At 44.2% G+C, this 282,734-nt stretch overlaps 3 protein-coding genes and 1 long non-coding RNA gene across 27 annotated transcripts; 2 read left to right on the forward strand and 2 right to left on the reverse strand.

The window, feature by feature from the left end:
* Positions 1-14,234: 14,234 nt before the first annotated feature.
* Positions 14,235-37,970, reverse strand: LOC309529615 (uncharacterized protein). Of its 21 annotated transcripts, XM_082218018.1 has the most exons (5): positions 36,905-37,817; positions 36,383-36,477; positions 24,852-24,966; positions 19,784-19,986; positions 17,504-18,312 (listed from the first exon to the last, which is right to left on the reverse strand). In XM_082218018.1, exons 1-4 carry the CDS (start codon positions 37,024-37,026, stop codon positions 19,812-19,814), a joined length of 507 nt encoding a protein of 168 aa, XP_082074144.1. In that variant the 5' UTR covers positions 37,027-37,817; the 3' UTR covers positions 17,504-18,312; positions 19,784-19,811. The 21 variants fall into 21 exon arrangements, 2 of the variants coding, with proteins under 2 accessions (XP_082074144.1, XP_082074143.1); XM_082218017.1 differs by lacking the exon at positions 17,504-18,312 and having other exon boundaries at positions 19,492-19,986; XR_014218185.1 differs by lacking the exons at positions 17,504-18,312; positions 19,784-19,986; positions 36,905-37,817 and adding exons at positions 30,920-36,171; positions 37,841-37,970 and having other exon boundaries at positions 23,438-24,966.
* A 398-nt stretch (positions 37,971-38,368) lies between these two features.
* Positions 38,369-115,106, forward strand: FBXO11 (F-box protein 11). Of its 2 annotated transcripts, none has more exons than XM_082217445.1 (23): positions 38,369-38,902; positions 80,689-80,816; positions 81,028-81,109; positions 91,502-91,643; positions 93,708-93,837; positions 95,057-95,140; positions 95,228-95,360; positions 99,520-99,626; positions 99,719-99,830; positions 100,704-100,810; positions 100,910-101,047; positions 103,696-103,913; positions 104,592-104,677; positions 104,766-104,860; positions 105,861-105,983; positions 107,779-107,864; positions 109,353-109,429; positions 109,523-109,666; positions 110,181-110,291; positions 112,562-112,669; positions 113,398-113,506; positions 113,601-113,699; positions 113,778-115,106. In XM_082217445.1, exons 1-23 carry the CDS (start codon positions 38,674-38,676, stop codon positions 113,905-113,907), a joined length of 2,778 nt encoding a protein of 925 aa, XP_082073571.1. In that variant the 5' UTR covers positions 38,369-38,673; the 3' UTR covers positions 113,908-115,106. The 2 variants fall into 2 exon arrangements, with proteins under 2 accessions (XP_082073571.1, XP_082073570.1); XM_082217444.1 differs by having other exon boundaries at positions 38,370-38,902; positions 91,499-91,643.
* On the reverse strand, positions 115,074-137,585 carry MSH6 (mutS homolog 6; the record flags this gene model as incomplete). 3 transcript variants are annotated; one of them, XM_082217302.1, is made up of 10 exons in its annotated part: positions 137,301-137,570; positions 128,391-128,590; positions 127,527-127,702; positions 123,015-125,547; positions 121,138-121,409; positions 118,975-119,092; positions 117,525-117,614; positions 115,925-116,079; positions 115,480-115,679; positions 115,074-115,235 (listed from the first exon to the last, which is right to left on the reverse strand). In XM_082217302.1, exons 1-10 carry the CDS (start codon positions 137,465-137,467, stop codon positions 115,160-115,162), a joined length of 3,987 nt encoding a protein of 1,328 aa, XP_082073428.1. In that variant the 5' UTR covers positions 137,468-137,570. The 3 variants fall into 3 exon arrangements, with proteins under 3 accessions (XP_082073428.1, XP_082073429.1, XP_082073430.1); XM_082217303.1 differs by lacking the exon at positions 115,074-115,235 and having other exon boundaries at positions 115,476-115,679; positions 137,301-137,572; XM_082217304.1 differs by lacking the exons at positions 115,074-115,235; positions 115,480-115,679; positions 115,925-116,079; positions 117,525-117,614; positions 118,975-119,092 and adding an exon at positions 122,624-122,697 and having other exon boundaries at positions 121,266-121,409; positions 137,301-137,585.
* A 51,731-nt stretch (positions 137,586-189,316) lies between these two features.
* LOC309529776 lies at positions 189,317-195,135 on the forward strand. The gene is made up of 2 exons (XR_014218444.1): positions 189,317-189,528; positions 194,958-195,135. It is a non-coding gene; the product is annotated as an uncharacterized lncRNA (long non-coding RNA).
* Positions 195,136-282,734: the final 87,599 nt, after the last annotated feature.

Consider the following 282,734-nt stretch of genomic DNA (forward strand, 5'->3'; position numbering starts at 1 on the left):
GCGGGGCCCTAAGCTATAGCTTATACAGTGGTACCTCGGGTGACAGATGCTTCAGGTTACAGACTCCGCTAACCCAGAGTTCTTAACCCAGTACCTTGGGTTAAGGACTTTGCTTCAGGATGAGAACAGAAATCGTGTTCTGGCGGCGCAGCAGCAGTGGGAGGCCCCATTAGCTAAAGTGGTACTTCAGGTTAAGAACAGTTTCAGGTTAAGAACGGACCTCCGGAACGAATTAAGTTCTTAACCCGAGGTACCATTGTACGTAAATCCGGCACTGGGCCCCTCTCTCGGCCTCACTAATGTGGATGAAGGGAAGGCAGAGTAATACATTTGGCACCAGCTTGGCTTTAGGAGTTGCAAGGCACCGTCCAACTGTCATAGAGACTCTGCGCAAGATTTGCTTAGGGTTTACTCCTTAGCCTTTTCTGTCTCCTGAAAATGCCCCCCAAGGCAGCAGAGGTTTAGGATCAGAGTTTTCCTTCTCCTAGATGGGCTGTCTTCCCCGTTTGATGAGCCCCATCAGCTCCTCACTTCCCTCTACAGCACATGTTGGACCCACTATTGGTCTTATTGCATGCAGGGAAAATCCCATCCCTGCCATTGTATAACACAAAACAAGGAAGGCCCAGCAAAGAGAAAGAGCAAAGGTATAAGGGAAATTGATTTCTTATACTGTCTACACAGGGACCCAAACCAAATTAGCAGGAAGTGATACAGGATGGGAGATAATGGGGATTTGGCAGTAAGGGAATGGGGCTGTTCCCCCACCCCACCCCAGGCTGTTTTCTAGTCCAAGACATCTCTGGGGTAGTGTGTCAGATTTAGGCACCATCCTGTGCCCTGTTTGCTCCTTGGGCACGTTTGCTCTGGGAGAGACAGATGTCCTTTTGGAGGGGATGGAAGTGGCAAGGCTATTGCCACCCATGCTCCCATCTCAGATCTTTAAGAGATAAGGCCTCTCTATCTCTCTCTCAGTGCAATCTAAGAAAAATTCCTTCCAGTAGCACCTTAAAGACCAACTAAGTTAGTTCTTGGTATGAGCTTTCGTGTGCATGCACACTTCTTCAGATACCAGTGCAATCTGACATCCTGAGTTGTTCTGCATTCCACACCTTGTACCAGTTTCTCTGCAGAACGCCAGGATCACACAGCACAGGTGGAAAGTGTCTCTTCTCCTTTCGCCTGCATTGTCCAAGGGCACAATTGCTCCCAGCATCTTACAGCTGCTATTGCAATTCAGCAGTATTCCGTCCCGCGTTTATTTTTAGCTCGCCGGCCATGCTCCTTCCCCCATGGTTGCAGCCTCTCTAAGCCAAGGCAAAAATCCAAAAATAACAGAAGTCCCCAGTCGAAGGCCGAGCCCACAATCAGAAAGTGGAAGACAATGCACGGCAGCTACTTCCCAAGGTCCAAAATTCAACGCACACACAAGAGGAAAACTTTGTTCTTGTTGTTGCACACTCCGTCAAGTTCTGTGGTGCAGCCCCAACAACTTTGCAGAAGTCAAGAGCCTGTGCAAATTTACATAAAGACACTGGAAGTCTTTTGTGGAAGTTCTCTCTGCAAACACGCACCCCCAACCAGCGAAAGTCGTTTGAATTTGAGCACTTCAGCCGTACGGCCTTAACAGGAAGCCCTTTTGTACATTCATGCTGCTGTCATGGTGCTTCGCCTCCCAGGGGGGACTGAAAGATCCGTTGTTTTGAGACAATTCGCTTTTTGTGCCCAGGACAGCCATTTGGCCTCGTCCCTTCCCATTGTTTGCTTTAAATAAATAAAAAATCACAGCAAGTTTGGGTGGAGAGGGAGGCAGAAAGGAAGGAGTAGCACAGCGGGATTTGATTTTAAAGCACAAAAGTGACACGGAATTGTAATGAGCTGGAAGTGTGTGTATAAATGTATGTACAGTGGTACCTCGGGTTAAGTACTTAATTCGTTCCGGAGGTCTGTTCTTAACCTGAAACTGTTCTTAACCTGAAGCACCACTTTAGCTAATGAGGCCTCCCGCTGCTGCTGCGCCACCAGAGCACAATTTCTGTTCTCATCCTGAAGCAAAGTTCTTAGCCCAAGGTAATATTTCTGGGTTAGCGGAGTCTGTAACCTGAAGCGTATGTAACCCGAGGTACCACTGTGCTGTATATGTCTGTCTGTCTGTCCCTCTCTCTCTCTTTGTGTGTGTCTGATACAATTTTTTTGGCCTATTATTATGAAGTTTTGAGCACACACAGCTTTACTGGCAGTTTCATCCGATCCAGCCTTGGCTTTCTTTACTGCTTAGTGTAAGCATCTCAGCAAGGGCCAAATGGAGATGAAACGCTGCCTAATTCTGCAAGATGTGCACCACTGCAATGATGCAGAGAATGTTTGCGTCCACGTTGAGGGGTATGGTAAGCCCATCCTGATTCCTGTGACGAGGGATTGCTGCAGGTCTAACTGGGGCACTCCAGTAAAGTCAGTTTCCTCGTACGTAGAATCATAGAACTGTACCACGAGGACCATCTAGTCCAATCTTTTGCCCAACGTGGAGCTCGAACCCGCGACTCTGAGATCAAGAGTCTTTATCGGTCGATTTTGCCTTATTTACAGCTGTCGCCCACTCAGCCAGCACCAGGGGTGCCAATTTAAATAAAATCTTGGGGATGGGGACCCAAGTAAGCCCCACCCTGCACAATCGATCACATGATGCAGGGCATGGACACAATTTGAATGGCAATTCCCATCAACTTTGCAGGGGCCTAACGCGGGTGGCGCTGTGGTCTAAACCACTGAGCCTAGGGCCTGCCAATCGGAAGGTTGGAGGTTCAAATCCCCGTGACGGGGTGAGCTCCCGTTGCTCGGTCCCTGCTCCTGCCCACCTACCAGTTCAAAAGCACGTCAAAGTGCAAGTAGATAAATAGGTACCGCTTCAGCGGGAAGGTAAACAGCGTTTCCGTGCGCTGCTTGGTTTCGCCCGAAGTGGCTTAGTCATGCTGGCCACATGACCCGAAAAACTGTGGACGGACGTCGGCTCCCTCAGCCAGTAAAGCGAGATGAGCGCTGCAATCCCAGAGTTGTTTGTGACTAGACTTACTGTCAGGGGTCCTTTACCTTTACCTTTAACCCCCTCAAATATTTTATTGGTGCATATATTCTTTGCCCCAGTGTTAATGACTTTAAACTTTCAATTCCCTTTCACCCAGTTTAGAGAGATCCTTTTGGAGTGCCTCACAGTAATTTGGTGAATTTGGCCACCTGCCTGCTTACACCTACCTCCAGGTCAAATATGAATACATTAAAAGGCACCAATCCCAGTACAGATCACTGTGGATCTTCCACCCACCTACCCACCATGAGAACTATCCTGTTCCCTTATTATTCCATGACTGCTGAGATTCTGTAGGAGTCTTTAGTGACTTCTTAACTTGTCCATACATTCAGTTAGTGTGATAGTCTGCCCTGCTTGCAAAAGACAGTGCTCTTATGAAGGACTGTCAGCAAACAGGCCTTGAATGGAATTGCATACCCTCCAACATTTCTCCAATAAAAATAGGGATGTCCTATATTATATTATTTTATTATTTTATTTATACCCCACCCATCTGACTAGGTTGCCCCAGCCACTCTGGGCAGCTTCCAACATATTAAAAACATAATAAAACATTACACATTTTTTTAAAAAAAATTCCCTCTACAGGGCTGCCTTCAGATGTCTTCTAAAGGTTGTAGAGTTACTTATCACCTTGTCATGAGGGTCACATAACTCCATAGCCTTCAACATTTCTCTGATGAAAATAGAGACATCCTAAGGGAAAGCAGGACATTCCAGGATCAGATCAGAAACCAGGATGGCTTCTGTAAATCTGGGACTGTCCCTGGAAAATAGGGGTACCTGGAGGGTCTGGAATTGTTTGGTTTGTGGTCCAGGGGACAGAGCCAGGAGCAAAAGCTGCCTATTAATCTAAAGCAGCCTTCCACCATCTGGTGGCAACCAGGTATTGTGGTCTACAACTCCCATCATCCCATCCCCATCGGCCATTGTGGCTGGGGCTGAGGAATCCAATACCATCTGAAGGGAGACCAGAGTGGGGAAGGTTGAGCTAAAGTGTACTGCTTTTAAAAAAAACAACAAAAACCAACAGCAGCAGAGAAGGGAGGAATAGGTTTGCCTCTTGCTTTTCGTCCAGTGGTCAGAGACATTGCTTGTTTCCTTCTTCTGCTGTGATCAGTTGGTATTCCTGGTTCAAGGCAGCAAGCGGTGCTCAGCAAGTTTGCTTAGGAGAGCCACTGAAAGTCACGGGACTAGGAAATTCCACCTAGACCGAGGGCATAAGGGCCAAACACAGTCCCTTGTAACGACGCCACGCTGACCATCTGCTCCAAGCAATAGCACCGTCAAAAGTGTCAGAATCGGGCGAGGCGATAAAAGGCCCTGCTTGCTCAGTTGCAGATGCTGCTGTTTAGTTATGCCTGGCGATGCTCTCAGCCTTCCCCGCAGCCCCTATCCCATTTATGGTAATTTGCCATCTGCCAGCCTGGCAAAATCTACGGGGAGGGTGACCACCATAGGACCCAGAACTCAACTCTGGCAAGTGAGAAGCAACCCCATTCACTGGAGACCAGAGGGGGAACGACACCCAGCAGTTCAAAACTGCTAAAGAAGATCTGTGGCAGAGGAACTATGAAATCGCTACAATTACTTGAACTCAGTGGGACTTATTCTGAACTGCTTGAAGAGGGTTTTCTCTTTTTTTCTTTTCTCTCTTTTTTACAGTCAAGTGGTGTATACATTTCATGAAATAAATTATAGCATGGGTACCCAAACTTTCTTCTCCCCTTCCATGGACCCCTTGAAAATTGTGGAGGGTCTTGACGGAACATTTCATTCATGCATGCATTCATTCATTCATTCACATTTATCCTGTTGCAGCCATCGTGATGCACAGTGCTAGATTATGTGTAGTTTTTCATTGCTTTATTGCTTCTTTTATTTCTTATTGTATTTTCTGGTGCTACAATTCAAATTCCACAGAACAGAGTTTTCCAGACTTGTGTGTCGTGACACTCCCCCACCCCATTCCCCCTGGGGCTGGAAAGGGGTTCATTTAACTTCCAGTTTGTTAGTAAAACTGAATTACTGTGTTGCAAAACGATGCAGGTCTAAAAAGTGTGTCACCAACGTAAAAAGTTTGGGAAGCTCTACTTCAGAACGTGAAAAGTTTGGGAAGCTCTGCCACAGAATTTGAATGACACAGAAGTTTCCTCTTTTTGTGACCAACTGCAGTGGTTGGAGGCAGGAGTTCTTCTGAATACCAATTGTTGTTGTTGGATGGATGGATGGCAGCTAACAGATTGGGGTTGAATCCTGACAAGACAGAAGTACTGTTTTTGGGGGACAGGAGGCGGGTAGGTGTGGAGAACTCTGGTCCTGAATGGGGTAACTGTGCCCCTGAAGGACCAGGTGCGCAGCCTGGGAGTCATTTTGGACTCACAGCTGTCCATGGAGGCACAGGTTAAATCCATGTCCAGGGCAGCTGTTTACCAGCTCCATCTGGTACGCAGGCTGAGACCCTACCTGCCCGCGGACTGTCTCGCCAGAATGGTGCATGCTCTAGTTATCTCTTGCTTGGGCTACTGCAATGCACTCTATGTGGGGCTACCTTTGAAGGTGACCCGGAAACTATCAGAATGCGGCAGCTAGACTGGTGACTGGGAGCAGCCAAGACCACATAACACCGGTCTTGAAAGACCTACATTGGCTCCCAGTACGTTTCCGAGCACAATTCAAAGTGTTGGTACTGACCTTTAAAGCCCTAAATGGCCTTGATCCAGTATACCTGAAGGAGCGTCTCCACCCCCATCGTTCAGCCCAGACACTGAGATCCAGCTCTGAGGGTCTTCTGACAGTTCCCTCACTGCGAGAAGTGAAGTTGTTGTTGTTGTTGTTATCTGGGTGCAGTTGGGGCCCCCAGCATGGCAGACCTTCTCCCTCTCTGGCAACACTTCTATCTACTAGCAGTGGCTGATACAGAAGCACCAACCCCACCCCATCAAGCTATCAACTTCAGGGAAGGTAGGACTGTAGCCTGAGGCAGTAATCCTATGCAATAGCCTTCACCACCTGATGCACGCCAGCTGTTTGGAATATAATTCCCATGAGCCCCTTCACAACCAGCAATGAAGTTTAGGTAACCACTGTTGTCTTCTTCAGTGGGGTTCTTCCATGACCGATCACGACACCTTCACAGCTTCCGTGCTACTGACCGTCAAACTTTGGGGTTGTTGAAATATATACAACAACAATAAAAATCAAATTGAGTTGTGCCACTCAAAGTTGGTCTACTAGACCCAAAAGTTTAAGCATTGTGGACTTAAGCCAGTGTGGTGTAGTGGTTAAGAGCGGTAGTCACGTAATCTGGGTAACCGGGTTCGCGTCTCCGCTCCTCCACATGCAGCTGCTGGGTGACCTTGGGCCAGTCACACTTCTCTGAAGTCTCTCAGCCCCACTCACCTCACAGAGTGTTTGTTGTGGGGGAGGAAGGGAAAGGAGATTGTTAGCCGCTTTGAGACTCCTGAAGGGGAGTGAAAGGCGGGATATCAAATCCAAACTCTTCTTCTTCTTCTTCTTAAGTTGCTTCTTTGGCCCCTCCAGAATTAGGGGAAGGTTAAGAGTTTTGGATTTGATATCCTGCTTTATCACTACCCAAAGGAGTCTCAAAGCGGCTAACATTCTTCTTTCCCTTCCTCCCCCACCACAAACACTGAGGTCCAGCACCGAGGGCCTTCTGGCGGTTCCCTCACTGCAAGAAGCTAATTTACAGGGAACCAGGCAGAGGGCCTTCTCGGTAGTGGCGCCCTCCCTGTGGAACTCCCTCCCACCAGATGTCAAAGAGAAAAACAACTACCAGACTTTTAGAAGACATCTGAAGGCAGCCCTGTTTAGGGAAGCTTTTAATGTTTGACTGACTATTGTACTTTAATATTTCGTTGGAAGCCACCCAGAGTGGCTGGGGAAACCCAGCCAGATGGGCGGGGTATAAATAATAAATTGTTGTTGTTGTTTGTTATGTTTGTTGTTGAATAGGATCCAGAATGCAGCAGTCTGATTGGTCCACAGGAGCCACCCAATCCAGCTCCAGGTGGAAGTGAATCTGCAACCAGATTGGCTTACAGGTGAATCCCGGAATTAGCCAATCACGTGGGGCCCATTGTGTAAATAATGTATATAAAGCAGACATTCTGGGGGAACTGCCATTCCTCCTCACCACTATGAGCTGAATAAAGAGCATGAAATCCACTCTCGACTCAGAGTATATTTCATTGTTGTTAAAATTTGTATACCTCCCTACACTGGTAGATCTCAGGGCAGTTCACAACACAGAACCACAAGAGGGGAGAGGGATATTGTGCCTGGGTCCTCCTTGAAGGTTTCTCACAGGCATCTGGATGTCATCTATGGGAAGAGGATCCTGGGCTAGAGGGGCCACTGGCCTGATCAAGGAGACTCTTTTTACATTCTTATTTTTTTAAAAAACAAGACAAAACTACAATTGAAAATCAATACGAGCAACCCAAAGCAACAACATACTATGGCATTACTGAGATAATACAGAAACTACAGTAATTCAATATTCCTGCAATCGGAGACAAGAACTTCAAAATGCTTTCCATAAAATGAGCTTTTACTGGTAAGTCCGAAATCATTGAGTTAAGTGCCATTCAGCTGAGTGCATTGATTTTTTCCCCTCCCCTCCCTCCTCTCTCCTTGCCTTGCCTTTAATGGCTTCCATTTACTATTTACTGAAAGAAAGCAGAGAGTATAGCAGAGATGATCAGGCACAGGAAAGCCCAAGGAAGGGGTCTCTAAGGGGTGGGAGGGGAAAACTGCATTCCGGGAAGCAGCCAGCAATCTAATACGGCTTCTCCGGATGCATCAACTTCCTCCGCCTGATTCCAAACACCTCTGCCTCCTTCCTTCATGCCCTCACCATTCTGCTAGGCCAAGCTAGGAAGAGGCACTGCAGCTGATTAAAAAGATCAGATCAAAACATCATTCTCAACCTGTCCACTTCTGAAATTCTGTTGCGCTCCCACAACACAATGGGGTCCACCAGCGGTCCTGCAATGTGAAGTTTCTGAGGTGCCCGCCAGCCACATTCAGGGTTCCTGAGAAACTAGATTTGTTAGCATTTGTATTGTATTTACATTGTAAATGCATTTCACAAAGAATAAACGGTACTGAGGAAAGGAGGTGGCTGTTGGCAGGCTATTCTGTTAGTTGATTTTTTGACTGAGAACCTGAGAGTGTGGTGACTTCAAGCAGACAGATTAATAACTTAGGCACTGCTATGAAGGAGTTTTGAAAACAAAAAAGGACTAAACCCTCTCTTGGGCTCAAGGGAGAGAAAGAAAGTGTGTGTGTGTGAGAGAGAGAGAGAGAGAGAGAGAGACAGAGAGAGAGAGAGAGAGAGAGAGTTCTTCAACTCTTGCAACCTGCCAAGTAAAGTTCTCTTCAAGTCTTGTGTAAGGCATCTATTTTATCACAAATATCTAACAGTATTTCCCACAGTCATTGGTACCCAGAGTGCAACCATTGCAGTTTTAATGGTGCCTTTCAAAGAAGAACAGGGGGCTTCTCACAGAAAGGCCTTCAGTGAGAACTCTGTTGTTGATGGTAAAGGTAAAGGGACCCCTGACCGTTAGGTCCGGTCGTGGCCGACTCTGGGGTTGCGGCGCTCATCTCGCTTTATTGGCCAAGGGAGCCGGCGTACAGCTTCCGGGTCATGTGGCCAGCATGACTAAGCCGCTTCTGGCGAACCAGAGCGGCTATTTTTCTAGAAAAAAGAAACTCACCATGAACACCTCCCTCATTCTCTTGGAGTGGCAATGGTGCCCACCTGACAGGTGCCGGAACTGAGTTCCGGCAAGTTCCGGCTGGGGGGGGGGAGTGCTGAATGAGAGAAAGCTGGAAACTCCAAAATTGGGAGGCGTTTTGTATTGGTGCTCAATTCACAATGCAGCCAAGCACTACAAGCTGGACAAATTTATATTTCTAGTCAATTAAATATGGACTTTAGTGTCATCACTAGCAAGAGCCCGTAGCGCTTTCTGCTGACTGGGGCTGATGGGAGTTGTAGTCCAACATCTGAAGGGCACTATATACATGCATACATAAACAGGAGCCATGTTGACTGCTCCTGCTCTAGTCCCTTTGCCCCCACCCCAAGAGTACGACCTCCATTTCCTGTTCTGTCCTTGCTGATGAACTTTGCTTCTCCAACATTGCAAGGCGTGCATCAAAAATCAGAAGTACTTAGCACAACAACTCAAGTTATAAGGATCAGCTGACAGCCCCAGAATATACGTCATGCGCAATAGTAAAACTTGAAAGCCTTGTTATCACCTCATTCACTTGCCAGAGCCAGGAGGGTCCATCAACTAATCTGGTGCTTCAGCAGATGACATGGATCACCCCTGCTCTGAAAAATTCCCAGAGCTGCACCAACCTGTATTCCATTCAGTAATATATATATTTAAAGCCCTATACGGCCTAGGACCCTCGTACCTACGGGACCGCCTCTCCTGGTATGCCCCACAGAGAAACCTACGGTCTGCAAATAATAACATCCTCAAGGTCCCAGGCCTCAGAGAGGTTAGGCTGGCCTCAAATAGAGCCAGGGCCTTCTCGGCTGCGGCTCCAACCTGGTGGAATGCTCTGTCACAAGAGACTAGGGCCCTGCGGGACCTGACATCTTTCCGCAAGGCCTGCAAGACAGAGTTGTTCCGTCAGGCCTTTGGTCAGGGCGCAGCCTGACTCCCTCCTCTGGCAACCTGCACAGAATTTTGCTTAATCGGTTGCCATCAATTTGATTTTAACTAATTTTTATAATGAAATATTTTTAGAATGTGTGATTATTTGATTGTTTATTTGATTGTTGTTAGCCGCCCTGAGCCCGGCTCAGTCAGCTGGGGAGGGCGGGATATAAAAAAAATTATATATATATATATATATTTGCTTTCGTAGATTTTCACGGGTACAGGAATGCAGGTTTTGGTGTCTTCGGGTGTCTTCCCGTGTAAGAGTCGGGGTGTCTGTGCGACGTTTCGACGAGGTCTCACTCGTCATCTTCAGCCGAAAGCACCAGCCTGAAGATGACGAGTGAGACCTCGTCGAAACGTCGCACAGACACCCCGACTCTTACACGGGAAGACACCCGAAGACACCAAAACCTGCATATATATATATATATACACACACACACACACACACACACACACACACATATATATATCCCAGTGGCCAGTTCTGTCCTCCATCCAAGTTGGCTTCTCAAGGGGCAGCAGATTGAGGACTCTTGTCTATTACTGCTTTGTACTTTATGCCACCGCTGCCGATTTAAAACCACAACGTCAACAAGAAACAAAGTGCATTGCAGTATTTTCTACAGGGGGAGCTTTCTCCAGCGAGGGTGCCCATGTCAGGTGGCAAAATAATTTGTGACTTCTTGTTGCAAAGTCTTCCAGCTGGTTTCGTTCACATCAGCGACCATAATTTGTGAACAGCGAGGTGGTAAAAGACCTGAATCAGCTTAATGCACTATAAGTAGGACATTGTCATGACAACAGGATGCTGAAGGTTTGCTACTATTTATGTATGGGTTTTGTTTTGCTGCTGAACCTTGATACAAATAGATTTAGAAACATATTGTTAGGAACACGTTCTCCCCCCCTCCCCAATCCCTCAACCCCCCTCAATGCATTTTTAAAAATATATTAAAAAAACATATGGATGCATAGATGCTTAAATAAGCTTGCGGAAGTTTGCAAACATTGCCACCAAGATAGCTAATGAGCTGCAATTCAAGCTAATGGCACAGAAACGAAAAGGTCTAGGTTCTAGATTTATGCCTAGATGTGCTAGGATATCAATGTCGGGTTTTTTGGTGTAGATTCTTAGGTTACCAGGAGTCCCTCGACTAGACTTCTTGGCCTTTTGTTGCAGTGTCAATGCAAATAGGGAATTACAAGGTGGACTTTTCTGAAGGTGAAAAATGGCTCACACCGTATAGAGCCTCAAGTAATCTGGGCAGAGGAATTTATGACACCAGAGGAAATGATGACAAAGACATGGACTTCAGGGGGTAGTCCGAAATCCAGGTCTTTTGTGCTGTGGGTTTTTTTTTGCCAGTTCTCCCACCCTCCCCGCCTTTAAAAACAAAAACCAAAAACATTTTTTGCTCTTCCTTCGAGTACCTTTCTTACTTCGTCTGATCAAATTATTATGGTGGCTGGCTGGGAGGGCGTCTCATCCTGGCTGAGTTGCAAACCGCTGGCAGTATAGAATCCCTGGACAGGGAGACCGTAGATGGGGAAGCACAGCGCATAGGGCTATCTCTCTCTGGTCTCAGGTTGCCAAGCTCGCCAAGGGCAGCTCTGGTGAAGGAGAAACAACATGGGCAGTCTGCAGAGTCGTTTCCAAGTTGTTTTTGCACCAGTTCTGCATTCTCCGATTCTAGTTGGGTGTCACGGTCCGGTCTATGGGCAATCGAAGTCCTGGCTGAGGACGTCAGGCCAGGGGGCAAGATGGCAGGGTGGAAGGAGGAACGAGAGTCCAGAAGCCAGGGGTCCGAGGGTCAAGAAGCAGGGAGTCACAAAGTCAAGGGTCCGAGGGTTGAGAAGCAAGGAGTGAAGGAGCCAAGGTCCGAGGATCAGGACGCAAGGAGTCAAACACAGCAAGGCAGGAAACGTGTTGCTGTGGCAAAGAGCCAAAGGGAAATGCTGACCTTATATCCCTTCCCAGCTCTTGCCACCAGGTGCAGTGAGTTACCAAGCGGCCTCACCTGTGCGGCCGCGCCTTGCCTCTCCAGAACAAATTTAGGAAGGCCCCAGTCCTGCAAAGCCCGACTGGTCACAGGGCTTGGCTCCTGCACGCACTCCTGACATTGGGGATGTCAGGACAGAACACTCCATGAAGAAGGGGGGGGTGACATGTGCTTTAATACACCCCCTCCCCCGCAACGTGGTGCCCTCCAGAGTTTTGGATTCTCTCTCCCATCATCCCTGACCATTGGCCACCCATGCTGTCTGGGGCTGGTGGCAGTGCTAGTCTAAAACACCTAGAGGAAGCCTGCAGTAAGGGGAAATAACTGCAGTTGTCTTCCATGTCTTCAGCCTTCCCCTATGTCAGGGAGGGGAGACCTGGTGCCCTCTGGACAACTCGCTGAATGACAATGCCCATCCTCTCTGATCACTGGCCATGCTGGGGTTGAAGTCCAACATTATGTGGGATGCCACTGGCCCCATTGCGCTTTTGTCTGCCCTGTGTTGCTCTAACACTCTGGGTCTCCCAGGAACAGCAGCAAGAAGCAGCTGCTAAGAGCACAGCAATGTAAGACGAACGTGCTGGATCAGGCCAAATATGCCCACACCATATGTATCAGCTAGGCAATTCCAACATTACACCTCCAGAATCTAATTGAAATATACTCAGAGTCGCAAAGTGATTTCATGCCCTTTATTCAGCTCATAGTGGTGAGGAGGAATGAATGAAAGTCCCCTCAAAGTATCTGCTTTATATACATTATTTACACAATGGGCTGCACATGATTGGCTAATTCCGGAATTCTACTGTCAGCCAATCAGGTTGTGGATTCACTTATATCTGGAGCAGGATTGGGTGGTTCCTGCCAACCAATCATACTGCTGCATTGTTCTAGGACCAATCAGACTGCTGCATTCTGAATCCTATTGTTCTAGGACCAATCAGACTGCTGCAATTTGGATCCTATTGTTCTAGGACCAATCAGACTGCTTCAGTTTGGATCCTATTCAACTCAGTACATAACACTAATCTATCTAAGAACATAAGAAGAGCCGCCTGGATTAGTCTAATGACCCATCTAGTCCAGCATCCTCTTCTCACAGTGGCCAACCAGATGCCTGGAGGAAACCCATAAGCAGGACCCAAGCACAACAGCTTTCCCCCCAGCTGTGGTTGCCAGCAACAGGTATTCAGAAGCATAGCTGCTTTCGACTGTGGAGGCAGAGCAGAGCCATCGTTGTCTACACCACGCTCAGGGGAGACACTCATCCCACATGGCCACATGCAGGCAATGTCCTCTGACCCAACGTTCATGAACACTTACACCTTGCCTGGCATCACTGTGCACAGTGGCATAGCGTGGGTTGCCAGTGTCCAGAGCCACTTGTGTGGGAGGGAGGGAAATGGATGGAGGATGCATGCGCATTCAACTGCCTAACGGATTCCGCGTCACCCAGGAGATTGCAGCCACCGAGATAAGAAAAGAAGAGGAGTTGATCTGTTGTCTGAAGAGGCCAGTTCCTGGTTCACATGGCAAAGCTGTTTTAATGGAGCACAGCAATAGAAGCGATGGATTTTGTGCCTGGGGCAATTGCCCTCCTCACACTACTCCACTGGCTGTTCATACTGTGTGCATGGAGGCGATGCAGAGATGTGTGCTGTGGATTCTGATTCAGACTGTAATTGTGGCACTGTGATTTGTGGCCAGGATTGAAGAGCATGGAAGACGCAGGATGTAAGCAAAACATTTCCCCCTGATCAGCATGTAATTAACCTGTAGAGAACACTGGAAGAGTATCATCAAAGGCAAATTGCTCTTTTTATGAATGAGAATTGCTGCCTCACTCAAAAAAAAAGTGGGGCGGGGAAAAGGAAATTATACAACTCCCTTCTGAACATTAGCTGGAAAAAATATATTTCAGTGTTGACATGAGCTTTAGGAATACGGTACTAAGTCACAGAACCTTTTAAATCGCTGTGACGCTGACGCTGCTTTGACACAACTTGGCATCCTTCTAAGGGAGCTTTAGATCAGGGATGGGGATCCAGTGGCTCTCCAACTGTTGGACTCAAACTCCCATCATCCCTCACCATCAAACATGCAGGCTGGGGGTGATGGAAGTCCAGCAACATGTTCTTGTTGTTTAGTCGTTTAGTCGTGTCCAACTCTTCATGGCCCCATGGACCAGAGCACACCAGGCACTCCTGTCTTCCACTGCCTCCCGCAGTTTGGTCAAACTCATGCTGGTAGCTTCAAGAACACTGTCCAACCATCTCGTCCTCTGTCATCCCCTTCTCCTTGTGCCCTCACTCTTTCCCAACATCAGGGTCTTTTCCAGGGAGTCTTCTCTTCTCATGGGGTGGCCAAAGTATTGGAGCCTCAGCTTCAGGATCTGTCCTTCCAGTGAGCACTCAGGGCAGATTTCCTTAAGGATGGATAGGTCTGATCTTCTTGCAGTCCATGGGACTCTCAAGAGTCTCCTCCAGCACCATAATTCAACAGCATCAATTCTTCGGCGATCAGCCTTCTTTATGGTCTAGCTCTCACTTCCATACATCACTACTGGGAAAACCATAGCTTTAACTATACAGACCTTTGTTGGCAAGGTGATGTCTCTGCTTTTTAAGATGCTGTCTGGGTTTGTCATTGCTTTTCTCCCAAGAAACAGGCGTCTTTTAATTTCGTGGCTGCTGTCACCATCTGCAGTGATCATGAAGCCCAAGAAAGTAAAATCTCTCACTGCCTCCATTTCTTCTCCTTCTGTTTGCCAGGAGGTGCAAGTTCACCATCATTGCTTTAGTGGCTCCCAAAGTGGGTGGCACTGCCTGCTTTGGGGCGGCAGGTGGGAGGTGAGATGACCTAGGCAGATGCTAAGAGACAAAGATATAGTGGTGTGTGTGTGTGTGTGTGTGTGTGTGTGTGTGTGTGCTGGAAATGACTCCATTCACTTTTGCTTCTGTTCCCACCCACCACTGGCATGCAGACCCTGTGGGAGGGAATGCAGCCGTTGGCCTGGAAAAAGTTCCCCCCTCTTGTCTTAACTGGGAAACAAATACAACCATTCAACAAATGAGCTGCTTGAAGCGTTGGGTGAGCAAAGGCCTTTAGTGTCAGAGTGAGCCAGCCAGTAAACCACACACAGTTCAAAATTGGAGTTAACTATTTATTATCAAAAACATTATCTACACAGACTTGGCTGAGGGTCAGGCCTAATGAGGACAGCAGCTTATTCCCCATAGGTCTTACACCATGAGAGCAGTTACTGAGACTAAAGGTCCCTGCCTCCCCGCAGCCATCTGTGTCTTCTCCTCTCTAGAGCTTTCCCCAAAGAACCGAGCCTGAGCCTGCATGCAACCTGTCTTTGCTCCTCTCCTGGTTCTGGGAGCCCGAGGGGGAGGGGATCCTGTCGCAGCAGGAGGGGGAGAAACCCATGAGTTTTCACCAGCCTGTCTTATCTCTGCCTCTTGACCTCCCTCCCCTCACTCACCTGCTTCAGCTTCTGCCTCTGATTCTGGACTTCTTTCTGCCACAGACTCTCCCAGCTCTCTAAGTCCTGTTGCTTCTTCAGCTTCCGATACCTTCTCCTCCCAGTCTTCTCCCTCTGAACACTCATTGTTCTCCCAACACCACTCCCTGGCTCCAAGCCTTCTTCCCTTGGTGGTTCCCCAGCTGGTTCCTCCCTCTATTCCTCTGCGTTCAACCAGGCAATGTTACTTAGGACTGAATAATCACACTTCTGCCTTTGAAGAGAGACCTGTGTAATGTGGAAGGAGTCTTAGGTAGGGCTGGGAATGTCCTACAGCTGAAATCATGAGGAGTTGTTGCCAGTGTAGACAAGGCTGAACTAGATGAACCATTGCTCAGACTCAACAGAAGGTGGTATTGCAGCTACCAGCTCAGTAGGGCTCAAATGACCTCATGCGGCCACAGGGGTACCTGCTACCTGCCCCTGCAAAGCACCTGCCCCTGGGCTTTGTCTTTCACATCTCAGCAACTTGTCACTCATGGACTTCTTCCAAAATTACTCAACTGACTGTCCACTCCCTGGGTTGACTACCAGCCTGGTTGAGCAGGGGCAAAAGTATGTACTTGGTGGCTGGCAGGCCGGACAGTACGATGCACTGCACAATGGCTGAGGACATTCACTTATCCCTGACGTAAGGCTGGAGTAAAAAAAGAGAACCACACACTCCGAATCATCTTAAATAAGAGGTTGCCATCTAGCGGAAAGATGAACAAAGGACACTTGGTCTGGAAAAAGAAGAACAAGAAGTCGAGCTCTGCTGGACCACCCCAAAGACTCATCTAGTCCAGAATCATGTTTTCATGGTCACCAAATAGATGCCACTGCAAACCCCTCGAGCAGGAACCATGTGCAGCAGAACCTTCCCTCTGATTCCAAGTGAACTGGTGTTTGAAGGCACCTCCTCTGATAGGGGAGAACGAATGTAGCTCCTGTTCCTAACCGTCATGTTATTGTCCACGAATGTGCCTCATCTAGAGCCATCTACGGAGCAGCTCCTTGGTGCGTCTATTTTCCTTTTGGCTGTCTGGAGAGGAAAGGCCACAATTGCCTAGTTTGCTTTTACGTTTCTATGGTCAGTCCTCGGATCTTCTGCAATAGATTTTCCAACAGTTTCTCATTTGTAAATATCAAAACTACAATAAACTAAATATAAATTAAACAATGTATTTGTGAGCTGCCTAGAGATCGCCTCATATGGGGCAGATGTAGATAGATAGCATAGGAGCCAATTCCTAGGGGACAAGGTCCCTTCGGCTATCTCAATAAAATATGGGGGGGCAGCCCCCCAAAGTTAATGGACATTGCCAAATGGTTTGTATGTACTGTGTCTTATGATTATGTGGGGTGGGGCTTACCTGCCCCCCCCTATTTTATTCAAGTTGGCACACCTAATAGATAGATGATAGAAAACAACAACAACAATAAAAGAAAACAAATATCAGGGTTTCAAGCTGCCCATTTTTTCCAGTAACAGAGTTCCAGTAGCAGGCTTTGCTAGACCAGTTCTCTTCTGAGAAAAGATCAGAGGTTTTTGTGTGCCTTTCATAATATATTTATTTGCACAACCTTCCAAGTTTCCAACTTTATCCCAGTTGGTATTTGTACTGAATCTGAATTGATTTTATGTAGGTGGTGTTGAGAAATCTATCCTATGTCTATGTGCAGTTGTTACTTGTATGGTTTTTGTTGTATTGTAAACCACTTTGGGATGCCTTGTGTAAAGTGATTCATAAATAAAAATAAATATATGTTATGATATGATAATATACCAGTTGAGCAAGTCATGGGATACAAGTCTTTGAAGGAGCATCACCTTCCCATCTGGCAGCCATTTGTTGCTTGTATGACAGGCCAATCACAGGGAAGGCAATCCTGATGAAATTTGGCTTTCTTTGGTATTAATAAAATTGGTTTTGTGCTCTTTCTGCATTGAGCCACGTTTCCTGTTGTAACGTCTAATTCATTGTGGGCCTGTTGAGAATGTACTTTATTTTATGTATTGCTTTGTTTGTTTCTGATTTTCTGGTTTACCTTTATGTAAATCCCTTTGAGGGTTTCCCCCCCCTATCAAGTGGTATACAAACCGGTATTTATCAAACAAACATTTTATGAGTTAATGGCTTTGAAACCTGGTTTGTTTGGTCCTCTCCCCTTTTCCTTTTCCTTTCTTTCTTTTTAAATTTATTTTACTTCATATTCCTTACTGGATTGTTATTTTAACTTCCTAATAAAACATTGAATATATATAATATATTTAATAAGCTTTTCCTTTATCTTCTTTGACATAATAAGCTTTTCCATTATCTTTTTCCAAACACTAGTGCTTAACTAAAAAAATTAATTATAAAAACGGTCTGTGGGGGAAACATGTCGATTTTTTAAAAATGGAGATTGGGGTTTTTTCCCCTTTAAAGTTTTTTCATTATTTCAAACAAAGAAGATAAAACAGCTTACAATGAATCAAAACACTACAATTCAGCTCTTAGATGCAATTGACTTGAAAGTCCGCTTGGGGGAGGTAAAACCCTCTTCTTCTTCTTATGCAACAGTTTTGATGGAAAAAAGGAAACTGGAAATTAAAAATCTATGGGAATTAAAATCTCCCTGCAAGGCACATCTAACTGCTTGTTGGAGCAGTAGTCATAAAAGCATCAAGCACTACCGATTTGGGTGGGAAAAGAGCCTGCTGCCAGCTGGCAAAAGTTCTTAAATAGTTTTATATAAGGAGGGAAATTCACAGAGACATGCTGTCCGGGAATAAGGCGGAGGAGGAGGGTTTGGAGGCTCCAAATCTTCAGTTGTCTGACAACTCTTGCCAGATCAAGCAGTTGACGCAGAGCCTAAGAGGTACTGTAGTTTAGAAGTCATTTGGAACGTCTATGGAACTAGGGCAAAGTCCCTTGCAGTTGAGGGCTTTGCCATTCTGCAGACTGACACCTTTGGCTTTCAGCAGAATCAAAAACCCATTTGCCATACTGCTCTCAGGGTCTGGGAGAGGAGGAAGCAAAAATCAGCACTCTTGATGTCACCAAGGAGCCTGGAACGTAATTTAGAAGAGGACCTTAATGCCCTTGTTGTATTTGTATGTACTTTTTAAACTTTGCCTGGGTACCTATTAGGACAGCATATGTTGATCTGTATGTGTATAATAAGATGGATTTATGTTAGCAGTTCGAAAGCACGTCAAAGTGCAAGTAGATAAATAGGTACCCCTCCAACGAGAAGGTAAACGGCGTTTCCGTGCGCTGCTCTGATTCGCCAGAAGCAGCTTAGTCATGCTGGCCACATGACCCGGAAGCTGTACGCCGTCTCCCTCGGCCAATAAAGTGAGATGAGCGCCACAACCCCAGAGTTGGCCACGACTGGACCTAATGGTCAGGGGTCCCTTTACATTTATTAGGCTGGCATCTGTCTTGGGAGGAAATTGAAGATTGCACCCTTCAGGGAGGAAGTCAAACTGTTGGAGAGTTACGGCATCTGCTAACAAGCTGGCTATTGGTCTTTTCTCCCTTGTTCCCCCCTTTTCTCCCTTCCCCCTTTTTTCTTCAATATATTTGCATTAAAAAATCAATATTAAATAATTAATGATCCACATCTAAACGGTAGGCCCTAAAATCCAGAGACATGAGGCTCTTTGACGCACAAACATGTCATCAGATGCTCCTGGTGTGGATCAGCCTCTCTGCCAACCTGGTCCCACCAGCTGTTGGGATCTGTGGTCCAAAACAGCTGGAGGGCTAACAAATCCCAGGTGGCCCAGATTACTGTCCACCTTCCCATCCTGTCATTTAACAGAGCACTAAGGTCTCCAAGGACGGTCCAGAGGAAAAGCAATTTTGGTGCCCTCTGTGAACAATGCGGATCTTATGGGAAAGTTGGGGAGGCTGCCAAGCTCAAGTGATATCCTGGCACCTGTTGTGAGAACCACCAGCTTAGCCTTGCCTTGCTGGAATGCTTGAGTTCCTGAGTGAGATAGTAGCCAAGTAACCAAGGTCCATAGCTATGAAGTGGGGTGGGGGAGAGAGACAGAATGGTTTAAGATATCAGACTGGACGAAGACAGAGAACATGTCCCAGTGCTATGGCTATCTGCCTGCCTGCTTTAATATTACGATATTGGTACGTTAGGAGAGAAGAGAAAATATTATATTTGTATGGACTATTGGCGTTTGATCCATCCTGTTTTATTAATATACAAGAAAAATATGTTTACAGTAAAAGGCTAAAATAAGGAGGATGTACCCTGCTTTTAACGACCTGAGCAGTGCTTTTTATTTATAGAGCCATCGTGCTCGAAGTATTAGCTTTAATTACCCTTGGGAACTGGCAAGCTAGTGGAGTTTATGGCTCCCACTTTCTAGGGATCAAAAGCTCATGTAGGAGGCCTTGGTCTCTTGGCAGAGGGCTCCAGGTTGGCAAAAGCTGGTTTAGAGGACATTAGATAAGCGAGGAACACAAGCTTTTTTCTTTTTGTAGGACAGGCCTGTGTTAACTTTCCCCTGCCTTTGGCCAAGCACTGCTCTCAATTGTCCACTGGATGTCTCTGTGCAGTTGCTTTACAGAGGCTCGTAAACGCAAGTCGAGGCTCCAGTTGCCAAGCCCAGTCTTGGAAGCTGCACCCTGTTCATCTGCACAGGTGCTGGGGAGGTCGTTTAGCACATTGCTGAAAGAGAGAAAGTGCATCACTTCAAAGAAGGGCTCAAGATCTGCATGAAATGCGCATGTGTTAATTTTCCATGTACAGATGCAAACTTAGGAACTCTTGTTCATCATCATTATTCATTATAATGATTTGGAAATGATTATTATAATTTAAACGGAAAGGTAATGCACATCACCTTCATTAGGGAGCCTTGTGTGCCTGCTCTGCCTGCTTTCAAGATGTTTACTGTCTGAAACTAGACTTTTACCAGAGGGCCCTTCCAATAGAGGCCTCCTTTGAATACAGAACATCTTCCAGCAGAGGACTTCCTTCCCACAATGTTTTTGCTCTCTCCTTGGAAATTTAAACCATCTACTGTAGGAGAGAGCTGATGGGATGTATTGTTTCAGAGTCTGAGCAGAGAAGCTCCTGCACCAAGTCACACTATACCTACCAACGTACAGATAGATGATGATCTAGATCTAGATATGTCAGTATACTGGAACAAGCAAAGATCACCAGTGTTGAAGCAAGGATTCTTCAACACCAACTTTGTTGGACTGGATGTGTTGTTCGGATGCCTGATTATCATCTTCCAAAGCAACTACTCTATTCCCAACTCAAGAATGGAAAGTGAAATACCAGTGGACAGCAAAAGAGGTTTAAAGATGCTCAGAAGGCAAATTTTAAAAATGTAACATAAGCACTGATAACTGGGAAACACTGACCTGCAAGTGCTCCAACTGGAGAACAGCCTTTATCAAAAGTGTCGTGGACTTTGAAGAAGAACAAACTCAGGGTGAAAAGGAGAAACACGAGCTAAGAGGAAGGCATATTTGGCAAACCCTCATCGTGATCAACTCCCTCCCGGAAACCTATGTCCCCACTGTGGAGGGACATGTGGATCCAGAATTGGCCTCCACAGTCACTTACGGACTCACTGTTAAGACTGTGTTCATCTTACTCAGCTACGAGCGATTGCCAAAGAAGATGATATATATATGCTTAGCTAGTGTGCTGGGCCCGGGGTAACCCGTGAAACGCGGTCCAGGACCGGTTCAGAATCCGAAGGTTCCGCTAGGAGTCAGTCCGACAGGGCCAAGGCAGGACACGAGGCAGGAAAGGACAGGTACAGGATCTGGCATAAAGCAATGTTGCTCCCGCAACCTGGGGCGGGGTCCAACAGCCTTTTATCTTTATCGGGGTAACGGCCAGTCCTGATCCCCCGGCGACTCACCTCCCTGTTTCACCCAAAGGCGAGCACTCCTCCTGCGAGTACTCAGGTCTCTCCTTCTCTCAGACCTTCGTCTCTGCAGCTCAGGAGACGTCGGTGGGTTACTAGACCCAGGGGTGGCCTCAGCCTCCTCTGACCCAACTGGTAGTGGAGCAGCTGTAAGTGATTGCCCAGCTGAAGGCAACAAGGTAATCCCCGCATCTGGAGCCAGGGCAGGCTCAGGCCCCTGACTCGGCCCAGCTGGTGTTTGTTGCAGGGGAACAAACTGGGACTCTTCAGGATCAGGCCCCAGACTTGGTTCAGATGATGCCTGAGGCAAAGGATCCGGTGCAGACTGAGACTCCTCTGGTTCCGAGCCTGAACCCAAGTCCCAGGCCATCACAGCTAGCACAGTATGTTCCCAGCAATGACCCAGTGCAGTATGGGTATTATAATAACTGAATGCTGAGGATGCATCAACAGAAGGATAATGTCCAGGTCAAGGGAAGTAAAATAGTACCACTTTATTTTGCCTTGGTCAGACCACACCTGGAGTACTATGTCAGGTTCCGGGCATCACAATTTAAGAAGGATATTGACAAGATAGAAAGTGCACAGAGGAGGGCATTCAGGGTTATCAAGGATCTGGAAACCAAGGCTTATGAGGAAGAATTGAGAGAGCTTGGTATGCTTAGCCTAGAAAAGAGAAGATTGAGAGGAGATACAATCGCCATCTTCAAATATTTCAAGGGTTGTCCCATGGGAGATGGAGCAAGCTTGTTTTCTCCTGCTCTGGAGGCTAGACCCCCATTCCGACTAAACACCAGGAGGAACTTTCTGACAGTATGAGCTGTTTGTCAGTGGAACGGACTCCCTCGGGAGGTGGTGGACTCTCCTTCCTTGGAGGTTTTTAAGCACGGATTGAATGGCCACCTGTCATGGATGCCTTTGTTGAGATTCCTGCAGTGCAGGGGGTTGGGCTAGATGACCCTCGCGATCCCTACCAACGCTATAATCAGTGTAATCAAGGCCTTGGGACCCGCATTCATTGCCCAACCTTGCTGACCCTTGGGGCCAGACCTGACCTTGAGATCCATTTATCAGAGCCAGTTGCCTGAGCCCCTGGGACTTTTTTTTTTAAAAAGTTCAATTAAATATGTAAAGGAAAGTGTGCAGTTTTAATGGACAAAGTGCTAGACTAGCACTGGAGAGACTTGGGTGAGCAGACTGCCATCCCAGCCTAACCTCCCACGCAGTCATTGTGAGGATAATTCTTTTTTTTTATTATTATACATTTTATTGGTTTTTTTAACATATCATTTGCAACAATCATATAACATAACTTCTTATCTTATACAATATTTTAGACTTCCATCAACACCTCTGATGATTTTCCATTCTTTATTACTAATTCTGCATTTCTTAATTTCTCTATTACTCTTAGTTATCATTAACCAATAATTCTCCTCATAGTCTTTCTTGCAATATTTCAAATAATCATCCTTACAAAACTTGCAATCCTACTAGCGTAATCTGTTCATTACAATTACTTTTCAAATAGTTCGTATATTTACTCCAGTCTTCTAAGAATGTCTGGTCCCGCATTGTGAGGATAATTCAGAGGACCGTAACATCCTGATATGCACACTTGATAAATAAACGATATGAAAATGATCAGGCATGTGTAATAATTATGGACAAAATTTTATCATTACCCAAGGACACAGTAGGAAGAACTGGCATGCATCACCTTTTAGAACAATGGTTCTTGTTTTGGTCTTTTAACAAGAAAGCTTTTAACAAAGACCCCCATGATATTCTTGCGAAGATATGTGCTTTTTTGGTGCTGAAAGGGAACAGAGCAGGAACGTAACAGGCCGGGGGGCGGAACATATCAGTAGGGATTCCCCTGTATATCATGATCACAATGGAAGACAGGTAGGTGAATGGACCCTTGATATTCTGGCTCACGACATTTTTAGTACTGTAGTAGATCCTGTAATCAAGGGGACGCGGGTGGCACTGTGGTGTAAACCACTGTGCAGCTTGGGCTTGCCGATCGAAAGGTCAGCAGTTCAAATCAGCGTGAGCTCCCGTTGCTCGGTCCCTGCTCCTGCCAACCTAGCAGTTCGAAAGCACATCAAAGTGCAAGTAGATAAATAGGTACCACTCCGGTGGGAAGGTAAACGGCGTTTCCATGCGCTTCTCTGGTTTCGCCAAAAGCGGCTTAGTCCTGCTGGTCACATGACCCGAAAAAACTGTCTATGGACAAACATTGGCTCCCTTGGCTAGTAAAGCGAGATGAGCGCCACAACCCCAGAGTCTTTCACGACTGGACTTAACTGTCAGGGGTCCTTTACCTTCTTTTTTTTAAGATGCTGTAATCAGTTTCCCACAACCTGGTACCCTCCACCAGTCTGTGCTGAACATCTAGAGGGCACCAGGTTGGAGAACGCAGGCCTAAATGAACAAATATGCATCGCACAAAGCACCCATATGGCCTCTTCCATTTTTATAGTGTTCTCTCTATGAGACGTCTACTGCACAAGCCCCATCGAAACATCTCCAGTTAATTTCAAAAGGTCTTGTGCAGGAGAACTCCTCAGGTTTTTGTGCCTTTGATCAACTATGGAACTTGCCAGGGCAGATTTTGGCCTTTCAATTTTCAGTGGTGCCCTGTGCGAGGCAAAAATCTGCCTCCGCTGCCTGCTGTTGAGTTCAATTGACCAGTGCAGCTGCCCTAAAGCCACCTCTGAACGTGGGCATAGCCAGACTGGGGGGGGGGCAGAACTGAGTTTTCTGCAACACAATTGGTCAGTTAGTTAAGTATTTTTATTTACTTGATGGTGGGGGGAGCAGCTGCACCCCTACACCCCCCAGGCTACGTCCATGCCTCTCAAACTCCCTAATTGTGAGTTAAATGGGAGGGGTGCCCATTTTGCTGCATAATTAATGCTTTAAACACAGAGTAGTGTTGTAGTTGCATTCAATGTGTTGACATTTAATGAACTGGCCATCCCATTCTGCACCAATAGAAGTTATGGTTGCATTTCAGAGGCAGGTTTATATACAAGACATTTCAGTCTAGCTTGGGTGTTACTAAATTATCTAATGAATAAACTAAAATAAAATGGATAACTGTGGCTCGATGATCTATTGAAAGAGTGAACTGGGCGTAGGAAGGTCCAGTCTTGAATACAGCATTGATGTGTTTTGTTGTATACTCATTTTTCACTAAAATACGTATATATATTTTAAGCTCTGTGCAGATATGCCTACTTGATATTCACACTCAGGAATACTTTGTGTCTAACATAATTAAATTGAGAGCATCATGTGATACACAGTACAGCGTTTTCCTTGTGATGAATATATGTGCAAGATCTTGGGCGAAAAGTCGCACACTCCTGCTTTCCAAAGGATATGAGGGGAAACAGGCGAGCTCCAGCAGTGGCTCTTAAAAGTTTAGCAACGATCATATAGAATTATTTATAGAAACTAACTTGAACAGCTGCTTTTCCCACTCTCTTGCGGGACTCATTAAAATCCTGTTTAACACTCAAATAAGTCTGTGTGTTTGGTGGCGAGAGGGAGAAAAGTGTGTGTACTTTAAAGAAATTACAGGATTTGGAAATTAAGATCAAAGGTGCAGAATGATCTTGAAGTTACTCACTGCTCCCCACGCTTTCCTGATGAATTAAAAAATGATGACAAGGAGCAGAGCGGCTTCTTCTGCACAGCCAAAAATGGAACAGGAGAGTTAAATGCAGCCATGTTGCAGTCTGCATCTGAAAAAGGAAGCAGGGAATAAAAAGAGGAGGTATTCAGAGGGTGTCTCAGGAAATTACTTATGAAGCTCTACGTAACATGAGAGCACAGTGCTGGGATGTCTGGCTCCTAAGGCACATCACTGCAAAGATGAACGCAATCCTGCGCACACTTGTCTGAGAGTAATATGGTGGGAATACAGTGGGACTTTCTTCCATGTAAACAAGCACAAGATTGGACTGCATGGCTCAGGTAATTTAGTCCTCCGTCCTGAGACAAGACCCCCCCCCACTGCCAATTTTAAATCACCGCATGATATTACAGATAGGTAGCCGTGTTGGTCTGCCATAGTCAAAATAAAAAAATTCCTTCCAGTAGCACCTTAAAGACCAACTAAGTTAGTTCTTGGTATGAGCTTTCGTGTGCATGCACACTTCTTCAGATTCAGGTATCTGAAGAAGTGTGCATGCACACGAAAGCTCATACCAAGAACTAACTTAGTTGGTCTTTAAGGTGCTACTCGCATGATATTCAGACAGTGGTATGTTACAAGGAGGGTGGCGCTGTGGGTTAAACCACAGAGCCTAGGACTTGCCGCTCGGTCCCTGCTCCTGCCAACCTAGCAGTTCGAGAGCACGTCAAAGTGCAAGTAGATAAATAAATACCGCTCTGTCAGGAAGGTAAACGACGTTTCCGTGCGCTGCTCTGGTTCGCCAGAAGTGGCTCAGTCATGCTGGCCACATGACCCGGAAGCTGTACGCCAGCTCCCTTGGCCAATAAAGCAAGAAGACAGCCACAACCCCAGAGTTCTTTGCGACTAGACTTAACTGTCAGGGGTCCCTTTACCTTTACCATTATGTTATAAGCAAAAACCAGGGGCAAATAAAATACTGTTCCTGTTCATATGCAACAGCTAGGCACATCTCCTTGTCTCTTAGAAGAACATAAGGGCAGCCCCGCTGTTTTCTTTTAAAGCAGAGCAAGGGCCAAACTAGACGAAACGTTAAGGGTGTGATTGCATTTTGTCTAGTTTTAACATCTTAAGTAACAGGGGGAGAGATTAGAATAAGGACTGTGGTGGTTGAGGGATTAAACACGCCCCCCCCCAATGTCATGGCCTCAATTATTATTGCTTTTCCCTGCTGCCAGTTAATATCGCTCTGCTCCGAGAACTAATAGCAACTGCTGGAGGGGGAATTAATAGGAATACTGGCAGGTGAAGAAAGGGTTAACTCTCCCTGTAGGCTGTGTTCTAGATCAGGGGTCAGCAACCTTTTTCAGCCGTGGGCTGGTCCACTGTCCCTCAGACCTTGTGGTGGGCCGGATTATATTGGGGGGGGGATGAACGAATTCCTATGCCCCACAAATAACCAAAATATGAATTTTAAATAAAAACACACATCTACTCAAGTAAAAACACCAGGCAGGCCCCACAAATAACCCAGAGATGCATTTTAAATAAAAGGACACATTCTACTCATGTAAAAACACGCCGATTCCTGGACCATCCGCAGGCCGGATTGAGAAGGCGATTGGGCCGCATCCAGCCCACAGGCCTTCGGTTGCCTACCCCTGTTCTAGATTATACATCCTCATAGAGATAGAATGTTTCCCTCCCTTCCTCTGCTGTTAGGTTGCAAGAATACTTTTATTATTTGTTTTATTATTATTATTACTTAGAGATGCATCTCAATATTTTGTGCTGTTGAGCTACCACATGGCGTACAACTTTGGGGATTCTGTAGAAGTTGAGAGGCATGACTGTCCACTATGGATCAGATGACTGACCCATCAGTGAAATTAAAGTGTTCCGAAACTTCCCATTTGATTGTTTCAGAGTTGCTCTCTTAGGACAGAAGTACACAAATGCAAGGATACTTGCAGGGGACAGTCAACAGACAGGAGTGGAGTGCTCAAGCCTGTCCGAACCACCAGTTCTTACCTGCAAATGCCCTCTGCCCAAGTCAATTGCAATATTTTGCCTAGGCTCAAAAACTGGAGGCAACTTTGGCTAAGGGACAAAAGGTCTGGCCTGGCATTTGTACACTACCTGCTTATCTATAGATATTCCTTCAACTCCTGTATTGGTGTTACCTGGGTAAACGTTGGCTTGGGAATTCATGTTAGTTAAGGTAGTCTAGTTCCATTAATTATTCTTCCCAATTAATATTTCCAAGGAAGGGACTTTTAAGCTCCAGCTCAAACAAATCCCAATTTCAGGAAGTTCTAGGATATGAGTATATGTCTGAGGTCCTCCTCTCCAGAGACCGTTGCTAAGAAGTTATAACGTTTGCACAGATCTGTTGCAATTGTGTTTAAGTGTCTCACTGAGATTCTTGTGGGTCCACTAAACCGTTAATTGTTTTAGGCTAGAATGGCAAAAGAAGATGGACTATTTATATAGGACCATCAATGTACAATGGTAATTTTTGTTGCTGTTATTAAATTTATAGGATTGTATTTTTTTGTGTCTTCTAAGACACCTTTGATCTAATGTGGCAGAATGGGGAATTAAAGATTAGGAGGAAACCACATTAATTTCAGCTTGGAAATTTATTTTAAAAGTCGACAAATTTAGTAAAGAAGTTGTTTTCTGTATTTGATTATAAAGCGCACACCCCACCCCGGTATGTAGGGTCTATGTTTACAGTGCTGGGGGTATATGGATTTTTTTTTATCAGCATTTGTTTATTTTATTTTCATTTTCTGTATCATTTATTAAGAAATAAAATTTTAAAATATTAAAAAAGCACACACACACACACACACACACACACACACACACACACACAGTACTTCACATTCTTATATATAGCAATTTCTACCAGGAACTGGTAAGGATACAATCAAATAAGGTACATTAAGACACATGTATGGTGTGTGCACAGTCAACATAACTTGCCTGGGATGTTCTTACTGCTAGGTGACAGTTCTGTTGCCCAAGAGACATGCTCATTTTCTAACTGGAAATCTGGAAACATTGCAAGTTCTCTTTTACTTTGACTGGCATTTAGTGACAAGATGGTATTTTAACATTAAGTATTTTCACCTGCTTTATGAAAATTACCGTATTTTTCGTGTATAAGACACCCCCATGTATAAGACAACCCTTATTTTTTGAGCCACAAATTAAGAAATAAATAATTGCAACATTCCATGTATAAGACGACGTCCAATTTTAAACTTAATTTTTTTGGGGGGAAATATAGTCTTATATGGGACGCGGGTGGCGCTGGGGGTTAAACCACAGAGCCTAGGACTTGCCGATCAGAAGGTTGGCAGTTCACATCCCTGCGACGGGGTGAGCTCCCGTTGCTCAGTACCTGCTCCTGCCAACCTAGCAGTTCGAAAGCACGTTAAAGTGCAAGAGGATAAATAGGTACCGCTCCGGTGGAAAGGTAAACGGCGTTTCCATTGCTGCTCTGGTTCGCCAGAAGCGGCTTAGTCATGCTGGCCACATGACCCGGAAGCTGTACGCCGGCTCCCTCGGCCAATAAAGCGAGATGGGCGCCGCAACCCCAGAGTCGGTCACGACTGGACCTAATGGTCAGGGGTCCCTTTACCTTTATAGTCTTATACACGGAAAAAATCTGGTGGTTTATGTGCTAATTGTTTTGCAATTTATTCAGATTTTTTTCAAAATGGAAGAAATCTAAATACAAATTTAGCAGACTGTAAAATTCTAGATAAAATTCCTGACTTTGGAGAAGCTAAGGCATAAATCATCATTTGTTTTATACACTGAAGTAACAAGATATATGTATATGAAAGGCTTCTCCCAAAAATAACACACATGGTCTCCAAAAAGCTAAGTAGAAATAATTTAGTGAAGAGGCAAAGGATCTGATTTCCAGATTGAGTCACGGGAGTAATAGGTCATAAAAAATCTTCTGTAGGAGTGGGAAGACCCACAGGAACTATATAACACTCCTTTGCTGGTTCTGTGCTCTTGGCATTTCACGATCGCATGAAAGGAAGGAAAATCTTAATTCTCAGATATATGACTTGTCCAGGGAAAGAGACTACAGCTTTAAAGCTAGCTTCTTAGAAATAATTGAGTTAATGCTAGCTATAGTTGGTTGGTGGGGACAAAATCACAAACCACAGTTAAACAAAAGGCGAAGTGAAATCTTCTGACTTCCTCCTCCCAAGGGAAGGCTTGCACAAGCAAGAAGCTCATTGCTGTCCATTTCGGCTTGCTCATGCAACACTAAACTGTGGTTAGTATGGTGCCCAAATGTGGTAATACCGTCATAGTTGCTGGTCATAAGAATTAACCTATTTGGAAATATTTTAAACACATTTCCTCTATAGCAGGGGAAAAGGTGGGCGAAGCTCATGCAAACTGTATGGTCTGACAGATGCAATGCTTCATTATAAGACTGTGACAATGTAACTAATACTCTATTTAGTTGTGAATTAGCATGGATTAGTGGTCAGATTTGCACCATTGTTTAGGAAATATAAGAATCAATGAAAAAGATGATTTAAATCAATTCACTCTGGTACAGATGCATCATCTTAGTGATTAGTCCAATTTCCCAACCAAAGTATATTTCTGATTCATAAAGGCTAACAATCATCTAGTTATAATTAATTGATAGATTTTGAAGAGGGTTTCACAATGGATCATGCTTTTGAAAGATACTATAAGACTCCTCCCTGGATTCTCAATTATCACAAATGTTAAAAGGCTGTAACCCTTTTTACTTATGGATGTTAAAGGCATCTCTGCCCAAATGTTCTTGTTTCAGTATTTTAGCCAATGAGAGCAAAGGCACTGACTGGGATAAATGTTGTGCAGGGATAAGGAAAGGACCTGTCAAACTTGGATTCAAAAGCAAACTTGCCTGATTTGATCTGAGTGGATCAGATCAGATCATGCGTCCATTTCAGAATCTGCAGTCCGGTGATCCCTTCATGAGGTTGCCCCGAGTTTTTACATGGAGGCAGCTGTGTTTTTTCCATAAAATTCTCCCTGCAAGTGATGGAATACCCATCAAGTCCTGTCACAACCAGAGGGCCTTGCCATCTTGCAGTCAAATTGTGTGGCAGCAAGGAGTCTCGTGCAGTAGCCACACCAGGCTGTGGGCAGCTGGACGATCTATATTTGGACTTTTTAAAAGGCAGTAAGTGGCTTTTACAAGAACAGAAGCAGCACTGCCTCAAAGGTAGTTTATTGTTTATTTTTTACCTTGATGTTTCTGCATAGGGTTTAAAGGATTTCCCCTTAAAAATCTGCAGAGGCACAGGACATGTTAACACAGATAAATTAAATAACTCCAAGTCTTTTAGACTACTTGTATTCAGTTTTAAAGTTTCACATTGTTTTACAATGAAAATGCTCCAGTGGAACCAATCCAGTGCCTCATACTTGCATCACACCGCCCTCCCTCCCAGGAAGCAGTATCGACTCACCTGCTAGGAGGTAAGGTCAGTGTCTGCATCCCACCCTGCTGCTTACTACTGGTGACAGAGTATTATTTCTGCAAGCTACCCACAGAAAATATAAATGAGGCAGGTAGAAACAAAAGGGAGTCTGTTTTTGTGTGCAAGTCATGTGTGTCTAGATAAGAAAGCACTGTAACATAAACATAAAACCGAATAAAGGTAAAGGTAAAAGGACCCCTGACCATTAGGTCCAGTCCTGACCGACTGTGGGGTTGTGGTGCTCATCTCGCTTTACTGGCCGAGGAAGCCGGCATACAGTCATGTGGCCAGCATGACTAAGCCACTTCAGGCGAACCAGAGCAGCGCATGGAAACACCATTTACCTTCCCGCTGGAGCGGTACCTATTTATCTACTTGCACTTTGACATGCTTTTGAACTGCTAGGTTGGCAGGAGCTGGGACAGAGCAACAGGAGCTCACCCCGTCATGGGGATTCGAACCGCCGACCTTCTGATCGTCATGTCCTAGGCTCTGTGGTTTAACCCACAGCACCACCTGCGTCCCATAAAACCGAACACATACCGCTAAAAATATGGCTTTATACTTGGACCAAGTGATCCCCGGACAAACAAGTACCGGTACACAGAATCCAAATTCACCCTGGAAAGCAGATTAAGCTCCTTGAGGTAACTCGATTTCAAGGGGAAGACAAGAGACTTGGATTTGGTGAACTTCTTCCAGCATTCCTAGCTATTACACTGATTCCAAAGAGAAAAAGTAGATCCCACAATTTGGCGTTTTGTTAGTGGCAATGAGAGAAGCAACTATATCATGGGTGAGCTTAATCCGATTTCCTCAGACGATGAGGCCACATTTCAAAAGCGTTGCTATCAATACATGATTGGCTATCAACCCAACAAATAGTGCATTGATTACATTTACACTTACACTTACACACATTTCCTCTCAGGAGCACAGAGCAGCTTATATATAGATTCAAGGTGGTTTCCCCTTCCAGGCATTGCTCAGGGCTACGTTTTCTTTGATTTAGTTGCTGAATTGTATCATGGAGCACCTTCACACCACTTGCTGGACCATGAAGGCTAGGATAATCATCTTGACGAAGTAATACTCACAAGTCCTAATTTTTTTTCTTGTTGAATGCGAGCCACAACATTCTTATATCATAGGGGGACAGGAATTCCTTTGCTTCTTTTAGTTCTTGAGCTACAAAAGCAATAGTTTGTGTCAAGAATCAATGTGCTTTCGTCAACGTTCAATGCACAAGCACTGTTCCCCATTCATCCTCACACCAATGTGATATGGTTAGGTGGGAACTGTCTTTCTCCATCTGCTATTCCAATAGAGGCCAATCAAATACCGCAGGAAAAAAGTGCAACAGCCGTTCCCGTTTATCCCTAGTATCTGCTGGTTAGAGGTATACATCTGCTGAATTCGGAGAATGGCAAGACTATGACAGTCAGAGAAATTAATGTTTTACTACCTATGTATAGGTGTATCCAGTTAATACTGGCTTGTAACTAGTTCACACTCCCATAACATGGAGACACAGGCGGATACCAGCAAACAGCTAAATATATGAGCCAAAGAGTCAGTATGGCATGGCAGTTGGGAGTGCTGGATTTGGGAGAGCTGGTTTCAAATCTCTACTCAAGCAGTCATAAAGCTCATTGGATTATCTTGAGCTATAACTACATCTCAGCTTAATTTACCTCACAGGAATGTTGGGATAAAGTACCGCATGAAGAACCACATATATCACCCTCACCTCATTGAAGGAACAGTGGAAAAACAACACAATCCAAATTATAATCTAGTGTGCAATCATGTAACAAGATGCCTTATACTGAGACAGGCCATGGTCTTTTTCCAGCCAATTTGACACCCTGCTTCATAGCCAACCAAAGTGGCAGGGGCAACCCAGCCAGATGGGCGGGGTATTAAAAATTATTATTATTATTATTATTATTGCTCAGATAAGGCAGGTAGTTGACACAATTGCTCCTGGGCTTCCTCTTCAGTGTTGCAGAGCTCAACCAACTCCCTGGTATTTTGAGGAATTACGGACTATGAAGTAATATGGATGTAGACTAGAGATCAAGTCTTGTTCTATAGTTCTAATATATTTATTTCTGTTACAAAATTGTACACACATAAATAACAAGACATGACACAACTGACAAAAAGTGAGTCACGGGGTGTGTAAAATACTAAACGTATTATTTTACAGTACATATTACTGAGGTGATTACAGTATACCAGTCCAATGAACTCTTCAATAAATCAATTTGGAAAACACACAGGAATAGGAATGAGTAGTGCCTGCTTATGTATGCCATATTGCAATATATGCTGTAGGTATTTCTCGTCCATGTGTTGCTCCATTTGTATATTTAATAAAATCATACTAAAACTGTGTAAAATTACCTTGTTTTTTCACTCCCTTTGCCCTCTTCAGTTTGTACAACAACTTTTCCATTAAGGCTGTTTGCCAGACTGTATTATACCAGTGATCAATATTCATTAATTGCAAGGAAAAGCTCAAGGCCTGTTCTAAGGTCAGCTGAACACTGGTTAGGGCACATAACTGTGTGTGCCATGTGAAAATATAGGCAGCAAAAGAAGCATACTTTGTAACCTGTGCTGCATCCTCTAGCAGCCAGCAAGCCAAGCTCTTTCGAGTATTCAGAGGTTGCTGTGGAGGAGGGACCCTGGAGCCTTCAAGAACCTGCTGTAACCAACTAACTGCATATTTTTAGGATAAAATTGCTCGGCTTTGGAGAGAGACCTTGACTCCGCAGTTGTTGCAGCTCCAACTGAAGTGCCTAATGCTATTTCTTGCAATGCCCTGCAGGATCCCTTTCAGTTTATGCACTGAACACAAATAAAATGCATTATTCTCTGATTGACTACATACCCTCTTGATGCCTGTCAGTCTCTGCCGCCTTGAAAGAGGCAGTGGTGTGGCCAGTCCTAAGAACGCCAGCCCTACACCCATTGGCTTGGACCACCTACCAATCAGTTACAAATTCCACTTGCTTTGCTGATACTTGTTATCATTCTAGACAAATTCTTTTTAGAACCCATCTGGGTTCAGGCCTTGCTATGGGACCAAATTGGCCTTGGTTACCCTATGGATGACCTCTATCGAGAGCAGAAAAAAGACAGTGCAGTCTTGCTCCTTCAGTGTCACTTCAGCTTTTGATGGCGATGACCCTGGCATTCTCCAACACTGACTCTGTAGGCTATGCACCAGTGCCTGGACACCATGGTTGTTCTAGATTTTTTTAAAAACCATTTCTAGATGAGGACAACTAAACTGAGCTTAAATCCCAGTGGAGTGGGTGACTGGCTCTTGTGTCAAACAAACAGGCCAATTGCTAGTCTTGGATGGGACTGTGCTCCTTTCTGAAGGCGTTTGTTTGTTTGTTACCCACTCTTCATCAGAAAGTTCCAGGGTGGGCTACAGCCTAAGCCATAGAATGAAAGTACAGGACACTACTTCTGTGGGGAGGGAATTTGACAATGTTTGATCTGCCACAGAGAATGACCTCTCCTGCGTTACTATTCCCCAAACCTCTGAGGGTGGTGGAACTACCAAGAGGGTTCCTTCTTCTGACCTTAACACTCAGTGTGTGGGTCTCCTGGATCCAGCTTTGTTAACTAGAGCTTTTTACAAATGCCATATGATATTCACTCCACAGCTGTAAGTTGAACTTCCAGTGTGCATTGGAACTCCCTGCCTATTAACATGAGGCAGGCACCCTTGTTGTAGTGCTTCAGATGCCTGTTAAAAAATTAATTGGTCTGGTAAGTCTACCAGGACATAATCTAATTAACTATGAACTCGGTTTTTAAAACTTTCTGATTTAATGTGTATATTACTGATAGTTGTTTTGCGTTGTTTTTATGCATGCTACATAAGGGTTCTTTTTATTAAGCGCTTTACAGCTTCTCCTACTATTTTCACTTCCTGTGAAACATCCTGAAGCGATTAACAATAAAGATAAATACATTCTAAAATAAGTGCATATTGGTTACTCACCTGTTGCTGGGAACCCAGATCTCAAGATAGGGTCTTTTGTAGGAATTGTCACACTGCCCCATTTATCAAGCCACAGCACTTTGTCATTAAGAAAGTGTAAATTCCATGTTCACATTCACAACTGGAAGACTTATTGCACTTTGGAGTTCTGTATAAAGTGTTACTGACACAACTGGTAGTAAGCAATTCAACAGCCTCTGCTTGCATCATTTTGTTGTTTTTTTTAAATTAACTTATTCTTTTAGCAACTTTAGAAGTTTTGAGCACTTTTCTACTACATATATCTTTCAGCGTGGAGGGTTCAGGTAGTGATGGGAAAAGAATGAGATACCCCGCCCCAGCAATATTCTGACATTTCCCCCCCCCCATTTACTTTGAAGGTTTCTCTCTTATTTTTATTTATGTTGTAATAGCTCTGAACAGGTGTACCCCTTGCAGTTGGGTTAACCTTGAGGACAGAGAACAATGCTAATGGCACTGCCACTGTGCTGAAACAAATAACCAGTGCAAGACCACTCCATGTTATGGTGGAGAGTGCATAGGATTTTGACCAGAGAGCTCAGCAATCACCTCTGCCATGGAACTCACCATAAGCAATGTTATTGAGATCTGCTGAATGGCCCACAGGAATCAGAGGAAGCTGTTACAGTGGCAGAACTTGAGATATGCCGCCAGTATGACGGATAGCTGGTAAAATCCTCCCATACACCAGCAGATGACACGGAGTGGAGGTGTGGGCTGAACAGGGGAAGAGCATACACATAACAAATCTGATACCCTTCAAGCTATGGCCAACCTTCAGCGATGGTGCAACATTACCCCAGCCCCCAGACCCACTGTAAGGGATTTCTCTCCTGTTGACTTTTACTGCAAGGGAAAGACTTTAAAAACTGCTCCCCTCCCAGGCTGAGCATGTTTACAATTTGGTGCCCTTTCCACATCTCCAGATCTGGTGTAGTAGGTTAAGTATAGGGTTGCATGGGCTATGTCCTTGGGAAAATCAGTACCATTCAGCCAAATCCATCACATAAGGGTTTTTTTAAGGGAAAAAAATGTGGGGTTGTGTATACAACCATCAGCTCCCTGGAGGAAGAAAATAAAATAAACAAACACATTGTATTGTATTGTATTGTATTTATTTGATTTACACCCCATCCTTTAACAGCTTACCTGGGCAACTTACAGAAAGATTAAATAATTACAGTACTGTAAGACTATTAAAACAAAAACATTCCTACATCATGATACAGCAGAGCAGCATATAAGCAGTCAGCAGAAATAAAAACAAACACCAAGCAAAATAGCGTACAGAGGATTATTAGTATTATCAGTATAATCACCTTGTAAACCACCGTTTCAATTTATACATAATTAAAACAGTTAAAAAACACAAAACAAGTACAATTAAAATAAGACTAAATCTCTTAACAAGTGGACAGTCAGGGAAAATACCCATTTATCCAGCTGGGAAAGCCTGTCAGAACAAAAATGTCTTTTTCAGTCTTTCCCAGAAAGATTGCAAGCAACCAAGCAACATGGACATTTGCTTTCCATCTCGTATAGAAAATACAGTAAACATTACCCTTTGCTTCTGGAAAATTTTGGATACTTGAAGCCAAAGACTATACAAATTTGTTCCGGAAGCATATTAATTGACAATGGAAAACTTACTTTAGTTTCCAGGTCTTGCCCAAGAATCTGAGTTCTCACTACAGAAATGTTCCTAGTCCTCATAATAAAGGTTACTTCAAAGTATCTGGCCACATCACTATGAAACAATAAAATTATAGTAACTTCTTGGGGCGACCCAATCAGATAGGCAACATATAACAACAACAACAACAACAACAATAATCTGCCATTTTTTCAAGAGCCACATCCTAATTTTGCTAGTTCAAGTGGTATGCAAAATAATTTCATTCCCCAGAGCAGATCTTTGGAACCACAGTGGGTTTTAGCAACAAATATTATATACTCACAAGAAACATGAGGCAATTTCATGGATGTCATCTGATGTGTCATCGTAGCACGAACAAATTCTTGGAATGTACAGGTGCTTTTAGTCCACTGAATCCTGTTTCAGGACAAGGCTTCAGAGTAAGTTTGAGTCATTTAGGGAACGTTTTAGTAATACCCCCCTCCAATTAGACTCTAGGTTTTAAGTTTTGATTCGATTTCAGCCACCTAAAAATATATTACTCTATTCAGCACCATATATTACTCTATGAGATAACAGTATCTGCTGTTAAGACCATAGGAACCACTGCTGATCACAGAAACCACCACAACCCTATGGAGTGTAGCATCAAAAGAGGAAAGCATAGCACTTCCCTCCACAGAGGCAAGACAAGAACCCCACACCTGTTCACTCTGAAACAGCAGCGAGGCAACAGAGCGAGAAACTGCACCGAAGGGTAAGGAGCAGCAGGGGCCACCACAACATGTAGGGATCTGGAGCAATGCAACAATGCGCTTCCAAAAATGGCTCCACACCTACCTACCCTTCCGCGCGCCCTGCGTGCGCGCTCTTCAGCCTGGTTCCCACCAAGGTTTTCTTTCTACTCTGCAGCTGCTTCCACAGTTGGTTGGTGCCCACACGAGCCAGAGGTTTCCGCTCCCACATGCCACACAGCCAGCACCAGGAGCAAAAACCGGGCTCCCCTTACAAGGGCCGAGCTGTCAGGTCTGCTCTTCCCTTTGCAGAACTGACCCGCGGTGCGCACGTGCGTGCCTGCCTCGATCCGTGTCTTTCTGCCAGCCCCCTCCCCCCCCCCGCGCGCCCCAGGAAACAGATTAATCATTTTCTCTCCATGAGATCACCGGTCGTAATAATTTATGCTAATATTATTCCCGCCCCGTTTCTCACCCCTTCTCCTTAAATTTCCCTCCTACCTAAGCGGGGGCGGGGGGGGGCGGGGGAGAGAAGAGAAGAAACCTTTCTCTCTCTTTCTTTTTAACCCCCCCCTCCCCAATCTTTCTCTGGGATAAAGGCCCTTTATCGCATTGCATAGGAACGCGGGCCCGGCTGGATCAGGCCAGCTGCCCATCAGGCCAGCAAGTCCCCTGTTCCCTCAGAGACGCTGGGCACTTCCGACGTGAGGCAACTCGAATCCTTACAGGAGCGTTTAATAACTTTCGAAAATCCTTTTATGGACCCCCCCCCTCCCCGCGTCAAACCGCTGCCAACTGACAACCCAAAGGCAGGCGCGTTTCAAATCTTTAATCTCTGAGGTAAACTGAAGCCAATCGCCCACCCCCCCCTTTCTTCTTCCCAACGCTTCCCTGTCCCTCGGCTGATCCTCCCTCCTTCTAGCCTCGGCCCTCTATATATACGTCCCTTTATGCGGCCTCCTCCTCCTCCTCCAGCCACCCCGCCCCGCCATCTCCCCTCCCACCAAGCGGCAGCCTTCCCCCTCCCCCCCACCCTCTTTCTCCACCTCCTCAGGACCCGCCGCCCCTCGGACGCGGCATGCAAGCTAGGGCGCCATTGGCCGAGCCGCGTCGCTCCTACCGTGCGGGAGGCGAGGATTGGGTGAGGGTGGGAGGAGGAGGAGGACGAGGCCCGCCTTGCCCGTAGCGAGAGCGAGTTGTATGTGTGTGTGTGTGTATAATGTGTGGTGAGTGAGGAGAGAAGGGAATAAGGGAGGGGGAGCAGAGAGAGGAGGAAGGCGCGCGCGCGCGCCGGGGTTGAGGGTGGGGGGGAGTTTGCCTTGCCTTGCTTGCCTGCCTGCCTTTTTCCCCCCTCCCTCCTTCTCTCTCTCTCTCTCTCTCTCTCTCTCTCCCTGGCAGTGTCAATGGCTCCTCCTGCCACGGAGCGGCGACGGGCTTAAGCCGAAGCCGGGCCAGGGGGAGCTGTGGGCGACTCCCTCGAGAGAGAGAGAGACGGGGGGGGGCACGAAAGCGGCGATATTTGAGGCTGGGGGAAGGGGGAGGGAGGGGAAAGCGCGCGCTCGTGAGGGGAACGAGGAGAAGGAGGAGAAGGGGGGGTCACCAGCGGCACGAGCATCTCCCCCCCCGCAACCTCGTTAACCGCCGCCGGCGGAGGAGCGACCTGAGCGGCGATTGAGGAGAAGCAAGGAGGAGGCTCCTTCTTTTCCACCGAGAGAGAGCGAGCTCTCAGTCGGGCCGGTTCCCCTCAGCCGGCGGGGGGGCTCCCTCGTCCCTTCCTTTCCTCTCCCCCCTCCTACCCCCTCTCCTCCCCCCCCTACCCACCCCGAGTACCGGAGCCCGGAGGAGCGACCCCCTCTCCTCCCCCCGCCCGAGCCGGCAAATGAACTCGGTCCGAGCCGCCAACAGGAGACCCAGGCGAGTGTCCAGGCCGCGCCCGGTGCAGCAGCCGCCGCCGCCGCCTCCGCCGCCGCCTCCTCCCGCTCAGCCGCCTCAGCAGCAGCAGCAGCAGCCACTGCAACTGCCGCCGCCGCCGCCGCCACCGCCGGAGAGGAACAACAACGCCGCCGCCGCTGCTGCCGCAGCCGCCGCCGTCGCCGCTGGGGAAAGGGGTAAGAGGCCGGGGGTGGGTACGGTGGGGGGGGCAGCGGGTGTGTGGGGAGGGGAACTGGGTGGGGGGGTCCCCCCTCATATAACTGCGAGGCAACGCTGTTTCCCCCACCCTTCCCTCTCCTTTCAAGGCGTACAGGCCGCGCTTTGTTTGGCTCGGGCCCTATTGGGGGTTTGTGGGTGGGCTGGGTGCCTTTTAAAAAAATAAGCTCGTTGTGGGTTCCTCTCAGGTAGGGAAGGGGGGGTCCGAGAGCATAGCGCCCCCTTTCGGTTCCCCTCTGAGAGAGGGGGGAGAGAAGAGAGGCCCAGGATCTCTCTCTTTTTTGGCCACAGGGTGGGGAGACCACTTCCCTTCCACCCCCCCCCTACCCCCGTGTCCGGGACACGGCGTGTATCCCAGTAACTTGTGTTGACACCTTTCCTTTTATTCTCTCCGTCCCCTCCCAACTCTTCCTCTCAGCCCCCACCCCCTGCTTGCCTCCCTCCCTCTTTCCCCCTCTTTTCTCTCCCTCTTTTTGTAATGGTGTCTCATGGAGACAAGAACTGCTCTTTCTCCCCCCCCCCTCTCCTCTTCCTCTCCCTCCCTCCCTCCCTCCCTCGCCCTGCCCCAGTGTTTTTGCTGCGCAGTTTGCATTCAGTGTGGCTTTGGTTACCCGGGGCCCGGAGGAAAAAAGAGAGATCGGGAGGGTTTGTGTGTGTGCGGAGGGGGTGTTGTTCGGTGGGGTAGCACAGCACCGAGGAGAGGAATCGCAGACCGTTTTCTGTCCGGGTAGATCATCGGCCATTTATTTATCTGCCTCCTGTCTCCTCCACCCGCCCCCCTCCGCCTGTTTCAGCCCGTCGTTCTCTCCCCTCCACCACCGCCACCCAGTTCACCCACCGCCCTAAATAAAAACCCACAAATATTTGCTCCTGGTGTCAGGCTGCTGCGGCTGGCAGCCAAGGAGCCTTCTCCTTTTCTCGCGCGTGCGAAGGTTTCGCTTCCCTGCCTGTGCGTGCTGGTCCTGGGCCTAGTGTAAAAATGTTGTCAGATTGGAGGTAGTCAGGGAAGCACCATTGTCTGAAAGAACTGGGAATGTAATCGTGGTAGGGAATCCTCCTCCTCTTCTTCCTCTTATTCCTCTCCCCCCTCCCCCCCCGTTTTCTTTCCTTCCTTCTTCCGTAATGGAGGCTTTAAACGTTCATCGTGCAAATAAATAAAAACAGGGTCTTGGGGGTTTCTATTACTGGGCGGCCCGCGGCGGGGAGGGTGATCGCTCGCTCAGCTGCATAACTGTTGCCATATTAATTGGCTGGGGTTCTCTCCCTGTGTTGGTGTGCTGTCGTCGCAGGGTTATTTTCTAAAGGAGAAGAACAGGGGTGGGATCGAAGGAGACATTTTGCATTTATTATCTGGTGGGTTGGATTTTTTTATTTTTATGCGCCGGTGTCGCACCTATCGCATGATAAAAGGAGAATGACCTGTGGTACGGTGGTTAAGACGTTTAACAAAAACACCCATAGCCGTTGTTGTCTTTTGTTTGAGAGTGTGGGGATAATACGTTAGAGGGGGAAATGTTGTAGTCTTAAGAACTGCATTGTAACTCAAGAGTTTTTGTTTTTTTAAAAAGATAAAACGGGCTTCCATTAACTCATTAAACAAAGGGACAGTAACCTGCTGAAACGCTTTTAATTCTTTCTTTCCTCCATGGCTTTCCTCCCCCCACCCAATTGGTCAACACAAGAATGTTGCCCAAACCACATAGCTGTGTATTTTCAGAGGATGTGATGTCCTATGCCCAATTATGGCTTTTGTGTAAACCATTAAAAATCTTTCTCACATCACTTACATAATTACTGATCATGCTTTTTTTAAAAAAGGAGTTCACTTCCTCCTTTTGTATGTACTGTATTGTACATTTTTGCCCTCTTGTGTTACATGTGCATGGAGGTTTTTAAATTACGAGCTTATGTGCTGACAATTTCTACATAGTTGAGCAAGGTTTTGTGACAGATGAGGAAAATGTAAAGGGAAGATTGCTGTTGAATACTTCTATTAATTACTGAACTGGAAGTTTTATTTTAACTATTTATTTTATTTATTTAAAAATATTTCTAGGCAGCTTTGGGGGCAGTGTCCATCAGAAGTGGCTTATAAATGTAAAACGTGAAAAGAAAATAACATAAATGTTCTCAGTGTTAACCACCAGACCAGGCTTAATTATTCTGCTAGTACTAATTTCTTACCTCTGGATATCATTCATTTTAATACAAAATTTTACGATTGAGATGTTTGTGCATAATATAAATATTCACTTGACAACTAAGAAGACATATAGTTAATCTCAGCAGGAGATGTTCTGCAGCCAAATAAATGATAAGCCCTTTCGTGTTTACATACTAAATATAAGAATTATTAGGGTGGCTGACAGATTTTTGGGCCTGAAAATTTCCACCAGTTCTTTACTCATGTGAAACACCAAGGAAAGTATATTTATGAAGGTGTGCTTGAATTTTTTTACTCAGATTTTTAAAGGTCAGTGGTAATATCTTTCCTCAATGTGATCTTAATAAATTGACCATTTAAAAAATATATATTCATCTGTTCTTCCTTAATTTTGGATCTCTTCTGGGTGTTCTAAGATTCAAGTATCTTTTAAATTGGGATAATAAGCCTGATTATTCAGAAGTAAATGGCACTAAGAGAAGAGTATTAATTCTGAGTGTTTAAGACTGAAGACCCAAAGTCATTGGCCTTCCATGGTCACAAAGGCAGGTCAATCAAGCAAACAAGACTTTAAGGTACCAAGGGTATATCTGCTCTTTGCAATATGTATCTATTTTGTATTTAGAAGAAACCTTATAAAACAATTGAGAAAATAAGTCCCTTCATATGTAAGATACTAGGAATTACTTTAGAAAGATAAACAGAAGTACAGTAGAGACCTATTAGATGAGGCAATAATAGCACTCTAGGTTTAAAAATGTGACTTCTAGGGATAAGTCATATGATAACAAATTTAGACTTGTTTAAGATCTGTATACTTTTTGCATGCTTGATTTGAATGTTCAAATTGTAATGTGTATTTCTTCAATAAGAGCACTACTTCCAAGCATCTCTGTGATGAGATGTGCTTATACATGCACTGTTCATTGTAGAAATGCCAGTGGTTTGTGCACATGGTGAACAAATTCGTGTAAGCATGCAATCAGAGCAGACAAGAAAAGTCTACAAGTATTGGGAAAAATGCAGTTGTGTGAATCAATCCTCAGTACTGTACAAAACAGGAAGTGAATCGTGCAGTACTGAATTTATATCTATCTGTGCTATTCACTTCAGCTGAGTTATTTTCAAATTAGTTTTATGATATTTCTAAAAAGGTTCTGGCTTTCCAGTTGGAGTGCTACAATGTTTTACTACAAGATGAACTTCTTTTTTGAGGGAGGGCAAAATTTAGGAGCCAATTTGGAAGAGAAACTCACTGCTTAGTGCAGTAACCCAGGTGTTAGTCACCAGACCCAGTTATTTAGGCATCAGTATTGTCTGTATTGAGGGACGCGGGTGGCGCTGTGGGCTAAAGCCTCAGCGCCTAGGGCTTGCCGATCGAAAGGTCGGCGGTTCGAATCCCCGCGGCGGGGTGCGCTCCCGCTGCTCGGTCCCAGCGCCTGCCCACCTAGCAGTTCGAAAGCACCCCCGGGGACAAGTAGATAAATAGGTACCGCTTACCAGCGGGAAGGTAAACGGCGTTCCGTGTGCGGCTCTGGCTCGCCAGAGCAGCGTTGTCACGCTGGCCACGTGACCCGGAAGTGTCTGCGGACAGCGCTGGCCCCCGGCCAATAGATGTGAGATGGGCGCACAAACCCCAGAGTCTGTCAAGACTGGCCCCGTTCGGGCAGGGGTACCTTTACCTTTACCTTTATTGTCTGTATATTTGTATCCTGACTATGGTGCTTTCTAGTGCTATCATAGAAATATGGCTCTTAGACTTAATGCTAAATGTTTTATCTCTTGGAAATATGTTCAAGTTAATATACAGTGATACCTCGGGTTACATACTCTGCTAACCCAGAAATAGTACTTCAGGTTAAGAACTTTGCTTCAGGATGAGAACAGAAATTGTGCAGGCGCGCGAAGCACCTAAAGTGGTGCTTCAGGTTAAGAACAGTTTCAGGTTAAGAACGGACCTCCGGAACGAATTAAGTACTTAACCTGAGGTACCACTGTACATAGTTTTGTCTCCTGTAGTATATTGTAGAATTCCATTTTAGGGATTTATAGTAAAAGCATTACCATGACAATAATTTAAATTTGCAAATGATACCTGCTGAACCCCAGTCTATGTATTCTACCTAATTCAGACCTAGTTGTGACTTCAGCAGTTTTTATATATAACTTGTTACAAAAGAATGTAATAACATTGCAAGCAATGCAGTGGGGATAGATGGATGCACATTCTGTTGGGGACTTTTGTGTTCATAGTTCCTGATCCAGCAAGCAATATACATTCAGGATCTTGCTTCCACACATGGATCCGTTCAGCTGAATTAGGGTGATATTGGGAATAGAATATGGATTGATTTTTAAATTAGTCCTTTTAACATTGATTTAAAAACAGTTGTGTGATCTGACTTCTCTGGTTAATTTCTTAAAATTGATTCTTATGTAATTATACCATCAAGCATGTTATTTACAATGAGTATAGACTTCAAGAATTGCTTTTGGACGACTAAGCAAATTATCTAGTAAAAAACACAAACTATTTGTATGAATAGTATGTCTCAATATAACAGTAACTTGCTAATTGTCTTTAGTTTTGTAAGGATATGTGGGTTAGTCTGGCCTGATGCACCTTGTTCACTGTTGCTTCTACTATATAGTTGAGTTCATGTGGACTAGTTTGTAAATAGTGCAGATATATGGTGGACTTTCCTGAAGGTCAGAAATATTCATCCTTACCTTTCATATGTGTTACATTTACCACACATCAGACGTGAATCCAGAGTTAATTAATGAGAAGGCATGTGCTGAATACTGGCATCAACAATGTATTTGAAGTTGAAGTCTACTTAAGACTGTGTGCCAGATTGCTAGATACACCTTCTCCACTATGCATGGTTAATGCTGCTTGTTTATGGCAGGGTAGTTTACTAATCATATTAGTTAGTGCTGTCTCCTTTATAATAGAATCATAGAACTGTAGAGTTGGAAGGGACCGCGAGGGTCATCTTGTCCAACCCCCTGCAATGCAGGAATATTTTGCCCAGCGTGGGACTTGAACCCACAACCTTGAGACTGAGTTTCATGCTGTACCAACCGAGCTATCCCAACAGCAATAATCTGTTTAGGTGAAGACATGCTTCCACATACTGTAGAAAAGGTGACCATCTTGTGCTATACATGTGGACTTGATCCAGTGGCTAGAACCAGATGTGTGTTCAGTGCCGCTATTATGATCCAGCTACAGGAGACCACACACAGCACTCGTTTGTATGCAAGTGTGCAAGAATCCAGATTCCCAGTAGCCACTGGCATGTAAAGCTTGTGTCTTCTGTTCCAGTCACTGCAGGGGAGGTAAAGGCAAATTCTGTTTGGTTTCCAAACTTTACCAGAAAACCTCACAATCTCCTGCAAACAGTGTTTCCAAGAACTAAGCATAGAAATCTGCTTCTGTATCTGTATTGCCCATGCTAAATTGGATAATCTCTCTTCATCCCACCAGATTTATTGACTACATGTTTCATTTTTAAAAAGGTGAAAAACACAATACTGGCACTTTTAAAATTATTATAGGCAGCAGGCCTTGTGCAGAACTAATCAACATGTGACTTAAAACTAAGGTGTATTTCATTCAACTTCCTAATGAATATACAGTAGTGTGTGTGTATAGGCTACTAACATGCATATATGTGTTACTTGTAAGATGTATGAATTAGTTCTTGGGAAAGCAAGATGTTAGGTATGTCATTCTATTGCTCATAATATAATACTGATTTTCATGTTTCTTTGGGAACATTTTTAAATTAAGAAAGCTTCATTAATGAAAGTTTGTATTCAAAGTATTGTAAATTCCTACATCCTTCCTACTTCATCTGCTCAATCCTGCCAAAGAGTTGAGCCTACGGAGATACTCCAGAATGATGTATGAGAGAACTGGCAGATACAGGAGGTCCACATTTGCACATAGGGAAATGTCTTCCACACATTCAAGAAACTCCATGGACTTAGTTCTAATTAAAGCATTTGTCAAGGGTCTAGATCCCATATCTATCCTGATAATTTTATATACCTGATCCTGAGTTGGAAATTTATGAGGCCGCTTTGCTGCTCACTGCTTGTTTTTTTGTGTGCCTATACAATGTGTGGCATGTGCTGGTTTGTAGATATTTTTGTCTCCTAGCACTGACCATTTTGTTTGATAGATTGACACTGTTCTGTGTGACATCATGGCATCTCATAAACTGGGATGACCTCTGTAAAGTAGCTGTGGTCATATCTGCTTAGTTTTAGCTACAGAAAAGCTGGAAAGTGGTGAGGTTTGCTGCCTGTGTCCTTGATGGTGAGAGACTACTTGCTTATTTTCGAAACAAATATTGACATTTTCTGTTTGATTTTATGAGGTATGTCTTTAATATATAACCCGGTGATACTGCTTGTACTCACATATCATTCTCAAAGATATGTAGGCAATCTGCATTTATGTATTTAAAAATATTTTTTTTCACTACACATTTAATTTTAAATATACAGTAGTTATGTTTTAAAGAGCACTTCCAACATGCCAGGTGGAACAATGAATAAACACAGTGACATAGAGCAAAAATGTGAACTGAGAGGATAAACTTTAATTCAGAACAGTTACAGGTTGGGGATGCTGTTTCTGCTGAAATGTCCTTATCAGCAGAACCAGGATTTTGTATATTACTTTTGAAAGGTAAAGCTGTCAATATAAGGGTGTTGGATTCCATTAGGTAGATATTTTTAAATGTATCTTTAATATTTTATAGTCTTTCAGCCTGTTTCCAATATTTGCTGAACTAGGAAATAGTGGTTGGTCTAAGCTAACTTAGTTTAGGATGTGGAATATTATATTGCGCTTATACAATGTTAAAATCATGGTATATTGGAGTTGCAGGAAGATACTATGATGACAGGTTTTGGGATTTATTGATGTCAGTTTTTCCTAGTACATGGTAATGTGCACTTGTAGCACTTGAACTAGCTTCTGTTAGTGTTGGGATGCAGTCTTCTACTCCAGTAGATTCCAGACACTTTGCCTCTTGGGAGTTCTCACCTGTTGACTATTATCATATTCTTGGGTGTACATTTAGTTCAGTTAGGTTACTGGTTAGGTCTGTGTACAAACTGCTCTTGAGTGTGTGCTCAGAAACACACTCATGCATTTACACATTGTAGAGAAAGATAGCAGCAGTATTAGGCAGTCTTTCGGGGAAGCTTTTATACCACTAGGGATCATCTTGTAGGTAGGGTCTCTGAAAAGTTTCTAAGGAACTCCAAGGTTTCCTGGAACATAATTTGAAAACTACTGTTCTGTTTAGTTGAAATTCTGGGCAAGTTTGTACCTTTATTAAAAAGAGAAAGAAGATGATAAAGTTAGAGCCGCAGTGTTTAGTTTCTTGACCAGCTTGATTGATTGAAAGGTTTCCAATTTGTTTTTAAAGGTGCCCTCACTTAGGAAGCAGATCTTTTTGAAAAGTTTTGTTTTTAAGAAACAAGTTTTTTGTCTATTTGTGTCTCAGTGAACAAGATGAGGTGTGGGTTTTAAAAGAAAACAGGGTTCTTGACTCTCACTCATGAATGAATCCAGTACTTCAAATTTGTGGCCAGTTAAGATTAGCTCTTGTGCAATGCTTTGAAAGTAATTATGCAGGTTTCATTTGTGTAGTAGTTCTTTATTTATTTTTACCAGCAGCTTATCAGATGTTTTGAGAATTCAGTCTTGTATAGAAAGTACAATACATTTTTATATATGCTGTAAGCTGCCCAGAGTGGCTGGGGGAACCCAGCCAGATCTGCAGAGTATAATTATAATTATTATTATTAGTCTAGGATTAGAGATTTCCATATGGAAAACAAGTGCATGTAGGCTTAATAGGAAAGAACCATTTTTAGAATTACCTTCGGAAGTAGGCTTGATGTTTCACCATCATATACATTTTGCTAGTTCTGTATATGTTAGACTTTGGCTGCAATACTAAATGTGCTTTGAACACAGTGGAATTTCTATATTATGCAACATTTTTGGCTGTGTTTTATTGAGCCCTGATTGTACCACCTGTGTAAGGTTCTACCTACAAAGATCTTGCAGAGGCTGAAATAGAACATGGTTTGGGAGGGACATTGGTAGAGGCAATGTTAGCAGTTATGGTCAAGACTTGGACGTCAACTTGAATTCACAATAATTTATCATACTGCATTTCTCTGCTTGTACGCACACATGTGTATACTCACACACAGACACAAAATGAGAATGAGAAAATTTGTGTGAGAGACAGACAGTTGCCCCCCTCAATACATCCCTTTGTATGCTTATGAAGAAAGTACCCCCATCCCCTGATGCAACTCTCTGCCTGAGTCTGCATCCTATGAACTGTTTCCATGGCAAGATGTCAGAGCAGGTCTACAAACATGGCAACCAAGCAGCAACAGAATTCACTGGGAACCACAGAGGGAACAAATGAACAAATAGAATACTAGCCCAGCATCAGTATAAAGGTGCTGTACTCAGGATGACAGACAGGTTGAGTAGGATTGTGCTGGAAAAGTAGATAATTTGCTGTAATAGGGAAGAACTGATGTGTTCTTTTTTCAGGCATAGGAGGTACCATATTTAAAAATGAATGCATTCTTTCTCCACAGGAGAATATCCTGGGGGGGGGGGGAATCAACAGGTTATAATATTGATATACAGTAGAATAAACATAAACTGGTCACATACAGCACTTCATTATAATAGTACTATAAAAACATAGTATAAAATGAAATGGTAGATGCATTTTGTATTATTAAAGCGTATTTTAATCATGCTGGTATAACAAATGATTTTAGCTCATTCAAATACAATAGTGATATCCTGTTGTAATGTTCTGCCTTCGTAACATACTTCCACTAGTGCAAATGCCCTGCTTGCAACAAACAATCTGCTTTAAATGGTTGGAGGAATCTAGAGCAGATTGGTGATACGGGGTTGTTGGTTTTTTTTGGGTTGGGATGGAAAGTCCTTCCCATCCTCTGATGTGATGTTCATTGTCTTCCAATGATCCATCCCTACAGTAATTACCGTATTTTTCGCTCTATAAGACGCACCAGACCACAAGACGCGCACCTAGTTTTTGGAGGAGGAAAACAAGAAAAAAAATATTCTGAATCTCAGAAGCCAGAACAGCAAGAGGGATCGCTGCGCAGTGAAAGCAGCAATCCCTCTTGCTGTTCTGGCTTCTGGGATAGCTGCGCAGCCTGCATTCGCTCCATAAGACGCACACACATTTCCCCTTACTTTTTAGGAGGGAAAAAGTGAGTTATAGAGCAAAAAATACGGTAACAATGAAGATCTTGGATCTTTATGATATTCAGAACTAGGTTATCATAAAGGAATGGTGAAAATCACCTCACCAAGCAGCAGATTTTGGTGCTGCAAAGGTCAGCAGATCCAACCTTGGGGCATAATTTAATAGGAAATTATCCTAAGCCCCATTCAAATTGTAGTTGCTCAAGGTAATTTCTTGGTGGCTTGCCTCTCACGCTACTGAGCAGGATGTGGCTGGTGTCATTTGGATTCCCTACTTTAAACACTGAAATATCTTGGACCAGTCATTGATAGAGAGTGATTTACTTCCAGTTGAGAAGGTAGGCACACCTACCCTGCTGGTAGAGGACCAATTTATATATTTTTTTGCACAGTTACAACAAGCCTCAGGTGTGTCTTCCACACTAGGCATGGGAACGTTAGTTTGAATTGGAAGTTATATGCATAAATTACTTTATACATAAGCCCTACTTAATAATGAATGAAGCAGTCTTATTTCTAATCTGTGTCACATTTATAAGTGTTCACCCATAAGTCTGTTGCATCTTGTTTCAGCAGTTGTGTGTGCAGGAAAAATTCTACTTCAGTAGGCATTTCTACACTTATTTTCTCTGAAGATATATGCCTTGCGTTGAAAACTGAGTCAGAACATTTGGGAAGTGTGAACGCCAATGTACTACAAAGTTCTGGACTACATAGTAGTCTTCAGAGGTACAGATTAGGTCAATTCATGCTGGAATTCACAAATATCAAATTCCTTAAGAATCTCTAGCCTATTTGACCTTTCTGTCCATTGTGGGGAAAACTTGGAGGACCATATGAGTATTGTGGTACCTTGGTTTAAGAACAGCTTAGTTTATGAACAACTTGGATTAAGAACGCTGCAAACTCGAAGTAGGTGTTTAGGTTTGTGAACTTTGCCTTGGAATAAGAATATGTTTTGCTTCCTGTTGAGTGTGTTCCATTTGTAAATTGAGTCTGCCACTGCTATGGGAAAGCACGCCTTGGTTTCAGAATGCTTTGGTTTAAGAACGGACTTCTGGAATGGATTAATTTCGTAAACCAAAGTACCACTGTAATGCCTACTCACATAGGGAGTTACATGCATAGACTCCAATTTAAGAAGTTTGTAAGTGCATTGGGGGAGTGTGCATGAGCCATGGGTGCAATATCACATGTACAGACTTGAATGCTGGAATGATAATGTGAAGCAGTGCATAAATTAAAGAAGCCAGCAACCTTCAGTGCTGTGTATTGTGTCAGAGCAGTGCTGTATGTTTCTTTTCGTAGATTTGGTTGATTTTACATTATCTTTTTAAGCTGTTATAGATGTTACTTGCAGCTGCTAAAAATATAGAGATAGAAGAAAGTAGTAATTGAGGCTTATAGCTATATAAATGTAATAATGCAGTTGATATATTTTCAAATTTAAAAATGCATGCTTTTGGTATTGAAAATACTTACTCTTCTGCTGCCTGTGACGCTTTGTTATAGCTCATGATTATAGTGAGTGGAATCATGACTTTGTTGGTCTGAGTAAAGCAGCCAAATTGTACTTAACAAATCAATACTGGGTTATAGGAATGTAACTATGAAACTACTGGTGCTATGCCAAGAGAGGCTTGGGAGGAGTTAGTAAATGTATGGCTTGAGATTTCTTGTATTACTGTTAATTGTTCTTAGCTATGTTGATTCAACATGTATTGCTTCCAAGGCAGCATAACATGAGGAACTGTGAACATGCTGTTATCCAAGCCAAAATGTGGCCTTGGAAACTTTAGTTACTGCAACAGAGACAAGCAAGGTAATCTAACAATGACAATTCTTGAGATCAATACCCCCTCCTTTTGTCACTGATTTATTGTAACCAATAGAATTGTAGCATACAGATGAATATTGAGAGAGTGGTGATGACTGGTTGAATTAAATCTGTCATAATTAGTGGCTCAGATGGGGCAAGACTGACTGTGGCCAATATAATCATAGCAATTAGATACTCTAGTCATTAATAGTAGTTGAGTTGCTTGTTCCTTTTGAGTATAGACTGTCGCACAAGTTTCAGCTAATTTCAGCTATTTAGAAACCTTTGCATGTTTAAGTTTACCAGACTGCATCAATATGGAAACTTGTTTAAAGTGCTTTGATTTTTATCAAGAAATTTAAAACTTAACAGGCTTGTCTTCTAACTGAGCATTTTCAACTCAAAGAATAGGGTTGGCAAAGTATTCTCCCACTCTGTTTACAAGTGGGAAGTGCTTGTATCAGAGGAGGGTGAGTTTCTAGGTTTCCTTTTCTACCTGTAACCTCTCACGTTGCCCTAAACGATGTTCTTGTAGGGAGAGGTTACCCTTCAAGAGCTACTTTCCAGGAGGACAGACTTTTTTGTCAACAGAGACCGGAAAAACTCAGTGCATATTTTGAATCTGTCATTCAGCCATATTAACTTAAGAAGAGCCCTGCTGGATCAGGCCAGTGGCCCATCTAATCCAGGATTCTGTTCTCACGGTAGACAACCAGGTGCCCGTGGGAAGCACATAAAGAGCCTTTCAACTCCAAATTTTGGAGAAAGGATGGGGATTGTTTAGCAGTTGCACAGTGAAGGTCCATTGGGCAGCAGCATCCAGGAGTGCATGTTCTCATAGTCTTTCATTCTGTTGTAGACTTATGCCTTTGAGCAATGTTTTATAGAGCAGCTTTGAACAGTTTTGTTGCCCTAATTTTGTATTGGATATAAATGTGTTAAACGTGAACAGATTTATGCTAAAGTAGAATTCATATTTTAGAGTTGGAAAAGTTTCATTATTTTCAGTATTGACATGTAAATTACTGAATAAATTGGACATCGTGGTTTTTAAAAGTCCATTTGAAATTCTGGTTTTCCTGTTTCCATCAGGAATAGGACTAGGCTTCCGCAGTCTTGGGCACTGATGGTATTGGGTTGCAGTGTCCCAGTCAGTCCTAGCCAATAGTTCTTGTAATGCAACAGCATCTGGGATCCTCTCAGAAAGCCCCCCCAGACTCTGATTTCTATGAAAGCACATTTTTGATGGCAATGTATCGCATCACTGAACTGTCTTTATTTTGGGGGAAGGGGTCTAATTGGATTGTTCTTGTATATTGATTATATTCTGAACTTGGAAGTCTGTTCTTCATATGCTTTTTAGAAACTTGCAGTTTTTCTGTGGCAGGCAAAAAATGATTGCATCGCAAATGACTTTAGTAATACTCCTGTGATGGTAGGGTTCCGTCTCAGAAGGACTGATTATGGGAGATGTTGCTGGAAACTGTCTTTTCACTGCCTACTGAGGCAAATGTGTTTCCCTAAAGCTCAGATTGTAAAAGAAGTAATGATTTTTGCATAGTTCTTTTCCTGGAGAACTGATTCGTCTAGATCTCTAATAATGGGCATTTGGTTCCATTACGTCCATGGAAATGTACTCTCCAGTTCATGGAAAAACACAAACTTCTATGCAGTTAAGTTTCAGCATTTGTGAATGGGCGTTGATGGATGACTTACGAAGGTATGAGCAACAAAAAGCAGAGAAGGTTGTCAATATACTTCCTTAAATAATTCTAGTGTGCTTAGTTATGAAGGAAGATTCTAGAGATTATGCTTAGTTAAAATGTTTTGCAGAATAACAATGCTTGACTTTTCAGAGTTAGGGCTGCTGTGTTCAGTGGGGTATACTGGGGAACCTGCATCCCTCCAGATGTTTTGAACTACTTCTCCCATAATCTTCTACCATTGGCAGTGCTGGCTGGGACTGATGGGGGTTGGAGTCCAACACATCTAGAGGGCACCATGTTGGCTGTGCCTGGGGAATACACAACAGTAAGCATGTTTCAGACTAAAGCCTCAGTGTATTAACCAAAGAGAGAGATGCCTTCTGCATAGCATATCTTTTTGGTCTCAAATGTTTATCTAGTTAATATATTTGTATCTCTGAACATGCAGTTGGAATTGTGGCAGTGCCTGGCTGCAGGGATTGATAGGTTGTACAGGATTAACAAAATTAACATGGTATGCACAGCAGGTTAAAAACAATGCTTAAAATAACATTATTTAAATCAGAACCCATGAAACCAGCTCAATTGAGTGTGTTGTGGCCTCTGCAGTTCCCTGGGCTGCTTCAAATTTACAAAGAAAATTAAGCAATCTCTTCTTACTTCAAATCTCTTATAAACCTGTTAGAACCTTTATTTGATTTATTTTGAAAGTGTCTCTTTTCTGAAGTAAAAATATAGCTTATGTGCACCATCTTACATTTAGCAACTCTGGATGTACTTGCAGTGCTGTTTTGTAACCATGGGCATTACTTGTTGGGGACAACATTTTTAGACTTGAAGTTGTGGTTTGCTAACTTGAAAAAATGTTGCAAAATGGATGAGTGAGTCCATGGCTGATGACAGTAGTATATTATCCATTTTGGTGTTTGGGCATTCATCAGAAACATGAGAAGGAATGATACTATTCAGAGTTCAAAATTAGCAGGGCACCAGGCACATTTTTCACCTAAAGATTCTTCATTCATGAGCGCCTCAAAAAGTCTGGGTGCCATTTTTTGTGCCTGGTTGACACTCAAGGATTCCTGAAATGTATGTGCTTTGATGCCTCGAAGTATATGTTAAGGATAGACAATATGTTAAGGAGTTTAACAATAAAGTGTTTTGAAAACTGAAGTATAGTACCAACATTTTTATTGTAAGCAAACACCTAATTAAACATATTATCAATTTCTGCTAAAAATGTGATATTAACAATGTGTCACATGAGTGAATTGTGTATTAATTAATGCTTATCAAAATAATAAATAAAAAGTATTGCCGACCCCTCACCTCCCGTGGTGACTAGACATTCTGTTTTGGCGCCCACAACCCAGGTCCCAGAAGCCATTTGGCTCCTGGCTTTTCTATCCCAGTTTCTATCACTAGTACTACTTAGGATTTGCTGTTTTGTGTCACTTTTCTGTGTTTTTTGTGTTGCTGAGAAATGGCCACTTAACTGCAAGTTTTAAATTTCCATATTAGACTGCAGTCTTATGCTTGCTTATATGGGAGTAAGCTTCATAGAACTCAGTGTATGCGCAGAAAGCATTGCATTACAAATCTGTGAAGCAGGGGAGTATATGGCTGTAGTGAGCCAACCTTTCTAATCAATGCATTTAACTCCACCTTTACAGTTACCATCTTAAGGTGGCATAGCAAAAGAGTGAGTAGCACTGTGACCAGTCTTTACTCAGAGTGAAGAATTTCCTTTCAATCTTGAACTGCAATTTAGTACTTGCTGATTATTATTATTTTGGATTTTTGTTCTGTTTTGTGTGGAACTTCATCTTTATAATCGGGCTGGGCGATGTATCAATACATTGTCCAAAACTGGTTTGATGTCAGCATCATGGTAACTGTTTCATAATTGACGTGGCAATATATCGCGAATCACAATGTGTGTGTGCACTATGTAAAAAATTGCCTGGTGCCTAAGATGAAAGTAGGAGTTTCTAGGTAGAATTGGGATAATAACAGATGGAGACATCTGAAGGCAGCCCTGTTCAGGAAAGCTTTTAATGTTTTTAGTCCTCTGTTGGGAGCTGCCCAGAGTGGTTAGGGAAACCCAACGAGATGGGCGGGTAAAAATAAATAATTAAATAAATGATAATAATAATTATTAGGAAGGTGGCATATATTCACTGTCTAAATTAGAATCTCTAGATGAGAAGTTTTCAACCTTTTTGAGTCCACAGCTCCCTCGACCAACTACGTTCTTTCTGTGGCTCCCATGTGGGGAAACACACTCCAAGCCTCAGAAGCCCAGTTATGTCACCCGTTGCCTGCAGAGCCAGCAGCCTCTCACCCGTTTTCAAATGCCCTCCCTTGTGGAGTGTTCCTTCAGCGTCTTCTCCTCTCCTGTCTTCTTGGGAGCCCTCAGGGCAGCCGCAGCCGCCACCTCAATCTCTCAGCCACCCCCCCCCCCCGCCCCAAAGAGAGGTGTCTGCTCACACTGCCCCCCAGGGGCCTGGGAAGAGGATGCCCCGATTCTTATCGGCCCAGCAGAGACTGGTCAAAGGTGAACATGAAGCCAGTCTCTTACTCACCTGCGGCACCTCTATCATTCAAGGCACCCCACTGCTCTAGATAATTCTTCAACAAGCAGTTTCTAATGTATATGAAGTTCCATGTTTTTCTCCATATTTAGTTAAATGTTTATTGTAGAACTTAATGCACAGCATTTAGCAAAAAATGAATATATCTGTTAGATTGTCCTGTAGGAAAGACCACATAATATTGCCTTTTGTAGCCTTCGGTGAAAAGATTGGTCAGAGCTATTTCTGATTATTCTTGATTTTTATAAGATAGAGCTAAAATTGAAGAAACCATAACTAGTACCTAAGGGATTTTTATTTTATTTTGGGGGAAAGGGCTAGTTTGGTAGCTTAGTAGGAGTTTGGGATAGAGAACGATATTCAGGCTATTTGGTTCCTTAAATCCAAGCAAAGCAATGCAATACAGTATTGACAGTTCAAGCAATGCATTTGCATGAGAGAGGCTACAAAGCTACACAGTTCCGACAATTTTGAAATGTTCAGCCATGTGAAGTTCTTTTGATGCGACGGTCACCTCCAGACTGGATTATTGTAACTCGCTCTACGTGGGGCTGCCCTTGAGACTGACCCAGAAACTCCAGCGGGTGCAGAATACTCCTTATGGGGTCTTCGCTGCGAGATCACATTCATCCAGTACTATACCAACTGCGAGGGGACGCGGGTGGCGCTGTGGGCTAAAGCCTCAGCGCCTAGGGCTTGCCGATCGAAAGGTCGGCGGTTCGAATCCCCGCGGCGGGGTGCGCTCCCGCTGCTCGGTCCCAGCGCCTGCCAACCTAGCAGTTCGAAAGCACCCCCGGGGGCAAGTAGATAAATAGGTACCGCTTACCAGCGGGAAGGTAAACGGCGTTCCGTGTGCGGCTCTGGCTCGCCAGAGCAGCGTTGTCACGCTGGCCACGTGACCCGGAAGTGTCTCCGGACAGCGCTGGCCCCCGGCCAATAGATGTGAGATGGGCGCACAAACCCCAGAGTCTGGCAAGACTGGCCCGTTCGGGCAGGGGTACCTTTACCTTTACCTTTTATACCAACTGCACTGGCTCCCAGTGGAGTACAGGATCAGGTTTAAGGTGCTGGTTTTAACCTTTAAAGCCCTATACGGCCTAGGACCCTCGTACCTACGGGACCGCCTCTCCTGCTATGCCCCACAGAGGAACCTACGGTCTGCAAATAAAAACATCCTGAAGGTCCCAGGCCTCAGAGAGGTTAGGCTGGCCTCAACTAGAGCCAGGGCTTTCTCGGCTGCGGCTCCAATCTGGTGGAACGCTCTGTCACAAGAGACTAGGGCCCTGCGGGACCTGACATCTTTCCGCAAGGCCTGCAAGACAGAGTTGTTCCACCAGGCCTTTGGTCAGGGCCCAGCCTGACTCCCTCCTCTGGCAACCTGCACAGAACTTTGCTTAACGGTTGCCATTAATTTGATTTTAATTAATTGTTATAATGAAATGTTTTAGAATGTTAGATTATTTGATTGTTTGATTATTTGATTGTTGTTAGCCGCCCTGAGCCCGGCTTTGGCTGGGGAGGGCGGGATATAAATAAAATTTATTATTATTATTACTATTATTATTATTATTGTGGAGTTCAGTGTACTGGTCTTGTGTGCTCAGTCCTTTTGCCCCATTTATCACAGTAATTGCTACCTCTCTATGTTCCATTGTGACCTCAAAAGATAAATTAGGAGCATCCTGTTGAGTCAACAGTGTTGACAATACCATACCCTAAGTACTTATAATTCTGTAGAGAGGTGTCTTCTGTGGCTGCTTTGTAGTTAACAGAGTTTTTGATGGTCACCAAAGGCTGAACATAAGCATTTTTCAGAATTTCTCTAGGAATATTTTTATTTGAATTATTTTCAGTAGATGAGGTTAAAGCAATAGGAGAGGAGAGCAAGTAAACAATATTAGAACCTTTGGAGTTCCAGCCAATATTTGTTCATAATAGAAATCATACTCATAACAGTAATACTGAAGTTTCCTGGACAGAAAACCTCACTGATCATAATCTGGAATGTTTCAAGTTGACAGTTATCTTACTGCAAATTATCCAATAGCTTAACCTTTGACTGAACATTTCCCCCCACTTTTGCCTCAGCAGACTTATTCAGCAAAGTGAACCACATTGCACTTGATCCACATTGTATATAATGTAGAAGCCTGAAGGGGTTAAAACTACCCAGTAGTTCCTTAAGCTGTTTTTAAATAAGCCTTCTTAAAGGCCAGAGAGCATGTTCATCTACACTTCGCTTTCCCTTGCTTCTGTATAGTGAAACTGAAGAGGACATGATCTTTTCTTCCCAATTTTTCTGTACTTTCACTTTCTTGATCAGTTCCTCCCTGTTGGTGAGAACCAGATCCAAGTGAGATTGACCCTCTTTTTGCTTCTTCCACCTTCTTGGCAGAGTTTGAGTTCCAATTGATATTGGAAAAGTTAGTCTCCCATGACTACTATATCTCTCCTTTTTGAATGTTTGGTAATCTGCCATAGAAATGTGTTATCCAAGTCCTCAATCTGTATTGGAGGTCTATAGCAAACACCCACAAGGTCACTGTTGTGTCCCTCCTACAATTTTTACCCATAAACTCTGAATCTGCCTTCCATGCTCCTAGTCGTGGATCTCTTCACAAGTGTACACATCTTTCGTATACAGTGCTGTGCCTCCTCCCGTCGTGTTTGATCTATTCCTTTTGAATAGATTGTGCCCCTCAGTTTCTACATTCCAGTCATGAGTCTCATCTCACCAGGTTTCAGTAATGCCTGCCAGATCATATCTCCCATAATGTATTAAGAGCTCAATTTCTTCTTGCTTGTTTCTCATGCTCTGTGCATTTGTGTAGGTACAACTGAAACCACAAGTCACTCCTCCATACACAGCTGCCTCTGTCCCCCTCCATAGGGAATCACCTTCCGCGGTCACCACATGTCTCTTCTATGGGGAGAGGCAACAATTGTCCTGTACACTGAACACTGCCACCTTAGTGTGTTGTGAGTTCTGGTCTGAATCTGACCTTTGTAAGTAAACCATTTTAAACTTTTCAAACGTGGTCTTTTTATCCTTTTATCAGAAATGCAGTCTTCTTCAATGCTAAGGGAACAAGCGAGTTTTGGAACTCACAATGGCATATTTTAAAGGTCTAACAGCCTATATTTCCATGCTTTACTTTGCTGCATGTTTTGTTATTTTAAATCTGCAAGGTTCCTCTCACCAAAAAGTGCTTGCCCCAAACTTGGATCTTGGCTTTCAGGAATTCTTCTTTTATATACCTATTTTTTTCCTTGCCACCGACAAAATAAACCCTTCTTTTCATAGTGATCTTCAGTGGGTTTAAGGGAATTGTTGTCTATGAATTATCCAACAATTTATCTTGTTCTTCCCAGTGGTGCTGCTGTTTCTAGCTAGTGGTTCACAAGTCTGGAATGGGGTAGGTAGGATTCTGCCTCTTTTGCCTTGGTATTTACTTTGAAGAGGGTGTCTGTTACTAAGTTGGAACTAGTATTAGTGATAATGGGACTTGTAAACTCTGTTCCTAAATAGATAAATGGGCTGTATTGAAATTTAGTATTATATCCTCCTTTTGGTACTTCAGTTTTTTGAAATCTGTTGCTGAAATTAGGAGGGTCGTGTGAGGTTAGAACTGTGAGGAAGCACCATCTGAAATAAGAACTGGTAAATATCCCTAAAGGTGACTTGTAAAAATGTACTGGGCAATGTAGTTGCACCAGTTAATATTCCTTCATGTGCTGCTTTGAGGTTTACTTCTCTACTTTTTCTTCTTAATACAAGGATTGAGATGCGTCTTATATGGGATAAGATGAAAAACAGATAAGTTTGACAGATATGATTAAACAGTTTATCATTTAATTCAGACATCATGCTGCTTGAATGCAAAATCCTTTGTAAAACCTGTAAACAATCGGTTACCAATTAGGGGTCCGGGGACCCCTGGGGGTCCATGGAACACACCCAGGGGGTCCGTGGCACCATCTCCTGCCAGAGACTCACTTATCTTGTTAATTGCACAGTGAAAGCCACAAAGATGATCCTCTGCTTGCGACCAAGGCCTGCTTGCTGGCAGGGGCAAAACTTGTGAAAGAGTTGCTGGATTGCAAGTGAACTGGGATTGGGCAAAAACCTCTGACACAGTTTCTTAGGGCTCTTATGATTAGAGGGGGCACATGAGCAGGAGAAACATTGGGGCTCCCTATGGCTGGGGTGGGCAGGCAAGAGCACTTTAGCAGAGCCTCCACCCCACCACTGGCTTGGCGGGGGCTCCATAAAACTGGTTGGCTGAGGCAAGGGCAGCCATGTGCTCCTCAACCAAGGAGTTTAAAGAAGCGGAGGGAATAACAAGCTGTATCAGCGCCTCACCAATACAGCTTGTTTCTCCCTCTGCTGGTATGAGGGCAGAGTGGGATGGCGGATTCACTCAGCGCTATATCGCTGGCGAAACTACTGCTGCTCCTGAGTCCCTCTGCCAGGGTGGATTTGATTAAATCAAATCGATTTAATTCACGATTTAAATCATTAGTCAGTAAGACTTGATTTAAATCATTTTTTAACAGAAAGACTCATTCTTGTTGGTATAAACTTAATATTGACAACCAGAGGAAGGTTTCATTTTTGAAATAATAAATGTTCAGACTGGTTTTTACAGTTATATCAAAAATTACTGATTTGGTTGTACTATTAGACCGATAATTATGAAATTATTGTGAGGTTTAATAAGTTAACTGTTCATATTTGGACAACTTTTCTGCTGTACTTTATTGGAAAGAGAAAAATAATTATTTCCTTAATAACAATTTAAACAATTTATTTAACTAAAACAATAACATAGCATATGTATCCATGCTTGTTTGTTTGTTTTAAAATATAATCTATTAGTTTTCTATACTTCATACTTCAAATACATATATTGTTATATTACACTGTATATAGTTTGCTCCTGCGAGCTGAATTCCCTCTGTGTCTCCATGTTTGTTAGGGACGCGGGTGGCGCTGTGGGTTAAAGCACAGAGCCTAGGACTTGCTGATCAGAAGGTCAGCGGTTCGAATCCCCGCAACGGGGTGAGTTCCCGTTGTTTGGTCCCTGCTCCTGCCAACCTAGCAGTTCAAAAGCATGTCAAAGTGCAAGTAGATACGGTAAATTAGGTACCGCTCCGGCGGGAAGGTAAACGGCGTTTCCGTGTGCTGCTCTGGTTCGCCAGAAGCGGCTTAGTCATGCTGTCCACATGACCTGGAAGCTATACGCCGGCTCCCTTGGCCAATAAAGTGAGATGAGCGCCGCAACCCCAGAGTCGGTCACGACTGGACCTAATGGTCAGGGGTCCCTTTACCTTTATCCATGTTTGTTAACTGATGTGGTGAAACAATTTTAAAAAAACTTAGACTTGAGTTTTAGCACACATGGAAAACTTAAAACAAATAATTATTTCCTGATGAATAGCCTTTGGACTATAGTGTAACTTAAACAGAAAACTATCCTTAGAAAGATTTTTTTCTTCAAAAGCATTTTATTTTAAAAATCCAATTTAAATTTTAAAAAATCTGATTATATTTATTTATACCAGCACCAGCTGTAGAGAGACAAGGGTCGCCCAGGCCTTTCTAGTGCAAAAGGCAGCCTGTGTTGTCCCCCCGCCCCCTTGTTTTCTGTGGGAAGCTATGTGGATACATTTTGGGGTGGGAGGAAACAGATGTAAGGCAGAATCCTAACAAATTCAGAAGTTGGTTCCTATTGGACAATCTGCAAAAATAAAAACCTCACTGTATTTGAGGTTTGTATTTAACTAATCTCTTTAAGCCAAAGATGAAACTTGGGCACAGGAGGACTAAATAATAATAATCTACTACTACTACTACTACTACTACTATTATCAACATTACAAAATCCCAGCTGTTTTCTATTCAGTCTTCACCAATACAAGCCCTGACCAAGCCTTCACCTTTGTCTTGAAGGTGCAAGATCCCTCAGCAGAACCATATGCTGTAAAGCTTTGCTAAGATGTACCATAACAGATTACAAGTAAGGAATAGCATGTTTGAATACTCTCTCATATAAAAAGCCTTCTGCATATAGAACCCTTGCAGGTTAGGGGCACAAGTTGTAGTGGAGCAATGGAGACAAGTTTTTCCTACTGTCTGGAGATAGGCACTTTGTGATAATATCACAAATTTTATGGTTTGTTTTTTAGTACAGTATAACTAAAATCCTTTGCTTATTAGGGGCCACCCCACGTTTTCTCCAAAGAATTGCTTTGCACAGGTAACTACCATAGAGTTATCAAAATTTTCAAAAGCTGGGGGTCTGTGACTTGGCTTTTGAAAAATAGGGGGTCCTCAGTAATTACCGTATTTTTCGGACTATTGGACGCACCGGTCCATAGGACGCACCTAGATTTGGGGGGGGGGGAAATAAAGGCAAAAAAAATTTATCCCCCCCGCCAGGCGCGGGGCTGGGGCGGGGAAGCCCGAGCTTTCCCCTCCCCCAGAACGGGACCCAGAGCCATGCCGAAGCTGCGCGCAGCTTTGGCATCGCTCTGGGAACTTGCGGGGCTGGGGGAGGAGGAAGCCTTCCGCCAGCCTCCAAACCATGTCGGGAGACAGCGGGATGGCGCGCTGCGCCTCTCCCGCTGTCCCCCGAGTTTGCAGGGCTGGCGACGGGGAGGAGCAGGCTTCTTCCCCCGCCAGCCTTCTAGACAAGTCGGGGTACAGCGGCAAAGGCGCGCTGCGCCTCTCCCGCTGTCCCCCGAGTTTGCGGGGCTGGCGACGGGGAGGAGCAGGCTTCTTCCCCCGCCAGCCTTCTAGACAAGTCGGGGTACAGCGGCAAAGGCGCGCTGCGCCTCTCCCGCTGTCCCCCGAGTTTGCGGGGCTGGCGATGGGGAGGAGCAGGCTTCTCCCCCCGCCAGTCTTCTAGACAAGTCGGGGGACAGCGGCAAAGGCGCGCTGCGCCTCTCCCGCTGTCCCCCGAGTTTGCGGGGCTGGCGACGGGGAGGAGCAGGCTTCTCCCCCCGCCAGCCTTCTAGACAAGTCGGGGGACAGCGGGAAGGCCGCGCTGCGCCTCTCCCGCTGTCCCCCGAGCTTGTGGGGCTGGCGGTGGGGCTCTCCTGAAGCCTGGAGGCTCCCCCCCCCAGCCTCCAGATCAGGTCGGGGAATAGCGGGATGGCGGAGCGCCGCCATCCCGCTTTTCCCCGACCTGATCTGGAGGTTGTGGGGATGGTGGGGGGGAGAAGCAGGCTTGCTTCTCCCTCCCCCAGCCTCCAGATCAGGTCGGGGAATAGCGGGATGGCGGAGCGCCGCCATCCCGCTTTTCCCCGACCTGATCTGGAGGTTGTGGGGATGGTGGGGGGGAGAAGCAGGCTTGCTTCTCCCCCCCCCCAGCCTCCAGATCAGGTCGGGGAATAGCGGGATGGCGGAGCGCCGCCATCCCGCTTTCCCCCGACCTGATCTGGAGGTTGTGGGGATGGTGGGGGGGGAGAAGCAGGCTTGCTTCTCCCTCCCCCAGCCTCCAGATCAGGTCGGGGAATAGCGGGATGGCGGAGCGCCGCCATCCCGCTTTTCCCCGACCTGATCTGGAGGTTGTGGGGATGGTGGGGGGGAGAAGCAGGCTTGCTTCTCCCTCCCCCAGCCTCCACATCAGGTCGGGGAATAGCGGGATGGCGGAGCGCCACCATCCCGCTTTTCCCCGACCTGATCTGGAGGTTGTGGGGATGGTGGGGGGGAGAAGCAGGCTTGCTTCTCCCTCCCCCAGCCTCCAGATCAGGTCGGGGAATAGCGGGATGGCGGCTCTGCGCCTCCCCGCTGTCCCCAGCTTTTGGGTGCAGGCTGCTGCCCGCAAGCCTTGCGAGCCCGCGGGACATCCCGCCGGGCTTGCAAGACTTGGGATAGCTTCCTGAAACCTGGAGAGCGAGAGGGGTCGGTGCGCACGGACCCCTCTCGCTCTCCAGGCTTCAGCAAAAGCCTGCATTCGCACCATAGGACGCACACACATTTCCCCTTCATTTTTGGAGGGGAAAAAGTGCGTCCTATAGTGCGAAAAATACGGTAGCTAATTGAGAACCACTGCTGTAAACCAAGTTGCCCAGCTTCCAGTTCTTGAGGTCAGACCTGGCCACAGTTTGGTTTGAAAGCTTTAGTGAACAACACAGTGGCAATCTTGATAAGTGAGTCAGACACCTGGAATCATATTACTGCAATTGTATGGGATTTTCAGTGGCTCCAGAGTCAATGTGCTACTGTTGACTTATAAAACGCTGCACAATTCAGGAGCTTTTCTCCCAGTATTGTCCTGTCAGGTTGTTACGGGTGTTAAGATCTGAAGGAGAGGTCATTTTGTGTCCTACATTAAGGGCTAGCGCATTATGTGATGACTTGAGAACTGGCTTTCTCAGTGGTGGGCCCTGAATGTGGAGTATCTTCCTCTCAGAGGTTTGGCTGGCATCTACAGTGTTAACCTTTGAGGGTAAAACATGGATAGCTCAGGTGGTTAAAGCATGGTGCTGATAACACCAAGATTGCTGGTATGATTCCCGTATTGGACAGCTGCATATTCCTGCATTTCAGGGGCATGGACTAGATGATCCTTATGACCCCTTCCAACTTTGATTCTGTGAATTTTATTTTCCTGGTATTGAGATTGTATGATGTATGATAAACAGTATTTGTTGTTCTGAAGCATTTAAATTAATTAACTGATCTGCTCCTTTTGCTTATTACGATGAGGTTTGATCTAGTATTAGATTTACATTATGCATTTGTTACCTGATCTGGGGTAAAGAATGACAGAGGCTGGAATAAGAAATTCTTATATGCAACGTATACAAATATAGTGTGTGTATAGTATACATGCATGCACATGTACAACACACACACATGCGTATACTGTAGAAGCATCCTAAGTGATTTTCCATCCAGGCTGGACCAGACCTAGGTGGAATCTACACACACACACACACACACACACATATATATATATATACATTGAATTTGCCATAGTTCACCATCGCCATCTAGTGTCACATTTGTATTGCACTTTACATACACTTAAAACGTTTTATTTGCAGCTGTATAGCAGAGTCCTCAGTTTGCCTTAAATTAAGTGCTTTCAGAACATTCCTTACATTCCACTAAAAAGTGCCTAGGATGGCTTATAAAAACATAAAAATTATTGAAGTGCAATTGTTTTTAAAATTAATTTGCAACTAAAAACTTTGTAGATAATCCAGTGTCTTCTTACTGCATCCTTCTCTTACATGTGCTGCTTTAGTCATGGATTTCCCTGTTACTATGCCTCCCCCCCCCCACCTCCACAGTTGGGTGTTTGCATTGCTATACATGGGACATTGAATGAATCATGTCACCTGACTCCTGTGAAAAAGGTTTGATCTAGTATTAATCCAGTGAGTGTGGTCTGGCTTTGTCCATGGAGGATATTGGAATGTGCTAACAGATCCCTTCAAAGCATGTTTTTGTTCATGCTTCTACTGCTTTAGAGGAGGCTCCTGCAGTCTCTCTTAGAATTAAAAGTTAGGGCCAAACAAGGTGTGCATTTGTGTGGTGTCAAAACATGTGTTTGATGGTTCAGCTATAAAGTAGGTGTGCAAAAATTGATTTATAATCCTAAAAGTGTCCACCCCCTCTTATTGCTGAACCAGTGAGCGTGTTGTTTTTAATAAACACTTTTGTGTCTGGTTTGGCCCTTAAAGACAAGTTGGTCCACTAAGCATGTACAGTAATGCTAAAGTACCATGGTTTAGTGCTAAATACATGAACTGGAATGATCCTGAGTGAAGCGTTGCACTCAGATGGTCACCACTGGTTCATTCTCTTTTCAGCATTGCTAGGAAAAGTATTTTACTAGGGTTAAGATTCACTTTTACAGAATCGTGGCTTATGAATGCAGAGACCTTGGTTTTTAAGAGTCTCTGGACAGTTTCAAAACAAGCTGCTTAAAACTAGGTTTGTTAAACTAACCAGAGTTTGTTTTAACAAATTTACTAAAGGTTTTTAAAAACGTGATCTCTGGTTCATTCATTACAAGCCATTATTCTGTAAAAAGGAAACTTAAGTTTAGAGGAGGTCCCCCTAGATGAGGGGAGGGTCAACTTCAATCGTCTCATTCCAGCTCATGCGTGTACTTTTTTACACATGATATTTTAATGTTCTGTACAAACACAGTTTGTGGTTTAAATCTTACTCTGGTGTTGATTCAGTATGACCTATATGCTGCTGTGCCATAAAGCCTTTAATTTACCTACCTACAGCTTTTGGACTTGCCCATGTACTGTATAGGAATTAGCATACAGACCGAATTGTATGTGGAATGTAGATGGAGACTTGGTTTTCAGCTATTCTGCTTGAGGACTGGAGAAGGAACACTTGCTGTCTGAGCAGATTTAGGCATTTTTACTGGTGTGGTGCTGGGGAGAGGAGCCTGGTCGGCCAATTAGAGAAATAAGAGCAGAGTGTTAAATACCGTATTTTTCGCTCTATAACACGCACCAGACCATAACACGCACATAGTTTTTAGAGGAGGAAAATCTGTAGGAATGCCACCCGTAGGCATTCCCTCCATAACACACACAGACATTTCCCCTTACTTTTTAGGAGGAAAAAAGTGAGTGTTGTGGTGCAAAAAATACGGTATGTTCCCATGTAAAAGCATAATTTTAAATAAAGAGCATGGTGGTATTAGTGGAAACTTAATCAGATACACGTCTAGACTAATACCTGAAATGAGATGAGAGAACCTTGTAGATACACCAAAATAAAATTTATTCAACCCAACCTTCATGTGCAGTACAGTGGTACCTCGGGTTACAGATGCTTCAGGTTACAGACGCTTCAGATTACAGACTCCGCTAACCCAGAAATAGTACCTCAGGTTAAGAACTTTGCTGCAGGATGAGAACAGAAATTGCGTGGTGGCGGCAGCGGGAGGCCCCATTAGCTAAAGTGGTACCTCAAGAACAGTTTCAGGTTAAGAACGGACCTCCAGAACGAATTAAGTTCTTAACCTAAGGTACTACTGTATCAATGTCACTTTGAATCACTGTGTATTACAGCACATAGAAAATAAAGTGTTACTTAGTTTTCCTAGTGCCCCTAACAAAGAGTGTATTGGGTTGAATCAATTATATTTTTGCCTCATTTCTGTATTATTGCATTCCCTCTTTTGGCTGTCTGGCTACAGTTTTATGGTTATAAAGCTTTGGTATTTTTATATCAAACTTCTAAACTGAACAATAAAAAGTTAAAGCACAGCTGTGAAATTCTGACTATTGGAACGTTTCACTTGTGTTTTATAATACCTAAGGTTTGAATTTATGAACACTAACTTTCCAAATTTACTAAATTGTAGCATCATTCACATATTATATGCTTTAGAGGCCTAAAGGAATGGAATCCTCCCTCCCACTCAAGCATCTTTTGTCATTCATGTGCACAGGCAGTGTTTTTTTTTTCTTGGGGGACGACGATGCAGAGGTATGCATACCCCTAAACATTTTGTGAATCTAAGTTTGGCCTCATTGAGGGGCAGTATTTCAATATGAGTAGGAAAATGAGAGTACCCCTAAACATTTTTTTTAGGAAGAAAAAGCACTGTGCGCAGGTATAGGTAGAAAACACTAGAAACATTTCTTTTTGTCTTGGTATTACCTCTGAGGGTGTGCTGTAGACCTTTGCCGATGCCTAGGTATCCAAACTGACTAAGAATGACATAGCACCTCTAAGTAATTACTATGCATTAAACTGATAATCCCTTCCTAATATTTACTTGCTAGCTGACTTTAATGAAACTATCCTTGTTCCCACATTGCTTCTTTATAGCCTACAATGGATCCATCTAGGCTGGTTGTTGTTTGTGCAGTCTGCTACAGCAAACTGTACAGTTGGTATAGTCCAGATTATCTTCTCTTCTCAATGGAGAAACTTTTTATTGTAGAAATTGTCCCAGTTGATCTGGAAAGAGAATCATCTGGGGTCGAGTGATATTATTATACAGTACTGTTAAAGCCAACAATGTCTTTGCCTAATCATGCCTATATTGGAGACTACAGGTTACATACGCTTCAGGTTACAGACGCTTCAGGTTACAGACTCTGCAGGAGGCCCCATTAGCTAAAGTGGTGCTTCAGGTTAAGAACAGTTTCAGGTTAAGAACGGACCTCTGGAACGAATTAAGTACGTAACCAGAGGTACCACTGTATCTGGGAGTTCCATGTAACACTTTCTACACTTCCCAAAGAAACCATAACAAAACCCATTGTAAGATAAAATAACAAGTTAAAGGGGGGGAGAACTTAGCATTATTTCTGAAATATGACAAGGGTAGCAAAAGCGTGCCTGATCAAGGATTACACCAGCTTCCTTAATGCCACCCAAGCTAATTGCAAATCCAGTTTAGAAGTGAATGTGCTTGATAACTTGAATTATCATGCTGGTTAATTGACTGATCAAATATCGGTGGGGTACATATGAACCCTGCTCACACATTCGGGTCAGTGTTGTTTCATAATAGCAAACCAATTTGATCAACTTTGTTTACATAATGCTGATGCTTTAAAATGTGTGACCATTTTTTGACAATGAAAATATTGACAGTTTGTCAATACAGTGGTACCTTGGGTTAGGAACTTAATTCATTCTGGAGGTCCATTCTTAATCTGAAACTGTTCTTAACCTGAGGTGGCACTTTAGCTAATGGGACCTCCCACTGCTGCTGCGCCACTGGAGCATGATTTCTGTTCTCATCCTGAAGCAAAGTTCTTAACCCGAGGTACTATTTCTGGGTCAGTGGAGTCTGTAACCTGAAGCGTCTGTAACCCAAGGTACCACTGTATGCTAGACATAACTATTAACTATGGTTTAGGGTGGTGGCCAGGAAGCGCATAGTTCAATGGCCTGCTTCCTTAACTGTGGTTTTTAGGGACTGACCCTTGATTTTGGTTACATATTAAAGCTGAAAAATCATATTTAAAGTTCTTATATAGGGGTTTTACATTGATTTGCCTAGTTAGGATTGTACTGTTATGCTGGTTTTCTAAAATATAAGATGAGATTTTAAATTTCATAATGGTATGTCTTCTCTAAATCATTTAATGTATATTTGTGCTGCTAAGAGATTTGTTCATACACTCAGAATGAAGGCTGGCCTTAAGGGTGGTAGAGTAGGCACCTGTCACACATGTTGACATGAAGGGGACCCTGAGTTACGCTTGGTATTGCGTGTACCATCTAAAGTGAGCCAGGACAAAATAAACAAAAATGCAGTAGCATGCCTTTAACTTTTCTTTCTCAGTTTTTACTTTGTCATTTGTTCTAGATAAAAATCACCTGAACACAGCTTGATACCGAGGCAATGAAAGGTCAGGTTTAAAAACTGGATAATGTTGTATTTATATTTTGAAAAACAAAAATACAAATAATTTGTCCAGAACCATGTAGCAAAGCATTCTGTGGTAGCAAAGTAGCAAATCTACCCATTGATGCTGATATACCTTCATCAAACCCCTGCTCTAGTGTGACTTCCAGTAGATCAGCGTAGTTTATTTGCTCTCCATTGTTTAATAATAGCAGTACACACACACACCTGCCACCACCACTGTGCAAGATTCACCAGCCAAAACTAATGAAACCTAGAAGGAAAAGGAGTGGATTTTTGTGTGGAAGGACGGTGTGCTCAGTTCAGTTCTGGTACTTTGAACAAATTACTTTGTTCGGAATTCTTTAATTCTAACTGTAGTAGTAGTAGTAGTAATAATAATAATAATAATAATAATAATAATAATAATTTATTTATACCCCGTCCATCTGGCTGGGCTTCCCCAGCCACTCTGGGCGGCTTCAAAAAGAAATATTAAAATACTATAATACATCAAACATTAAAAACTTCCTTAAACAGGGCTGCCTTCAGATGTCTTCTGAAAGTCTGGTAGTTGTTATTCTCTTTGGCATCTGGTGGGAGGGTGTTCCACAGGGAAGGCGCCACTACCGAGAAGGCCCTCTGCCTGGTTCCCTGTAACTTGGCTTCTCGCAGTGAGGGAACCGCCAGAAGGCCCTCGGTGCTGGACCTCAGTGTCCGGGTAGAACGATGGGGGTGGAGACGCTCCTTCAGATATACTGGACCAATGCCATTTAGGGCTTTAAAGGTCAGCACCAACACTTTGCATTGTGCTCGGAAACGTACTGGGAGCCAATGTAGGTCTTTCAAGACCGGTGTTATGTGGTCTCTGCGGCCGCTCCCAGTCACCAGTCTAGCTGCCGCGTTCTGGATTAGTTGTAGTTTCCGGGTCACCTTCAAAGGTAGCCCCATGTAGAGCGCATTGCAGTAGTCCAAGCGGGAGATAACCAGAGCATGCACCACTCTGGCAAGGCAGTCCGCAGGCAGATAGGGTCTCAGCCTGCGTACCAGATGGAGCTGGTAATCAGCTGCCCTGGACACAGATTTGACCTGTGCCTCCATGGACAGCTGTGAGTCCAAAATGACTCCTAGGCTGCGCACCTGGTCCTTCAGGGGCACATTTACCCCATTCAGAACCAGGGAATCCTCCACACCTGCCCGCCTCCTGTCCCACCAAAACAGTACTTCTGTCTTGTCAGGATTAAACCTCAATCTGCCGCCATCCAACCTCCAACCGCCTCCAGGCACTCACACTGGACCTTCACCGCCTTCATTGGTTCTGATTTGAAAGAGAGGTAGAGCTGGGTATCATCCGCATACTGATGAACATCCAGCCCAAATCCCCTGATTATCTCTCCCAGCGGCTGCATGTAGATGTTGAAAAGCATGGGGGAGAGGACAGAATCCTGAGGCACCCCACAAGTGAGAGCCCAGGGGTCTGAACACTCATCCACCACCACCACTTTCTGAACACGGCCCAGGAGGAAGGAGCGGAACCACTGTATAACAGTGCTCCCAGCCCCTCAAGACAGTCCAGAAGGATGTTATGGTTGATGGTATCAAACGCCGCTGAGAGATCCAGCAGAACTTTTACTCTGGGTGTTGGGTATCGGGGTTCTAGTAAAAACCAAAGTTGACCCCACAAGCCTGAAGTCTGTTCACTCTGAATTAGAGAGGTAGCACTAGGGCTCCTTTTATGAACATTTCTTGGAAAGTCTAGATGCGGTTGGCCACTATCATTGTTTGGTTTTTCTAACCTGCACAAGCCACAAAACTTGTCAACATTACAAAACTAACCCGGGGGGGGGGGCACTCCTCACCTATTTATCTGAGGGCAGCCTTGCTCAGAATCTCAATTTTCTTTCTCTTTGAATGAAAGGGCCAGAAACACAATATGGGGGAGCCACTGATGCCTAAACCACAAGTGGTCAGCAGCTACGAACAGTTAATTGCCATTAAGAACATAGGAAGAGCTCTGCTGGAGCAAACCAGAGATTCATGTAGTTCAGTATTCTGTTTTCACAGGCACTAACCAGATGCCTCTGGGAAAACCACAACCTGGGCATGAGTGCAGTAGCATTTTTCTGTTTCTGAATTGCCTGAAGCTGCCAGAAGGAAAGAGTTGGGGAGTAAGTGGGGAACAGATGAGATACTTAAAAAATAATAATTATATTTTATTAAGGTGATTTTAGATAAAATAAATAAAGTAATACAGGAAAAAGAAGGAAAAATGAGAGAGAGAAAAACAACAGCAACAAAGATACATATAAAAGCGAAAATATGCAAAAAAAGAGAGGAATATACAATATTCCCATACATTCTTGTATAAATTGGTATGGTGTTATTGTCCTGGTGCTTATGTAAATGTTAATATCCTGCTACATTTTGCATAAACTCATTCCAAGTGTTAATGTTTTTATCCATGCAGAATCTATGTCTGTAAGCAGTCTGTTCCTAAATTGTGATTGTTGTCATATCAGTCAATTGATTGAAGAGTATCGTATCTTTATTTTTCCTGTTGCTCAATATCAATCTCTTGGCCACCATTAGGGCCTGGAAAATCCATTTCCGTTATCCCGTTGATAATTTCCATACTGCAGGTTTAAAGTTCAATAAAATATTCTCCGCTGAAAGATTTAACTTTTCTGCAGAGTCATAGTTACACTGTCGAACACTTTCTCCCAAAACTTGTTAAGTAAAGAACACTGTACAAACATATGTTTCAGAGGGGCGTTGTCCTTGCCACATCTCCAACACTGAGCTATCTTAGCTAATCCTTTCTTACTCAACCATAAATGAGTCCAGTAAACTCTAAATATTATTTTCTGTTGTATTAGTCTTAATTTTAAATCTAGTGACACCTTAGCTATTGAAGCTAATACATTTTCCCACTGTCTGGGGAATATTGAAAGTTCCAGTTCTTTATTCCAATCATCTCTTACCGTCTGCATATTGAACTTGTGTATTGTTAATAGATATCTATAAAAATAATTGCTGGCTTTTTATTTTTGAGTGAGTTGTCCAATTGCTCAAATATCTTGATTATCTCGCAAGCTGAAAGGGCTGATGGCCCAAACACACTTCTTAGGAGATGTTGTAATTGAAGTTACTGCTATTGGGCTGCATCTGATAGATGGTATTTTTATCTTAAAACAGCAAAAGTATAAAATTCATCTTCCCCACCTATCAATTGGTCTAATGTCAATACACCTGCTTCTATCAATTTTTTCCATATCATCATCTTTTTTGCAATTCTTAGTATGGGGTTTCCCCACAGAGTAAGTTTAGTATGTGAAAATGGATCAAATTTGTTTCTCTTAGCCAATATATTCCATGTTCTTCTAAATGATTTAATTGTTTCCACAGTCACCTGAGATTTCAAATACTTCGATCCTATTATGGTCCAACCAACCAAATATGCTATGTACATATATTCTAGGGTTGCCCACACTGGAAAATTGGGGCCAGCAGTGGGATTCCAATATTTAGTACTTGACAGTAGGTAGGAATAGTAATATAATTCCAAATTTGGGATTCTGAAACTGCCTTCTTTAATTTGTAGCTGCATTCTCTGCAAGGATATCCCTGGTGTTGCTGAGCCTCAATGAGTTTATATTTTGAAAATATGATCCAGATATAAAAACTGGAAGCCCTCTCAGGATATAAATGAGTTTCAAGTGATTGTTGTATGTTCTGTGCTTGACTGCATGTGCTGAAGATCATTGATAATCCTTGCAGGGTGTAGTTGAAGAAGAAGGGGCTAGAGTAGAGCTTTCCAAACTGTGTTGTGACATGCTGGTGTGTCAGCTGCAGTGTGTAAGTGTGTCACATGAATGCTCCCCGCGCCTCTCCTGGGACTGGGAAAGGGGTTAATTTAATCTTCGGTTTGCTAGTAAAAATTATTGTGTCATGAAATGATGCATGTCTGAAAAGCATGTCACCAACATGAAAAGTTTGGAAAGCTCTGGGCTAGAGTTGGGAATCCACTGCAGCTAGGAGCATGAAACCACAGTCAAAGAGACACAAAGGTTCGCAATGGTAAATGAAATGAGTTTTTCTGTAGCCATTTTTATTTAATATTAAATATATCTATGTGATTCATATCAGAGTTCATGATTGGAAGGACTGCTTAATGAAGAACTTGCAGGGAGAGGTAGCTGAAAATGGAATGGGGCAGTAGACCTCTGATAGTAGATGAAGGTAAACTCATACCTTGCTTGTGAGCTTTTCACATGCTAGGGTAGTTGCCTAGGGTGGTTGATACTCATCCCAGATAGTTTGTACTCCTGATGTATGGCAGATATAGGAAAACAGAAATAGGAAAGCTGGGTTATGCATGGGATAAAATGTAAAGAAGTATTTACTGTAATGTGGTTTCTATTATCTGCTTGTTATTGTTGTTGTTGTTTAGTCGTTTAGTCGTGTCCGACTCTTCGTGACCCCATGGACCAGAGCACGCCAGGCTTGTTATTGGTGTCTCATAAATAATAATCCAATGTGAGAGTGGCTGTAATTCTCTTATGGTTTTCTTTTGCTCTTGAATTGATCATAGAATGTTAATTGTTCATTTCTGAACTCAGAAAGCCTAGTTCTAAAACAGGATTCAGTGGAATAAAAACACCTGTACACTAAGCATTTTTTTTTTTTTTTTGGTACTGAGATAACGCATCAGTTCAGATGACATCCTTAAAGTACCAGATCCAGTTGCTCTTGGAGGAAACTGATTTTTTTAGATCCATTTCAGTTGTGGCTTAGGACTGGTTTTGGTACAGAAACTGCTTTGACTGCTGTGTATGATTACCTTTGTCAGGAGAGAGACAGGAGAAGTGCATCCCTGTTAATTCTCCCTGACCTCTCAGCAACTTTTGATGCCATTGAGCACAGATTTTGATTCTGGAGCACTGCTTTGCAGCAGTTCTGGTCTTACTCTGTGTTCTTGGCAACAACAGAGCTGGCTTGGTATCTTACTACTAAAAGCTTTTTCTTCCAATTTTTATTTTTATTTTAAAAAGTAGTAATAATAAATAATTTTTTGAAAAAAAATCCCAAAATTTCAACACCTCTTGCAATGGTTTCACCCCTTTCCATTTTTTAACAGTACAAATTGTACAAATACTTCTGTATCTCCTCAAAAGCATTTCTCCTGCATATTCCCTGTCCTACCTTAATTGCACGTGTTAATTTATCATTAACAGCTATATCCCACACCTCTTTGTACCATTCTTCCATTTTACATTCACCTTGCCCCTTCCACATCCTAGCTGTAATAATTTGTGCAGTAGTCAATAAATTTGTGAGCAAGTCCTTGCCAGCCTGCGAACCTTCCACCCCATCGTAAATTGATAATAATAAGTTTATTATTTATTTTCATGATACTTACTTATGCCCAGGTATGGCAGCAATTTTGTGCCTAGAAATAAACCCTGTTGTCTTGTAGGACTTAATATCTGAAGAAATATGCATAGCATTAGGGTTTAAATGACCTTAAGGCTGGAGTGTTAGATCTAGGCTTTGAAAACGGGCTTTCAAAGGTAAAATATTATTTTCAACTTTAGCACCTACATACTCATAACTTTAAGACTGTTCATTCATTAGCCTATACTTTATTATTATTTATCAGTGCTGAATTTTGTGACTAATTAAACTATAAGGTTAGCAGAGCTAATAATAAGTATATTCATGGTCTACATATTACTATATAATACAATACACATTCCACCTCAGACAATAATTAAAATATTTTTTACCTGTACCAGCACATTTAACAGTCATTCTAAATATAAAATATTGTTTAAAATAATATAAAGCCAGGCAGGGGAAGAGGGAGATAAGTTGTGGGGAATCAAAGCACTTATTGATTCTATAGCATTGACTTCTATTTGCTGATTACCATAAATCTGAGTAAAAATTCCATCCTTGATTTCTGTAACGTTGTGCATGCAAAATCTGTTTTTAAATTTCTATGCTACATATTTTTTTTGGTCCCTCTTTGCCTCCATTTTATCACTTTTGACCTTTACAGAACCTTGATGCCTTTAAAAGCTGTATGGTGGGCAGATAGGTAAATGTAAAGGGACCCCTGACCATTAGGTCCAGTCGTGACCGACTCTGGGGTTGCGGCGCTCATCTCGCTTTACTGGCCGAGGGAGCCGGCGTTTCTCCACAGACAACTTCCAGGTCATTTGGCCAGCATGACTAAGCCGCTTCTGGCGAACCAGAGCAGCGCATGGAAACGCCGTTTACCTTCCTGCTGGAGCGGTACCTATTTATCTACTTGCACTTTGACGTGCTTTCGAACTGCTAGGTTGGCAGGAGCAGGGACCGAGCAACGGGAGCTCACCCTGTTGCGGGGATTCGAACCACCGACCTTCTGATCGGCAAGTCCTAGGCTCTGTGGTTTAACCCACAGCGCCGCCTGTGTCCCTTAGATGGGCAGATACCCTCTCATTAATTTGAGTCGATATACCACTCATAGGGTTAGTTGGGTCTTTCTACTCTAGCAAACGTGTATACTTTTACCTCCTCTATCAAGTATATTTCTGCGCTGCTTGATACCATATCCTTGAATCTTTCAAAGTCCACTGTGTCTACTGCAAGGCAAGAAACATAGATCTTATAAGCCTTTAGGAGCATAATAATATTAATAACATTATTATTATTTAATTGCCTTCCACACATTGAGGAGATGTACAAAATGTAATAAAACAGTTAAATATATAAGTGGGAATCCCCATGCAAATTAATTGGAAGTCATCTATACCTATCATGCAGCTTTTAAAGGCATCAAACCTCTAAAGGAAAATAGGAAAAAAAATTTAATGCCTAAAAGAGAAGGGAAGGGTTTTTTAAATTATTTTGAGCTCTGGGGTGTACCTTGGGAGCTGCTGACAGTTGGGATGGGTAGTGCTAAATAACCAGTGGTCTAAGTTGCTAAAAGCCAATTTCATATATCCAGTTCAGGTGTCACTAACATTTTTTGCCCTATAGGCACATTTTGAACTTGAAGAAACTGTCATGGGCATTCCTTCCTCTTCTCAAAAACAAAACAAACAAACAAAAAAACATAACCAGCCTAGGCAACATTCCCCCCTTCAAAACAAAACAAAACACCACAAAACCTTGTAAGACAACAGTGCCCCCCTATTTCTCCTTCTGCTTAACTGTTAAAAATAACAAGCCATATTCACACTCACAATAGGCAGCTTAGCTTGGCACCCTGGAAAGTAGAGTCGTAGTTCTAGCTGCCTTGTCCTCCTTCTGTCCTATTCTAAGAATGCCGCTGAGAAGCTTCCTTTTAGAAATCAGTTAAAATTAAAACTTAGACAGGAGGCCTAGGGGCCTACTACATTGCTTGCTTCTTCGATTTTGATACACTATATCACATATTGCTATAGGTAACACTTAGTAAATTTTACAACATGGAAACCTTGTTTTCTCCTCTTCAAATATATGTTTCTCTTCTTTTGAAAGAGAACCTCATGTACCGAGTGCTTCCAAAACTTCTGTATTCCAGCAGGCATACTCTTAATTTATTGCAAGGTGTCTTCTAGTTGCTGTCCTTAAGGGAGACGGAGGGAGTGAAACAAGATTGGGACCAGAATATTATCCTAAACTTCAATTTGAAGATTAGAAACAATCCTCTGCAATTCTGAGTTGCTCTGCTGGGTCTGTCCCTTAAATCTCATCTACCTGAGATACATTTATGATACCCATATCCTCTGGATGCATGGATGGAGTTTCCTTAAAACTACCACCAGGACTTCAGTAACTTTCACCACACCATCAGTCTGAGCCTAGACCAGGCCATGCTGCAGGTTCATTTTCTTGAGATGACTATGCAGCTGCAAAATGGATATGTAAGCACCACCTGCAGACAGCTTGCATGTTTCCAGCTCTCATAGAGAACACGCCACAAAATCCATTGTCGTATAACAGGAATAGGGAACCTGCAGTCCTTCAGAGGTTATTGGGCTCCCAACTCCCATCAGTTCCAGCCTGGATGGCCAGTGGGCAGGAATGATGGGAATGTAGTCAAACAATATCTGGAAGGCAACAGGTTCCTCATCCCCAGTCTTTGATCAAGCCATACAACCACATCTGTTCAAATGCTTCAGACATACTTACAACTTAAGGGTTTGTACAAGCCATTTCTTGCACTAAAATATCTACCCAGTGTAAGTGTAGTAGCATGTTATCAAAGACAGACTGGTGCTCAGAAGCAATCTGTTATGGAACAGACCAGAGTTGCAGTGATAGAACATTACTTGATGTTGCCTATAGCTCCTAGCGAAAACCACTCATACGTATTCTCAGTCATCTACAGCCCATCGTGTACAATGACAATTCCTTCTTATGGGCCTTGCTTACGTAGAAGACATCCCCTCCAATATAAAATAGCAGCAACACTGGGTCATGGTTTAAAGTCACAAACCCAGAACACAACCTGCAGCACACCCACATGTAACCCACATGTAACCCAGAACGTGTAAAAGATAGCTAGTCATCTCATGGTAACTGGACGAATATTAGTATGCATATTAGATAACATGCTAAGACCTCTGTGGTATTCAAATGAAAATAATAAAGACTGATATCCCCCCATCCCTCAATGCATGCTTATAAGGAGTGCTGATAACCAGGTAATGATAACTCTTCTAAACACAAAGTGTGCGCATATATATATATATATATATATATGCTTTCGTAGATTTTCACGGGTACAGGAATGGTACCCACGGGTACGAGTGAGACCTCGTCGAAACGTCGCACAGACACCCCGACTCTTACACGGGAAGACACCCGAAGACACCAAAACCTGCATATATATATATATATATATATATATATATATATATCAAAAATTTAATTCTGTTTAAAAGAAAATGAATGATAGTGAACATACTTTTTTAAAAAAAAATGATTTGAACCAACATACTTAAACACTCTTAAAACTGAATCCAATACACCATTGAAGCACCGTTGAAGGCTTCTAACCTGGTAACTTTGTGCTATCTGCAGGGTTAAAAATCACAAATCTGTTAGGTCATGTGTGCCTATAATATGAAAATACTAATTTTTTAAAACACACATAATCATTAAGGCACCTGGTTAATCAAAAGGCTTATCAGCACAAAATTATTTGACTCTGGGCGAGGGATATGAAGGCAGAAGGATACGTTTGGCAGACAACTTGGGATTCCCCGTCACCTGGTAACCTCCAGTGTAGCAGAACATTTTCTGTAGGGAACTGTGGAGGTAGTGTTAGCTGCTTCTCCTGCCTTTTGGTTTTCTTCTGCAACCCTTTCTCTGCAGCTAATAGGTGAAAGGAGCCAAATGAGAGATTTCAAAGGGAAAATACCAATGAGAGATACATCCTTGCAAATGTATTCCAGCCTCTCCTTTTCATGTTACAGGCAACCCCGCAGGATTGGGAATCCTGTGTTCAGCTGGTCCCCTAGTTCTAGTCTAGACATAGTTCCTGTCTTCTCCCAAATCCTTGCCTCTCTGATTTACAGCAGATTTTAAATGCAAACTCTGGCTACCCTGTGTTTCATGTTATGCCTCTGCTGAATCTGGAAAAACTTAACAGAGAAGAATCCTCTCTTGCTCCACCCTTCCCATTCCACCAAAGTATTTTCTGGCTTTGTACAATGGCCAGTTCTGGATGATGTAATGGAAGTTTATTATAGCATACACAGATATGTGAATGCCCTATTTCTCCCCCAGGCTAAATTGTGAGAAAGAACTTTAAAAATAGCAGGGAAAATGGGCAATTATGAGGGAAAGTGACAGACCTCTTAATAAATATATTCTCTTTCAAATGATGTGAAATGCTTCATTTTAAAAATAAACAGTGTTTTAAAATAATATTCTTAATGACAATTCACAAAGATTCAAAGGTAGTAATTTTAGTGATGATAGCATTGCTACTACATTTAGCTAGTTACTGCTAAAGAAGACCCACTCTTAGGGCTTGATGGTAGAAAAGTATTTCCAAATGTTGCAGATTTCAGAACATCTTCATGGGTTATCTGGGAGTATGCCAAGCATATTTATCCTCCAGTGCGGTGACAAGCCCACCAAATCCTTGCTTCTCATTTGCTCTGGATTCCTCTGTTGTCTTTGGTAAATAAAATAAATTTGATGAATGCTTGAAAATACATACAATTAAGAAGCTTTTTATAGTTTACTTAAACCTTCTATTTTATGAAGTCCATGATTTTGAGCTTCAAAGTTCAGAATTAGATGCTTGGTTCTTTTCAGCACTGGTTCTTGTTAAGAGAAATAGATAAACATGAGTTCAGGATAGCAGAGATATTTTCCCACCTACACACATCCCAGTCCTGGAGTGGAGAGTGCTGGAAATGTTGATTGTGTGCTTTCCTGGACTGTGAGTCTTCTGTTACCTTCTGTACATTAGTGTAATGTTCAGGCCCCTTCTCAAAGGACTTAGTCATAATATACTGGAGTTCTTATATGTACTTATGAAATGCATTATATTTACATAATATATCTAATGCAAAATATGAATGCAGATAACATATGTCTGGAAAATTAAATCACTACTTGGGCATTGAGATTGGCTGTTGTTCTGCCATGCATTTAGTGACACACATGCATTTGCTGCTAAGTAAATGTATGTGGGAGATTGAACAAGGGTGTAGAGCTTGATAATTGATAACCTAGATGATTTAATAGGCCATGAAGAACAGGTATAACTACTGAAAAGTAATATATTGTTCAGTCATTTAAGATGCATAAATGACTGTTAAAGCTTCATTAGGTATTAATTTTATTATGATTAGCTTGCTGCACAAATAGATTCATAGTTTTTATTATTTTAAGAAAAGAGTACACATATGAAACTTGTACTCGAAAGAATAGGTACTGAAATTCAATATAGAAAGATTGTTAGATAAAGCATTTCAGTTAGGAAGCTTGCTAATTTTAAGTCAAATGCTATGTTGTTTTTTTCAGAGATTTGTACCTATTCTAGAGCTATTGATCTTTAGTAGAGCAACTAACTGTAGATACCTTTATCTCACCGTCAAGAAAAGTTAATTGTTTCCCTCATTTTCATTTTTTTCTTGGGAGAAGGTATGTCGTGCAAATAGCTAGAAGGCCTATTATCTTTAAATTAATCTTATTTAATTTTAAGGAAGAAGCAGTAAATTGTAGTATGTTCCCCACAAATGTCGAAAGACACCAGGGACTTGTAGCACATGTGGATGTGAGCAATAAAGATTTGTTCTCCTGCGTGCTTGCCAGCTCAGTAGTGGAGGGGTCAGCAACTTTTTTGGGCCCGTAGGAACACTTGAAATTTGGGGGGGGGGGGAGGTCTGTGGGCATTGTCCTCTGTTTGCTCCCCCCCCCGCCTCATCAATCTCTCTCCCACTCAACAGAGAGCCCTCTCTCTCACACATGCATGCTTCACTTTTCTAAGAAGTCTAGGTAAAGTTCTGATCCAGTAGAATTAAAATGGATTATTTGAATTAGCATTACTTTACATGGGGTTCCCAAAAAACCCCATCAATTTAAAATTTACAGTGGCGGATGGCACAGTAAAAAACCCACAACCCTAGATTTCAGTTCTTGCCAGTAATACAAAAATGTTGTCCTGGCACACACATCTTCATGGATTTTCATAATTTCTACACAGAATGACAACAAAACCACTGACAATTCACAGAACACATCATGGACACCAAGATTACCCATAATTTTATGGTGATAAAAACTAGAAAGGTCCATAAATATCCTTCCTTCATCCATGCTTTTGTTCCATAGCAACTGTGGAATGTACCAGATCATGATTTTATGGTCAATTCAGTGGACTTAGGTGGGAACTGTGATTTGATGGTGTTTATAGGGTGGGGATTCTGTGAATAAATGATTCAGTTTCAAGACAATCCACTTGGAACTGGATCCAACTGTGTGTGCACCTACCTTCTCTATCACATTCCATTACCCCTCTCCATTTCACTGATCCTGTCCCACCCTAATTTCTCCCTCTTAGCCAATCTGTTTTCCTCCTTCCATATCACCCCCCTTTTCCTTCTACATTCTTAGTTGCTCTTTCTTTTTAGTTGCTGATCTGAATTCTGAAAATGACATAGATCTGGACGAAGTGCAGGAGAGTATCAGTGCTCCAGCTTACTCCTTCAGTATTATGTTCTTTTCAAGGGGGGAACGGTAACTATCTTCACAGAGAAGGGGAAAATGAGACGGTGGGAGCTTAGAGAATTCACTGACACCAGGGGAAGCCCTCATGGGTGCCATGGCAGCTGCAGGTGCCATATTGGCAACACATACTGTGTACAGTATATTAGAGTGGCTCTATCTTGTCGCTATTCTTGACTTTTGCTGCACTTGCTGCAAAATATTGCTGTCAGTATTTTAAAGACAGCATGGGGGGAAGGTTTGTGTTTTTATGTTGCACAATTACCTTGAGTTTGATGGAAAAGGCAAGTCTAGTATGTAGTACCTATAAATTCTGGAGATTTTTTTTTTACGAAATGATCTTCATTGTATTCATGAGAACCATTTCACAGTTAATGTGTAAAGCATACTTACATAAGAATTTGGGAAAATTAAAAATGATCCTGACAACAAAATAATCTATAGCAATGTAATTATATAGCACATTTCACCAAGATGTATATAAAGTTTTCACTGTGCCTTTTTGGCTTGATGTGACTTGAATGAAATTGTGTGTGTGTCGGTTGCAATCTTGTAACAGTTTTTTTCTTTTTTTGTTTCTTGATAGATGATGATGTACCTGCAGATATGGTTGCAGAAGAATCTGGTCCTGGTGCACAAAATAGTCCATACCAACTTCGCAGAAAAACTCTTTTACCTAAAAGAACAGCTTGCCCTACAAAGAGCAGTATGGAGGTATTTAAAAATTAATAATCATGCTTTCCCTTCTGAAGTAATTGCCTAGCACAACAGGCACAATACAGTTCATGGGGAGAAGGCCAGTGGTGGCCGTGGAGGATTTTTTATGTGGGGTTAGCACAAGCGGAAAGGAGTAAGGATTGACCATGTGCAATATGCATTAGAGGAACCTTGTGTAATCTAATTTTACTTTTCTAAAACTTTTCAGGGTGCCTCTACTTCAGCTACAGAGAACTTTGGTCATCGAGCAAAACGTGCTAGAGTATCTGGAAAATCACAGGATTTGTCAGGTAATGTCTTTTTTTGTTTGAGGGAGAGGGCAAAGAAAGTCTCCCAACTTTCTATTTTAATTTTAATTTTAATTGAACAGTTTTTAACTTAAGAAAGTAATTGGGATGGTAATGGTAATCTTATTTCCTTGTCTACTGTCATTTGACTTTTATAAGTGAATTTTTATGGTCTCAAAAAGATTTTTCTCAGAAATGGTTTCCATGAAGAATACATCATGTTGTTGTGCTACTTGAGTAGGCAGTGGGTGTACGGATGTATGTACAGGCTTATTTCCATTTCACCTTGCAGAAGAGGAGAGGGGTTTTTAATTGACACCTGGGGCTAGATCAGGGGAGGCACCAGCTGTAGGCAGGAGAAACCTAACAATGACTTTGAACTAGATAGGAAAATGGTAGTCCCATTTCTACACACCATTAAAAGTGGTGTCTTTGTGTAGCTACTTTTCCTGCCTGCACACTTCTGGGTAGGTGGACCCGGTTCAAGGGGCTGGTGACTTGTAAAACCTTCCACAGCCTGTACTGTGTGACTCAGAGATTACCCCTTCCAATATGAGCTGTATTTCTCACAGGGTTGTTATGGGGGAATAGATAAGGATTGGGAGAACCGTGTATGCCATCTTGAGCGCCTCAGAGAAAAAGGTGGACTATAAATGCAATGAATGAATGAATGAATGAATGAATGAATGAAATATACAAGATTTGTGTTATGACCATTATATCTTGTTCCTTAAAGACGATGATGATGATGATGATAATGATAATAATAATAATAATAATAATAATAATAATAATAATAAATTATTTTATTATTTATACCCCACCCATCCGACTGAGCTTTCCAGCTCCTCTATCTTTGCTCAGACATTCTGTCATTATTTTACATGGTGTCCCTCTGCAAGTGTTGCTGGCATGTGTGATTTTACCTATGGTCCTTTGATCAGTTACTGTATTCAGCTGCACCTTCACAAATAACTTTGTCCCTGTTTGGATGATCAGAAACCTTTTGGATTATGCTAAGAGGTTTGATGATATTTAATTGCTTTAGTTGTCTCTAACAGGGAGTGTAACAGCAAACCTTTATAAACTATAGGATATCAGGCTCACTAGCCTTATTTGATCTGGCAGGGGTCCTGATTTGACCTGCAAGACAGTTTCCCCCCGAGCCATGTCCATCTGCCCACAGCTGGCCTTAGTTTTGGAAGTGAAACTACATAGCTTGACTCCGTATGTAACTCAGGGTTAGGAAAGAGGCCTGAGTTCAGACGGCTGTCACACTAAAATAAATGTGAACTGTGCTGTTTGACACTGCAGGTTGTCAGGGAACTCCTTTGTGAGGAAAATCCTTACATGTGGAAAACTAGTGTGTTGAGGTGAAATGTTTTAGTCCGGCCACTGCCTTGACATACTTACTTTTGACTTGTAGTGAGTGAGTTGATTTATGTAGCAGAGTGACCAAACATGATACTCCCTCTGCAATCTGAGGTGGCAATAATCTTTATTTATTTGAAAGCATTTACAAACAGCTTAATATTTAAAAATCTGTAAGCTGTGTACAATATCTTTTTTAAAAAAATAAATAAAACACAACCTAAATCCAATAAAACAGCAGCATAAAGGCATATAAAAACAAATAAAACAGGGATTCAGGGGATTCTGGCATATAAAACAGGACCTGGCCTTGCTGGTCAGAGAAAGCCTGGGGAAAGGATAAGTCTTGCAGAACATCTAAAGCAATGTTTGAAACTCCCTTTTTTCTAGGCACGTTTTGTGACAGGAAATTTCATTAGTGCTAGCAGTTTCTGAGCGCAGTACCGTGCCTAGGATTTAAGATTAAAATGGGCACTGAGGGTGTGGGAGGAGAAATTCCTTCCCACTAGAGTTCCAAGAGATCGCTGCAGCATCCGGCAAGCTATTAGGTGCTGCCTCTCAGCTGGCCTTGCAGAAAGGCAGCGTTTCCCTCAGATTGGCTGCCCTTAGGCTAGGAATACAGCTATCTTTTCCCTCCATCCCGTTCCCATCATCATCTCATCCACTGAAAACGGACAAAGAGCAAAGTTCACACTGCCTTGCCTGGCTCTTTCCTCAAGTGAGTTGTGAAACACTCCCTCCCATCCCTGTCAGTCCTCCTTGAAACTGCTGGAGGAATGGGCTTGTGTGCTCCTGGAGCAAATTCTGAAAATGTCAGGGACACTGCAAAGGAGGGGGGTATCAGGAGAGGAGAGGAGAAGAAAAAGAGGAGAAATCTGGTGACTGCTTGCAGAGAGAGAGAGCATGCAGTGTGATAGCCTGTTTGTTTTTGCATTTCTCTCTCTTCTTCAGTGCAGAAGGGGAGGCTCCAATAAGGGGCTGGGTAAGGAGAGTTTAAACCTTTGGTGGAATTTCACAAATGTGGGATATGGAAGGAGAGCTTCCCATCCAGAGTCCATTTGAAAACCGCTGAGCATCTTGGTGGACCACTTAGTGATTTTTCTGTCTGTTTAGCAACTGTAATGCACTGTTAAGAAATTCAATCTGTTATACAATAAAATGCAATATATAAGCACAAAAGAAGCTATTTGGGCATCATTTAGGAAAAAATGGTTGCTTTCAACCCTGATCTGGATCTGCCTGTTACTTGGAATTAAATCCCAACCGAGTTCAATGGGGTTTCTGCATGGATTTCTTTGTATTCTTTGTATTCTTTTAAACTCCACATGCTTTATTTAGGTTTTAGTTGTCTTGTTTAATGTATGATGTGCTTTTAATTTGAAATATACTAGCCAGTTAGTTACGATGGTTTAAGTAGTGCTTGTTAAAGTGTTAACTACCTCAGACTCTCACAGTGATGCTTAAAAGCGAAACAAATTTTGGATTGGGATCGCTGAAGGCTTCAGTGGCCTTCAATGATCCCACTCCAAAATTTGTTTGTGAACTGGACACTCAAGGTGTCTCTGCCATCAGTTGTATAGGCCTGTAATACATGTTAATTGTGGTGCCAAAAAGATATATTTATATGAAGGGAAGGTGTATGGGGAGAATCCAGGGCTTGTCTGCAGAGTGGAAGGAAAGGAGGATTTTTTTTCTGTTCCCCCACTTCCAGCCACTCTCTGAAGACTGGAGAAGAGACTCTCTTAAGAAGATTAGCGGGGTGGGTCTAAGGTGCCATTTAGCTTCTAGCTTTCATATCTCAGTTTCTAACACTGATCTGATGGTTGCTGCTGCAAGTATAGCAGAGGGACACAGTGATATTCTTTTCCTACACGTGTGAATTAGTTAGTGTTCAGCTAAAATAAATGGCATTTGAAAAATTAAGTGGAATTCTACAGTGGAGGTAAATTATTAAAAGTTATATCTCAATCACACTCCTGTAATGAGTACTTCTATGAATAACCAAATTCTTGCCATATTTGTGATTTTCTTTCCCACCCTCAGAAGTGCTTAATATTGTGTATTCCTGACAGCCATGCCAAGAACTCCCTGAAAGCATATTGCTAACTAGGATGGTGATGATTAGAATTTGCAATCCTCCTGCAAAGCATATTCTTTTCATTAAATAATAGGAACAATAGGTCCTACTTGTATCTATATAAGTTCTTTTAAACTTAGTTTCCTTGAGTTTACGTGTAAATATATGTAGTTAGAAAAAAGTGACGTTCTTCATAAGGAACAGTTCTGTAGTCTATCCTTCAAGCTGTAGAGCCTGTCTACCTTCAGTTGCTATGGAGACAGGAAACATCCCACTGTGAAGGCTAACATGTACAGTGGTGCCCCGCAAGACGAAATTAATTCGTTCCGCAATTTTTGTCGTCTAGCGAATTTTTCGTCTTGCGAAGCACGAAATCCCATAGGAATGCATTGAAAATCAATTAATGCGTTCCTATGGTCAAAAAAAGTCCAAACAAAGCCAAATTTGGTACAACAACAGTTTATTAACTGCTCTTTAAAGTCACAGATACTGTAAAGAGCAGTTCAAAAATTTAAGGGAAAATAAATTAACTTTATAAACAAAACATGTCTTTTTTTAATAAAATTTTTATTGGTTTTACAGAATTTTTTAGCGAACAAACAAACACTTAAAAAGACAAACATACATGTATAGTTTCATAACATATTTTCATAAACCTCTTTTCTTGGACTTCCCAATGTCCATAATTTTATAGCAACTCCCAATTGTTGCTTTCCAACCTCTGTCATCTTAGTCCTCTCTATATTCTAGCCTTATATCACTGTATCCCTTTGTTTCTGAAAACCACAACACTTTAACATTCATTAAGTTTATAATAGTCCTTAAGATAACCTTTAAATTTTCTCCCTTCTTCTTCCACCGTCTCTTTTCGTTGGTCGCGGATTCTGCCTGTCATCTCGGCCAATGTCATATAGTCCATCACTTTCATCTGCCATTCTTCCAGAGTGGGTAGGTCTTGTGTCTTCCAATACTTCGCGATAAGTATTCTTGCTGCTGTTGTAGCATACATAAAAAAAGTTCTATCCCTCTTTAACACCAATTGGCCGGCAATGCCCAAGAGAAAGGCCTCTGGCTTTTTAGAAAAAGTACATTTAAGTACCTTTTTCATTTCATTATAGATCATTTCCCAGAAAGCCTTAATCTTCGGGCACGTCCACCAAAGGTGGTAGAAGGTACCTTCAGTCTCTCTACATTTCCAACATTTATTATCGGGCAAGTGATAAATTTTTGCCAGCTTGACTGGGGTCATGTACCACCTATAGACCATTTTCATAATATTTTCCTTTAAGGCATTACATGCCGTAAATTTGATACCAGTGTTCCATAACCATTCCCAGTCAGCTGACATGATGTTATGCCCAACATCCTGTGCCCACTTAATCATAACCGATTTGACTGTTTCGTCCTGTGTACTCCATTTCAGCAACAAGTTATACATTCTAGATAGATTCTTAGTATTGGGTTCTAACAGTTCAGTCTCTAGTTTGGATTTTTCCACCTGGAAGCCAATTTTCCTGTCCTGTTTGAAAAACTCCATTATTTGACGATATTGAAACCAATTTTGTACTTTATGTTTCAATTTCTCATGGCTTTGTAATTTGAGCTTATCTCCATCCTGTTCCAAAATTTCCCAATACTTCGGCCATCCGACCTCCATATTGAGTTTCTTCACTGCTTTAGCCTCCACTGGTGACACCCATCTAGGGGTTTTGTTCTCCAACAGATCTTTATATCTTATCCAAACATTAAATAGAGCTTTTCTAACAATGTGATTTTTAAAGGCACTATTGGCTTTGTCATACCATAAATATGCATGCCAACCGAAAGCATTGTTAAAACCTTCCAGATCCAAAATGTCTGTGTTCTCGAGGAGCATCCATTCTTTCAGCCAGCAAAAAGCTGCTGCCTCATAATACAATTTTAAGTCCGGCAGGGCAAAACCCCCTCTTTCTTTAGCGTCTGTCAATATTTTAAATTTAATTCTGGGCTTTTTGCCCTGCCAGACAAATTTCGAAATGTCTTTCTGCCACCTCTTGAAGCATTCCATCTTGTCAAGAACCTGCAAGGTCTGAAACAAAAATAGCATTCTAGGCAATACATTCATTTTGATCACAGCAATTCGGCCTAACATTGACAATTTCAAATTTGACCATATTTCTAGATCTTTTTTAATTTCTGACCAACATCTTTCATAATTGTCCTTATACAAATTCACATTTTTAGATGTCAAATAAACCCCTAGATATTTCACCTTCTTGACCACTGTCAGCCCTGTCTCCTCTTGGAATTTCTCCTTTTCCATATCTGTTAGGTTTTTTCCTAAAACCTTGGTTTTTTGTTTATTCAACTTAAATCCAGCTACCTGGCCAAACTGTTGAATTATTTCTAACACCTTTTTCGTACTAGTGTTTGGCTCTTGCAAAGTCAATACTAGGTCATCTGCAAATGCTCTTAACTTGTAATGTTTAGCTCCGACCTGTACACCTTTAACCTGCTGGTCATTTCTAATCATATTCAGCAGCACCTCCAGAACAGAAATAAAAAGCAATGGGGAAATTGGGCACCCCTGTCGTGTTCCTTTTTCTATCTTAAGTTCCTCAGTTACTACATTATTTACAATCAATTTAGCTTTTTGTTCAGAATATATTGCAGCCATACCATTCTCAAAACCTTGGCCTACCCCCATCCCATGAAGATTCTTTATCATAAAGCTCCAAGAAATATTGTCAAAGGCTTTCTCCGCGTCCACAAAAATCAGTACTGCTTTAGTGTTTATATTCACCTCTAGCTTTTCCAAAATGTCTATTACATTCCTTACATTATCTGCTAGGTGTCTTTTGGGGAGAAAGCCTGCTTGGTTCTTATGAATCTTTTCCATCAGCACTTTTTTAAATCTTTTTGCCAGAATGTCTGCAAAAATTTTGTAATCCACATTAAGTAGTGATATTGGGCGGTAGTTCTTCAGTTGAGTCTTTTCAGTCTCTGTCTTTGGTATGAGTGAAATATATGCTTCTTTCCACGATTCAGGTGCCTTTTTCCCCTCAAGGATCTCGTTACAAACTTCTTTTAGTGGTTGAGTCAACCATTCCTTCAGCGATTTGTAGTATCTGGAAGTCAGTCCATCTGGTCCTGGAGATTTGCCCAGTTGCATATTCTGAATGGCAGCCTCTATCTCTTGTTCTGTTATTCTCTGGTTCAGATCCATCTTGCTTTGATGAGAGATTTTTTGTAATCCATATTTATCAAGGAATTTGTCTATATCTTCTTCATTTTGCGGGCCTTGAGTATAAAGTTTTTTGAAATAACTCAGAAAGCAATTTCTAATTTCATTGGGTTTAGATATATTCTTTCCATCCACTTCTAGGCTTGTAACCGTATTTAATTTCTGCCTTTTCTTCAATTGCCATGCCAGAAGTTTGCCACATTTATTTGCTGATTCAAAAGTCTTTTGTTTCATTTGCTTTATCTTCCATTCAATCTCTTGGTTCATCAATTCCATATATTGTGTTTGATATAACTTAATCTCTCTTAAAATCTCCTGGGACTTTGGTTTTGTTCTTAATTTTTTCTCTCCTTCCTTTATCTTTTCCAAAATCTTTTCTTTTTTCTCATTTTGTTTTTTCCTCTTTATTGAGTTTTGTTGAATCAAGAAACCTCGCATCACCGCTTTACTTGCGTCCCAGATCACTCTTTTCTCCACATCGGCCCTCAGATTTATTTCAAAATAGTCTTTTAGAGTTTTTTGGGCCTTCATAAGGATCTCCTTGTCTCGAAAGAGGGTGTCATTCATTCTCCATCTGAATTGACCAGTTGTTGTAAGTTTCATCTCCATCCTCACGGCATTATGGTCGGAGCAAGTTTTTGGACAGATTTCTGCCTTCTTAATCTTTGGAGCCATGCCACTAGTAATCCAAATTTGGTCAATTCTGGTCCAGGTCATCATTGCTTGGGAGAAGAAGGTTCCCTCTCTCTCCAGAGGGTTCCTTGTTCTCCATATGTCTATCAAGTCCATGTTTTCCGTCATTTCAAAAAAAGTCCTAGGAAGTCTCCCTTCCTTGGTAACTATTAGTCGTTGTGCCTTGTCCATGTTAGTGGAGACCACACCATTCATGTCTCCCATGATTATCATATTGTAATCCAAATAGTCCGTCAGGGTTTCATGCAATCTCTTGAAGAAGTCAGATTTACCCTCGTTTGGTGCATAGATTCCGACAACTAAAAGCTTTTCTCCTTGTACTTGTATCTCCACTGCCAGATATCTCCCTTGCTCATCTTTAAACATCATTTTTGGGGCCCATTTCTCTTTCACATATATCACAACTCCTCTTTTTTTAACTTTATCTGATGAAATAAATTCTTGTCCTAGTCTTTTATTTATAAGTAATCTCCTGTGGGCTCTAGTTATATGAGTTTCTTGTAGACATATCAAATCCAGTTGTTCTTTGTTCAAAATATGAAAAACTTGTCTTCTCTTCAAAGGCCCATTGAGCCCATTACAATTCCAACTAAGGAATTGCAGAGCCATCTTGTTATTTTTCTGAGACTCCTCCAACCGCTCCAAGTTGTTGCTCTTCTTCTGATGGTGGTGGTTTTTGTCCAAACGAGAGGTTCAGAATGTCTAATGCTCTCCTCTGTTCTGCAATTGCGTCCACAGTCCCCTTCTGCAGGTCCTCCTGATTTCTTGCCAAAAATTTGTCTTTGTCTTGAATTGTCTTCTTTCCTTTGTAATCAAATGACAGACCTTGTGGAAATTCCCACCTGAAGCGGATGAAATTTTTCTTTAACAGAAGAACTAAATCCTTGTAGAAGTTTCTTAAATCCAAGATATATTTTGGGATGTCTTTAAAGATCTGTACAGCTGAGTTTCCGATTTGTAAGGCCTTTTCAAAGTGTAGTCCTAGTATTTTGTCTCTTTCCTCCTTGGTTCTAAATGTAATCAGACAGTCTCTCGGGGTCTTTCTGTCCTGCTTTTTGCCCAGTCTAAAAGCTGTTGTAATTTTAAATTCGTCTTCTTCCAGATCCCAACAATCAACAAACTCCCGTGTCAAATATTCCACAAGGTTGTCTCTTTCATTCTCTGGAATCAATCTCAATTTCAAATTTCTCTCTTTTCTCTGTAATTCCCACAAAGCCAAAGTTGCATCATGCTCATGAACCTTCTTAGCAATCGGCTCTAAATTCTCTTGTGTCTCTGTCTTTGTTTTTAGTCAAAGAAAAAAAGTCGCGAGACGTTTTCGTCTTGCGAAGCAAGCCCATAGGGGAAATTCGTCTTGCGAGGCAAATCGCGAACGGAAAAAACTTTCGTCTAGCGAGTTTTTTGTATTGCGAGGCATTCGTCTTGCGGGGCACCACTGTATTCTTTTTTTTAAAAAAGAGGGAGAGATCACGAGAGACTTCATGCTAGACTTCAGGGAGTAGCTAGAACAGGCTTCCTCAAACTTGGCCATCCAGATGTTTTGAGACGACAATTCCCATCATCCCTGACCACTGGTCCTGCTAGCTAGGGATCATGGGAGTTGTAGGTCAAAAACATCTGGAGGGCCGAGGTTGAGGAAACCTGAGCTAGATTGTAAGGCCAAAATACACACTACTGCCCTTTCACTTCCATTCTGCATCTTTGTAGCTTCTGAATCTTTTGCACATATATATTTAAAATTGAATAGGCAAAATGATCAGATTTGACCCATGCTAAGTTTTTTACATTCATCTAGGCTCACTAAATATCAGCCTAGACATCACAGCATACCCTCATTGCTTTTTAGCCCAGTCTCTTGACCTGTTTGCAGATGTTGAGAGGGAGTGAACGGAGGGGTAGAAAACATAATGTTAATTCTAATTTGCACCTGTAATTGTACTCAGCACAGTGTACATAAAGTTAAATCAGTTTTGTTGTTTTACTGGGGAAATGTTAATCCAAAGGCAGGAAATGAAGCTATCCTTAAAATAAAGTGTGAACTTCACCCCCAAAGGTACACTCTCCCATTGCTTCCCAAGACGGACGGATGCCAAACAGGGGCATCCAATGAAGCTGAGTATTGGAGGGTTTAGGACAGACAAAAAACTTTTCCGCACAGCCCATAGTTAAACTGTGGAATTCACTTAACACAGGAAACATTGGTGGCAGCTAACTAGGATGGCTTTAAAAGAGGATTCAAAATTTGTGGAAGAGAGGGCTATCGGTGGCTCCTAGCCACTGATGCCATTTGCTAGAAACTGCAGGAGGGGAGAGTGCTTTTGTGCTCAGGTCCTACTAGGCAGGTTTCCCATAGCCATAGCCATATGATTGACCACTGTGAGAAGAGGGATACTGGACCACTGACCTGATCCAGCAGACTCTTCTTAAATTTTCATGTTCACCCTGCTTCTTATTTTTGCCTCTTGCGGCAGCAGTGTTCCACTGACATCAGTACAGACAATGACCAGTTTGCATGGGAGTTATGTTTCTGATCCCCACATGCGTTGGCTGAATGCACACAAGCCCGCTCCACCCCGTTCTGCCCTGTTCTGCCCCCTTTGCCAGCCACTTACAGGTCGTTGTGATACGTGATGTAGCGGTCATGTGTCATACGCTTGTCATTCATTGCCTGTATATGTTAGTATAGCGTTCTGCAGTATATCGCCATACAAGTGTTAATCTTACTACAGCAGTGATATGTTCTGGCACATCTTTATCCAGTTGCAGTAATGAGAGGATAGAAATGTGCTGTTAGACTTTTATTGCTGATTAAAGCTTGCAAATCTAACTTTCTTTAGAAAATGAAATGTGTATATTTAAATGAAAAACTTGAATAACATTGATTTTTGTCAAACTTCTGCCTAAGTAAATCTGTTTCAGGTAATTCACTTGATTTTTGAGAGACAGAAACTCCATGATCTATGTTGGTGGAAATCCCCCAGACAGGTTGTGAACATCAGTCATGTTATTCATGTTTTATATTTAATAGCAGCGCCTGCAGAACAATATCTTCAAGAGAAGTTGCCCGATGAAGTAGTTCTGAAAATCTTCTCATACTTGCTGGAGCAAGATCTTTGTAGAGCAGCTTGTGTATGTAAGCGCTTCAGTGAGCTGGCTAATGATCCAATTTTGTGGTAAGTGAAAAGGTATTTTTGATTATCCTGAAGTATGTTATATATGCCATACACAATAGAAAAATTGAATTCATGAATATGTTTTCTAATTATTTTGAACGAAAGCAGGTACTTGAATTACATTTCTATTGCGCTCACCTGAAGTTGCACTATTATTTTTCTGTAGCTCGTGCCTCCTGTTTGCATTCTGGTTATATAGGGTTCTTCTTGCAATCTGCCATCTTACAAAAAAAATTGTTTATTTAGAATACATCCTACATTAAAGTCTGAAGAGGCTCTCAAAGCATCTTACAAAAGATGTAATAAAAGTTACAGTTCAAGCCTGGCATCAGGAACAGAAATAGCGTGGTGTCCCTCTGGTGCCAGGATTATAAAGGTGATAGTCCCTGCCCCCTGTCCTTAATCAGCCTTGGTCTTGCCCTTCACCCGTTGAAGAAGAGCAGGTGAAATTCACTTGGCCCATAATGGAGGCAAGTCTTCTCTTGCTTGCAGGTGGCACAATTGATTTGTGCCTGCATAATTGTTGAAATACACTTAAAAATATGCAGATGTTGTCTGCCATATGTTCCCATTCATAAAGTGGATTTTTGCTTGTTTGTTTTGCTTGGCTCAGGTTTTTCAGTACCCCCAATTATGCTCCAAGCCTTGTAAATAATACCAGCCATATAAAATGCTTTACGTTTCTTACTGCTACCATGCAACTCCTTGCCAACTTCTTCCCTCTAAAAGCTCTAGAATCAGGCATGCTTGTTCAAGTAAATTTAAAATATATCAATCTCTTTAACACTTGGATTTTACTGATGGAGACGGGTTGATGAATAGAAAAGTCTAAAAATGGGACACCTCCCACCCAACAGTCAAAGCCTGCTTATCTCATCAAAGAAACACTTGTCTTAGGATTTACACCCTTCAATTTATGAATGGTTCGAGGTAACTAAGAAGTGAATAAAGCAGCATAATAAAAACAGCAACAGGCAGGATAAAGATAAAATTAACAAACAAACAGGCGCCCGCCCTGTGGAATGCCCTCCCATTGGATGTCAAGGTGATGGACAACTACCTGACATTCAGAAGACATCTTAAGGCGGCCCTATTCAGGGAAGCTTTTAATGTATGATATTTTAGTGTTTTTTGGTTTCTGTGGAAGCCGCCCAGAGTGGCTGGGGAAACCCAGCCAGATGGGCGGGGTACAAATAATAAATTATTATTATTATTATTAAAACAAAACACAAAAATGGTGAGCAGATTAAAACATAGATCAGAGGCCTCTAAAAGCCTGGGGTAATAAGACAGATTTCACCTTGTACCTAAAATGGTAAGAAAGGTACCAGTCTTACCAGCTTAAGGAATTCCAGCACATAGCAAGCCAGGCCACATGTGGGATAGAATGCCAAGGTGTGCGGTTGGGGCTGCTGTTCAGACCTTGATTGTGGGAGGCGGGTAGTTTCCAAATAGCAGCTAAGGAGCATGCCTAGGCATTTATTCTTGCAGAACGCATCCTTCATAGACTATTATATGTGTGCTTAATATATGGTAGCGATGGGGAACTTATGGCACTCCAGATGTTGCTGGACTACAGCTCCCATCTTCCATAACCATGGACCATGTTGGCTGAAGCTGATGGGAGTTGGAGTCAAAGAATGCCAGATGGAGCACATCGTTCATTTTTATATAAGGATGTTGTTATTCCTGTTAAAAAGTCGCAAAGAGTGAGAAATGGTGCTAAATTTGACGCTGTTCAGCAAAATCCTTCTATGCTGTTAAGCGCATGTTTAAAACTTTGCTCACACCTAGACACGTACCCAAATAACAGTGCACATCTGGAAATATTGTTACTCTTAATTACTATGTTTTATCTTAAGTGATAATTCCCAAACTTGTTTAAAATAGGCAGCTCTCTTTGCTTGTCTGCTGTGTTCAATGGGCAATAGACAGCTTGAACATTGCTGGAAGTGCCACTTTCAAGTTTCCAATTTTTTTAACGTAATTTTTGATCCATCCGGTTTATACCTTTGTTCTGTTAAAGTCTATTCACACTTCTGTATTCTGGGTGTATTTGTTTAGGAAACGACTCTACATGGAAGTATTTGAGTATACACGTCCAATGATGCACCCTGAACCTGGTAAATTTTATCAGATAAATCCAGAAGAGTACGAACACCCAAATCCCTGGAAGGAAAGCTTTCAGCAACTGGTATGAATGCCTTTTTAAAAGCATCCTCATTGTATTTCATGTTGTTTTAGAATGTTTCAAATGCTGAAGGGGGTGGAGGGGGGAGGTATGTGGTAATTCCCCCTTTTCCTCCTTATGGCCTGGTGAGCATTTGGACTTCTCCTTTTTTTCGGAATCTTTTCCCACTTCAGTTAGAGTGTCTTCACTGAGATCTCAGTTCAGTCTCAGCTTAAAAATCAGCACCTCAAATGATTTACATTTAAGGTTCCCCAGCTCTCGGTGCCAACTATACTTCCTCATTCTAATCTGACCTTAATTCTCCTATACAAATTCATCTTCCCTTGTTCTTCCACTTTTTTATTCTTCTGCCATAAGACTCCTCATGCTTCAGCAGTGCAACTGTCTTTTAGCAAGATTTCTCTTCATGAACGAGGCATTGGCCTGATTCTCATGCCATAGTAAACATAGTTTAAAAACAAACTATGGTTTTATGTATGCATGCTGGTCAAAAATTTCTGGGGCACTCGTGGTGCAACTGTACTGTGGATGAAACAAGCAAAAGGTTGACTTGTTGTGAAGTCTGACTTAGTACCATGAGTGATTCAGACTTAGTGTAGAACACTGTCACCACTGTCCAGAGTCATTGTGGGAAGGTGAGACAGAATACAGACTGTAACTAAGTTTGTCTATAATTACAATCAAGACCAGAAAGCATAATTTCAGGGACAGAAGTCATTTAAATCACTGAATGAGGAGATGAGTGTTGAATCAAGTACAACAAAGTATCTGAAGGAAAATGAGGATGTGCCAAGATTGCTGCAATCTTGTAATCTACAAAAATGGTGGAACTACATTTTCGTTGTGTTGTGTATGCCCCATCCTGCTTTTTAGCAATGTAGTTCTTGGACGATGTCATCTTCTGGAATGAGGGGTAGAAACTGAGGAAAATAACTTAGCTCAGGGTTACAGTTTTGATTGGAAGGCAAAGTCCTCAATAAGATTCAGTTTCCCTTCTGTTGCCAAAAGTACAGCTTTTTCAGTTGTACCCGAAGCAAGCGACAGATCTTGGACTCCAGATCCACCTACTGAGCATGGTTAATATCAGTGCTCTGAACTCTTTTGAGGAGCTTTGCAATGCTACACTTGTGTGTGCTGTCTTGTCTCTCTCTTTTAAAATGTAACCCATTGGTCGTGCTTCATTGTAGGCTTACCTCAAAATGCTTTCCCCCTCCATTTTCAGTATAAAGGAGCTCATGTAAAGCCAGGATTTGCTGAACATTTCTACAGTAACCCAGCAAGATATAAAGGAAGAGAAAACATGTTGGTAAGTTTTTCTGAATCACTTCAAGTGAATATTGACATGCCTTTCCTGTGGCTATTTGTCTTACAACTACTTCTTGTTTTCTTCTAGTATTATGACACAATTGAAGATGCATTAGGTGGGGTTCAAGAAGCTCACTTTGATGGACTTATCTTTGTTCATTCTGGCATATACACGGACGAGTGGATATACATTGAATCTCCAATCACCATGATTGGTGCAGGTATTTAATTTGAAAGGCATCCCAGTATCAGTAGATAAATATGTTCTCTCTTGAATGTTTCTGGATAGCAGGGAAAGAAAAGGAAGCATGGATGATGTGACTCCATTGTACTCCATTGTTTCACAGAGCACTTTTTATTGGATTTTTTGGAGGGAGGGGAAGAGCATCTTCAAATTACCTACTGCCCGAATAAAAAGATATAATCTCCCAAGATCTGTATTAGATCTCCCTGGTCCTGAATGGGATAACTGTGGCCCTGAAGGACCAGGTGCGCAGCCCAGGAGTCATTTTGGACTCAAAGCCGTCCATGGAGGCACAGGTAAATTCTATGCCCAGGCCATCTGTATCAGCTCCATCTGGTACACAGGCTGAGACCCTACCTGCCCGCGGACTGCCTCGCCAGAGTGGTGCATGCTCTAGTTATCTCCCGCTTGGACTACTGCAATGTGCTCTATGCGGGGCTACCTTTGAAGGTGACCCGGAAACTACAACTAATCCAGAATGCAGCACCTAGACTGGTGGACTGGGAGCGGCCACCGAGACCACATAACACTGGTCTTGAAAGACCTACATTGGCTCCCAGTACGTTTCCGAGCACAATTCAAAGTGTTGGTGCTGACCTTTAAAACCCTAAACGGCCTCGGCCCAGTATACCTGAAGGAGCGTCTCCACCCCCATCATTCTGCCAGGACACTTGAGGTCCAGTGCTGAGGGCCTTCTGGCGGTTCCCTCGCTGTGAGAAGGCAAGTTGCAGGGAACCAGGCAGAGGGCCTTCTCGGTGGCAGCACCTGCCCTGTGGAACGCCCTCCCACCAAATGTCAAAGAGAAAAACAACTAAAAATAACTATTTTAGAAGACATCTGAAGGCAGCCCTGCTTAGGGACGCTTTTAATGTTTAATAGACTATGGTATTTTAATATTTTCTTGGAAGCCCCCCCGGAGCTGGTTTCCCCAGCCAGATGGGCAGGGTATAAATATATTATTATTATTATTATTATTATTATTATTATTATTATTATTATTATTATTCAGCCTATCACTTTGCGTATCAACTTATGGGACTTCCTTTATGTCATGCTGTAGTTCATCATCATCATCATCATTTTATTTGTATGCTGCCTTTCCATAGTTAGAACAATGCTCAAGGCGGCTTACAACATGACAAGATTTACATAATTACCAACATAACAAAAGTCACAAACAATAAATAAAACACATCAAAAGGTACACAACCAAATGGGGAAAAAATTTCAATTTAAAAGGACATAAAAAAATAAAACTTATTTTAAAAAGGAGCCCTCTCTATCAAGCAGCAGCAGCAACAGTCCTTTATGGAGCCAGTCAGGCCCCACCCCAAGCCAGGTGGAAAGAGGCAGAGCAGGGCCCTTCTGGCTCCCAGCAGGTTAGCCCCAACTTGTTTAGCCCCAAAGATCATGGCGAATACTCGCTCTCAGCCCTGAATCGTGCAGCTGACTTGTTTCTGCTTAGATAAAGGTCACAAAGTACAGAACAATTGCCCAAACAGAATGAATGCCAATCTACAGCTAATGAATGTCTTTGTTCTTCTGTCTGTGGTGATGATACATAAGGTGTGTATCTAATGCTGTAGAAAGATATATAATTACTAGAGCGATTACTTGCAGACAAACAATGTTAATCAAAAGAAAATACTCTTTCAGTTAGATGACAGCAGGCATACAGGAACCAACTACTGTGGCAGCAAGGCTGGGATTTTCCACGAATCTGGAGCCCAACCATGCTGCCCAGAAATAAGGGGTAGGTGGAGAATGGCAGGTATCTTTGCTTACTTCTCTCTCAGCTTGTCAGTTAAAGAGCTCCTTCCTTGAGAGAGAACTATGGTATTTGATTTCTTTTTTCCTATTAGTTGGTGTCTGTGTGGTGTGTTTGCCTATTCCCTTTTAACCAGCTATTTAAAGTAGTTTGCTTGTTCTGCTTTATTTATTTGCAGCATTTTTCTAGAAAGTGTGCACAATATTTTTAAACCATAAAACATAGCTGTCAACGTTCCCCTTTTTTAAAGGGAAATTCCCTTATTCCGAATAGGATTCCTTGCAAGAAAAGGGAAAAGTTGACAGCTATGCATAAAATAAAAATAATTGTAACATGAATAGAAAATCGATCACTGATTAAAACAATGTCAGAATAAAGCTAGTAGGCCTCAAGGTCTAAAATCATTCAAACGGTGCCTAGCGAAATAAAAATGTCTTCACCGCACACCAAAAAGACTACACTGTTAGGTGTCGGGTGAGCTTCCACTGAAAAGTTCTCTTTGCTAGCCATGTGCCTTGTCTTGATCAGCAGGGACACTTCAACAAGGGCCTCTGAAGATGTTCTTAGGGTCTATGCAGGTATTTGTGAGCAGAGGTAACCCCATAACTTTGTATTTGTCCCAGAAATGAACTGGAAGCCAGTGCAAACGATGAAGTAGTTGTGTAAGATGAGCGTATTGACCAGCTTTGCTGCTCTGTGTCTGATAATCTGAACTTTCTGGACCATGTTCAGAAGCAGTGCAGTCATAGTAAGCCAGGCAAGTTGTTACGAGATGCAGTTGGTAGGTCAGCCTAAGATGATGCGAGGTGCTTTGAGACCACATACCCTTTCAGCAACAATACTGGCTGCAAGAGCACAATTGGTCTACGAATCTGATCCCTTGGGGGAAGTTCAGCCCCCTCCAAAACAAATTGGATACCATTCATCTGGGGCAATCAACAGTATTTACATCTTGTTTGGATTGACTATTACCACTTTGCTTGGAAGTATTAAGAGGAGAAATTCTAAAGCTGCGTGAAATAAATATTTTCTATACTGAACCTAGCTTGTAGGTCCTTTCATTGTGACTGATACTTAAGTTGCAAACTTGCACTTCCGCCATCAAAATGAGAATGTTGGATTGTGGCTTTCTGCTCCCCCTGCTGGCCTCTTAAGAATAGCACACGTGTTCTTGAAAAAACATCTGACTTCTTCAACCAACTCAATACAGTCGTACCTTGGTTCTAGAACAGAATGCATTCCGGAAGTCCATTTGACTGCAGCCAATCGGAAGCCACGCCAGACATTCGGCATCCGAAAATCATTTGAAATCTGGAACACTCACTTCTGGTTTTTGATCATTTGGGAGACAAAATGTACGAGTTCCGAGGCGTTCAGCAACCTCGGTACGACTGTATATTGGTTTATACTAATTTGGATACTAGTAAATGTTGGTGTTCATTTGTTGTAATCTGCCTTTTAAAAAAGTAGTGAAGAAGTGTGTAAAAAGGTTTTGGAGAAATAAAGAGCCATTAACTAGCATTAAATGTCTTGCAATTTATTCAATAAAGCTAATATTTTAGCTTCATAGTTAAAAATAGAAACAGGGATCTGTTGTCTGTGAGGGATGCTTTAGTAGTATTCTGCATTGAGCAGGGATTGGACTAGATGACCACCAAGGTCCCTTCCCTGCCCATCCCTGATGGTCTAGTGCAGGGGTTGGCATGGTTTACCTCGCCTGGGCCGGTTCACTCCAGCGGAGATCCCTCTGAGGGCTGGATTGTAAGCACGCGTTTCCACGATTTCCGGTGTCTGCACATGCGCAGATGTGTTTTCCGGCACCACGGAAGCAAATGCAGCACATGGGGACTCGCCAAGTGAGTGGCTCAATTCGTGGGCCAGTTAAACAACCCCTGTGGGCTGCTTGTGGCCCACGGGCCTTAGGTTGCTGACCCCTGGTTTAGTGGTCAGGATTTGGCACTCTCACCAAGGTCCCTTCCCACTCCATAATTCTATGAGTCTTAATTTAAAGTATAACATTAAAGCAGATTCTTCAGCAAATACATAATGATTGTTGTAGAAATCGCAGTTGACACTTTATTAATTCTATTAGCTTTTAACTGAAGAAATGTTTCCATCTAAAACCTGGGAGTAGGTCTGTTGAGAATTGGACTTCGATAAAACTTAACAGAAAGATCCTTCTATTTCTTGTAAAATGAACTTACTGAATGAATCTGAGACTGAATGCCTGTACTTAAAGAGCCAGAGCTGTTATCCTGAGTCACAATGGAAGTATAAAGCTTATTGCTGGAACAACGTAATTGTAGGTTGTATCGGAAATATGCTGTGCATTTTCAACCTTCAGCTTTATTACTGTTTCCCCCGCCAGCACCCGGGAAAGTGGCAGATAAGGTCATTATAGAAAACACAAGAGATTCAACCTTTGTCTTCATGGAGGGATCTGAGGATGCTTACGTTGGTTATATGACAATCAGGGTAAGAAACATGGGAGCAAGCACTTAAGTTGAAATTACTTGAGTTGAAAGAAATGGATGGCTTGTAACGAGTTTTATTGTATTTCCTTTCAGTTTAACCCTGATGATAAATCTGCACAACATCACAATGCCCACCACTGCTTAGAGATTACAGTCAACTGCAGCCCAATAATAGACCATTGTATTATTCGAAGTACTTGTACAGGTTAGTAATTTCTCTGTTAGAACTGTCATGAAGTAACAGGTGTACAAGATGCACAAGGGCCGGGTACCAAACAACTAGGCATCTGTCCCGGATGGTGATCAGCAATCCAGCCGTGCCTTCCCCTGCCCATCACTGCTGGAATTGGAAGGCATCTTGACCACTCCCTTCTACCTGCCCTCCCAGAATCATTAACCCACCACCATTCACCCAATATGCAGCTAGGGGATAGGACCACAGAATAGTAAACTAAGACCCAGTACTACACGTGTCCCACACCATCAGAAGTAGACGTTAAATCTCCTAGCTACTCTCCTCCCCCTGTTCTTCCATTAAGGAAGAACTCCACAGTCCCTAGACCACACCTGCATCTGCACAGACACTCATACCTGCAGCTAGATGATACACAGGTCAAACAGCTGTTGTAATGTGCTCTCTCTCTCTCTCTCTCTCTCTCACACACACACACACTTGCTAACTTGAAGAGCAAACCAGGCAAGGACCAGGATGGTGCAAACTCAGCCCCCCCCCAACTCCCTGTTTCTCTGTGGGTCTGCTCACATGGTGTATCTGTGAGTAAGAGAGGTAATGAGTTAGCTGGCTTGGGGCAAGGGCATGCACTGGCCACACAACCCATCCTAAGCCCTCTGCTTTGGCTCAGGATTCATCTGAAGCCATTTCATGCCCCTACTGTCTAGTTTATCCTGAAAGGTTAAGCCAAGATAATTGGCAAGAAGCTAGCTAGCCAAGTTCATTCAGTGTTTCCAAGTTACTTCATTTTCTTTTATTATTTTTAGTGGATGATGCAAGTTGTAGGTCTCTTATGAAGGCAAATCTAATTCCAATTTGAAAATGTAAATGTTGTTTCCTCTTCAGTTGGTTCTGCAGTCTGTGTTAGTGGTCAAGGAGCTTGTCCCACTATCAAGCATTGCAACATCAGTGATTGTGAAAATGTTGGTCTCTACATTACAGATCACGCACAGGTGAACACCCTTTCCCATCCCCCCTCCCTTTTTTTTCCACCTTGCAAAAATAAAATTGCCTGATCCATCTTCATTTTACACTATTTTCTGATATTTTAGGGAATATATGAGGACAATGAGATCTCCAATAATGCATTAGCTGGGATTTGGGTCAAAAACCACGGAAACCCTATTATTAGAAGGAATCATATTCACCATGGGCGCGATGTTGGTGTTTTCACATTTGACCACGGCATGGTAATGTATACTTTTCCTTTTGAGGGGAGCTTATGGGGTGGGTAGGGTGTGCATATTTCTGTGGGGAAAGTGAGTTTTTGTGAGTGTTAAAACAGCTTGTTTTTGTCCACCTGTTTCCAGTTTTGATGGTTTCTCTTTTGCATGGCCCTCAAGCAAATAATGTACATTGGAGAGTATTGAGACCCAGAGCAGAAGTAATGCCTGGTTAGAAGACTGGGAATGTGCAGCAGGTTCCCTCACCCATGTGAATGCCTGCCTCCATTGCCTTATTAGCACAATCTTTGGCGAAGTGCTACATCTTCACAAGTGCTGGCTACCGTTCCTTTTTAAACCAGGGTTTAGAATGGGTGTTTCAGCTGCTTCAAGTATGTCAGCCGCTTGGCACAATAGGTACCAAAAAATTGGTACAGTGGTGCCTCGCAAGACGAAATTAATTCGTTCCGCGAGTTTTTTCGTCTTGCGGTTTTTTTCGTCTTGCGAAGCACGGTGTCGGAAAAGTTTTGGAAAAGCTTCAAAAATCACCAAAGTCTTCAAAAACCTCAAAAAAGGCTACCACACCGCATGCTATGAGTTGCTCCTCCAAGTCAAGTCGCAACTGTATTAACAGTTTTAAGAAAGAGGAAACAAACTCGCAAGACGTTTCCGTCTTGTGAAGCAAGCCCATAGGGAAAATCATCTTGCGAAGCAGCTCAAAAAACCAAAAACCCTTTCGTTTTGCGAGTTTTCCATCTTGTGAGGCATTCGTCTTGCGAGGTACCACTGTATTAAAGCAGAAGGACAATACCTCCTCAAAAGCAGGCCACTGAAATTCTGACATTCCCGCCCCACAGGCTAGGTTTTATAATTGGATTTGGAGGTTAGGTCTAGGATTGATATGGGAAAGTGTCTTCTATCCATCACTTGTCTCTTCATACATCTTCAACAATGATAATCACAAGATCATTTTTCTTTGGAGACCTCCCTCAATCTTTGGTTGGTGCATTACATTCAGCTCCTTTCCACAGCATATTTCAAAAACTGGGAACAGAATTCCAATTACACGGAAATTCTTGATGTTTTATTTTCAGCTTGCCCTTCACCTGCTGCTTTGTTCTGAAATTATTGTTTTCCAGTGTTTGCGTTAGTACTTGTTAGGGCTGATTTACATTTGCAGGATATACTTGACATATTATTTTTTTTTAGTTTTGTTAAAGTTTATTTTACTAGCCAAAGGCCATGACAAATCCATACAATCACAAACAGTATAAAATATAACACAGAGGCGATAACAGAGGAACCACCATGGCTACAGTAACTGAGTTTCAATTTAGTCCTCTGAATTCCCCTTACAATTTACAGCTTTTTTTTGCCACCAGAGCCAAAAAGACCTCTTATGTGTCACTACAGCATTGTTGTTACTCAACAGCCACTTTCCTGTACAAACGGGTTTTAGAAAGCTCCGCCTCGGATCTGTGTACAATGGCAATTGCCCTATATGAAAGATGTTTGCCATGAGGCATCAATGTGACAAAATCACCAGGTGTTGACTTTGTAACATTGAACTTTAATGTGAGAATGTGGCCTTGGCATTGACAATTCTACAAGACTCTAGGTTGGTTTCAGATTTAACACTCAGCCATAGTTTCGGATTATGAGGATGAGCCTTGGTGAGTCTTCCGTCCCCTCCTGCTTCAAACCAACCACAATAATTCAAAAGCTTTCACTTCCATTTTAGATTAACCTCCTATTGCTGTGTGGTCTAAGACCAGAGACACCTGGATAGCTCAGCTGGTTAGAGCGTGATTCTGATAACACCAAGGCTGCAGGTTTGGTCCTTATGTGGGGCAGTTGCATATTCCTGCATTGCAGGGGGTTGGACTAGATGATCTTCAGATGATCTTCCTTCCAACTACAATTCTATGATTCTCTGGTTAATCTATGGCTAGTAGAAATAAGGCCATCTAAAGCCACAGCTCATTAAACTGGCTCGCTTTTATTAACTATAGGGAAGATTAACCACAGTGTAGGGTTTGAAAAGCACACAACTTCAGTCTAAAACCTTCTTATCCCCTAGTTGTTACCAGTGGCGTAGCGTGGGGGGTGCAGGGGGGGCTGGCCGCACCGGGCGCAACATCTGGGGGTTAGGGTTAGGGGGCGCAAATCCACGGGTTAGGGGGCGCAAATTACTTGCCTTGCCCCGGGTGCTGACAACCCACGCTACGCCACTGGTTGTTATAGACAGGGTAGCATGTGAGCCATATAACTCACACTGTTTGCAGCTAACATGGCCAATGATCAGGCATGGTGGGTAGTACAAAAAACAACAACTGGGGACATGAGGTTGGAAAAGTCTGTGCTAAATCATAGTTTGTGGTTATGTTTGTGCTAGTATTATGTCCAACTCTGCAACCGAAGAAATAGGCCTGTTTTCTAGTGCAATGCTTGAAGTGCTTTTACAGTTGTTCAGATGGAGCATGTAGTCCTGACTCTTAAAAATTACTCTGTAAGCCAACATGAGCACTTGTAGTTTTAAAGAAATAATAGAACAGTCTAAATGTATTTTTGCGCAGTACCATCTTTATTATAATGTCAGGTAGCTGGGAGCGGGGGGAAAGACACCCAACCGATTATATTTCCTTACCACTCCCCATTTTCTTCCTTGTTTTCAGGGTTATTTTGAAAGCTGCAACATACATAGAAATAGAATAGCAGGTTTTGAAGTGAAAGCTTATGCCAACCCTACAGTAGTTCGTTGTGAAATCCACCATGGTCAAACTGGAGGAATCTATGTTCATGAAAAAGGAAGAGGACAATTTATAGAAAATAAGATCTATGCAAACAATTTTGCAGGTGTATGGATTACTTCAAACAGTGACCCAACAATAAGGTACCTGTCTTTATTTTGGCCTAGATTCTCAAGCCCTTGGATGGAAGTGGGGACTGGCCCACCCTCTGTGGGCCATTTTTGACAAATGGGTAGCGTCACCACCTGTCAGTCACCTGGTATCATATGACATCAGGTAATTCAACTTCAGTTGAAGAATCAGCAGTGCACTCTTTAAGTGCTCTCTGGATTCTTCTTCTGTAGCCCCAGCTTGAATTCAAGCTGTGGCTACCAAAGATTTCAGCCAAAAGAAGAATTCAAGTCTTATTTCTTGCTAGGGATTGGCTCCACTTGAGAGTTCTGACCCTATTCAGCAGGTCCTGCATTTGGAATCAAATTTAGAAGGCACCAGACGCAAGTCCTGCATTCAGAGGAAATATCAGAGGCTCATCAAAGGAAACATGGATGGCATTGTAGTGTGTGTTGCCACTGATATTTGAGGATCATCTGATTTCTAAGCTATCATGCAAGTCCAGCCCCGTAAGCTTTCTAGATGGGGACTACCTGGGAACGTCATAGAAACCATTCTAAGCTGTTAGAGTGAAGAACAGTGTTATGTGTAATAAAAACGAATTAGTCTTCCATTTAGAAGCCACAGTTCTGTGTATACTGTACAGCCTATGTACATTTAGATTATGTGGTGCTTGACAACTTCTGTTTTCTCTGGCTTTTGCACCTTAGGGGTAATGCAATTTTCAATGGGAATCAAGGTGGAGTCTACATATTTGGTGATGGAAGAGGCCTTATTGAAGGAAATGACATATATGGTAAAAAAATGAATATTTGCTTTGCTGCATTTGATACTCCTTGTGTCCTTGGGCCGCATTTTTCTTCATACTTAACCTCTTTTAACAGGAAATGCATTAGCAGGGATACAGATTCGGACTAACAGCTGTCCCATTGTTCGACACAACAAGATTCATGATGGCCAACATGGCGGTATTTATGTGGTGAGCATCTCTGTGTGGTTTTGATGTGAACTCAGAAATATTTTCGCTGGAGCCCTTTTCAGGCATTCAAAATGTGGAATGTAAACGTGTGGTTGGGGAAAGAACCTGGAAGGGAAAGCTTGTTAAACATATTAATCTGGAAGGGTTTTTTTTAAAAAATGTTTGCTTGAAAGTGTTGGCAGTTTGGCATCTATAACTCCTAAACGTTTGAAAACTTGTCTTGTGTTACTAGGACACTTTAAGTCTCCCCAAAATAAAGAAGTCATGATTAGGCCACAAATTGATGTTGGAGCCTGATTGTCAACCTGTATAATTTAGATTGCTGATATTACACTTTTCTTTCTTATGCTATATATGAAAGCATTTAAAAGAGGGTTTTAAAAATTCATGGGGGGTAAGGCTATATTCTATCTCCACTGTCAGAGGCAATATGCCTCTATATCAGTTGCTGGGAGGTGCTGATGAGGAGAGAGTGTTGCACTTGGGACCTGCTTGCAGGCTTCACCTAGCATCTGGCTCTGGCTTCTATGAGAGCAGGATCCTGGACCAGATGGGCTTTCGGTCTGATCCAGCAGGGTTGCTCTTACATTCATATTTCCCAACATTGGCTAACTGTGATCTTGATAAATTAAAGCATTGAAGCAGATTCACTCTTCTAATAGTAAACTAAAATGGAGAGATTGTAGGCAAAAACATGTCGTTAAGGAACTAGTGGGAAATATCTGCATGCTTGGTATAACTTTGAGGGTTTCAAAAGTAAAAAAAACAAACGAAACTTTTTTTAAAATTAAGGGGTGATCCCCAAACACCCCAGTGAGGACTAAGTAAGCATGCTCAGTAACCACCGAATGGTGAGTTACAGTTGGAAAAGAAAAATTAACTGGCTACAAAGAGAGTTGAAGGAACAGGGCTGCAGCTGACAAAGGAGGTAGGAACATTTAAAAATAAACCTTTTTTTGCAGGTCCTGCTATTGTTTACCAGTTTTTGTTTTGCTTTCAGCATGAAAAAGGCCAAGGTGTGATTGAAGAAAACGAAGTTTACAGTAATACCTTGGCTGGAGTCTGGGTGACAACAGGAAGCACGCCAGTGCTGAGAAGAAATAGAATACATAGTGGTAAACAGGTACGTCCCACCTTACTATGTGGTTGGCAGTAATACTGATTTCAAACTCTTTACCAGATGGCTGGATTTTTTTTAAAAAATGTGAAATTTAAAGAAATAACATTTGGATTTTTTGCATTCCAAATTGCATGGTTTCTTTAAAAGTGAAAATACTATTAGTTGCATCCACTTAAGTCCTACTTAGAGCAGACCCATTGAAATAAATGTTCTTGAGTTAGTCAAGTCCATTCGTTTCAGTGGACTTTTGTCTTGAGTTTTACTTAATTGGATATTAGACAAAGACACTGTGAGTGATTCCCAGGTCCAAGTATTGGGACTTAACCTGCTTTAGATATATTTGCACTCCCTCTGAAAGAACAGGCACACTGTTTAGAAGGCCTCTTGGAACCTTCTGCATCAGCCTCCATTGTGAAGAACACCTATCACCAGCCTTGGTTGGTATGTCAACTGTGCCCTTTCCTAGACATAGATAGCTTGGCCTCTGTGACTCATGAACTGGTAGCCTAACATTTATACTCCTGTCATGCCCTGTGTGGAGCTTCTCTTGCAACTGGTGTGGAGGCTGCAGCTGATGCAGGATGCTGCAGCCCACCTGGTGAGTGGGGCTGCTTACCAGGCACATATCATGCCAGTGTTAAGGGACTTTGCCCTGTCTGCCTATTAGCCACTGAGCAAGTTTTAAGCTCTTGTTACTTAGATATAAAACCTTTAAAGACTCTGAACCAGGTCACCCAGAAAGACTGGCTTCCCCTCCATTGCCCAGAAAGGACAATAAATTCAACAGGTGTGGAATCCTCCTATTCTTGACGCACCCTGGTGATTGGCTTGTGGTGACGCAGAGGGGGCTATTTCACAGGTGGCCGCAGTGTTATGGAGTGCACACTCTGCTGAAATGTGGCCGGCCCCATCTGTGTTGGCATTCTGGCTCCGGAAGATGCAGCTGTTTGGGATTGTTTCATTGCATATTTCAATCATGGACATTTATTTTGTTTAATGGCATTGTTTGTGTATTTTAAATGTGGTGTATTTTCAATTCTGTATTTTAACAGTGTTGTGCAGTAGGTTATTTTTGTTTTGTGAACAGTTTAGAAACTATTTTGGCATCCAGCGGTATATGAATAGATATAACAATACAACCCAGTATTCTCTTAAGCCACTGTTAAGTAATGTGGATGTAAGCATGTTAGCTCTGCAGTTATTCACAATCTAAACTGAATCGGTGTCTGTATTAGATTCATGTTGTATGAGGCTTTTCTTTCTAATTGAAAAACCAGTTTGATCATTTCTCAGATATGAATATTTACACTATGCCTCCCAAACACAGGCATTTCATTTTTACCTGATGAAAATAAACTGTTCTTGTTTGCTCAATAAGCAGAAAGGAGCAACGCTGGGAACAAGAAAAGAAAAATCCCAGTGCGATGGTTCCTATATTCCCATATTTAACTTTACCAAGTCTCATGTATGGGATGCTGGTCATAATTATGAAAGACCCTGTATAGGAATATTTTAAGTACAATCTCTCTACAGGTTAAAAAAAGGGAAAGCATGCAAAATGTATACAGAGTAACAATACAGAGTGAGGCCTGGTTATAAAAATAAAAGTGTAAATAAAACTATTTTACCTGTTTTACTAGTAGTCAAATTTACACGATTGTCCAGGAAATACACGAAGTAGTATTAGTGAGATACTTGATTTAATCAACCTCTTTTCTTCCCGGTTTAAATCATGGCTTTAAATTGCCATGATAAAAAAAATAATTTACCATTTCCCAATGTCTCTTTAATGCTCCAGGTTGGTGTTTATTTCTATGACAATGGACATGGAGTGCTGGAGGACAATGATATCTATAACCATATGTACTCAGGGGTTCAAATCAGGTAAAGTATATCTTCATTTGTTTTGCTTCAAAATGTTTTTAATATATAAACCAGTTGTCTTAAGTCAGTGAATTGTCAACTTTTCTCACCATCTTAACAATTGCACTTCATATGTTACTTTAGATTTGGCTGTTTTTCTTTTCTGTCCACTGGCAGTATTATTATGTGGTAGTAGCTCTTATCTTGGGCTTGAAATTGTTGGAAGTGTCAGACCCATGTCTTTCAATGACTAGTTTTGTATTTGGCCTGGGAGACCGATTCTGTTCCAGGAGTGGAAAAGCAATTTCCTCTGAACTCCTAAGATGCCAGCACTGGAGTGGAGAGAGTCCAGTGCCCTGGCGAGGATACAAATCACCCCGTTCCTGGTCATCAGAATAATTATTTGATGAGAAGGGATGGTGTGATAATTAAGCTACCTCTGTGGGCATATAAGAGAATGAATGTTGGGTGGTCACACCTAGAGAGCTGGCCATGAGTGAGTGCAACCCCAAGCCAAGGAGCTTAGCAACCCCTGTTCTGATCTAACATTTGTCAAGGCTTTATTGGATGACCTCAGAGTAAGTCCATGTCTTTTATCCTCATTTTTTTATCTGCAAAATAGGAGTTCATTTTACAGAGTTCTTGGTTTTCATCAAAAAATTAAAACACACTTAGTTCACCAAGTGGGCCATATGAATTATATTTTCCCTTCCCTTTTAAACACAGTGAAGAGCTGCAGGCTGATGAAAAAGAATGGCAAAGTCCTTCCGTGCACACAAGCAGTTTCTTAACTTTCATCATAGAGCATACTTGAAAGATTTTTTTCCATAGCTAAAAATACTCTTCAGTTTCTCAGCTTTTCAGGGTGTGGGATAGAGTCACTTTAGAACACGAGAGGTGCCATAAAAAATTAATTGTAGACATATAAGCCCCATTATATCCATTGTTCTTTATACTACAGTATAAAGATATACTAGATGTTTTCAGATGATAGGTACACGAGGGCTGAGACTAAAAGGGTGGGGGTGAGAGTGTTCACAATTATTTCCAGTAATATTGAAAAGGAGTGGGTAATATTATAAGGGTGTGGGAATGCTAGCCAAAAGAATTGCACCTTAATTAAGAATTTAAGCTCCCCCTTCAGTATTTAAAAAATAAAATAAAAAGAAGAGAACATCTGGTGCAGCCATGTACATACTTTCAGAACCTTTATCTGCTAGAACATTACTTTGTGAGTCTGGATTTGGTTCATAGCATAGGAGAGATTCTGCCTTCAGCTAAACAGGGATCTCGTGGTCTCAGGGATTGTTTTCTATACATGGTGAGAGGGGCAGGTATAAGAAGAAATGTATGAGTGCCTGGCGTACTCTAGGCTTATCATGCAGGTACTTAAATCTTTCTTGATTGTACAATGCTGATAATGCTTTTTAAATCATCAAATGTAGTTCATGTCACTTGAACAAAATAATAAGCTATTTCTGAGTAACCTCTTTGTTTGCTTATGTACAGAACTGGAAGCAACCCCAAAATTAGGCGCAACAAAATTTGGGGAGGCCAGAATGGTGGGATTCTTGTTTATAATTCTGGTAAGCTTCCCCTCTACTTCATTCTTACAATTTAAAATATGAGGCTGTTTCACCCTAATGCAAAATCTTGATGTTTTATTTTATGTTTGAAAGGGCTCGGCTTTATAGAAGACAATGAAATTTTTGATAACGCAATGGCTGGAGTTTGGATTAAGACAGACAGCAATCCCACATTAAGAAGAAACAAAATCCATGATGGAAGAGATGGAGGCATCTGTATATTTAATGGGGGCAGAGGTACTAGTCCACTCACTTTTATCAAGTTTACTTTTAGCCAGAGTGATGCCTTTTAAAAATAAAATGAAGTCTCTGTTCTCTTTAATCAACTGTCACTGTGACCATATTTTGATCCTTTGGGAAGCTGTTTAGTCATATATAATATAAAAAGGAGCTGTGATTCTCTGTTTAGCCACCAAGAATATGTCTGCATTGCAGGATCAAAATTTCACTAGCTAAACTGTGGTCTTTTCTGGGAGTTCCAAATTGTGGTTGAAGAAAGAATATGTAAAACCCTTTCTTCCTGTTCAGATAACCAAGCTACATTTTTGTAATTCAAATAGCTGTTGGAGTTCAGCTAATTCCACTTTCTGCAGAAAACATTTATGTTAATATTTGAATATGTCTATATTCCACGTGTTAAAAAGCAATATATCTACCATCACCCCGAACAATTACTGTACTCAGTATTTATTTATTTTCTGTGCTTGTAAACAAAACAAATTTCAAACTGATTATTTTTGTTCTGTCTTAGGTCTCCTTGAAGAGAATGATATCTTTAGGAATGCACAAGCTGGGGTCCTTATCAGCACAAATAGTCATCCTGTGTTAAGAAAAAATAGAATATTTGATGGATTTGCTGCTGGTTTGTATTTGATTTATATTGTCTTTATCTCAGAATAGTGTTAAGACATCAGATCTAGGAGTGTTTCAGTCATTTGCAAATATTCTGATATTTCATAATGTCTTAAAATCACCAGTGAACTTTGTCCAGATATTCACCAGTGAATATTGCCCAAAATATCAGTGGTGGTTTTCTTTTTTCTCCCTTAAAAACTACTGGTTAGCCAGGCCACCCATGTTTTAAATGGCCAACATTTTGGACAGGAGGAAGAGAGACCACATTTTGCCAGAAGTGAATTGCTGAATTAGTAATTTAATAGGCAACTCTTTCTTTCACTGTTGGAGATTTAGACTTTATTTAAATCATTTTGAAACCTCCTTTATATTTCAAAACTTTCATAAAAATGTAAAGCTTTGTGCCTATTTTTCTTTTAAAGTTATAACTTTTCATACATTCAGCGTATTTCTTCCTCCTCCCACCATAAACCATAGGTGATGTCAAGCATTTGTAAATAATGCATAGGCCTTGTTAGTTACATTTCATTTTTTCACTGTGCATTATCATTTGTTTTTTACCAGTGGTTAGGGGCCATAGAAAAGCAGAGTTTTTAGGAAGGATTTACTTTGGTGATCACTTCAATGCAGCCTGTAATTTCTCATAGGACTATAGTATCTGCCCAAGGTGTTATTCTACAAAGCACTCTCATTAATTATTGTTTGATGCATTTCCAGTCATCACTTTGCACAGCCCTCTGTGGCAGAATAATAATAATAATAATAATAATAATAATAATAATAATTTTATACCCATCTAGCTGGGTTTCCACGGGCACTCTGGGAAGTTTACAGCACATATAAAAACACAGTAAAACATCAAACGTTAAAAACTTCCTGATACAGGGCTGCCTTCAGATGTAATAATTTTATTATTATTTTAACCATTCAAGGAATAACTCTGGCCACAGCAAGCATGGTGGCGATGCATCTTTGCTTCCCCACTCATGTCAAATCTTGAAGAAAAAAGTGTATTTGCTAGGCAGAGACAACGTGGAGTAACATGCCACAATACAAACAGCTCCATGATATATCCTGGAGTTGTAACAATGAGGCAAGCTTGGGAGATGATGAGCACAGGGGGAGAGAAACTCCCAACAAATGCAGTTAAACACTGGTACATTCCCGGATCTGAGTGAAGAAAGCGTACTTCACCTCCATTGCCTCCTCTGTTTGTCATTCAGTGGAGTTGATCCAAATAGCTATAGGCCTATACTTACTGGCTCTAGCGAGGTGTTACGAACATAAAATTGCTTGGATCTGCTGTGATCCGGACTCCCCCTTTGGAGCAAGTGCTACAGAGGTGTAAGGAACACTTTTCTTGTCGGCTGTTGTTGGATAGGTTTCAGTTGATTTGGCCCAAGAACGTGTACAGGGTGCTTTGTCAGTTTGTGCAGCTACTGTTAGCCTATAAAATCACGCAAGGAGGAGACAGTGGGTAGGGCCAGGCTAATAATTCATGCTTTGCTTTGAGAAGTGGCGGTAAGACCATTCTTGAAGAAACCTGACTTACGTTTTAGGCCAGCGGCAGATGCCTCCTTGAGAGGGTGGTTGTCAACCAGATCAGGTACTTTCAAAGGAGACTCATTTTTCTAAGTCCAGTTCAATCAAGATTCAGGCCTGCTTTTGGCTCAGAAACTGCCTTGGTCGCCACCCTGGATGATGACTTGTGTTGGGAGAGACAGAGAATGCAATGATCTTGGCATCTTTCAATACCATCAGATTTGGAATCCTCCTGGAATAACCGGCTGAGTTGCGGATTGGGGAAAAGTATTGCAGTGATTCTGATTCTACTTGGACAGCCAGTTCCAGAATGTGGAGGAGATTGTTCAGCCCCCTGATTCTCCAGTATGGGAACCGATTCTGTTTCCCATGCTACTAAACATCTGCATGAAACTGCAGAGTGTGGGGTCATACAGGGTCTGTGGCAATTGACTTGAAGGCCAATAAACTGAAGCTTGATCTAAGACTTAGGTGTTCCTAGGTGGTGGTTTTCCCGTCTAGCTGAATAGTATGCAGCCAGCTCTAGATGAAAACTCTAAAGCGCTATGAATTATTGTTTTAATAAGCAAGTAACTGAGGCAAATAGCATTTTAATACTTTTTTAAGAATGCAGTTTCTGTTAATTAACTAGTATACTATTTCTCTTTGGATAGTACCAGAAGAGTCAAAAAATTGTTGCGACAGCTAAATACGTCAAATTTTCTGCTAAACTAACCTTTCCCCCTCTAATTTAAGGTATTGAAATAACAAATCATGCAACTGCAACTTTAGAAGGCAATCAGATTTTCAATAACCGGTTTGGAGGTTTATTTCTAGCCTCTGGAGTCAATGTGACAATGAAAGGTATGTTGAATTATACTCATTTGTAATTTGTAAATTACTGAAACTCTTTATAAGGGATACTCGGTGAAAATGAAACCCCAAAAGCACCCTCACGTTTAGAAACTTGCTTTGACAGCTTCTAAATTAGCCATTTGTGATCGTTTTGGTAGCTCAGTTTAAACAAACCTCTTCCGTGCAAAACTATTAATGTGTCTTGACATACACACTTCCTAGCAGTGGCAATGTATTTTCTTAGTATTTGTTTTGTGTGAACAGCAGGTGCAGCAATATTGGTGAAGAGTAAGTAGTGTGTTAAAACTTGTACAGTTGTGCCCTGGATCCCGAACACCCTGGAACTCGGATGTTTTGGCTCCCAAACGTCGCAAACCCAGAAGTGATTGTTCCAGTTTGCAAACGTTCTTTTGGAACCCGAACATCCGACGGGGCTTCCGCAGCTTCTGATTGGCCACAGGAGCTTCCTGCTGCCAATCAGAAGCCGTGATTTGGTTTTCAAACATTTTGGAAGTCAAATGGACTTCCCGAATGGGATTCCATTTGATTTCTGAGGTACGGTATGACTGTACTGCAAAAGTCTTCATCGTGCGTAAGCTTAAATCCTAAAGGGATCTTATTTCAGATCAAATCCAGCTGTTGGATCGGAGGTTTTCAGTCAAGCTATGGCTCATGCACTATAGAATGGCTCACTATGCCGCAGTAAACTGTTAAATCTGATCACTGTTTTATTGCAGATAACAAAATAATGAACAATCAAGATGCCATAGAAAAAGCTGTCAGTAGAGGCCAATGTTTATATAAAATATCAAGTTACACCAGCTACCCCATGCATGATTTCTATAGGTAAGCAAGTATGGGATCTACTTTTCCCACAGCTTAATGTTGTTTGCATGTTTAAAAAATGGATCCGTTTTAAATTGTCAACATTGCATTTTAGATGTCACACTTGCAACACCACAGACCGCAACGCCATATGCGTAAACTGTATTAAGAAGTGCCATCAAGGACATGATGTGGAATTTATTAGGCATGATAGGTATGTTGACTACCCCTCGATTGAAAACGTAGCACCACTTTTCCCCCTGCCGGTATTTCAAAGACTTCTCTCTTCCAGGTTTTTCTGCGACTGTGGTGCTGGAACACTCTCCAATCCATGTACATTAGCCGGAGAACCGACCCATGATACAGATACACTATATGACTCTGCTCCTCCTATAGAATCTAATACGCTGCAGCACAACTGAATTACTTTTGAGAAAGAAAGGAAGAAAAAAGTCCTGCCATTCTATCGTAACTGTTAATTTTGTTTTTTGAGGAAGTTATACTTGCCCATTTCTGCAGAGGGAGACTTAAAAAAGGATGTGTAAAAGTGGTGACACTATGGAGCTCAACCTACCAAAAAGAAAGTGGCAATATGTTGACTCAGGATAACAGAACTGGGCGTTTCAGCATTACTGTGTAAAACAAAGACTAAGGGACAGATGTGAAGAAAATAAGCTGCATCATTGTACAGATACCAACTTCCAAAAGGCTGGTGTTTCTACAAGTAGCATTGAAACACAGTCCCATTTGCAGTAGTACTATTCTGTAGACTAGCAGCAGTCTTTGTTGCTGCCTTTATGGACATGGGTACCAATTGCTTTTTGTAATATGGTAAAAAAATGTGAGCTAGCACTTCTGCATTTATTTTGATTTTTTTAAAAAAACATTTATTCAGATTGAGATGATTTTAATGCTTTAATCTCATGTAGTTTTTAATTTCAAGCAAATCTTATTGTACTTGAATGTGTCCTGTTTTGTTAGCACATCTAGACTTGCTGTAACTGTACTCATGTCCCAGTATGTACGTTCTTTCTATGAAAGAGAACACTAATCTTAAATTATATCCAGCAATTTTTCTGGTATCCTTTGCAGTTAGAATATCCCTCCTTTCCCCCTTCCCCGCCCCCCATGGTCTTCACATCACTTTGAGAAACAATGTTTTAATGAGGCTTCCTGGGAGATAATGCACTATTAAAACAAAGTATGCAGGCGACAGTTTGCAGTTAAGAGGTTTTACTATGTTTTAAAGTACACTGTTGTAAGAACATCTCCTCAAAACAATCCTGTATTTACTCTGTTCACAGTTTTATTGAACAGTCTTGGACATTAACTCTTATGAACTGCTGAAAATTGCAATTTCCTCCTCTAATGAAGATGAGACAAAAGTATATAGACAGCCCTATACAGTTTCATAGCTTTTTTTCCATTTATGTGTATTGGTGACAGTGGGTAATCAACAGCCTGAAAGTGTATGCATGTACCATAACATCTAGACTTAATATATTGTGGAGTATTCAATAACCATTATGTAGAGGGGTAGCTAAGAATTAAAAGGGTTTAATTTCCTAGGAAATACAATGGAAAATGGTCATTTTTAAAAAATAAAGTTTATTAGATCACTGTTGTTTGCATAATGCCTTCAAAAACTGCTGTAGAAACTTATTACAGGTTGTCTCACACAGGAAGCACGGCTAGCTTGTCAAGCTCATCTCTGGCTAGTGGAGCTCCTTCAGCTATCTGGCACTGTTTCCTGGGAAAACACACAATCAACATATGCATGTTTAGGACTAGGGGAAAGACTTTTTACAATAATACCAAGCTTAATGTATTGTTCAGACACTGCTTGCGCTTCCGGCTAGGCTCAATACAATGTATAACAGTGCTGTGCAATCACAGCAAGCTAGTTTAAACCATCTCCTGCAGCAAGCCAGCAAGGTTTAAGGACACTAGCATTGCCCAGCCCTGCAAGGAAAGCACATGGTGAAAAATCTTACCTGAACAATCGTAGTGAGAGGGTAGTTGCCTCAAACTCTTTTGCCTTTTCTTGAGCTTTCTGAATAACTTCTTCGGGAATGCTAGCAAGCCTTGCTGCATTAAAGCCATAGCTTTTAGGGCAAGCACCTTTGATGAATTTGTAGAGAAATGTAATTGTTTCTTGGCTAGGATCGTCAGTCTCATTTTCCACCATACATGCCTGAAAAGAAAAAAACAGCAGAAAGAAAAGTGGATCAATGGCCCTTGGTTCAAATCCTACCAGCTCATCTAGGCCTTTAATGGTCTACTTTGTTTACTAGCAAGTTTCAACTGGCCGCTCTCAAAGTAATGGAACAGCGGGGTTCATTTTATTTAGCAGAATGGCTGTGTTGAAGAAAGGGAGTTCCAGCCCGTAAGCCCTCTGCAGGCGAGACCACTTTTGAAGGGAAAGGAAGTGTTACATACCATGTGTCCCAACCGCACAGAAGGGGTGTGAGAATAATCCTCTACTAAAGAATGGTAATGTGTTGAAAACATGGTGCGGCATTTGATGTTCTCTGAAAGTTCTTTGACAACTGCACTAGCAATAGCCGTTCCATCAAAGGTAGCTGTACCTCGACCTGGAAAGTAAAGAAAGCCGAGTTTAAAACTCCAAGGCGTTGCCAGAGCGGCTGAAATACATTTTGAAACTTGCACTAGGCTGGATCTTTCCCCTTCTTTCCCAAAAAACTCCAAACAACTAAGAAACAACCAACAGCATACTGAGAATTTGAACCACTTTTAAAGCAGGATGACTAAGTAGCTCAGCCATCCTGTCTTCACCATCACATGCAGGTGAGACCCTAAACAAGACCCCTTTCATAAAAAGAACAGAACTTCCAAAACTTGAATAATCAGGACCTCTCCCATAATGGGAGGTTTCTTGTGTGATCATTCCATTATATGTATATAAACTGCAGCCTTGGCTCAACATTCTGAACTAGAATTGGGCAAAGTTATTTGGGAAATTCAAACGAGCTTGCTGTGAGATACTTTGTTTAGCAAGCAATCATTTAGTCTAATAAAAATATTTATTCCAAAATCTGTATCAGGACGGTATCCTTCTTAGGCAAACCAGATTGTTACAAAAGCAAGCTTTTGAGTTCTCCAAAACTTTTGATCAGGTTTAAAAAAAAATGGAAGAGCCAGGAAAATTTGTAAAAGTATGTTAAGACTCTCATCAGCTGCAGTCACAGATGGCTTAAGATAGTGTATGGGAGGAAGTGGCAACATTCAAATAATACCCTTTCTAGTGCACATGAGTAGCATGGGTAAAAAACAACAACTAGGCAAGTTTCTTCAAAATAAAACCACTATGACAGCCAGAGAATCTCAAGCAAACTAGAAGGCCTTGAAAAAAATGGTCTTTGCCTGCTACTGAAAAAGATCCTTTCGATTCCAAATGAAAGGTGGCACAACACACACTGTTCCTAGCCATCCACACATCAAATGAGATTATCGGGCAGACTGGTTTGAGTAATAGTTGACCGCTCTCTCTCGCATGATGCTAAATGGGATTGTCAAGATCCTGCGGTGGAAGCAGGATGTCTGTATTTGTGCACTTTAGTTTGCTTAAGCAAAGCCACTGTGACCAACCCAGGCACATTCAGCCGTCTTGGAAACCAGAACGAGAATCTTGGGTCCAATTAAAAACAAGATTTGTGTGGGCAAGAACTTCCCATATGGTGTTGCCAGCATCCAGTGCCTTGTTTAAATTGGGCTCTCGGCTGTTTCATATGCCCTGTTAGCACACCTAGCATCTATAGCCCAGGAGGGCTGTGCTGGCACGATAGCTGTAGGCATAGTTGCTGAGAGCTTGCTTTAAATGGCACTGGTACATACAAGGTCACGCAACCAAGCTCTTGCTCTGCAACACAGTACTTAAGTCGGGAATTTGTGCGGTGCCACAGACTGAGTACAGGCAGCTGTAGCCTGCCAATTGGGCTGTTAACTTGACATACCTGTAAGTGTGCAAAAAACAAGTCTTTTAAAAAAAGAGACAGATATTGCAAAAGTTATTACATACCTAGTTCATCCATAAGAACGAGAGAGTGCTCTGTTGCATGTCGTAGTATGCTGGAAGTCTCACTCAGCTCAACAAAGAACGTACTTTCCCCTGGTGGAGGAAGAAAACATCCTGGTCACTGCAGGTTTCTAAATCACGCAAGGGGCCTCCACGGAAGTGCGGAGCAGGAGTGGTGATGAGAGCAGAGGCAGGAAGAACTACATGCATTTTGGCAGCAGCTAAACATGCGGCATCACAGTCTGTCAATTTGTATATTCTTGCATTTATACCCCACCTTTTCGTCGTGAAACTGAGGTGCCATGCATGTGATTCCCAGGAAGGATCCGTTTCAGATACTGACCAGGTCTGCTTAACTTCCAGTGAGGTGGTGGACTCATGCCTTCAGACCAGGCCCAAGATGACTCGGGGAGCTTTCAACAGGGTGGAGACTCGAACCTGGGCTTCCCATATCTAAACTAAGCTTTCAAGCCATTGCACCATCTTGTGCAATGTCTACTCAGGAGCAAGCCCCGCTGAATTTAATCTGGGTTTACTCCTAAATAACTGCACAGGATTGCAGCCTTAAAAACCTAACTCTGAGAGGAAGTCTGTGAAGTGGCCCACTTGAGCTCTGCAATATGAAAACGATGCTTTTGCCTCAGTGGAAGCCGCTTTTGGTAGTTGAGCCCTTCAAATGTTCCTTCATCTGTAAGGAGCAGTTCCTTTCCCACCCCAGTTAAGGAACCTTTGGCATTTCCCTCACTGATGCCCCTGATGCCGTAACCCAGAACTAGTGTTTCAGGTAGGAACCAAGCTGTTCTTTCTCAGGCCAGCTTCAGGACCTGCTGGCACAAACCCCCATCCCAGGCTTCTTCTCTGCTGCTTTCCCTCAGGGCACATGGGTCTTAAGGGGCTACAGGGGAGGGAGGGGTCAGAGCTGCCAGGTTTCTTAGACTACTGATGGTCCCTTCAAGAACTGGTGGTCATGGGCTCCTTGGTCTGGGCTTCCTCACTTCCTCAGGGTACATCTGTCTTAAGTATGGATAGGCAGGAGAGAGGAGAGTCTAGAGGCCAGACCATTCCCACCCTCCCCATAAGTATTTCTAGCGCTTGTCACCGTATAACCATTTTCATATACAGTGGTACCTCAGGTTAAGAACTTAATTCGATCTGGAGGTTCGTTCTTAACCTGAAACTGTTCTTAACCTGAGGTACCACTTTAGCTAATGGGGCCTCCCGCTGCTGCTGTGCCGCCGCCACACAATTTCTGTTCTCATCCTGAAGCAAAGTTCTTGACCCGAGGTACAATTTCAGGGTTAGTGGAGTCTGTAACCTGAAGCATCTGTAACCCGAGGTACCACTGTACACGTATTTTGAGGTGGGCACACCCTTCTCCTTTACAAAAAGTTCCGTGTCGCCTGTTTTGCTTTAGCAATTTTTTCTTGGAAAGCCCAAAACGGACAGAACTCACCTGACATAATTCTGTCTGAAGCCCCTAGTCTGGTGAATATTCTGTCGACAGGAGTAAGCCTGCAAGACTCGGCAGGTACAAAGCATCCCAACTGGGCCATGATCACCACGAGGCCAGTCTGCAAAGCAATAAAACCAATAGGCATTAGAGAACTCGCTTCACCTGCTTGTCCTGATGCTAAGGAAGATGTGCTTCAGTTCAATACCTCCTCCAATGCTATTTCCACCAAAATGAAGTTGTCTACCTTTGGACTGCCCAGTACAAATTGACACCTTCAAACCCCCACCTATTCCCACAAATAAGAGTTGGCAGTAGAGCATGCCACACCAACCCGATGTTTAATGCTGAATTATTTCATCTTATTTTAGAGTTTCTATACAGCTCGACAGAGCCCTAATGGATATCAGTCAGCAGGGATTTAAACATACTTAAGCACCCCAATGCTGCTGTGGAAATGGAAATCAGTTGAACAGATAATGGAATTCTGGAAAAACTAAATTTTGGAAATACAATTGTACCTTGGACCCCAAGCGCCTTGGTACTCAGACGTTTTGGCTCCCAAACACCGCAATCCCGGAAGTGAGTGTTCCGGTTTGCAAACGTTCTTTGGAACCCAAACGTCCGACGGAGTTTCCGCAGCCTCCAGTCGGAAGCCAAGCTTTGGTTTCCGAACGATTTGGAAGTCGAACTGACTCCCGGAAAGGATTCCGTTCGACTTCCGAGGTACCACTGTATGTTCAACTGGTTCCCTTGGTTTTAGAGAGGAAAGACAGGAAGCATTTGTGCTGTTTTGCCATCTTGGTTACAAATGTTTCCTACTTGTGCTCTCACAATGCTCCGTTATGATCCGATCCTCATTCTGTAAGAGCAAACGTTTAGGCAAGGAGTAGCCTTCCAGCCAACAGCTCTTGTGACTGGGCAATGTAGGGTATTAAAAACACTGAACGTATGGAAAGTGCACATCTTTCCCCCCTCCCCAACAGAATCCTGCTGTTCTACATACTATCCACTTCCACATCAAACAGGTGATGAAAGAAAACTGAACAAAGTACAATTGCCTAATTATTTGAATAGTAGGATCTAGGTAAGCAGGAATGTTACTAACATTGGGTTTAAAGGTAAAGGTACCCCTGCCCGAGCGGGCCAGTCTTGACAGACTCTGGGGTTTGTGCGCCCATCTCACATCTATAGGCCGGGGGCCAGCGCTGTCCGGAGACACTTCCGGGTCACGTGGCCAGCGTGACAAAGCTGCATCTGGCGAGCCAGCGCAGCACACGGAACGCCGTTTACCTTCCCGCTGGTAAGCGGTACCTATTTATCTACTTGCACCCGGGGGTGCTTTCGAACTGCTAGGTTTTTAGCCTCGTTTTAAATGAATGCTACTTTGCTAAAAGCATTTGGACGATTTGTCCTGCGCATGTTATTTTCCTACAGGAATTCATATGTATTTATACATGTCAATGTATTTATACAGTACATGTCAGAGTCCCAAAGTCCAGTATATATATATATATATATATATATATATATATATATATATATATGCAGGTTTTGGTGTCTTCGGGTGTCTTCCCGTGTAAGAGTCGGGGTGTCTGGGCGACGTTTCGACGAGGTCTCACTCGTCATCTTCAGGCTGGTGCTTTCGGCTTCTTGTTACTGGAACAGAGCTCTGTTCCAGTAACAAGAAGCCGAAAGCACCAGCCTGAAGATGACGAGTGAGACCTCGTCGAAACGTCGCCCAGACACCCCGACTCTTACACGGGAAGACACCCGAAGACACCAAAACCTGCATTCCTGTACCCGTGAAAATCTACGAAAGCATATATATATATATATATATATTTGCTTTCGTAGATTTTCACGGGTACAGGAATGCAGGTTTTGGTGTCTTCGGGTGTCTTCCGACACCCCGACTCTTACACGGGAAGACACCCGAAGACACCAAAACCTGCATATATATATATATATATATATATATATATATATATATATATATATTTGTAAACCGCCCTATACCTAGCTTGCATGTTGCAAGTGAAAGAACAGAACATGCACAGATTGGGGGAAGAAACCCCTTAACCAATCCCAATGCGGTAGTTAGCCTGTAAAAAAGGGGAATTACACAGATAAACCATGCTTCCAAGTGTCTTGTTCTATAATCACCTGTCTCAGGAGTGTGGACTTTCCTCCCATGTTTGGACCAGTCACTAGAACACAGCAAGTCCTGCTCTCCGGATTTGCCTTTTCATCCTGTACACCTATGAGGATATCGTTAGGGATGAAGTCATCGTCCGATGAGGTCTTTGTAACGCAGGGGTGGCGGGAATGCTTCAGCTCCAAAAAGGGCAGCGTGTTGCTCTCCGGAAGCACAATTACAGGTCGGCACAACGGTCCATCACATCCCTGGCTATAGTGTGCAAAGCACATTAGGACATCTATTGGGGTGGGGGAAGAGAAAATCCCAGTCAGTTTTCCCGTTTCCTGTATTCCTTCTTCAGAGCACTGGGCTATATCACAGGTGACTAAAGTACAGTGGTACCTCTGGTTATGTACTTAATTCGTTCCGGAGGTCTGTTCTTAACCTGAAACTGTTCTTAACCTCAAGCACCACTTTAGCTAATGAGGCCTCCCGCTGCTGCTGCACCGCCGCTGCGCAATTTCTGTTCTCATCCTGAAGCAAAGTTCTTAACCCGAGGTACCACTGTATCAGTTACTTCCAAGTACTTCAGTCACAAAACTTTCACTATCTTCTCCACCAAACAAGAAGCTTTTATGCAATACGTACTGCTAACATCCAACACAGAAATTTCAATTAACGCGCAATTATTAGGAAAGTATAAATAATATGGAAGTCTGAAATTTGTTTAATTTTAAAATAATTGAGGGATAGAGTTTCCATTAATTAGATTAGACTGAAACTATACAAAAAAGAGCAGAAGGTGATGGCAATCTTAAACAGAAAGCCTGGGAATACCCTATTTTTCCACGTTTAAGACAAGGTTTTTTCCAGGATTGTGGCAGTCCCTCCTGTTGTCCCTTTCCTCCCACTGCAGGCTGCACGCTGGTGACTGGCTTGCGTCCTGAAGCCCCGCCAGCACGACCACTGAAGTAAGAGCACCCTTTCCTTCTCCCCTCCTCCTCAAACCGCCACCTTTCTTGGCTTGGCTTCCATTGCCACCCATCTATTTTAGGGTTTTGTTTTCTTAATTTTGGGTTCAAAAAAAGCAGGGGTCATCTTGTACAAGGAAAAATATGGTACTTTCACAGTTTTGTGAAAGTCTTTGCTGAGCTCTCAGCTTCTCTAGAACTCAGGCTGACTCCTTACCTATAGATTTAGATTGCGAGTACTCTTGCTTAAAGCAGGCTTGCTCTGAAAAACTATACCACATCATCTTTTGTGGGACACAGCCCACCTCATAAGATACGACAGAGGACGCCAGTGTGGCACCCACAGGTACCAGCGTACCCAACTAGCATCTCCTCCTATGGCACTCACTGAAGCTCTCAGTATATATTCCCCTCCAAATGCACAAGAGGCTGTTTGCTTTTCCTGCTCAGTTCCTGTCTGCCCTGGCTCAGTCTCTCCTTTACTGAAAATGCCTCCTTAGACATGCACACATTTCATTGGATGCCAGGACAGGACACACACCCTTCTCATCAGTCTGAAGAGATATGAGGTGCATAGAGTTTCTCCCCGAGCAAGTGCAGCGACGGCTGTTGCAACTGTAATAATAATCACACAGATTACAAGATTATGCATCATTATGCTCATCACTGCACGGCGCTATCAACTGCCTTTGCTAAGAGTCACTCCTTGCGCAAGAAGCAGGGGAACAATCCTTTTCTGTATACTAACATTTAGCCCCCACCCTCGGCTAATATTCCTAATATACACAGTGGCACTCCACACTGGTTTCTTTGCAAGGGATTAGCTGGCAATATTCCGTATTACGGAACCCCAGCTCTTTCAAGCTGCCCACACGCTAACGAATTAATAGTACATTTTCAACTTGAATATACTATGGTAGAAGTCTTCGTACCTAGAACTGCAATGCATTCCACTGCCGTGTGCCAGTCTTCACTGCTTTTATCAAAGTTGTAGAATAACCTCTTCATACAGTCTTTCTGTGCCGTATCCCTCCGTTCTTCAGCGTTGATGATCTCGTTCAGCATTTTCTCCAGGTCTTTAGTCCAGTAGCGCTTAAAGCCCTTTCTGGTAGATTTCAACACATAATCGTCAGGCAGGTTCGCAGGCACCGAACCCTCCGCAATCTCCATCTGGTACCGGTTCTTGCCTGCTCCCCAATACATCACAGCCTTAATGCCAAGCCGTTTGCGCTGCTTTTCCAGATACTGACGAAGGCCTTCCTCAATGCTGCTTATATCCTCTAGCGCTTTATCATATTGAGTGTCAAACCCAGTCTTTGGGTTAACCACACCAGTTTTTCGTGCAACGTTATGGTCGAAAGCTGCATCCCACCTTTCAAGTTCTGCTTTAATGTCTGGGAAGCGGCCTTCTGGATTCTTAGATTTGACCATCGCTATCTGCCTTAGTGTTTTGGATGTAAAACCATCAGCAATATCTTCCAAAATTGAGATAATTTCCATAATTATTTTAAAACCTTCCAGTGCGGACAAAAAGTCTACAATTTTTTTCTTGCTGTATCTGGCCTCCTCATATAAAACAGCCCTGTTGCCAGGGTGGTCCTGGTTCTTAAGGGATGACCCAATACTGTGAATTTTGCTTAAAAGCCTTTCAAGGTCTGGGAGTTTCCTTAAAAGGTCACGGATTTCTGACATTTTGGCAGCTTCAGCTAGGAGGTCTTCAACTGCATCCAGGCGGTTATTGATGGTGGAAGGATTACACAACGGTGCACAGAGCCACTGTTTCAGGAGTCTCCTTCCAAAGGGCGTACAACAAGTGTCAATATTTTCCAGCAATGTGCCTTCTTCTGACCCAGTGGTTGCATTCTGCAGAATTTCTAGGTTTGTCAGGGTGACCTCATCCAACACCATCCTCTGGCTTGTTTTCGCAAACAGACTGCTTGAGTTTTGTTCTTTTGCAATATCAACATCCACAGGAATGTATTCTTCAAATTTCCCCATTGATAAGAGTTCCTCGTCAATAATGCATTTTTTAAGGTAGAAGACACAGCAGCCAAGAGCAGAGAGCGCAAGCTCAGCGTTTTCCCCAGGGGTAAGTCCCAGTGAGTCAGTTTCCGCAGTCATAGATTTGATTACTGGCGGCAGGCTGGGCTCACTGCTTAGATTTTCTTTGTCCTGGAAGTAGCCTTTTTCAATCAATGTTTTAAGTGTTTTGGATGCATCCCAGAACTGAGACCCAGCAATCAAACCTTCTTGCGCAGTAGAGGGGAGTAAGCCTTTGAATATCTTCTGTGTTTCTGCAGAGGGGTTCCCTCGCTCAAAAAGTATCTGCACAGGAATATGATGAGCCAAGAGAGTTCTAAACCTTGAGCAATGGCGGTCATCCGAGAACTGACCCAGGTAGAACTTCCCCACTGTCGTGTCAACAAAGCATACTCCATAGGTGCGCTGAAGGCCAGCAGAATCGTCAACTTTTTCTTTCACGCAGAGGAGGTATTTGTTGTGGCTGTCCAAATCGTCACTATCTAGAATACCATAGGTCTGTGTCCCCTTGGAAATAACCCTGCATATTTCTCGGCGCACAACTCTGTCGTATTTTGTCGGGTGGGCCAAGGCTCTACAGCGTGCTTCCATCATCTCAGGAGTCTCAATCTGCTCAACACGAACCACTTTGTAACCTTTCTGGACTAATATAGTGCAGTATCTGTCAAATGCTATTTCTGGGAAACCAGAGTGAGCAAAAGTGCCCTTCATGAACGACAGGCCCATCTTGTTAACACCAATAACAGCATCCATGTGGAAGAGCTCATAGAACTTCCCAACTTTATAGAAAAGCACGCTATCAAAATTCTGGCTCTTCATCTCCCACCACTTCCGCATTAACGGAGTGCAGTTTCTAAGGTAGTCCTCTGGCACAAACAGAGTATTTGGATCATAATCTGGATCATTTTGCCGTCTCCTACGAGCATCTTTCCTTTTACCATCCTGGAGCCAGTCAATTTTATCATGTTCCCATGAAGTCGGAATGCCATCTGCTCCTGCTCCTCCTCCTCCTCCTCCGTTAATGCTTGGCTGAAAATCAAAGCATTCAGGAGCTGCAAAAGATGATAACTTATACTTTATCTCAGCAGAAAGATTTGTTTCTCTGCTGGGCGTTACAGACACATTATTCTGGGGAGGTTTAGATGCCTTTTCCAGCACTGGTTTAGGGGCGACTTTAATGGGACGCTTTACTTTCTTTCCTGGGTCAGCCTCTGATTCAGAAGCATCACTGTCACCAACTCCAACGCTATTTTCATCACTGCTAGCTTCATCAGGTTTAAACTCCATGTCTGAATACTCGCGTTCACTGTCAGAATCCATGATCTTTCTCTTTTTGGATTTCTCAGCATGTTGCTTTCTTGCGATTTGCCTTTTTCTACGTTTCACTTCCTCAGATGTGCCAAAATCATCACCCTCATCGCTCACCTGCCAAAGACAAAAAAGAAGTAGTATAAAAAATCGGATGCTTTAAAGACAGGCTAATGCTACAACTTTGACAAGGCAAGCTTTCTGATGGGGGACCCAACAATTTGGCTGCTATCTTCTTCTCGTTGTTGTTTTAAATTAAGCAGCAGGTGAGGTTGTCGGGCCACGTTATCATGCAGATATGAGATTTCAACTTCTCCATCATGACCAGTGAACAATGGGGATGTGATCTCCCTCTGCTCATCGGATTTGTGATAGGTGAGTGAGAGGTTTCAACCTCTCCTCTTGGACTAGCACAACAATGGGTATGCAATTAGGAGTTCTATGGCAGAGCAGTAGCTAGGCTCAATTGCATCAAAAGCTGGAATAAGTTGTCTCCAATACTTCCGTTTTGTTCAAGCCTACACACAGTTCTTCAGCAGTCAGATATCAGTTCTAAAGACCCTGAAAGAGGAGGACAACCAAGAGGTTTCTTTTTCAATTGTGAAGGAAAGCCCCTACAGGCAACTTCCAATTTATGTTCTGCTCTGAGGCGACCTGAAAGTCATCCATTTCAGCAAATTAAACATGCACTTGCATAGCCTTGAATTAAGTGACAAGCATAAAGGATGGGGTGTGTTCTCCTCCAAGCTTTCCTTACAGAGTACCATGCTCTACCCCGGGAAAGTTGGCTCATAACCACAGAAGAAAGTGCTGCTGTGAATAGCTGTGCGTCATTCTGAACTTATTCTGTGGTTTATTACTGTACATTATAGCATCAGTAAGAAGGGTGACATAACTTAAAATTTAACACGAGATTTCCCACATTGAGCCTTGCTTGACCCAGGTACCAGCCTTATCAAAAGCATGCCCTGAAAGGCATTCAGACAACACCCTGAACTCCTCACACTTTGCATGAAGGTTAACATATGCAAATTTCCCAAGTACAGCCTACTGACGCCCTGGATGGAGACAATTACTATAATGTTATTATAACTTAAACACAGAGAACGCACCAAGATAACTAGTTCAGTCACAGCCCACTAAGATGAGTCTTTCAAACTCTTAATCTGCAACATGGGGGAAGTGAGAGATGGGTAGTAACTCTCAATGAAAGGCAACTGAAACAATAGGAATTGTCCAGCCGAAAAGTCCCCTCCCTTCTCCACAAAGAAAAGGGTATAAAGGAACCCCAAAATCTGTAGGCAGTGGCTCTCCTAGCTCCAAGGATCTTCATTCTGCGCTCACAAGGAACGAACACACACATGCCTAAGGACAGGTATTCTCCCCACCTCCTCCATTTCTTAACTTACTATTAGTGTGAGTCTTGCTAGCATAATGGTCACGCTCACTTCCGCAGGTTTTTGACAATAGGCAGGGATTCTTACACTCTTTAGATCAAGGTGTGTGTATGGTAGGATTTGCTACCTGCCTGAACTGTAATTTTACTGTCTGAAACAGCATTTATGTATTCTGTCATTTTCATTTCATATGATAAACCAAGCTTTGTTTTTTTATTGTGTTCCTCAAGAATCTGAATGTAAAGCTATTTGTTTGCCTCTAAAAATTACTGGGCCGCCCGTCTGGCAATTAAGAGATTGTTATGCTGTGAACCACCTTGAGATCTATGAGTATAGGGCAGATTACTACCACTACTAACAATAGTAGTAGTAGTAGTAGTAGTAGCAGTAGCAGTAATGATCGCCAGCCCAGAACAAGAAGTATTGGGTGTTAGGAGTTTTATTTAGGCAGGAAAAGAAGCAAACACATATTCAAAAATGGACATGTTATAATTCTACCAAAAGATCCCAAACCTCTAGTTAGTGTGTGTACATGTGAGTGTGGACATGCATGTGAGTTCAGACACATACTTATTACAGTTCCAAAACAATAAAGAGAAAGGCAACTATCTACATATACAGAACTGTCCTACAAGTCATGAGCATCCTCTCTTCCCGTTTTTCTAATTGCTTCTGGAAACAAGAATTATAAAGAGTGACCTCCATCTCCTCATCGTCGTCTTCCTCGCTTTCTGAAGGTTTGTCACACACTGCCAGCTCAAGTCTCTCACTCTTCTCTTTTTTCAAAGCAGCATCTGCCAATTCCATTGCTCTTCTAATTTCAGGTCTTGAACTGTAGAACATGCCTCCCCTACTGGTATCTCTCCCAGAAGAACCTGTAATATAAAAAGGAATCAGTCAGAGAATAGATTTTGGCAAAAACACGCTCATGGTCTCTCCTAGTTTTTGATTATCTAACATGCAGAAACCTTACAGTAACAATCCCAAATTAAAGATTCTGCATTTATTTCCATATCTCTTCAGAACTATTATTGAGAACTATTATTTAAATCATTCCACATAAACTACTACTAATCTGCTGTTAGAATACAGGGGGCAGCAGGAAGGGGAAAATTTGGTGTAACTTGCACAGTCAGAATGATTATTTTCATGCAAAATAGCATATCAAATGTTGGTGCTGAATACAGAACCATCTTTGGCACTCTATAGTTCCCTCTGCAACGAATGCTGCTCACTCAATACGGGTGGGGCTTTTGCCAAGAGTGTCATAGGGCTGCAAGTTGCCTACAATAACAGGACAGGTGTGTGTCAGGTGAAATAGAACAGCCTTAATCCCTTGTACTGCCAAGTCAAGTCAAAGTGAAGAGCTGCATCCTAGTCAAATGAAGGTGAAAGGGCATCTTAGCTGAACAGTGCTTCCAAGCCTCTCAGTATGTGGTCAATTTACAGAGGGATGCAGCATTGCTTGTAATATCTATGTGACCTGCATTTAATTTCACCACCCATTTATTTATATATAGTATATTCTGTTATCACCTATTACATTCAATTACCAACTCTTACCTGTATATGGTCGGATATATCTAATGCTAACCCAACCCCTTGATGGGTCGTCGTCAAAGAACTGCACATGGATGCGAGAGGATCTTCCTCTGCCTCTGAAAAGTGATCCTTCTGTTGGATGCTTGTACACAAGGCATGGCCACCAAGGGTAGCCTTCGAGTTTGGCCCAAACCAGATCACCGGGTGAAAATTCACAGTCACTGCAAGACCAGAAAGAAAGAAAGAAAGAAAGAAAGAAAGAAAGAAAGAAAGAAGAAAAGGAAAGCCTTTATAACAGATCTTTTACTGATAATCTATGAAGTCAAAAGGCTACATTGGTTACAGACACAATTAGAATTTAGCTCGTACTTTACCCAAGGATACTCAAGTTTTCATTTAATTTTTTTAAGTAGAATCCCCACCTCCAAATGTAAAGCATTATGTTTTTCGCTGACTGTCAAGGCCTGTTCCCCAAACCTGGGACAATTAATAAACATAGCTTGGAATTATAAAAGAGGATAAAGAATAACAAAGCTACTAATCCTAGCACTGTTAGGATAGATCCAGTTCGCAGCACAGCTGGTATGATCTTAAAAGATATGAAGATGGAATGGATGGTAAAAGAATGATGTATGATACTGTACGTCTGACGTTTTGCCCGTGTTTTCCCCCCTGTAAAGCTTGTTCGCTCTGGATGTAAGCAGAAGCCCTACTAATTGGGAGAAAGAGGATGAGGGAGTTTCCCCCAACACAATAGCTTTGCCTTAATAAACAGAGTCTTGAACCTAAATCAGTGCAAAGGCTCAATTTTCTTCCACATCCAGAGCCAATCAGGAGGCTCCTAATCTAGAATGTCCTAGTAACTGGGCCTATGGTGCATTCTTGGTTTTCTCATAGTTAGAATGAGATGAAACAAGTTCCCAGTTAGCAGGCCCATTTATCTTATCTTGAAGCATATGCAGCGTATGAGATAACGTTTCTGATCAGTTTCTGATCGCTGAGGGGAGGATTCCAGAGCAAACAGCATGGCTCTCAAACAGTGACAATAAATATTGAGCTCGCCAAGAGTTCTAAATAGCAACAGGTTAGTCAGTGGGCAGTTGAAGTGCCCAGAAACATATGTAAATGCCAACTGGCATATAGATATTGCAATGTTCATTCTACAAAACGCCTGTCCTCCTCCAAAGTAATCCAAAAACTGTGAAAAAGCACAGCTCTCACATTCTTTGGCAATATTCTGTACAGCAGCACACAATGGGTTGTATCCAATGTTGGGTCCTACTCACACTAGACCCATTGTGAACATCACCTTAACTTAAATGGATCTACTCTATGTCTACTCGTTTCCTATCCGACCAAACACTTCTTGCAGAGGCACTGAAGTAGTAATGCCTTCTGCTATATTTCGTCCTTAGCCACTATCATACTCTCCAAAGACAACTCATGGCTCCCTCCCAACCCTTTAATGGCGATTCCCAGCAGCCGACCGGCCGCTCCAGCTCATTGGGCTTCAGCAGCTTCTTTCCTCTTTTTTCTCAGCGGAGGCCACTTGGGCCCAGCTTTGTTGGGGTCGAGGCAGCAACTCTCAAGCCCCAGCAGCAGCGGGAGAAAGCAGCAAAGGCAACAATGGAGTACCAATGGCCACGGCAAGAGGCATAGCCAGTAGTGTGCAAAGGCCCGACCCTCTGCTGCTGTGGATGCTGCCAAGGAGCCCCACCATTACAGTGAAACCTCGGTTCTTGAATGACTCTGTTTTCAAACATTTCGGCTCCTGAACGCTGAAAACCCAGAAGTAAATGCTCTGGTTTTCAAACGTTTTTCGGAACCTGAATGTCCGACGCAACTTCTGTTTTGAGTTTTCCCATTGAACTGAGGCTTCCGCTTTTAGAACGTTTCGGAAGTTGAACTGTCTTCCGAAATGGATTATGTTCGAAAACTGAGGTTCCACTGTACTGCAAATGCAGAGCTACTCATTCTGTTTCTTAAACAACTCCTGTGGGTTCTGCACCCCAGTGTTAGCACAACTCCACAACCATCTCGCCCCACAAGGCGGCAGCAGGAGCACTCCAGCTGCTGCCACATTTTCCTCCTCCTGTTCTCCCTCCTCCCTTACCCATTTCTGTCAACACTGTGGCGGCATGACTGGGTGGGGAAGCAAAGCCTCGCTTCTCTCGCTGCCACCCCATGGCTCCTGCTAAGGAAGGCTTGCCTGGCACCTTCATTACAAATCTTTATGTGCCAGGCAAAAACGTCTCTTCAACCAGACTGATTTAACATTCTTCAGCTTTTTAAATGCGGTTGGGGGAGGGAATTATTGGGGGGGGGGTTGTATGTATTTTGTATTCTCATTTTATGTTTTCAGTTATGAACCAGCCTGAGATCTTCAGATGAAAGGTGGTATACAAATTTAATAAATAATGCTAATACTAAAACTAATACATGTATGTGCTTTTCTACAGGGACGTTATCTGAAAAGATGAAATAATTCAGTGGTAAAGAGCCCTTTATATGTTTGAGAACATCCAGGCTATCTGTGAGCTACAGGCTCCATTCAGATGGTCTAAGGAAATGTAACAGAAAAGTCTGTCATACCTACTATGGAAGGTATTTCTAGATCCTGTAAAAGCTGCTGCCAGATTGGGATTTAAGTTTGGTGCCACCTGGTGGTTAATAAGCAACATTACAAGTTTGAAACATAAAAATAAAAAATTGAAACAAGAAGCTGCCATCTTAGCTCCTCCCCGCTCCTTCTTCAGTTTTTAAATAACAAGCCAAAAAGGAAGATTCAGTACAAGTATCACATGGGAGATGGCTTCCAATGGGAAAGGTTGACCTTAAAAATTCAAAGATACTCTCTGGTAGAAAAAATATGATGGAGTAACTATTGGAAAAACGGTAAGAATAACAGACATTTTTCTTGGAGGGGTCTGATGAGTCTGGCGGCAGTAAGTATTTGCGGATAGTGTCCAGCACCCATCTGTCGGATATGGTCTGCTGCCAACTATGGGTGTATCGCGGCAACTTTTCCTCCCACTGGAATAGTAACAACACCAAGAGAGATGGGGTTTGTTCTGTTGAGTGTTGCAGGAATAGGACTGTTGATTTTCTTTCAACCCTCCGCACTGCCTGTTCCAGGAGGCTGGGAGGACTGAAAATCCCTGCCTCTGAAGGACCTTGAGCTTCGATAAGTGTGGCGAAAGATGTGTCATCTCTTTTTTCTTGTCAATAGACTCATCTAGGATGTCCTTTAAAGCCCCTTCGCCAAAGAGCTTACCCCCTACAAAAGGTTCAGAGGCCAAGTTGTCGCAAGACAGCACATCAGCCTCCCGGTGCGCTGGAAGTCTTTGACAAGGACATGTGAGACCGGTTCAGGTCTTGAGGAGTACTGCCCATGAAAGGGCCACTTTTGCAAATGACTGGGCTGTGGCAGAGGCTCTGATCGCTAGCACTTAAGGCTGCGTCAAGGTCTTCAGAAGAAACAGAGTGCCTGGGTAAGGACTGAGAACCCCTGCATGAAGCTTGTGCTCTAGATCAGTGTTCCCCAACCTTGGGCCTCCAGCTGTTTTTGGACTACAACTCCCATCATCCCTCGCTAGCAAGACCAGTGGTCAAGGATGATGGGAATTGTAGTCCAAAAACAGCTGGAGGCCCAAGGTTGGGGAACACTGCTCTAGATTACCTCCTGGAGATGGAGAGAGAAGCAGGGGAAGCAGATACTGTTGATGAAGAACATTTGGTGATTGAGAGGTAGTTGAGGGCCAAATTACTTCCTCAGCCAGATCTACTAGTAGAGCTTCCTTTAGGAGGTGCAGTATATGGATGAAATTCAGGATTAATGCTGTATTCTGAAGCAGAGACTGGTTCTGCTGTTGAGTAATGAGGTCAAAACATTTCATTCATGCTAGGGTGAGCTGCATGAATATCTTGGCTCTGAGAGGTTTCAAAGGGATGCAGAAATTCCTCTTGAGCTCAGCTGAGGAAGATCTTGCCATCCGCTTCACCAGGGAGAGATTCCATTGTCCTCCTCTCTGCGCTTCCTTACTTAGCCAAAGCAGAGCCCCCTGCTGACCTTCCATTGAACCATCCTCCATAGTTAGAAGAATGCAAGAAGAAGGGGGGTCCACCCCCCATAAAAAAATCTGGCTCTGAGATGTTCTGAATATCAACCAGGCAAGAGAGTCTGGAAAGCTGGGAAGATGTACCATATCAGTTGAAAGTGACAAGTGCTGCCCCTGAGAGGACTGGAACTAAATCTTGAATAGAAGCAGTTTGCTGTAAAATTTTCTATTGTCTTTACAGGCTGTGATTTTGCTGCTGCAACTCGCTGCAGGCGGGTGTAGATTTCTCCTGTGCCTTTCTACTTAGGTGTAGACAATGCAGCTCTCTGAATTATAGCAGGTCGTTAATCACTAACAAAAAATGCAGGGCAGCTCTCTAACACCCACCCACCCACCCCTAGACTGGTTTTGAAAGGCTTTAGCTTCACTGAGGAAGAAGTCGGAGGGGGAGGGGAAATCTGGAGGCTACTATGGCTGAAATCAGCAGAGTCAAGGACAATGCAGTCTCTAAAGAGGCTGTAGATAAGGAAGGCAGCCAACAACTGAAGAGACTTTGAAAAATGAGTGGAGAAACACCAGAGCCGGGAAGGAGAAGAACTAATGATGAGGCTAAACACAGAGAGAAATTCAACTAGAGGTAGAAGAGACAAAGAAATCTGAAAGGAGAACACCAAGAGTCTCAGGAAGAAACGATTGCTTTCTGCAAGGCAAAGTAAAAAACTGAAGGAAGGAGCAGGGAAGAGCTAAGACGGTAGCCTCCTGTTTCAATTATTTTATTTTTTGCAAGCTTGTGATGTTGCCTTTTGACCGCCAGGCAGCCCCAAACCTAAATCCCAATCTGGCCACAGCCTTTACGCGGTCTCCAGAATAGTTGAGACTACGTGTACTTGGATGCATTAAAAATAGGTTCAACTTGAAGTCAAAACTTTATGTTATATATACCGTATTTATGTGGTGTGAATGTTCAAGTTTCGTTGGTTGTAAATTTTTTGCCGTTATCTAATTTTTAATTTCTTTTTATTGCTGTATATTGTTTTTGTTTTTTCTGTTTTGTTGTTCTGATGTATCAATAAAATCTATTTTTTAAAAAATAGTACTTGCTGAGTGAGAAAAAAGAAAAAAGTTGCTGATGTGAGACTTGTAGAAGTCAGTTGGCCCATAACCTGTTCAGATTTGGGCTCACTATCTGTTGATATGACCCATTTCGGCCATTGTGGTCAGCAGAGTATGCAGAGCTCCAGTAATCTTCCAGCAGAACATTCAGTTTTCCTGCTTCACAGTAGTGAGCCTTTTCCAGAGTTCCCATTAAGAAAACTCCTTGCCCGCTCAGTTCCGTTTAGAATAGAAAGTTTAATGTCTCATAGCACAAGACAAGCATTAACACATTAGCTATTTTAGCCCTTAATAGACGCTGCTACATCATGAACTAATCTACTGTAATACAGGTTTTTTTTACTGGCCTTAGAAGTAAACCTTGTAAAAATACAAGTATACAGAAAGATCCACTAGCACTTCACCATGCTATCCTGAACCTGCAGCTTCACTGCTAATATCTTACACTGAGCAAATACCTCACTCTCCTTGATGTTAAAAATCATCAATAAATACTCTGTCGGCTAATACAGAGGGGGAGTATAGACCCTCATGCCCACATGTGGCAACTGATTCCATAGGAATCTAAAGCGCCTTTAACCACTAAAGCAGCAGCCTGGTACATAAAAGGTAGTCTTCGTCACAGGTTAACCACAGGAAAAGTGTCAGGCAGGGCCTGTTCTGCCCTCAGGGTGCTTTAAAGTCAACAACTCTGGGTAGATCACTGTTCATTTTTTTTATACTGGGAGTAGATTGCAGTGTCTTGGGAGTTGGACGTGCCTGAAATAGACTAAGTCCTACTCTAGGGCCCATGGTTTGCAGTTTACTAAATTTTCTGCTGGTGCAGTTTATTATAGGCCTGTGATTTTCATAGCATGGTGCTAGTTTTGATTATCACTGTCACTAGGAGACCAAATTGCAATGTGAAAATCATGCCGCCAAGATGACCAGCAACAGTCATGATCCTTTGCTCAGGTACCCTACCCCTATTATGCAGGGCAGAGAGAAGGGTTTGGGGAACTTTTAGTTTCATTTCCTTTAAAATCAGCTTGCCCCCTCCAAGTGTCCCTATTTTCCACCGACAGTCCTGGATTTACAGAAGCCATCCCGGTTTCTGATTTGATCCCAGAATGTCTTGCTTTTCTTAAGGATAGCCCTATTTTCATCAGAGAAATGTTGGAGGGTATGGAGTTATGTGACCCCCGGAGCCAAGCCAACCTTTAGAAGACATCTGAAGGCAGCTTTGTATAGGGAACTTTTTTAATGTTTAATATTTTAATATGTTTTTAATATATGTTGGAAGCTGCCCAGAGTGGCTGGGGCAACCCAGTCAGATGTATGGTGTATAAATAATGGTATTATTGTTACTATTATTAAATAGGACATCCCTATTTTCACTGGAGAAAATGTTGCACGGTATGCCATCAACTGGACCAAGGGCTCATGGGTTTTTTCCCCTCGTGCCCACCTTGAAGGCTTCCCACAGGCATCTGATCAGGCACTGTAAGAACAGGATACTGAATTAGATTGGCCATCACCCTGATTCAGTAGGTTTCTCTTATGTTCTTAGACAGAATTTACATTTGAGCAAACATACAGCAGTCATGAAATTAAAAGACACCTGCTTCTTGGAAGAAAAGCAATGACAAACCTAGACAGCATCTGAAAAAGCAGAGACATCATCTTGCTGACAAAGGTCTGTATAGTTAAAGCTATGGTTTTCCCAGCAGTGATGTATGGAAGTGAGAGCTGGACCATAAAGAAGGCTGATTGCCGAAGAATTGATGCTTTCGAATTATGCTGCTGGAGGAGACTCTTGAGAATCCTAGGGACTGCAAGAAGAACAAACCTATCCATTCTGAAGGAAATCAGCCCTGAGTGCTCACTGGAAGGACAGATCGTGAAGCTGAGGCTCCAATACTTTGGCCACCTCATGAGAAGAGAAGACTGCCTGGAAAAGACCCTGATGTTGGGAAAGATGGAGGGCACAAGGAGAAGGGGACGACAGAGGACGAGATGGTTGGACAGTGTTCTCCAAGCTACCAGCATGAGTTTGACCAAACTGCGGGAGGCAGTGGAAGACAGGAGTGCCTGGCGTGCTCTGGTCCATGGGGTCACGAAGAGTTGGACACGACTAAACAACAACAAAACATACATAAATTGCAGTTCTGCATGCTTATCTATGCAGCTGGGCCTGAAAAAACAAACTGCACTGAATTCAAGGGCACTTGCCCTCAAGCAAGCATGCATTCATTCATCCATCCATCCATTCAGACAATGATCCTGCACCTAGATCCTATGCACATTCACTCCATTTTACTTGGTAAGACGCCACAAAACACACACACCCTACCGCCACCAAGCAATTTAAGTGATGTCTTCACGTTATGTGGAAAACAGAAAGTCATGTCTGCAAGTAAGGCCTTTTCCTAAGACACAACCAGCTACAGTTTCATACATTATTTTAACACTCACTAGCGATAGAGAATTTTTAAAAGGGGTTTCCGGACACCAAAAGAAGGCCAAATAGATATGGGCTTTGAGTGAAGTTCGGTCTTTACTGTTAAAAAGTGTATGCAAGAACTACCTTCATGAAAAATCAGTGAAGGACTGCAACGTGGTATAAGTGGACAGTTTTCTTGTACATTCTATCTCAATCACAACCCGTTGCAGCAAGTGGTAAATCTAGCCAACCAGGAATCTTTAAACTCCTCTTGCATAGCCCAAACTTAATGTATGCTTAAGTATAGATATTTTTCAGCACTCCTTCACATTAACTTGGGAATGGTGCAGCAACAAAACTCCCTAGTTCATTTGCAAAGCGAAGCAGGATCCAGTGTGCATAGGGGATCACATGTTGAGGTTCCTTCATTGCAGGGGGTTGGACTAGATCAGGCGTCCTCAACCTGTGGCCCTCCAGATGTTTTGGCCTACAACTCCCAGGATCCCTAGCTAACAGGACCAGTGGTCAGGGATGATGGGAAATGTAGTCCAAAACATCTGGAGGGCCGAAGGTTGGGGATGGCTAGACTAGATAATCCTCAGGGGTCCGTGCCAAATCTTATTCAACAGCTACCCTCCACGGTTCCTTCCGTTCTGGATTCAGTGATTTACGATTCCGTGAAACCGTTGCACAGGGCAGATTCCCCAACCCCGCATTCCTTTAAGTGTGCCAAAGTACTGGGCTGCACCATGTGCTGCCATATGAAAAAGGGGAAGGAAACACAATGGGGGGGGGAGAAAACACAAAAGGCCACCAACCCACTGCAAATCGGGGAAGCTTTAAGCAGTTTCGGGGAGCTTTCTCCTCCATCTGGAGGGCCACCGATTCGGAAAGATCTGGGAGGCAAATTCGCGGAGGAGGAGGATGCCCGATGCCATCAGCTACCGTTCCAGCATCACGGCGCAGCCCGCCGCTTCTGCTCGGAAGAGCGGGGCGCCTCCCGCCACGCGGAGATGCCCCACCAGCCCGCGCGGCCTCCTGAAGAGGGGCCTCCCCGCGAACCTGCCCTTTCCCCGCGCTGCCTCTCCCCGCCTCACCTGAGGCCCGTCCCTCCACCTCACCTGCGCGCCTCGCCAACCCACCCTCCGCTATCGCGCGCGCCATCCTTTTCTCTCTCTCTCTCTCTCAGGGTCTACCCGGCCTGGGAAGCCGCCGCTTTCGGGCCTAGTATGCGAGAGAGAGGCCCGCTACCTCATGGAAGCTGCGCCTGCGCGCTCCACGCTCTCGGCCCGCCAACCGCCGCCGCCGCCTTTTCGTTTCCTCAGCGCGGGGGCTTACCAGTCCGTGGGGGGCGCCCTGGTCCTCCCTCGGATGCCCGACCCTCTGGGCGACAGCATGCGCCCGCCCTCGGGCTCGGCATCGCTGTGGGGGCTGCGGCCGCCGTCGCCGTCGCGCTTGGCCTCCGACATGGGGAAGAAGCTGAGGAGGGAGCTTTGGCGGGACATGGCGGCGGCGGCGCCGGAGGAGGAGGAGCAAGAGAGGAGCGCGGCGACGCGAAAGGGACGCCCCTTTTCTCTCGGCTCTCGCTCGCTCGCCCCTCCGGCCGGCGAAGCAGCGCGCCAAACGCCCGTCCCCGCCCAGCGAGGGTCCCGCGGCCTATGAGCGCCGAGCCCGCCCGCCTCCAGCTGCCTGAGGTGGGGAAGGCGGTGGAAAAAAATGGCCTCTGGGACCAGGCCATTGGAACGCTCGCCCCGTGGTGGCGCCTGGTTGCTGTGTCTTTATCTGGGACCAGGGTGTGTGTATATAAAATATACATAAAAATACAAGATAAAAACACGACACCCCAACAGTAACAAAGCAATGACACCCCCCTCCTCCCACGAACACGTTTTTAAAGGATGTCAAATCAGCCCAAGGCCTGGTTGAAGAGGAACGTTTTTTGTCTGGCGCCTAAAACACTGAAAATCGATCCTCGTGATGTGCGCAGCTCACATATGTTGCTATTTGTTTCAGCTCGGAAGCGATTTACGGCCTGATTAAACTCAGGCCTTTAATTGTTGGGGTTTTGTCAACCTTAACAAAGATGTCTGCATTGGGAGGAAAGGTCTTTTTTTAAAAAACAACATTCCTTTGTGACCTAAGAAAATTTCAGTTTCCAGATCTCCGTTCATGGGTGTTTTGGAGGGTGGGATGTTGGGTTGAAATAAGCGACAGACGAATGGCAAGTGTCATATGGGAGGCATCTCCCGAGCATGTGTCGGAGAGTCCCTTTTACTGAATATTACAGCATTGCCACATATGTGCTTGTTGCTGATTGGTTAACACAAATACAATGCAAGGGTTGCATATAGGCATTATTCATCAATAGATTAAAGGTTGGGAAAGGGAAGACAGAGTTGGACAAGCGTAAAAACCTCGTTATTAAACAATTACTAATGATTGATATAGCAAGACTTAAAAGAATATAACTATCACATTCCGTAGATGTGGTCAACCATGCATTAAGAACAGGTCAGGGTACAATGTTCCATGAACTCAATGCGAACTAAACATTCTAGGAAGGAATGTTTTCAGCTCAGAGCAGTTTGCCAGACTCATGTGCAGAAGCAAAACGTCCCATCAGTGGGATGGGTGTACAATTTATTATGTCCTCTTTATTTTGCAGGCGTGAAATTAGGCTTTATTTCACCTGAGCCAGTTTGGCACTTAAAACACACATATTTGCGTACACACACAGGCTGCGAGCTTCAGTGGTGCAAAAAACCCACAAACTGGCTAGCCCCCCTGTAGACATGTTATTTCTATGTGCCTAGTATAGTAAAACATTGGTTCCTTTCCTCCTGCATTCTGGGAATTATTTCTATCTTCCCTTTGCTTCTAAAACAGACTATAAGACCTGTTTATAATCAATCACGCTTCTCTCCCTCTCTTTCACGCACAAGGCTAAAGGTCTGTGCCTGGCACAGATCCTTTTGTATATCATTCCTTACATACCACACTTGTCTTCTTTAGTTCACCTTTAGTTCACAATGATGTGTAAATCACAATGATGTGTTAATCCTCAATGTATAATTAATTGTGTGAGTTTATATAACAATCTAAACATTAGTAAACACCTTAGTCATAACATTATCAATCTTAGTCATAGGTGGATTAAGAGCTTATATGCCTGTCTAAATACAGCTCTAACATTCTGTCTTTCATGTGCCAAAGATCTATGGAGCTATGTAAGCCCGCCTTACATACAAATGAGCCAATAGGATTTCAGTTTCTTTGTCTTGTATTGAGCCAATCAGCCACTGGCACATTCGTGGCCATGCTTGTTGTAACTTTGAATAAAAGGAGATGCGTGGGCTGGAGAGAAAGAATCTCTCTCTCTCTCACTTTCATCTGGCACACACGCAAGCTCTCTGAAAGAAAATATCTCGTTGTCTGTCTTTATTCATCTCTACAAACCCCCAAAATCCACATCTGGTGACCCCGACGTGATCCTGAAGAAGGGTAAGTAATCAGATCCCAATAGAGATCCCTTTAGAGCCAAAAGCATTCCTCATACTAATCCGACTGGGAAAAAGTCTAAAGCGCTTAATTCGTTAGTATGGGAGGGGATTTAAGTAAGGTGCAAAAGGCTCACGCGAAAGAGCTTCTTTCGTTAGTAAGACAGACAATAGACAAAGTCCAAATTTCTCTAAAAGAGATTGAACAGCTGCTGCAGGAAATAACTCATCAATGTCCTTTTTATAAAGCAGAAGGCACATTGCAAATTAGCACATGGGAGAAAATCGGCAAAATTTTATTTTCTGAGCCACGTGCCCAAATCAGCTGCCTACTCACGTGGCAAAAGTGTGCTACCGCCATAGCGAAATTAGAACAATCTTCTCTTTCAATTTCTTCACTGCTGGTAACTGAAGAAATCACTTCCCCCCCGCCATACCCTCTGATTTTGCCTCCTTTGTCTCCTTCATCACCTAGCCAAAATCCCCCTCCCTTTTCTCCTTCCCTTGCTCCTGCGTCGTCTCAGTTTACAAATTCCCCCCCATCCCCCTCGGCCCCCCTTCTCTGCCTGAACAAGCAAATCAGCATGCCTTTGTCCCTTCCTCTTTGTCTCTAGACCATGCTGCTTTGCCAAAACAATATGGAGCCGTCCGTGCTGGGCTTTTACAGGCTAAGCAGGATGGGCTTTTTTCATTGGAAGAAACAGCTGCATGGGCTGGTGAAATGCCATTAATTTTTCCTCTCACATATCAAAATGCTCCTGGAGGTCAGCAATTGCAAGTTTATCATGAAAAATTGCCTTATGCTGTCATGAAAGATCTCAGGAAAGCCATTAGTGATTCAGGTCTTAAATCTTCTTATGTAATGGGAATTATAGAGGGAATTTCTACCTCTTTTACAATGATTCCGATTGACTGGAAAGATTTGATGAGGATGATGTTATCTCCAGCGCAATTTTTAGTTTTTGAAAATGAATTTAAACATGCCGCCATCGCTCTGGCTGATCAAACGCATACAGCAAGCCAGCTTTTCGGCGCTCCTCCATTTGAGACCCTGGCTGCCCAAGCCGTGTTGTCACCTTCACACCTTCAGCGCACTGCAACTTGCGTGCAGCGTGCATTTCGTAAAATTCCTGTCTCAGGACAGCCACTGAGTTCTTTTGTAAATGTTAAACAGCAGAATACAGAGCCATACCATCAATTTGTGGATAGATTGAAGGAATCTATCTGCAGACAGATTGATAATGAAACGGCTCAAAATGAGTTGCTAAAAAAATTGGCTTATGAGAACTCTAACACAGACTGTAAAAAAATGCTGCAATCAATCATAAGCCGTTCAACATATTCCCTTGCAGATTTGATAAAAGCGTGTTCGGAAGTAGGGAGTCAATCTCATACAATGTCTTTGTTTGCCAATGCACTTCACGCTTCCGTGATACAAACAGGAAACTGTTATAATTGTCACCGTCCAGGTCATTTTGCAAAACAGTGCAAGGCCCAAGGTGGGACTGCACAGAAGAATAATAATGCAAATACCACGACCAGACCTTCCAAAAAATGTCCAAAGTGTGGGAAAGGCTATCATTGGGCAAATCAATGCAGGTCTCAGGGAAACTTCAGTGGGCCCAGTCTCTCGGGCCCCAAAGAATAGAGAGATGTCAGCCTTTGGTTTCTGCTGCTGCAAAAGTTACTAAAAATATGCCTTCTGAATTTGCCATTGATTTGATTAATCAAGAGACCAAAAACACTGCATTGCCTGGTGAAATCATAATCATGGCCAGCCAAATGGCAGGTCCACTTCCTTCTAATATCACAGGTTTAATTTTACCTAAATTTTCTGCTGCAAAACAAGGCATTCATGTCATCCCAGGTGCCTTGCCTCCTGACTATGTGGGCACAATCATGGTTCAATTTTGGAGCCATATGCCCATGCAGTTAACAAAGGGTGAATCCTTTGCTCATTTGGTGATGCTGCCTTCACCACCTGATGTTGTTTATGCAATTGACACTAATCTGCACAAGCTCTCTTTATCTTTTTCCCCTCAGCTTCTAGCTGTGACCCAACGTATTGGAAGAGAGAAACTCCTTCGTAAGTATAAAATCAATGGAAAAATATTAGAGGGTCTGATAGACACTGGTGCGGATGTTTCGGTTATTTCCATTAATTTTTGGGAACAAAATTGGCCGCTTGAAACTTCTCCTGAAGTGTGGGGCGTGGGAGGTAATCAGGCTTCTTGCAAAAGCGCACAATGGCTGCCTGTCTCTTTGCCTGATAGCTCTGAAGTTATTGCATATATTCAGCCCTGTGTGCTCAAAATCCATCTTAATTTGTGGGGAAGAGATTTGTTGCAACAATTACAAGCAACGATTCAAATAAATGAGTAAGTTTGTGCTTCCACTTACTTGGAAGTCCACTGATCCTATATGGATTCCGCAATGGCCTCTTACTACAGAGAAATTGATTGCTTTGAGACAATTGGTCGATCAGCAATTATTAGCTGACCATATAGAACCTTCTGTCAGCCCTTTCAATAGCCCAGTCTTCGTAATTAAGAAGAAAAATGGGAAATATAGATTTTTGCACGATCTGAGGTCCATAAATAGCATCATTGAACCCATGGGGCCTTTGCAATGTGGTATGCCTAATCCAAATATGATTCCACATTCATATCAATTGGCTATAATAGATCTGCAGGATTGTTTTTTCTCTATTCCCCTGCATGAAAAGGATCGCAAATTTTTTGCTTTTACAATTCCAGAATTAAATAATTGTAGACCATCTAAGAGATATCACTGGAAGGTTCTGCCTCAAGGAATGATAAATTCCCCCACCATGTGCCAATATTTTGTGGATAAGGCACTTCAATCCTTTCGTCTTAAGTACCCACATCTTAAGATTCATCATTATACGGACGATATCCTTTTTTATTCTCCAGTCCTTCCCCCTAATTGGAAACATGATTTAATAACCTGTTTGTCTTTGTATGGTTTAAAAATTGCTCCAGAGAAGGTTCAGGAATCTCCCCCCTTTCAGTATCTAGGACATAAAATGATAGCTAGCTATTCTATTCCAATAATCCCTGAACTTCATATTTCAAAAACAATGAAATATGTACAACTGCAACAATTGCTGGGAAATATTAACTGGATAAGGCCTTATTTTAAAATCCCTCTTGAAGTGCTAAAGCCACTGTTTTCAGCCTTAAAAGGCCATCAATCTCCAGGTGAGCAAATCACCTTGAACTCTGATCAACTCAAAACTGTTGCAGAGTTGAAAGCACTCATGCGTATTCATTGGGTGGATCGAGCGATTCCTAATGTTATGCCTGATTTGGTCATAATGACGGATTCTGTACAACCTTTTGCTGCAATTATTCAGAAAGGTCCATCAAAAGTTCATATACTAGAATGGCTTTATTTACATCATGCACCAAGAAACACAGTAAACCCTTTAGTGGATCTCCTTGCTCAGCTCATTAGCAAGGGACGACGACATTGTAAGCATCTTTTTGGTGTTGATTGTAATCAAATTATTGTCCCTATGCCTTTAGAACAATGGGAAACAGCTCTCTCCACGAGCATGGATTTACAGTGTGCGTTCGCTGATTTTGTGGGTCAGGTGGATTGTCATATTCCACCCGATACGCGCCTGCAAATGAGCAAGCAATTCCCTATGTCTTTCTCTTCTATCATTTCCCCTGTTCCTTTGAATGCCCTGACTGTTTTCACTGACGGGGCTCCTTCTAGAGGAGTTGTTGCTTGGCAACAGAATGAGGAGTGGCATAGCATGTACACTCTCCCACAAAAGTCTGCTCAGCGTTCTGAACTTGCAGCTGCTATAAAAGCTCTGCATTATTTTTCCTCACAACCAATTAACTTGATTGTTGACAGCTTATATGTTTCAAACGTCATATGTAGAATGCAAGGCAGTTATGTAAGTCCTTTATTAGATGATAACTTGTTGAGTCTCTTCCTGTCTTTGCAACTGCTTCTTTCTAATCGTTCTCACCCACTCTTTGTAGTGCACATTCGCTCTCACCAACCTTTTCCAGGTTTCATTTCAGATGGAAATGCAAAAGCAGATTCTTTGCTAAAGATTTTGCCTGTCTCTCCTATAGAAAGTCATGCTTTTCATCATCAAAATGCAAAAGCCCTTAGCCGCCAATTTCAAATTTCATTGGAAGAGGCGCGTGCAATTATTCAGCAGTGTCCTCAATGCTCCAATCAGATTGGCCATCCCAGCCCTGGGGTTAATCCCCGTGGACTGGAAGCAAATCAGTTGTGGCAAATGGATGTAACTCATTTTGCCCCTTTTTCACCCTGGAAGTTTCTGCATGTCTCTGTCGACACATACTCTGGCTACCTTTGGGTTACGCCTCAAAGAGGAGAGCAAGTAAAACATGTTTGCAATCATCTTGTTCGTGCAATGTCAGTTATGGGCAAGCCTCATTCTATAAAAACTGACAATGCCCCAGCGTATTGTGCAAAAGGCTTTGCTAAGTTTTGTGAAACTTGGGATATTCATCATCTGTTTGGCATCCCTTATAATTCTCAAGGCCAAGCTATAGTTGAACGCTCTCATCGTACCCTGAAAACTGCACTGAACAGGCAGGAAAAGAAAGCAGGCATTCCAAACTCACTTTCAGAAAAGGAAAGTTGGTTGTCAAGTGTGCTTTTCACTCTTAATCATTTGAATATCTCCATACAGGATCACCAATCTTACACACGTCTTCAAAAGCATTTCCAGCAAAAGGAAATTCTTCCAGCTCCACTGGTGCGCTATAAAATTCTACCCTCCAATGAGTGGAGTGAACCAGTGAAATTAATTACATGGGGTAAGGGTTACGCTGCAGTTTCTACTCCACAGGGTGCTCGGTGGGTTCCTGCACGTTGTATTCGGCTGCACCATGGCGTGGCGACAGGTTCTTCCGGATCCACTGCCTCAATTCAACCACCAACTCCAGATCACCCGCGATGTGACGTCCAGCCCCCCCAGGACTCGTAAGCGGGGACATCGCAATCCCCCAGTGACGTGGGGCCAAATAAAATCGCTCTCTCTACAAGCTGAACAGTATAGGAGAGAACAGCAACTGGAAGCAAGCCCTACTAACCAGCTTCTATCCCTCATTGCTTGTCTTAATATGAATTCCATGATAATTCTCATTTTCAGTATTTTAATTTTGCCTCTCTCTACTTCAGCTCTTCCTACTGGTGATTCCACATCGTTAAATGTATGGGAATCGTTTGCAAGGACGCTCAATGTCTCATCATTTTGCCTTACTCAGCAAGTAGCCATTGGTGATATCCTTGGCTCTTGTCTCATTCCAGTTTGCCATGATCCTCATGACATACAGAATGATACTTGGTTTTTCTCATTCCTACCTCAAAATGATTCACTTCGTACCCTTGGGTATAAAGGTTATCACAATTGGGGAACGCAAATGCGTGAACGCCCACCTTTAGCTATTGATTTGACAACACCATATGTGGCCTCTTATAACGCTATTTGTGCACGTATGGTCAACTGTACGAAACAGAACTGCGTGAAAATGGGCAAAAATAACTTCAATTGCTCTGATTATGTAAACATTTCTTATATATATAAGTACACAGAACTGCCAGCAGGCTGGTTTTGGTCCTGCCCAGGTTACACTTTCAATTACATTCCGGCAAACATTAGTCACGGCACACCTTGTTGTTTAAGCCGTCTGTCTATCATATTGCCTGAAAAACATCATTTCTCTTACTCTAGACATCAGCGTAGTGTTGAATTGTCTGATGACTGCGATGATCTTGTCTCTCTCCCTAGCAGGTCTGAATACATCTCTTTAGCTGTCTCTCTCTTAGGTGTTCCAGGTTTGGCTGTGCGTAATAGCGCAAATATTAATTCTTTAGCTTGCTCTGCAGCAAAATCCCTGAATATTACGTCTAAGGCGCTTCATCTTCTCAACACAGAGCAAGCCGAACTTCGCAACGGTTTATTAAGGTCGAAATCTACCTTGGACTACCTACTCATGGTACATCATTATGGTTGCGAACAATTCAAGGAAATGTGCTGTTTTAACATCACTGACAATTCTAAGGCCGTTCAAAGGCAAATTTCTCATTTGCAAAATCTCACTCACCACATTAAAAAGGATATCGGATTTTCCGGACTCTGGGATTCCTTTTCCTTGTGGTCGACGGCGTGGCTACCTAATCTCAAATGGCTACGCGATGTCTTTTATTATACCATTATTATTGTATGTATATTAATTTTGTTTTGTTGCTTTCTCCAATGCATTCCTAGCCTTACAAATCTTTTTTCTCGCCTTCTCTCTCCTCCACCACCACCTAGCGCGCTCCTTGCAGCCTATTATGCGAAATGGCAACGCCACCAGTAAGAAAAAACAAAAATAAAAGGGGAGATGTGGGTAGGATTATTTTGAGATTCGTTGGCACACCACTAATCTTGAAGTACTTTTGCCCCATCAAGCCTAGCAGTATTATTTCCGGCATTTGATGGCAAACCACTGATCCGGAAGTATTGTTGCTTTATTCACCTTGTTGCCTTACCTCGCAAAGAAGAAAAAAAAGGAGGAGATGTAGACATGTTATTTCTATGTGCCTAGTATAGTAAAACATTGGTTCCTTTCCTCCTGCATTCTGGGAATTATTTCTATCTTCCCTTTGCTTCTAAAACAGACTATAAGACCTGTTTATAATCAATCACGCTTCTCTCCCTCTCTTTCACGCACAAGGCTAAAGGTCTGTGCCTGGCACAGATCCTTTTGTATATCATTCCTTACATACCACACTTGTCTTCTTTAGTTCACCTTTAGTTCACAATGATGTGTAAATCACAATGATGTGTTAATCCTCAATGTATAATTAATTGTGTGAGTTTATATAACAATCTAAACATTAGTAAACACCTTAGTCATAACATTATCAATCTTAGTCATAGGTGGATTAAGAGCTTATATGCCTGTCTAAATACAGCTCTAACATTCTGTCTTTCATGTGCCAAAGATCTATGGAGCTATGTAAGCCCGCCTTACATACAAATGAGCCAATAGGATTTCAGTTTCTTTGTCTTGTATTGAGCCAATCAGCCACTGGCACATTCGTGGCCATGCTTGTTGTAACTTTGAATAAAAGGAGATGCGTGGGCTGGAGAGAAAGAATCTCTCTCTCTCTCACTTTCATCTGGCACACACGCAAGCTCTCTGAAAGAAAATATCTCGTTGTCTGTCTTTATTCATCTCTACAAACCCCCAAAATCCACACCCCCCCCCGTAGCTACAGCTCTGGATTTTGTACCATGTTCTGAAACCAGGACATCTCAAAAGGCAAAATGAATGAACATGGTGTTCATCTGGATTCTGTGTCACATGCCAGTGAAAAATAATAATAGTTCAGTCATACTGTAGCCTTATGAGGCTTTGCCCTCGGGTGGGAAAAATATTGCGCCCGGGAAAGGGAGATGGGAGTCAACAGACACTCAAGGAATAGTTTCGGAGAAAAAGCTTTATTTCTACCACCCATGAACTGGTAGAAGGAGCAAGTGTGATAACTCACAAAACAAGCACGGGTTCACAGTCATTTGCACAGAGCATATATTCCCCTTCCAGTTCCCTCCCCTTTCTCCTCCCTCAGGAGTCCTGCCGCATGAGTTTCTCTGAGCATGAACAGAAAGCTCCTGTCTTGGGACTCTTCCCAGGAAAGGGGTAGAGAAGCCTTGCGTTCCAAGATTTGTTCAAGATGTGTTACAACCAATGAGATAAAAGTCAGTTCTCAGGCTTGCTTTGAACAGAGTCTATTCATTAGTCTTTTGAAGCCATCTCGTACTGATAAAAGAATAACATTTTACCTATGTACCAGCATCTTGTGAGAATCCACAGAAAAGCTGTAGCTGTGTGTCAGGGGTTCAGAGACAGAGGCACAGGTGAGGGGGGAGACGGAGAGCGATGGGGAAGAATCCCAGGACAGTGAGGAAGAGGATGACAATGACTTGAGGTCTTCCATGAGTCTCTCAAGTGAATCGGAGGATTCCCAGAAGGGGGCGCCCCTAGTCAGGCCAAGGGGGGTCACAGGGGGGACCTGCCAGGAGCAGGGAAGCAGCAGGGAAACCCCGAGTAGGAGTGGGAGATCGGGGCCGGCTTCCCAGCAGGAACGAAGTGAAGAGAGTGGAGTTCCCAGTGTGACACACGGAGCGGAGCAGGATGGAGACAGGGGAAGGAGATCGGGGCAGGACGTCCTGCCGGAAGAGGCGGAGAGTAGTACAGGGAGTAGTGTAAGTGTCAAGAGGAAGGTCAGGGGTAGCGAACGCGCGCCAAGTTCAAATGTGGAGGCGCGCGGAAATGGAGAGAGCCCGGAGGAGGAGCCTGGCCCCAAAGCACGAAGGAGGGGGGAACAGGCATCTGAGGGATCCGCTTCAGGAGAGAGCAGGAGGGAAGCAACCCAGGGGGGCAGAAAGACCCTGCGGAAAAGGAAAGACAGGAAGAGGTGGACTAGCACAAGCCTCTTAAGCTGGTGTAGGGGCGGGACTGATTCAGAGGGGACTTCAAACGTCTAGCCTAAGAGACGCGGGGCTGCGCGCTCCGGTTGTGGAACCGATAATGAACTGCAATAAACATCCTTGTATATAAGAAGAGCTGGGCGTTGGTCTTTTGTGAGCTGAGACCTGAGGCAGCCCTGACACTGGATTTTTAGAAGACAGAAAAGGAATTTTGGACAGTTTTGAGGCCTGGTGTGATTATTGAGTTGAAGGGAGAGTGAAGGGTTAATCTCAATATTATAAGGTCCCTAGCTAACCGTTAGCTGCTTCCTGCTTCGGTGGTCAGGCAGCTAGCAGCAGCTGTGGTCAGACCGCAATTGCTTCAGCGATGTAGGCCAGAAGCTGCTTCCTGCTTCCTGCTTCCTGTTTCAGAGATGCAGAAATGCAAGGGAGAGAAAACATATAGAAGGGAGGGGGGAAGCTTAGCTTAGCTAGCCATATGCCAAATAAGGGAATAAGTTGTAACCTTGCCAGCTGATTGGGGGACAAATGTATGCTTGGGGAGACAGATGTATGCTCTCGGGTATAAGAATGCTTGCTGGACACAGTAAAGTGCCGCCAGTCTTTGGAAGTGATTCCACTGGCTGCCTCTGCGCAGAACTCAATAAACTCTTTTCTCCAGAAGAAGTTGACTCCTGGTGCTTTTGTCATCCCCTCGGTTTCTGGGTAAGCGGGCAAACTGATCCCAGGGCTCAATAAGGCTTCAGAGTGGGGGGGGGTGACTTCGGGCCTAGGTGGGGTCACCTGTCCTCAACTCCTTCAATACCTTGGGTTACAGCCGCTTCAGGTTGCATTTTTTTGGGTTGTGGATCGCCGAAACCTGGAAGTACTGGAACGCGTTACTTCTGGGTTTCGGTGGTGGCACATGCGCAGAAGCGCTAAATCACGTTTTGCGCATGCACAGAAGCGTCAAATTGCAACCCACGCATGCGCAGGTGTGCTGCTGTGGCTTGCAGACACTGCGGGTTGCGAATTTGCATCCCACACGTATCACGTTCGCAACCTGAGCATCCACTGTATTGGAGCATTGTACTGCATGACCCATGGGGTTCCCTCCTGGCCTGCAGTTCTGTGATTTTAAAATATTTATATTCCAGGCAAAGCCTGTCCTCTAAACATCTTTCAGAGCATGAGGAAGACCCCGGAGAGAGGCTTCCTGGTCTTTGTTCTTGAGGTTATTAATTTTACACATGTGCAACTCACTAGATGAACAAAACTCTTGAAATAAAAATTCTCCAGTTCAAAAATATGGCCCAAAAGCTTTACTTGCAGCACTTAACTTCAAACAACTTTAAAAAAGCAAAGTTGCATTCATTTAGTTGCATATTTCTTACACGGGTCCCAACAAAAACAAGAAATAACTAGCATTTTTAGTGAAAAGCAGAGCTCTATCTCTTTCCCTTTGCAACTTCTTTAGCCTCAGGCCATGTAGCTGGAGATAAGCACATCCATTCTTTTCAGTAGTATAGAACAAAAAGAGCACTGCACCAAACATAGATGCCTGCAAATTGACATATGCATTCCCCTGAAATATAATTCCTTTCATGTGACCAAGAGCTGATTATCTTGCGACTAAGCCTACAGCTCAGTTCCATTAATGATTAACCAAGTAGACTTTATTCGAACTCCATGGAAACTTCCAACCATGCTTTACAGTATACAGTACAGACATATCTCCCATTTCAATGTACAGTAAACATTATTAAAATTTCTTGCATAGTGCACTAACACAAAATTATAACTGGCTGCGAATTAGGAAAATTCAAGTTGCTGGAGCTGGTGTGCACAGCCCTGTGCAGTTTGGGAATATATATATATACCATATTTTTCTCTCTATAACACGCTGATTTTTTCTCCTAAAAAGGAAGGGGAAATGTCTGTGCGTGTTATTGAGCGAATGTGTGGTCCCTGGAGCCGAAAAATCAGGCAAAAATCAGATCGCGCGTCTAGGAGAAGGGAAACCTGAAAAGAGGAAGTGGCTGCTTTCCTGCATTCTGCCTCAGGGTCTTACTGCCCACCCTTTTCTGTTTCGTTGCTGTGTTTGCTCAAACAGAACAAAGAGCAGGGAAAGCCCCTCGCCTCCAGGCAAGCAGAGGGGAAAGCAGAGTGTCGTTCCTTCCTCTCTGTGCTCCGGTGCTGCTGAAAACATGCAGGTGGGAGAGAGAGAGAGTTAGAGAGCGCGCGAGCTGGCTGGCTTGGGTGCTTGGGTGGGGGGAAACTTTTGCCTTCCTTTTCTCCCTCCCGTTATAGCCCTCTCCTGCATTCTTAGCCAGCTGCTTCTCTGCACACCCCTCTCGTGCTCCTTGTCCCTTCTGTGATTTTCCTTCCCTCCCCACTTAAAATGTGGTTACAAAGCATGGACCCACATGGATCCTCAGGATCTTTGCAATGGGTCACCCCAAATTCACCATCAGAGCACATAGCATGTCCATGGCTACAGCCTGCCCCCCAAAAATCATGCACCCACTGTTGCCTGGGGCTGCAATGGTGCAAAAATGTGGTTAAAAAGCATGGATCCACATGGGTTCTCAGGATTTTTGCATTGGGTCACCCCAAATTCACCATCAGAATGGTGGCCACAGCATGAAGCACAAAAATGGTACATCCACTGTTTCATTCAGAATGTTTTTTCCCTTGTTTTCCTCCTCTAAAAACGATGTGCGTGCTATGGTCAGGTGCGTGTTATAGAGCGAAAAATACGGTATATTATTATTATTATTATTATTATTATTATTATTATTATTATTATATTTTTATACTGCCCAAAGTTCTCAGGGTGGTTCACAGCATAAAAATGCAAGATAAAAACACAAAAATACAAACAAAAACAGACAGAACAATAACCCTACCCCACCCCGCCTCCTCCCACAAACATGTTTAAAAGGATATATGATGTCAATCGGCCAAAGGCCTGGCTGAAGAGGAACGTTTTTGCCTGATGCCTAAAATAATAAAAATATTGTCTCATGATATGTTCAACTCATACAACTGGGCCTTTAGTGCAGTGGGAACTACGGTACCCGTGGGAACTCTCTTCTATTCTGTTATGAGAATCAATTCAAGCAGTTCGTTTCCCAGGTAGGGATACTGAATAAAAGACAAGATCAAGAAATATAAAGCACCCAGTAGGCACCCTAGTTGATCTACTACTGCGCAGTAGGACAGCACCCACAGAACAAGCAGGGAGGGCACTGCCCCGAGCAAAGGTCCCCACAGCTTTTCTGCATCTCTATAGCTAAGTAACAAATCAAAATAAGGCACATGTGCACATCAGTTCTCTTTGTGTGACCTGGACCTAGTCCACAGACCCACTTGAGTTCAGCCATGATGACTTGGCTCCTGCTTATTTACGGTAGTTCTTAGTAGCAAATAGCATCACCCAGTTAGCTACCTGACTTAGCTAGAAGCTGTTGATTCTTAGAAAAAAGCTGGTTCTGTATCCTGTAGCAGGCTTTGTGGTTGGGACTTTCCTGTTAACGTCAAAAGTACAAAGTATGTATATGCAACACTCTTGCTTTACGAAGGCACAAACCCTATCCTGAGCAGCATTGAACATATCCAAGCCTCTACCAGTTGCATTCAATGCCTCTTGCATTACTTCAGCAAATTTCATGACTTTTTCCATTGTGGCTACTATGCAGGGTTATGTGCAAGCAATAATCCCTGTAGCTGTGAGCATGCCTCCTCCCCTTCCAGGTCTGCCATTTTCTATATGCTACCCAAGGGAATCCCATGTAGAAGCAACTCCACAACCCCAGGGGCAACCAGGACCATGAATAGGTACCACATTCCCTGTCAGTGTTTGAAAGGGGAAAAGGTTCTGACCTCCTTTGCCTGGTCCCCAGACCCTAGTCGGCACAAAGAGTCCTTGAGGAAGAGTACAGTGGTGCCTTGCAAGACGAAAAGAATCCGTTCTGTGATTCTCTTCGTCTAGCGGTTTTTTCGTCTTGCGAAGCAAGCCCATTGGACAGGATCACACTTCAAAACGACCTTGACAGATTAGAGAACTGGGCAAAAACAAACAAGATGAATTTTAACAGGGAGAAATGTAAAGTATTGCACTTGGGCAAAAAAAATGAGAGGCACAAATACAAGATGGGGGACACCTGGCTTGAGAGCAGTACATGTGAAAAGGATCTAGGAGTCTTGGTTGACCACAAACTTGACATGAGCCAACAGTGTGATGCGGCAGCTAAAAAAGCCAATGCAATTCTGGGCTGCATCAATAGGAGTATAGCATCTAGATCAAGGGAAGTAATAGTGCCACTGTATTCTGCTCTGGTCAGACCTCACCTGGAGTACTGTGTCCAGTTCTGGGCACCACAATTCAAGAAGGACACTGACAAACTGGAATGTGTCCAGAGGAGGGCAACCAAAATGGTCAAAGGCCTGGAAACGATGCCTTATGAGGAACGGCTAAGGGAGCTGGGCATGTTTAGCCTGGAGAAGAGGAGGTTAAGGGGTGATATGATAGCCATGTTCAAATATATAAAAGGATGTCATACAGAGGAGGGAGAAAGGTTGTTTTCTGCTGTTCCAGAGAAGCGGACACGGAGCAATGGATCGAAACTACAAGAAAGAAGATTCCACCTAAACATTAGGAAGAACTTCCTGACAGTAAGAGCTGTTTGACAGTGGAATTTGCTGCCAAGGAGTGTGGTGGAGTCTCCTACTTTGGAGGTCTTTAAGCAGAGGCTTGACAACCATATGTCAGGAGTGCTCTGATGGTGTTTCCTGCTTGGCAGGGGGTTGGACTCGATGGCCCTTGTGGTCTCTTCCAACTCTATGATTCTATGATTCTATGATTCTAGTGGATTAGTGCTATTAGCGCTATTAGCGGCTTTTAGAAGAAGAAGAAGAAGAAGAGTTTGGATTTGATATCCCGCCTTTCACTCCCCTTCAGGAGTCTCAAAGCGGCTAACATTCTCCTTTCCCCTCCTCCCCCACAACAAACGCTCCGTGAGGTGAGTGGGGCTGAGAGACTTCAAAGAAGCGTGACTGGCCCAAGGTCACCCAGCAGCTGCATGTGGAGGAGCGGAGACGCAAACCCGGTTCCCCAGATTACGTGACTACCACTCTTAATCACTACACCACACTGGCTCTCGGCTTTTAGCGGCTTAGCGGCTTAGAAAAGGGGGGGGGGGAGGGAAAAAACCAGCAGGAACTCGCAAGACATTGTCGTCTTGCGAAGCAAGCCCATAGGAGATTCGTTTTGCGAAGCACCTCCAAAACGGAAAACTCTTTCGTCTAGCGAGTTTTCCGTCTTGCGAGGCATTCGTTCTTGCAGGGCACCACTGTACTTTGCCGAATGCTGCTTTTATTCGTAAAAAGTCTTCTCCAACCACGACCGACAGCGTTATACATATCAAACACAACCAGCTTTCTACCATCTGACCAACCCACACCACACACAATTAATGACCACTCTATATATACAGGTATATGTAGCTGAAAGATTGCATGAGTTATGCAGGCTTTGCCGATTCATTGTAGGCCGCTGACTCGGTTCCTTTTGTATTAAAGAAACAGCGGCTAATTTTAAGTCATGACATTCCCAATATGTTCCATTAGGAGCAACCTAGTAAATATCAGGCACCCAGTTAGTGCCTAGCTAAACTATAGCAGAGGTTGCTCTACGGTTGGTGCAAAGCTCAACTGAAGTTCACCAGGTTGTCTGCAAATGCTTTTAATTAATAATAATAATAATAATAATAATAATAATAATAATACATTTTATTTATATCCCGCCCTCCCCAGCCGAAGCCGGGCTCAGGGCGGCTAACAACAATAAAACAGTACAAAAGTACAGCACAAACAACACTCTAAAATCATTCATTATAAAATTAATTCAAATCAAATATTGTCTCTGTTCCACTCTTATACCTTTAATTTCTTGGTTACATCTTATTCTTTGCGCCAATATTTCTAAAACAAATATAAACAACAAGGGTGACAACGGGTAGCCTTGTCTCATTCCTTTAGTTATTTTGTAATTCTCAGGCAGGACATAGTATGTATTGATTTACAAATTGATAGTAAACAATCAGTATATATTGCCCTGACTCCTTTTATAAAAGTGTCTCCACAACTCATATATTCTAAAACGTTAAACATAAAATCCCAGGAGACGTTATCAAATGCTTTCTCTGCATCTGAAATCATTAAAGCTGCTTGTTTTTCATTACTCACTTGTAAAAATTCTAATATATCAATTATATTTCTAATATTGTCCTTAATTTGTCTTCTTGGCAAAAATCCGGCCATAATGGGTGACCTCTTTTAATACCATTTTCAGCCTATTTGCTAATATATCTGCAAAAAGCTTATAATTATTATTCAGCAGATAGAGAGTGATAATTTTTTAGCAGCTCAGGATCTCTATCTTGTTTAGGAATCAAAGTTATATAAGCATTCTTCCAAGATTCTGGCAGCTCGCCTGTGCTTAAAGTCATATTCATAATGACCTTTAATAGTTGTATTTAGTAATCTTGCATCTTATTATAATATATCGCTGAGAGTCCGTCAGGTTCAGGAGCCTTCGCAAGTTTTGCCTGTGAGATTGCTTGCTGTAATTCAATCATTGTCACTGGTCCAGTCAGGGTTAACATTTTATCTTTTGGTATTTTAGATAATCCACTATCCTCTAGATATTTTTGCATTTCATCAATATTTTTCCATTTAGCTTGATATAATTCTGTATAGCAGGAATGTCCAACAGGTCGATCACGATCTACCAGTTGATCACGGGGTGCCGCTGGTTGATCACGGGTCGATCTCTCCCCCCAAAAATGGGTAGATCACCGCCTGTTTTTTTATACTGGGAGTAGATCGCAGTCGCTTGGAAGTTGGATGTGCCTGCTGTATAGAAACTCACAAATTGACCTCTTACTTCTTTAGGGTTTTCCACAACTCTACTTCCTTTATTAATTTCATTTATACAGGGTTTTACTTGTCTTGTCTTTATATGTCATCTTAATAATTTCCCTGGTTTGTTAGCCTGTTTGAATTGTTTCTGTTTTAAATATTTATTTTTCCACTCTATTTCTTGATTTATTATAATTGAAAACTGTGTTTGCAATATTTTAATATCCTGTTTCGCTATCTCTTTTCAAGGGGAATTTATTGATTCTTTTTCTTTTCTTTTTCTTTCTTTTAAAATTTCTTGCCCTTTCAACTCTTTTTTTAATGCGCTTTGCTGAATACCGCCCTCCCCCCAGCATAGCTGCCTTACTCGCATCCCATACTACCTTTAAATTTGTCTCCGGATTTAAATTAATTTGAAAATAATTCTTTAATATCCCCCTCCTTTTCTAATATTTCTTGATCATTTAATAAATTCTCATTTAATCTCCATCTCGTTGGGAAATTTTGCCCTGTTCTTACATCCACAATGATAGAGTTGTGATCTGATAATGTCTGGGGTAGAATTTCTATCTTCTTTACCTTAATATATAAATCTCTAGAAAGCTATACAGAGTCAGTTTTGCTTGCAGAGTTATTCACATTCAAATAAAATGTGAATTGTCTGTCCAGTGGGTGTTTTTCTCTCCTGTTATCAATTAGACTTAAATTGTCTGTCATCTGAAAAAAGGCCTTGGGTAGCTTCCCTACTTTTGTATCACTTTTTCTTATAGTCCTATCCCATTCCAGGGAAGCTACACCATTCACATCTCCCATCAAGATTACCTTTTCATTCATAAATTCAAATATAATTTCTTCAAGTCTCTTATAAAAGTCAGTTTCCCCACCTCATTTGGTGCGTATACACCTATTAGCAATCTTTTTTCTCCTTATGTTATTATCTGAATTATCAATATTCTTCCTTGCTCCTCTTTAAATAACTGCTTTGGATCCAGTTCAGGTTTTATATACCGTATTTTTCGCCCTATAGGACGCACCGGCCCATAGGACGTACCTAGATTTTTTTTGGGGGGGGAATAAAGGAAACTTTTTTTATTTCCCCCCCCAGGCGCGGGGCTGGGGCGGGGGAAGCTTGAGCTTCCCCCAACCCCAGCCCCCAGAACAGGCTGCCGCCCACAAGCCTTGCGCGCCCGGCGGGACCTCCCGTCAGGCGCGCAAGGCTTGCGGACATCTGCCCGAAGCACGGGGCATGCTCCACAGCGCACCCCGTGCTTCGGGCTGCAGACAGATAGCTTCCTGAAGCCTGGAGAGCGAGAGGGGTCGGTGCGCACCGACGCCTCTTGCTCTCCAGGCTTCAGCGAAAGCCTGCATTCGCCCCATAGGACGCACCCACATTTTCCCTTCATTTTTGGAGGGGAAAAGTGCGTCCTATAGGGCGAAAAATACGCTACATTACCATGTCTCTTCTTTGTTTCATCAAAGGCTACAAAGTCCTTTCCCAATCTAACACTGTACATCCTTCAGCTCCTTATGCAAGATTGAAGCAAATATTGCAGGGGACTCGACATATTGTTGGGGAAAATTTTGTCCATGTTACAGTGGTACCCCGCAAGACGAATGCCTCGCAAGACGGAAAACCCGCAAGACGAAAGGGTTTTCTGTTTTGGAGGCGCTTCGCAAGACGAATTTCCCTATGGGCTTGCTTCGCAAGACGAAAGCCCATAGGGAAATTTCCGGGGACCTCTTTTAAATACTGGTGGTGGGGAGCAAAGCCTTTCCCCCCCTCCGGCCTTCAGAAAAGGTCCAGGAAGGCCGGCGGGGGCCGAAAGGCTTTGCTCCCCACCGCCAGCATTTTAAAAGCAGTCCGGGATAGCAGGGAAGAGCTTCCCGCTATCGAGGACGGCTTTTGAAGGCAGGCGGGGGGGCAAAGACTTTCGCCCCCCGCCCGCCTTCAGAAGAGGTCCATGACCTCTTCTGAAGGCAGGCGGGGGGCAAAAGTCTTTGTCCCCCCTGCCTGCCTTCCCAGGGGCTTTTACATCGCCCCGGACAGCGGAGAAGTCCTCCGCTGTCCCGGGCGATTTTAAAATGCCGCCCGCCAGCATTTTAAGATTGCCCCGGACAGCGGAGAAGTCCTCCGCTGTCCCGGGGTTTTTTAAAATGCTGGGGGTGGGAAGAAAAGCCCTTGTCCCCCCCCCCAGCCTTCAGAAGAGGTCGGGGGACAGACTGTCCCCGGACCTGGTCTGAAGGCGGTTTCCATAGGAACGCATTAATTGATTTTCAATGCATTCCTATGGGAAACCGTGCATCGCAAGACGAAAAACTCGCAAGAAGAAAAAACTTGCGGAACGAATTAATTTCGTCTTGCGAGGCACCACTGTAATTGTCCTGGACCCCAGGTAAAGGTAATCAGATATTGACTATCTGGATTAACAGAATTGAGAAATATAAATCAATTACCATGAAAACTTTTGTATTGGGTGGAATAGTGCACAATGTTGTATGCAGATTTGGGTAGCAGGGTATTACAAATTGATTAATGGCTCCTAAATCCTGTACAATATACTATTGGGGTGGGGTTATCTCTTTATGGGGCTGCTTCATTGGTAACTCTGGGGTAATAAATAATAATAATAAGAAGAGTTTGGATTTGATATCCCACCTTTCACTCCCCTTCAGGAGTCTCAAAGCGGCTAACATTCTCCTTTCCCTTCCTCCCCCACAACAAACACTCTGTTGGGTTTTTTTTTTTAAATAAATTTTTTATTGATTTTACAAAAATTTTTAAACAATACAAACATATAAAAAGACATACAAACATGTATAATTTCATAACCCTTTTTTCATAAACCTCGTTTCTCAGACTCCCCCATACCTCCCCTTCCTGCATCCCAATGTCCAAAATTATTTCAGCAACTTCTAAATAATTTTATCAAACATATGTCTTCTTAATCTTTCCTTCAACTTAACCTTATATCGCTGTAATCTCCCTTTCTTTCTCAAAACCTCGGCATTTTAGCATTCATCAACTTTATAATAGTTCTTAAGATAGATTTTAAATTTCTTCCAGTCTTCTTCCGCCGTCTCCTTCCCCTGGTCGCGGATTCTGCCGGTCATCTCAGCCAGTGTCATGTAGTCCATCACTTTCATCTGCCATTCTTCCAGAGTGGGTAGATCTTGTGTCTTCCAATACTTTGCGATGAGTATTCTTGCTGCTGTAGTGGCGTACATAAAAAAGTTTCTATCTCACAAGAAACACTCTGTGAGGTGAGTGGGGCTGAGAGACTTCAGAGAAGTGTGACTAGCCCAAGGTCACCCAGCAGCTGCATGTGGAGGAGCAGAGACGCGAACCCGGTTCCCCAGATTACGAGACTACCGCTCCTAACCACTACACCACAGGGGGCTGCACAGGGACCAAAAGTCCTTGCTTATTGAATTCCACTATGGGGCTTAGGTCCTCATTTTCTGCCATGGGAGAGGATATTGTTTAACCCAGGGGTAAAGGCTCTGGTGTCCTGGCTCGGCTGATTTTAGCAATCCTACACTTGTAGATTCCTTCCTGCCACCGCCCCATGTCCTTTCCTCCTTTCCTCAACAATGCTCCTTGGAAAGGTATACAGTCAAGACCGTTTAACTTCCGAAAACGTTTGACAACCAAGGCGCGCCTTCCAATTGGCTGCAGGAACTTCCTGCACCCAATAGGAAGCTGGGGAAACCACGTTGGACGTTTGGCTTCCAAAGAACGTTCACAAACCGGAACACTCACTTCCAGGTTTGCAGCGTTTGGGAGCCAAAACGTTTGAGATGCAAGGCGTTTGGGATCCAAGGTACAACTGTAATTGAATTCCAAGGCTTTTGCAAAAATAAAGGCAACTTTTCAAGGAGCATTTGGGTTGTTATGATGCTGAGGGTAAGGACCATAGGTCAGGGGGGTTGGTGTAATTTGGGAATATAGGCAAAATTGCTTGATCTGTGTCTTGAGTTGCCCATCCCCCACATCTGGATTCTGTTAAGGCTAGGACACCTGAGCTGCAGTAGGTTGTTAGCTCTGGTATTGCTCATCCACCCTACCTTTCTCCAAGCAATGTGTGTGTGAGGAGAACCTGAGCTTACAGGGTTAAACAGCTCAGAGTGTGCGTTCTGCCTACTGTGGGGCGGAGAGACTCTGTGTCACTTCCGAGAGTCTCAGTTCTTTGTCTGGTCTGTCAAACCATCCTCTGCTATCACTGAATTAAACGACCTGTTCAAGGTGAAGTTGGCCGTCTACCAAGAGTGTGTACATGTATTGGTGGATATAAAACCAAGCCTGCTTTCATCAGCGTCTAGCCAGCTTACTTATTGCTGCATAGCTTGCATTACTTGTAACTTGCAGATATTGTGTATAGTATTGGATTAATCTCTCTGCATATTTGGATCTCTACAGTTTAACCTCTAAGACTAGAGAACTGTACTTAGTAGAATAGTTTGGATACAACACATCTCTTAAGTTTATGTCTATAGTGTGTTTAACTTGTCTGGTGTCTTGAGACATTAAACGCTTTACAGTGAACTATGTGGGCAAAGAGTTTTCGTAACCATCAACTGGTAAGCAAGAAGACTCTGACGCTCTGCTGTGCCTACTTTGATGATCACACTGGCCCATGTGTGATATTGTAACACTGTCGAGGTGCACAGCACATTTTTTGTATGCCGAGGGTCACAACTAAAATCCCAGGTAGGGCTAGGAAATACCCCTGTGTTAAACCCCAGAGGGCTGCTTCCAGTCAGTGTAGACAAGCATTATTTTGATGGCACATTATGGTGAAGGGCAATCAATCAATCAATCAATCAATCAATCACTCAATCATGATGTACCAATGGTCTGAGTTGGTACATCGCAGTTTCCTGCATTGTAAATACCCTGCCCTTTATAGACAATTTACATTATGTGCCTAAAATAAATAATATACATTTGGTGGGGGGAGACTAGCGGAAGACTGTCATAATGTTTTAAATGTTGTACTGATAATAGTGTGGTAAGAATTCACTGACCAGACAGATGTACTGTTTTGGAGGGGACGGGATGGGTGGGTGTGAGGGGCTCCCTGGTTCTGAATGAGGTAACTGTGCCTCTGAAGAACCAGCAGCCTGGGAGTCATTTTTTTTTTGTTTTCCCCCAAATTATTTTTATTATTTTTCCAAATTATTACAAATTAAACCAAATTAATTTAATACAATTTCTTAAAATCAGGTTTGCTGCTCCTGTTCCAAACATATGATCATCATCATTTCCTAGCATAGCCACATAGTTTCTTATTTAGAGTCCCGTTGACATCCTAAACTTGCCATTAAACCATTCTTCCAGTTGGCCACTTTTCTCACCTTACAAACAGCATTTCCATTACATCTTATAAATAAATATTCCATTTCACATGTGTAGTCCTTCATATACATTGTTGTTCCAGACCTGGTGTGATGGGAGAGTTAATTACTATCTTCCATTGTTCAATTATTTGCAGTGTTGATCTGGATTATAGATCTGGATTATCACATTCCATTCCTTCTGCTGTTTACAAACTAGCATACAAGCTGCAGCCATAATTAACTCACAGGGTGCATATCCAAACTTGGCCGTTAAAATTCCACTCTGGAGTTCTTCCTCAGCACACAATTGAAAGCAAGATATTTTCTCAAATTCAGCCTTTTTACCACATCTGTTTGGCATCACTTCATTCATCCCCTCCCTCCACTGAATTACTCCAGCAGCACTCCCAGTCCAGTCCAGGAATAATTTTAAATATCATCATCAACCTTTTATTCGACCGTCAGTCAGAAAAAAGTACATTTGTCAATACACAGTTAAAAGCTCCAGAAAGATTTTAGAACTTAGCCAACACTAAAATGGGCTAAACAGATAGCCCCATATCAATACAGTCAATTATAGTCTTGCGACGCTTAAAAGCTAAAAAAAGAAATTTGGCCACCAAGGAAGGTATAGCTCTAGTGACGTTATTCAGCAAGTGTGAAACCTGGTTTTCTCCGGATAGGAAGCTAGATTGACATAGGAGTGGGTCTATAAAGTTTTGTCTATGTCTAAGCTCTGCGTAAGAAGGGCAAGTCAAGAGGATGTGTTCGGTGGACTCAACCACACCCATGGCACAATGACAGGTTCTCTGGGCATATGGTACTCCCCTGTACCTTCCCCACAATATCGCAGAGTCAAGGACATTTAATCTAGCCGCTGTAAGAAGTCTACGGTATTCCACATAGTGAATTTCTGCAAGGTAGGGGGCTGGTATGGTCCGATAAATCTGGTCCCCTAGGAACATCCCTGGTTTTACCTGGGCTATGTCCTCTTGTCTAGCAATGTCACTCAGTCTCCGGGAGATCACAGCTCTAGCTTGATCGTACGTCATAGACTCAAAGTAAAGGTGAGACAATCCGCAGGATTGAACCTCGTTAGTGACCTCCCTTTCCCACGATGATTGGAAATCGTCCCTCAATATCAAGGGGGCAATACCCACTGGTTTAAAACAAAGCTTGAGCCATAGCCAGAGCTTTGTCTTCAAGGCCACATGCCGTAGAGCTTGCCAGCCGACCTCTAATCTCATAACCGCACCCGCTACCGAGGGGGGAATCCTAAGGATGGCTCTAAGGAATCGCGTTTGGATAGAATCCAATTTCAAAAAGTCCCTACGGGAGCCTAAAGAGATGCCCACCAAAAGAAGGGGGAGGACTTTCATTTGGAAGAGTCTCAAAGCTATCTTCACTGATTGAGCCTGATTCTTAGCATATAGGGATCTAATCTGAATGACTGCTTTAGATGCGTTAGTTGTTATATAGTTTCTATGGGCCAGAAAAGACCTATTTGACCGTATTACTTGTCCCAGATATTTAAAGCAGTTAACTTGCTCTAAGGGGATCCCGTTCATCGACTATCGATGGAGTCTCGGTAGGGCAGAGAAGACCATGATCTTGGTCTTAGCATAGTTGGGTTGGAGCTCATGCTGATCACAGTATTCATGTAGAGCTTGCAACATTCTCCTCAGTCCAATAGGGGATCTGGCAAGAAGTGCGGTGTCATCTGCATACAGAAGAACATTCAGAGATCGGCCTGCTAATTTGGGGGGGGTGGAAGGCATCATTGGCCATGTGAGTCACCAGTGAGTTAATGTAAAAATTAAACAGTGCTGGGGCCAATAGACAACCCTGTCTTACCCCTCTAGTGGTGGTAACAGGGTTGGAAACTAGGCCTTTATTGTCTAGCCTGATTCTCAGGAAGGTGTTTGTATGGAGGCTGATAATCAGATGAAGGAGACGACGATCGATCTTTGTAGCAGCCAGTTTTGTCCATAGCTGCTTTCTAGAGATTCGATCAAATGCCTGCTTAAGGTCAATAAAAGCCACATGAAGAACCTTTGGGGCTTTGCCGGCATACTTTTCCGTCAGGTGATTCAAGGTTAATATTTGGTCTGTGGTAGATCTTCCAGGGCGAAAACCCGCCTGTTCATCGGCAATGATATTGTCATCCTCCATCCATTTTGATAGTTTGTTTAGCAGGTACCCCGAGTAAATCTTCCCAATGACATTTAGCAAGCTGATTGGCCTAAAGTTGCTCGGCTCTGTACATGGGCCTTTCTTATGTATTAATACAATCAACACAGAGCTCCAGCTTGAGGGAAATTTTGCTGTTTTGTTTATATGCATGTAAAGTGCTGCTAAAAGTGGGATCCACCAATCTTTATTTGCTTTGATGGCATCAATGGATATAAGGTATAATTTTAAATAAAGTCCTGTTCGAAAACCGAGGTATGACTGTAAAACATTCAGATACCTTCAAAGAGCCAAGCCCAGTCCTTTCAGCAGCTGACTGATTGCAGCCCAGTGGCATATGTCGGCCCAGGAGCACCTCTTGATTAATGCTAAGCCTGGGAGTCATTTTCGACTCACAGTTGTCCATGGAGGCACAGGTCAATTGTGTGTCCAGAGCAGCTGTCTACCAGCTCCATCTGCCCACAGACTGTCTCGCCAGAGTGGTACATGTTCTGGCTATCTCCTGCTTGGACTACTGCAGTATGCTTTACATGACACTACTCTTGAAGGTGACTTGGAAACTACAACTAATCCAGAATATGGCAGCTAGACTGGTGACTGGGACTAACCGCTGGAACCATATAACACTGGTCCTAAAGGATCTTCACAGGCTCCCAGTATGTTTCCAAGCACAATTCAAAGTGTTGGTGCTGACCTTTAAAGCTCTAAATAGCCTTGGCCCCATATACCTGAAGGAGCATCTCCACCCCCATTGCTCAGCCTGGACACTGAGGTCCACCTCCGAAGGTCTTCTGCTGGTTTTCTCACTCCGGAAACCCACCCAGATGGGCAAAGTATAAATAATAAAATTATTATTAATTACACCACCTTGTTCGTCACCCAGGTGAGGAACCACCTTTTAAACAAACCATGAAATCAAGGAAACTAATTCAAGCCCCTCATCCACAAGGGACCCAGCATTTATTTCTATTGTAATAGGAGAGTGCTCATCTCACAGTGCCAGTTAAGAAGGTCTGCCCAAAGGCACTTCAGAACAAAAGCTTATATGGTAGTTGAAACACAGCAAACAAAGGGTCATAAAACATCTAAACATTCTTAAACATATGTCAGGAAAGGTTACAAGTCATGAGAAGTAAAACACGCATGGGTCCATATCACTATCTTCACCTCTGCAATCACCTTGTGGTGACCAGAAGTCATTTGGCCATTTTAGGTTTCGCATGTCACACGTTGCCCTGGTAACCAAGGCTTCAGTGGAGAAGGGATAACACCATAAATTCCTCTCCCATCTCCTCTTCCTGGGCCTCAGATAGCTTCAAGGATTTCTCATTAACACCCCGGAGCTAATTCACGATAGACTTAGAATAACATCCTGGAGGGCCATTTGTCTGTGCTGCTCTCAGGGCTAGATCAGATTTCTTATTTATGGCCTAAAGAGCATAGGGTTGTAAAATGCAGACTCACGTGATCCTTGCACAGAAAGCAAACTTTTCCCTCCATCTATTCTATCTAAGTGGTTAAATGCAATTAAAAGCAAACATTAAAACATTATTAAAATAAAAAAATATACACCTTGGGTCACTAATTCTTCTTTCAATAGGATGCTTTAAAGGAATTCAATAATAATAATAATAGTAATAATAATAATAATAATAATAATAATAATAATAATAATAATATACATTCCTTTCTCTAGCCACTCTAGGTGACTTTCAGCATAACAAAAACACAACAAAACATCAAACATTAAAAACTTCTCAATACAGGGCTACCTTCAGATGTCTTTGGAAAGTTGTATAGTTATTTATCTCCTTAACATCTGATGGGACAACATTCCTCAGGTTGAGTGCCAGCACTGAGAAGGCCCTCTGCCTGGTTCCCTGTAACATGACTTCTTGCAGGGAGGGAACTGCCAGAAGGCCTTTGGAGCTGGAACTCTGTGTCCGGGCTGTATGATGGGGGTGAAGAAGCTCTGTCAGGTATACAGGGCTGAGGCCATTTCGAGCTTTAAATGTCAGCACCAACACTTTAACTTGTGCTTGGAAATGTACTGGGAACCAATGCTGATCTTTTAAGACTGGTACTGTAATGTGTTTACACAAACACACCCCTAAATCATAGCTGTCAACTTTCAGATTTGAAAATAAGGGATCAGCAGCCTCACCTAACAATCTAACAATCCGGGATAGCAGCGGTAAACGACGCTGGAATAAGGGAATTTCCCGCAAAAAAGGGAAGGTTGACAGCTATGTCCTAAATACAAGCAGTGGCTGCTATGTTCAGCTCTAAAACCTGTGGTCCCATCACTATATGGCTTTTCCCAAAGAATCATGGGAATTGTAGTTTGTTCCAGTTTAAGAGTGCTAATAATTGTTAGGAGACCCCTATTCAGCAGATATACAGTTCCCAGTGTGGTTTAACAAGCAGTCCCTCTTCCCTAAGCTATGACTCAGGCATAGGCTAACTTGGCCCTCCAGATGTTTTAAGACTACAATTTCCATTATCCCTGACCACTGGTCCTGTTAGCTAGGGATGATGGGAGTTGTATTCCCAAAACATCTGGAGGGCCGAGTTTGCCTATGCCTGCTATGACTCTTTAAAGTGGTATGATACAGCTTTAAATGTAAGTGCAGATGGGGCTCAAATTTGGAACAGATTGTGACCTGGATGCGATTTGACTCTCATCCAGCAGAGGGAGATAAATGACTTTGAGTTGAAAGCATTTCCAACAACTGTAAATACTTCCAACCAAAAAGCTTTCCCTCCAAACTGGATATTTAAACTAAGGTTGCAACTCTATGCATACTTTCCTGGAAGTAAGTGCCGCTGAATTTAGTAGTCCATATGTCTGCATAAACATGCGCACAATGGATCTGTAGATCTCCTTCTTTATTCCATTTTAAAATTGTTACCTATAGGGTGCTTCAAGACAGCCTGTTTATTGAGCTTATATGTCTGCAGGGAGATTAGATAAGGTTGGCTATTTAATTAGCATTCATTCTTATTTGCTTTCCGAGAAGGTTAGATGAGGTTAGGTATTTAATGAGCATTCGTGCTGATTGGTTTGTGCACAGCTTCCATGTGTCAAAGCAAGTTTTATCCTACACTATCCAGTTCATCTTCCTCTCACTTTTAACTCTGCTGATTTAAAAAAATTAATTTGCTGGTTCATTGTATTAATTTAGTTGTGTGTATGTACAGGGGAAGGGACGCGGGTGGCGCTGTGGTCTAAACCACTGAGCGTCTTGGGCTTGCCGATCAGAAGGTTGGCGGGTTCGAATCCCCGCGACGGAGTGAGGTCCCGTTGTTCTGTCCCAGCTCCTGCCAACCTAGCAGTTTGAAAGCATGCCAAAAGTGCAAGTAGATAAATAAGTACCACTCCGGCGGGAAGGTAAATGGCGTTTCCGTGCGCTGCTTTGGTGTCGGTGTTCCGTTGTATTTATGTAGGGGGGAGGCCCTTATTAGGGCTGAAAAGCACTATAAAATGTTTCCTGCTTGGCAGGGGGTTGGACTCGATGGCCCTTGTGGTCTATTCCAACTCTATGATTCTATGATTCTATTCTATGTTTTGCTTTTGCAAATAAATAGCTAGATCTTACAGCAACTTCCTGACGTTTTGATTGACCCTAAATATAAAAGAAATTGTGCCCTCCAGTGGCAAAAACCACTGTGTATATTCTGCATGGTCAGTTGCTACTGAATGACTATGCTGTTGGGTGGGAGGGGGATGTTATTTCTCCCGCCGTATCTTATTATGGGCTGCTTCTATGAGCTCTGTCTAGAAGAGCGGCTCGCTGTGCTCGGTAATCACCTTCCTCACATAAAAGTTATAAGCAATATGCTATTAGTGTCTTTCTTGCAAGCACCAGAGTGTTGGAAATCCCACGCAGCAATTGGACGCTTGTGGGTGGACATGCTGAGCTCTAAAAGCTAGGCGTGTACAAGCCATTCTTTCAAAAGCCCCTACCTCAGTGAGCACAGCACAGCTCAAATCTTGGCTGTGTTCCTTATTTTATTTTTTATTGAAAAGCATTTATCAACCGCTTGATATTGTGAGTTTGCGGGGTTAGCCTGCATGATGCCCAAGTCCTAATAATTGGTGTCCTGGATCTAATAGTAGTAGTAGTAAGTAGTAGTAGTAGTAGTAATAGTAATATACCCCAGCCCTGGTGGCTTCCAGTAAAAATACAGGTAAACCAAAGCAAACAACAACAACAAATAATAATAATAATAATTTTTTTTAAAAAAATTATATCCTGCCCTCCCCAGCCGAAGCAGGGCTCAGAGCGGCTAACGACAGTAAAAGTAACACAGTTTACATAAAATCACAATCAATTAATTGAAATACATTCTAAAATCAATTCATTATAAAATCAGTCCAAATCAAATTAATGGCAACCATTGGGCTAGAGTTCTGTGAGGATTACCAAAGGTCAGGCTGTGCCTTGACCAAAGGTCTGGTGGAACAGCTCTGTCTTGCAGGCCCTGCGGAAAGATGTCAAGTCCCGCAGGGCCCTAGTCTCTTGTGACAGAGTGTTCCACCAGATCGGGGCCACGACCAAAAAAGCTCTGGCTCTGGTGAGGCCAGCCTAACCTCCCTGTGGCCCGGGACCTCCAAGATGCTTTTGTTTGAAGACCATAACATCCTCCGTGGGACATACCAGGAGAGGCAGTCTAGTTCTCTTTAAAAGCTATCCAGGTTGGTGGACAAACAAAGCTTCCTGAAACAGGGCTGTTTTCAGATGCATACGAAAAATTACATACATAGTTGTTTAATGCTTTGATACCTGCTGGGAGAGCATTCCAAAAGGTGGGTGCAACTACTGGAAAGGTCTTCTGCCTTGTTCCCTGTAATTTCACTTCTGGAGGTTTTTTAAGCAGAGGTCAAATGGCCATTTGTCACGGATGCTTTAGTTGAGATTCCTGCGTTGCAGGGGGGCTGGACTAGACGACCCTTGGGGTCCCTTCCAACTCTACAATCCTATGATTCTATGAAAGCCCACTCCTCCATGAATTTGTCTAGTCCTCTTTAAAAGCCATCAAAGTTGGTGGACATCATGGCCTCCTGGAGGAGTAAGTCCCACCAACTTGGATAATAATAATAATAATAATAATAATAATAATAATAATAATAATAATTTATTTCTACCCCACCCATCTGGCTGGGCTTCCCCAGCCACTCTGGGTGGCTTCCAACAAAATATTAAAATACTGTAATACATTAAACATTAAAAGCTTTCCTAAACAGAGCTGCCTTCAGATGTCTTCTAAAAGTCTCGTAGTTGTTGTTCTCTTTGACATCTGGTAGGAGGGCATTCCACAGGGTGGGTGCCACTACCGAGAAGGCCCTCTGCCTGGTTCCCTGTAACTTGGCTTCTCGCAGAGAGGGAACCGGCAGAAGGTCCTTGGTGCTAGACCTCAGTGTCCAGGTAGAATGATGGGGGTGGAGACGCTCCTTCAGATATACTGGACCAATGGCTTTAAAAGAGGAGAGCTAGACCATCAAGAAGGCTGATCGCCAAAGAATTGATGCTTTTGAATTATGGTGCTGGAGGAGCCTTTTGAGAGTCCCATGGACTGCAAGAAGATCAAACCTCTCCATTCTTAAGGAAATCAGCCCTGAGTGCTCATTGGAAGGACAGGTCCTGAAGCTGAGGCTCCAATACTTTGGCCACCTCATGAGAAGAGAAGACTCCCTGGAAAAGACCCTGATGTTGGGAAAGATGGAGGGCACAAGGAGAAGGGGATGACAGAGGACGAGATGGTTGGACAGTGTTCTTGAAGCTACCAGCATGAGTTTGACCAAACTGCTGGAGGCAGTGGAAGACAGGAGTGCCTGGCGTGCTCTGGTCCATGGGGTCATGAAGAGTCGGACATGACTAAACGACTAAACAACAACAAAGACAAATTCATGGAGGAGTGGGCTTTCATAGAATCATAGGATTGTAGAGTTGGAAAGGGTACCCTGAGGTACTTCATTGGATCTCCACGATTTCTAGTGTTGAGAGAGAGGAAGAGAAACTTTTCTGTATTCATTTTCTTAATGTCGTACACAATTTTACAACCTTCTACGATGTTACCTCTTACCTGTCTTTTCTCTAAACTATTTGCTTTATTTAGAAAGATGAAAGCAAAACCTGAGTAGTTGGAAACAGCACTCCTGCAAGCCAGATGGTCTCCAAGGAGAGCAGTAGCTTTGTAGTAGGTGAAAGCCAGACTATAACCACACCTTTAGATGTATAAACAGGAAAATGCCTAGATAGCTCAAGTGTGGAAACACCTGTCTTTGTGGTTAGGGTGACAGTTACACAATACAACTGGGTGCTGTTATAAGATTTTTAAAAAATATTTTTTATTGGTTTTTACACATATATTCCAGCATATCATCCTTTTAAACATCATTTCAATGTTCAGTACCTTAACCAACTAATAATAATAATAATAATAATAATAATAATAATAATAATAATAATTTATTATTTCTACCCCGCCCATCTGGCTGGGTTTCCCCAGCCACTCTGGGCGGCTTCCAACAGAATATTAAAATACAATAACCTATTAAACATTAAAAGCTTCCCTAAACATGATGCTTCATAATACGATTTCAAATCTGGTAGGGAGAAGCCTCCTCTTTCTTTTATATCTGTTAACAGTTTAAATTTAATTCTTGGCTTCTTCTCTTGCCAGATAAATCTTGAAATTGCTATTTGCCACTCTCTAAAGATACCAACTCCGTTAATTATCAGGATTGATTGAAATAAAAACAACATTTTTGGTAGCACACTCATTTTAATAACTGAAATCCTATCCATTAAGGATAGTTTCATTCTTCCCCAAACTTCTAAGTCCTTTTTAATACCATTCCATACCGGTGTGTAATTTGTCTTTAAATCAATTTATATTTTTTGATGTTAACCAGATTCCTAGATATTTAACTTTTTTAACAACCTCTATTCCACTCTGATGCTGCAATGTATCAATCAAATCTTGGTTCATATTTTTCACTAACATTTTTGTTTTTTTCTTATTTAATTTGAAACCTGCTACTTGTCCGAATTGTTCCATTCTTTCTAGTGCTTTTCTAACACTAGTTAATGGTTCTTCCACTGTTATAACTAAGTCATCTGCAAAGGCCTTTAACTTATATTGCTGTTATAAGAATTTTAAGGTCTCAAACACAGGATAAATTTTCATAAATGCACGCATATCTCAATATATGAACCATGTGTCTGAAATAGTATGGGAGAGCAATCCTGAAGCCATTTTTACTCTCCCAATGATTTCAGTTATTCCTCTGCAGTCAGGAAGGCAAATGGGGAAAGCCTTCCCCTTGTCATTTTGCTTGCAAATCCTGTCATAAGGGCGTATTTGCGTATGAATAGGGTGAGCATGTGACCTGGATTCAAAAACTAAAGTATTAACCATCACAAAAGAATGGCCAGACTGCCCAGGTAATGCAATCAGTGGCCATTATCAGGTATCCTGGCAGGCATGATTTCTGCTGTAAACTGCCTCCTATGCTGTAGACTGCCTCCTTCTGTGATGTACCGGTATGTATGATTTTTTTTTTTTTTTGGGGGGGTCTTGGGCTACGGGGTGGGCAATTTCATTTTTTTTTTATAATAGTTTTTTATTTGCTTTTTTTTTCCAAGGTCAAAATACATCGTCATTAACACAACAAAAGCAGTTTTACAGAAAAAAGAAGAAATTATAAAAGAAGAAAAAAAAATCACTTTTCCAGATCTATTTTCATAATCAACTGGACTTCCCCACATCTTCCATCCCCTGCTTTCTTTACAATGAAAATAAATAGCAAATTGATACATTATTTTATGTGTTTTTGTGCTTTCATTTAATTATATAGTCTGTAATTTATATTTTTCAGAGTGCTAACTTAATTTCCACCATTTACAAATCTCAATACTGAAGCATGTTTTTCCCGAAAACTTGACAAATTCTCAACATTCATATAACTTATAATGTTTTTGTAGATAGTCCTTAAATTTTTTCCAGTCCTCTTCCACCGCTTCTTCTCCCAGATCTCGGATTCTGCCGGTCATTTCAGCTAGTTCCATGTAGTCCATCAGCTGTGAATGCCACTCTTCCAGCGTGGGTAGCTCCTGTGCTTTCCAATGTTTGGCTATAAGAATTCTTGCTGCTGTAGTTGCATATAAAAAGAAAACTCTATCTTTCTTTAACACTCTCTGGTCCACAATGCCCAGGAGGAAGGCCTCTGGTTTCTTGTGAAAGGTGTACTTAAACACCTTTTTCAACTCATTATAAATCATTTCCCAGAAAGCCTTCACCCTCGGGCATGTCCACGGGGTGGGCAATTTCAAAAGTCTTTATAAGGGCTTGCACACCATTGTTCAGGGTTCTCCTCCCTCCTGCATGGTGAGTGGTGTGGTGTGTGGGGACCCTGTTGCAACAGGGTCGGTGAGTGGGGTGAGTTGGTGAGTGGGGACCCTGTTGCAACATTTCCTTGAATAAAGAACAGGCTTACTAGCTGCTTTGCTTCTCAAAATACTCTGGCTGGCCTCTGTTTCCTCCTACCGATAGAGAACCCACTTTATATGGGTTATCCCATAAGGGAAAGGGAGCAGTTTTTCTTATAACAGCAGGTCTGCATATAAGACTTGTCTTCCTATATAAACTGTGTGTAAACAAAGATTGAGGTTCTAGTCTCTGATGGGTTTTCCTTCATTTCTTGCTGTAACCTCTCCTGCTTGAGCAAAAAATAAAACTTTGCTTGTTAGAGAATTCTTGGGTGTATCTCATTGTTGCTGGTAAATAAAGTAACTCAGCTGTGCAATAGACCTCAAGTGGGGTTTCCCTGACATCACCTTCAAAACTGTATCTGTAGTTGCAATTATATTTAGCAAAAAACCAAAAAAACCCCCTCTGCTGCCAGGCTAGAGGGATGCTGCCTTCTCCAAGCTCTGATGTGCATTGCCATTCAAAAAACACAAAGAAAGCCCAAATTAGCAGGAGATCCTCTCCTAATCATTAACTCCATTGATGAAACATCAATGGAACATCCTTGACAATTGAGCTGCAATCTGTCTAACAAAAGACTTGTCAGCCAGCATCCTAGTACTGTATTCTCCTCCCCAACACACACAGGCACACATACAAACCTGTCTATGGTGAGTCTGAATTTCAAAATTACAAAAGAAGTAAGATTAAATTGACAAGCATCTTGAAATTGACAATTTAAACTCCATAAAAAATTTTTAAACCCACAGCAGGGATGGGGTATTTGTGTCCCTCCAGATGTTAAAAGGTAAAGGTAAAGGGACCCGTGACCATTAGGTCCAGTCGTGACCGACTCTGGGGTTGCGGCGCTCATCTCGTTTTATTAGCCGAGGGAGCTGCCGTACAGCTTCCGGGTCATGTGGCCAGCATGACTAAGCCGCTTCTGGCGAACCAGAGCAGTGCACGGAAATGCTGTTTACCTTCCTGCCGGAGTGGTACCTATTTATCTACTTGCACTTTGATGTGCTTTCGAACTGCTAGGTTGGCAGGAGCTGGGAACAAGCAATGGGAGCTCACCCCGTCGCAGGGATTTGAACCGCCGACCTTCTGATCGGCAAGTCCTAGGCTCTGTGGTTTAACCCACAGCGCCACCCGCGTCCCTCCAGATGTTGCTGGACTACAAATCTAATCATGGAGTTAGGGTCCAACAAAATCAAGAGTTTTCTTTTAAAAATAAAAAATAAAATGAAATAAACTTTATTAAGGTTTATAGAGAAAAAGACAAAGCTTAAAATGTTTCCCTTTTTTAAAAACCCAATTCTCCATTCCTGCTCTATAGTTATTTCCAAAAACTGCAAGACAGAAACCATTGTAGAACAGTTAGCAAATGGGCAATGGTGAGAGGTGAGGGTAGCCAGCGGGTCTCTAATCCTCAGTGAGTTAGGGACTGCATATAAAGACAGGCTCTGGTGGATTGAATGGATGAGACCCCTAGTGGGTCCAGCAGTGAGGAAGGCAGTTTTTGCACATGCTGTAGCGCAAAGGGAAGTGATGGAGTTCGTCAACCTGGGAAGGTAGCTCATCTAGGAGAAGGAAAACTCTGATCCTAAACCTCTGCTGCCTTATGGGATATCTTCAGAAGAAAAGGCTAAACCCTACCCCAATCTGGAGTGGAGTCCCTAAGGTCGTTGGATGGCACCTTTTACGCCTCCTTCTAGTAACTCCTATAGCCATGCTGGTGCCAAAAGAATTGCTCTGCTTTCCTTTGGGCCATGTTAGCGGGGCTGAAGGTGGGTGGGGGGCTGTCTTGTCGTCTGGGCAGCCCAGGACCTCCATACACGCTGCCCAGACTTGCGCCCAAAGGAGGTCACTTCTGTGCTGCTAATGGAGCAGTTTGACTTCACCCCCGGAGGCACACTCCATTGCCTCTCAAGACAACTGGATGCCAGGGACAAAAATGGTGAGAGGTGTGATTCCACATTACCAGCATGTGAGAGCCAGTGTGGTGTAGTGGTAAAGAGCAGTAGACTCATAATCTGGGGAACTGGGTTCGTGTCTCGGCTCCTCCACGTGCAGCTGCTAGGTGACCTTGGGTCGGTCACACTTCTCTGAAGTCTCTCAGCCCCACTCACCTCACAGAGTGTTTGTTGTGGGGCAGGAAGGGAAAGGAGAATGTTGGCCTCTTTGAGACTGCTTAGGGTAGTGATAAAGCAGGATATCAAATCCAAACTCCTCCTCCTCCTCCTCCTCCTCCTCCTCTTCTTTTTCTTCTTCAGCAGCTACATACTGTATAAGGGGCCTTGGAGGTCATGCAGCCCCACTGTCTTGCGCAATGCAGGATTTGCAATAGAGGATGAAACTACAGCATCCTGGCTGATGGCTAAATAGTCTCTGCTTATGGCCCCATCCTGGGAACTGTGGTTTGCACAGGGCAGTGCTTTCAGGACCAGTGTTGCAAGATCCCACTGGGCTGACCCTGTACCAACCTGTTGTTGTTGTTGTTGTTGTGTAGTCGTTTAGCTGTGTCCGACACTTCGTGACCCCATGGACCAGAGTACGCCAGGCACTCCTGTCTTCCACTGCCTCCCGCAGTTTGGTCAAACTCATGCTGGTAGCTTCAAGAACACTGTCCAACCATCTGTCGCCCCCTTCTCCTTGTGCCCTCAATCTTTCCCACCATCAGGGTCTTTTCCAGGGAGTCTTCTCTTCTCATGAGGTGGCCAAAGTATTGGAGCCTCAGCTTCACGATCTGTCCTTCCAGTGAGCACTCAGGGCTGATTTCCTTAAGAATGGATAGGTTTGATCTTCTTGCAGACTCTCAAGAGTCTCCTCCAGCACCATAATTCAAAAGCATCAATTCTTTGGGATCAGCCTTCTTTATGGTCCAGCTCTCACTTCCATACACCACTACTGGGAAAACCATAGCTTTAACTATGCAGACCTTTGTCAGCAAGGTACCAGCCTAGCACAAGCTAATCATAGAGTCATAGTCATCTAATCCAACCCCCTGCAATGCAGGAATGTTCAGCTATCCCACATGGGGCTCGAACCTGCAGCCTTGGCATTCTCAGCACCACACTCTAACCGACTGATCTGTCCAGGTTGGATAATGTTTACTTACCTTGCAAGGCTGTTCTAACTCAAGAAACACATTGTCATGGGGATAATGTCACTGGGATGTCTGGTTTAATTGTTATTCAGCCACGAAACTGGCAGGTATTTGAAGACATTTACATATTGGGGAAGGAGTTGTGCAATTACTTTACTACCTTCGTGGCTGCCACTTAAAAGTTTCTTTCCCCACTGCGTTGCACACGAAGAGATGCCTGAAGTGTACATCTGCACAGTGCTCCAGGCTTTGTAACAGATCTCCTTTGTCAGGCGCCTGTTGGCATGCTGGTTTATTGACACCCGGGCTGGGATACAGTCATATTCATTTTGGGACGCGATAAGAAGTCATTGTGCAGACATTCTTCTTGGATAATAATGAATCTCTATGTGGCAGGATTGCTAAGTAATGTACTGCCTAATAAGGCGCATACAATTTTCTGAAGTCGCAAGGGAGAGGGAAGCTTACACGGCGAATCCCTTGAGGCAGGCGCTCTAATCAATGAGCGGCATCTGAATTGGGGAGCCTGAAAGATCCAGGCTGAAGGGAACTTGCAGGCTGACAAGCTGACAGCCTGTACAAGTCGATGTTTTGCAATGACCTTGCAGTCTGCTGCTTGATCCTTAGCAAATGTATTGGTGTAAGCACTTTAGAAAGTTATTTTTCAAGAGTTCGGGAGAAGTACCCAGCGGAAATCTGGTCTGAATTTCCAAGGACACGCGCAGACTGCTCCAACCAGGCTCACAACCTCATTATACATTTAACGCACATGGCCTTCCCTAAAGAATTAAGGGAACTGTACCTATACCCTGCACAGAGCTACTATTCCCAGTACCTGTAACAAATGAGAGTTCCCAGAATTCTTTGGGGGAGCCATGTGCTTTAAATGGGTTTGTTGCATATATTCCAGTCCCTGAGTGGTGAGACTTCAGGGATTCCAGCTCATACATGCTGCTGCTGCTGCTGCTGCTGCTGCTGCTGCTGCTACTACTACTACTACTACTACAGTGGTACCTTGGGTTACAGACGCTTCAGGTTACAGACTCTACTAACCCAGAAATAGTACCTCGGGTTAAGAACTTTGCTTCAGGATAAGAACAGAAATCGTGCAGCGGCAGCGGGGTGCCCCATTACCTAAAGTGGTGCTTCAGGTTAAGAACAGTTTCAGGTTAAGAACGGACCTCCAGAACGAATTAAGTACGTAACCTGAGGTATCACTGTACTATTAATGTCATACTTATACAGTACCCTGTCCATCTGGCTGGGTTGGCCCAGCCACTCTGGATGGCTTTACAGCATAATTAAAGCACAGCAAAAATGGCAAACATTAAAAACATTAAAAACCTCCCAACCGCCTTCTGATGTCTTTGGAAAGTTGTGTAGTTGCTTCCTTGGAATGAATGCCATATCTTTAGGAGATATGGTTTAATTTACACACATATGCGACCTAAGCATAAGGCAGAAGGGATCACAGCATTGGCACTCCAAGAGATCTTGCATACCGTCCAACTTTTTCAGGTCAAAAACTGAGATGCGCATCTTCTGGGACATGCTCCTGGGCAAGTCATGTGACCTGCACTCTTGCCCTGAAAAGGGCACTTTCTGGGGGCACTGCACGAAATCACAGCCCTGAAAAGTACTTTTTTGGGGGCAAGAGTGCAGTGAGAGTGAGACTGCAAGATCATGGCACCCAAAACTGCCATTGCAATCTCATGCACCGAAACGGGATGTCCCAATTTTTCCGGCACAGAAAAATAGCAGGTCTGGATCTTGCAACTGCCAAGTGATCGCTTTGTGCCCAACACAGAGCATTTGTATATCATCTTTCTATCTTACAATTCTCTCTTTTTTAAAAAGACATTTATTGAAAGTTTTTAAGATATAACAAAAAAAGAAAAATAAACATACAGAATAAAAAACAGTTAAAAACACACATTAATTTTCAATAACATAACTTCCATACACTTATTTCCTCGGACCTCTTTATACCTCCCTTCCTTGTATTCCAGTTCAATTTGTTAGTTCAGCAAATCCTTACCATTAAACTTTTACCCATTTGTGAAACCTTCCCCCCCTTCATATCTCTTAAAGCATTACAGCTGGAAACCGCTTAGTTTCTATCCAACATCCTTCTAACATTCATTAATTTTACAATGTTTCTGTAAATAGTCTTTGAATTTCTTCCAGTCTTCTTTCACCGACTCTTCTCCCTGGTCTCGGATTCTGCCAGTCATTTCTGCCAATTCCATGTAGTCAATCACTATCTTACAATTCTCAAGGCGGTTTACAAGCTGAAGAAACAAAAAATGTACATCTTATAACAATCTAATGCAATACAAAAATGTGATAATAAAACAAAACTTTAAAATAAGCAACCTACATCAAAAAGTAACGTTCAACAATTATTAGAGTATATTAGAGTATAAAATAATATCAACATATAAATGTTAAACAGAAATCCCCTCAAGTTACAATAAATAATTTCTAAACTATAATCAATAAAACAACGGCAAGCCACAGTACATAAAATAATACAATCCAGATTGAGAAGCAGAGACTAGAGGGTGAAGCAAGGCAGGTGGTGCAAGGAGGCCTTACCTGATGGAGTCTCTCCCCTCACAGTTCTTCCTCCAGGAACAGCTTCCCTATGAGGAGACCCAGGGCCAGGGGGTGGGGGCAAGGCAGGTGGAAAGAGGCCTTGCCTGATGGAATCTTCCTAAAACTGTCATTGCTAGCAGTGGTGGCCACCCCTTGGTACCCAGATGTAAAGGGGAAAGAAATTCATGATGTGCTAGTGTTAAATTTTGGAGAGAAAGGGAGGGGCAGGGGAAAACCACACGAGGAGGCTATTTTGGATGTCGCCAAAAGCTGACATAGTGTAAGTACTAAAGGTAAAGGTACCCCTGCCCGAGCGGGCCAGTCTTGACAGACTCTGGGGTTTGTGCGCCCATCTCACTCAAGAGGCCGGGGGCCAGCGCTGTCCGGAGACACTTCCGGGTCACGTGGCCAGCGTGACAAAGCTGCATCTGGTGAGCCAGCGCAGCACACAGAACGCCGTTTACCTTCCCGCTGGTAAGCGGTACCTATTTATCTACTTGCACCCGGGGGTGCTTTCGAACTGCTAGGTTGGCAGGCGCTGGGACCGAGCAGCGGGAGCGCACCCCGCCGCGGGGATTCGAACTGCCGACCTTTCGATCGGCAAGCCCTAGGCGCTGAGGCTTTAACCCACAGCGCCACCCGCGTCCCCAGTGTAAGTACTAGCCACATCTAAATTCATTTCCAATCAAGCCTGGTATGCATGGCAAATTCTTCTACCTATGGAAGAGAAGGCATTTTGCTTTCATATTTCAGCATACTCGTTTGAATAGCACAACTTTAAAAAATTTTTTTAGCCATGTTAGCTTCTGTGCACAGAGCCCATCTTTCTAACACTTTTCTAAATGTTGTGCATTCTTTGGCACTTTTCTTTTTTCTTTTTTGGCAATGGATAAGAAATTTAAGAAGATGCTCTGCTGTCTGAACGGCTTCCAAGCCGTGAGTGATAGCCAATGCAGCATAATGCAGCGAAGTACAGCAAAGACTTAGGAAGCGTTGGCTTCTGCAAACCTAATTCTGGGGGGGGGGGGGACTGGAACGAATCAGAATCATGTTGGCAGCAAGAACTAGGAGAAGGTCGTCTTCCAAGGTTGTCCATGGAAATATGTGCAGGCTAAGCTGCATTCCTCCTGGCCATTTGGCAACCCTGATCCCAAAAGATGCCCCAGGAGGCACTTGGCTGAGCTCCTGCAGCCACAGGTGAGGAGGGAGTGACAGGTGGCCCCAAACTTTGGCAGGCCCATTGATTCTTAAGAACATAAGAAGCACCCTGCTGGATCAGGCCAGTGGCTCAACAGGCCCAGGATCCTGTTGTCACAATGACCAACCATTGGAAAACCCACAAGCAAGATTTGTGGGCAAGAGCACTCTCTTCTCCTGCAGTTTCCAGCATATGGTATTCAGGAGAACTGCTGCCTCCACTGTGGCAGAGCGTAGCTATCTAGCTAGCAGCCATGGGTAGCCCTCTCCTCCATGAATTTGTCTAATACTCTTTTATTTATTTATTTTATAGATATTTATTGAGATTTTCAAGGATTATATATACACACAAACAAAACACACACACAAAAAGTATAATTTCAATCCCTTATTTTCTTATACCTTAGTTCGCTGACCTCCTCCTACCTCCCCTTTCTGTATTCCAATTTCCAATTATTTATTCAGCAAGTCCTCTCCCTTAATTTCATTTAGTTTTTGCCCTTTCTTTTCTTTTAACTTAAACATTACTTAAACATTACTGCTGAAAACCATTTGAGTTTTAAACTTCTAAATTTGTATTTTGATAACCTTATTTTCATTTAATATAATTCCTTTTTTATAAAAAACAACAACAAAAACAACTTTACATTATCCAAACTTAAACATCAATCTTATACATCGGTTCCTATTCTTGAAGCATTTTTTTTTCTACGGTCGACCAAAATTCCCTTCCACGGATTTCCCAATTTACATACCAATAACAACAAAATCGAAATGAAATATATTGTAATTATAAACCCTTTGGATTCCCCCCTTTCCCGGTTTCAGCCCCCAATAGTATCCATCAGTCTTAATCTATTATCAGCCTGGAGATCTCACGTCCGAGGCACTTAATTGTCTCTCGATTCCTTTCTGCCGGTCTTTTTGATAGTCCTTGATATTAATCACCAAATCTTGAAAAGGTTCCGGCCCAACATAATCCATGTTTTTTCCAGCTAGGCCTACATACTTAAGGATAAAGCTTATGGGGTGTTCCATTTCTTGTTTCTTGCTCCTTTCAAATCCAAAAGTCCCCAAAGCTCTAACCTCCACCTTAATCGCATTTGTAATCCTTAGGTCTTCTGATGATGGCAGTCACTACCTGCTGCGGGAGCAAGTTCCATAGTTTAATCATGGGCTGCCTGAAGGACTTTCTTTCATCAGCCATAAATTCCTTTATGATTGCTTGAGAAGTAAGAAACACCTCCTCAACGTCTTCTCTCTCTTCTCCCTCTGACCACTCATCGTCATCCCACCACCAACCTCCTGGCTCTGAGCTTTCTTTCCTTGGTGGTTCTCCAGCTGGTTCCCCACCACCACCATTCCTCTGTGTCCAACCATCTGCTCATCATTCATGTGGTACCCAGGCAGTCACATTGGACGGGGAGACCACAAAAGTTCTTAGTAAATATCCGCTCAAAAATCTGCAATGAACCAGAGACTATTTGTTCACACTGGCTCAGCCTCTCCTACCCCTTCAACTTTCTCACATTTCATTGGATGGCAGCACTGGACACCCACCCCACTGATCCCACCCCACTTTGTAGTCCTCACTCTTTTTCTGCTTTTAGGTGTGGCAGGCATTTTGCATTCCCTGCAGCAGCCATTTTGTGTTAAGCCATGCCCCCATGGCATTCCCACAACACTTCCTCAGCATTCCGGATGTGTCCATTGGTCACCAAAGGTTGGTAGCTCTGTCTCTGGTTAGTGACAGGATGGGTGACTGCCTGGTTACTGTGCGCTCTGGTTTCCGTCACGGTGTCCCGTTGTGCCAGAAGCACTTTAGTCATGCTGGCCACATGACCTGGAAAGCTGTCTGTGGACAAACGCCGGCTCCCTCGGCCTGCAAGCCAGTTGAGCACTGCACCCCATAGTCGCCTTTGACTGGACTTAACCATCCAGGGGTCCTTTACCTTTTACCATTTTTTTTTACCTACCACATGAATAATGAGCAGATGGCTGGACAGTCCCCTTGCTGTACTGATTTCCAGGCTGACAGGAACCAGATACTTCTGTAATGTCTCAAGAAAACTCCTATAATTAATGATGAGAGAATAGCCTTCTTCAATTTGACAGCCTTACACCCTGTTGGACTTACTTCTATGTTTTAGCCATTATATTGTATTACGTATAATAATCTATTGCTGTTATATTGATTGGGTGGTATTCACCTTAAGATTTACTCAGAGTAAACTCATGGAAATTAATGCCATTGGGTCTACTCTGAGTAAGATTAGCTGAATACCACCCAGAGATATTATCTAATTTTGCAAACAAATGCTTGATTTTGGTTTGGATCTCTCACTACCTGCCCGATCTGGGTGATTATTATTTTTTTAAATTTGCAGACTGGGACTGTGTGATTTTGGATAAACAGGGTTCCTTGTTCATCAAGCTTTTAATTTGTTCCATTCAGCTACAACAACATGCCCTCCAATATCTCCTGTGACAGAAACACAGCCACCTTATTTGATTCCTTTAGCTTGTACACCTACCGACTCCTGATTTCTATTCTGAAACAGTCCCAGCCTTTTCAGTCGCTTCGCCCATGGGAATATGTTCTCTGCCTCAGATAATTTCCTTTTGTCACCAGAGAGCCTCTCATTACTTGCCCTACATTTCTGAAGGCACATATTTGCTCTATTAACATAGACAGAATTCATTTACTGTGTGGTAATACGGGATGCGTATTTTTGTATTTAGCAAGGGATTGCCACTGGGTTTCCAGCTTGGAAAGATTCAGGCACCCATAAACTAAAATTTTGGACAAGTTGCTGCCAAAGTATCAGTACCCTGTTAGTATCCGCTGTGGTGCAAATATAATATGGGTTGGAATCAGAGGTTGTAGCCTCATGTTGTGTCCCAGAGAATGGTAGTTAGGTGTACCCCATTGGGCAAAAAATAGTCTTAGGTGTTGGACTGGCTCCGCCCACCCAAAATGGCTACTGAGCTCTATTAGACAGGAAGGGCAACACTTCCCCAATGAAAATAGGCCTGTCCTATTTCATAACACCACCATCATCTGACTGGGTTGCTCCAGCCACTTTGGGCACCTTCCAACATATATAAAAACATAATAAAACATTCAACATTAAAAAATACTTCCCTATACAGGGCTGCCTTCAGATGTCTTCTAAAGGTTATTTAGTCACTTATCTCCTTGGCTCGGGGGTTGCATAACTCCATACCCTCCAACATTTCTCTGATGAAAATAGGAACGCCCTAAGGAGAAGTGGGACATTCTGGGGCCAGATCAGAAACTGGGATGGCTTCTCTAAATCCAAGACCGTCCCTGGAAAATAGGGACACTTGGAGGGTCTGTAAAAGGCTTCCTTCTTTCTGAAAATTTGCCCTAGCAACAATAGTCTTCCTGCCTGGCGTTTTCCACTGTGTTCCTTGGCTCTGATTCTCTGGCACAGCTCTCCTTGTCTCCCCTTGGACCACTGCCTACATCCCATCCCTGACACTCTCCAGCCTTGAGTAACTTTTACTTCTGGCTACTAAGATAGGAAATATAGGCAGCAAACTAAAGGACAGGCCAACGATGAGGAACTGTGACCATCCAAATGCCACTGGACTCTAATCCCCATCATACTTGACCATTGGCAGTGCTGGCTGGGACTGATGGAAGGTGGAGTCTGAAAACATCTGATGGTCTACAAGTTCCCTACCCATGGTAGACCTCACTAGTGTAGAGAACCTACTTAGATTATTGGTCCATCTCTCCAGCATTGTCTCCACACGGAGTGGCAGTGGCCTTGTGGTGTTCCAGAAAACTTTCCCAAGACTTCCCTGGAGATGTGCTAGAGACAGAACCTGAGACTTTCTGCATCCAAAATATGAGTTTAGTCATACTTTTGTCAGTTCTGGCTCCTTGGGCAAGTTGCCCTCAGTTGTGCCCACTCTCAGAGCAGGCCCATTTCCTCCTCACTGATGTCTCCACTGACCCTTTCCTTCTGCTCCGATTTGCACAACCATCCAGAGGGAGGCTGTGTCAAGGGGCTGACAGGGTGATCAGGTCATTCACATGTCTAGAGAGGGAGATGCAAGGCTGATGTGCAGTTAGTTTCTTTATGAAGGGAAGGAGGGAATACAAGGAAGCACACACACACACACACACACACACACACACACACACACACACTGGTGAGCAGTCCCTCCTTCCCTCTCTAGCCCTTGGAGTCAGGGCTCCTCCCTTGTAATCTTCTCCTACAACAAGACACAGGAGCCTCTCTGTGTGTCTGTCCGGCCCATTGTTTGGCAACATGGGTTAGTGAAGAAGAAGAAGAAGAGTTTGGATCTGATATCCCGCCTTTCACTCCCTTTAAGGAGTCTCAAAGCAGCTAACATTCTCCTTTCCCTTCCTCCCCCACAACAAACACTCTGTGAGGTGAGTGGGGCTGAGAGACTTCAAAGAAGTGTGACTGGCCCAAGGTCACCCAGCAGCTGCATGTAGAGGAGCGGAGACGCGAACCCGGTTCCCCAGATTACGAGACTACCGCTCTTAACCTCTACACCACACTGGCTCTAGTGGGACTTGAGAGCCTTCAGCAGAGAGCCTGTCATGTTGGAGCTGCAGAAGACCTGGAGGGTGTGACTCCCCTCTATCGTCTCTGTTGGGGCCTGCCATCCAAACCAGAAACCTCATCACCCTGCCCTGTGCTGGGCCACCTGGCAACTTTTGCCTCTTCTCCATCCCTCAAGCTTCCTGCTTCTAGTTCACCCCAGCTTGTCTCCTCCTCTGAGGTGTGGTCGGTGTCCCACCACCAGGATCTGGGATCTAACTCATTGTCTTCTGTGCCCGGGGGGGGGGGGAAGGTTTCTTGGGTGGGCAGCTCCCACCACTCTTCCTCATCCAACCAGTCCCTGACAGACTGCAAGGCAAGTAAATTCTGCTGCTCTCTCTCCTTGCTCTTGTTGCTGCCTGCATGCTCAGGTCAAGTGAACAGTCTGCGGCAGCACTGCAAGGAGGAGGCAAAGAACCAGGAAACTCTGGGGGGTCAACAATAGAGTCCCTGTGGAATCCTGAGCCTCAGCAGATGCCCGGCAATGCTTATGCTGACCCAGGCTGCCGCCTTCCCCTCTTCTCCTAGGAAGCAAAAGTCCCCATCCTAACTGATGCGGTGAGCCCTGTTCCTTAAGAGAATCAGATCACGTCGTTCTCTTCTAAACTATTTAGTAACCCGGGTCACATCGTGCCCTAAATTTCAGGAGAACCTCTGTGGGAATTGATTTAATCCCGTTACAATATTTTGTTACTAAATTCTGGGGAGGGAGTGGATGCAATAAATCAGCTGGCAATCTGCATTGTCAAACTACTAGAATACTGATGCCAAGCAGCCGTCTGTAGTCATGGTGGGGTTTTTTTTGTGTTTAATGCAAGAAACATTTTCAACTGGATTGCAGAAAGACAGCTCCACACCCTATTACTAGTACTTGAACTGGGGTGGTACACAACCCCACTTCTTTCCAGGCAGAGATAAACCCATCCCATGTCTTTTCAATGGATGCAAAACCATTCCAGGAGGATATACAGTGTAGAGTTCTACCAGAATCGCATAAGGTCATGGATCCAGAAATGAGCTCTTTGTGGAGCTAAGATAGGCTGGCAATTTTGGACCTCTTGATTCCGTCAAGGTTCTGCAGTGGTTTAGCAGCTCCAGATGGGTAGAGGAGGAAGAAGGAAAAGCAGAAGAGGAGGGTGGGGTTTCTCAAAGCTTCGCACCCAGGAATAGAAGTCAAGGAAGATTTCACATCATGCTAAGGTGATTGTTCCATCACGGGAAGCATTTCCGCTTGCCGGACAGAATCACCCCCTTGTTCTGGGGTTTCTGCCAGCCCCACTAGAGCAAACTGCGGGAGGCACAAAGGGGAAGAGAGGGGGAGAAATTTCAGTTTCTCATTCTTTCCAGTTGTAAGTTCACATCTACATGTTATTGGCAAAACCTACTGGTGTTTCGCAACTTTCTGACTAGTTGCAGGACCTTAGCCAGACTTAGCAGAGTAAACGCAGAATCCACGGAAGCAATTGGCAACTTGGCTGCAGACAAGATAGACGAAGCAAGAACCAGGAACTTGTAGTTAGGTGTTTATTATATACAGTGGACTATTTACAGGAACAGAACACGGATCTTTTGCTAGCTCTCTCTGACACGACTCACAACTCCTACACTCACTGACACACTGAACTTTGAACACTGAACTTTGAACGTACACATTCAAGTTAGTAGGCCATTAATTATCACTCCCTTGAGAGAGCTTGACCAATCAGGGAGCTGTCTCCATGCCTCTGTTATCACCAGGCAGACTTACTCCTTCAGATTGTCTTCTGGCTGTCTGCCAAACCTTAATTGACTCTGTGTGAGTAGTTTCCCAACACATGTTTCCACATCAGTTTGGATTTCCTCCCCTCCCAGTGCCAGCAGGCTGTAGCGAATCAGCCAAGTTGCAGATATTCAAACTTGGCTGATATTCACAGTTTAGCTACGGTTTACCACGACATGTGAATTGGCCCAAGTTGCTCTAGCACTGAGCTACAGCCCCTCTTCAAATCATTGCCCGAAGCCTGGGGTGCTATAATTATGATAAATGGGCTTCCTATGTTCAGATAGGTCGAGAGAGAATAATGGCGGAGTCACTGTTGAAAGCTCAGCATCTTTTCCTATGACATGGAATAATCCAAGGAAAGATGCAAATTTACAAGTTTATGTTTCATTTTGCAGTCATATTTGCAGGGCACGTCTTTCCCCACCCCGTTGTGTGTCCTGATTGTACCAAATAGTTTAAAGTAAAATAAAACAAGTTTAAAAAAGCAAGAAAACAAAAAAAAACCCAAATTGCTTGTTGGGATGCTGCTAGGTACCATCAGCAAGGACTTTACCCCCTGCTCTTCTACCAATTTGCAGCCTGGAGCAAAAACATCCCAGGGCTGGAAAGCAGCTGATCATAGCATACAGGATCACATGCAGATAAGCACGCTGCACAGCCAATGGCATTTCAAAGGTAGGCTGGCATCCTATTGAGACAAATAACAACACCCCAGGAAATGAGTCAATGGCAATTTGCGCATTTCCCTGGGGAAGGTGTTATGTTAATGACCATGTCTATAAACCTTGAAGAAATAGAATCAATGGGCTAGTTGCATGTGGTGAGCTATTCTTTGATGCTCTTTTCTTTCTCAGACCCACCCAGGCTTCCCCAATCTGATGCCCTCCACGCGTTTGGGATTGCAACTCCTGGCTGGGGCTGTTTGGAGTTGTGATCCAAAACGACAAGCCAGCGAAGGCTCCTCAGACCAGCCGTTTGGATCATGGCTTGCATAAGCTGGGTTCCTTCTCCCTTTTACAGATCAATCATTCGTTTATTTTTAAAGCTTGCTGGTTGCTTTCCCTGCTAAGAGAGCCCTTGATGTAATACTCAGGAAAAGGTAAAAGCAGTAAAGAGAAAAACAACAACTCTCTCTTTTTTCTTTTCCTTTTTTAAAAAAAGAGTGATTTAAAAGAAAACAAGTCGAAAACGGCAGTTCAGTCCAGCATGAATCAATAGATATTTAATGCAATTCACTGGCAGAAGTAGTTAAAAACCCACAAATTTATACATGCAGCCATCAGCAGAGGAAACCTTTGGTAACTCGGAGAAGCAGCTTTCTACAGAATCCTGCCCCCCCCCCCCCCAGTGATGAAAATATAGCAAAGAAGTAGGTGGATGGATCTCCCATGGGAGAACGGTGCCAAACATGAGTGCCACTGAATTGATTGCCCTTCTCTGTTGCTAACACAGATAGTACTGGAGGCAAGAGAGCCAAATAAGTGCGAAGCTACACCCTGAGTTACGCTGAACCCAAGTATGATGGCCTGGGAATCGGAACCGGAGGAGTCTCGGTCCGCACTGGATACTCTGTCTCAGGCGGCATCTGAACCGAGTCTGGGGCCTGATTCTGAAGAATCCCAGTCTGCACAGGTCCCCCTGCAACAGACACCAGCTGGGCTGAGTCAGGGGCCTGAGCCTGCCCTGGCTCCAGATGTGGGGATTACCTCGTTGCTGTCAGCGGGACAATCACTTACAGCTGCTCCACTACCAGTTGGGTCAGGAGAGGCTGAGGAAGTCTCAGCGTCTAGTAACCCACTGACATCTCCCGAGCTGCAGAGACTAAGGTCTGAGAGGAGGAGAGACCTGAGTACTGGCAGGAGGAGTGCTCGCCTTCGGGAGAGACAGGGAGGTGAGTCACCGGGGGATCAGGACTGGCCATTACCCCATCTGAAATATACTCGGAGTCAAGAGTGGATTTCATGCTCTTTATTCAGCTCATAGTGGTGAGGAGGAATGGAAGTTCCCCCAGAATGTCTGCTTTGTATACATTATTTGCACAATGGGCCCCACGTGATTGGCTAATTCCGGGATTCTCCTATAGGCCAATCAGGTTGCGGATTCACGTCCACCTGGAGCTGGATTGGGTGGCTCCTGTGGACCAATCAGACTGCTGCATTCTGAATCCTATTGTTCTAGGACCACTCAGACTGCTTCATTCTGAATCCTATTGTTCTAGGACCAATCAGACTGCTGCATTTTGGATCCTATTCAACTCAGTACATAACACCATCAGAGATAAAAGGCTGCTGGACCCTGCCCCATTGCTGGAACCTGCCTGTTACCCTGTGCCTGACCTAGCTTGGTTTCCTACCTTGGCCCTGTTGGACTGACTCCTCGTGGAATCCTTGGATTTGGGACCTGACCTGGACCATGTTGCTTGGGTTAACCCCCGGGCCCAGCACACCAGGGTGCGCTAGGGCCATTTCCAGCCCATGGGCAAGTTGGAAAAGATGACCTTCAGATGTCCCTTCCAACTCTATGACTCCATGAAATAATAAGAGCACTGCTGGATCAAGCCAAAGGCCCTTCCAATCTAGCAACTTTTTCTCACAGTGGCCAACCAGATGCTTAGAGGAAGCAGCATAAAAAGAGGGGCACTTATCATAGAATTGTAGAGTTGGAAGGGACCTTGAGGGCCATCTAGTCCACCCCCTGCAATGAGGACTATGCAGCTGTCCCTTAGGAGGATTGAACCTGCAACCTGGACGTTATCAGCACCACGCTCTAACCAACTGAGCTATCTTGATCTTAGTATATAAAAGCTACCATGACCGTAGCTCTTAAACTGAACCAATTTCTTTTTGCAGTGAAGGTCATGTGTTATCACCATACATCCAAAGCACGTTTTACCACTTTTAACAGCCATGGCTCTCTCCAGAGAATCCTGGGATGTGTAGCTTGCTAAGAGCATCAAGAGTTGTTGGGAAATACCCAGTGCCCTCCCAGAGCTACAATTCATAGAGTGCTTCATCAACTGACCCCCCTGGGCAGACTGTGAATATCCTTGGGACCAAGAAATGAGGAGGGCAGGAAACTCCTGAAGCTGAGAGAAAGCAAAACTGACAGATCCACTCATCTCTGCCTCTATTGCCCCTGCTCTCCTTGACTTCCTAGGGTGGAGCGGGTGGAAAGAGAAATGGGATGACAAGGGAAATGGGGCAAAGAGGGGCTGAATCAACTGGGAAGGATCTGGTGACAAACCTTATAAATCTTGACATGTTTATTTAGCATAAAACTTGTAGTGGTGAGAAATGCAGTCATAGGTTGTCCCCACCTGCCCCATCCAAAATTTTTAAAAAAGGTATCTGGATAAATAGGTATTTCATTTTTCATTGGGCAAGCCAAGCTGCTTCTGAAAAGAAATTGATTTAAGTTCCTCTCGATGCTTAATTTATGGCTGGTAGCTAAAAACACTTCTTTTTGCAAATGTGCCTAATTTAGTTTGTTGCTGAAATGAAACGTTGCTAATTAGCCCATTAAAGGCAACCTGCTAAAAATCACAAGAGAAATACGTTTAAATAAATAAAAGTAGCAATTCAGGGCTTTCGCTCTGAAGGATAGAAACTAGGTTATGGGGCAATAAATTTCTTCTGCACCTGAGTTGTTTTCACGCCAGGGCTTCATCTCTGCATTCAGCTGGAAGCGGAATTAAAATGGTGGTTCAGCACATCCCTTAATATAATGCTACACAGTGCCTGACCAGAGGAGGACCAAGAGTTTTCTGTAACCCAAGAGGAAAGGAGCCCATTCCACAAAAAAGCCTAACCTTCCTCCTTACAGCTTCTATCAGTTAGAACTTTCCTCCTTACGGCTTCTGTCATTTGGGGACAGGAAACCTGTGAACCTTTAGATGTTGTCAGACTCCATCTCCCATCAACTTCAACCTGCCTGGCCAACGCTCAGGAATGATGGGAGCTGGTCCAACAACATCAGGTGCACCACAGGCTCCCGCTCTCTGCTCAAATGGTTCTTTGTTCAGTGTGCGCTCTCTTTGCTCATTACTTACAAACCTAGGGATTTGGTGTGGCCAGCCCCTGCTGCACTCTTTCTCACATTTCTCATACTCACCCACTATCTAGTCCAGCTGCCACTGGAAATGGCACTCAAGGCCATCTGATTCTCTGTTCCAGGCAGCCATAACATCTAGAACAGGGGTAGGACATCAACATGGGCCACTCTTGGCCTGCCAGGAGGACTAGTTTTGCCCATGAGGACACCCCCCCCCCAAAATATATATATATCCCAACAGCTGATGTCACTGGTGATATCATCTGATGGACGTGAGGATGGGCTTTAATTCTGCATTGGTTGTGTATCCTGTTTCCAGTAGGGAACAGGCTTGCGCAGGTAAAATAGTAGGATTTAACTCCCATGCGCCAGCTGATTAATGCGTACAGTGGTGCCCCGCAAGACGAATGCCTCGCAAGACGGAAAACCCGCTAGACGAAAGGGTTTTCCGTTTTGGAGGTGCTTCGCAAAACAAATTTCCTATGGGCTTGCTTCACAAGACGAAAATGTCTTGCAAGTTCCTGCAGGGTTTTTTTCCTCCCCCCCCTTTTCCCAAGCCGCTAAGCCGCTTATCAGCTGATCCTAAGCCGCTTATCAGCTGATCCGCTAAGCCGCTTATCAGCTGATCCGCTAAGCCGCTTAACAGCTGATCTGCTAAGCCGCTAAGCCGCTTATCAGCTGATCCGCTAAGCCGCTAAACCGCTAATAGCGCTAATCCGCTAAGCCGCTAATGGGCTTGCTTTGCAAGACGAAAAAACCGCAAGATGAAGAGACTCGCGGAACGGATTCTTTTCGTCTTGCGAGGCACCACTGTATTAAAGCCCTATGCAAAAACACTCTTTGAAGCAACTCCATGGTTCTCCTTTAAGTGAGGGGGCAAATGAGGGGCTGCTTCAAAGAGTGCTTTTGCATAGGGCTTTAAGACGGTCCCCATACTCCCACTTGGGCCCTCAGAGGCTCAAACAGGAGCACAGCAGCTGTCTTAAAGCCCTTTGCAAATATCAAAAGAACTTTGGCATAACTGCAGGTTCCCAAGTGAGAAGAGGTTTTGGTAGGTGGGGCAGGGCCACTCACCTGTCAATCACTGTGATCTCATAATACTGTCATGCGATTGACATGTGGGTGTAGGCTCCCACCAGTACACTTTGGGCAGCGAGGTCAATCCTGATACAGATCTGCCCCATGGAGCTGAAATGGTTCCTCAACCCTAACCTGGAGCTAATTTCTGTTTAATTTCTGTTTAACAGACCGCCAGTTGTCTTGTGCTTGACCACCATTCATCACTACCTGCACTAACTACCAGAAATGCAGACAGAGAATGCAAGACCTCACAACAGAATGGCTAGTGTAAGCCAGCAGTGGTCAACCTCTGGACTGCGAGCCAAATTGAGCATCCCATTTGGCCTGCCCATTTGGCATATTCAGTTCCTTTCATCTACATGTGGTAAATGGATCAGGATATTAAGGTCAGGAACGGGGATCACACTCCTTATAGGGAAGCTGTTTTAGAAGAAGAAGAAGAAGAAGAAGAAGAAGAAGAAGAAGAAGAAGAAGAATAGTAGTAGTAGTAGTAGTAGTAGTAGTTTGGATTTGATATCCTGCTTTCTCACTACCCGAAGGAGTCTCAAAGTGGCTAACATTCTCCTTTCCCTTCCCCCCCCCACAACAAACACTCTGTGAGGTGAGTGTGACTGGCCCAAGGTGACTGACATGTGGAGGAGCGGGGAAGCGAACCCATTTCACCAGATTCCACCGCTCTTCACCACTATACCACACTGGGTCTCTTTAGGTAACATATGTACCATGACCAAAAATGTGATGTGTTCTCTACCTTTTTAGTGGGTGCCCAATGGAGTATATGGGGTATGTGTCTTGAGGTCTCTCTCTAAATGCATTTCTTCTGGCCCCAGAGTATGTCCTCAAGCACGACTCTTGATGAAGAATATGTTTCAGCAAGAAAATGCAGCGTGAGATTTACAGTGCTGGGTTCTGTTCCTATGCAATGAACCTTCCATCCTCTGCTTCCACTTATTTATCTTAATGATCGATGTGTTTTGTGACTCTCCCCTAATGCAATATTCCTAGCTGGTTCTTCTGCTGTAATTTCTGGTTCTTTGCTCTATAAGTTAAACATGTGTCTCCTGTCATGCAAAGCTTGTCCGAAGGATAGATGACTTCTGCTTCCATTTATTTCCTCCGCAGAGGTGAGTGCATTCGTCTTGTCACTTGTAGATCCCGGACAATTTAATGAAGTGTTCACTAAACGTTGCCCAAGAAGTGCTTGCATTATCGAAAACACGGTGAACCCTTCCGTTTCAAGATAAGGTCATTTATATTTAGTAAAAATGGGACTCGGCTATTGTTAAGAGTTGAGTATGACTTATGCTGAGAGAGCCCTTTGTAAGTGAAGCGCCAGATTAATCACGGTGCTCAGTGTGACACAGAGCAGGGTCCCAGATAAAAGTGGCCTCCTCTTATAGTGCAGTCGTCTGTGGGAGGCACTGCCATGTCTAGCTGTCACCCAGTGCCAGACATTGAGTCTTTGGAAGATAAATCAGACATTGCATAGGTTGAGGGCCTTGAGGAACAGGCAGGGGGTCCTGGAACGTGTGCTCATCATCACCTTGAGGGACCTCTTGAAGCAAACACCACTACCATGCCCCCAACTGCCCCATTTTAAGCGGGACATCCTGGGACAGAAACCAATCCCAACTTCTGTTTGCATCCCAGAATGTCCTTTTTTTGGTCTGGCGCTCTTGTGTGAGTCCTCGGAAGGTGCCCAACACTGGTACTCTGGCACATCAGGGAATTATATTCACATGTGGTGGGGGTGTAAACATGTACATTTTTTCTGGCAAAGGGTGTTTAAGGAGGTAACAGAAATCACTGGGTTAAAGCTGACCAAAAGTCCAGATAAAAAAATTCCTTCCACTAGCACCTTAAAGACCAACTAAGTTAGTTCTTGGTATGAGCTTTCGTGTGCATGCACACTTCTTCAGATACACTGAAACAGAAGTTGCCAGATCCTTCTATATAGTGAGAAGGTGGGGAGGGGTATTACTCAGAAGGGTGGTGGGAATGGGAGATTGGCAGATAGCTGAGATGAGCCCGTTGACGACTCTTAACGACTGCAATAGGTCTTACAGGAAAAGGCAAGGGCTGAGAAGGTGAAAAATGGCTTAGTCATGTATAATGAGATAAGAATCCAATGTCTTTGTTCAGACCAGGTCTCTCCATGGTTTTAAGTTTGGTAATGAGTTGCAATTCAGCAGCTTCTCTTTCCAGACTATTTCTGAAATTCCTTTGTAGTAAAACAGCTACTTTGAGATCTTGTACAGAATGTCCTGGGAGATTGAAGTGTTCTCCTACTGGTTTCTCTGTTTTGTGATTCTTGATGTCAGATTTATGTCCGTTTATTCTTTGGCGTAAGGTTTGGCCTGTTTGTCCAATATAGAGAGCTGAAGGACACTGTTGGCATTTGATGGCATACACAATGTTAGACGATGAGCAATTAAATAGTCCTGAGATGGTATGTGTGATGTTGTTGGGGCCAGTAATGGTGTTGTCCAGAGGTAGCATTGTTATCAATTTACGATGGGGTGGAAGGTTCGCAGGCTAGGAAGGACTCGCTCACAAATTTATTGATGGCTGCACGAATTGTGATAGCTAGGAAGTGGAAGGGGCAAGCAGAATATAAAATAGAAGAATGGTATAAAGAGGTGTGGGATATAGCTATTAATGATAAATTAACATGTGCCATTAAGGTAAGATGGGGAATATGCAGGAGAAATGATTCTGAGGAGATATGGAGGGTAGTTGTAGAATTTGTGGTGTTCAAATGGAAAGGGGTCAAACCATCGCAACAGGCACATCCTTCTGATGTCCTGATTTTGGGGACCAAAATGTTGGAGGGTATGCACACTGATGTAAAGGTCTGTGTGGAAGACTACTTACACATTGTCCAATAATAATAATAATAATAATAATAATAATAATAATAATGATGATGATGATGATGATGATGCAGACATGCAATACGAGCGGGGCAGAGGGCAAAAGAGAATACAGATTCCCAGAACATGTGTGTATGCTAATTTACACGCACATATACAAAGGTAGAAAAAATTGCTACTATAATTTTAATAGAAAAGGAATGCATCTCTCCATAGTGGGCAAGACTGCAACCAGTGACCTGTGTGCCTGTTTGTTTCCCAGGTGCTACTAAGGCCCACCCCCCTTCTATAGCTCTTCATCTTTCAACCAGGTTGGCCTTGGCCACCCCTTCAGAGGATTGTCCTCTGCAAAGGAAGACACATGGTCTCCCCAGCAGAATGTATGTGTGCATTTGTATCTCCAACAGAGTCATCCAAGCCCCAACACATCCATTTTTTAAAAGGCAATCTTCTTGTTTTGTTGTAGAATACAGTTATGAGGATGAGAACTACACTTGTTAGATTAAAAAATAAAATAAAATAGGTCTCAGGAACCTCTACAAGCAGCACTGGGCTCTGGCACTAATGGATAATGAAGGTGCAGAGCAAGGAGGAAAGTATTTGAAGGTACTAATTTTGCCTATTTGACACAACTGCTTTTTAAGGTAAAAAGCACAGAGTGCATCGCTCGTGGGCTGTATTTGAAAACCTACTTTTATTTAATATTAAAACCAGCTTCTTACTGGAGCGGAAGCTTTGCTAAAAATAGCAACTCCCTCTCTCTGCGGAGTTTGTGGAGGGGGATAAAAGGCACAACCAAAATAGGTGATTGTTTCGAGTTTGTGCGAGAGGAATACAAAGGGGATTTTCCCTGTGACCTTTGAGGAGGCTCCTTTGAGAGAAAGTCTCTCCACAGAAATCTCCAAGGGGAACAGCCTATTGGTCTGGAAGCAAATAAACAGCTTGCGCCAGGCACCTAAAGACCAGAAAGCTTAGCTTCTGTGATTCCTTTATCTGCTTCTGTCTATATCCCAAAGGCTCATCTCAAAGGGTTGAGAACTACCAGTTTTAGCATTAAAAAACTACATCCAGTACCCAGTTGTAGTGAGGCTCTTGCAGCAGAGATGCGGGTAGGGATGGGTGAATTTATCAATTTTGGTTCCCCATGTTTGAAAATCGTACGTCTCCACATTTCCACAGCTGTTTGCATTTTGTTTTTTAATAGAAATCCTCATGAAAATTCAGTAGCAATGGTGTGTATTTTTCCTGATAGGTGCATTTTATTTTATTTTTGCCTAATATACACATTTAGGTAAAGTGACTTCTCCTAACCTAATGCATATTCTCACCAATATATGCAATTCCATGCACCCTTCCCCCTAGCATGTTCAGATTTGGTTATGTAACTTGTCTGGAGAACGGCATTGCGACATTTGGAAAGCTAGGCACTGTCTTGGGGGGAGGGGGTGCCGAAGCATTTACTGTGGGTACTCGGCTGGGCCACCCAACACATTGCCTGCTGCAGTGGGGCAGCTCCTTTGGGCCCTCCTGCTGCGATGGGGGGGGCCCTTCATTGGACCCGCCTGCTGCAGCGACGATGTGTGACATCACACGCACGTGTGATGTCACAAGCGTGCGCCAGGCACCCACATTTAATCAATACAGGACATAGCATTTTACAGTGGTACCCCGCAAGATGAACGCCTCGCAAGATGGAAAACCCGCTAGACGAAAGGGTTTTCCGTTTTGGAGGCGCTTCGCAAAACGAATTTCCCTATGGGCTTGCTTCGCAAGATGACAGCCCATAGGGAAATCTCAGGGACAGCGGGGAAGTGCAGCGCGTCTTCCCCACTGTTCTCGGACCTCCTCCGAAGCCTGGCGGCGGGGCGGGGACACCTCCTCCCGCCGCCGCCGGGCTTCGGAAGGCTCCCCCGAAGCCGGGCGGCAGGGCGGGAACACCTCCCGCCGCCGCCCGGCTTTGGAACGGTGCTCCGAAGCTGGGCGGGGGGGGGGAGGGAACACCTTCTGAAGGCGGGCGGGGGGCGAAAGTCTTTGCTCCCCCCTGCCTGCCTGTCCCGGAGGGCTTTTGAAGGCAGGCGGGGGGGGGAGCAAAGACTTTCGCCCCCCGCCCGCCTTCAGAAGAGGTCCAGGACCTCTTCTGAAGGCTGGCGGGGGGCAAAAGTCTTTGTCCCCCCTGCCTGCCTTCCCAGGGGCTTTTAAATCGCCCCGGACAGTGGAGAAATCCTCCGCTGTCCCGGGGCGATTTTAAAATGCCGCCCGCCAGCATTTTAAGATCGCCCAGACAGCAGAGAAGTCCTCCGCTGTCCCAGGGTTTTTTAAAATGCTGGGGGTGGGAAGAAAAGCCCTTGTGTCCCCCCCCCAGCCTTCAGAAGAGGTCCGGGGACAAACTGTCCCCGGACCTGGCCTGAAGGCGGTTTCCCTAGGAACGCATTAATTGATTTTCAATGCATTCCTATGGGAAACCGTGCATCGCAAGACGAAAAAACCGCAAGACGAAGAGACTTGCGGAACGAATTAATTTCGTCTTGCGAGGCACCACTGTACATTGAAGTAAGGGACGATCCTGTATTATACAGGACGGGTGATAACCTTACTTTAAATGCAGACGGCAGATGGGCCGTTAACCGCACCCTGTACCTCGCTTTAGATAACGATTGACTCAGGCCCTCACTGAAAGATTTGCCAGATGTTTTCACATGTCCTTTGGGTGCCGGGATGACAGAAGACTTGCCACTGAAATGAGATTTTCTCCTGTGTAGCGGTCAGGCTTCACAATTAATCGCCTCTAAATCTGAAATATTTCTTCTTCTTTTCCCATCGCAGCTCAGCCCTGCGGCAGTGGAGGGAAATGTTTCAGTTCGAGAGGGTCCTGAAGTGCTTGAGAATTACTATAAAACGAGCAAACGGTCAGATCTCATCAGGCGCAGAAGACCGATACAGAATTTCCACAATGGATTAAAATTGACCTGTCTCATATGGGGCCTCATTGTAGCAATTTAAATCGAGGTGCTCTACAACTTTAATTATTTTATTCAGACATCTTCATTTTTATTTTTATTTTAGCGTTCCAACCTGGGCATATTGGACATTAAACATAAGACCTTTGAGATGGTAATCACTTAATTCCTGAGACATTGGGAAGGTTCCCTCACCCCCTCCCTCCTTGCAGAGAAACATTTGGTCAGTTTGGAAGTCAAAATGGTTTCAGGACTGTCTTCTGTGCTGTTTCAGACATGTGGGTTAGATATTTATGTACGTGTTTGCTTGTTACATTTATGAACATTTATTATATATATAAGACCTTAGAATTACACTAAAAAAGGTGGTACCTCAGGTTAAGAACTTAATTTGTTCTGGAGATCTGTTCTTGACCTGAAACTGTTCTTAACCTGAGGTTAAGACTTTAGCTAATGGGGCCTCCCGCTGCCGCCGTGCAATTTCTATTCTCATCCTGAAGCAAAGTTCTTAACCTGAGGTACTGTTTCTGGGTTAGTGGAGGCTGTAACCTGAAGCGTCTGTAACCCGAAGTACCACTGTACCCACTTTAACGGAAGTAAGCGTACTGAACTCAGAGTATTACTTCTGAGTCAGGATGTTGGGGAATTATGACAAAAATGGAAATGGGAGCAGAAATTGTTGGTGATGGCTTATTTGCCCCGTGACCGGAATGGAAAGCAATTGAGTGAATATGATCCTTAAGTCCCCAACCCACCCCCGTCTGATTGGCTGATTCTGCTTCCCTCCTGGAGCCTGATTGGTCTTCTCTTGCAGGCCAATCAGTTGTTGCATTCTATGATCCTACCAGCCTAATAAGTTGATTAACTTCTTCCTGGAGCCTGATTGGTCTTCTCCTGCAAGCCAATTAGCTGTTGCATTCTAGGATCCTACTTGCCTATTGTTCTAGGATCCAAGGTTAGTACATAACATTTACCTTTACCTTTTTACCTATTTTTCTGGAAAAAGATGTGTCAGAACTCACCATGAACACACCCCTTGTTCTTTTATAATGGCAACGGTGCCTACCTGTAGCTACCTGTGGGTGGGGGGGCCCCCGAAGCCCTCTTGCCATCCATTTGTGGACTACAATGCCCCTCATCCTTTACTATTGGCTGAGCTGGCTGGTAGCCTGTAGTCTGATATCTGAAGAACACTATGTTGGCTCCCCCTGGCACAAACTGTTTGCTGAACTTCTCATTAAAGAACCTCTCGGAGCCTGAAAAACCTCAGAAATCCCCCAAAACCTTCTTTCAAGCAGAGAAGAAGAATTCCAACACTCTATTCAACTTTGCAGTGTTCACCGTGGATTCTAAAACAGCCATCTTGCTTCACGTAAAATGGAGTTTCCCCTTCACTAAATACCTCCCTTGTGACCAACATTAGTTATGAGAACTACTAGAGAACTCTCCAGAATTCAGTTACCAACCTGAGAAATTCAAACACATAGTAATGCATACAAGCACTTACAATTTCAGTGAATCAAATTGCTATACTTAGCATGCCTTCCACTCCACCAGCCATCACTGCTTGCTATGCCCTTTCTCTGGTGCTGCTTCCATCTTTCACCTCTTCTTGAAAGCGAAAAAGTTAGTATCATGAAATATAAATATATTGCTGGCCATTAATCAGGCTCCCCAGCTGCATTGCACTAATTTAACTGTGCGCAATGGTGAAAAATGGTACATGCAGTTTTTCTAGGCTTGGCAGTACAGCCGTAATTTTCCAGCCGTCCCTTCATTATTCTTTCACACTGCCTGCAACGTGATGTTCCCGCTACGTCTCCGCAGAAATGTCGGTGCTTCTTCCCCACCTCCACTTTTCTTTTATTACCACCCAAAGTTCAAACGTCCAATCCAGCATTTGACAAATATCAGAGCTTGCACGGAAACAAAGCTAAATCCCCTTTTAACAAGAGAGTTAAATACATGCCTAATTTTGCTGGATTGAAGAGGCCGTTTTAAAAGTTGCGAAACACAAGTTTGTTTAAAAAGGGCTTGAAAGGAGAAGGAGGTGACCAGCACTGTGTTAAAATTTAAATCGCAACCACTAAATTATAAGCCTGGTATTTAAAGTGTATCTATAATTAAAGTTAAAGTACAGAGAACAGCAGCTAAGTGGGAAAGAAATGTCTTTCATGTTCCTAGTAACACCCTATTCAATTAATGTTTTAATTGCCCAATGATTTTCAGGTCAAATCTCTTCTTCACAGGAAAATATCATCAAATAGCAAAATAATGATGATGATGATGATGATAATTTATTTATACTCCGTCCATCTAGCTGGGTGTGTACACACACACACACAATATATATATATTGTTAGAGATGCTTATATATTTGGCTGAAAGCCTTCTGTTGATTTGTTTCATCAATGGGAAGTATCAGAAGATGTTTCCCTGATACCTGGTGATCTCTCTCCAGCTTTTAGAATGGGATACCCGTCTGAAGTACGTTCTCCCACCTTCACCCCAGTTTTTTAAAAATGGCTGAATATCTACACTTTCACCTCAAAGTGTTTGATGCGTCTCTATGTTTCTTGAACCAGAAGAATTTTGTCTGAAGACAGACATATAAATCAGAAGTTGCAGTAGCCTTTTTACCCATGTTGTAAGCCTAGCTGCATACAGTTTTGCAATTTATGTGACAGGACATTATTAGCCATGAGCTGGTTCACATGTCAGTCTTGTCTGTCCTTCATCCCTCATTTCGGCTGCCTCACTTCTTTAAAAATATGTGATGCAATGCTTAGAGCGGGGATAACCAACCTTTTTGGGCCAGTAGGCCCATCTGGAATTCTGAGGAAGTGCCATGGATGCCAGTCACAAAATGGCTGCCCTGTGTGTGGCATAACACAAGATGGTTGTGGAAGGGGTATGCCATAAGACAAAATGGCGGTGGGGCCATGGCATAACACAAAATGGCGACTACAGTGGTGTCTCGCAAGACGAAATTAATTCGTTCCGCGAGTTTTTTCATCTAGCGAATTTTTCGTCTTGCGAAGCACGAAATCCCATAGGAATGCATTGAAATTCAATTAATGCGTTTCTATGGTCAAAAAAAGTCCAAACAAAGCCAAATTTGGTACAACAAGAGTTTATTAAGTGCTCTTTAAAGTCACACATACTGTAAAGAGCATTTCAAAAATTGAAGGAACAATAAATTAAGTTTCTAAACATGACAGAAAAACATTTAAAAATCAACAAAGTGTACAGTACATTTTCTAAGACTCTGGGGGACAACTCGAAGAAGGTTCCTCTTCCACTCTTTGCTTCTTGCTGAAGAACCCCCTCCTCAACTGTTCCCACAGCCACCCACCACACAGAAATTCAAATCCAGAATTTTTTTAAAAAAACAGCAGAGTGGCCCAATGGTCACAGAAAATCATAAAATTGCAGGGGGGAAAACAAGCTTCCAGATTCTTGCAAACCCCTCCCCAACACCAAGTCCTTGAATTCCAAACACCCCAACCCAAAATCCAAAACCCCCTCAAAAAAGTTTGAAAAGTTTAAAAGAAGTTTTGGAAAAGCTTCAAAAATCACCAAAGTCTTCAAAAACCTCAAAAAAGGCTACCACACCGCGTGCTATGAGTTGTTCCTCGAATCAAGTCGCAACTGTATTAACGGTGTTAAGAAAAAGGAAACAAACTTGCAAGACGTTTTCGTTTTTGGTCTTGCGAAGCAAGCCCATTGGGAAATTCGTCTTGCGAAGCAGCTCAAAAAACGGAAAACCCTTTCGTCTAGCGAGTTTTCCGTCTTGCGAGGCATTTGTCTTGCAAGGTACCACTGTAAAAGAGCCAGGAACATGAAACAGTGTGGACATGCCCCCTATACCACACTTGTGGATTGCTGTCCTTTGGAAGGCTTGCCTGGTACCACCAATACTTATCTTCAGGTGCCTGACAAAAGCATGATGTTTCCACCAGGCCTTTGGCTTGTAATTATCTGTGGCCTCCTTCAGTGGGTGGGATGTTTTAATTCTGCCTTTTATTAAAAACTGAATATGTTTTAGGTTTTTCTCTCTCTTTTGCTTTGTGGTGGTTTCAATCTAGGTGTTATTTATCTGTTGCTGTTAGTCGCTTTCAGTTCCTTTTGATAAAAAAAAGACAAATAAGTTTAATAAATGATAATAGATAAAACAATAAAGTGTTTATGATGCCTCAGCTACAATCCTTGGCTTAAATTAACGGGTCCATCCCGGTGCGCAGTTCCAGACCAAGACTGACAGCAGGTTTGTGGACTCTGTAGCACTCATATGTCACCAAAAAGTCAGGCAGCAGCTACAGCGACTGCAAATAACCTCAAGGTGACCAACACGGTGTTAGCATTCCTTCTGTTCTTAAAAGAACTGTCCCCTGCCAAGCAGGCTGTGATGCTCACACATTTCCCCCGCCCCCATCTTCAGAGCATGGAGGATATTAATTATCGTTGCCAGTATCGATCTGTGACAGTCCGCATGACAATGTGACATGCCGTCATGCTTTTCTCCCTGACTGCTTTCCCTGTCCTTTCCAGCTTTGCACCCTCGCCGACCCCTTGTCCATTTCAATTGTACCACCCTCATTATTATCATCATCGCAATGATCCTCATTCCCTTAAATAGCACAAGTCCGTTTGTGAAGTTCACAGTTTGTATAGCCTGGGTTGCGAAGTGGTAAGGGATGAATTAGGTATGCACAAAGGAAGTCCTGTGTGTGTGTGTGTGTGTGTGTGTTTAGCATTGGATTTCTGATTTCCCCAGCCCTGACAGCTGCTTGCTGTACAGCGATGCAAACTGCCTTCAAAATGCCCCTCTCTGAGTAACATAAAAAACGTAAGAAGAGCTCTGCTGGATCACATCAAAGGCCCGTCTAGTCCATCATCCCATCTCCCCACGGCGGTTAAGCAGATGCCTGTACAATTCAGTTCAATCAATTCATTTGTCTCTTCATGCTGCCAGCAGTCCCAAATCGATTTACAGGGACGATAACATACAAACTATAATATGCAAGGGAAGATCCATTAAAATGAAACAGCTATCCTAAAAGTGTTCATCTGCAAAAATCACCTGACAACAGGAAATAACCTCCCCAGCCGCTGCTTAAAGAACACCAAAAATAACCCACCAAGAGTCAGAAAATCAGCACTGTCCAAATGCCCAGGAGCCATAGCTGTCAACTTACAGATTTGAAAATAAGGGACCAGCAGCCAAAATAAGGGACCTGCAACCTCACCTGTTCCAGGCACTCCAGTCTTCCTGTCCTCCTGCAGGCTGGTCAAACTCATGCTGGTAGCTTCGAGAACACTGTCCAACCAGCTTTGTAACCAGAGGTTCAACTGAATAGAATCTGAATCACATGCACCACAAGGCCTATGCAGCCTCAACTTAAGATGGCTCCCCGGCCTGGCTTTGCACTGCAAAGTTTGCAGCAGCACGTGCCACAAAATGGTGTCCAGCATTCAAAAAACCCCTCAGCTTGCATTAACTAGCCACACACAAGGCATGCAAGCTCCACCCCCCCAGTCGTTCTTAGATTTCTTATTGGGTGAGCAACACAGCCAAGCAACACAGTTGGAGCCTCCCTCTTCCCTGGCCGGCAGGCAGGGAGGGAGAGAAGCTGCTTCCTTTGAAATTTAAGGGACATCATTTAAGGGACATCCATCAATAAGGGCAGCAGCGGGACATGGCGCTGGAATAAGGGACTGTCCCTTCAAATAAGGGACACTTGACAGCTATGCCAGGAAAGCAAGAATGTCTTTGCTTTGCGTCCAGAAGGATGACGAAGTTGGAGCCAGGTGGGCCTTCCTGGAGGAAGCATTGATTCCACAATTTGGGGATTTCTGTTTGAGAAATCCACATGAGGGGAGGCATGACGAGAGACAGTGTGGCGTAGTGGTTAGGCTGCAGTGGTTCTCGAAGGGTGTGGCATGCCACACTGGTGTGCAGGAGAGGATGGCAAGTGTGGTGAGAAAATTCAAGGATGATCAAAGAAACATGTAAACGTTTCATAATATAGTATAGTATCATTTATTTATTTATTTTCAGAATATGGATAGATATCTTTTCAAGATATCTTGAAAGAGAATCAAGTAAAATCCTGCAAGCTCATACCTCTCATTGAGTTTGTATAGATACTTAAGGTACAGATGTAAGAGGCCCATTTATACTCTCAGGGGCCACTTTTTGCTGCTCCCTGTTTTGTAGCAATGTCAATTATTCCACGCCACCCCCCAAAAAAAAATTGATTAGAAATTCTGGGGAAGGCTGGCCCACTGCTGTCCATCCACTGGCACTGCTGACTACTTAGTATGCATTTTGGCCCCTGCCTATTAGCATAATTAGATTTCTGGCGGCAATAATTGTCAGGGATCAGGTAGCGAAAGGGAGGAGAACAATTTATTTTCTCAAAGACATATGCCAACCAGACTGCGAAGACAAATGCGCCTGTCGAGCAAAATGCCAGGTAGTTATTTTCTCTCTGATACGCAAGATTGCAGTGTTCTTCATTTCATTTTTGTTCCCATAACTGTGATCCACTCATCAGTAAATATTATGGTTCCAAGAAAATATAAAGTGTTGGGTTTTTTTCATTTGTAATATAGAGGGGAAGGGAAAAAACAACTCCCTGAGAAGCATTGTTCAGCCCAGACACTAAGGTCCACCTCTGAGGGTCTTTTTGTGGAGACCCTCCAAGTGTCCCTATTTTCCAGGGATGTCCCTGATTTAGAGAAGCCACCCTGGTTTCTGATCTGATCCCAGAATGGAGTTATCCAAACCCCGAGCCATCTGAAAGTAATCCTGTATTTAGAACATTGGGTTTTAAAAAATGTGTAATGTTTTATTATGTTTTTATGTATGTGTGAAGCTGTCCAGAGTGCTGGGGCAAGCAAATAAGATGTGTGGGGTATAAATAGTAAGAATATCACTATGGAATGGGATGCCCCTATTTTCATCTGAAAAAAGTTGGAGGGTCTTTTGGTGGTTCTCTCACTGTGGGAAGTTACAGCGAACCAGATACAGGGCCTTCTCGGTGGTAGCACCCTCCCTGTGGGACACCCTCCCATCAGACTACGCAACTGAAGGCAGCCCTGTATTGAGAAGTTTTTAATATTTGATATTTTATTCTGTTTTTATATGTATCGGAAACCACCCAGAGTGGCCGGGGCAACCTAGCCAGATAGGTAGGGAATAAATAATACAATTATTATTATTATTATTATTATTAAGCAGAAGGAGAAAGGAATATAGGATCCTGCCATATCCCTGGGTGCTGCAATATGCTTTTTGACATAAAGTGACACAGTATCCCAAGTGCAGTTGCACCATAGATTTTTATAATGGCATTAGGATTCCGGTGGTTTTGCTTTCCATTTCCTTCCTAATGATCCCTAACACAGAATTGGCCAACAGCTGGCACATCTGGTTGGCTGCTGCAGAAAACACGACACTGACCTAGATGGTCTGATGTAGCAGTTTTCTTCTTATGTTCCTGTTCCGAATCATTATAATGCACTTCCCCTAAGGGGAAACTGGACAGGATAATTAGCTGAATATTCTCTCTTTGAGTAGCTGTGTGCAGAAAAAGAGCTAAACGCGCTCCTCCTCCTCCTCCTTGTGCCTCAATATATTTCAAATCTCACCCAGTCCTTGGAACCTCTCCTTTGATAGCCTGAGGGTCCCCCGACAACAGCTTTCTTTAGGGAAGACATCTGGATTTGGCACAGATGAATGACAACAGCACCTTCATGGTGCAAACAACAGCAACGTTTCTCTGGAAAGACCTGAAAGTGTTGGCTGATTAATTGTAGCATCCTTTACTAAGGGAAGAATGGCAACCAGAGCCTGATAGTTGCTTTCATATTATTAAAATAATACAGTGGTACCTCGGGTTACAGACGCTTCAGGTTACAGACTCCGCTAACCCAGAAATAGTACCTCAGGTTAAGAACGTTGCTTCAGGATGAGATCAGAAATCGTGCTCTGGCAGCGTGGTGGCAGCTGGAGGCCCCATTAACTAAAGTGGTGCTTCAATTAAGTACAGTTTCAGGTTAAGTATGGACCTCCAGAACGAATTAAGTACTTAACCTGAGGTACCACTGGAAGAAGAAGAAGAAGAAGAAGAAGAAGAAGAAGAAGAAGAAGAAGAAGAAGAAGCTGCTGCCAGTTTCAGGAAAGGGATGAAGCAGTATGCAGGGGCGTAGGAAGGGGGGGTTGTTGGGGGCGGACCACCCTGGGTGCCCTCACTGAGGGGGGGGTGACATTCGGCACGCTGCCTGCCCGCGACTCCCAAGCCTACCCGGAGCCGTCAGGGAAAGTGCGGAAGCTGGCATGGCTTATTTTTCAGAAATCCATGCTGACTATTGGTGATCACAGCATTCCTTTCTAGGTGCTCACAGACTGTTTGCTTAATGATCTGCTCCAGAATCTTCCCTGGTATTGATGTCAGACTGACTGGGCGGTAATTATTTGGGTCCTCTCTTTTCCCCTTTTTGAAAATAGGGACAACATTTGCCCTCCTCCAGTCTGCCGGGACTTCGCCTGTTCTCCAGGAATTCTCAAAGATGACTGCCAGTGGTTCTGAGATCACATCTGCCAGTTCTTTTAATACTCTTGGATGCAGTTCATCTGGCCCTGGAGACTTGAATACATCTAAACTAGCCAAGTATTCTTGTACTATCTCCTTAGTTATTCTGGGCTGTGTTTCCTCTGCTGAATCATTTGCTCCAAATTCTTCAGGTCGGGCATTGTTTTCTTTATCGGAGAAGACTGAGGCAAAGAAGGCATTGAGGAGTTCAGCCCTTTCTGTGTCCCCTGTTTGCATTTCACCATCTTCTCCTCTGAGTGACCCCACTGTTTCTTTGTTCTTTCTTTTGCTACGAACATACCCATAAAAGCCTTTTTTGTTGCTTTTAACCTCTCTAGCAAGCCTGAGTTCATTCTGTGCTTTAGCTTTTCTGACTTTGTGTCTACACGTGCTGGCTATTTGTTTGAATTCCTCTTTGGTGGTTTCCCCCCTTTTCCATTTTTTGTACACATCCTTTTTTAATCTTAACTCAGTTAAAAGTTCTTTAGACAGCCACCCTGGCTTCTTTAGGCACCTTCCATGTTTCCGTCTCATTGGTATTGCCTGACGTTGTGCTTTTAGTATCTCCCTCTTAACAAACTCCCAGCCATCATGAACTCCCTTTCCTTTTAGTATTACTGTCCATGGGATCTCACTTCCCTAAGTTTTATGAAGTTGGCTTTCTTAAAGTCAAGAAATTGAGTCCTAGTATGCTTGGCTGCTCCTTTCCGCTGTATATTTTAGCGACTACTTCACAAGAGGCAGGGTCTTTTCAGTGGTGGCTCCGGATCGATGGCACTCTTTCCTTTGGAAAATGCGGTCACTTCCCTCCTTGTCATCTTTGAGGCTTGCCTTAAATTCCAGATGGCTTTCAATTGGTTGGGAAGGGCCGTCGCTCAGCGGTAGAGCATCTTCTTTGCATGCAGAAGGTCCTGGGTTCAAATCCCAGCATCACCAGGTAGGACTGGGGATGCCCCCTGCCTGAAACCCAGGACAGTGGCTGCCAGTTAATGGTGTGACTCAGTTTTTTAAAAAATATATATTTTATTAAGGTGATTTCAATTAAAAGAAAGAAAGTGATACAGAAAAAAGGGAGAAAAACGTGAAAGGGAGAAAAACACAGTGTAATGCAGTTTCTTATGTTCCTAAGAAAGTGTTTGGAGCGGGTTGGTGGAGGATAAAGCCCATGTTTGGAGGGACAGCCGCTGATGTATTACATGCATTTGTGTCTAATGTGCAGTGTGACCTTTAGAGAAAATGACACTTCCTAACGGTATGAATGGAAGGCGGGGAGCGTATGATTCTTGAAGCACATGGAGATTTCTGCGAACTCTATGGTGGAAGCTAAAGGTAAAGGTAAAGGTACCCCTGACCATTAGGTCCAGTCGCGGACAACTTTGGGGTTGCGCACTCATCTCGCTCTATAGGCCGAGGGAGCGGCGTTTGTCCACAGACAACTTCCGGGTCATGTGGCCAGAGCAGTGCACAGAAACACCGTTTACCTTCCCGCTGGAGCGGTACCTATTTATCTACTTGCACTTGACATGCTTTCAAACTGCTAGGTTGGCAGGAGCTGGAACCGAACAACAGGAGCTCACCCCGTGGCGAGGATTCGAACTGCTGACCTTCCGATCGGCAAGCCCTAGGCTCTGTGGTTTAGACCACAGCACCACCCACATCCCATGGTGGAATCTACACACATATTTAAAAAAACCACTGTGAAAATGCTTTTGTAAAAAACGGTTTGAAAATATATATTGAATTTGCCATAGCTCACTATTGCCATCTAGTGTCACTTTTGTATATTGCACTTTACAATGCACTTAAAATATTTCATTTGCAGCTGTATAGCTGAGTCCTGTGAAAGGGAAATATGCTAGGCCAGGTTAGGAAGGAAAAACAACCGATATTACCTGAGGAATCAAACAGAGGCAGGAAATTCTCTCTCTCTTTAAGAAAGCAACAACAACGAATGGAGGCAATAAAAATAAATCCTCCCAGCAGTTATTAGCACACAAGAAAGCTGCTGTTTAGCAGGTCAGCGGAGGGCGTTGAGCTCATATAATGAAAGGGAATGAGGAGGAAGGGAAACTAATGAATGTTGTTTTTGATGGTGAAATTTTAATGCCTTTCTTGGCATCTGGCCCAGGAAAAAAACTATTGGAAAGGGCATCCTTGCCCAGCTTTTGACAACCTGGTGCCCAGTGGATGTTTTGGACAACGTCCATCAATCCCAGCTAGCTACCGTATTTTCCTGTGTATAACACGCCCCCATGTATAAGTCAACCCCTATTTTTTTGGACAGCAACAAAAAGGGGGGGGATTGCCCAAATTTGTTGAGCTTTTGAGAGGGGGAGATTGCCCAGTTTTTCAGCTTTTGGGGGGAGGGGGTCACCGCCGCCAATCACTCTACAGCCTGCCCGCAAATCGGCCACCCCACTCAACGCAACCACAGCCAATTGCATGCACACCACCCCACACACTTGGACACAGAGCGATAAAGTGCAGGCATCTCTCTGGAAAGAGCAGGGCCAAAAGTTAGTGTGGATAAGCCCTTTGCCGATTCCAACCCCAACAGATGCTTTTCCTGAACTTTTCCAGTAAGAAAAGGTGAAAGTAGTTTACGTATTGCAAGCAAACACTTTATCCTCTGCGCACCAGAGAGGTCTTGAGGAAGCTGTTGTGTACTGAAGTTCTCACCCTGGGCCAGCAGGGGGATACTGTAGATAGTTATGCAAATAAGGGATCGAAAGTGATGTTCAGTGATTGGATAGTTTTAGAAAGTTGATACAGTTACGTTGTACTGGAGCTCTATATAAGCAGGCTGACTGAACCCTTCAGTTCAGTCCTGTCCTGGCCTGTGAATAAACAAGAGCTGTTTGAAGAATTGCTGTGTTGTCTGATATGTCCACCCACAACTTAACAGAAGCCAAGTTTCTTTCTTTCTTTCTTTCTTTCTTTCTTTCTTTCTTTCTTTCTTTCTTTCTTTCTCTCCTCCCCCCCGCCAAAAAAACATGGCTTCGCTGTCTGCAAAAGATGTCCCAGCAGATTAAGTGCAGGCTGGAGAGTTGTTGAGTTTTTTTAAAGTATGAAACCCCCCCCCCCAAAGCAGCGAGTGCTAATTAATTTGAAAAACAAGACAAGAAAATACATCCTGACATTTCATAAGAGGCAAGCGGAACCATGCTGCCATATGTTTTGTCTCCTGCAGAGGATTTATGAAGGGTATGAGATGGAGATACGGCTGATTTTTAACAAACAAACAACAGAGAGGAGGCTTGTGGTCAACATTTCTAACATTCATCTCCTCAGATATGGGCCAGATTTCCATCCAGCAATCTCAAAGTGGGACAACATGGGAGATCCACCATCGTGCCCTGAGCCCTGAGTGAAAGGGGGGAGGGGAGAATATTTCTTCCTTCATCGTTACAGCAGGTTGGCCCCACTCACCTGTCAACGCTGGCCCAAGGCACAAATGCAAAAAGACTCCCCATCCCTGATCTAAGGAGAGTGCAGGGGTTTGCCAAGGGAGATGTTGGCAAGTGACATGAGCTGGGGCACAGCCCCTAGTACAGTGGTACCTCGGGTTAAGAACTTAATTCATTCTGGAGGTCCATTTTTAACCTGAAACTGTTCTTAACCTGAGGTACCACTTTAGCTAAACCTTCCAGCAGTTTGACTTCACCCCCAAAGGCGCACTCCTCCATTGTCTCCTGAGACAGACATATGCCTACAATAGACATAGACTTCTAGAGGAAGATGGAATGGAAAATAAATATATAAACATTATTCACTCATTCCTATATAACCTATGTCTGGATTTGGCAAATATGTCAGTTCTGGTTTCTATCAGTCTCTCATTTCTCCAGTCTTAAGTTTGGTTCTCCACATTTCTGCATAAGTTTTCATTTAAAAAAACCAGCAGCATGAAAATTCAACATCATTTTACTCCAAATTAATACACACACTTTTTTGTATGGAATTTTGCCTAATAAGCAGCTTTTTTGCAAAGCAATCCCCCTCCCCCGAAATAACACATTTTGATGTGATTGTCACAAATACGTTCATTTATATGCAAAATGTTCCCTAGCATGTGCATTTTGAACACATTACATGACTGGAGAACTGCACTGAAAAAGTTGGAGAAGTGTGAATTTTGAAGGGGAAAGCTGTGTTTCAGTTTGCCTATTGTTTTCGAAAGTGCAAATCAGGTAAGTTTGCCTTTAAATGACAACCGAATCAGATTTCTCCCCCTCCCACCCCTGTCCCTGGTCTGCATTTAAAATTCTAAGATCTTGTAATCTAAGACAGAGACATTGAGGATATGCATTAATTTCTCTTGTAATCACCTACCCATTTGGGTTAATCGGGCAATGTAAAATATTAAACCTAACAGATGGCATGAAGCTCTGTGTAAGAAGCAGGTAATTATTATGTACGACTTCACCTGCCTGCAGGTACTCCACTCAATGGCTGAAGATTATATTGTTCTCCAGAGTGGTGTTTCCTTTGCCTTCAGTGCTAAAAGAATCTGGTCTATTTCTGAAAACGAGGTAGGGTTATATGGATGGTTTTTTGGCAAAAGAGCCATGCACACAGAGATCCTTACGGTAACTTTAAAAAGGCAAGCTGTTCTCTCCATCCCTCGCTGGCATCGCTAGGTCCCAGAAATTCCAAGGTCGAGATAATTTCTGACTACTTAAGATCTTTGGCTTCTGTTTGGAGCATTAAGGTTGTTAACACCAGGCTTTGGCGAAGGCTCAGCAATTACTTTGCTAATGGCTGCACGATTTCCAGCAAAGTAGACTAATTAGGTGAACACTGCAAGGCAGGATTAAAACTTTTACCAAGGACATATTTGCACAGTGATGTCCTGCGAGAATCCTAGATGTGTAGTTTGTTGAGGCTGGTGAGAATTCTGTCTCAGAGATCCCTAGGACTCATCCACATTTACTGTGGCTTTGTGTTTCTAGGTCTGGGTGGTGCTGTGGTCTAAACCACTAAGCCTCTTGGGATTGCTGATCGGAAGGTCAGAGGTTCGAATCCCCATGATGGAGTGAGCTCCCGTTGCTCTGTCCCAGCTCCTGCCAACCTAACAGTTCGAAAGCACACCAGTGCAAGTAGATCAATAGGTACCACTGTGGTGGAAAGGTAAACAGTGTTTCCATGCACTCTGGTTTCCATCATGGTGTCCCATTGTGCCAGTAGTGGTTTAGTCATGCTGGTCACATGACCCAGAAAGCTGTCGGTGGACAAATACCAGCTTCGTCGACCTGAAAGTGAGATGAGCACCGCAACCCCATAGCTGCCTTTGACTGGACTTAACTGTCCAGGGGTCCTTTACCTTTACCTTTTTTTTACCTTACAGGTAACACGATAGACTTTTTATTCTTTCGCGCTGAGACGTAGAGTGAAATTCTTTAATATATTTTTTTAAAAACGGAAACTGGGGCAGACAATGCTAAGTACACATTTGGAAGAATGCAGAATGGGTTGATGAAGCTGCATTCCCAAATTTTGAGGGAAGGTATTGTTGTGAAGGCTATACAAGTGGTTCTCCATTTTAGCAGGTGAAGCAGCAGGTATTTCTGGAATACAGTAACTATCTCTGGGTGTAAGATTTGTGGAAGGAAGTAATGGGGATGAATTGGTACATGAAGAATTCCTGGGGCTCCTTCTAGTCTCAGATGAAACTGCCATAAACACCTTTTAACAGTGGGGCGTGATCAGTGGTATAATCTGAAAACAGCAAGTCACAGCCCTTGCCTTCACCCACCACCCACCAAATTATTTCTGCAGTCACCCCTGGTGTGCCTCAGCACATAGGATGGTCGTGGAAGTGCAACGACTCATTAATCAGCATGGTGATGTTTATGTGACTGAAGGCTGGTTTACACAGGGGTGTGCATCACTTGGTGACTGCAGTTTCAACTGATGAGTTGCATATGGGAAGCCAGGGATGACGTAGCCAGTGTACTGGAAGAAGCAAAGATCACCAGTGTCAATGATTCTTCAACATCAACTTCGTCGGATTGGTCATGTTGCTTGGATGCCTGATTATCATCTTCCAAAGCAACTACTCTACTCTGAACTTTAAAATGGGAAGTGTAATGCTGGTGGCCAACAAAAGTATAAACACCAACAACTGGGAAACACTGGCCTGCAAGGCTCCAATTGGAGAACAGCCTTTACCAAAGGTGTCATGGGCTTTGAAGAAGCACGAACGCAGGATGCAAGGGAGAAACGTGCTAAGAGGAAGGCACACTTAGCAAACCCTCACCGTGATCAACTCCCACCTGGAAACCTATGTCCCCATTGTGGAAGGACATGTGGATCCAGAATTGGCCTCCACAGTCACTTACGGACTCACGTTAAGAAGACTTTGAAGAAGAAGAGTTTGGATTTGATATCCCGCTTCATCACTACCCGAAGGAGTCTCAAAGCGGCTAACATTCTCCTTTCCCTTCCTTCCCCACAACAAACACTCTGTGAGGTGAGTGGGGCTGAGAGACTTCAGAGAAGTGTGACTGGCCCAAGGTCACCCAGCAGCTGCATGTGGAGGAGCGGAGACGCGAACCCGGTTCCCCAGATTACGAGTCCACCACTCTTAACCACTACACCACACGGGCAGAGGAAGCTCTTTGGAGGAAAGGTGGGATAGAAATGTAATCATCACCCTCAAGTCAAAGGACCGTCACCAATACAACATCTTCATTTCATTTTCAACAGAGTAAGCTCTCACAGTTCATGGTCAACGATCAAGGAGGTTGGGATAGATGATCCTTTGGGTTCCCTTCCAGCCCCATAGTTCTGTGATTCTAAGAGTACAGTAATTAACACAGAGAAACCAAGTAATGTGCCTGTATCTGTAAAACAATCCTATTAGCCCAGCTTTAGGAAAATTAAAGGAAGACCAGGAGCAGCTTTGCAGCAGATTTTTGTATTTTCAGTTATCCTGCAGGGGGGAAAGAAACCCTCTCTCCACTCAATTGCTATTCCAAACAGGTATACACTCTGCCTTTATATTTGTTGTGTATTGTACTTATGCCAATTTTCTGCCTTGCACATAAAGCTAAAGCACCTTCAGAAGTCATCCAATAATGGCACCGTTTCAAAAGAAGATTTAATTGCAAGTTTCAATCTGCTCACAATGTTCAGTGAAACTTTAAAAACTTATATATTAAAATACAACATAATAAAATGGCAAGCCCCCACCTCTTTCCAAAAATAGATTTGATTTTAAAAGGCCAGCCTAACTATGAAGGCAATGAATTGGGTGGGGAGAGATATTTACAGTAGGGAAAACTCAGGAGATAAGTTGAAAAACTAACAATACAATACAATTTTCAACAGCTGAAACATTCATCCTTAAGAGGATTTTCTGGATTCCAAAGGCCACTCAAGACAGCATAAATTACTGTAGGGTTCTATGTTTCCAGTCAATTTCCTTTCAGATAACACATATAAAATATCCCTTTGTTTCTCTAGTGTTCTCGTCTCGTGCCTATTTTTTAGAACTTGCTGGGTTCTTCCTAGGGCTTATTCTTGTAAGCATCCTCTTTGGATATGGAAGATGATCCTTTCTTGCAATCTTTGCATAGCAAAGGGCAAAAGAAGCTCCCTCCATGGACATTAATGACAAGGATGGCTTGGGCAATCCAGTGTCTTCCAGGTGTTGTTGTTGGAGCCCAATTCCCATCAGCTCCAGCCAGCATGGCCAATGGCCAGGGCGGAAGAGAATTTTGCTCCAGCAACATCTGGAGGGACCCGAGTTTCCACCCTCAAGGCTAGGAAATGCTTACTTAGATCAGTGTTTCCCAACCTTTTTTGGGCAAAGGCACACTTGTTTCATGAAAAAAATCTCGAGGCACACCACCATTACAACCCCGTGACGTCAGCGCGCAGCGTCACGCCGGGAGGGACATGAATTGCTAGCAAATTACATAATCACCTCCTTGAGGGCTGGCTCATCTTCTCCGAAGGCAGAACCCCATTAATTAACAGGACAGACTCACACCATAGCCAAGACGAGGGGGGAAAACCTCAGTCATGCACAGTCATGCACATGTGGGGGCTAAATGAGGACGAAGACCGGGCAGAGAGCAGGGTTCAAATCACCCCACCTGGCCAGGACAATCCCTGGGTGCTCCCTTGGGCCACTCGCCTGACCCACCTCGCAGGGCTGTTGTTGCGAGGATAACACGGGGAGAACCACGCGCGCCCCCGGGAGCTCCTTGGAGGAGAAAGCGGGCGATGAATGCAATGCACGAAATATATGAGAGGCGACCAGGTTTTGCAGGTGAGGGGCCCCCGCCAGCCTCCGCTTCCAACACCCAGCGCAACGACGCCGAAGTTTCCCCCCGGGCTCGGCTCGGGGAGCAGCGCTGCTCCCCCCCGGCTCCCCTTCGCCCCCCCCGGCTCTCTCTGCTGCCCACTGGGGACCCCCCTCACCTGCCAAGTCCGGAGCGCCGGTGGAAGTTGCATGCATGCATGCAGGGCGCCGCGTTGCCATTGCATTGCACTGCACTCCATGCAACGCCTGCACGCATGCATTGCCTTGCACGCCTGCCAAGGGGTCTCCCCGCGGTCCGATGCGACCCCTCCGGCGCGGATGCAGCATTGCAAAAATATAAAAACACCTGGGGGGCAGCCTCCGCCTCCGCCGCTCCACCTCCGCGGGGATCCCCGGGCTCCATCCTGCCGCCTGATCTCCGCGGGGGCGCAGGCAGGCTGCGCGGGGTCTGTGCGGAAGAGCCCCTGCCCGCCCGGCCGCCGCCACTGCGCTCATTCCATGGCCGGGAGAAGAGCGCTTCAAACAAAACGCCCGGCCCGCCAGGCCACGCTGGGAAACGTAGTTCGCGCACCCCGCGCGGGCGCGGAGCCCAAGGGTGAGGGGACTACGGATCCCGGCAGCCCCCGTGCCGGGGACGGAGGGGGAGAGGCCGGGTGCAGGGATGGAGGGACGGGTGGGCGAGCGAGTGAGTGAGTGGCAGCCGCCAAGCCTTGGCCGAAAGCCAGGAAGGGCCTCCCCGGAGGAGGAGGAGGGAGGCGCAGAGCGGGAGGGAGGGAGGGAACCCCAGGGGTCATCTAGTGATGGTGCCCCAATCGAAAATTTGACTTTTTTTTAAAAAAAAAAATCTTTCGAATTTTTTAATTTTTCCCGCGGCACACCAGGCAACATCTCGCGGCACACTAGTGTGCCGCGGAACAGTGGTTGGGAAACACTGACTTAGATGTGCCTTGCTGGTTTTTGATGGCTGATGGCAACTAGCGATGACACACTCCTCACCTGCTGGGGTGAGGCAGAAACAGCTGGGTGAAGTAACGTAACCAAAAGAGAAGAGAGAAGTTGGAGAAGGATAGAAAGGGAATTTTATTAGCTTTGGGGGATGCTAGCAGAGACATCACCTTGCCAACAAAGGTCCGTATAGTTAAAGCTATGGTTTTCTCAGTAGTGATGTATGGAAGTGAGAGCTGGACTATAAAGAAGGCTGATTGCCGAAGAATTGATGCTTTTGAATTACGGTGCTGGAGGAGACTCTTGAGAGTCCCATAGATTGCAAGAAGATCAAACCTCTCCATTCTGAAGGAAATCAGCCCTAAGTGCTCACTGGAAGGACAGATCCTGAAGCTCCAATACTTTGGCCACCTCATGAGAAGAGAAGACTTGCTGGGAAAGACCCTGATGTTGGGAAAGATGGAGGGCACAAGGAGAAGGGGACGACAGAGGACGGGATGGTTGGACAGTGTTCTCAAAGCTACCAGCGTGAGTTTGACCAAACTGTGGGAGGCAGTGGAAGACAGGAGTGCCTGGCGTGCTCTGGTCCATGGGGTCATGAAGAGTCGGATACAACTAAACGACTAAACAACAAGAACAGCACCGTCTGTGTGTTTCCCTGCTCTGTTAAAAGAATGTAAGAAGAGCATGCTGGATCAGGCTAAAAGGTCATCAGAGAGTCTCACTCTGGAATATTTATTTTAAGGCCCATTTATCCTGCATCTTGTTCCCATAGTGGCCAACCAGATGCCTGTGATGGAGGGAGGGAGGGAGGGAGGAAGGGAGAGAGGGAGGGAGGGAAGTATGGAAGAAAGGAAGGGAGGGAGGGAGGGAGCGAAGGAAGGACTGAAGGGAGGGAGGGAAGGAAGGAAGGGAAGGGAAGGAAGGAAGGACTGAAGGAAGGAAGGAAGGAAGGAAGGAAGGGAAGGAAGGAAGGGAAGGAAGGACTGAAGGAAGGAAGGGAGGGAGGGAGGGAGGGAGGGAGGGAGGGAGCGAAGGAAGGACTGAAGGAAGGAAGGAAGGAAGAGAAGGAAGGAACGACTGAAGGAAGGAAGGAAGGAAGAGAAGGAAGGAAGGAAGTATGGAACGAAGGAAGGAAGGAAGGAAGGAAGGAAGGAAGGAAGGAAGGGAAGGACTGAAGGAAGGAAGGACTGAAGGAAGGAAGGACTGAAGGAAGTATGGAAGGAAGGGAGCGAAGGAAGGACTGAAGGAAGGGAGGGAGGGAGGGAGGGAGGGAAGGAAGGAAGGACTGAAGGAAGGAAGGAAGGAAAGGAAGGACTGAAGGAAGGAAGGACTGAAGGAAGGAAGGAAGGACTGAAGGAAGTACGGAAGGAAGGGAGCGAAGGAAGGACTGAAGGAAGGGAGGGAGGGAAGGAAGGAAGGCAGGAAGGAAGGACTGAAGGAAGTACGGAAGGAAGGGAGCGAAGGAAGGACTGAAGGAAGGGAGGGAGGGAAGGAAGGACTGAAGGAAGGAAGGAAGGAAGGAAGGAAGGAAGGAAGGAAAGGAAGGAAGGAAGGAAGGAAGGAAGGAAGGAAGGAAGGAAGGACTGAAGGAAGGAAGGGAGGGAGGGAGGGAGGGAAGGAAGGAAGGAAGGAAGGAAGGAAGGGAGAGGCAGGGAAGGAAGAAAGGAAGGAAGGAAGGGAAGGAAGGAAGGAAGGAAGGAAGGAAGGGAGGGAGGGAGGGAGGGAGGGAAGGAAGGAAGGGAGGGAAGGAAGGGAAGGAAGGAAGGACTGAAGGAAGGGAAGGAAGGAAGGACTGAAGGAAGGAAGGAAGGAAGGAAGAGAAGGAAGGACTGAAGGAAGGAAGGGAGGGAGGGAGGGAGGGAGGGAGGGAGGGAGGGAGCGAAGGAAGGACTGAAGGAAGGAAGGGAGGGAGGGAGGGAGGGAGGGAAGGAAGGAAGGAAGGAAGGGAGGGAGGGAGGGAAGGAAGGAAGGAAGGACTGAAGGAAGGAAGGAAGGAAGGAAGCTAGCTTTCACATCTAATTCTCATGTGCATCAGGTATCAGATGCTTGGGTGAGAAGTTCCCACTAATCAAAGCTTGTCTTGAGCAGTTCTTTTTCTGAGCAAATACCATCACCAGGTTTTTACACTTAAGAGTTAAAACAGAGCAGCCGTCACCTGTGGACTCCTCTCCAGAGATTGTGTGAGAGGCTATGCCTTCATCTCTGCTTCCTCCTCATCTGCTAGAGCGAACAGGAGAGGTCCGAAGAGAAGGTGATCTCCAGCAGTGACTGCCTTGGTCTCCCCACTGGATCTTGCACCTCTGATTCGTATGGCAGGGTTGGGAAACCTGCAGCCCACGGGCCAAAATTGACCTTGCCAAGCTTCCCCATTTGTCCTGTGAAGATGTTTTGGGCATCCACGATTTAATTTGTGAGGTAGCACCTGCAAAGACCCCTTTCACACCTTCCAAAGTGCAGCTTCTGAAACATCACACTAAAGAGCCGGTCTTTGGGGTGGTGAATCTTGCTTGGTTCAGCTCCCTGCAGGTAACTCTCCCATGCTGCCGAACCCAATTTCAGGACTCCAAAGCACCAAATCACTTGGCACCATTTGTGACATCAGGTGCCTGACTGCCCACCTGTCAAATTTGGCCCACGAGGCAGATCCTGGTAAGGATCCGTCCTGTGGATCTAAAAATGGTTTCTCACCACTGAAAAGTTGAGCTTTGACCCATGCTACCCTTTGTAAAAATAAAACCAGACACATTCCAGTTGTTCTTCAGACAATAAGGGCTGGTGGCACCCTGAATCAAGCACCCCATCTCCCCAACCTCTGGATTATCGGATTTTGAATTTTAAAATGTTTAAAAGATCAAACGGATCAGTGCCAACCTGCCAACTTGTGCTGGTGCCTTTATACCCTTCAGAAAGTGCAGAGAAAAGAAAAGTCACTCCCACAGCAGGCAGTGGAGGCCACCAACTTCTGACCTTAGGATATGGAGGATTTGGTATTTTAAAGCTACACACTCCTCCTTTTCGAACAAGCACCAATGTGGTTCTTTATTGCAGATTTGTTCAAGCACCTTCTTGAGAAAGCAGACAGGTCTCCCTCCATCAAACACTTTGATGGCCCTGTAACCCAGCCCAATTTATCTTGGCTTTTCTGCCAAGATTTCAGAGCTCATTAGTTGCTTCCCTTTACAGCAACCACCTAGTATGGCTGCTTAAGGGATGCATTATTTTTAATCTCTTTAAGAACATTCTGTAAGGACGCAAGTGGACCATCCTTTAATGAATGGAGGCTGCGTTTTATAGTGCCCTGACATTCAGGAGCCAGTATTAGTTTTAAACCCATAAAACAAAAGGTCACAAAAGTAGAGCATATACTTTCGCAAGGCTTACTTTGTAGGAGGGGGTTTATTGTGATTATTTTTACAGTCCTTGCTGCAAAGCCACTTCCGGGCCTGCCCCAGGAGGTGGGGTTGCGGGCATCACGCCCTCCCCCACGTGAGCGGGGGCTGGTCTCAGCCCCCGCGAGAGCAGGGGAATCCCGTCCGGCCACGCCTCCCGGCCAGCCAATCGGCTGGCTGGAGGGGGCGTGGCTTGCCCTATTTAGGGCCGGAGCGGAGGGGGCTCGCCCTCTCTTCTCCGGCTGGCCCCACGTTTCCCCACCCTCCCTCCCTTTAGTTGGGCTTTAGGTAGGTCTGACTTTTCCCAATTGGCAATTTCTAGCCTTTTGGTTTTTCGCCTACCTCGTAGCAACTCGTCACAACTCTTCGGCATTGGCGGTAGGCATTGGTAAGAAGGGGTTAAGAGGATGTGGGGGGGGGGAGGAACGCCATCACCTCCCCCCAGTGAACGAAGGGTGGTCCGTTAAAGGACTCCGGGGGGCGTGGCCCTGTCCGAAGCCTATGGAGGTGTGGGCCAAAGGCACGCCCCAGAGCGGTGACCCGGGGGAGCTCCTAGTCGACGTGCCTCGGTGGGAGACTCCCCCGATTAGTGTTAACTCTTCACCGTGTCTCCAGCAAATGGGCTGGAGCCGGATAGTCGTTAGGACCAATGCCTATGCCAATGCCTCTCATTCCTGAATTCAATAAAGTTGTGGCCTAATCCGCCCAATTAACCTTAATTATTGTGTCTCGTGTGTTTATTTATCCTGGTGGGGGGCGGGAACTCGCCACGCAATCTCTTTCTCCGCTGCAACACACTTTTCAACAAAGCGTTTCCAAACCCCCCTGGCTAAAAGCCTACTTCTTCCATGAAACCTTTGGCTTAACACCCTTATAGCATATGCCTACTCAGAAGTAGGCCCCAGTGAGTTCAATGGGACTTACTCCCAAGTCAACGTGTACAGGGCTGCAGTTTTGTCGTCATCCTCATCTGAGCAAATGAAGTGGTAAACCTTTTTCTGGCCTATGCCGTTTAACTGCCAGTCTAGTAAACTTCCATGCATAGAAATGTGTGTGTGTGTGTGTGTGTGTGTGTGTGTGTGTGTGTGTCCTGTTTTGTTCAGAGGCCTTGGAAATAGGATCCAGGTTTATGCTAGAGTTGTTTCCAACCATCTGCCTGATTTGAGTTCTCAGGTGGACTAACCTATGTTTAGCCTATAGGATTCTGAAATCCTGGTCTGGACAAACATGGATCTGCCACAAACATTAGAGTTCCATCTCTTTCCCTGCCTCAGGCAACAGAATGTCATGGGTTGGCCCTAAGGTAAAGGTAAAGGGACCCCTGACCTTTAGGTCCAGACGTGGCCGACTCTGGGGTTGCAGCGCTCATCTCAGACAGCTTCCGGGTCATGTGGCCAGCATGACTAAGCCGCTTCTGGCGAACCAGAGCAGCGCACGGAAACGCAGTTTACCTTCCTGCCAGAGCGGTACCTATTTATCTACTTGCACTTTGACGTGCTTTCAAACTGCTAGGTTGGCAGGAGCAGGGACCGGGCAACGGGAGCTCACCCCGTCGCAGGGATTCGAACCACCGACCTTCTGATTGGCAAGTCCTAGGCTCTGTGGTTTAACCCACAGCGCCACCCGCATCCCTTGGGTTGGCCATAGACATACCCATCAATTGTCCTGATTTGAGCAGAACATCTCAGAATTACAGAATCTACTCTGGCTTCTGTTCTGATCCCAAAATGTTCCATTTTCTGGTCCTGTGCTCTCGAACGAGGTAGACTGCCCCTGGAGGGAGAGTTTCTGTGACCAAGGTTGTGTGCGCATGCACAGGAAAAAATTCCGGTGTCCCAATTTTCCTCTCCAGGATGTTGGAAGGTATCCAGGGATCTGCTAGTAGACCTCTAGATGGTTTGCAGTAGATTGGCCACAGTTTTTTTTTTATTCCCAACTGTATAACAACAACAGCATGGCAATAAACTAGGCTTTTAGAATACCAAATCTGTGGTAACTCAAACATAGGTCTGTTTTTGTTTGTTCATATGGTCTGTACCCTCTAATATCAGCACAGATATGTACTCAGGGTAGATAATGAAACAGGTAAAATTGGTTTAAATATAATTTTTAAAAATCAAGAACACACCAAACAAGCGCTAGAACACAAACTGCTTACTGTTATTTTAACTTTTAAATGTTCCTTTTTTTTTCAGGAAGAGCTGCTTATTAATTATAATAATTACAAAACTATTGAAACCTGCCCAGAGATTAAAAGTACTGAAATCAATGGTCCTCAAAAAACCAGAGGGGATGTTTAGACCTGATTCCTAGATTATAATAGCGTAGGAGCCAAGCAGGCCTCCCTGAAGAGGGAATTCCAAAGATGAGGAGCCACCACCAATAAGTCCTTTCCCTAGTCACTCCCTGCTGTATGGGTCACAGGGTATACTAGGTAAATAACTCCACCCCCTTAAGACACATGTTTGCCTTTGGTGTTGGGGCCCCCTTTTGTACCAGACTCTTTTTAGCAGGCCGTTTAGATTCTGCAAGCCTCTTCTCCTGCTTGCACTGTCTTGTGTCTGGCTGAAATGACAACAATTGACAGGCAGCAGTGCTTAGAATCAGGGCAGCTTGACTGACAGCTGCTGCTTTGACTTGGAGGTAGGAAACCCAGCCACTGACACAGGCTTCATCGCCCCTACAGTGACCACCAAGTCCATTCATGTAGCACGGAACAGATTTCTTCAGAGCTGAGTAGGCACACTTTGTTTTTGTTCTGTTTTTTTAAAAAAAGAAAAGAGTCTCCGGTATCTGCACAAAATCTGAAGTGAGAATTGGCCCTCTGCCTTGCACCTCCCAATCAGACAGCTTTCAAGAGCCCTGTCTGCCTCCATCGTCTTTTCAAGCCTTGACTCTGCGCCTCTTTCTGAGCTTGGGAATAGAAAGGGCAGCAAAGGAAGGGGAAATCAATGTGAGCCAAGGCAAAAGGCAGCCCATGCCCTGCGTCTGTTTACTGAACTGAAGAGGATCAGCTTTCATTTCAAGATGGGGGTTGGGAGTTTGGCGAGAAAAGCAGAATGGAGAAGATCGTTTGGAAGGGCACTGATATTAATTTGAACATTTTGAAGGGTGTTCCTGCCAGCATCGTTCATGCCCAGTTGTGGCTATTCCCATGATTAAATACAAGCAGGAATGCCGAGCCGAAGAATACATTGAAAACACATTTGGAATTCATCAACGCACAAGGAAGGGGAGCCTGCAATAAAATGTTGCAGCGTGGAGGGTTCCTGTTCTGTTCCCTCAGGGACACTCCATTCCATTCGCTCTCCCACCTGGTTTTCCTGCCAACCTCTGGCCAGCATTCCGAGGCCACTAAACTGAAGGCTCCATTTTCATTGGGCTATTTGTGTGTGCATACCCTCCAACATTCCTCTGATGAAAATAGGGACGTCGCATTCCATAATGATAATTTTACTATTTATATCCCACACATCTTACCGGGTTGCCCCAGCCACTCTGGGCAACTTTCAACATATATAAAAACATAACAAAACATTAAACATTAAAAAAAAAACACTTCCCTATACAGGATTGCCTTCAGATGGCTCGGGGGTCAGAGAATTCCATACCCTCCAACATTTCTCCAATGAAAATGAGGACATCCTAAGGAAAAGTGGGACATTCTGGGATCAAACCAGAAACCGGGATGGCTTCACTAAATCAGGACATCCCTGGGAAATAGGGACACTTGGAGGGTCTGTTTGTGGGGTCCTCCTTTGTTTCCCCCAATATTTTTTTGCACTTTTTATAATAATATTTATTAGTTTTCCAACAAATTAAACACAACACTACAAAAAACCAAAAAAGAAAAAACATACAACAATACAATAAAATAAAAACACACACTGCAAAACACTAACATACATCTAACAAAACAAAACAAAAACCATTTAAAACACAGTCCAATTTCAATATCTTATCTTTCTTTCACTAATTCCCACGACCTCCTTGCACCTCCCTTTTTGTATTCCACTTCTATTAATTGTTTCAGCAATTCCTTTCCATCTTCCTCTGTTTTCTATCCTATAATTGTCTTAACACATTCTAACCTTATTTTTCCCTTTAATGCTCTATTAATCTATTTATACTTAATTCCTTATAACATTTCTGCTAAAGCCATATAACTTCATTCCAACATTTTTCTAACATTCATTAATTTTACAGTATTTCTGTAAATAGTCTTTAAACTTTTTCCAGTCTTCTTCTGAGGCATCAGGCATAAGCCTGCATTTTATTAATGTATGATCAGGACTTGTATATTAAAGAGAGAGCTTAGATTTTCAAAAGTTTCATGCCAGGCAGACCAGCTGCTTAAGAAAACACTGGCAATGTTTTTCCTAGACAAAGGGGCCCCTTTGATTGATAGCAGAAAACAATTCTCAAAGTCGTAAAAGCTGAAATTACAGGCTAAGAACGAGGACATTGACCCTACATGTTACAGAAGATAAAAAAGGCAGAAATAAATATAATTAGGAATGAGTAAATAGTAAAATAATGCCAATGTGCCTCCCAGTAAAATGAGCCAGATCTTCTTTCCAAGGTTAAAGACCAAATGGAGAAGCATCTAGCTGGCAAGTCTTTTTTTAAAGCTGTTTCTTTCTTAAACTGAGAAAGTTAGAGGGCAATAAATGTTGGGAAGAGCACATGGAAACAAAGCAACTGGCTGGAGAAGGGGGGGGGGAATGTAAACAGGGGAAGAGGCTTCTTTTAAAGCGGTTTTTTACTGTGTTCCTTTTTACTGAGTTCCTTTTCTACTTTACAAAAGGCCTTATTCCTTTTAAGAGGCTACCTATGTTGTGTATTAAATATATTGGCTTAAATGTAATTATGCAAAGGATTTAAGAAATGCTAGAGTTGTATTTTGAAATTAAGTCAGCCACCAGCCTAGCCCTGCCAGACAGGAAGACGCCATCCAAACAGTCCTGAGCAGTCCTGATATATTAGTTGTCAGACATTTGTTTAGAAACCTTCAAATGAAGGAGATCTTTCAATGTTGATGTGAAACTCAAGATCCTTGACATATGTTTAAGATAAAAATTTAAGATTAACCATTTGTTTTAGAAGGCAATAGGGCAAGGAGGGCAAGAGGTGAGTTGGTAATTAAGATTCCTTGTTGAGACACATGTAAGATATATTACTACTTATTTATAGATGTAACAATATATAGCTCTTTGTGTTCCATATAAGGACAGGAGGATATGGGTGTATCTTTTTGTGATTGGTTCTAGCAATCAGCCAATAGGAATTTCAACCAGGCTGATTGGACAGAGGCAGCCACAGGAGGAGCAAAGGGGGCTGGATTAAGGGAATATAAGTGCTGGCCATAATGGCAGGAGGGCAGGCCAGAGCTTGGTAACCATATACCACTGTGCCTCTCATTTATTTGTCTGACAAATAAATAATTATTTTAATTTCTCTATTGCTGCGTTGAATATTTCATTCCAGCTAAGCGTTAACCACAAGCAGGGTGCTACACTTCCACTGACTCTTCTCCCTGGTCTCGGATTCTGCCAGTCATTTCCGCCAATTCCATGTAGTCCATCAACTTCATCTGCCATTCTTCCCTGGTGGGTAAATCTTGTGTCTTCCAATATTTTGCGATGAATACTCATCGCAAAGCAGCAAGAATACTCATCGCAGCAGCAAGAATACTCATCGCAAAATATTGGAAGCAGCAAGAATACTCATCGCAAATTTTTTTTGCACTTTTACACACTCTGGAGTTCTCCCAAGCCCACTCATTCTCCATTGCATGTGTGGTTATTGTCATTTTAGCTACATAAGCAACAGCACTCCTGCCTGAACATCCAAAATAGACAGCCAAGCAGTCCTCGGAGCATTCATTTGGTCTAGTCACTTTCACATTCTTTATCAATTTCCTCCTTTTGTGGTCGTGAATATTCCATTTAAGAACATGTTTGTATAGGAATTGGTTTCTGCTCAACACCATTTAAAGAGGGAGAAATAAAGCAGGGAAACACGATGTTTGCTTTGCTGAAGGGCAAATGAGTACCATTAGTGTTTTAAAGAGGCAATTGCTAAAGATGTTTTCCTTGTAGCGCATTACTTCCTGATTTCATATTTTCACACCACACGTAACCATGTCTGCAAAAAAGCTCCTGGGTGCTTCACCCTCTTATCAGGAAAGCTCATTCAGGTGCTAGACTGGTGTTTTGAATGATTATGTGCTGGATGTTGGCCAATAAAATGAATCTGGATCCTGGTAAGATGGAGAATTGATGCTTTTGAATTATGGTTCTGGAGGAGACTCTTGAGAGTCCCATGGACTGCAAGAAGATCAAACCTATCCATTCTGAAGGAAATCAGCCCTGAGTGCTCACTGGAAGGACAGATCCTGAAGCTAAGGCTCCAATACTTTGGCCACCTCATGAGAAGAGAAGACTCCCTGGAAAAGACCCTGATGCTGGGAAAGCTTGAGCGTACAAGGAGAAGGGGATGACAGAGGATGAAATGGTTGGACAGTGTTCTTGAAGCTACGAACATGAGTTTGACCAAACTGTGGGAGGCAGTGGAAGACAGGAGTGCCTGGCGTGCTCTGGTCCATGGGGTCATGAAGAGTCGGACACGACTAAACAACATGTCACGTATTCAGTGGTCTGTGTTTGCCTGAGCTTGAGTCTGGACTAAGGATTCTGAGCCCCTGTGTTCTGATTCAATACATGATACCCAATTACAGAACATTTCAGGTTTGGGGCCTCTGCCATTGGCCCTTAAACACTGACTCATGATTCGCAGCTTGGCAGTTTAAACAGCCAATCATGTTGGGAGTGGGAGTGGCCCAGGCCTTCAGAAATGTATATAAGCAGTTGCTTTGCCCCTGTCGTTCAGTCCTGTTAGTTCAATAAAGGTTCTCGCTGTTATCACTATGTCTTGCCTCGTGGGAACCCACCTACACTTCAATTTATATACCGCTTGTAGTTAAACTCTTAAGCAGTTTACAACATAGGTTAAAACCTCTTAAATAAACAGCAAATACCAAAACAAAAAGGAGAGATTTCTATGTTCTATAAAACTTAACTAAATACAGCATCCTCATCGGTATGAAAATCACTCAGCATTGTTACTGGAGCCTTGATGTTATGTAGCCTTGGTGTTTAGGGTTGTCTGTTTTAAGTGCCATCTGGTTTGCCAGCTATGGCCTCTTTTTGGACAGAGATGGCTTGGCTAAGTCATCTTTTTCTGTTACATTCCAGAGCGGAATACCGCAATGCACTCTGTGTGGGGCTGCTCTTGAAGATGACTCAGAAACTTCAACTGCTTCAAAATGTAACCACCAGATCATTGGCTCAGGTCCTATTTAGAACTCACATCATCCCAATTCTAAACCAAACAGCTGTGCTGGTTGTCACTTCATCTCTGGACCAAGCTCACGGTGCTCACACTGATGTTAAAAGCCCTAAATGACTTGGAACCCGGCTGGGTGGCAGCCAGGGAGATGGTTTTCTCTGTGGTAACCCCTAAACTGTTCAGCCTCCCCACAGAGATGTTCCTGGCACCTTCATGGTACGGCTTCTATCACATGCTGAATATACACCTCTTTACCCTGGCCTCTGATACCTGAGATGAGGGATATAAAACGTTGTCCATTTCAGTTTAGATTAAGAACATTTGCAGGAGGAGTTCCATCGCAGGTTCCCAAGAAAACCCAAACCTTTAGGAAGGTTCTGGGAGGAGCAATTTGGGGACACGGAGGAGGAAGAGGAGTTTATGGGATTTTCCCCCTCTGAAGAGGAGGAAGGGGGAAGATCCGAGGAGGAGGAAGACGAGTGGGCAGAAGAGGATGCGCAAAAAGACGGCAGCAGGTGGAGAGAGGTGTTTGAATCCTCGGAGGAGGAGGACAACTCCTTTCGAGGTTTTCCAGCTTCACCGTCCCAGGAACGGACGGGGGAGGAAGGGGGGTCTGGGAGGGAGGTGGATGTCAGGGAACTGACATCGGAGACCAGCAGAGAGAGAAGTCGCCCCGATAGTGCAGGAGAGGGAACCAGCAAGGAGAGAGAGAGGGTTTCCGAGGGGGAAGGGAATCAAGGTGACACCAAGAAGGAAGGAAGGAATGAGAGCACTTTGGAGGGAAGGCTCAGGGACTCTTCCAGTGAGATCAGCGGGGAGAGTGCCGGACCACCACTGGGCACGCCTACTCTGCGCAGAAGGCTTCCGCGCAGAGAGGCTAGGCGGAGACTGGCTGTCAAGGAATTCTTATGTTGGAAAAAATTTAGGAAACACCCACTAACGGATTCTGCCAGCGACTGAAGCAGACGCACAGGGGTGCGCTTCAGTTAGGGAAAGGTTTAAACAACAAGCAGTTTAGGGAAGTCGGTGACTTACACACAAGCAACTACAATTCCCATTACAGTCGTGTCCGACTCTTCATGACCCCATGGACCAGAGCACGAATGGAGGGTCCCTTAATTTGTGTAGAAACCCAAACAATGTGGGATAACTATGGGAAAGTCAGGAGAGCTTCTCCAGTTGATCATAGTAATCTGTCTGGTGTATAAGGGACAGGTAATCTGGTCCTAGGTCATTTGTTGTTGTTGTTGTTATATTAATATTACATTCCCCCTGCCCTTCAGTAGCAGGTCCCAGGATGTCTTACAGCAGTACAGTCATACCTCGGAAGTTGAACGGAATCCCTTCTGGAAGTCCATTCGTTTTCCAAAATGTTCAGAAACCAAGGTACGGCTTACGATTGGCTGCAGGAAGCTCCTGCAGCCAATCAGAAGCCACAGAAGCCACGCCAGACATTCGGGGTCCAAAGAACATTCGCAAACCGGAACACTCACTTCCAGGTTTGTGGCGTTCAGGAGCCAAAACATTCGACTTCCAAGGCATTCAACTTCCAAGGTACAACTGTACATGATTTAGACTGGTGGTTCCCAAACAATTTCACCTTCTTGCTTCCACAATCTCATCCCCAGGGCCCCCTTTCCTACCCTATAAAAATCATTATTCAGAATAGCGGATTGCACGACCCATTAAGGAAGATAAAAGCACAATAAAATTCAAAACACTAACAATTAATTGCACATTTATTCAAAATCTAATTAACACTGTTTAATTAATTCAACCATTGATAATCTTGATCCAATGATACCAGCTTTTCAAAATCTGATAGTTGTTTACACCTCCAGCCATTTCCTTCTCCTCTTAGTGCTCCCCTATCTAATCCCACCACCCCCAGGGGGCAGTACCAACCACTGATTTAGAGCCTCGTACACAAATATTTTGAATTTAGCTTGATCCCCTGTCTAGGGTAGCCATATGTCCTCTTTTTACAGGACACAGCCTCTTTTTAAAAAAAATGAGAGTCATCATAGCAATCCATAGTTAAAAGCAGAAGTTGGCAAATGTGTCCTCTTTCTTGCTCTTCAAAATATGGCAACCCTAACTGGATATAGGTAGAGTTTTTGTAAACAAAATCTGGTCTTGTTCCCTTATGGGGAACACAGGAGCTCTTATAGAGTCCTTTGTAGGTTCTCCATCAGTAGGAGAAAATAACAGAGACCAACCAGAGAATATTGAGAAGCAAAGCAACTAGTAAGCCTGATCTTTATTAACGCTGTTGCAACAGGTTGCTCCCTTCACACACAGGAGAGCGGAGGAGGACCCAGAACAAAGTTGTGCCTCCCCTTATATAGACATTTTGAAATTCCCTGCCCTGGAGCTCAAGACCACCCCCAGAAACATCATACATACATCACAGAAGGGGTGTAGCCCAAGATCACCACCCCAGATACATCATACCTACATCATAGAAAAGGCGGTCTACAACAGAAATCTGAGTGCTTTGTTTATCTCATGTCTGCCAGGTTATCTGATAATGCCTTATCTGATTACCTTTCCTGGTAGACTGGCCATACCTTTGAGGTGGTAATCACTTAATTCCTGAGACAATGGGAAGGTTCCCTCACCCTCTCCCTCCTTGCAGAGAAACATTTGGTCAGTTTGGAAGTCAAAATGATTTCAGGACTGTATTCCTGTGCTGCTTCAGACATGTGGTTTATATATTTATTTATTATGTGTTTGCTTTGTATATTTATGAACATTTATTATATATCTAAGACCTTAAAATTCTTAAAACACAGTCGTGTCTTGGAAGTCGAATGGAATCCATTTCAGAAGTCCGTTCGACTTCCAAAATGTTTGGAAACCAAAGAGCGGCTTCTGATTGGCTTCAAGAAGCTCCTGCAGCCAATCGGAAGCTGTGGAAGCCCCGTCGGACGTTCAGGTTCCAAAGAACGTTTGCAAACCGGAACAATCACTTCTGGGTTTGCGGCGTTCGGGAGCCAAAATGTTTGACTTGCAAGGCGTTTGGGATCCAAGGTGCGGCTGTATTCTTTGCGATAAATGATGGCAGAACGTGTGGCAGCTGCGCTGATAGCATACAGAATGTGACAGGATGACACCCCACCCAGATCCACAGGGTTTGATGGCTGGTGTTGTCATGTAAACAGAAGGCAAGACAGGAGTTGGGTGGCGATGCTTCCTGCTCCCCCCCAAATTCCTTCCAATGCTCTAGACTCTTCTGGACTCCGCTGCCAGGCACACATTGCTCAGCCTGGCGTAAAACACAATTATCTACAAGTCAGCACCTATGCGAAGACTGATGAGATGTGAATGTGATCGCCTAGCCGAGGAAGTCAAAACTGCCGACACAGCATGTCCATTTGGAGCAGTGAATTATAACGCTAACGAAGTCTCCTGAGATTCCGGACGTCACATTTTATGAATGTTTTTCTTTGTCATGTTGGAGATTTCAGCCATTACATTAGTTAGCATTATTACTGAACAGCGATGTAGCAATGGGTTTAGGATCATTTAGGGTGCAATCCTGTACATAATACTTCCCTCTCTACCTTTCTTAGTTGGAGCATCGTAGCACTACCTATGCAGCAGCTGCAAGGAGATCTCGCTCCCTGGTCAACTTGCCAGAATGAACAATGATAAAACTTTGCAACCGAGAACCAGTGCCCGAATATGCTTCTTTCCTCCTTCCTCCCAATCTTCTTTTCCTTTTGTGCCACGTCTTTTAGGCTGTCAGCCTGAAAGGACGGCTGTCCTATTACTGATTATTGTGATCTGATTTGGGAGTCTTTTTGACAGAAGAGTGGGGCAAAATTACTTACTTAGGCTGCAGTCCAAGCCACATTCTGCTTTGATAGGGTGGAGTTGTATTGGGTACAGGTGTCGGCTCAATCCTGCTGGGGAGCCAAACATGCAGGCAGGCAGAAGTACCTCTAGTTCAGGGGTCAGCAACCTTTTTCAGCCATGGGCTGGTCCACCGTCCCTCAGACCATGTGGTGGCCCGGATTATTATTATTTTTTTGGGGGGGGATGAACAAATTCCTATGCCCCACAAATAACCCAGAGATGCATTTTAAATAAAAGCACACATTCTACTCATGTAAAAACACACTGAATCTCGGACCGTCTATTGGCCGGACTGAGAAGGCGATTGGGCCGCATCCAGCCCATGGGCCTTAGGTGGCCTACCCTTGCTCTAGCTGGAGCCAGAAGCAGCCCAGAAGCAGAAGGTTTCTCAGGTGGGGTGTTCCAGAGGCGGGAAAACGTTAAGCTGACCCAGGATCCACTGGATCCTGAGTTTGCCCCAGTGCTATCACTTGATGCCATTGTGCCTGATCTGAGTCCAGTTGCTGTGCCACCCTGGCGTGAGCAATGGTGCTGCAGATGCCACCAATGACCAGCTAGGGTATGGATTGTCCTGTTAAGTAAACCTGAGAGCAAGCCCCCATTGGAATAAATGGGGCTTATTTCTAAGCACACCTACTAAGGGTGTTAGGAGCACTGTATGATCCACCTTGAATGTGGGTTCAATGGCTTGGTTCACAGTAAATGCTGAATAATCAGGAATTGTCCTCTTAGGTCACAGCTGCTTTAGCCTCGTCTTGTGTGAAAGAAGATTTGACCCCAATCATTTGGTTTTGGGAGGGATATCTTCTTCCTTCCCTGATCTAGGGGACCTGTTGTTGTTGTTTAGTCGTTTTGTCGTGTCCGACTCTTTGTGACCCCGTGGACCAGAGCACACCAGGCACTCCTGTCTTCCACTGCCTCTCACAGTATGGTGAAACTCATGCTGGTAGCTTCGCAAACACTGTCCCACCATCTCGTCCTCTGTCGTCCCCTTCTCCTTGTGCCTTCCATCTTTCCCAACATCAGGGTCTTTTCCAGAGAGTCTTCTCTTCTCATGAGGTGGCCAAAGTATTGGAGCCTCAGCTTCAGGATCTGTCCTTCCAGTGAGCACTCAGGGCTGATTTCCTTCCGAATGGATAGGTTTGATCTTCTTGCAGTCCATGGGACTCTCAAGAGTCTCCTCCAGCACCATAATTCAAAAGCATCCATTCTTTGGCAATCAGCCTTCTTTATGGTCCAGCTCTCACTTTCATACATCACTACTGGGAAAACCATAGCTTTAACTATACAGACCTTTGTTGGCAAAATGATGTCTCCACTTTTTAAGATGCTAGGGGACCTACAACAGTGATATTTGCCCACTAGCTTCTGAGCATCACCCTGGGGTCATCCTCTCTGAAGAGGTTAATAGGCAACTTTACTTCCGCCAGGGGAAGTCTTTGGGCTCAAAGTGCTTAGAAGCTCCCTTGCTGCTGCTTTCAAACCACCAGCAGCAGGAACGTTCTGCCATTCGGGTGCAGTGCTCTGCAGAAACTGATCACAACAAATGATTGGATGGAATGCCTCTTACTCAGTTTGTTGGCAGCCAAGTAAGGCCAGTACAACCTGACCGCTTGCTGTGTATTGTGTAAAGCTGCTTAATCTAATTGCAGTTCATGGAACAGCGGTAATTTGAGAAGCCCTGTTTGGATCTAACTCTTGGGAGTGGATCAGGCCGTTAGGTTTCTAGGCATAAAGTATTCCTTAAGCCACTTGCTGTCAATTGATCCCAGTAAACAAGGCTGCCCATTGCCGCCTTGTTCTTTAAAGTGACAAATACCATTTCAGACAAGGAGGGAACCATCCTTTGCTGCTGCTTTTTTTAAAAACGAAACGAAACGAAACAAAACAAAACAAAACAAAACAAAACAAAACAAAACAAAACAAAACAACAAGAGACTTTATGATGTGAGTCATTTTTAAAACAAATGGAGAAGATTTCACAGTGCATTTATTGCATTGCTTATGGCAATGAACTAACTGCGAAGAGCCTAATGGTCTATCTCCATTTGGATCTACTACCTCTCCAAATGTTCAGGGAGCAAGAGTGATATAAGAATTAGAGACCCCCCCAGGTGTATATTTTGATTTAAATGTTTTAATGTGTTGTTTTAATTGCATTTAGCCTCTTAGATATAGAAAGAGCTGAGGAAATGTTTGCTTTTTGTGCAAGAATCTTGTGGGCCTGCATTTTACAACACTTTGCTCTGTAGCCCATAAGCAAGAAATCTTATCTCTTCCTGGGAATGCTTAGGGTGGCCCAAAAAGGACTGCAGGATCTTGTTCTAAGTCTGTCATGAGTTAGCACCAGGGTGTTAATTAGAAAACCTTGAAGTTTCCTGAAAGGTAGATGGAGGAATGTGAATAAAGACCGATCATAGGCTAGGTTGCCATGGTAATGTGGGACATCAATACAGTACCTTAATTGGGCAAATGGCTTAGGCATTTCTGGTCATCTCAAGGTGACGTAGTGTTAGAATTCCTGATCCATGATTGCAGTCATAGGATTGTTGTCTTTCACATGATGGCATATGTTTTGACTCCATAGAGTAGGAAGTGACGGAAACAGGATGTTTGTGTTACTGTGTTCCATGAAGTGGGACTATTGTCCTTTGTTCTTTTCTCTTTGCTGTCTGATACTAGAGAGATAGGGAGCCATGTTGCAGTGCTCCATGTGTGTTTATATGTAAATAAAGTAGATTAGCCAAAATGCTGAGTTGCTGAGGTCTGTTATGCAACTGCGCAAACTCTGCGATCCCTAAGTGTGCCGGTGTCGGTTGGCATCGGTCACTGTGATGTTCGGGCTGAAGAAAGCTGTTGAAGCTCCCGAATGATCAACCAGGAGTGAGAGAACATGCCAGTCAGGCATGTGTCTCTACCAGGGTCCTACTCGAGTGTAGGCTGAACTCCTGACACATAGTGGGGGAAGCTGCAAGCAGGAAGCCCCCATACATGTTTTCTATCCAGTGACCTGTAAGCTTTCTTGATGCATGTAAGACGGATACTATATGTTTTGAGAATGCTGAATGTTTTGAAGTTTTATGGCTCTTTGTGTTCTGTGCCTGTATAATCTGCTCTGGGCAGACTCTTGGCTTAACTGGAGGTTCATCTAGAACACCCAGGTTGCGTGGAGCTCTACATTAGCACAATAGAAATAAAGTACTGTCACAGGTGGTAGAAAAGTCCTCTGCCATTTCAGTTGCAGGGGGTTCAACTAGATGATCCTCCTTGTCCCTTTGTTGTTGTTGTTTAGTCGTTTAGTCGTGCCCAACTCTTCGTGACCCCTCTGGACCAGAGCACGCCAGGCACCCCTGTCTTCCACTGCCTCCTGCAGTTTGGTCAAACTCATGTTGGTACCTTTGAGAACATTGTCCAGCCATCTCGTTCTCTGCCGTCCCCTTCTCCTTGTGCCCTCCATCTTTCCCAACATCAGGGTCTTTTCCAGGGAGTCTTCTCTTCTCATGAGGTGGCCAAAGTACTGGAGTATCAGCTTCAGGATCTGTCCTTCCAGTAAGCACTCAGGGCTGATTTCCTTCAGAATGGAGAGGTTTGATCTTCTTGCAGTCCATGGGACTCTCAAGAGTCTTCTCCAGCACCATAATTCAAAAGCATAATTCCTTGTCCCTTCCAACTCTACAATTCTAAGATTCTCTGATTCTCCACTTCCTAGATTACTGGCCCCACCTCAGACGCTGACACTTATTTGGGTCTTGATTTCACCACCTCAATCCCACTCGAACCCTCTCTGGGTTAATCCAATTCCAGCTCACTGAGCTCTTTCCATTCCTTCTCAGGATCCGACCACTCTCTCCGCGGCATTTCCATGGGACTCATGATGCCAGCATCTTTTTTTGTGATCTTTCTTTGTAACAACGGATCTCTCTGTCCCAGACAAACACAGCTCTTCAGCAGCTGTGCCCTCTCCTGTCGAAAAGCCCTCCGTGTTACAGTGCTCATCCACTCAATATTTATTCTTTTTAAGGAAAATAAACAGCACCATGCAGCACGCTCCCTGCCCTCAATTCCACCGCCCTGCCATCCCGTGGAGACTTCAAATGTATTTGTGCTTGTGTCTGAAGCACTGGCTGTTTAAAAATGTGCAGGGCAGCTTGCAACCTTTGCAGAATGGCAGAAAAAGTAAAAGACTATGAATAACCAGAACAATAGGAAGTGCAGCAGGCTTTTCAAAACAAAAACCAAAAACCACCAAGCACATTAAGGACCAAGCAACTTTATTCACGCTTTTTTGAAAGTGTGCATCCAGCTTGATCTTTTATAAAGGTGGGAGGTCTTTTCCCGCTCCCATTTCCCATCTGGCACAAAGCTCCCTTTCTTTGGCTTTCCTAATGGTTCACTACCTTCCTCTGGTTCTCCTAATCGCCTCACCAGGAAGCTCGCTTGGCTCATAATTTAACATTTGCTGAATCCAGGGGTTCAGTGTCTGGCACCCAGAAACTCATAACACAGGGGAGTCTGGCCCCAGTTTTAACATGCCGAGCTTTGATTAAATTCTAACACTTACTGGTTCCAGAAACTTAGAAGTGTCTAGCACTCACAAACTCATAAAAAGACTTTGAGAAGAGTTTGCAAGATTGTTATGCAAGAAATTAAATGTGATTAGGGCATACGCTTTCCAATTGTGCCAAAAGGCCAGTAATTTGTAGCACTCTGGTTGTCTCATCTGTTGCCATTGTTCTTTGCGTTCAAAATAGGATCCCATATCATATCAATTGCTCCTTTTCACTGACATGTAGAGGAATTTATCTTCATAGAGCCTGTAGAGCCCTTCTGGTGTCTCTTATGGGAAATAGATGCTTAACTGGCTATTTAAGTCAGGGAACAATGTGATATATTCCTGGAAGCAAGGACAAGAGGACAGGAAAAACAAAGTTGCTATCTTCTGGGGAGAATGGCTAAAATAGTGAACTCAAAGTAAATGCTTCTCCTGTCTCTTACGAGAAAATTATTCAAGGCACCATTTAGGGATTCCATTGCAAGGCTCTGGATGGATCCAAGACTAACAAAGACCTGGTTTGAATGTAAAGCTGCACCAAACTATAGTTTGGTGTGTATGTGCAACTGTTCAGGTCCTCAGAGCAAAAACTGTTGCTGCTATGCTACCCAGAGACTAGAAATGTGGGAGAAATTTGATTCAGTTCACATTTAAAGCTGAATTTATCAAATATGCACTTTCTGAAACAATACAAGAACCAAAGCAGCCATGCTTCAAGATTTGCACTCATACCCTAATTTTGCAATAAAGTTATTTGTTGGGAGGCATTCATAATGAGGTAAATTCCAAAGGTCTTGTGATTCTTTTATTGGTGGCAGAAGAACGTACCATTGCACAAAACTGGAAATCGTCCCCAAATTGTCACCAGAGATTCAATTGCTTTTTGGTGGTTCCTTTTGGTTTAGAGCATTGCAATATTATATATATATAAAAATTACTCGGAAGATCAGCCTTTAATGGATTATGAAAGACAGACAAATTTCAGGCGATATGGTGGGAGTTAATGTCCTACATTGATGAGACCACCTTCAACAGTGCCTGCCCTTTGCCCTCTGTATGGAACACATCAATGCTGACACTAATTTATAGATAATGCAATTGATACATGAGTGTCATGACTTGGGACCCAGGTGAATGCCATAACCTAGCACACAGGCCAAGACCCTCAGGACAGCATAACACAGCACAGAACTCACAGTACAGCATGCAACTATGCTCACGTCCTCTGTTATTCTGCTTACACAGTACATGTTTCTGATACTTGAAAACTACAATTCAAGAGTGTCATATGGATACGACCAGTGCTTTATTTTTTTTTTTAAAAAGGAAAAATGTGTTGGTACTCACCATGAAGTGGTTACAGTAAGTGCCACACATTTGGGGGGGAAAGGTTGCTGGTACACCCCCCCCCCAAACAAAGCACTGGATATGACTAAGTTAGTGATTAAAGGGACCTCTGACCATTAGGTCCAGTTGTGACCGACTCTGGGGTTGCAGCGCTCATCTCGCTTTATTGGCCGAGGGAGCCGGCGTACAGCTTTTGGGTCATGTGGCCAGCATAACTAAGCTGCTTCTGGCAAACTAGAGCAGCACACGGAAACGCCGTTTACCTTCCTGCCGGAGCGGTACCTATTTATCTACTTGCACTTTGACGTGCTTTCGAACTGCTAGGTTGGCAGGAGCAGGGACCAAGCAATGGGAGCTCACCCCGTCGCAGGGATTTGAACCGCCGACCTTCTGATTGGCAAGTCCTAGGCTCTGTGGTTTAGACCAGAGTGCCACCTGCGTCCCTATGACTATGTTAGGCTCATTAATTTCCCAGGATTCTTTGGGGAAGTCATGAGCCTTAAATGTATGGAGTGGATACTACCCTAATGTTTATAGATTTGCATCTACACTGGTTTTATAGTTGGCAATTCATCTTTTTTAGTAGCCCTCATTTGAGCTTGGAGCAGTATGGGGCATCTCCAGTAGCCTGTGGGCTCATAGCCAGTGGCGTAGCGTGGGGGGTGCAGGGGGGGCGGGTGCACCGGGCGCAATATCTGGGGGTTAGGGTTAGGGGCGCAAATCCACAGGTTAGGGGGCGCGAATTACTTGCCTTGCCCCGGGTGCTGACAACCCACGCTACGCCACTGCTCATAGCCACAACCATTTCTCTCTCTTGATGACACCCCCTTTCCCCTCTCTGGCTTTGCAACCCCCATTCTGCCATACTTGGCACCTGTATGAAATTGGGGCAAGGGGAGCAGGGTGCCCACCTGTGCCACAGCTTGGGGTTGGTGCATCGGCTTTGCATGTAGATGCTCTCAGGTCCAGTCCCCAGCATCACCCGCTACAATGAGCTCAAGTTGAAGAATTCCAGGAGAAACCTGGGGAGACTATTGAGCTAGAAGGATCAATGGCCTAAACTGATACGGGATACAATGGACGCTTGGGTTGCGAATGTGATCCGTGCAGGATGCACGTTCGCAACCGGCAGCGTTCGCACCCCACGTCTGCACATGCACGGTTGCGATTCGGCACTTCTGCGCATGCACAACTGCCGAAACCCTGAAGTAATCCATTCCGGTACTTCCGGGTTTCGGCAGTCCGCAACCCGAAAAAACGCAACCTGAAGTGTCTGTAACCCGAGGTATGACTGTAGTTTCATTTCATGTCATACATGATTGTTCCACAAGCCAGACACACACTCCAAACACAGCAGCCTCATTTATATTAAACTGCAATGCACCATTGTCAGAAACAACAAAACTATGTGGAACAAACTCCAGCTTCTCATTTACATACCTCCACACAACCCACAAAGCAAAGTCAAACACTACCCCGCAAGCCCCGCAACCTCTGGAGTTCATCTGAAACACCCTTCCCCACATCTGCAAGGATGTTTGTTTCTCAAGGGCCCTGAATATCTCAGAGACAACCTCCTCTCCCCCCCTGTGTATTCTCATGATCTATAAGGGGCTGTCTCCGACCTTTTTTTTAAAAAAAAAGATGCATGTTCGATATTATTTCGGCTATTTGCATTTAGCTTCCAGCAAAATTCCAGCTAGCTGTGTGCCTCAAGAAGTAAACAGCACCAAAGCAACTGAGCTTACCCAGTTCTCGGCCAGGCACCAGGTTTCTTCACGTTCCTAGGACAGGTCTTGCTTCCTGCGTGGCAGGTGAATGCTGGCAGGATCCAGCACCAGGGCTATGGGGGAAGAGAGCTAGTCCCAGGAAAAGAGTTGGTGACCAATCTAAATGGAAATTTGGGCAACTAGTTGAGTATCATTCTAGCTCAGGGGTCAGCAAACTTTTTCAGCAGTCCACTGTCCCTCAGACCTTGTGGGGGCCGGACTATATTTTTTTTTGGGGGGGGGGAATATGAATGAATTCCTATGCCCCACAAATAACCCAGAGATGCATCTTAAAGAAAAGGACACATTCTACTGATGTAAAAACATGCTGATTCCTGGACCGTCTGCAGGCCGGATTTAGAAGGCAATTGGGCCAGATCCAGCCCCCGGGCCTTAGTTTGCCTATCCGTGTTCTAGCTCTCCAGGAGAGACCAAATGAGGAAATAAGCAGATCACGTTGAGTTGCATGGGGAAGATTAAAAGGGGGGGGTGAAATTAGATAATATATTGAATACCTATATATGGGTGCTTCCAGGCTGCCACTGTTAGGGGTGGAATTCAATCACATACCAGGAAATTCAGGTTGCACAATTTGTTTGGAGCACCCACATGCTCAAATCACTTCCCTGTTCATCCCCCCCACCCTTGTGCTAGCTAACTTAATACTGACTTACTTCATACCCTCCAACATTTCTCCGATGAAAATAGGGACGTCCCATTCAATAATAATAATTTTATTCTTTACACCCCACCCATCTGACTGGGAGGCTTCCTAAATATATAAAGAGATAACAAAACATTTTTAAACTTCCCTATAGGGGGCAGTGGCGTAGCGTGGGTTGTCAGCACCCGGGGCAAGGCAAGTAATTTGCGCCCCCTAACCCATGGATTTGCGCTCCCTAACCCGTGGATTTGCGCCCCCTAACCCTAACCCCCAGATGTTGCGCCCGGTGCGGCCGGCCCCCCCTGCACCCCCTACGCTACGCCACTGATAGGGGGCTGCCCTCAGATGGCTCAGGGTTTGGATAACTCCATACCCTCCAACATTTCTCCAGTGAAAATAGGGACGTCCTCAGGAAAAGCGGGACATTCCGGGATCAAATCAGAAACTGGGATAGCTTCTCTAAATCAGGGACTGTCCCTGGAAAATAGGGACACTACTTGGAGGTTCTGTTACTTTCAGTTCGTAAGTTTATTGTTCTAGCCAGAGGCCATGACAAACATGTGTGACACAATAGTATTAATAACACAATACAGAGCATACATCCATAATATAAAAATCCATAATGTATATTAAAAAAGACTTTGCCAAGTTCTTGAATTGGTGTGCAGTTGCAGCTTGGTTGGTTTGCTGGGGATAGCTCAGTTGGCAGAGCATGAGACTCTTAATCTGAGGGTTGTGGGTTCAAGCCCTGCGTTGGGCAAAAGATTCCTGCTTCAAAGGGGGTTGGACTTGATGACCCTTGTGGTCCCTTCAACTCTTCAATTCTATGATTTTAACAGGCTAATAATGTCCTGAACATGCTTTCAGTAGAGAAAAGAGGAATTAAGGAGGCCCACTGTTGCGTGGGGTGTGTTTGTGTGTGTTTAAGAGTCCGTAGGCATTCATGAAAGCATCCCAGCATTTCCGTTCAGCTAATAGGGCTGTTATCTCTCCCAGTGGGTGCAGCTATTGCAATGATAGCTCCCACTAGGAGCCATGTTGGATGATAAAAATTAGACCTCACCAACTCCGTCTCCTCATTAGAAAGCAATGGAAATCAGCAGAGTTGCCTGGGGCTGTGGGAGAAATTCTGGATGTTAAATCTTTCCATCTCCACCCCACCCTACTCATCGCCTTTTCCCTGCCTATCTGTTAATCATAACACTCCTTAGATCTTATATTGGAAATATTCGCTGACATTGTTTTTAAACACCATCTTATACGCTGTAACATACACATTTGCTGGTTCACCTTTTCCTGCCCTGTTTTTCGTTTTTGTTTTTTTCAGGGGAGGCGGCACATTCTACATTTCCTTATAAATTATGGAAACAACCTCACAATGCTTTCTTTGTCATTCTTCACCATCTCCTATTTGGGAACACTTGATAAGGCTGATTAGTTTTGCTAGTGCGAAACTCGAAGCATCCGTATCCCCATAGCATGAAGCAAAATCCAGCATCATCAAAGGAGTAATTTCATTTCAGAATATACTCGCTTTGCCTTGAGTCTCATTTAGAAAAACCTACGGGGAATAAATCCCAGTTGCCGGGGGGGGAAGAAGGAGTTTAACTATGCCTTACTGCAGATTTATGGCATTTATCATAGGAACATAACAAGTATTTCTCCCTCCCCCCCTCCCCCGCATTCTGGTGAGATGCTGTACATTTAGATGAGTTTTCTGAGTAAGGCTGTGGTTCAAAGGATAATGTTTCTAATTTCTTCTTTCTCAGATGGAGCGAAGTGCAAGGCCACGGAGCCATCATCAAAGAGGAGCCAGAAGTCAGTTGAATTTGCCAATAAGGGCTGCTTAAATGTGGGCCGTTTTAAAGGAACGCTAGGCCTGCCCTCTGGTCTTTGTAACTTCAGTTCAAATTATTAGTTCCAGAACATTTCCTTGCAAGATCTGATAAATGTTAAATGAGAAATGATACAGTCAGGACTTTTAAACATGACCCAGTATGAATTCACAACGACCGGACATTTTCAGCCGGAAGGTGCTCCTTCCAAGCGGACAATTATTATGGGATTCCAGCAGCATCTTTTAGAGCCTTTTAGAGGATGTGAGAGATATAACCATGGGAAACCTTACTTGGTATAATTTATAGGCTGTTTCCCTCTATCAGTTTATTACTTGCAGCTATCTTTGCCACTGTCCCTCACAGAGGTCATGCACTAACTCATAGCTCGGCTTAAAAAAAGGAGACAGATTTTAAAAGGAGGAGATGGAAATGCTGGCGTAAGCAGTACTAAGCTTTTACCAACTATACGTAAGCCAATAAATTTCTAAAGTGCCCAAAGAAAGCAGAATACATGTTTTGGGGAACTGCAAGAAGTACTTGTTCACTGATTTATTGATCCCCATCCCCAGAAATATCTAGCCTGCCTAGCCCCACCTCCCCAACCCATCTAAAAACCACAGCTACACCTCCTTACCAGCCTGCCCATACGTGATTTCTTTCTGTTTTCAGGAGAGGCAGTCAGCTTTACTGCCCCACTACTCTTGAGTTTTATCATATATATACAGGGCAGAGGTTGTTAATCTTTAGCCCAGGGGCTGGATCAGATGTCCCACAGTACCCACACCAATTTAGGCAGCCTTGTAAAGAAGAAAAATCAAAGTACAGTGGTACCTTGGGTTACAGACGCTTCAGGTTACATACGCTTCAGGTTACAGACTCCGCTAACCCAGAAATAGTACCTCAGGTTAAGAACTTTGCTTCAGGATGAGAACAGAAATCGTGCTCCGGCGGTGCGGCGGCAGCAGGAGGCCCCATTAGCTAAAGTGGTGCTTCAGGTTAGGAACAGTTTCAGGTTAAGAACAAATATCCAGAACAAATTAAGTTCTTAACCCGAGGTACCACTGTACAGTGGACACTCGGGTTGCGGACGTGATCCGTGCGGGAAACACGTCCGCAACCCGCAGTGTCCACAACCCTCAGTGCCGTGTCTGTGCATGTGCGGGTTGCGATTCAGCGCTTCTGCACATACACAAAGTGTGATTTAGCACTTTTGTGAATGCACAAGCGCCGAAACCTGGAAGTAACCCGTTCCAGTACTTCTGGGTTCGGCGCGGTGCACAACCCAAAATCACGCAACCCAAAGAGTCTGTAACCCAAGGTATGACTGTAGACACAGCACTAGGTTGAGCAAATCGCTCTGCCTTCCACGGTCACATCAATCATTTGATGAATAGGGAGGGACAATAATCCACCTTATGAGCTGATCCACATGGAACTGATGAAGAGTGGCGGAATGTGGGAGGGTGTTGGAGTGGCCACACCCACTTCTGGCCACACCCACCACTGAATCACAGGGGGTTGGACTAGATGACCCTTGGGGTGCCAGGAGTTCAGCCTACACTCGAGTAGGATTCTGGCAGAGACACATGCCCGACTGGCATGTTCTCTCCCTCCTGGTTGATCGTTCAAGAGCCAGTGTGGTGTAGTGGTTAAGAGCGGTAGTCACGTAATCTGGGTAACCGGGTTCGCGTCTCCGCTCCTCCACATGCAGCTGCTGGGTGACCTTGGGCCAGTCACACTTCTTTGAAGTCTCTCAGCCCCACTCACCTCACAGAGTGTTTGTTGTGGGGGAGGAAGGGAAAGGAGATTGTTAGCCGCTTTGAGACTCCTGAAGGGGAGTGAAAGGCGGGATATCAAATCCAAACTCTTCTTCTTCTTCTTCTTCTTCTTCTTCTTCTTCTTCTTCTTCTTCAGCCCGAACATCACAGCGACTGATGCCAACCGACACTGCCACACTGCAGAGTGTGCACATCATGCATAACAGAACTCAGCAATTCAGCATTTTGGCTAATCTACTTTATTTACATATAAGCACACACGGAGCACTGCAACATGGCTCCCTCTCTCTCAAGCATCCGACAGCAAAGAGAAAAAGAACAAAGGACAATAGTCCCACTTCACAGAACACAGTGACACAAACATCCTGCCTCTGTCACTTCCCACTCTGTGGAGTCAAAACATATACCGTCGTGTGATAGACAACAATCCCATGACTCCAATCATGGAGCAGGAATTCTTCCTAATCTGCATTCTATGATTCTGTGACCCATCCCCACTGATACTGCAGAGGTGGTTTTTAGGGTCGTGCGGCCACACTACTGAGCTGCAGGGGTGCACCAAGACAGTGCTGCAGAATGGAGCACAAGACGCAGGGGGCACCATATTTTTGGGTCACACAGGGTGCCGCTGAAATTTGAGAGCCCAAAGTCCACCACTGGATACCAATCTTATCTACACGTTAAGATACCAATTGTTGGCAACTGCTGTATCCTGCTGCAAAAAATCTTTGGACTCCAAATGCTGATGCTTGGTGAGTCTTGTGAAATATTTGCACGCCAAGAGCATGTTTGGCATGGTCAGAATCTGCAGGGGAGATTTGTTTCAGCTGCAGACCTAGGTGAACAGAAGGCAAGGGGCGCTGATTACATTAAGAATAGGAATTGCTTCATCGTATAAGTTAAAATATGGGCATCACTTTCATTCAAGAATCTGTCTTCCTGTTTCTACAGATGGGAGCTTAATTGCTACACAAGAAAATCCTGCCAATCCTGCCTGAGGAAGGTAAACCAGTTTGAGATCGAGTTCTGACTCTGGATTGTCAGAGGTTGCCGCCATACGACAAAGACAAACAGCTTTCTTTAAAAATGTTACCTGGCAACAGCACACAGGAAGTCTGAGAAGTAGCTACATGTCTTGCAGATTATCCCCCATCTCCTCCTCTCCTCCTTCTGCTCAGCTTGGACACGCTGAGGGAGGACCAAGTGGAGCAACGAGGTAAAAAAGTAAAGGACCCCAAGACAGTTAAGTACAGTCAAAGGCAACTATGGGGTTGCGATGCTCATCTCGCTTTCAGGCCGAGGGAGCCGGCGTTTGTCCACAGACAGTTTTCCAGGTCATGTGGCCAGCATGACTAAACCACTTCTGGCGCAACAGGACACCGTGACGGAAATCAGAGCACACGGAAACGCCGTTTACCTTCCCGCCACAGTGGTACCTATTTATCTACTTGCACTGGCGTGCTTTCAAACTACTAGATTAGCAGAAGCTGGGACATAGCAACAGGAGCTCACTCTGCCATGGGGATTCGAACCGCTGTCCTTCCGATCGGCAAGCCCAAGAGGCTCAGTGGTTTAGACCACAGCGCAACCCGCATCCCCTGGGTGGAGCAATAATCAGAATGTGAGAGACGTAAAGTGTGTGCATGAAGAGAAATTGCCTGTCAGAGGAAAAGATAAACTTAATCTACAGTTTCCAGGAAAAAACAGCAACCAAGACTTGGAAGAGTTTGAACACTTGAGCAAGGGAGTCAGCTGTGCTACTTCATTGACTAGGGGAGCAATTATTACCAATCTCACAGCTGCTACCTTGTATTGCTCTGCCCTACTCCCACCCAGACAGGGGTGTAACAAGGGGGGTTTGGTAGGGGTTGTCCACCCCAGGTGCCCCCACTGAGTGGGGTGACAAAATGGCGGGCGGCACTCACCGCTGGGCCTGCAGTGTGCCCGAGCCACGCGTCTGTTATAATATTCCGTTCCACCTTAAGGGACAGGCATGACTGTTGTGTGTCACGTGCCTGTTTACAATCCAGCACGGCTTGCTGGGGACTTCTGTTTGTGTATAGCTTTCGCTTTTAGCTGTCTTGCTTTGGACATGAAGGAGAGAAGACATGCTTTCCTTTTGTCCTGATGTATGCCGAATAAACTGCTTGTGGTTCGAGGTCCCGACCCAGGTGAAGTGAAATAAAGACACAAGGACACGTGATGTAAGGTTAATGGGCTAGAAAAGGCCACAACTTTATTGGTTACAGCAATTGAAAAGGTATTGGCTTAGGCATTGGATCGAAACAAGTGGGTTCTTCACCAGTAGGTGGAGCCTGTTGATGCTAATCCAACTATAGGCTCACCCCTGCTGTCACCGAGGGTCGTGCCAAGGTCTCCCGCCAAGCAGGCATCGGACGGAATACACGACCCCCAGATTCCTTTAACGGAATACCCCTAAAAATTGAAGGCGTGGGCGATGGCCACACCTAGCACTTCCACACACCGCAACACATTATTCCAATGCCTAACCTACCCACCAATACCACGAAAGTTGTGACGATTGCTACGAGGTAGGCGAAAAAACCAAAAAGCCTAGTGCCAAATGGGAAAACTCCTACCAGGCCCCCCGGACAACCAGGGCGACCAACCTAAGGTCCATAGCAAGGCCAAAGAAAATAAGACCCTGAGCTAAAAGGGAGTGGAGGGTGGGTGACTCGGGATGGACGAAGGAAGAATGAGGCCGGGGAAGGCTGGCGCTGCAGCAAAATGCTGCTGAACACGCCCCCTCCGTGGCTCCTGGTTGGATGGCCACCGAGGGGGCGTGAGCGCCAGCCAGGTGAATGGGCGGGCAGGGGGCCACGCCCCCTGCTAGCCGGAGCTCGGGCCCCGACCACAACCCCTCCCCTCTCTTTCAGGGAGGAGAGTCTTTGTAAATATGCTCAACACAGCCTCTCCGTGCCACTTCTGTTGCGCAGCATTTTACTCTGCTGAGTGTGCGTGCCCAGCTTCTGAAGGCTTCTGAAGCTAGGGTCGCAGTTTCATGCTGATCCAAGGACTGGAGAAGACCCGGCACACCAGCCGGCCGGTGGGCTGGGGCCAGCTGGGGGCCTGCCAATTGCCCCCGATTCCTTAGCTGCATCTCAACAGGTTCCACTCTGTCTGCCCGCTGCCTCCCCCCCAGCTGTAGGGTACCATGTGCCCTGTCCTGCCTCTATGGATGGTTCGCCCCGCCTCTGGGCGCGCTGCTCCAGGTGCTGGAGAGGCTTCTTCCACCACTGCACCCAGCTCTCTCTTACACACACAGATATGAACAAACTACATACAGTACAAAATCATTTGCTGGTAGGGAGGCCTGTGTAAATGCACGAAAATAAGAAGAGGCTGCTGGATCAGGCCAATGGCCCATCTAGTCCAGTATCCTGTTCTCACTGTGGCCAGCAAGATGCCTGTAGGAAGCCTGCAAACAGTACAGGAGCCCAACAGCAATTTTGCCCTCCTGCGATTCCCAGCAACTGTTATTGAATTGCTGCAGAGCCTGTTAGTTCAGAGGTGACAATATGACAAACTGTGTGTGTGTGTGTGTGTGTGTACACACACACACACACACACACATTAAAGCATGGTTTCCCAAACTTGGGTCGCCGGCTGTTTTTGGACTAGAATTCCCATCATCCCTGACCACTAGTCCTGATAGCTAGGGATGATGGAAGTTGTAGTCCAACAGCTGGAGACCCACATTTGGGGGGAAAACTGCAATATAGGAAGTAAAACTTGGACGTTTTTAACCTCCCCAACATTACAGTCATACCTCATGTTACGTTTGCTTCATGTTACGTTTTTTTCAGGTTGCGTCCCGCGGTGACCTAGAAGTACCGGAAAGGGTTACTTCCAGGTTTCGCCGCTCGTGCATGCACAGAAGTGCTAAATCGTCCTTTGCGCATGCGCACAAGTGCCCAATCGTGCCGTGCACCTGCGCAGATACGGTGCTTCAGGTTGCGGGCTTTTCATGTTGCGAACGGGCCTCCAGAACGGATCCCGTTCGCAACCAGAGGTACCACTGTATTAGATTCTGCCAGGGCGAGGACTTTCTTAGCCTATGCTCCACTTCTGCACAATGTAAATTCCTCCAGTACAATAACTTCCTTCTACACAACATGACTCTCTCCTGTACAGTGTGTCATAGTGGTTAGAGTGCTGGGCTTAGTCTAGAGATCAAGGTTCAAATCCCCACTCGCTCACGAAGCTCATTGGCTTTCTCTCCTTTCTGTTCTGCTTCTGTAAACCATACTTGGACCGGAGAGCCTTTCTGGATGAAGACTGTAAAGTAGGGCACATGGACACACCGTGCTGCCTCAGGTGTCTTCAGGAAGGAGGGAGGGCGGGGCATAAACGAAAGAAGCAGCAGCATTCCAGCTCCCGGCCTCATGCAGGGCACCCAGTAGCTCTCAGATATAAATGATGGACTTGGAAAAGTCAATGAAATGGCTTTGCTGATTTATGAGCACAGGAGCTCCTCTGGAGCAGCGTCAGCAGGTGCCGTTGAAAACCGTAGCCCTTTTCCAGCTCGCAACGGTCTCTCCAAGTTTCTAAATATTTAATTTGTCTCTGCATGCTTAAATAGCTTCCCTGTTGCCAGAGGCACAAACGATCTATTTTGAGATATGCTCTTTGTCCACGTTGTAATCCTTCTCCTCCTCACCCCTCAACGTGGATAAAATATTAATATGCATAAAAATAGCAGGTGCAAATACCTGGATTTCAGTTTGCTTTCCTCCTTTTTAAGTGAATTGCATGAAATTGGCCCTTTTGAAAGAGGATCGTCTGCCAAGTGTGGGGTGGAATGTTCAGAGAACAAGTGCGGCACACAAAGAATCTGCGCTAACTCCAGCGAGCCTCTCATTATGGGGTGGCAGGAAATCAAGTGGGGAGGGTGGAACCATGATGGGGGGGGGAACATTATCAGAAAACTTAAGCACTATCAACAGTGGCAGCCCTGTATCAGGAAGCTTTTAATATCTGATGTATCGTACATTCTTTTATACTCTGTTGGAAGCCGCCCAGTGTGGCTGGGGCAACTGGTCAGATGGGTGGGGTACCAGTAATAAATAATAATAAATAATTTTAGACCTTCTTAAGTTACTGCTTACAAGCCCCATGTGTAGTTCCACCCTGAATTACTTGGTAGATATGAGAAGAGTGAAGAAATCACCAGGTATCCTCCAGATGTTTAGGACCAGAATAATAGAATCATGGAATTGTAGAGTTGGAAGGAACCATGAGAGTCATTTAGTACAACCCAAATCTTTTGCCCAACATGTGGTTCGAAACCATGACCCTGAGATTAAGAGTACAGTGGTACCTCTGGTTGCAAACGGGATCTGTTCCAGAGCCCCGTTTGCAACATGAGCAGAATGCAACCCACGTCTGCGCATGCGCGGGTTGCGATTCGCTGCTTCTGCGCATGCACATGACATCATTTTGAGCACATGTGCGAGCGGCAAAACCCGGAAGTAACCCTTTCTGGTACTTCCGGGTCACTGCGGGACGCAACCTGAAAAGATTTAACCTGAAGCAAACGTAACAAGAGGTATGACTGTATTGTGACTGAGCTATCTACAACTCCCACCAGCTCTAGCCAGCATGACCATGGCAACCCAAAACATCTGGGGAGCACTAGGTGTTGGAGGCTGGCACAACAGTGTTGCTCCCCTTGATCTGTGTGTCCCAGCAGCAAGCAGCAATCTCCAAGTCATTTATTTGGGGAGAACAAGCAGCTTCAAGAACATCTGGATGTCCTTCCTGGGATTAATTGAACCGTTATGAGTTTGCTTTCCACCCTTCCGCAACGCTTCCCTCTCCCTTCATCCTGTTCCAGCCAGTCCGGCTAAACAATTCTATTCTTAACTTTTGTGAATGAGATCATAGAGTTGCCACTAATACATGATGTCATCCTTCCCGCTCCTTTTGCCAAAGACATGGCAGGAATTCTAACACAATCTGCGCTTACAAGCTGAGCAGCATCGTGGCTGCTGCCTGTAGCCGAATACTGACAGGCTGTGAAGCCCTCCCATCTGTCTCGGTGCTCGGAATGTAACCATCCCAAGAGGAATTGCTTCCCTCGCTGCAGCACACCTTTACGACAGTGGGATGCAGCTGTAGTCCTCAGGAGGAGTCAGGAGTAACCATCGTTCTAAGCATCCTCTTTGGATATGTGAAATGACCTTCTCCGAAGCACTGTGCATCGTTTGCTAGCTCAAGGCACTTGCTGATCTGCCTTGATGGCTGGTACCTACTAGCTCTTCAGCACATCCCATCTGCTTTGAATGGTGACTGAAATGAAACTGTGTGGCAGCTGGAATATAGTCATAGAATCACAGAATCATAGAATTGTAGAGTTGGAAGGGAATCCAAGGATCATGTCAGCTACCTGCTCCTGCTCCTGAATCTTGCCAGGAGCAGGAGGACAGTATAGATTTGGAACAGTGGTTTGCAGAGGGGCATAGTTCAGAAGGCAGAAGCTGGGAAATACTGGATGGGGAAGAGCTAGGAGAAGAAACACTGGAAAAGAGAAGGTTAACAGTCTCTGGACAGTCGCTGGACAGCAGTCCTTCAATCTTCCCAAGGTCACGAAGAGCTCTAAAAGTTTCAGAACAGAAAGCACAGAGGGTACAAGCTCAGATTACAAGATGTAGGAGTGAAGTAGATTAATAGCAATGGAGGGGGTGTAAGCCTTAATTGAGAGCACCGCCACGATGCTTTCTTTTGTTGTTTGCTGTTTTTTTAAAAGAAACAAACTGGTAAGAATTCCTTTTGTTTGATTTGCTCATTTACGGCCACAGGAGAGGAAGCCAATTCCCCGAAGCCTGATAGGTAATCTAGTCCAATCCCCTGCAATGCAGGAATCTCAACTAACATATCCCTGACCAATGGCCGTCCAACCTCTGCTTTAAAAAACCTCCAAGGAAGTTCAGTCCACCACCTCTCTTGGGAGTCTGTTCCACTGTCGAACAGCTCTTACTGTCAGAAAGTTCTTCCTGATGTTTAGTCGGAACCTCCTTTCTCATAACTTGAATCTATTGGTTCAAGTCTTACCCTCTGGAGCAGGAGAAAATAAACTTGCTCCACCTACCATGTGAAAGCCATTCAGATATTTGAAGAAGACGGCTGTCGTATCTCCTCTTACTCTCCTCAATGAAAGCGAAAGGAGCTTGAATTTGTGCAGCTGGCTGGCAAGAAGGAGACTTTGATGGAGGGGTCTTCATAGGTATGCTGTTGCTTTGGGGGGGGGGACTGTGCCACATTCAAGGTCAGGCCTGTCTGGTCCCCCATGTACAATGTGAATGAGTGGATAGTACAAAAAAAAAAAAAAAACACCCACCAGAATTCCCTTGCAAGGAATACAGTCCTTTGATACCAGTGCAAGATTCAGTATAGTAATCATTAACTATACAGTGGTACCTCGGGTTAAGTACTTAATTCGTTCCGGAGGTCCGTTCTTAACCTGAAACTGTTCTTAACCTGAAGCACCACTATAGCTAATGGGGCCTCCAGCTGCCGCTGCGCCGCCAGAGCACGATTTCTGTTCTCATCCTGAAGCAAAGTTCTTAACCCGAGGTACTATTTCTGGGTTCCTGGAGTCTGTAACCTGAAGCGTATTTAACCTGAAGCGTATGTAACCCGAGGTTCCACTGTATTAAGAATTTATGAATATCTTAGTTATATTAAATATGGAACTCCCTGCCTATTGACACCAGGCAAGCATCTTCACTGTGCTCTTTCTCAGGCCTGCTAAAAACATTTTTATCTAGACAAGATAAATGGAAGGGTGACACCTATTTTAATCTGTTTTTAGCTTATCACTGATTTTAATTTTTTAAAAAATGTTTTAAACAGCTATTTTTAACTGCATTTGCAGATAATTTTATCATTGGTGTGTGTGTGTGTGTGTGTGTGTGTGTGTGAGAGAGAGAGAGAGAGAGAGAGAGAGAGAGAGAGAGAGAGAGAGAGCTGCTTTGAGAGTTCCCCAGCACTACCAATTAGTTGTATATAAATTCTTTGAAATGAAATAAAACAAACAAATGAGTAAGAGAGAGAAGTAGCAGCCACTGCTCTCATAGGATAAACGTTAGTGTTAGTATCTTTTTTAACCTTCCCTTGGCACTACATGTAGATGAGATTTGTAGGAGAGCAAAACGTTTCTTCCCATTTTATGGCAAGCTATATATATATATATATATATATATATATATATATATATATATATATATATATTCTCAACATCCAAGTATCATTAGAACAGTAATTTGTTTTCAGAGATCTTCATTCTAGCACCAGAAGCTGATCTGTTGCTTGTACCATTAGCACACAAGTGCCTATGGGTAAGATGGACCTGTGCTTGGTATAAAAATAACTGAAATAAAACAATTTTTTTAAAAAAAACTGCTGATGGGAATGATCCAGTCCTCTCCTGCTTTCTTTTCTTACAGTTCCTTATTTGGACTGGGAAGTCCTTCAAACAGAGGACTGCCTTCGGTAAATCTGGCCATGTAGCCACCCTGTAGGAATTTCATCCTTGGGTGTGTTTCACATATTTATACTCTTTGGTATACCCCCCGTCTCCCACATAAGACGTGCATCTGGACTTTTCAGTGGCCCTCGATGAAGAGGTCTCTTATTTCTTTCTTTTACCTCAAGGATAGTTGGACCACTCACCGCTGCATCTTGTGATTCTGGATTAAATGCAGAGCTGTTGATTCTCTGCCCACTTCCCTGGGCATGCGGATACAGCTGCATTGCAGCAGGAAAGAAAGCAGCGACTAAAACTCTTCCAGTGCTCAATTCTCTCTTACACAGACAGTGCTGTGATTTCTCCATGCATCTCTGGAATATGGACTTAGGTAACAGGTATCAGTTTTCTCATTGTGTGTCATATTTGCATTGGTGCCTAACAATCGTTCTCTGCTTCCACTCTGGGAGGAATTATGCCTCTGCATCCCTCTTGCTGGGGAGAGAGCTCTTGAACTCGGGTCCTGCTGGCAGGCTTCCCATGGGCATCTGGTGGGTCCCTGCAAGAACAGGATGCCAGACTAGAGAGAAGAAGAAGAAGAGTTTGGATTTGATATCCCGCTTTATCACTACCCGAAGGAGTCTCAAAGCAGCTAACATTCTCCTTTCCCTTCCTCCCCCACAACAAACATTCTGTGAGGTGTGTGGGGCTGAGAGACTTCAAAGAAGTGTGACTAGCCCAAGGTCACCCAGCAGCTGCATGTGGAGGAGCGGGGAAGCGAACCCGGTTCACCAGATTACGAGTCTACCACTCTTAACCGCTACACCACACTGGCTCTTGGCATTTGGTCTGATTCTTCAGGGCTTTTTTTTTATGTGGGTAGGATGTTGGCCTTGCCCCACGGTGACCTGGGTTCAAATTGCCACATGGCTACGAAGTTGGGGGCAAGTCGCTATCTCTCAGCACAACCTACCTCATAGGATTGTTGTGAAAATAAAATAGGATAATAGGATAATACAGTGGTACCTCGGGTTACATACACTTCAGGTTACAGACTCCGCTAACCCAGAAATAGTACCTCAGGTTAAGAACTTTGCTTCAGGATGAGAACAGAAATCGTGCTCCGGCGGCGTAGCAGCAGCAGGAGGCCCCATTAGCTAAAGTGGTGCTTCAGGTTAAGAACAGTTTCAGGTTAAGAACGGACCTCCGGAACGAATTAAGTACTTAACCCGAGGTACCACTGTAAAAGAGGATGACCAAGCATTCTGTTGTAGCCAAGAGGACAGGTTGTGTTGTGTTGTGTTGTGTTGTGTTGTGTTGTGTTGTGTTGTGCTGTGCTGTGTTGTGTTGTGTTGTGTGTGGTGCCCAAATGTGCCTGCAGCCTCAAAAAAGGTTGGTGAGCTTTCTCAAGACTGTGGAGTCTTAAAAATATGCTGTTCATGGTGCTGAAAAAGACAGCGATTTGAGAACTAACGCTTCTTGGTGTGCATGATTATGAAAAATGGCAACAACTCAGACGATGAAGTACTACGATAATTGTGTCACAAGTCTAAAAATACACATTGGCATGATTCAGCATGGTCTATAAATTATCCCAATGAGCTCAACCAGCAGATTTCGCCTGTCATGTCATTCACCTACAGATTAATTATTTTGTTACACACATTTGGGCAATGGATCAGAAAAAACACCCCCCTCCCCAATGACTTACACAGTTTGTGGCGACGCAACATAGCAATGAACATCAGCGGACAAAATTCCCTTTCTGCAAAGGGGGATGAGATTGGGCTAGTCTTTAACCATGATTGAGAACAGTGATTTCCAGTAGAGAATGAAAGAAAGCAACACTGCTCAAATTATAACAGCAAAGCAGGGTGAGGCTGGGTTCTTGCATCAAGTGCTGTCAGAGTTAGAACACGAAAACATCAATCTCTCCATACTCCACGCAGTGAGCTGTGAGATTTGCAGCTTGCGACACCTTGGCAGAAAGGTGCTATCTGGGTCTGGTTTGTCACTGCCCACTCAGGTCAGCCATTGGGCTCTCCTGTAGAGGAAGGGATCTCAAAAGGCTTCCTGTTTGGTTTGGGACCTCACTATAGTTGTCAACTGTCCCTTATTTGGCGGGAAAGTCCCTTATCCCAGTGCTGTGTCCCGCTGCTGTCCCTTATTGATGGTGTCCCTTAAATTTCCCGGGTTTCAAAGGAAGCAGCTCCTCTCCCTCCCTCCCTCCCTGGCGGCCAGGGAGGAGGGAGGCTCCAACTGTGTTGCTTTGCTGCGTTGTTCACCCAATAATGAGTCAAAGAACGACTGGGGGGGGTGGAGCTTGCATGCCTTGTGCCGATCAAATCGGCCGCATTGCCTGGGGACTCGTCTTTGCTCAGCGCTTCCCAGCGGAGAGGTGATGGTGGTTTTCCTTGCTGCATCCCCTTTGCTGGGTTGCTGCGCTGTGGGAACCACTGCTTGAGGCTTTGTTTGGCTGCTGGCTGGGCTTTCTGCCTTTGGCTCGGAGGGGCTCAGAAGTTGAACGTAGCTGTGTTCTGAAAATCCCTTATTTTGGCTGCTAATCCCTTATTTTTGAGGCTGCTGGTCCCTTATTTTCAAATCTGTAAGTTGACAGCTATGGACCTCACTTAAGCAACAAGTTATTCCTGGCTGCAGCATGTTCCCTGGCTCTCACGCTCTGAGGCCTCAATCACTTTTATATCACTATGATACCACTTTAAACAGCCTTAGCTTCCCTCCTGCAACTGTAGTTTGTTCAGGGTGCTGAGAATTGTTAGGACACCCCATTCCTCCCAAAAACTGACAATGGTCAGAGTGGCTTAGCAATCGCTTCACAGGCTATATTGCTCACTTGGTAAAGCACGGCACTCTTAATTTCAGGGTCGTGGGTTTGAGCCCCAAGGTGGGCAAAAAGATTCCTGCATTGCAGGGGGCTGGACGAGATGATCATCAGCCAAAAGCAAAAACTAGATGTGATATGCATACAGGAGACACATATTAGAAAAATAGCCAGAAAGTATTTGGTAAATAAAGCCTTGGGACAGGAGATTGTATCCTCTTTTTTAAAGGGGGGAAAAGAGGAGTGGTGTTTTATATTAAACCACTATTTGAGCCTTAAGCTAATCTTAAAGTATGAAGAAGGAAAGCTGTTGGCCATATGAGTCTGGGAACAGTAGCTGGAGTTAAATCAGTGATTGTGGGAATATATGCCCCTAATGAGAAAAAGGCAGCAAATTATCTTTTCATTAGATATACTTGCCATTTCCTGGTCCAAATGTTTATGAATGAGGAGAGGGAGAACTATGTACAGCACCTTCAGCTCCTTGGACGAAAGGGTGGGGAATAAATAAACAACTTTCCAGAATTAGGCTTAGAGCCAAATGTCTTGGCTGAGGAGAGAGTCAAAGCTGGTTGCCACTGTTTTCACATTTTCATGAAATTATTTGGGTCTTTTATACGCTGGCATGCAAAGAGCACTGCATCAGTGCAGATGGCATTGGGGGTAGCCGCACAGCTTCAACCAGCATCACTCCTCCCACAGAGCAGTCACAAAGCTTAGTCCTTATTAATATTTCAGGGCAGGAGCGAGAATTATAGGACCCCACAGGCAAAGTTCTTGGGTGTGAGTCAGCAGTTTGTGAGGCAAGGTGGGCGATGAATGGCAATTGTAGCATCCTGACAGCAAAAGTAGTGAGTCAGCACCATATTTGAGGCAGGAGTCTCGGAGGGAGGCAGAAGCAGGACGTTCTGGGATCTTGCAAACACCTAGTCTGGGAATGAGTCAGCAATTTGAGGCACGGATAGGGGAGAAGGAGCAAGGTTTGTTTTGGTTACACCGTGCAATAATTCAAGATGATGTTGAGAATTCATTAGTTGAATCAAGTCTTTCCTGTGTTTTGGCTCCATCAGAAACAGCCCCCTCGTGCTAGGAACTCTGGCTAAAGGTAAAGGTAAAGGGACCCCTGACCATTAGGTCCAGTATCCTATGTTAAAGGTAAAGGGACCCATTAGGTCCAGTCGTGACCGACTCTGGGGTTGCGGCGCTCATCTCGCTTTATTGTGCGAGGGAGCCGGCATACAGCTTCTGGGTCATGTGGCCAGCATGACTAAGCTGCTTCTGGCGAACCAGAACAGCGCACGGAACCGCTGTTTACCTTCCCGCCAGAGCGGTACCTATTTATCTACTTGCACTTTGACGTGCTTTCGAACTGCTAGGTTGGCAGGAGCAGGGACTGAGCAACGGGAGCTCACCCCGTTGCGGGGATTCGAACCACTGACCTTCTGATCGGCAAGTCCTTGGCTCTGTGGTTTAACCCACAGCGCCACCCGTGTCCACATTGCCTCCAAATCCACATTGCCTCCCTTCAGCCTACAGAGAGAGAGAGAGAGAGAGAGAGAGAGAGAGAGAGAGAGAGGAGTTTGCTATCATTGCTCCTAGTCACCAACTAGACCTGTGTGATTCACTGACTGAACTCTACCAGTTCCATGGCAGGGCAGATTTAAAATGCTCTGGTGACATGACAACCTTTCATTATTCACTACTGATGTTTGCGAAATGCTGGAAAAGAAAGCGCCCGCTGAATGTTGCTCAGGAATGGTCATGATGGAGAAGCTGTGCTAGCATTTATAGTGGAAACTTCTCTGTCAATCAATCTGCCCCTGTCAATCAAGATGAAGTGCTAATCATGGTGCACATGCTCCTTCGAGGCCAGTGACGCCTCCTCCTTCCCCAAGCACCAAGGTTTCAGAGTGCACTGTGGCTCAGTAGGTTTGCAGGATGTGCAAGCCATGTTTAGATGAGCTCCTGCTCCCATTATAAATTCTGATTAATTTTGCTCGCTTTATGCAAACTAGGAATTGCCTGAATGGTTTTGAAAGAGTAAAACGACAGGCAGGGGTGATGGTGGAGGGGAGGTCTGCCATGTTTTGAAGATCAAAAAAGAGGACACATTTGCCAACTTTTACATATCAGTGGAAAAGGAGAACATAAGGCAACCCTAGAGGTGGTGAAAGGCCACCCAGATTTGCAGTCTGTTAGTAGTCAAGCAGGTGAACACATTAGTGGGGTAGGTGGACATCTACTCCATCCTATTTCAGGAAATGACCAGTCGCATGAGTCACTTCTTCAACACTGAGATAGGATAGAGTGACAGGAGCACGGCATTTTTCTGTTCAAGAACTCTGCCAGGTTTGGGGCCATGGATGATGGCGATGGCCATTTGCATTGTGGTGTTTAACTGGTGCCACAGAAGGGAGTGGGTGCTTCTTTTGATTTTGGGGTAGGGTCAATGGCAAAGCTGCATGCTCTGGCACCAGGGGTGGATAGCAGTTAGGGGTGTGGCTGGCGTGCATCGGGGGGGGTGGCGCTATGGTACCCCACTCCCCTATGGTGCCGGGGGCAGTATGGTCCTGCTGCCCCCCCATTCCCCTGCCAGTGGGTGGATCTGCATCTCTTGTCTAGCTGCATCAAACCATTTATTTATTACTTATTTAATGTATGTATATCAAACCTATCCATTCTTTTTTTTAAAAGATATTTATTGAAAGTTTTTAAGATATAACAAGAAAAAAGAAAAATAAACATACAAAATAAAAAACAGTTAAAAACACACATTAATTTTCAATAACATAACTTCCATACACTTATTTCCTCGGACCTCCTCATACCTCCCTTCTCTGTATTGCAATTCGATTTGTTAGCTCAGCAAATCCTTATTAAACTTTTACCCATTTGTGAAACCTTCCCCCCCCCCATATCTCTTAAAGCATTACAACTGGAAACCGCTTAGTTTCTATCCAACATCCCAAACCTATCCATTCTTAAGGAAATCAGCCCTGAGTGCTCACTGGAAGGACAGATCCTGAAGCTGAGGCTCCAATACTTTGGCCACCTCATGAGAAGAGAAGACTCCCTGGAAAAGACCCTGATGTTGGGAAAAATTGAGGGCACAAGGAGAAGAGGACGACAGAGGATGAGATGGTTGGACAGTGTTGTCGAAGCTACCAGCATGAGTTTGACCAAACTGCGGGAGGCAGTGGAAGGCAGGAGTGCCTGGCGTGCTCTGGTCCATGGGGTCACAAAGAGTCGGACACGACTAAACGACTAAACAGCAACATATCTTGCCTTTCTCCTGAGCTGGGGTTCAAGGCAGCTTCCAACATTTAAGAACATACAAAGCAGTGAAAATAAACAAGTTAAAAGCAATAGTTAAAATATATCAAAACACATTTGGAACCAGCCATTTAAATATAGCAGCAGTCCAGTGAGCAACAAGGACCCGGCTGAAAGGAACTCAGTATATAACAGAAGATCTTAGCCTGCGGACAGAAGGATAAGAGGGAGACCATCTCAGCTCCCATGGGAGGGAATTCTGCAATTTGGGAGCAGCCACAGAAAAGATTCTCTCTCATGTCACCACCATGCTTCTGATGTTGATGGGATCAAGAGAAGGTAGGTTTGTATATGGAGATACAATCTTTCAGGTAGCCTGGGTCCAGTCTGTGCTGACCCTCCAACTGTGTGTAGTGTGGACCAGACTCCAGGAGTTCTTACTTTTTGGTGGTTTGGCAAGGAAATAAAATCCTACAGACGGGGACCATTCAAGAGGACCTTCCACCTTCAGGCAGAAATCACTCTGAAGGAACCACAGACAGAAACAATAAGAAGCAGCCTTATACTGTGTTAGTTCAACGGTCCATCTACAGTAGCTCAGTATTGTCTACACTGACAAGCAACAGCTCTCTGGGGATTGCATTTGGGACCTTCTGCCATTGACCCATGGGTCTTCTTCCCTAGAAAGAGGAGCGTCTTAGCAGTTGCTGCCTGATGAAATGGACACAAGGCTTAGGAGGGGGAAAGATCCTCCAAACAGGTTAGGAAGCACAGTGTTAATTCTGCTTAAGGCCAGTACGGACTCCTAGTTGCTCATTAAGTTCTGTATGATGCTATGATCTGTTCCATCTCTAAGCTATAAGATTAGATAGGTTTCAGAGTGAAACGGCTGGACGATCCAATTGTGTTTCTAACTGGGAAGGCCAAACAGGGATCAAAGGTATGCATATATTCTAAACCCATGTAACAAAACAGGACCATTTGTTGAGGAATATTTTATCCCAGCATTGCTTCGGCCATAGCTGAAATAATTACTGCAAACCCACAGGACATGAATCACACAACTGCAAGGAATGTACATCACAGACTTGACTCTTTGAGAAAGGCTTCTGGTTGTGATGAGCTCCTAAGGTAAAAGGGTTTTGAGTATTCTAAGGCTTGTTTGCCAGTGGGACCTAGCTGTATGAATTTTCCTTTGCTCAGCTGCTTGTAAACTAGAGCCCATTCCATGTTTTGTTTGACAGCTCAGACGTACTCTCAATAGCAGGTATCCTAGATCCATTATCATAGAACAGCAGATATCCTAGATCCATTTCAATTGGGGTTTAGGCCTGCTTTTGGCACTGAAACTGCCAACATCATGCACTGAAACTGAGCCCAACATCGCACACGTGACATCACACACACAGCACACATGTGATGTCACGCGTATGACACTGCCCCCCCAAATCTGGGGCACAACTCAATGCCTCTGGTGAGGATGTACTGCTACATTCTGTGGCAGGTCTCACTTTTACATTCCTAATACTGAATTTGTGTGTGCATGTTATTAAATACACAATATTAAATACACAAGCCATTTCATAATACAAACATAAAACCGTTTTAATATGGCACAATCAAACACATATTCTCCCAGTTGTTTACGAGACTGGGGCTTGTGAAAGTAAATAATCCACACCATCTTCTGATATCTTTAATACTCTTTTCACATGCACTGTTTACATTTATCTATATCCCTGTTCTCAAATATTTCTAACAATATATTCTGCATGAGCCTTGCGTTCTCTTCCAGCGTACAGTTTTGTGATTCTACAATTCTATAGTTGGTTTGTGAATATTTTTCCAAGCTCTGGCATATAACAGCCTTGCAACAGTTAAGACAGGCCAGACCTGGAACTTGCATGATTTGTTGCTGGGGTCTAATCTTGACATACTTTCATAAGCGGATCAGAGGGTCTAATGGAATTTCCACTTGCAAACTTTCTCATATTATCTCAACCCTTTTGTTTAAGAACTGCTTCGCTTTGCTCACCCTCCCACCTCGGATGAAAAAATTTTTTTTGCACAAAATATTTCTTTGCGGTTCAAGACAAAGCACAGCAGAGAGCCCTCCAAAACAATCGCTAAGAATCCCGTTAAGGCACGTCCAGAAAAAACTCCCCACCTTTGCTGCAGTGGGCGATTTCTTTTCATTCCGCATTTGCCCATAGAGAGCTGTAGGCGGCAATTCAGGGCAGACACATACAGTACGTGGAAGTACCGTATTTTTCGCTCTATAACATGTACCCGACCATAACACACACATAGTTTTTAGAGGAGGAAAACAAGAAAAAAAATACTCTAAACGAAACAGTGGATGTATGATTTTTGTGGTTCATGCTGTGGCCACAGACATGTGAACTGACAGTGAGTTTGGGGTAGCCCAATGCAAAAATCCTGAGGATCCATGTGGATCCATGATTTGTAACCACATTTTTGCGGCCCCAGGCAACAGTGGGTGCATGATTTTTTTGGTGCAAGCTGTAGCCATGGACATGCTATGTGATCTGATGGTGAATTTGGGGTGACCCAGTGCAAAAATCCTGAGGATCCATGTGGATCCATGCTTTGTAACCAGGCTCTCTGTCCCTCTCTTCTCCCCATTCAGCGGCTCTTCTCCTACTTTGCTGTTTCAAAGCGAGCAAAGCGAGCCACGGAGGAGGGAAGGAAGGGGAACCATGGATCCTCTGCCGACAACTGCAGCAGATCCCCCCGCCACCCGTAGGCATTCGCTCCATAACACGCACAGACATTTCCCCTTACTTTCTAGGAGGAAAAAAGTGAGTGTTATGGAGCAAAAAATACGGTAAATCTCTTTGGGAAAACTAGCGTGACATAATTCTGTTAAGGACTGGGCTGTGATAGCTAACGTAGGCAAGACAAGGCGGGGTGGAGGAAGCGCAGGCTGTAGCTCAAAGGGTGGAGCATTTGTCTTGGGTGCAGAAGGTTCCAGGTTCAACCTGTGACATCTCCAAGCAGGGGCATGGAAGGGGGGTGCGGTGGGTGCGGGACGCCCCAGGTGTCACCACTGAGGGGGGTGACAAAATGCCAGGCGGCACTCACTGCGAGGCCTGCAGTGTGCCCAAGCCATGTGTCTCTCCTGGGAGAGAAGCGGTGGCTTGGGTGTGCGCAGGCTCCATGCTGCCCAAATGGTCCGCCCGCTGGCTCTCCCCCCCCCCAACTGTAGGGCGGCTGAGTGGGAGGAGGCAGGCAGACGGGGAGTCCCCACGGTGTGCCCCGCCCCTATGGGTGGCTCGCGCCACCCCAGGCACCCAAGTGGCTTCCCCAAGTAAGGCTGTGTGAGTCTCCCCCGTCTGAAATCCTAGAGAGCCAATTGCAGGCAGAGTAGACTATACACAGCTGGATGGCAGCCTTTCCTATAGAAGAGTAAGAATTCTTTCAGCTAAAGCAAAGCGAGGGGCTGCCGCATCAGCCTGGCAGCGACTGCATAATAACAAAACAAGGCATAATGGATTTCCATGGCCTGATGAAAGCTTTATGGCTCTGTGGCTTTTGCAGTTCTTTATACAATGCATTCAGCTAATAACTTCTCTCTCCAAGACAGTAAAACATTTTTTTGCAGCACCAAATCAAATGGTACATAATAGCCACTGCACAGAAATTCTGCCTCCAACCTGTCTCAGCTACACTTGGCTTCTGTGGGGTTTTTTGTTTTGGTGCAGGTATGTGTTTACCGTCTTCTTCTTTGCTTCTTCCCCTGGAATTATTCCTCCTAGTGAACTGCTGTTCCGTACCAGCCACCTGCTATCCCAGTATGAGACCATAGTACTTGGCAACTCCATCTGTAATGAAAGCTTGCCCAAAATGCCAGCTGATGGTCAAAGCCTAAAAGGTCCTACAGTGTGTGTGTGTGTGTGTGTGTGTGTGTGTGTGTGTGTGTGTGAACAGCACCTGATATAGACCTGATATTGATCAGCAGCAACCCCCTGCGGTTTCACCATGTATCTGTTTATACATGTTTTTATCCTGCTTAATACAGCAACAAAACTCACCTAAACTCTACCTCTCTTTCAAATCAGAACCAGTGAAGGCAATGAAGGTCCTGTGTGAGTGCCTGGAGGCGGTTGGAGGATGGATGGCAGCTAATAGATTGAGGTTGAATCCTGACAAGACAGAAGTACTGTTTTGGGGGGACAGGGGGCTGGTGGGTGTGGGGGACTCCCTGGTCATGAATGGGGTAACTGTGCCCCTGAAGGACCAGGTGTGCAGCCTGGGAGTCATTTTGGACTCACAGCTGTCCATGGAGGTGCAGGTCAATTCTGTGTCCAGGGCAGCTGTTTACCAGCTCCATCTGGTACGCAAGCTCAGACCCTACCTGCCCGCGGACTGTCTCGCCAGAGTAGTGCATGCTCTAGTTATCTCTCGCTTGTACTACTGCAATGCGCTCTTTGTGGGGCTACCTTTGAAGGTGACCTGGAAACTACAACTAATCCAGAATGCAGCAGCTAGACTGGTGACTGGGAGCGGCCACCAAGATCACATAACACCAGTCCTGAAATACCTACATTGGATCCCAGCACAATTCAAAGTGTTGGTGCTGACCATTAAAGCCCTAAACAGCCTTGGCCCAGTATACCTGAAGGAGCATCTCCACCCTCATTGTTCTGAGGTCCAGCACCGAGGGCCTTCTCGCGATTCCCTCACTGCGAGAAGCCAAGTTACAGGGAACCAAGCAGAGGGCCTTCTCGGTAGTGGCACCCAACTTGTGATACTCGCTCCCACCGGATGTGAAAGAGAAAAACAACTACAGTGGTGCCTCGCAAGATGAAATTAATTCGTTCCGCGAGTTTTGTCGTCTTGCAATTTTTTTCGTCTTGCGAAGCACGGTGTCGGGAAAGTTTTGGAAAAGCTTCAAAAATCACCAAAGTCTTTAAAAACCTCAAAAAAGGCTACCACACCGCGTTCTATGAGTTGCTCCTCGAAGTCAAGTCGCAACTGTATTAACGGTGTTAAGAAAAAGGAAACAAACTTGCAAGACGTTTCCGTCTTGCGAAGAAAGCCCATAGGGAAAATCGTCTTGCGAAGCAACTCGAAAAACCAAAAACCCTTTCGTCTTGTGAGTTTTTTGTCTTGCGAGGCATTCGTCTTGCGAGGTACCACTGTACCGACTTTTAGAAGGCATCTGAAGGCAGCCCTGTTTAGGGAAGCTTTTAATGTTTGATGCATTACTGTATTTTAATATTTTGTTGGAAGCCGCCCAGAGTGGTTGGGAAAGCCCAGCCAGATGGGTGGGGTATAAATAAATAATAATAATAATAATAATAATAATAATAATAATAATAATAATAATTGTTGTTGTTGTTGTTGTTGTTGTCAGAAAGTTCTTCCTAAGTTGAGTCAGAATTTTTTTTCTTGTAACGTGAAGCCATTGGTTTGAATCCTTGGAACCTTGGAATCCCCCAAGGTTATGAGCTGGGGGGGGGACACTGGGACAGTGAACGACATAAAATAAAAATAAAACTGAATTCCTTAAACAAGTACAAAGTGTGTCACAGATCAGTAGATCTACTTAATACATCAGTGTAGCTGGATCACCCCTCAGGGAAAGCCTGTGTGTCTCTGCTGCAACTCCCACAAGTGAAGAGAGAGCACATAATGTAGTCCTTGCATAAATTCCCTCTTTATATAGCTGCTGCACAGCCTCTCAGCCCCACGTAGCCACTGCCCTCCCCACTTTAGGTATTAATGATGCATTTAGTGCAATGTGATAAGGATCGGGAGCCAAGCCCATTAGAGTCTTTCGCAAAGCTCCCTGCGACGATTACCCGTTTTGTATTCCTGTCTGTTCTGGAGGTGCTGTTGCATAACATTCTCTTCCTGGCTTCCCTCTGTTCTAAAATTGCTTTTGTTCCCTCTGTGTTCGAGGGAAAGCTCTGCGCTGCGTCTCTTTCCTTGAGGGATTCCTTCCCGTGCTGATTTGTATTTTGCACGGCGCCGCTCTTTCGCTTAACTGCCTGGATCCTATGCGCAAGCTGTAATTCCCACAAGGGAAGAAAAGGCAGAGGGTGCTTCTAGACTTGTCATTGTTTCCGAGTGAGGTAACAGCAAGTTCGGGTTACACAAGGATGATCTGGCTCTCTTGCATCCCCACTCTCCCAAGACAAGAGTGTTTTGTGATAAGTAAAGTCTGGGACAGTCTGTCAAATGTGTCACATCTGACAAATGTATGAAACTATCGTACATTTAAAGCACTCTTATCATAGCTGTCAACTTACAGATTTGAAAATAAGGGATCAGCAGCCAAAATAAGGGATTTTCCGGGCACAGGTATGTTCAACTTCTGAGCCCCTCCGAGCCAAAGGCAGAAAGCCCAGGCAGCCAAACGAAGCCTCAAGCGGTGGTTCCCACAGCGCAGCAACCCGGCAAAGGGGATGCAGCAAGGAAAACCACCGTCACCTCTCCGCTGGGAAGCGCTGAGCAAAGGCGAGTCCCCAGGCAACGCGGCCGATTTGATTGGCACAAGGCATACAAGCTCCACCCCCGTCATTCTTAGACTCCTTATTGGGTGAGCAACGCAGCCAAGCAGCACAGTTGGAACCTCCCTCCTCCCTGGCCGGCAGGGAGGGAGGGAGGGAGGGAGGGAGGGAGGGAGGGAGAAGAGCTGCTTCCTTTGAAACCCGGGAAATTTAAGGGACATCATCAATAAGGGACAGCAGCGGGACACGGCGCTGGGATAAGGGACTTTCCTGCCAAATAAAGGATGGTTGACAGCTATGAAGACTCTTATCCACTTTAAGAGTCGTGGCTTCCCCCAAAGACTCCTGGGAACTGTAGCTTGTTAAGAGAGACTGAGGATTTAGCTACATTAGTCAAAATGCAGCGTTATAAATGCGTTATAACACGGTGACACCAGAGGGCGCTGTAGAGCTGAAATCACAACTCAATGATATTTTCAATTGTGAGCTTTACAATGGGTTTTCACAGAGTGTTTTCAGAGCATTTTTTAATAGCTGTGGAAATCTAGCCTCACACTAAAGAGAAAGAGGCATGATGGATAGCTCAGTTGGTAGAGCATGAGACTTTTAATCTTAGGGTTGTGAGTTCGAACCTCACGTTGGGCAAAAGATTCCTATATTGCAGGGGGTTGGAACAGAGAATCCTCCTGGTCCCTTTCAACTCTACAATTCTGTGATTCTGTGAGATGAGAGTTGTTAGGAGGCCTGTAACAGACTGCAGTTCCCAATATACTTTGAGAGAGGCCTGACTCTTGAACTGAAACAAGAATGCTTTAAATACCGTATTTTTCACTCTATAAGACGCACCAGACCATAAGACACACCTAGTTTTTGGAGGAGGAAAACAAGAAAAAAAAATATTCTGAATCCCAGAAGCCAGAACAGCAAGAGGGATCGCTGCGCAGTGAAAGCAGCAATCCCTCTTGCTGTTCTGGCTTCTGGGGTAGCTGCGCAGCCTGCATTCGCTCCATAAGACGCGCACACATTTCCCCTTACTTTTTAGGAGGGGGAAAGTGCGTCTTATAGAGCGAAAAATACAGTATACATGGTGGATGTGCTCACCATGAAGGACCAAACCACACCAAGTCTAGGGAAGCTTCACATAACAGCGCAGGGAGCATGGCTCAGACAACAATGCGCTAATTACCTTATTAGCTAAGCTTTGCAAGGATGCTGTCTGTGCAGATGCAGAATATTCTTCTGTTCCTTTGTGGGCTTCCAATATCCCCTGCTCCATTTAACTCCATGGACTCTTAATAATAGAATGTGCATCTTTCATCAATATTAAACACACATAAAAGATCCAAGGAACTAATTACGGTATGTACTAGACTGCAGCCCTTTCCCTAAGGACCACAATGCTTCCTAGATAATATCCTGGTAATTTGTAGAACATCCTTGTCATGTAGGCCTGTATGATTTATCTCTGTACTTTATATAGATTTGTGCAGCGCATTGTTATATACTGTATGCTGTGGCCCCAATCCAAAAGGTGTTCATGCAGCAGCCGGGGCAGGGCACACAAGATGCAGTAAACAAGCAAGGATCCGGCCAATGAGGATGGCCTAGCCATCAAGAAAAATCAGTTTTCGCCTCCAGAATTTTGTTTGGCATCTTGTGGACCATCAAAGATAAACATGACAAAGTTATGAATGAAAATGGTACCTAGAAGAAGGGGGAACCTGGCTTAAGAAGTTACAAAAAGCAGCACTAAATGGGAGGAAAATGTGTTATTTCTTAAACTGAGGGAATCGGCAACAACAGTGCCAGCCTATAGACACCTATGCAGAAGTAAGGCCCATTAAGTTCAATGGGACTTACTCCCAGAAAAGTATGTCTTAGATTGCAGCCTTAGAACTGGATGAAGAGAATCCAGTTGGGAAGGATTTTTGGAAGGATTATGCTTGTGGTTTGTGGCTTTGCTAACTTAGAACTGCTAATGGAGTATTGGACTGGAATCTAGGAGACAGGGGTTCAAATGTGCACTCCGCCATGAAGAAGTTCACTGGGCGATCTTGGGCAGCCAGTGCCTCTCCTATTCTACCTCACAGGGTTGTTGTGGAGATAAAATGTGGGGGGGGCTGTGTGGGCCACTTTGATCTCCTTGGAGAGGAAAGGCGGTGAATAAAAAAATAAATATTTGGTCATGAAAATATACTATGGTTTCAGTGTGATTTAGAAGTTATGGTTTTTGTCTGTAAACAATTTTGAAACAAGCAAACCAACCCTCAGTTTTTAAAACAACTCTCTCTCTCTCTTTCTTTTCTGTTTCTCCTAATTGTCATCTTGCCCTAATTTTCCCATGCAAAGAGAATCTTGAAATCCTCAACCAGAAAAGCATATTGCCGTGGGCTTGGTGACTGATTAACTGTGAGTGGGATTGTCACTGTGGGTTTTCCAGAAAGCAGTGCCTGGACAGGCACTATTCTGGAATTTGACAAAATACCGTATTTACTCAAATCTAATGCTTAATCTTTTTTTTGGCCAAATCACGCTGCAAAAATTAAGGTGCGCATTAGATTCGACGGCACATTTACATTTGCCAGCAAATACCTTTGGGGTTTCAAGGTTCTGAAAATTGAGGTGCTCATTAGATTTGATGGCGCATTAGACTCGAGTAAATACGGTAGTATTAATATCTCTGGCACTGGAATCTTATGCATCTCTGCTCAGAAGATGCTGCTTTTGATGGAACCCAGGAAACTGTGAGATGGGTACTAAGAGCAAAGGAAGAGGCTGATGGACCAATCCAATAGTCCATCTAGCTCCGCATCCTAGAATCCTAGAGTTGGAAGAGACCACAAGGGCCATCGAGTCCAACCCCCTGCCAAGCAGGAAACACCATCAGAGCACTCCTGACATATGGTTGTCAAGCCTCTGCTTAAAGACCTCCAAAGTAGGAGACTCCACCACACTCCTTGGCAGCAAATTCCACTGTCGAACAGCTCTTAGTGTCAGGAAGTTCTTCCTAATGTTTAGGTGGAATCTTCTTTCTTGTAGTTTGGATCCATTGCTCCGTGTCCGCTTCTCTGGAGCAGCAGAAAACAACCTTTCTCCCTCCTCTATGTGACATCCTTTTATATATTTGAACATGGCTATCATATCACCCCTTAACCTCCTCTTCTCCAGGCTAAACATGCCCAGCTCCCTTAGCCGTTCCTCACAAGGCATCGTTTCCAGGCCTTTGACCATTTTGGTTGCCCTCCTCTGGACACGTTCCAGTTTGTCCGTGTCCTTCTTGAACTATGGTGCCCAGAACTGGACACAGTACTCCAGGTGAGGTCTGACCAGAGCAGAATACAATGGCACTATTACGTCCCTTGCTCTAGATGCTATACTCCTATCCTGATCTCACAGTGGCCAGCCCATGGAAACTCCAAAGGCAGGACCTAACAGCAGGAGCATTTTCTCCACTTCTCATTCCAAGTAGCTGTGCTGGTCCCATGGATTACCCGAGAGGCGAGGTCCAAGTCTGGTCTATGGTCAAAGGTGCAATGTGAAGGCAGTCCGTAGTAGCTGAAGCTGGGTGCAGGGCAGGGAATCGGGTGAAGTCAGGAACAGGCTTGCAAGCAGGGAGCCAGGGCAGGGCAGCTCAGAAGCTCAGGCAGGAAAGCAGGACAGGGTTCAGGCAGGAACTAGCAACCAACAATGTTGCTCCCGCAACTTGGGACTGGGGCTGGCTGGCTTTTATCTGCCCTGAGGCATAGGACGGCCCCGATCCTCTGGTGACTCGCCTCTCCTGGCCTGGAGGCGAGCACTCCTCCTGCAGGAACTTAGTTCCCTCCGCCTCTCTGCCCTGAGCCTCTGCTTCCCAAACTTGGGGCTCCAGCTGTTGTTGGAATACAACTCCCATCATCCCCTGGCCACTGGTCCTGCTAGCTAGGGATGATGGGAGTTGTAGTCTAAAAAATACCTGGAGACCCAAGTGGCGGCTAACAAATTGAGGTTCAATCCTGACAAGACAGAAGAACTGTTTTTGGGGGACAGGGGGCGGGCAGGTGTGGAGGACTCCCTGGTCCTGAATGGGGTAACTGTGCCCCTGAAGGAGCAGGTGCACAGCCTGGGAGTCATTCTGGACTCACAACTGTCCATGGAGGCACAGGTGAATTCTGTGTCCAGGGCAGCTGTCTACCAGCTCCATCTGGTACGCAGGCTGAGACCCTATCTGCCCGTGGACTGCCTCACCAGAGTGGCCTCCCGCTTGGACTACTGCAATGCGCTCTACATGGGACGACCTTTGAAGGTGACCCAGAAACTACAACTAATCCAGAATGTGGCAGCTAGACTGGTGACTGGGAGTGGCCGCCGAGACCACATAACACTGGTCTTGAAAGACCTACATTGGCTCCCAGTACGTTTCCGAGCACAATTCAAAGTTGGTGCTGACCTATAAAGCCATAAATGGCCTCGGTCCAGTATACCTGAAGGAGCGTCTCCACCCCCATCATTCTACCCGGACACTGAGGTCCAGCGCCGAGGACCTTCTAGCGGTTCCCTCACTGCGAGAAGCCAAGTTACAGGGAACCAGGCAGAGGGCCTTCTCGGTGGTGGCATCCACCCTGTGGAACGCCCTCCCACCAGATGTCAAAGAGAACAACAACTACCAAACTTTTAGAAGACATCTTTAGGGAAGCTTTTAATGTTTGATGTATTTCTGTATTTTAATATTTGATTGGAAGCCACCCAGAGTGGCTGGGGAAGTCCAGCCAGATGGGCGGGGTATAAATAATAGATTAGATTAGATTAGATTAGATTAGATCGCCACAGGTGCTTCATGGCTGCATAGGGATTTGAACCTAGCTCTCTCCAGCCCAGTCCAGAATTGTGCTCTGCTAGTCTGGCTCTCATATTTCCTTGTCAAAGAGAAGCCAGATGCAGCTGTGGATGGGAACTGACAACCACTATGTAGCTTTAGGTGGGCTTTTTTTTTCAGCAGTCAAAGCAGAGCTTTAATATTTACATCTGCCTCCTGCGGTTTATTTGATAAATTATTTATGCACAAAACCTTTATGTCTTTTTTGCTCCAGACCTTTTAGCCACAGAAGTGTGTGTGTTTTATTTTATTTCTTTTGAGTTACACATTTTCTATTTTTTTTTAAAAAAAGTGCCGAAGCAAATATCAAAACTGCTCCCTGTGGGTTGGCAAGAACAGCGAAACCTCATTCTTCTTCTAAGGAAACCTTCTGAAACGCTGGCAAGAAACCCTTTGAGCGAAGGGCAAAAAAAGGAGAAAGGTTGAGAATCCGTTGACTAAACCTTCAGTCTGCTTTCTAGGCAATGTGATGAGTTAACCCTTCCGGCATCTCTGTACTAAACACATACAGTGGTTTTATGTCCCAAGGTTTTAATGCCTGCCTGGGAATTATGTTTAATGCCCACCTGGAAATTTAAGTTTTCTCAGCATTCTAAAATGAACCTCAGTTCCCAGGAATCATTGTGGAAAGTTAGGGCATGATTGGCACAGGGTGAGATGATGCTAATTCAGCACAGCTTGTCGCTGCAGACATGGAGAATGGGTTGCTGGGGTGGGAATTGTGGACTTTGCAAGGGATGACAGCACCACAAAGAAGAAGGAGCACTAATAAATGTGCCCTGCAGTGTGTCCACAATGTTGCGCAATATTCTGAACCTGTCCGATTTCAGGCACTGTCGATCACAGCTGGCACGAGACATTTTGCCGCCTGAGGCAGAGCAGTACATGACAACCTATGTCCACCCCAAACTTAGCAGCACCAGATCCAAGGCCAGGCTAGGACCACTAGTTGCAGGCCCAGTTCCCGTAGTCCAGGGGTGGGGAATCTGTGGCCTTCCAGATGTTGTTGTACTCCATTTCCCATAAGACTGGATAACCAGTGAGAGCCAGTGTGGTGTAGTGGTTAGGAGCGGTAGACTCGTAATCTGGTGAACCAGGTTTGCGTCTCCGCTCCTCCACATGCAGCTGCTGGGTGACCTTGGGCCAGTCACACTTCTTTGAAGTCTCCACTCACCTCACAGAGTGTTTGTTGTGGGGGAGGAAGAGAAAGGAGAATGTTAGCCGCTTTGAGACTCCTTCGGGTAGTGATAAAGTGGGATATCAGATCCAAACTCCTTCTCCTCCTCCAGTGATTGCAAATGATGCAGAGCAGCATCTGTGCTCTACATGGGGCTGCCTTTGAAGAGGATGCAAGAACTTTGACGGGTCCAAAATGCAGCAGGCAGATGACTGGCTGGGCTTCCATTTAGATCTTGCTTAAGCCCTGTTTTAAAACAGCTGCACTCAAGCAATGGGATATTAGCTCCGCCCAAGGCATGAAGGAGAACAGCAACAACTGGGAAAAGATAGACATAATATTTTACAAGGACAGAAAGAAACATCATGGACAGAATAAATGCCACACACAGGAAGAACAAGGATATAGTTTGAATGCTTCACCTGTAGCTTCATAACTCATTTAATGTGTCAATACAAATGGAAGTCGTTAATATTGCAGCCGTTGTATAAGGGATTGCAATTTTGACTGGAGTGTAACTGAAATTAATAAGATTTTGGAATGCAGAAATAAAATAAATCATCAAATCATCAATTCTAGCACACAGGAGGCCATATAAATTACATGATTTGGCATTTGAATGATTGGTATTAGTAATTGTATTATAATTTGGCATTGTTATAATGAGGCTATTGTTGGATTATTGTAATTGAAAACTAATAAACATTATTGTTGAAAACTAAAACAGCTGCCCTGGTTGCCAGTTAATTTCCAGACTCAGTTCATGGTGCCCACATTAGCGTTTTAAACCCCAAACAATTCAGGCCCCAAATACCGAAAAGAAGGCTTCTTTCCTTACAGAACCTCTCAGGTGCTAAGATTGACAGATGGGGCCCTCTTGGTTGTTCCACTGCCCTCAGAAACTTTTTTTTGGGGGGTGGCCTGGGAGAATGGCATTCTCTGTGGCAGCCCCTAAGTTGTGGAACTCCCTCCCCAGAGAGGTGGATCTGGCCCCTTCATTATACAGCTTCTAGAAAATGCTGAAGACGCCACTCTTTACCTTGGCTTTTGGCACTTGAGGGGTATATTTTTAGGACCCAACTTATTTCTACAATTGTAGGATCTTTTAAACTGTTTTTAATGTTGTGGTTCGGTTGTTGTAACCTGCCCTGCAGTGGCGTAACGTGGGGGGCAGGGGGGCCATGTCTGATGCTAGAGAGGGAGCCCTGTTGCAGTGCTCCGTGTGTGTTTATATGTAAATAAAGTAGATTAGCCAAAATGCTGAGTTGCTGAGGTTCTGTCACGCGCACGATGCGCAAACTCTGCGGATCCCTAAGTGTGCCGGTGTCGGTTGGCATCAGTCGCTGAGATGTTCGGGCTGAAGAAAGCTTATGTAGCTCCCGAACAATCGACCAGGAGGGAGGGAACATGCCAGTCAGGCATGTCTCTCTGCCAGGGTCCTACTCGAGTGTAGGACAAGCTCCTGACAGTTCATTGCCCGGAGCACCTCCCTTCAAGGACAGGAGGGCGAGGTGACACAGCAGTGAGGTCCAGCTCTGAGGCCCTTCTGTCAGTTCCCTCACTGCAAGATGTAAGGTTAGAGGGAACCAGGCAGAGAGCCTTCTCGGTGGTGGCACCCGCCCTGTGGGAAGCCCTCTCATCAGATGTCAAGGAAATAAATAACTATCTGACTTTTAGAAGGCATCTGAAGGTAGTCCTGTTTAGGGAAGATTTTAATGTTTGATGTCTTATTCTGTTTTTAATCTGTTGGGAGCAGCCCAGAGTGGATGGGTGGATATAAATAATTTTTTTATTATTATTATTATTATTATTATTATTATTATTATTATTATTATTACTTTTATTATTAATGTTTCTCTATTTAACTCTGCTCCCAGGTTGGGGCTAGTTTGCAAGGAGAGACTCCCTTCATTAGACGCTGGAAGGCAGGTGCTCAGATGTTGACGTCTGAGGGATGCTGGCTCACTCTCTAGTGCTGCCACAAGTTTACTTACAAATGGAAATGCATTTGTCATAGTAATGCCGGGTTCTTTTGAGATGCAAAAGTGCTTGGTTCTTTGGAAGGCAATAACAAAATGTGCTCCAGCTCTTCCTCTGGGGATGCTCCAGGGAAAGGAACTCTAGGTTATTACGAGCCTGCAAAGCACATCTTGCAAGCAGCATGTGACGTGGCAGCCTGCTTTCCTGTTAACGGGAGTCACGCAGCTCAAATCCCTGCTTGGTGCTTTGGAAATTCAGGGGGTGGGAGTGCTAGAACTTCGACCGTAAAAGCACAAAGTGACATCAGCGAAGTTTACCCGGGAGAGCAAGGGTGCCGGCCCCAGACCAAGGGAACAGCAGAGCCCTGCCAATTGCCAAACTGGAAGTTTTTAAATCCCACTCCTGCTAGAGGCAAATGCTCATTTTTCACCATAAAGCCGAATCTGAAGCAGACAAAACGATGGATCAAATATTAATTTAGCACTTTCAACAAAGCACACAAATCACTCATGCAATTTCCATTTGCTCATTCATTTTCGAATGAAGTTAGTCTCCCCGGGTACTGATTGTGCTATGGTGGGACATTTTCATTAAATAGTTTGGCCACTTCTCTTTTCTTTGTTAGAATCTGAATAGGCTGAATGTTCTCATATCAAATCAGAGTACAGGGCTATTCATAGAGCCTAATTCGTCAATGAAAACCCTGTGTCAAGACTTATGCTTGTTGCTTCCACACACAAACACACTTCTCCCTGTGCCCCTTGCAGTCTGGAAATTGTCTCTGTGGACTCAGGAAAACCCCCAGAACAGTGTGTAGAGCGAGGAGAAGTGGGAATTTCTCCACTTGGTAAGCTGCAAAGCTTGCATAGATGGAGCAATTGGAAAAGCTCAACGCTGAATTTCACCCAAGGATTCTGGTCACCTCTTTGGACCTAAATCTTTTCAGGGCATTGATTAAACATTCATTCCAGGCAGGTCCACTGCAGCAAAGGAGGAGAAAACTGTTTCCCTGTTGAGGGCCATATTCCTTCAGGGTTAATCTGTCGAGGGCCAAATACCAGCTTTCTGTAGGAGTTTGTCTTACAAAGAGGTTTCTAGTTACAGGTAGTTTCTAGTTACAGGTAGGTAGCCATGTTGGTCTGCTGTAGTTGAAATAAAATAAAATAAAATAAAAAAATCCTTCCAGTAGCACCTTAGAGACCAACTAAGTTAGTTATTGGTATGAGCTTTCGTGTGCATGCACACTTCTTCAGATACACTGAAACAGGTTTCTGTAATGGTTATTGCTAGCTTAAATGAATGCTGGTGTCTGGGGATATTAGCTAATAAATGCAGCCTGCTTGCTGGCAGGGAAGTGGGGAAGGGTTGTAACTCAGTGGTAGAGCATGCAGATGGTCCCCAGTCCTTTTAGGAAGGGCTGGGAGCAGTGGCATAGCGTGGGTTGCCGAGCACCCAGGGCCAAGCAGAGGGTGGGTGGGTGGGTGGGAGGGAAATGGATGGAGTATGCATGTGCATTCAATTGCCTAATGGTGTCCATGTCACCCAGGAGATCACAGCTGCAGAGATAAGAAAAGAAGAGTCATTGCATTGTCTGGAGAAGTCACTTCCTGGTTTGCATGGAAAAGCTGTTTTCAACGGAGCCCAGCGACGGAAGCACACAGCTGTATTGAGACAGCACCGGTTGCTGAAATTCGGAACCCCCCTAATAATTTTGCATGGGACACAGGTGGTGCTGTGGGTTAAACCACAGAGCCTAGGACTTGCCGATCAGAAGGTGGGCGGTTCAAATCCCCGTGACTGGGTGAGCTCCTGTTGCTCGTTCCCTGCTCCTGCCAACCTAGCAGTTTGAAAGCACCTCAAGGTGCAAGTAGATAAATAGGTACCACTCCGGCGGGAAGGTAAACGGCGTTTCCGTGCGCTGCTCTGGTTCGCCAGAAGTGGCTTAGTCATGCTGGCCACATGACCCGGAAGCTGTACGCCGGCTCCCTCGGCCAATAAAGCGAGATGATTCCCACAACCTCAGAGTCGGTCACGACTGGACCTAATGGTCAGGGATCCCTTTACCTGTACCTAATAATTTTGCACCCAGGTCAGCTGCCGCTGTTCACCCACCCACATTGTACCACTGGCTGAAAGAGACTCCTTCCTGAAACCCCGGAGAACTGCTGCCAATCAATGTATAACACTTAGCAAAATAGGCCAATGGTCTGGCTCAATATAAGGCATTTCCCCGTGTTCCTGTTTCCAGTGTTCCTGGGAGAAAACATGTTGTAGCTTTAAGTGTAGCTGGAAAAAGAGAATTGCATTGCTGGGAATCAACTGACAAGAAGCAAAGTGAGATGGCTGCAAGGGAACGGTGTGATATTTTGGGAAACTGAACCTGCCTTCAACTAGCAATGCCTGCCCAGGTAACTGCCTGCTCTACCATACTTAATGCACCATGCTTCGCGTTGCAAAGTTGGGTACAGATCTCATTGCCTTGTGAGCGGCCTCCTGGGGGAGGGCATATGCCAGGGGTGGGCGGGAACAGAAAAAAGGGGATGGAGCAACAGATGTGACATTTGTGCCATAGGCTCCATTCCAGCCAGTCAGAAATGAGAGGCCCCTACTCCTTCCTGCCACCATCTTCCACTGAGGCAAGTGCAGTCCAAGGTCACATCCTGGCCAGGCAAAAGTACCCAAGGAGAGTACTGAGCAGGGGAGGGAGGCGACATGGGAAAGGAGAGTCCTGAGGGCCTCGCAGGGGCCGTATCTGGTCTCCCTATCACTGCTTGGCAGCCATTCTGCCCTGAAATTGCCTTCTGCTGTTTAGCTCTTCGTTCATTTGGAAGAACACCAAACTGTTGCATGAAGTTCTATGAGCCTCTGCTTTCACATTTCCGCAAGCTTAATGGAACAGCAGTTGTGTTGCATATGTTGCTTCATGCATAAAATGTATTTAGTAAAGGTAAAGGGACCCCTGACTATTAGGTCCAGTCGTGGCCGACTCTGAGGTTGCGGCGCTCATCTCGCTTTATTGGCCGAGGGAGCCGGCGTACAGCTTCCGGGTCATGTGGCCAGCATGACTAAGCCGCTTCTGGTGAACCAGAGCATCGCACTGAAACACCGTTTACCTTCCCGCCGGAGTGGTACCTATTTATCTACTTGCACTTTGAGGTGCTTTCGAACTGCTAGGTTGGCAGGAGCAGGGACCAAGCAACGGGAGCTCACCCCGTCGCAGGGATTCAAACCTCCAACCTTCTGATCAGCAAGCCCTAGGCTCTGTGGTTTAACCCATAGCATATTTACAGGGCTGCAAAAGGCTTGCCTAGGGGCGGGAGGGGGGAATCTTTGTCTGGGGCAGACTCTCCATTCCTCTTTATAGGCTCTCTTCTTATCAAGCCAAAATGTTTCCATATCAAAAGACCTGATAGCTCAAAATGTGCCCTCTCTTCCTTCCAGGATGCTAACACAGCTGGAACAGTCTTTTTTTCAAGTGACAGATCCAAAGGTGATGCCTGCCCGCTTGACCTCAATTTCAGCAAGCACAGAGAAGGCTGGAGGTTTTTTAATATAAAAAGACCACACAGCTAAAATACGCTGTTCTTTCAGTATCATTCCTTGGCTTAGTGACTGACTCCCCCCCTACCCCTCCCAAAAGGACCCTGTTCTGCCGTGGGGACTTCGGCAGCAACTTGTTTTGCATCAAATGAATATAAGTGTTACCACCTTCAAATGGCTGCATAACAAGCTGATTTCGGCAGATCCACACCATCCATTTAAAGTGCCACCAATGAACATTGAAAGCACATGACTTCTACCCAAAAAATCCAGAGAACTGTAGTTTTGCCCTCACAGAGTCACATTTCCTTGCACCCTTAACATACTACAATTACCAGGATTCGTGGGCAGGGGTGTTGTGTGTATAAGTGGGCATTAGATGGAGGAGAAATAATAATAATAATAATAATAATAATAATAATAATAATAATAATAATAATAATAATAGTTTCCCTCCTATCTTTCTTGGTTGTCCCGGTCACTCTGGGTGGCTTCCAACATATACAAATAAAACATTAAACATTAGAAAGCTTCCCTATACAGGGCTGCCTTCAGATGTCTTTTAAAGGTTACATCTTGACATCTGATGGGAGAGTGTTCCACAGGGTGGATGCCACTACCAAGAAGGCCCTCTGCCTGAGAAATTCTGCAAATTAAAAAAGAGGAAAGATGTGCATTGGAGAATGAGATCTGCACACATATTTCAAGGTCATTCATGTGCTAGTTACCTCTTGGCTGGATTTCTTTCTTCTTCTTTTTTGCTGTTGTTGGCATCCGTCTGCCTCAGATTTCTTCTTCTTTTTTGCTGTTGTTGGCATCCGTCTGCCTCAGGAGACAATGGAAGATTGCACCTTCAGGGGTTAAGTCAAACCACTGGAAAGTTAAAGGACGTGCTGTGGCTGCAGAGACCAATATGGGGTCAGTGCATTGCTTTCTATGTGGGGCTGCCTTTGGAGACATTTGGAAACTTCAGCTAATGTAGACTGTTGCAGATAGAATTGCTGGATAATCTGCACTATTTGCATAGATTATCCATGTGGAGGTTTAGGCACAGTTCAGTTTAAAGCCCTGAATGGCACAGGACCAGAATACCTAAATAATTACTTCCATCACTGCCACCCTTGTGAGCCTGCCTGGTTATTGAGAACGCTTCGGTATGTTCCACTCCCTTTATCTGAGCTAAGTCTGCTGGAAATGTGAGAGACAGGGACTCCTCAGTGGTGGCACCAAGGTTGTGGAAGACCCTGCCCCAGGAGATCTTATGCTCCTCTCTGTGTTACATTTCCTTTAGTTTTTGAAGGGATTTGGATTTAAGCAGGCATCCAACTTGGCCAGCTGATCGTTTTCTGTGTGGTTGGGTCGTTTTGAGCCACCTCTGTTTCCATTTAATTTCCAGATTGTTAACTTTCCGATGCATTGTATGTCCTTGTGAGCTGTAAAGGTAAAGAGAAAGGACCCCTGACAGTTAGGTCCAGCCACGAACAACTCTGGGGTTGCGGCACTCATCTCGCTTTACTGGCTGAGGGAACCAACGTTTGTCCGCAGACAGTTTTTCCGGTTCATGTGGCCAGCATGACTAAGCCGCTTCTGGCAAAACCAGAGCAGCGCACAGAAACACCGTTTACCTTCCCACCTGAGCGGTACCTATTTATCTACTTGCACTGGTGTGCTTTCAAACTGCTAGGTTGACAGGAGCAGGGACCGAGCAACAGGAGCTCACCCCGTTGCAGGGATTCGAACCACTGACCTTCCGATCGGGAAGCCCTAGGCTCAGTGGTTTAGACCACAGCGCTACCCGCGTCCCCCTAATTGTGAGCTGTACTGAGTGTTATACAGCTGAAATGCAGGGTGAAGATCCTAATAATAATAATAATAATAATAATAATAATAATAATAATAATAATTTAATAAAAGGGTTGCAGGCAGTGATGGTAAATTCCCAGAGAGGTGATACTGGTTCAAACCCCGAGAGCTCCTTAAAAATGGAAGGAGAGCCTGTGAGATCAAATCTAATCCAACATTCTGTTTCAGATATTGTTTAACAAACTATGAGTTAACTACAGATGGCCCTGCAGGTAATCAGAATAAGTCATACGTATTTCTCCAGTGTTTGTTTTCCAGCTGCTCTTGCCTCATGCCTTTATGGTCTGGTGAATGTCTGGAGTGAAGCGGTTGAACAAACCATAGTTAAGTAAGGGTGTCGAGTTCCCACATAACACCAAGCCATAATGAAAACAAACGAATCAGATGCTTGTTTGTTGGCAGCAAAGAAGCTGTAGTTCAGCTGCTCACATATCACACCCAGCTGTGGTTTTAATAAACCATAGGTTAATAAACCATGGTTTGGTGTTATGTCACAGAGTCAGACCACTGGTCTATGATGATTCAAACAGGAGTCTTTTCCTTACTGGGGATCGAACCTTTGCCACCATCTGTGCAAAGCCTGTGGTCAACCTCTGAGCTACGGTCCTCCCTCTTTCACAGCTTATAGTCTGTGATAGATCCCATTCATGCTAGCACAAGTTTACAGAATGCTACCAAAGGCAACAATTCGTGAGAAAGCTGCAAGAGAGGCAATTAATCTGCAATCTCTTAAAATGTCAGCTGGTTTGCTGTGCCTCTTGTTCTCCTGCCATTCCTTCAGCTGACAGCTTCCGTGCAGAGCCCGGCTCAAAACGCCAGTGGAGCAGCAGCCTTCTCTGCTGGATGGAGTGTCTTGCTGAAGACGCAGCCACTCTCCTTGCACGGTGATGCTAGGAGGCAACAGCTTTGAGTTGCATGCAGCACTTGAAGGAGACGAGGGCGGAGAATTGGAAAAACCATCAGTGTTCAAGATGAAATGTACCTGCCTGCAACACAGCACATTGCTCGGGATGTGGCTTGCAAAGAGGGGAGGATGCCATGAAATCACGGCTGTAGCTGCTCTGTTCTCAAAGAATAGCACACATTTTACATTTACTTCTCCAACAGGGATGGGGAACCCCGGCTGCCCCCTGCCCCGATGACAACCGCCATCATCCCTAGCCATTGGTCTTACTGGCCAGCACTGATGGCAGCTGGAGTCCACAAGCATCAGGAGGACCACAGGGAAACCCACCTCTGCTCTATGGTCATGTGGACCACAACCTTGTCTTAAAGCAAAATCTGAATTTTATAACATGGAGAAAGCCACCCTCCCCACAGAAACTGAGTGTGTTGTCAGCCTGTAACTCTTTTGAGAGTTGCTCCATTAGAAGAAAATTGGAATTGTAATGCCAGGAAATGGTACGTCTGTATCATTACTCAAATTACTCAGATTATCTCCAGCATGAAAGGCATAAAGCGTAGCTGTGGATCTCCCTGTAATTCTGAAGGGCTGTTTCAAAGTAACTGATGTAAAGGAAGTGGCGAAAGCTTCTTTAATTAATGGCTGATAGCTGCAAGAACTAGAAGCAGAGACTTTTTGTTTTCAGTTTAGCAAACTGTAAGGGAGGTGTTTCGACTAAGCAGGGAGGATGATGGGGGACAAAACTAGAATTAGTTGGTTCTGCCTGCCATTGGTTCTGGGGCCACCTACTGTTGGCCTCCTTGCCTTCCGCTCTATCAGTCCTAATTGCAGTGACAATACAGAGGGACGGGGAAAATGTGTGGCTCCTTTGTAGTTCTCTCTCCGTTGTTGATGTCCCAGTGCCAGCGCTCACTCTCACTAACTGAGCCATGGAAGGCATGGGTGAAAATAGCCATTCTCAGAGTCATTGTCCAAAGGGGAAGGACTCCATCGAAGGCCCAGTGATGCTCTCCTGCATGGTCTATAATCAGAGGCAAACAATCCTTTAGATGGTATCCTATGTTAAAGGTAAAGGGACCCATTAGTTCCAGTCGTAACTGACTCTGGGGTTGCGCCACTCATCTCGCTTTATTGGCCGAGGGAGCCGGCGTACAGCTTCCGGGTCATGTGGCCAACATGCCTAAGCTGCTTCCGGCGAACCAGAGCAGTGCATGGAAACGCCATTTACCTTCCCGCTGGAGCGGTACCTATTTATCTACTTGCACTTTGACGTGCTTTCGAACTGCTAGGCTGGCAGGAGCAGGGAGCGAGTAACAGGAGCTCACCCCATTGCGGGGATTCGAACCGCCGACCTTCTGATCTGCAAGTGCTAGGCTCAGTGGGTTAACTCACAGCGCCACCCGCATCCCTTATCCCATGTTAGTGCTGCTCAAAATAGACCTCTGGCTCTTGTCTCTTCAAGCAAACCAACCCACTTAGAGACCTGGAGACAGAAGTGCCTCCAAAGTCAGCCAGCTGCAGCAGATTTTCTCAGCTTCCCAATCTTCTCTAGCCTTGTTCATAATGGCTTATGCTTGTGACCACATTCTCATAGCCTCAGCCAGAGCTAGGGCTTTTTCAGCACTGGCTCTGGCCTGGTGGAACGCTCTGCCTCATGAGACCAGGGCCCTGCAAGATCTGATTTCTTTCCGCAGGGCCTGTAAAACAGAGTTGTTCTGTCTGGCCTTTGGCTTGGAGTCAATTTGATTCCCTCCCCCTCTTTCTTTTTTTCCTTTCTCCTCCTGTGATGAGGCTGCATTTTAATGTTTTAATGTTGTATATTAATCTTGTTTTTAAGTTGTATTCATTCAACTTGTTTTTATTATTGGTTGTTAGCCACCCTGAGCCCAGGCTTGGCTGGGGAGGGTGGGGTATAAATAAAAATTATTATTATTATTATTATTATTATTATTATTATTATTATTATTATTATTTACATGCTAACATAGCTCAAGGCAGCACTATAGCTAATGCATTTTGCACCAAGTGAAGTTTTTAGTGCTTTTCTAAGGCAGCCCCATGGAGAGCATGTTGCAGTAATCCAACTGTGCTGAGCATCACAAGCTTTTCCAGAAATGGGTGCATTTGGGGACCTGTCCTGTGCTGGGGAGGTGGAATCCTGCTGGCCAGAATCTAGAAGCAAAGTTGGGTTCTGGAGCATTTTATAATTTCTTGCGATGTGCGAGAGCATGTCCCATTTTGGTGCTCCCAGTGAGCGTCATATGGCAGGGGAACACCTCCTACTGCCTTCTCAATGAGCCACAAGCTGCCCGTAGGCACTTTTAAATCTGCACCGTTGGAGTTCCTCACTTTAAGACAGCAGGCACAAACACATTTTAATTACAATCCACTCAATCTACTTCAATTGCGAGCAATGTCACATTCGGCAGCTCACATTTGATGTTGCCCAGCGATAGGGAAATGGTGGTCCTGCATAGGTTGGTGAGCTCTCGTCAGCCCCAGTCGGCAGGGCCAAAGGTCAGGGATAATGGGAATCCTCCACATTTGGAGAATCCACCTCCCTTGATGTAACCAAAAGAGACCATTTCAATCTCCTGTAATGTTATGGTGAAGGTTTGAAGTTCAGTAAATGTTGGACATTCACTGGCAGATGTTGGACATTCACTAGCAGACATTCCAGGCAAATGTCCAGAATACCTGGAAGCTCAAAAGATAGACAGACGAATGTTGATGGTTGCCTGAAAGTGATTGTCAGCATTCCCTTAGGTATGTCCAAAAATGGGAATACATATTTGGAAGCCTTCACAAATTCATCTGAGTTTACAGATGCTTACATGTGGATGGAGGCATTCACCAAAATATAGATGCTCACTGAGATGCAGTTTCAGGGCTGGGACCTGGGATGTAGAAAGGTTATACACAGTGAAATCCTAAACTGGTCTACACAGCGAAAGTCTGATTGAGTTCAGTGGGGCTTATTCCCAGAAAAATGGGTATAGGATTCCTGTCCTGGGCAGCCAGAACATTTCCTGTAAGTCAGAAATGGCAAGCCTGTGGACCTCCAAATGTTGCAGGACTCCAATTCCCAACACCAATGACTATTGGCCATGCTGGCTGGGGCTGATGGGAGTTGGAGTCCAAGAACAGTTGGAAGTCAGCCATCTCTGCAATAAGCATTTTAGCTGCCAAGTGACAGGAATCAACACAACTGGATGGCTGGAGAGTCCAAGAGTGGGAAGCCTTTTTCATTCCAAGGGCCACATTCCCTCACATGCAACTTTCCAAGGGCTGTATGCTGGTGGTGGGTGGGGCCAGAGATAAAAGTGGGCGGGGCAATAGGTGTCAATCTTATCTTTGTGCAGAAGGCTACATTCCAGCCATATAAAGCCAAAGGTTTCTATGAGCACGCACACATTTTCCATCCCCCATGGAAACAAGCAAGGTGAATTATCAAAGTCCAAGGAACAGTCAGACAGGGCACCTGCAAAGTCTTTCAACCAGGGAATAGTTAAAGTACCAGTTAAAATCACAACACCAAATTTGCGTTTCTTTAGCAGTACATGATGTTCTGACCTGTTTTCAGACGGGCGGCTTAATTAGATATCTCCTGGGCCCATTTCCTTTCTTTTGCATACATGTTGCTCCAAACAACCAAGCTAATACTATTTATTATTCTATTAAAAATTGCCTTCATCAGCCCAGGCCTCCTTTAAAAAAGAGAGAAAATAAAATAAAATGACCCTGTGTACATAAACTCAGGAAATTGGGTTTCTGTCAGAATTTCATTTGGTCTTTGTTTAATACATGTTTAAATAATAATAAGATAACTTATTAAGGATGCAAGAAGGGGCGGGAGAGGGAATCTCCACTGCAGAACTGAGATGCAACCTGATTGGCAACGAATATGTCCTAGTTAATTTCACTTTATTGCTGGGCTGAACGCTATAGCCTCATTTATGCAAGCAGAAACCACCAAAACAATGTATATTTGCACAGCCATTTGCCCTAAGATAAGTTGCACATGTCCGGTTGGCCTCTTGAATCCACGAGTGAGACTTAGTTTGTGAAAGGAAGCAAAATGAAAGATTGGAGTGCATCATTTCAGAGTTCAGGTGTAGGCTCCCTTAAAAAAATAAAAACCCTCCTCTATGGAGAAACCTAGTGATGTATGGAAGTGAGAGATCGACCATAAAGAAGGCTGATCGCTGAAGAATTGATGCTTTTGAATTATGGTGTTGGAGGAGACTCTTGAGAGTCCCATGGACTGCAAGAAGATCAAACCTCTCCATTCTGAAGGAAATCAGCCCTGAGTGCTCACTGGAAGGACAGATCCTGAAGCTGAGGCTCCAATACTTTGGCCACCTCATGAGAAGAGAAGACTCTCTGGAAAAGACCCTGATGTTGGGAAAGATGGAAGGCACAAGGAGAAGGGAACGACAGAGGACAAGATGGTTGGACAGTGTTCTCAAAGCTACCAGCATGAGTCTGACCAAACTGCAGGAGGCAGTGGAAGACAGGAGTGCCTGGCGTGCTCTGGTCCATGGGGTCACGAAGAGTCAGACACGACTAAACGACTAAACAACAACAACATGGAGAAACCACCCTGCAAGCAGAAAACTAGCATATCAGGGAGAGACAAGGCAACAAGCAAACAAGCAAACATGCTCCTTTGCAGTCATAGTGGTGGTTTTGTTTTAATATTGCAGATATTATATAAGGAGCTCTGCTGGATCAGGCCAGGCCAGTCATCTTATTCTTCTGTGAAGCATGCAGGCAGAAGAGGTTATTCCAAAGCTATTCTCCCACTTCCTTCTGTTGCATGTGCAAACCAGCTGTACTGAGAGGGGCAGAGGCGGGAGTGCTCCGTCCTGCGCTGTCCATCGTCTCCCTGGCGTCCACCTCCATCCACAATGTGATGGAAACCTTGCCAACTCTCATCAAGGCCCAATAGCGTCATCCCTTCTTGCCGATCCATTCTCTGCAGCTACCGGCGCCCAGGGACCGTTAACATCATTTCGAAACCCTGCTGTGGAACCTCCTAATCATGTTAAGAGACTAGCAATTCCTTGACTCTGGTATGACAGCTTTCACTCCTAACAGCTGCGCAGGCGGGCAGGAGATTTTGCAAATTACAGCTTCTCCCGTCGTTGCCGCACGATGACAGGAGAAAGTGCATCTCTGCCATGACATTGCTGAAAGGCAGAAATACCTTTCAAGGTGTTTAAGCACTGATCTGGATTTATGTTTGTTGTTGTTTAGTCGTTTAGTCATGTCCGACTCTTCATGACCCCATGGACCAGAGCACGCCAGTCACTCCTGTCTTCCACTGCCTCCCGCAGTTTGGTCAAACTCATGCTGGTAGCTTCGAGAACACTGTCCCACCATCTCGTCCTCTGTCGTCCCCTTCTCCTTGTGCCTTCCATCTTTCCCAACATCAGGGTCTTTTCCAGAGAGTCTTCTCTTCTCATGAGGTGGCCAAAGTACTGGAGCCTCAGCTTCAGGATCTCTCCTTCCAGTGAGCACTCAGGGCTGATTTCCTTCAGAATGGATAGGTTTGATCTTCTTGCAGTCCATGGGACTCTCAAGAGTCTCCTCCAGCACCATCATTCAAAAGCATCAATTCTTCAGCGATCAGCGTTCTTTATGGTCCAGCTCTCACTTCCATGGATTTATGTTTACCTCCCAGGAATGCCCAGTCTCTACCAAAGAGATGTAAGATGGTAGGAAGTACAGTTTGAAGTAGAAAAGCAGCAAGTGGTTGAGAAGGTGCTTTACCCTCACCCTCCCTTCTTTTTCCTTGCAGCTTCTCTCTCTCTCTCTCTCTCTCTCACACACACACACACACACCTTTTCTCCCAGCTGCTTTCTGGAAGCATGTTTGCTCTGTCCAGTGGGAACACAGCTGGCTCTTCACTGTATTGTTCCAGCCTGAAAACACAGTTCAAAAAAATAAAATAAATGCTACAACTTTTAAAGTTATCTAGCATATAGTGACACTACTCAATCGCAAGCAGGTGTAGTGGTTAGAGCATGGCCCAATCGCCTTCTAAATCTGGCCCGCAGATGGTCTGGGAATCAGCGTGTTTGTACATGAGTAGAATGTGTCCTTTTATTTAAAATGCATCTCTGGGTTATTTGTGGGGCATAGGAATTCGTTCATTCCCCCCCCCCAAATATAGTCCAGCCCCCCACAAGGTCTGAGGGGCAGTGGACCAGCCTCCTGCTGAGAAGGTTTGCTGACCCCTGGGTTAGAGTATCAGAGCAGGACTGAGGTAATCCAGGTTTAAATCCTCATTCAGTCATGACCCTCACTGGGTGATCTTAGGTCAGCCACTATCTCCCAGCCTAATCTGCCTCATAGGGTTGTTGTAAGGGTGAAATGGGGGGGGGGGCAGTAAGAGCAATGAATGCCACCTGGAGCTCCTTAGAAGAAAGGTAAATGTAATGAAGAAATAAATAAATAGATAAATCTTATGACACTGCTCTGTGCCAAACGAGTCCACTTTTACGACTGGCTCTCACGCAAGAATGCCTCAAAGACTCAAGAGTCTGCATTGTTGCAGCAGCAAGAATACATAGTCATATGCTGACAAAGGCATTTTGCAGGGGGTGCAGATCAGGCCGCTGAATAAAACAAGTTCCTACTGGAATATTCATAAAATTGTGCCTGCTTATATATATAGAATAGGGACGCGGGTGGCGCTGTGGTCTAAACCACTGAGCCTCTTGGGCTTGCTGATCCGAAGGTTGGCGGTTCGAATCCCCGCGACGGGGTGAGGTCCCGTTCCTCAGTCCCTGCTCCTGCCAACCTAGCAGTTCGAAAGCACATCAAAGTGCAAGTAGATAAATAGGTACCACTCCGGCAGGAAGGTAAACGGCGTTTCCGTGCATTGCTCTGGTTCGCCAGAAGTGGCTTAGTCATGCTGGCCACATGACCCGGAAGCTGTATGGCAGCTCCCTTGGCCAATAAAGCAAGATGAGCGCCGCAACCCCAGAGTCGGCCACGACTGGACCTAATGGACAGGGGTCCCTTTACCTTTATATATATAGAATAGATATAACTAGATCTTTCCACCAACCTGCATCTACCGAGACATGGCAGAGCAACAGTTCCTTGAAACCAAGAAGGATGTCTCAGCCCCCCCCCCAACACATGGGCTGGAGGGACACAAGAAGTTTGAAGAGCTGAGGGGTATATAATAGAGAGGCATTGGCCAAATGCCTTTGGTGTACACCTGTATTTATTTTCTCCCATTATTGTCACTGGTTGAAGAGGTCTGCGGTTGATTTGTTTGTTTCGGAAATGCAAAACCTCTTGCACAGAGAAGACAGCAGTGCTGCCTTCTTGAGGTCTGTGAAATAATAATAATAATAATAATAATAATAATAATAATAATAATAATAATAGAATTTATATTTATATCCTTTGCTTCCTTCCCCCTCTCCTGCCCCAATGAGTCTGTCTGTAACTAGTGCTATTTGGAGATGGACGGGCTGGTATTGGTTGGGTGAATAATGGGTGACTAAATCAGTTTTTGTATTTCTCTGCAAAGCTGCGCTAGATGATAGATAGATAGATAGATAGATAGATAGATAGATAGATGATAGATGATAGATAGATAGATAGATGATAGATGATAGATGATAGATGATAGATAGATAGATAGATAGATAGATAGATAGATAGATACAGTAGATAGATGATAGATAGATAGATAGATAGATAGCGATAGATAGAGATGATAGATAGATAGATAGATACAGATATAGATAGATGTAGGCTTAATTGAACCGCTGTGCATCAACTTATGCACACCTGTTCCATCAAATCGATGTATGTTTATATGCAAACATATATGACAGGTATTTTGGTATAG

The sequence above is a fragment of the Podarcis vaucheri genome (genome assembly GCF_965113315.1).
Source record: "Podarcis vaucheri genome assembly, chromosome: 3".
In the NCBI taxonomy this organism is placed as follows: Eukaryota; Metazoa; Chordata; class Lepidosauria; order Squamata; family Lacertidae; genus Podarcis; species Podarcis vaucheri.

Coding starts and splice junctions, on each gene's coding strand:
- LOC309529615 (XM_082218018.1), bottom strand. CDS start 37,026: ATGTGGGAGCGGAAACCTCTGGCTCGTGTGGGCACCAACCAACTGTGG. Junction 36,478..36,904: donor CACGCAGGGCGCGCGGAAGG/GTAGGTAGGTGT, acceptor GTCCTGAAACAG/GATTCAGTGGACTAAAAGCA. Junction 24,967..36,382: donor GAAATTGCCTCATGTTTCTT/GTGAGTATATAA, acceptor TTCCTTTTTCAG/ATGCAGACTGCAACATGGCT.
- FBXO11 (XM_082217444.1), top strand. CDS start 38,674: ATGAACTCGGTCCGAGCCGCCAACAGGAGACCCAGGCGAGTGTCCAGG. Junction 81,110..91,498: donor AAAATCACAGGATTTGTCAG/GTAATGTCTTTT, acceptor TATATTTAATAG/CAGCGCCTGCAGAACAATAT. Junction 93,838..95,056: donor AGGAAAGCTTTCAGCAACTG/GTATGAATGCCT, acceptor CTCCATTTTCAG/TATAAAGGAGCTCATGTAAA.